A 242,570-nucleotide genomic window follows, 5' to 3' on the forward strand; every position below is an offset into this window, starting at 1 on the left:
TTTGAAATTTTTGAGGATTTATTTATTCTTTTTTAAACTTTTTGCAAATTTTCCTCTATTCCAAAATTTTTCAAAATCTCTGTATTTTATTTTTTAAGATTTCGGACATTTTAGAAATGTTTGGATATCTCATGTACAATTTGGTAAATTCAAAAAAACTCTCATTCAGATAGTTGTTTCCCAGATTTTAAGTATGTATAAAAAATTGAAACTTTGTTGTTTTTATTCTGAAGATGAATTAGATTGTGTGGCTCCTGAATGACTTTAATCGCCAGGTGAGCTGAAGTCAAAGGGACCCTATGGGAGTAAAGGTTGCAGACCCCTGCTCTAGGCTTTCAAATGCGTCTGATCAAAACGAGCGCACACGAACTCACCGGGGGAGTTCAGTGATTATATCTGGGCTTACGAGCGCTATAAGCAATCACTTAAAGAAACGTCTTTGCCAAGTAGAAGCTCTGTTTGTTATACTCCAGTCAAGCAGATTAGTCTTTGTGCCGTGTAACGCTTTCTTTGTCGACTGCTGGGTTCGTGTTGCAGCGACGTGTAACGTGTGTGCACTTTTCCAGTCGTTTCACATGAGGTCAGTTTGAGGTTTGCACATGCTTGAAGGAGGAGAGGAATGCTACAGTGCATCGTATTTCATAGTTTATCAACTTTTAAGTGTTTTTATACCCACTGTAACAAACATCCAGGAGTTTGAAGGTGAGGCAGGAGCGACAGAGAGGAAAGGGAAAAATGAGGATCTTGCAGATGTTTGATGGGAGACGTAGGAAAATTGGAGCTCTGCAGTGATTTGTGCAATGACTTACAGTATTGTAAATGTACAGTCTGTTCTTAACCGAAGTTTGGTGCTCAAATATCAGCAAAGTATGACCATTGTATAAAGTAATGTTTTACATTTATGCTTGACTGGTCTCAAGCATGGTCAGTACAGCAAATGATTTTTTATTGTACAGAGATGAGAGGCATATCTTCGCTGTTGTCACTTTTCTTTTGAGGCCCATCTGTCATTTTAACTCTGTAACAATAAGGAGAAATGAACGAGCAAAGAGAGAATGTTGGCGGTCGATGTGCAGTGTTTGCTTTTACATCAAAAAGTTGTTTCTGTGTTTTATTTTTTGATAAAAGAACAAGTCAAAAAAATGTGGTTCTGAAAACATTTCAAACATCTCATTTTGAATTTTCTGGGTTGGATTAAAACGTGTATTTTTATGATAAAACAGTCAGACAAGGCTAAAAGTTGTGACATGAATACTGTTCTGCTTCTGGTCGCTTTCAGTGTGATTCCAGCTTCCACGTTCCAGCTCATACAGAAATAACCACGTTTTAAAAACCTTTTATCATTCAGGTGTAACGTGTGGACAAAGGTAAGGAAGGTACAGTAAAGTGTGAGGCAGATGGGATTATTGAGTCATCATTTCAGTATTGTAATCTTATTTACTTTCTCCATGTATTTTCCTTTTCACTGAGTGTCCTTTTACTTTAAGTCAAATAAAGTTTCTGCTTTTTAAGTTGTTGTTCTCTTCCAAGTACATACACATAAAAAAATAGATACTCATCTTGTTTGTAAGAGACAATCAGAACAGGTTTGATTGAATGTTTTTTAAAAGCTCAAGCCCTCATATATATATATATATATATATATATATATATATATATATATATATATATGAGGGTCCGAGGTTTCTGCCCGTTAAAGGGAAGTTTTTCCTTGCCATTGTAACTTGCTAACTTGCTAAATGCTGCAAAGTCCTGTACTCATGGTGGATTAAGATAAGATAAGACTCCTTATCTTGTCTTGATGTTGGGTTTCTGCTAATAAAATTTTATTAACATTTACGGGTCTAGACCTGTAAATGTTTTTGTAAAGTGTCTTGAAATAACATTTGTTATGATTTGGCGCTATATAAATAAAGATTGAGATTGATATATATATATATATATATATATATATATATATATATATATATATATATATATATATATATATATATATATATATACATATATATATATATATACATATATATATATATATATATATATATATATATATATATATATATATATATATATATATATATATATATATATATATATATATATACATATACATATACATATATATATATATATATATATATATATATATATATATATATATATATATATATATTTTTTTTTTTTTTTCCCCCAAATTTGACAAAAGTCATTAAAAGACAGTCAAAAGAATTTAATTTCCTTTCAAAATTCTGACTGAAGCCCAAAGGAGAAAAAAGGCTGATCTAGAATCGGGGTAGTTTTTGTTTGTTTTTTCTTTTTCTTTCTTTCTTTCTTTCTTTCTTTCTTTCTTTCTTTCTTTCTTTCTTTCTTTCTTTCTTTCTTTTTCTTTTATTTTGTTTATTTATTTTGAGAGGGGTGTCATTAATAAATCAGTTTATGTTTTTTTTTTTTAATTGGTTATTTATTCATTTGGAGGGTATATTTTTTATTTTTGGGGCTTCTTCTTTTCATTTTATTATAGTAAGAAAGTAGAAAGATGAGTTTAACCTTGGGATTTTGACAGGAACCCAAGGGTTAAAAAAAAGACGATAAATTGGTTTCCTTTCAAAATTCTGGAAAAAGCCCTGAAGAGAAAGAAAAAAAAAAAGAGGAATTAGAGTTTTTTTATTTTATTTTTTTCTATTCTTTTCCTTCTTTCTTTCTTTCTTTCTGTCTTTTTTTTTCTTTTTTATTATTATTATTATTAATATTTAATTTTATTTTAATTTATTTATTTATCTTAATTCATTTATTTTTATTTGTTTATTTATTTATTAATTTTTTTTGGGGGGGGGGTATTTATTTATTTATTTATGGGTTTTTTTTGGTTTTCTTTGTTTTATTTCTTTTGTGTTTCTTTTAAATCTCTTTCAAAAACCCAAAGAGGATAAAATGCAAAATATAAAAAAAAAATATAAACTTGGATAAATAAGGGTTTGGCTTTCTTTTTCTTTCATTCCTTTTTTTTTGTCAAATTTGGTTTAAGCTGCAAATAAGAAAGAAAAAAAACACACAGGGTTGAACCTCACTTTTTAATCTGACAAAAAACCCTCAGGAAATGAAAAAAATATATATATATAAGGTAAGTCTTAAGTTTTTTTTTTCCAAAATTATTTCAAAAGATCCTAGCGTGATAAACAAAAAAAATGTATCAGTTTCTGTTTCATCAAAACCCTGACCCCCAAAAAATTTTAAGGGCTTTGCCTTAAGTTTTTTTTTTTAAATTCTCACAAAAATCCTAAGGTGAAAGAAAAAAAAAACTTAAGTGTTAGGCCTCAAGTTTTGTGAAAACTCTGGCCAAACGAAAAGTAAGGGTTAAATCTTGTGGTTTAAAATGTTAATAGAAGACACATTTAAAAGGCTTATGATGTATCATTACTGATGTACAAGTCATCTGACAATTTCAAACAATAAACTCCAAAATCTGATAATTAGAAAATCTGCCTTTATTAAGAGTTATTTACAACAGTGGTTCCTTCTGATACAGTTTCATTCCCACTCTCGTCCCTCCATACAAACATCATGTAAACTGAGGCAGAGAGGAAGGCATCGAAGGAGCAGAGAGACCGGACAGAGGAGACAATAAATTTAAATACTTAAAGAAAGTAAAGGGAGAGTCGGGGTGAAGCTGTACCTGATATCTGACCTGCTCCAAATAAATCTGAAGGCCACACCGCTGCCAAAACTTTGCCTCATGCAACAAGTTCCTCAGCTGCAAACTTAAGGTTTCACTTTATTAAAACATCAGATAGAAACGTTGTTCCTTACAAATTATACGAAGAGCTGTAATCCAAAACTATTGCTCTTCAAGGATAACATGAAGTAAAGCTTCTGTTTTTCAAAGCTTGGATCAGTTTCTGGGTCTGAACTGGTCTCAGTGCAAAGGAAGGCAAAGTTTAAGAAAATAAACCTCTTTAAGCTTAGCAAAGACATACGTGGGATATTGCACTTTGGTTAGCAGGCGGTGCCTTTACTGCACATGGTACAACAATTACACACTTAATACATTTCTTCAGTTCAAATCTGCTAAATCTGCTCGCTAACATCCTTCAGAGGACGACAGTATTCTGCTTTGGCTTTGTCAGTTCCCATCCAGTGTGACTGATTTTACAGTAAAATAACAAAGAAGAAAAATATATATTACAAAAGCATCACTTTGTGTATAAAATTAGATTCCCTTGTCTGTTAAAGTCTCAGAGTAAAATAATCATAAAAGAAACTTAAAGTCTGGATTTAGCCCCGCCCCCAGTAAGATACAAAATAAAAGCACTTCCTTCATACCATTGGCATTAGTTAAAAAAAGAGAAACTATCATTTGTAGCATATACAGTGATAAATCAGGTTGTTCTTTCTCTGTAAAAATAAATAAAGGCAGACGTCAGCTGCTGTCACAAACAGAAAGGAACAAAATCTCTTCTTTTTTCTGTGTTTTGGTCGTGCTGTGTGGAAGACGGCACGTTTAATATGGGAAAGATGAAAAGTGCTTCGTTTCTGTCACAACAATAGTTTGATGTCTTCAGCTCAAACCGACGAGGCCTGAACAGGAAGGAAAATAAAACGCAGCACGTCTTTCACATACTTTCTTTTTTTCAGGACGAGTTAAAACATAAATATTCACTAAAACAAAAACCCGATGGAAGGATAGGTGAGCCGCCGTTAGAGGCAAAGCGAGTAAGAACTGAGGCAGCAGGCAGGTGTGGGGAGCCTGGAGGTGTGTTTCTGCTGTTTTATGTTGTGGACGAGTCTTGGTAAGGCACGAACTTGGAGAGTTTATGAGGTGAGCTGGGGTTTGGACAGCTCTCGTTCATACTGAAGAACGCCTCCTGCTCCCTCTTCTTCATGCTGAGCTCCTCCTCAAGGGCCTGTGACGAGGGAGGAGGAGGAGGGGGAGGGGAGGAGGGGGAAGAAGGGGAGGAGGGGCAGGAAAGGGAGAAACGTGTTACTAACCATTCACATTAGATCTACGTCTGAGATCCTAAACTGGTGGGTCATGACCTGTTTTCTGCAGGGAAAACAAATGTAACGAAAAGTTTTTTTAATCAGCAGAGTGCTGTCAATTCACCCTTTAAAAGTAGGGTGTTTGTGTTTAAAAATAATACACGTTATGTCTAAGTTTTTTTTATTTCAAACAAATTTGCTAATTTTAAACTTTGCAAATGTTGTGACGTTTCAAGAAGTTCTGAAATTTTTCAATAAATTTGAAATTTCCAAAAATTTCCAAGACATACACTTGCAAAAAATTAAAAATTTGATTTCATAAAAAATTGCTTTGTTTTAAAAAAAAAAGAAAAAAAAGAGAATAAAAAAGGATTTAAAATAATTTGCAAAAATTGGCAGAATTAAAAAAAAAAGATAAAATTTCAAAAATTTGCAAAATCTTCAAAATAAATTTGATTTTTTTTTCTAAATTTGTAAAAAAAAATGTCAAGATATACAAGATATACAAATGCAAGGTATACAAAAATTTCAAAGACAAAAAAAAATAATATTTTCAAAAAATTGTTGAAAAAAATATGGGATTTAAAAAAAAAAAAAAGATTTCTTAAAAAAAATTGGCATTTAATTCTGGATTTGAATAAAAATATTAAGATTTATAAGATATACAATTGCAAGATACACAAAAATTTCCAAGATGTAGAATTGCAAAAGATTTAAAACATTTATTTAAAAAATTTACTTTATTTTAAAAAATTTGTTAAAAAAAAAAAGAAAAGAAAAAAAGGAAAATTTTTCAAAAAATGATTTGAAATTATTTGAAAAAAATGCAGAAATTTAAAAAATGTAATGTTTTTAAATTTCAAAAATTTGCAAAGTCTTAAAAAGATTTTTTTATTTTATAATTTGTAAAAAATGTCAAAAAACTTGAGATTACAAAAAAATTCAATAATTTAAAAAAAAGAAAGAAAGCTTTGTTGCAAGAGGTGATGCATATGTAGTTTAAGGCATAATTTTTATTTTCTGTGATTGTCTTAAATCATCAACACCCCCGTAAGAAAAATGAAAAAAAAAAAAAATCAATAATATTTTTTTTTTAGCTTCAAGGAGCTTGTCATACCCACTGTGCAAAGCTAACAACTGTGTCTCTTTTTAAATCTATTACCTTTTTTTACATTTTAAACTCTATTTTTGTACTTCTGTAAAAAACAAGCTTGTTTTTATGAAAAGCTGAAATATGAGAGTATATATTATATTTTTCCTTTTACAGCATCACCTTTGATGTAGTACTCTAAGGACTAGGGAGTGAGGAAGTTTTTTTTTCTCGTTACCTTCTTCCTGGGTTTCAGCTGATCCCTCCAGTCCTTCAGCAGCTGGTTGTTTTGTTCGTCTAAATATTTGAGCCTCTGAGTCTCGTTCTCGATCAACAGGTGACATTTTTCATTCTGAAACACAGAAACAAGCTCTTGTTAATTGTTTCCAGTTGTTGTGGAAGACGCAGGATGAAGATGATGAAGATGAGCTTCCTGTTCTTCCTCACCTGAAGCTGCTGCAACTCTCTGATGTTACTTTCACACTGACCGACCATCTCTCTCATCTGGTTCTCGTGTTTCTGCTGCTGATGCTGCCTCTCCGCCTTCTGACGCTTGTCCTCCTGAACGGAAAACTAAAGACGCACACAAAAAGGGCGTGAGGTCCTGAAACAATCTTATTCAGGCGTAAAATTAACTGAGACAACCTGTGATGGTCGTACCATTTTGATCTTCTCCCTGTCCTCAGAGGAGCTGCCTGTGGAGTTGATGCGGAGGCTCTTCTTGAACATGGCCATACGGGTTTTGGCCTCACTGCGCTGGATCTTAGGCAGACGGTTCTTCTCCTGCTGCTGCCGAGCTTTCAGGATCTCGATCATTCGATGGTTGTAGCACTGCATCTGTTCCAGCTCCTGCAACGACAGAAAATTACGTTAATACAAAGTTTCAGGGAAAAGGAACCAAGTCTGAAAATGTCGGAAAGCTAAATGAAGTCAAAGAAAAAAAAAAGAAATCTGTGTCTTTATTTACTGAAAAAACAACGAGGGATTTTAACCCCTTGCTCTACCTTCTCGTGTTTCTTGAGGAGTGAATGTCTCTGGAGGAAGTACTGATCTTTCAGCTGCTGCTTCAACAACTGGTGTCTCTCATGAAGGTTCTTCTCCTCCATTTCCCAAATCGTACCTTCACGCTCTGATGGAAACAAGCCGTGCAGAAAGAGCAGGTTAGTAAAACAGTAACACTTTGAATTCTTCATCCTGTGGTGAAGCTGTGCTGAAGAGTTTTTCCACCTCTGATCAGTTTGTGTTTCATGTCGAGGCACTTCCTCTCCGTCTCTGCTATTTCCCTCTTGTTGTTGGAGATGATCTTCTTCAGCGTGGCGTCCAGGTAATCTCTCTGAGCTGCCAGGAAGTTATTCTCCTAAAAAACAGAAAAAATATGAATCTAAAAAAGTTTTTAAGAGTTTATGTCTGAGTTTGAAAGACTTCCTGACAGCTCACCTCTCTGATCTTCATCTCCTGGAAGGCGTTCATCCTCTGCTTCAAGGATTCTTTACGCTGGTTTCTGGGCAGCTTATCCACAGACTGCTTCACCTGAACACATCACGACAAAAACATCAGCCTCTGCTGCTTATTCCCTTCTTTCTTTTCAAATATAAACCATACCCCCCTTGTGTTTTTTCGGACAACAAACAGACAAACAAAGAGATCCTGACAGATCGGTGATTTTGACAGAAGAGCCGAGGTCGAGACCTGACCTGGTCAGTCCCTTGGCCACGGTTTGGATGTGACGAGGCTATGAAGCTTGTTAGACTGTCAAAATCCATAATTTAGCCACATCATTGTTCAAGCCGCAGGGTTCAAAGCATGTGAAAAATTTAGCAGCTTATAGTCCACAAACTACGGTATTCAGTTTGCTTCAAAATGTTTATTTTGAAGCCACTACTTAAAAAAAAAAAAATTGGTTGGATCGCATTTTAAATGTTAAAAGTTTGACCATGAACACTTCCTTCTCTGGTTCATTAATTTGCTCAGTGGGCTGCTGTTATTACAGGCTTCTCTTAGCGATGCTTTGGCTCGCTGTTTCACTTTCTGCAGTTGGTAAATGTTTACTTCCTCTTAGGGATGGGTACCTTTCACATTTGAAACAATACGAACGTACGGATGCCCGGTACCTGGTAATCAGTATCGGTTCTCATCAGTATCAAATTTTGGTACTTTTTGTGTGTTAATGTGGTAATGAATATTAATTTGTTTTTGTTTTTTTGTTTATTTATTTATTTATTTATTTTTTATTTTTTTATTTAATAACAGGCGAGCATTCAAACAACCTATCATACATGGCAATATAGTAACATAATATCAAATAAGAAAACATAACAAACAACAAACAAACAAAACAAAACAAACAAAAATACGACAAGACAAAAAAAAAAAAAAAAAGGATCTCTTCAAATATTCAAGAAATAAGCATACAATAGCATCACAAGATAACAAAATAGCATGGCATCACCCTATAACATATGGAAGAGCAACATATAAAAGAATACAGTATTTATAATTATATATAATCCAACTCTTCTATCAAAAAGATTTTTTCCCATTTCATATTATGTGATGCTACTTTGCAAATATTTGTTGCAATTATTTTTCGCAATATATTTTTAAACCAACTCATATTTAGGCTAAATCTTGATTGAGCTTTTGATATAAATATTTGATTTGTTTATTAGTTAAGACCTCAAAGTTTTTCAATTTATCATATTTTGTTTATTAATATAAAAACTTGTTATGCTGAGTTCATGTTCAGCATGGAAAATCCCCTTCTCTTCCACTTCCTCACAGTCACAAGGATGCATTTAGGAACCTAAACTTTGGTTTTACATGAATTGGTACTTGGTACTATAGACCAGTGGTCCCCAACCTTTTTTTGCGCCATGGTTTAATGTCAGACAATATTTTCACAGACCGCCTCTTCTTCTGTCGCCTCACTGGCTCTTTTATCCTGCCTAAAGAAACTTTCTAAAGATGTTTGGTTTGGGAACACTCAGTCAACTTACTTTACTTTTCTTTGAAAAAAAAAAAAACCCTCCTGATGTCGACCTTTAAGTCATTGATCCTACTCAGTCAATATGCCTGGCTGCATGATGCTGCTGTGTGGTAGGAAACCAGGAAAATGCAGAGTGGAGTTCTGTTAATATTTGTATTCCCCTACTGATAAAGTGGAATGGATTTTAATGTGAAGTGGCTTTCTATGGGAAATCAGTAAATCACAGAGAGGATTTCTATTGATGTGGGTATTTTTCACAGATTTGAAGGCAAGACGGACACTAGCGTGAGAAATCGGGGGTGTGGCGTGAGTGCATGTGAAGCCAGTTAATTGTGTGTGTCTCACAGAATCTTTGTTAGCTTGCTAGCTCTGCTCCATAAACTTTATTTCACTCACTGCGTCAGGAGAAATAATTCTCCCACACAGCCTAACCACTACCAGGACTTAAGTATGTGCAAAAATGCCTTACTGCAGCAGTTACGGTATTGCAAAATCAGTTTTGTGGTAGCATGTTAAACTGGTGATGGTAATGAAACCTGTATACCACCCACTCCTACTGCGTACCTCCTTTTTCTTGTTTTTTAACTGATCCTGGAACTTGTGGTGCTCGCGTTCCTGATCAGCTTTGATGCGTTTGGTCTCGTCCTTGAGTTTGACGTTGTGGTCCGCCTCCATCTTCTCTATGGTCTGCTTCTGGTTCTTCTCCAGGTTCTCCAGCTCCACGTCGTAGTGCTTCTTCTTGGCCTGGGGATGACAGGAAGAGAAAAAGTGTTAACAACACTGATGAGCTTTAAAAGTGGAGGTGTGTTGAACAGCCGTTGGTGACTGAAGTGTGTTTTGACTCACATTCATTTCCTGGTCGAAGCGTCTCTGCATCTGCTCTCTCTGTGTTTCCAGTTTGGCGTTGAGACCAGCCTGAGCTCGGTGCTCCTCTTTCTGCAGCAGACGCAGCTCACGCAGCTCCTGACGCCTAAAAAAGACAAAATAAATTTAACAAATACTAAAAAAAACCTCTGTGTTAAAATTTCAAGGATGTCTCTAGTGTCTCGTTGCAGGTTAACGTCAGGCCACTTGTGCAATTAATGCCCCAAAAACATCAAAATTGGGCAAAAATTCCTTTAAAATTAGCTGATTTGACATTTTGAGATCATATTTATTTATCATGCAGCAAAAAGTGCAATAAAAGCATCTAAAGGAAGTTTAAATCCTGCAAAAAGAAGAAGTCTGCTGGAGTTACTTTTGCCACAGATTCAATGCCACACATCTACCACTAGATGGCAGGAGTAAAGCGTCAGGAGCTCCAGCAGGGTTCAGATGAAGTTCAGCTGTTTAACACTGTTGTTGCTGGACCTGATGTTTACCAGAAAAAACAACAAACTCTTAATGTCGCTGGACTCTTCTGCTCCTTTCATGAGAGCCTGCTTCAAGCAGTGACCAACACAGCTGACCTTAAAGTTTATATTTAGTCTGATCGGAGCACGGCTTCTTTTATTTTCCTCTTTTCTTTCTCTAGACAGTTTATCAAAAAGATACCGTGACCAAAATTAGTCTTTTTCTGTAAATGTTTAGTTTTTTTTTTTAACCCAATCCCCGGGGGCTAAAGCCCAGAAGAGAAATAATCCTGAAATAGTTTGAGAGGAGTAAAAGTAACATCCCACAAACCACACATCACAGACAGACCCTGAGCTCATGCTTCTAAATCAAACAGAGTACAAACTGATCAGTTTTTTACAAATAGAGAAAAAGACAGAAAAGAAATGGACAGTGTTAGTTTGATTGTTAGAGAAATAAAGTCTGTGAGCTAAATTTCTTCCGCTTACCTCAGGAATCTCATCTCCTCGTCTTTCTTCTCATCATCCCTGATGATCTTTGAGGTGGTCACACTCACCTCCACCCCGTCAATAACAAACTTCCTGGTTCGCTTCAGAGTCTTGCTGGAGAAGTCCTGAGGGGTGGACAGGGAAGGTCAAAGGTCAAAAAAAGGGATGAGATTCAATCAAATCTTAAGTACAAGACAAATCTTTCTTTCTCTGATGTCGCTGAAAACTCTGTGCAGAGGATTTGATGCTAGTTTCTGGTTTAGAGACACAGTAGGATCAAAGGTTTGGCATGAAATTGAAAATCCAGTTCTTAAAGTCTAAAAATCTGAATTTATAAAGCAGAGCTGACTGAGTCACAAACAAACTAACAACTAACTAATAAGCTACATATTGTGTGTTATATTAGTAGCTATTAATGGTACCAATAGCTAGCTAGCTGCTAGCTTTAGTCAAAGAGGATTTATTAGCCACAAAAATCCCGTAACATTTATACAAAACAGGTTTCATAACTCATAACTAAGGATGTAACGATACTCTCAGCTAATGTTTCAAAACGATTTCTGATACTTGGTTAAGGATGCGATTTTATCACGATTTTTTAACAGGATGAGTTTTCAGACAAAATATGACTGAAACATTTTTTTTTTATCACTGCTGCAACTGCAAAACACAAACCATGCAATGAATGCAAAATTTTGAACACACTCTCACACACAAATATTAATGTATAAAAACCAAAGAATATGTTTTCTCTTATTTGAAATAAATCAAAGCGATTTCCCTTTTAAATTCTCCGAGGTAGGATTAACTGTGCACTTGAAATTGTTTTTTTTTTTTTCTTAAATAACAAAAAATAAATTAATAAAATAAATAAAGAACTTCTGGAAAAATCTCACATCAAAATAACGATGAATAATGCAAATTAACAAAATCTCTTCAGATTAAAAGTCTCAGATTTGATTGTGTTTCTAGTTAAGGATTTTATGTTTTTGTTTTCTTTTTTAAGGAAAGACAGCCATCTTCTGTTTAAAAAAGGTATTGCAATTTATTCATCATATTATATTATATATTTATTTTTTATATATTTTTTATCTGAGCCGATTTGAATTTTCCCACATTTGCATTGATGTTTAACTGTCTTGCGATGCATCATTACAACCGTACTTCTAACATACAGCTAACTTTGACACAAAGTTATAAAGAATTTTAAACAATACTTAGCCAATTTAGCATTCATGGTAAAAAGAGGTAAAAAAAAAAAAAAAAAGTTTATGGAGCAGAGCTAGCAAGCTAACAAAAAAGTCTTGTGCACATATTATTTACAGTGAAGCTAAAGTTGCCTCTGGGTAGCTGCTAGCCTTATTTAAAGAATTCATTAGCAACACAGATCACACCTAACATGATCTATGATAGAAAGCTAACTGTGTCGAACGTCACTAAGAACTTTATAGCAATACTAAGTTGCTATGTTGCTAGGTGCTGCCCTGTTGGCTATGGCTGCCTTTTGTATTTTGAGTGGATCATTACTTTGTTTGGCTTATTTTTTGGTCATGGACCCCAAACTGGTTTTGTCTTCAGTGATATTTTTACTACTTTTTCTCCTGTGTTTGTCTGGAGATCCTACTTGTAACCATGGTCACATTGCTTACATGTGAAATCAGCTGTTAGCAGCCTGTAGCATGTCAATGCTAACTGGTGCAAGGCCTGATGTTTCCCCACAAGGTGAGGAGAAGGAGGTGAGGACGACGTGCTGGTTCTCCGGTGTGAGCTAAGAAGTCACGACATGGACCTGTCCTTCCATCCATCGTTATTGGGAACGTAAGATCTATCTCCAATAAGATGGACGAGCTAGCCATGCTAACCTAGCAACAGAGGGAATACCAAGGCAGAGTAGCATCATGCTAGTCACAGACATTGCTAACGGAGCTAACATCAGACACCAACGCCACATTGGAAGAGCTTCACCTGCTGTGCGCAGACAGGATCCAGTCACGTCAGGATAGCTGCTAGCTTCAGAGCTGCTTTTCTTAAATGAACCTGTTCATAATGTTTGACTCTACAGTGTCTGTATCTGGTTAAAAGAGAAGCATCTGTGGCTTAATGTGTGTTGACAAAGCCATTAATATTCCTGTCAGTCTGGTTCTACTGTAACAATCAGAGAGATGTTTCCATTTGTTTCTGTCAGTGGGAGCGCCGTGCAGGAAGTAACAGTCTAATAACTCAACCGCATCATGTAAGAGTCACACACAGCGACTTCTCAAGTCTTCATAACACTGAATGAAAAGCCTGGTGAAATTTGTTGCATTGGATTTTTTATCATCGGCACTCAATAAACAGGGCAGTGACCTTTTCACTGCTCTCTGATCAAAGGTGAATAAACTCTAATCTGGGGGGTACGAGCACAGCAGCACAGGTCAAACAAATACATGAAAGCATGTCAGAATTAAACTTGAATGTCACCCTCCAATAGATAAAAAAAAAAAAATGTGCTTTTTGATTTTATGTAACATGCAGGATGGATGAAACATTTCCACAGCGCTGTGCTCTTTATTCCCTTTCTCGTTGGCTGACACATTTACAATAGCAATAAATCCATGTGCTTGTGTGTTTGAGTGTATTATTAAGTGCACGCTGACACTATAATCAGAGGACATGTGGGTCATTCTGTGGCTCAGCTGTGTTATCATGACTGAAGCTCCACGTGATGGTGTTTCCTATTAGTCTTCATTCACAGAAAACACACACACAAACAGATCTCCTGTAAACTCTTCTGCAGACAAACACAAACGTCAGAGCGCTCCTGTCTGAAAACAAAGACCGCTCACTGACTCTGACGGCAGGCTGCTGAATAATCTGTTCTGGAAAAACTTAACATGCCACAAACAGGCAGCACTCCACACACGGTCAATAGGATTTCTATCATGGTCAGTCCATAAGCATCCAGAAGCAGCAGAGAAACAATGAGCCTCATAGAAACTTCCATTCACTCTGCTGAATGCTGGACTGTGCCCACACAAAGGCCACTGTCCGACCCCATGAATGGCAGCAAATGTTGCAGATTCTGCTGCAGAAAGACGAAGTGTCTGATAATAAAATGGGATCCCTCATCTCACCCTGCAGCTTCCTTTCTGAGACTGTAAGGCTGGGGAAACATTTGGTGACTGTTAACTGAGACTAACGAGTGGTTTCCTGCTTTAATAACTTCACATTTCAACTGCTTGGTCAAAGCTAACGTTTAGCTATTACGTAGCTTAGCACAAAAAATACAGCAAAGCAACAGGATGAGTCATGATTTGAAATTCAGTCAATCAATCAATCAATCTTTATTTGTATAGGGCCAAATCATAACAAACGTTATCTCAAGACACTTTACAAAAACATTTACAGGTCTAGACCCGTAAATGTTAATGAAATTTCATTAGCAGAAACCCAACATCAAGACAAGATAAGGAGTCTTATCTTAACTAAATCCACCATGAGTACAGGACTTTGCAGCATTTAGCAAGTTACTATGGCAAGAAAAACTTCCCTTTAACGGGCAGAAACCTCGGACAAAACCAGATTCATGTTAGACAGACATCTGTCTTGACTGTGTTCACCAAATATCTATGACTTTATCAAAAACAGAATAGCTTTATGAATATTATCTAATCAAAAAATGACAATCTTTCATCATTTTTACCAACGCCTAGTTGTAATACTGTATTCCTGCCAGATGGTGGCTGTAGCATCTTCCAACAGTTTGCTAACAATTAAATAACAAGAGAAGAAGAATGATGACTGCATCAAATAGCAAAAGAAGAAGAAAACTTAAGCATCTGTCCCAAGAAGTCTGATAGCAGCACACTGCTGCTTCAACTAGGGATAGACACATTATCATCCAGACCGATATTTAGCATTTTGAAGCATATCAGCATCTGCATATGTTTTATTCCGGTAGCAGATAAGGAATTAAATATAAGACAGTGTTATTTTGGCTCCATTACAGCCGTGCCTCTCTGTGTGCAGTCACTATTCTGTCTGACCATCTGATTGGTGACACGCAGAGACAGTTTTTGGAAACTTGACTTACTTAAGAACAGTGTTTCTCAAAGTGGGATCTCAGGACCCCGAGGGGTCCACGAACCATCGCTTGGGGGTCCATGGAATAATTTAAAAAAATAAATGAAAGCAAAAATGTGCTAAATCATTGAAAAAGTATATCAACAAACTGAGATCTCCTGAACCAATCAAAATCAGCTGCTTTCCGACACTCCTGCCCAACTTAGTTTCGTCCCCTGAGATCAATTTTCATATGATAGTGACATGTCTATCGCTTCATAGTGCATAACAACAGAAAAAGCAAAACACACCCTGGCGCAGTGGAGTGCACAGACTTTTCAAAGAGCAGGGGCGAAAAGAGGAAAAAAAAGACACACACAGCATGTGTTTTTGTCACCTAAGAGGGCAGCTAACCATCCAAAAGGGCAGTTTATGGTGTTTTGCCGACCAGGAGGCCACTTTGGCACACGTTTTGGCTCCTGAGAGGTCACTTCAGTGCATTTTTTGGCTTCAAAGAGCTAAGCTAAGCTAATTATTGTTACAATAATGAGGGGGGTCCTTGGAAAAATGTCCAACCTGAAAGGGGACCATGGTCAAAAAATGTTTGAGAACCCCTGCTGTAGAAAACTTTATGGGGGTTTTTATCTTTTTATGTTTTCATTTAACTTTATTAGACAGCTGCTTATCCTGGAAGCTAATTAATAAACATATGCTTAAAGACATTTAAACAAAGTTAAGCCTCAAAATATTAAACAGGCCTCGTCTCTGCCTGTTTTTAAATCCCTCCTCAAGACCCATATTTTCTCCCTTGCCTTTATTGCACAGTAGCTGGCGATTGTATTATTATAATTATTATTAATCTTGTATTTTATTTTATTTTGATTGCTTCTTCTGCATTTTTTATTCATTTTAATTTGTTTTATGCCTTTTAAATTGTTCCTTGTCTTTGAAAATTCATTTTACTAATGTTTTATATCTATTCTTTTATCTCGTATTTTATTTATTCTCCTGTACAGCACTTTGTTGCAACTATGGTTGTTTTTTAAAGAGCTTAATAAATAAAGTTGGATTAGATAGGATTGGTATTATCCTAAATTTTGATGCCAATATTTAATTGGCAAATGAATATCGGCTTGAAATATCGGTTATCAGCTTCCTTGACTCTTGATAATCAGTATCGGCCCTGAAAAAAACATATCAGGTGATATCTAGCTTTAACCACCAAATAGATGCCTGTAACTACTGACTTATACTTTAAATTGGAATGCCATTTCTAAAAAGGGTAATGGAAAAACAAATGTTAGCACAGCAATCATTGCAGAGGCTAATCTTAAACGCATAGATTAAAATCAATACAGTGAATTAAGTTAACGGACTAAACGAGCCAGAAGCAAACAAAGCATTCAGTCAATGAATTTAAAGTAGCTCATACATGTAGCTTGACTGATCTCAAAAGCCCTTTTCACAAGTTCGAGGAGCGTTATTCACACCTCTGTCAGACGTAGAAACAAAGAAGAGACATGAGCAAGAAGAGACCTAAGTATGTGCAACAACTCGACCCAACAACTCCTGGATTTCTGAGCCTGAACTCACAGGAACTCTGTGCACTTGCTGCATCTGTCCTAAGTGTAATGTGCAGTGCAAGCCTAATAGAAGACAGGCTCTGCTCTGTCTGTCAGATGGTCCACACCCACACCCCAAAACACAACACAATGCACTTTCAGTTCCTCTGCGGGTACTGAGAAATAGTTTTTCCAAGGAGGGGTTTTTCAGCCGAGGCAGGGAGTTGTCTCTGCACCACTTTCACACTTCAGCGCTCGTCTATTTCCTCTTAAAAGACGCTTTTTCTCTGGCACATTCAGTGAATGAAGGACATCCTGAGTTCATTCATCCTCACTTCATCAATGAACCATTACTGGGCGCTTTTTTAAAACTTCAACAGAAAGACTAAAGGAGTTTTTCTCTGCTCGTACTCACCCTTGACGACAGTGTGATGATGTCCTTGTTGATGGACATGTCCATGCTCTCAGACGCCATGCTGCCGCTATAAGACGACCGTTTGGTGATCACCCCTCCATTGATGTACGGCGATATGGTCTCAGAGTTTCCTGTAGATGTTCGCTCTGGGGTTCCTTTGACGAGATTTCCGTTTAACCCAGATCGCGGCATGGGTACGGGTGCAGGGGAGGATGAAGCAGCTGGGATAGGTATGGGAGCAATGATGGCCGCAGCTGCTACGCCGCCGTTGGCCTTGGCGCTACTCTCGTCCTCCGTCACCTGGACTTTGGGTACCTGTGGGTCTGTTGAGTCTATGATGATGTCAACATGCTCCTCTGACGCCTCCTCCTTGGGGAGAGACGGTGGTTTTTCTGCTTCTTGCGACTCCTCAGCAACCTGAAATATGACATTTAGCATTACTGCCTTAAAGGGGCCATAACAACAAGACGTCTGGCATTGGCAGAGAAGATTTGGCCAATTTTTCATACTCAGCTCTGCTGTTCAAGTCACCATTTAAGAGAGAAATAAACAGGCTTTACAACTGTCTAAGGTTTAATGCCAAGAAGCGTTGTTATAACAAAGAAATAAAGAGACTAGGGGTGGGCGATATGGCCTAAAATTCATATCAAGGTATTTTTCCTTCACATTGCGATAACGGTATCGATATCGTGGTTTTTCATCATGTAAAAAAGTCTTTTCAAAACCTGATTCTGACTCTGTTCTGTGTTATAAGTGAACACATCCTACCTCGCAGGTGAAAAATGTTTAATACTGTGATAGAAAAAGGCTTTTCCCCACAGTGTGCTTTTAGATGAGAAGCTTAAAGTCCACTGTACTGGTGAACAAACTGGGTCTGAAGAATTAAGAATACCTACAGAAAAAAACAACTTTTTGCATTTTATTTAAAAAAAAAATGTTAAAATTAACATAATTAACTAGTTTTTCTTGTCATGAGTTTTCCTAAATTTATGTTCAGTCTGTTTTCTGAAGCCTGTAAGGTTGTGTAACGAAGCACGAAGCGGCTGTGGCATGAGACAGAACATTTCACTGACATGTTTTTTTCCACTGCTATCGTGTGTATCACGTGTTTTTTCAGACAACAAACAGCCACAGAGATTCTAGCGTTTCCGTTACACTTTCCCCCAAAATATAAGTGATATTTCTGAAGTTTCGATAAAGAACAATTGCGCCTCGCCGGTGTTTCCATTACGACCAGAATTGCTCAAACTTTTAGACCGCGATGAACTCAAAAAAGGCAGGAACAAAACACTGAATGAAAATCATAATCTCCAGCTCTCATACTCTCTCACACACACACACACACACCTTGGCCCCTCCCTCCTCCTGCTGCTCTCTGACTCTGACCGTCTCACAGCCGTCCTGATGCCTTCACAAGTGTCGGTCAAAAACACAAACAACCCTAACCCTACATTGAACATATAAATAAGAGCAGAGCTAATAAAATATGAACACTGGAGTCTGTTTGTGCGGCAGTGGACGCGTACGAGGAGGTGAGGGAGGAGCACTGTTATGACAACGTGCGGAAAAGGTGTTTCCACAGCACTTTTGCGACAAAGTTCAGTATAGAAATTTCGGAAAAACCACCTCATGAGAACGTAGAAACTTTTTATCGAAATTTGAGAGGTTTTTCAAAAATGTGGTGTTGCCATTATCGTTTCTTTATTGTAATATTTAGGTTTTGTGCAATTCTAGGTGTAATGTTAACCCAGCTACTGACAGATTGGTGATTTTGACTGAAGAACAGAGGGCGACAGTTCGGACTCAGAGCCTGAACCACGACCAAAAAAACAAAAACTTGGTCTACAGCTTAATCAATCCAAGGTGGGATTCATGAATCATTTAATGCTGTTTTAAGATATTTATCATTATCACTCACAAGGAGTAATAACAACAACCACATGCTGTGGCTCTGGACAGCGCTCAGGCTTCATCCTCAGAACAGGAGTCTATCAAAGGCATTTTCAGCTACATGTTTATTGGTCAAAAAAAGTGAAAACAAACTTTTAGCAAACTAGCAAAATGCTTGTTGTCCCTTTCCCATCAGCAGAAACACCTGCTGACATAACAGCGGTCACTCTGTCCGGACGCACCGGAGCAGGCTGGCTATTGATGCCTAAACTCTGTCAAAACTTGGCAAAACTTATATTTTTCGTTGGCATGTATTTTAATGATAACAAAAATAATTGAGAAATGTATTCGTTTTAATGCTACGAGGGTATGAAGCTCCTTAGACCGTAAAAATCCGTAATTTAGCCGCACTATTGTTCAAGCCGCGTTGTTCAAAGCGTTGATGTTTTGAAAAATGTAGCGGCTCGCAGTCTGCAAGCTACAGTTTCAGTTTGCTTCAAAATGTTTATTTTGATGCCACTACTTTTGTTAAAAAATGGTTTTATCACATTTTAGGTTTTGACACTTTCCTATAAGTGTTATCACACGCACACCAGCTGTTTCGCTTTCTGCACACGGTAAATGTTTACATCGTCACGTCACTGACTCAGTGCTACTGGACTTAAAGGTGGATTTTCAGAACGGCTGTGGCAGAAACGTGTCGTCTCACGTCAGGAGAAATAAATCTCCCACATAGATTAACCACTACTTGGACTAAATGTGTAACAATACTTTACCGCGGTAATAACGGTATTGCAAAATTCATTTCATGGCAACATATGATGCCGGTGACGGTGATGAAACCGGTATACTGTCCACCCAGAAAAGAGACCATAACAATATTGAAATCTAAACTCTAAATACCTTCTCCTCCTCTGGCGTTGGTGTATTCTTCCCATCCTCAATCCCTGAATCTGAGCTGGACGTCTTTGTTGACACCTCGCTTTCCGACTTCTCCGACTCGATGGTGACTTCATCCGCCAGTTTCTCCTCGGCCTCTTCCTCCGCCGCCTTCGGAGGAGGATTCTGCCTCGGCAGGGGAACGGGGACCACCATGACGGAGCCTGGCTGTTCCTCTGTTTCTGCGTCCGACCCCTTTCTTGGGGAGGGTATTGGTGTGGTTGGGGAGGGCGTGGTGGGGCTCGGGGTGTCTGCGGGGTGGTCTCCTTCCATACTGGTCTGACTGGTCTGGCATGGCTCCTTTCCTGGAGACTAAAGGAATCAAAGAGAGGTGTAGTTTTGCATGGATGTGACAGATTCTTTGATGCTTTGAGACTTTTAATTTAGTGATTTGATGAAAAAGAAAAAGAAATCAGAGTTACAGAGCAAGGATCACTCTTACAGGTAGTTGAGATGTCACGTTTTAATGTTATTTATGAAAATATAGCTTTCAAGCTAACGTTAGCAGTGCGTACACCATGCTTGTTCACTCTTGAGTTATTTTTCCAGAATGTTCTGCTCTCATTTAGACTCAGGTGAAATGCTTCAATCTGCCTTTAGCCCATCGCTAAGTGCTTCCTCCGGGCGTCACTTCTCCAATGAAGAAACTTTAACTGTAGCTTTAAAAGGAATGCAGTCGATCCTGCTCGGACCAGACCAACTTGTGACTGTAGCTGGGACGTGCTGTCTGATCTGTAATAACTGCACTGATCGATAGAAAGATGAACCTGAGTAAATCATGGCTGACAGCCAGGAACAGAGAGTCCTGAGCAGCATCAGCGCAGAGAAACGTGGCGTTTTAGTCGAGTATTTGGCGAATGGAGCAGTTCATATTCCAACTGGTTTCTGATGAATAGCATGTCCTTAAAAATCACTGTCTGCCTGGATCATTGTGATAAAAAGTTAGACTCTTTTTAGTCACATGGTTTCTACTTTTTAAAGGATCTTGCTGGCAGAGTATGAGTGATGGCAATGAAAGTACATTAGTGGTTGACTGATATCTGTTTTTTAATGCCTGAGGCCAATAAATAGAAAGAGTAGGTCAGCCGATAAATGATGCATGATGCCGTAATGTTTGAGGTTTTTTTCTTATGACAAAAAAACTATTTACATCTAACTTCCTTTATCCCGTATGCAGGATATGACAGAATTTTAGGGCAACTTTAAAAAATAAAAAATGTGAATTTTTTAGAAAGACAACTTGAAATCTTCTTATTTGTAAAGAAGTGAATTGTTTCTTGTTGTACCTTATACCCTGTCTGAACAGCCCAGAGATGAAACCATCTAAACGTCAGCCCGAGTATATGAAAATGTCTTTAAGAGGCTGGATGTTTAACATAATGTGATAATTCTGGGCTGAAATCAGTCGTATCCTCTTGTTGAAAGCAGGAAGTACAGTACGACAAGGCTGTCAAAGTGGCTGAACGCAATCTTAACAATCTACAAATTTAAGGTTTTCTTGTTTATGTATGACTTGATAAAATTAAAAATGTTGAGTTTAAATTCTCTTTGGTAAACAATTTTACAAACTCAAAATTTTCCCTTTTTTTTCTCGAATGTTTACTAATTCAAACTCCAAAAAACAAAAAACAAAAAAAAAAAAAAAAAGATCTCCCATACTGGCTCTTGGATGCCATCATAGTATGAATATCTCATTTAAATGTTCTTCATAGAAGTCTTAAAATAAAATAAAATAAAATTAAATAGAATTAAAATAAATACATAAATATAAATAAAATTTAATAAAATAAATAAAATAAAAATAAATAAAATGAATTATTAATAAAATAAATTGTAAATAATAATAATAATAATAATAATAATAATAATAATAATAATAAAAACTTATTTATATAGCACTTTTCAAAAACAATGTTACAAAGTGCTTTGCATGATAAAAACAAACTTTAAAAAGAAATAAAAGAGGAAGTAAAAGAAAGGTAAGTAGGTGATGAAAGTATAGAAATATAAAAGGCTTTTTGGCCAGAAATGTGGTGTTGATGCATTTTGAATAAGTTCATTAAATAAAAAGATTGATGGTAGTTTTGCTACTTTTCTTACAGGTAGTCCTTTTAATCTTTGTTATTCTGTCTATTGTAAGAAAATACACATTAAACCTTCACTAATAATAGTTTTAAATTTGATATCTTGTTACCTAAGATGGGTAAAGTGACACTGTTTAAAAAAGACAGAGTAAATTCAAAGATGCAATGAGGAGGATCTGTTTTAATTGGACCACAGCGCCACCTTCTGGCCTGGAGTCTCACGTACACTGTCGTAAAGATGTGACTTTTAACCAGACGTGTGTTCGTTTTGGAAAAAAATTTCTTTGTTCAAGTCGACTTTTTACTGGATACAACACAACGAGGTGAGGTATTTATCAGTACAGTTATGTAGTGCTGTTGTTATTGTTGAAATGTGACAACAAGCTAACTGTCAGTTCATACAGTAGTTAAGCAGCCGTCCGTATGTAGCGCTGACAGCCTGGTGCTCTAAGACATGTCTGTAATGTGTAACATTAGTGAATCCTGGTTATGTCCTGCCAGTCATCTACCAATCAGAGCTAACATAACCTCACTCTTCATTTTATTGATAGACTCTCAAGTTTGAACAGACCACTGCAGAATAACTGCTGACTGTGGGTTGGAGTCAACATTAACACAAACAGATTAGCTCTTTTAGCCTTTAGCTCGTGCTCTATCTCTCTCCTGTTTATCTTTCTTCTGCTCTTCTGTCCTTTTTATGTCTGGACAGGCTCCAGTGTCCACCATCACTACAAAATTAATCACAGAAATCATTTTCAGCAGAGAAAAACACAGATCTCTCGTCTCTCTGCTTAACTTCATCAGCTGGCGTGGTGTTGTCATAGAGACTTGGACGTGCCTTAAATCACTCTGCGATAAAGAAGCTACAAAGTAATCTGCATATATCTAGAAGGGAGACTTTTACAAGATCACTTTCAAACACTTCACAGCCCCAAGGGGAAGTGCTTACAGATACAGCCCAGGTACAAAAACGGTAAATAAATAAATAACATACTAAGAATCAAAAAGGTAGTCTAGTGGAAAAACAATATATCAAAAGGGGAAAAAAAGGTTGTGCTGTAGTTTCAACTCCCAGAAATATGTCTCTCTGTCTTTCAGGTAGGTAAACAAAACCATCAGACGTCTTTATGGCCAGGTTCAGCCTTCCTAATGTCTCAGCAAACATCTCTGTCTGGCGGTGTGTGATACAGAGGAGGAGATAAACGGCGGAGTGAAAGCTTGGCTGCTTTTCAAGCCGTTTGTGTCAAAATATCGCTGCGTGAGTAAAGGAGCGGCCTCGTCCTTAAAACTTCAACAGCAACCAACAGAGGGTTGAGAAATCTGCAGGATACTGAGCTGATGTTATTGTTTTTATTGCATTTCATTCATCTAGAATAAATCAGCAAATTAACAATTAAGTAATGAAATTTGGCGTTATGTGTTTGAACTCATTGTCTGGTGAGTTTAAACTGGGATAACTTGTGACAAACAGGAAATCATGAGTCACTGCGTGTGCCTTTTTTTTTCCTGTAAACAGAACAAGGAAAAGCAGAACTGGATACTTCACAGGAGCGTCATATTTGTCCAAACTTCATCCAAAGACCTTCAGTTTTACATCTCAAAAGAAATTCAACTTGGCCAAGTTTCAAAACGCTTTGTCACCGCTCTGGAGCTAAGTTATTCACCTCAATAAACCGATGTCATCACGCAGACTGTTGACATAAAGGGAGGAAGTGATAAGAGGTCAACTATTCATCTTCATGGAGAGAAAAACATCCATATTTAACACATGACCAACACATTGGTCAGGTCACACTTCCTGTCAGTACGAGGGTTTCCAGGCTCTTCCATCAGAGGTGGACTGAGCAGTGTCTGTCTTTAGTTAAGGGTCATGTTATAGCAGTAGAACAATGAGCCACCTTAAATAATTCACTCTATCAGGGGCGGAGAGGAGCAGAGTTTGTACACAGAGTGAGGTGGAGGCAGCACCTATATTTAACCCTCTGAGGGCGTGGGTGAATGTCAGGATTCCGGTTTCTGTTCCTTTGTTTTTACACGAGTCAGGCGCTCGTGTGCTTTGTCACTTTCTGCTCTTATACCACCCGTGGATTCATGGATGATCTCTGCAGAAATGAGTCTCAGAGCTCAGGCAGGAAGGACGTGTTTAGCACTAAACTGCTGTTTAAAGGGATCGACGAGAGGTGGAGGCGGACTTCTTGGACCGGGGTGGGTCAAGTGGAGAAATGACCTCTGCAGGGGAGGTATGTGTGCACACAAAAAGCATTTACTGACCATTTCTGTCACTGTTACTGTCTACTCTAACAATAAATACAGATTAAGTCTGACATGTGACACTTTCCTTTGGAGTCCTTTAAAGCTCCTGTGAGAAACTTTTGGTCTAAGTTGATTTTGCCTCTTGACTCATTTGGTCCTGTACTCCCTTAAGTTGAATTATGAAATAAAAACACTGCAAAAAACTGAAAGCTAGGTAGGGATGGGTACCAATATCAGATACTTTTATAGGTGTCGACAAAACTCCATCTGTAGATCCAAGTACCGCTTCACTTAAAATCAAAAGGTGGCATCAGTACGTTATCGTTTCAAATATGAAAGGTACCCATCCCTAAATCTAAGTGTTTATGAGTTATTTTTGGTATAAAAGTAAATAAATAAAAAAAAAGGTGTTTGCCAGACTTAAGATGAGCCTAATTCACCTGACACATCCAGAAAAATGTCTTATTTTAAGTTTTTAAAAGACAAAAATCAGAAAAAAATTGCTTATAATTGGCAAAAAAAAAAAAAAACTGACACCTGAGGGAGACTTTTTTTTTTTTTTTTTTTTTTTTGGGGGGGGAATAAATGAATAAATAAATTATTAATAATAATAATAATAATAATAATAATAATAATAATAATAATAATAATAATAATGTATTTAAAAATAAAAAATAAAATAAAATTATAAAATAAAATAAAAGAAATAAAATAAAAGAAATAAAAGAAATCAAATAAAATCAAATAAATAAAATAAATAAATAAAATAAATACATAAAATAAAATAAAATAAAATAAAATAAAATATAAAATAAAATAAAATAAAATAAAATAAAATAATAAAATAAAATAAAATAAAATAAAATAAAATAAAATAAAATAAAATAAAATAAAATAAAATAAAATAAAATAAAATAAAATAAAATAATAAAATAAAATAAAATAAAATAAGGGAAATAAGTATTTCCTCTTCAAGAGCTCCAAGATTTTGGGGAATTTTAAAACCAGCCAAAAGCTATTCACAGGAACTAAAGTAATGAATGATGCCTTATTAAAAATCAAAGATCTACTATGAGCAGCCTGTCACAACTCCACTCAATAATTCACCCTTAAATGAGTCCCACATCTGCCAGTCATGATCAAAACTTTCAGGGTGGCTTCAGAAGAGGCCGGTTGGATATCAAGGGGAGGACGCAAACCTTTAAGGTCTAAGTTCTAAGAATCACAGAAACTGTCTCATCTTTGACCTATCACAGTTGTGAATAAGATACTGAAAGATCGGGGACTACCCTCTCTACTTTTATCCACCAACAGTGAAGAAGGAGAGAAAATGAAAGGACAGAAAAACAAAAGATCCGAGTCTGGTACCCCAGTGAGCTCCATGGCGTCGTCCTCCTCTCCTTCCTCTCTATTGTCCTCGATTTCCTCCATGACCTCAGCTTTGGCCTCGGCCACCAGCTCCCGCAGAGGACGGTTCGACGTCACGGATCGGACAAAAGGATGCTGTGGACACAGGAGGGACGGTTAATTAAACATCAGGTGAAAGTGAACAGGTACCTTTAAAGAAAAGGTGACCTTGCTTTATTATTCTGTGAAACTTGACTTCACCACAGGATAAACACTTAACAAACCATAAAACAATTTCATCAGTGGTTTTGAGCATCATTATATTAGCTCACACATGGAGCTGTTAGACGCCAGGCTACTGAAGACTTTCACTGCAGGAGAAACTCTATCTGCCACCTGCCAGTTCCTGTGAACAGCTTCAACAAAAGCCTCTTTAACAGCACATTAATGTAACTGTGCCCAATCTTTGATAATGTTCCTCCAACAGATAGTTATTTTTATTTTTAAAGCTGCTGAAATTAAAGTGTGTGTTCTGGCAAAGTGCAAATAAGTCAGTAACACCCTGAGTGCACAAATTATGAAAATTAAAAGTTGAGTGCTGCGGATACACCACTGATCATCTATTATTCAGATACTTTGTGCTACGCTGTAATTTAATTGGAACAGCTGACGACAGGGGAAAAGGCTACAAGTGCTGCTGGAGCATGAAGTGTGCACATTTGTTGTCCTTGAGAAGCACATTAGGCTTCAGCTTTTAACAGCTCCAATGACAAACAACAGTCAGCTATTGTTTAATCAGGGGGTGTAAATGCTGAGTGCTATCTCACCGTTTAACGCGGGCCGCAGGGGAAATAAGAAACACCCAGAAAGGAGTGGGAAAAACTGCTTCTCGTCCTCTTTTGAGGCAGAATGAAATGGATATGTTTATAGAAATATGAGCCTCTGATGGACGTTTACTGGACCGTGGATCCTCTAACTGTAGAGAGCATCAAAAAGTGAAGTTCATTCATAAAAGTAGATGTTTATCGTGACTCTCTGTCTTCGAGGGGATTAAAACTGATAACAAGCAAACAGCAGCTTCCCTGATGAATGTTTCTGTGTTTTCACCACCATCATGGATCAAGATGTGGATCAGTGGAGCAGACGTCCTCTTCTTAAGGTCTCATGTTGCTCTGAGACACTGTGAAGCTGCTGACTTTAGGACTTACATGCTTGGCTGGGCGTGAAAAGGTTAAAAGTGAACAATATGGCCCATTAGGAAACCAGAGCAGGAAGCTGAACGAGCAGAGTTACCTGTGTAGCAAGGACAGAAGACGCTATTTTGAGAGGATAAAATTGAAGCTTTAGACATTTTTGGGATGGTTGGGGGCGTTGTGGTGAGTCGTCTCTTCCTCGAGGGGTGTTTCAGAGGTTAAGACTTGTTTTTCGGGGTAAAGGGTGTCATTAGGGTTGGGTTAAGTTGAGGGTGATGGAGGTAGTAATTTTGGTCTACATAAATAAAATTGACTTGATCTTTATTTGACGTGTCAGTTGAACATTTTTACCTCAGGCACTTTTTTTTTTAACTTCACACCATATTTGCAGAAAAAGTCCCTCAGCCAGGAGAAACTCAAAGACCCCACAAGAACTGATCCCCACTCAAAAACAAGTCTTCTAAGACGTGTTGAGTACTGTCTTGATGGCCTTGCAGAGGAACAGGAAGACATTTGGATCAATATATAAAGATCTACTGGGTCCGTAAATACCCTTGATATAAGCTAAGTCCCCTTGCAGCAGTGCCTGTTTGCATCACAACCATAAGAGGCAGAAAACTTTGGTGCCTTGTAAAACATTAAAGGTGCTAACACTTATTAACACTTATTATTTAATTTCTGTTAAGAAATATAAACTTGTATCTTTGTTTGTGTCTTTCTAAAACAAAAAACTCTGCAGTTAAATAAGGAAGTCAGAGCAGCAAATGTACAAAACTGCAGTCCCTTAAATGTCCACTTGAGGCTGACTCCAAAAGTCAAGCAAATCTTCCAATCCCCATGTCATATGTTCCTTTTTCTTCTTTTTTTTATTTTTAAAAAGAAAATGTTAAAGTTGTGGCAGACAAAAATAAGAGACATTTTTCTTCTTGCTGCTCCTTTCCTATCATGAATGTGTTTCTTTAAGGGTGTAATGTGCACCTGTGTATGGATGATGTTGTTCATGTAAGGATCAAATGAATAAATAATTAGATTAATGTCCAGGTTTAAAGCCAAATTAAACATGTTGTTTGGGCCTCAGTTTTTCGATCCTTCATTCATACAAACTAAACCAGGGGTGAATGTATTGTTGTGCATCTATTCATTTTAAAAATAGTTCAACTTGATTTGGTTTAAGTTGGCAAGCTGTAGCCATTTGGCAAAGAGGAGCATCCTGGTATTTTCTTGAGTATTTGGAAGTCAATGAGAGTTAGCATTTCCAAAATGTTGAACACCATCTTTAGTAGGACTAGGGATGAGTACCTTTCACATTTGAAAAGATACGGTACCGATGCCTGGTACCTGGCAATCGGTACTGGTACTCAAAGGGGCCAATTTTCTGTACTTTTTTGCATTTATGTGGTGAAACATATCAATTTGTTTAATAATAAAGTATAAATTTTTTCAAGTTAACATTTTTATTTTTCACTATATAAACCTGCAATGCTGTGTTCATGTCCAGTATGGAAAATCACCTACTCTTCCATTCCCTCACAGTCACAAAGATGCATTTAGGTACCTAAACATGGTACCTTTTGATTTTACGTGAATCAGTACTTGGTACTTTTAAACTAATTTGGTCAATACCTATAAAAGTACCTAATTCGGTACCCATCCCCAAGTAGGGCTGAACAATTAATCAAATTAAAACTGACATTGCAATATGATAGAACGCATTTCTTAAATCACAAAGGCTATGCAATTTAAAAAAAAAAAAGAAATGAAAAGAAAAAAAATTTAATAATAAATAAATAAATAAAAATTATATGGTACATCGCAATCACAATTTTTGTCCAAAAAATTTGCAATAAGATTATTTTCCAAAGTTGTTCAGCCCTAATCTTTAGGCCTCATTAGACAGCTGTGGGAAATATCACTTTACACTACATCCTAGTTTTATATAATCCATAATCCATAACACTATCCAAAAACATCATAACTTTCATGTTTTCAGTATGAATACACTAATACCTTTAGAGCTGGATTGGTATAAGTGGGAAGGGGCTGACCCATGGTGCCGATTCAGCTAACCAGCTCTATGCTTTTTTTTTTTTTTTTTTACCAGCGCTCTTGTCCACTTGATTTGTTGCCCCTGTACACTTCCTTCTTTTTTTTTTTTGCTGCCATACCAGTCGACAGGGCATACAAGTTTTCAATTGAATAGAATTTCTGTCAATTTTTGCCTTTAACTCCAAACATTATCAGTCTTATCCCAAAGTAGGGCATGCAGGTTAGTATTTAACACTGGTATCGGATTGGTATCAGTTGACAACCAAAGCCCAGGTATCTGTATCGATATCAGAACCACAAAAGTTGGATCGGTGCATCCCTAGTTTCTAAAATGCCCTTCTAAACCAATCAAAAGTGGTGCCCGCAACAATTGGGCTTCTCACGCCTCCTTAGAAACTCAATGTGTGACATCACAGAAACAACGTCCACAGATCTGCTGTCTGCATGAACGCTACAACACCCCTAGAAAATCACGAAAACTGTCCAACTTCATCCAAAGCAACTATCACAGATGAATGAAAGCCATGTGAGATATTGGGACCCTGAGAAACTATGTGGGAGGAGAAGCTGAGTTCACTTTAATGAATACAAGTCTCACAGATGGTCTCCCAGCAGCCCCAGTGACTGATACTGTGTCATGTTGTTTTGTATACATTTTTTACAAGCACACATGTGGGACAGGCACAAAGCAATTCTTTCACACAGCTCTCAGCACCAACTCCATCTGTTCCCCCACTCGGCTGAATCACTACAAAACAAATCTGACCTTACACTTCTCACACACACTGATCTTAACTCCATCTAACAGCAGCAATATACATCATCCCAGAACTATCTACAGTAAATACTATCTGACAGCCGTGAGGAGCAGCAGGCAAGATAAACATCTGAAACCTCCATACGGCACCAAAAACCGGACCGCGCCCGTCTCCCCCCCACTGGAGAGCACATGCAGGATTCCCAGCGGGCCCGGGTCGAGCAGTTTCATCTCTGCCTCGCTGTAATTGGCCCGAGGTGGCGAGCTCAGGGGTTATCCAGACATGCTATTGGCTGAGGGTGGGAATGTAAATAGTTGGCATTCCCTCCTCAGCTGTGGGATACAGACAGGAAACCGTGGCTCTGAATTTTAATAGACGCTGCGCTCTGCGTTTTAATCCACACCCTGTTCGCTTTTCTCTCTTTATGCTTGGGATTTTGGGAAATGTGTTTCAAAATTTCACATATCTGTTACTTCAAGAAGCATGACTATATGTACTGAAATGTTGGGACAGAGTGGAGGATGACATGGGGCAAAGAGCCAGGACACTCTGAGGTCTAAAACCTCTGAACTCTGGCAGTGCAGTTTAGGGATAGGTAATGCTAAGATTTTATTGATACCAACGCCCTGTTCGTTTTTGCTTATTAATCAGTTCTTCTGTAAAACCTGAAGCTGAAAATCCTTAATCAGAGTTTTCTTGCCTGTTACAGCAGCTCTCTCTTCCTTGTCTGTTTCTTGTGATTTTTTCATCACTTTTTCATCATCTTTGTATTTGGAGTGGATCATCACTTTGTATGGCTGAATTGTTTACGTGTGAAATCAGCTGTTAGCAGCTTGTAGCACGTCAATGCTAACTGGTGCAAGGCCTGATGTTTCCCCACAAGGTGAGGAGAAGGAGGTGAGGACGACGTGAGCTAAGAAGTGATGACATGGACCTGTCCTTCCATCCATCATTATTGGGAACGTAAGATCTATCTCCAATAAGATGGACAAGCTAGCCATGCTAACCCAGCAACAGAGGGAATACCAGAAGGCAGAGTAGCATCGTGCTATTCACAGACATGGCTAACAGAGCTAACACCAGACACCAACGCCACATTGGAAGAGCTTCACCTGCTGTGAGCAGACAGGATCCAGGAGACAGAGACTGAACAGACTGCTGAAGAAGCTCAGTCCTGGACCCTGTGGAGGTGGAGGCTGGCTGACTGGACAATGATGGACAAGCTGTCAGCATCTATTTTCTTATGGAGCTTTTTGCTCTTTCTATACACTTTCTTACTTTAGTTTTCTTGATTGCTACTGTGACTCCTCCTGGATTTCCCCTCTGGGATAAATTAAGTATTTTCATATCTCTTCCAACCTGCATTGGCTGCCTGTTTCTTTATGGTACTGATTTGAAGATTTAATTGATTTCTTATTAAAATGTGATCCAAATTTTGTTTCGCATTTGTCTCTGACATCGGTCGTTACACCTCTGATGGATGATCCTACCATAGACTGGTGGACACCATGGCTCCACCATTTACCATTGTACAGTTAGGATGCCAAAATACTACCAGTCACAGGTGCAGCCATTGGCAGCAGTTGTGCAGCCAGAGTCTGAACAGTAAAGACTGTCAAGGATTCTGTGAGAGTCTGAGTGGAGCCAGGTGACAAAAATAATATATGTATTTTCTCTTTCGAGAGTAGTATTACTTCTTGACTCTACCTACAGACATATTTCACAATCCCCGAAAAAAATACACAAGAACGGCAGCTGTCAATCATTGTTAAAAGTGGCGTAAAACCTTGTTTTTTAACCTCTTATAACTAATGAAAATGAAACTTTTCAGAAAAAAGAGGACTTGAATACAAGACAGCCAAATGATATCTTCAAATCACCACAATGACCAATTTGACCACAGCCCATCTGGAATGACTGGAAAGCCAGATTTTTTGACCTATACTGCAACCAGCCACCAGGGGGAGCAGTTTTTGTGGCGACCTCACTTCTAGCCAAGCAAGATGACATCCATTTTTTTTTTTTTACAGTCTATGGTTCCTACATACTTGCGCTCAATGCAGCTGACTTGGCCTTTGCAGTCAAGGCCCCAAGACTCCAAAACCCTTTGCCTTTTTCAGAAATAAAGACCACATCTTTGGCTTCTTTAAAATCCTTTTTTAGAGCTTCTGTACATTTTTAACTATCTTCTGCTTTATCTTTAAATTCCTCCAATGTATTCTGTTTTTATCTCCTTTCCATTACTTTGTCTGTTTTCTCTGTGGAGCACTTTGTAACCCAGTTAAGAACAGTGTAAATAAAGAAAGCACTGTTGTCAAAATGTGCTGTAGTAGCCACAAATCTTCTTATAGTGGCACAAAACATCCTAAAGATAAAAAGTGCTTCCATAGTGACCACTTCCCTCCAAAACTTCTTCGCCATCCCTGCTCCATCCCTCCCACTCACATGTCAGTGCCCTCCACGGGGCGTTGCTCACTTTCCTGACATAGATCGCTCCATTCAGGTCTTAAAATAGCAGATTATGTGTGTTGGTGCAAGATAAGGACAGAGCGAGGACAATCATACAGCAAAGTGCAGCAGCATTGTGTAACACGTACTGCACATCGGATCAGAGAGGGCTTACCTCCAGCAGCTGCACCGCCGTCGGACGAGTCTCTGGGTTTTTATCCAAACATCTCTTCAGGAAATCTTTAAACTCAGCTGACCTGGAGTAAAAACAATAAAGCAGATTTAATCAAAAACAAAACAGGCAATAAAAGGGAGGGGAGTGATAAATGACAGTAAAAACATGAGTAAATATTCAGGGAAATTTCTGGATCTGTGATGTTGCTACATGTGGATCATCTTTGTGAACAGCTGCTCCTCGTAAAGCAAATCTTTCAACAGCGATGATGAGTCAGCTCCTCATCTCCTTTCAGCACCTGATAACTTCACTTCTGCTGTGCTAACATTTGCTGCTTTGGAACATTCAGACTCGTAAAACTGATAGGGAGAAGTTATAGTTTGGCACTCGCTGAAGTCTGGCCCCTCTGCTGAGTCGGAGCTGCAGGTTTGGAGAGGCCAAAAAACGGAGTGCAGGAGGAGAGGGGGAAGACAGTGTGATGCATGGAGTGTCTGGGGTGGATTACAGTACACTGAGTGTGCAAGAATTCAGCTACAGGAGGGTTTTAAATGATCCAGAGAGAAACTGATGGGAGGATATGAGCCTCTACAGTCATAGTTTAGGATCTAACTCATGAGTCATGACTTTTACAAAAGACCTACTCTGTTCTGGTCTCATTCCTGTGTGCACAGAGAATATGACGCTTCAATCTATGAAGGGTTAATCCAAATCCTCCTTCCTACCATTTGCTCGGATTGTCCAAACTGGGAGGCTCCGACTTGGCGATCTTCAGCAGCACCCTCATGGGGTTGAGCTCGTGGTGCGGAGGTTCGATCTGGGCGAGCTCGATCAGAGTGATCCCCAGAGACCAGATATCGGCTTTGTAGTCGTATGGAGCGTCCTTCATGGTTTCACACATCACCACCTCTGGGGCCATCCTGGGACAGAGAGAAACAAAGGGGGTTGATGAAAACCAGGTCACTATTTTCACTGTAAAGATGAATGTGCATAGTAGGATTGAGTTGTAGTAGATTGCCAGTTGTTTGATTCTCATTTATTTGTTCTTGAGTTTTGTATTAGATCTTGCGCTATTTGCAGGTCTCGCGATAAGGATCTTAACAGGGCTCGAGACTACGACCAAAATGGTTGCGAATACGACCATTTTTTCAGTGTGTGCGAGTAAAAAATTCATCTAGTCGCGCTTGTGTGGGCGCATATGTTTTAATACTCCATCCATCACAGGCACTGTGTAAGACATTGTGGTTTGAATTTTCCCTCTCTTTCACTGGCTCAGTCAGTCTCCTCCACCTGAACTCTCTCCTGTTCTGAAGAGAGAGCACCTACACGTACACGTGCAGCGCATATGCGCATCACACACCGAAGATGGACAGAACTTTACAACCACGACACACGTTTCAATATTTTAGAGTCAGCCTTCTTACTATATGCTTCACGCTGCTCTAAATTCTCCTGACTGAAGAGGATGCTACAGTAGAGCAGAGCTTCGTAGTTTAACTCACGACATGTGAACACCAAAAAAGAAGGAAAGAAAACATCTAAGGCTCAGAAAAACTCTTCATCAACAAGTTCTGCACCGTTATCTGTCTCCGTCTCTGAGGTCTCCTGCAGCGTCTTTGGATCAAACCAACTAAGAGAGAGGGGGTGGATGGTTTTTGAGTTTTTGGTATAACGCCCAAGTACAGGACTCGATTTGACTTAGAAAAATATTAGCACACACAAACTTAAAGCTGGGGGACAATCAGGAGAAATCACAAACCAGGAGACCAGCGGGAGAAAGGGTTAAAAAAATGGGAGACTCCCTCCATATTCAGGAGTGTTGGCAGCTTGCCAGTACTCTCAATTGGTAAAAGTTAAGAGTTCATGTATGACTCAGATTGACAAAGACGAAAACTAAAGACATTTTCTGTATAATTTTAGGTTATTTTAGTAAGTTTTTTAAACCTACTTAGGAATTTTAGTCATTGTTTAATGTAAAGCCTCGCTTTTATTTTTTTCAACAAAAATGTTTTTGTTAACTATATAACCCTGATATGTACAAACATGCATGTCTGTTGTTATTACTTGCTTTTATTTAAGAAGCCTTTTTATTGTCTTCTTTTAAAGTTACATAAAAGAAATAACCCGTTTTGTCAGCCAGAGCTTTTTGCAGACAAACTTCATATTTACAGTAAAATATTTAGCAAAATTATAGCTAGAGTTACTACACACAAATAAATAAATAAATCAATAAATGGTGCGACGAAATCATGTGCTGGTGCAACCTACTGAGAAAGTTGGTCGCACCAGTGCTACCACTGGAGAAGTTAGTGTAGAGCCCCGCGTAACCAATTACATTCCTGGATTTGGCGTGAATCAGGAAGTATGTGCATAAGATGGTGTATTTCATAGCTGGAGGTGCTCGACTCTAGACCAATAAATCTAAGTAACTGAGAAGCTGAAGCTTATAGGATGACATGTGGAGTAACTGAACTTATACGTAGCTGAGTAGTGCCGGATAAGACGAGAAGACCTATCAAATGTAGACTTAAATTGGACTTGGCCATGTTTTGAGTTACCTTTCCCTTCTGGTGTGGAGCGATGGTGAGCTGAAACAACAAACCGACATTGAAATCTGCCTGTACATCACTAACTCTGTCGGACAAGTTTTTCTTTCAAAAGAGACTATTTTCTAGCCTTTTGAACTATCGTATCACAAAGGGAGAAAACCAAATATTTCTTTAAGTATTATGGACTTTGAATCTTAAGGACAATCATATTTACAGATCACATGAGAGAACTAATTTTAGCTTTGAGTTTTGGTTAATTACTGGGTTTGGGAGAGTTAAGTGAACTCACTGGGTAAAAAAGTTGTTTAGCTGATATATGTTTGTATTTATTTTAATTTCATTTTATTTTCCTATACAATACAAGACAAACTTTATTTTTGAAACCCTCATTTACTGTCTGTTGTGCCTTATCAAGTATTATCACCTACTTTGTTTCCTTCTTATTTGATTTTAAAACTTCTGATTTCATTAGCCTCTTCTTATGTTTCTGCTAAGAGTTAACCTTAAAGGTAGAAATATGTTGCATTAACACTTCACAAGAAGAGCTACAGAAGAGACACCAGGAACTCAGTAAAGTGAAAGCAAATTACCGTATTTGTCCTAATATGAGACTTTAATTTTTGATCAAAACAAAAACATTGAATGAGTAAGTAGGATGTTGCTTTTAAAACTTTTCAACACTTTGTCTGCAAAATTGTGTTTTCATTGTCTTTTAAAGCTACATATTGTCCAGGCCTGGGCCGATAACAAATAATTGACAATAAATGATATTATTGACAATATTATTTTAAGACCCAGTTAACCACTTATATAAAATAACATCATATAATACACCCTTTCAAATGCAATAAACCTTTGTTTCTCATGAGTATTTTTACTGTTGTTATTGGGTCGGGTGGTTGTGTTTTAGGTGGGCATGTGAGTTTGTTGTGTCGCCTTTTTTTGTTGCTGCACACCAGCTTGTCTGTTAAAGGGCTCACCGTTCTCATTCGGTTTGAAGCTGAAATATTTCTACGCTGGGGCTGCAACATTTCACTCTACAATCATCTTTTTTCCTCTTAATTTCTATTACGTTAACCCACATTGCCCCTGATGAGCTCACAAGACTCACTTGCTGCACTCTGTGTGTTTGCGTTAGCCTAATGCTAGCAGCCCCCTGGAGACAAAGACGTGGTGACTCTTGAAATCCATCCTATTTTAAAGGCAAGAGTTGAGAAAAAACAAACACACACACACACAGGGATATATTGAGGATGGCAAAATTATCAAGTATATTTTATTTATCGTCTGATTAATTGATTTATTGACTATTGTCCCAGGCCTGATTATACCTAATACTGCATGAGGTATAGAGTATTTTACTTAACTCAGGTTTCGTCTTTGTTTTTAAACTAGCAAAGAAAGATTTTTATTACATGGTTTAAACTGTGTTTTTACTACGTCTGTGACGATAAATGTTTTTTTATCTTGATCTTGAAATGAAGCTTTTTATGGCACCGCTATTTGAATACAGTAAACATTATATAATCTGCAGTCCTTTAGATGGATGATGAGTTAAGTCACGAGCACATTTTTGTACAGTTGATGACTTAAAAAAGAAGAGGATAACTGCCTCAGTTGTTTTTGACTTGATGATGCCACTTTTTTTGTTATGAAATCTGAGCAGAAAAGGCTCTTATATTAGGGTCATTACGGTACTAACGTAGCTCTGAAACTAGTCGAGAAGAGGACAATATTCTACCTGCTTCGGCTCTTTTAGCTAATAATTGTAATAATTGACTTTTTTGAGCAAATGTTGGAGTGTATGGAATGTAAGGTATGAAACTTTGAAGAAAAATTTTGATATTTGTCGTAAATTACCATCACTGTAAATCTCTTTACAAGAAAAAATGATGAAAGAGTTTAGCACACCGTGTATGAAAGAGGAAAAACATAGTCACTACAGAAGTTTTAGGTTTATGATGTCTTGTAAAATTACATCACCACCATGAATCGATATCCTGACTTTATACAAACTGCAGGATTTACAGCAGTTATCAGTGTGCAGGGCAGGAAATGAGTAACTGATGATTACTGCCTGTGGATAAGGAGGGTTTCTCCTCTCTTAATCACTTTTTCTGTGTCAACATTGGGCACGTTTACCTGAACCATGAGTGATTGATGACATCCTGCACAATAGCCTCAGAACTTTCAGATTTACTCAAGTGCAAAGAAACTACATACTCATACACTGCTTTGTTCCATTTTTCACCCTGAGTTTCTGGAATTTTCCTTTAAAGTGTAATCAGTATTGTGTAAAATGAAGGCCCAGCCTTTTTCTTGAGCAGGGAGGGTATCCTGATGGATGATAACCTGTTCTGGTCAATGATTAACTGACTGAAGCTGTACTCGCTCAGGGGAACACAAGGTTCAATGTGACTCACACTTCAAGGGTACCTTTCCAATTTGTTCAGGCACAGAGCAGAGCGCGGTGCTGTTGTGACAACAATGGAGGATTAAAGGCCTCGGTTCAGTTATTGGGGCAAGTGTGTTTGTGTATACACAACATTGTGCTCCTTCATGTATAATGGAGGAGTTGTGGTTTGCAGGAAATCTGTTCTCCACAAGCAATAAACCAGCACTTACATAGCTCACAGAGGGATGGTCACATGTCTGCAGTTATTGTTTATACCCAGGTACACACATTTTTTTAAAGCATTTCAATCTTTTGTTGTTGTTCTTTGGCAGAAAAATTTCCAAGCCACTGAGAAGGAGGTTTATTTTGAGGATTTAAAGATACCAAATCAATAACCATCATTTTAAACATCCTAAACTTGTGTAACTTTTCATTTAGAGCCTCCTGAAAGTAGTTTAAAGATGCTTTGCTAACTAAATCACATTACAACCACAACAGCATTTATGCTTGGCTTTTTCATGGAAACTCTATGAATAAAATACTGAATTGTAGCCTTCCAGTGTTAGCTTACATAAGATGAAAGCACGCTAGTTCTGTATTTCAACAAATCTAAGCCAGCATTTTGTTATGGTGTCAAAACTAGAACATTAGCCAATTGTTGACGACCAACAGCTATTAGCTGACTGTTGTCATAGTTAGCTATTTATTAGCAGTTAATTAAAGTAAGCTGTTTAATAGCTGTCAAATACATTTAGCTATTAGTTAGCTCTTAGTTAAAGTTAGCTATTAGTTCACTGTTAGTTACAGTTCACTGATCGTTAGCAGTTACTCACAGTTAGCAGCTAGTTTGCAGTGAGTTAGCTTTTGTTTATAGTTAGCTATTAGTTAGCTCTCAGTAACAGTTAGCCAGTTACAATTAGCTGTTTGATATCTGTAAGTCCCAGTTAGCTGTTTGAAAGCTGTTAGCTCCAGTAAGCTATAAGTAAGCTCTCAGATAAAGGTAGCTATTAGTTTACTGTTATTTACAGCTTACTGATCGTTAGCAGATAATACAGTTAGCGGTTAGTTTGCAGTGAGTTAGCTGATGATACAGTTAGCTCTCGGTTACAGTTTGCTCTTTTACAGCTGTTAGTTCCAGTTAGCTGTTTGATAGCTGTTAGCCACATTTAGCTATTAGTTAGAACTCAGTAACAGTTAGCTAGTGAAAATTAGCTGTTTGGCAGTCGTTAGTTCTAGCTTGAGGTTTTATAGTTATTTGTCACAGTTAGCTATTCGTTAGCTATCGGTTACAGTTACCTATAGTTACCTAGAAGTGATAGCTCACTGATTGTTAGCAGTTACCTACAGTTAGCAGTCAGTTTGCGGTGAGTTAGCTGTTATTTATATTAAGCTCATAGTTAGCTCTCAGTTACAGTTTGCTGTTACTTAGCATCTACTAACAGTTAGCTGTCAGTTGTATGTCAGTTAAATTTAGCAGATAGTAAGCTGTTTTTTAGTTGCCAGTTACAGTTAGCCATTAGTAACAGTTTGCTTTGGGTTAAAGTTAGCCGTTAGTTCCAGTCAGAGTTTTGATAGTTATAAGTCACAATTAGCTATTAGTTAGCTGTCAGTTATAGTTAGCTATAGTTAGCTGTTAGTGATAGTTCAGTGATTGTTAGCAGTTACTTACAGTTAGCTGTTAGCTGGCATTGAGTGACAGTTAGCCGTCAGTTGTCTGTCAGTTAAATTCAGCAGAAAGCTACCTTTTTTGCTGTTGGTTATATAGCTATACAGTTATCTGTTAATTAGCTGTTAGTCAGCTGTCAGTTACAGTTAGACATTAGTAACAGTTTGCTATAGGTTACAGTTAGCCGTTATCTTTTAGGGACAGTTAACAGCTGCCGTTGACATTTGCCTTGCTTACCCAGGATTCACTAATTGTAAACTGATAAAGCTTCTTTGTAACTTTTTCAATAGTAATTTGAATGACAATTACTGAAATTCTGAATACATTTTTTCAGACTTAATTTATTGTAAAGAAAAACATACTGAATATTTTATATCAGTTTTTTTTCACTGATGTTTTGACTTTGTATTATACTCACCAGTACGGCGTTCCGATGAAAGAGTCTCTTCTTTGTAAGGTTTTGGTGTTTTTAGCAGATACTCCAAAGTCAGCTGCAATAAAGAAAACAGAAACCATGACGTGAGCAAGGTGATAGAAATTCCCTGAAGGCATGTACCAGTAGGAGGAGTGAAGCCAGATCAAACGTTTCATCAGACAGACAGTTTGTAGCCTGTAAAACTGTCATGACATTGTAATGAGCAGAGACACAAAGCCAGAATTTATTGCCGCCCTTTTCCCCAAACAAGCTGCCCTCATTTCCCGGCGTGGCCCTCAGATTACAGGCGAGTTGTTTTTACTTTGGCTGGACTCATTTTTCTCTGAGAGTGAGGATATTCTGTGCAGCATGACCAGAGTTCAAAAGTGTTTGGCAGAGAGTGAGGCATTTTACTCACAAGGCAGCTGGCTCACTGCTTCAATTACAAACTGGCATGTTCTATTACGGGGACTTAAGTGACTGTCTCGGTTTTTCTAGACTACAATTCAAATGTTTTCGACTTCCCGGCTCAACGTATCATTTAGACGGGTGCAGCCTAAACCTTAGAGGGAATAATTTCACTTCCTACAGAGACAATACATGGTGTTGCTGTGCTTTAAATTTGTGCTTTGCACATTAATATCCTAAAGACTGGTAACATTACCCGCTGATATCATGCCAGTGTAAACTAAGGGGGAGAACACATGTTAGCAATATTGGCAAAATGATATCCTTACTCTCAAGTCTGGTATAACACCTAATATAGGTACTTCCTTAAAGACACACACAAGGTGTGTCTCTGAAGATGCCTGCTCTAAATAATTATACCCTAAACAGCTGAGGACTTCAATGATTAAAAACTTAACTTCAGTGCACTATTATAGCTTAAATGTGTATATATCTTTATTCTCCTCTGTACAAAGTGTTTATTATTATTATTATTATTATTATTATTTAATAATAATAATAATAATAATAATAATAATAATAATAATAATAATAATAATAATAATAATAATAATAATAATAATAATTTCATTTTATATTACTATTATCATTATAATTATTATCATTATTATATAATGATCATTTTTATAAATAAAAATAATAATAATAATTAGATTTCATATTATTAAATAATAAAGATAATAATTGTATTTTATATTACTATTATTTTATTTGTATTAAAAAAAATAAAAATAATTAAAAAATATTTTTCAAATTTTCCTAGTATTCTTGAAAATGCTTGGCAAAAAAACATTCTGATTCTAATTTCCTAAAAATATTAATAAATATATGTATATATATATATATATATATATATATATATATATATATATATATATATATATATATATATATATATATATATATATATATGGAAAATCAAGCATTACTTAAAAATTTTATAAATATTTCACCTTATTTAACCAGATAAAACCCATTGAGATCTGGATCTCTTTTACAAGGGTGACCTAGCCGAGATGTCTGCAGCACACAACTAATAAATAAATAAAATAAATAAATTAATAAATTAATTAATTAATACGTACAATGTGGTCATTAAGAGAAGAATTTTAAAAATACTTTAAAAATCATGAAGTTATGAAATTATTTTTTCTTGATGACCAGTTTGTGCCATAAATATCTAATTATACATTATACATAATACATTATACAATATTCATCATAAATGATGAAAAATTCAGTTTTTTTTAAACATGTTTCTTTCTAAAAATGAGTCACACTGCTGAATGCAGTGATGATCTGAGCTTCGTGAAGGAACATCCTGTTTAATAACATGTATTATAGGTGGATTTAATGCATTTGGCTGACCTCAAAGGGAGTTAATTGGTGCTTTCTCTGACTTAGAAAAGTTTGGAGGCTGTAAATGAGTCGGTGTCACGACTTAATGAGTTTAAAAGGGCGTCTCCCTGTGATTATATCTAACTGCGGTGACCAAGAGAAGACTCTGAACAGGGCTCAAACATGTTGAGCAAGAAGCGCATCAGCTAACAAAATGTGACTATTATCACTTACTTCTGTTGAATCATTGGATAAATAAACTGCATGGGATGAAGTTAAACTAACAAATGTTCAGCTGACTACTCTTCCCTCAGTGTTTGGGTTTGTTGGTCACAAGTCAGTGCAAAATGACAAAGAACCAAAGAGGCTACTGAAAGTGAAAGCTCATAAGCAAAACAGATATTTGTTTTGTTTTGCTTTTTTTGACTTGTAGGTCAAAATGTCAGGCAGATGCTGAGGGAAAAAGGCAGTCACATAACAGACACAGAGACAATTTATATTCAAATATATCTGTGATCCAATTTCCCTTTTCTGGAAATGACCGTCAAAACCAAAACACACTGGCACTTGGGCTGGAGCCACGACACCAGCTGTGCAATGTGAGGAATGTGGAGGACTCCCAAAAATCCAATAAAATAGAAATGTGCAAAAATTCAGAGCATGCAGTTTTCCCATGCAACGCTCACTCCTGATCCTCCTACAGCACCACAGGAGGGGACGGGGCCTCTCTCTTATATGTGTGTGTGTGTGTGTGTATGTGAATATATGTGTGTGAATGACAGCAGCGTCCTTGTACCAAAGAGACAACAACATGTCAGCACTCCAGTGATAACCTGTAGCGTGCGATGAAAGGGAATGTGTGTTTATCTGAGAATTACTTCCTGTTGCATCAGTTTGGCTGTGAATGGAGACCGAATGCAAAAGCAGGATGTTAAAAAAACAGACAAAAACAGTCTCCTGATGTGATCGAACTGACAACTTGAGCAGTTTAACAACACCATCTTCTATTTGAGTGCTCTGATCATGCTTTTCTAAATGTGAGTGTTTTTCTACATCTAGATTTCTTGCATCAGCAAATGTCCTCATGACAGGGAGACTCTGATTGTGTCATGTATCGAATTTAGCTGCTGCTAAAATAAAAGATTACTGACGTACTTGAGCTACAACCTACAAGCCAAGCATGCAGGTGCAGCAAATCTGCCCCATCACAAAAGCTAGCATAGCGCAGTTTTTTAGCCTGTAATTCCTCAAAGAAATGTGGATAAAAGAAAAATAAGGAAGCTAAGTACAGCACTTTCAAAATGAGAAAATGGTCTGCAGGAATTTTCGTTATTTGTAAGTAAACACACAAGGCTCAGTGCCAGCTGCAGCACACACCCACTGCCTTTGACCATGACTATGTAAGCACACTCACTAGCCCAGCAACCACCTGTAGCATCAGGTTTCTTCATGGGAGAGACTTGAGAGCCGTGCACCTGACTTGACATGTTAGCATAAGCTAATCACGGGAATTTGACACATATCTGGTTAGCAGAAAGCTAACTTGTGTAGCTCTTGTCCCGTGCTGCTCTTTAAGTTCCCAAAAGCGAGTAAAAGTCGAGCCAAGCTTCACTCTCATTTAGGAAAATTTTCTTCCTCCGTGCTAAGTCCACTATCGTAGCTGCTCTGATTAGCTTCTTTCACTTAGAATCATCAACACGCAGAGTCATTTGCGCACGGGGTGCTCTGTGATTGGCTGATGTAACCACGCCTATTCTCTGCCCAGAAACGTCCAGATACAACCAAAACATCAACATACAGGCAGAGGAGGGGGTTTGAGTCAAACACAGACACTGATACACATGTAAAGAGGCCCATAGGAGACAATTGAGCAGGATTATTCTAGCAAGAATTGAATTTATTTTTTCAGGAAAATCCAGTAGACCCTACCTTGAGGTTGTGTTTTCCTTTACACTGTAAATAAAACTGTTTTAAATACAAATAAAGTAGATTTAAAGATGGGTCCATGAATGCTATTTATGCAGCACTGATAAAGCCTAGCCTGGTTTTACATCCAATCAGTGACACCTTTTCTTTCCCCCTATTTTTTGCTTTATCCGCTGTCATGTCCTTTCTCAATACATTGAGGAAAAAAAAAAAAAGATACCTTAAAAAAACAACAACTTTCTATTGGGGTTCGGCTTAAAGGTTAAGTCACACACACCATAAACAGAAGCTGTAGCCCTCCGGCTCTGTCCACTTTTCTATCCTTTCTGGGAAAAAAAAAATCGTTTTTAAAGTGATTCTACAATTAGGGGAACATTTCAGGTTTACAAACAAGTAAAAAAAAAATGTGCGTTTTTGTTTCACATTCTGCTTGATTGCAAATGATACACCTGGAATGTAAATTTCATTGATCGGCAAGCTTAAGCTCTAATGAATTCTTAAATATCTAAGTAACAAAAAACATTCTGGAGCATCATTTTGTCAACTTTGTTATGGACAAAAGTTGTGACTATTTTTTCAACATAAATCCATATTATACTGAATTTAAAGTTATTCAACATTTCTATGTCTGACTACGCTCCCTAAAAATGTCCCTCATCATTTATATCACAGTTCAGACAAAATTTAAAAGAATTATGGATCAAAAATCACATGTAACACAGTTGACATTTCCTCCATTTTTTGTCCCTTGTGCTAACTGCAGACCTTGAACATGCCACCACCTGACCTCCATCAGCTCATATTTCTGCTCCTTTTCTTCAGTTTGCTCTTTATAACATCTATAGTAAGAACAGCAGAAAATGTTGGTAACACAGTTGATGAACAATGCGCCCCATGTACAGACAATCATTCTGATGAAATATTGATGAGGAGGAGCTGAAACATGACACTGTTTCTTCAAGGTTCACACCAAAAAGGATGGGACCTCAGCTGATTCGGGTCATGTGACTTTGGAGCACACCATTGCTGATTTATGGGGATTTTTTTAATCTAAATTCATTATTTAATTTTTTTTAACACCTTTTCATGTTTTCAGTGATTAGTTTGAACAAATAATACTGATAATAACAAACACAAACATGTACTCTAGTGTTAATGTTGAAGAGCAAACTTGACATTTGAGAAATTGGACAGCCCAAACCTGCAAATTCAAACAAATGATTTTCCTTTTTTTACTAAATAAATAATGGAACCTGTTCTCTTTCTGTATTAAATGAAAGTGAAATATCAGCCAAATGATCCACTGTAAAACTGGTCATTGCTTGAAATTAATACTTGGTAAATTTGATGAGTATATCCCATGGACATGAAATTTACCCCTTATTATAGAATCACTCAATAAAGCTTAAAGCCCTAAATGTTACATCGAAACAATAAACAATAAAAAGCAGTTAACTGTAAGAATTAAGGGGTTGATTTGAGGCACCTGATGAAAAGCTTAATCTGGCTTTTAAAAGATCTCAAGATATGCATCCATATGTTTACAACACACAAGCTTTGCACTTGAATAGCTTTCAATAAATAAAACATGATTTAACTGAAAAGCTGGATTAGATATTTACAGTACAAAAACAGGCACAGTTGATAATATGACTTAATAAGCCCCTCACCCAGTTTGATGTCCCCGTCCAGCATGAGGAGGACGTTCCCGGCCTTCAGGTCTCTGTGGATGATCTTCATGCTGTGCAGGTAAGCCAGAGCTTCCAGCATCTGGCGACAAACCACCTTAATCTGCGGCTCCGTCAGCCCTCGATCCAGCTCTGATCAGGGCGGACGAGGCGGAGGCAGGAGAGTGATGATGGAGAGATGAAATCAGAGGTAGGGGAGAGGGGTGAGAAGGAAAGCAGAGAGATCATTATGCACACTTTGCACATTCCCAGCAAAGCAAAGTCTCTGGGGCTGATGTGGCGTGTGAGAGAAAAACAGAGGAGGTAAATTTCTGTGAAGTCTCTCAGATAAAGTTCCTGGATAAGTAAACCCTCACAAAGTAAAAAGATCAGAAAAGATTTCACACATCAGAGGCCGTCCTGCCCTGCAGACTTTACTCTTCTGCGTGTGTTTGGTTAGCTGCAGAGGGGATGCAGACAGTTATGAGGATGTGGATTACACAGAGAAAACAGACCAGGGGGGTTTCCCACACGGGGGGACTCGACTTTTTCTGACTGCTTTTTTAGAGTTTGTAAACTCGAAAACTCGGGACATGAAAATGCTCTTTAGAAAGAAACAGGAAATAATCACATCATCATTCTTCAAAATCATCGAACAAGAGCTCATTCCTGATCTTTTATCATGTGTCTAACACCTTTAAGTCTGAGCTAACTGAGCTAAAACGACAGATTTCCTCACAGCTCTGCTTCAGGTTTAAAACTTGACTCTTGTGAGAGATAAAGAGAAAGACTTACCCAACATATTGGCATCCACAGCTCCCCCAGGGCAGAACTCGATCATGATCTGCAGAGAGACAGACAGGGTTAATCCCCACCCAGCTTTATGAACCGAGACCTTGAACATACATCTTACAGCTGTGGGCTTCAGGGACTCATCTGAAGCAAAAGAAAGAACAGATTACCTCTTATCTGCACCAAATGTGCCCCTAATGGATCTAAAAAATCACATCTCGGATGCCTTTAACTGATCCATCACAGAATATTCTCACTTTACAGTTTGTTTATGCTCTTTAAGTATTTTATTTTCAATCCGACACTGATCATAAAGCTGTGACACACCTGTGCCTAATCAGAAAACCCTGGATGAACCATGGCTGTGAAATAAGCTCAACGTAATAAATAAACACATAAAACAACATCAGAGACGAAGAGCACAAAAACAACAACAACACATCAGCGGAGCGGCGTTCCCACACGCTGATTTTTCACTTTATTTCATGAGCCGAAGGATTGTGTGAAACTGAGAATTTGTTTCTGTTATTTTTCATCAAAGATACTGGAACAGGCCTGTGCTAATATTGTCTTATAATATTTGTAATATATTGTCACAACAGCAGACGTGTAACTGATCCTCAGTAACCCAGGCGTGAATGCTTGGATCCTTTATTCGTTTGCTATCAGAACGATTGTTTGGACGAGGTCAAATTCATAATAAAGTTGCTTTAAATTATAACAAAGACTCAGAACATCAAAGAAACATGTTTTTGTTCTATCTACAAAATATAAAAAATACTGGTAATTATCAGTACACCACTCCCTCGCCACCTTGTGGCCAGGAGTCTCCACACACTCTCGTAAATTACTTTTAGCAAGGCGTGTGTTTGTTTTGTGATTAAATGGAGAAAGGATGGAAACAAACTTTCTTTGTTCAAGTCAACTTTTTACTGGATACAACCATAGACTGTAAAACAAATAGGTGTCCTCTTGCTAGGCTCAAAGTGAGGTCGCCACAAAAACTGCTCCCCCTGGTGGCTGGCTGCAGTATAGGTTAAAAAATCCATCTCTCCAGTCATTCCAGATGGGCTGTGGTCAAACTTTAAAAAATTGATACTCCTTGTAGAAATGTTTTTTACGGCCGATTGTTGTGGTGATTTGAAGATATTATTTAGCTGTCTTATATTCAAGTCCTCTTTTTCCTAAAAAATTTCATTTTCAGTAGTTATACGAGGTTAAAAATGAGGCTTTACGTCATGTTTAACCATGATTGACAGATGCCGTTCTCGTGTATTTTTTCTGGGGATTGTAAAATACTTCGGGAGGTAGAGTCAAAAGTGATTAGACTCTTAAAACAAAAAATATATATATATTTTTGTCCACTCCACTAAGATTTTCCCAGAATCCCTCACAGTCTCTACTGCGCAGACTTTGGCTGCACAACTGCTTCAATGGCTGCGCCTGTGACGGGGGAATTTTGGCTTCAAAACAGGACAATAGGGAATGACGGAGCCACGCTGTCCACTCTTTATACAGTCTATGGATACAATGCGCTGAGGTAAGGTATTTATCAGAACAGTTATGTAACGCTACGGTTTGAAACATGACAACAAGTAAACATTGTAGCAGCCGGCTACATGTAGAGCTATCGGTCGCCCAGTGCTCTGACATATCTGTAGGCTAACATGACAACAAATAAACACTGCCAGTTTGTAAGTAGTTTAGAGGCTGTCTATCTTTGTGGAAATTAATCCTGGGCCAACCTGACCTGGAAGCTAAGAAGAAGCATTTTGAAATAACAGTAACCAGTAATATTGGTGCTGATAATCTCATTTGAAAGTGTGGATCACGATCAGGCATATATCTAGAAGGGAGACTTTTTCAAGATCACTTTCAAACTCCTCACAGCCCCTTTAAACAAATCATGTTTGTTATTATCCAGTAGCTAGCTAATCATTGAAAGAGTACTGTTATCAGTCACAGATTATGGCTCTGTGATTTATTAGCGTGCTGCAGCCCCTGAACTTCATCAATCTGCTCTAAGACTCATAACTCGTGATAAAGACACTCATCTCTGTGTCCTTAAAGAGAAGGTTAACAAGCTTTCTTTAAAAGGAGCACAACAAACTTTCACCTCCCGCACACGTAGCCGAGTATTTTCAAAAACAAACATCCCCCTCCCAATCATTTTTTAAATTACTTGCATCCACACGCAGAAAATTTGCCAACAAGTGCATCTCAAAGCATGCCAAACCATTATTTGTTAGTCTTTTCCAGACATCAAACCCGTGCCAGCCAATCAGAACGAGCCCCTGTCATTCAGCTGTGACGTTTGAGAACTGAAAACTCTGTGTACTGGCGTCCAAACAAAAACTATGAACTTTGAGTTTTCCAAAATCTTCACTTTGGCCGGGGTTTTTTTTAGAAAACACAGCTTTTAGTGACTTAAAGATCTGTTTCGTGTGGATGACAGGCGTAGACATATAAATGTCGTCCATTATTCTGACCATCTATCACTCAAAGTCTATTTGGTTCCTGTTGAACTTGATAAATCGGCATTTTCCTTTATGCTACAAACATACGGGATACCTTCCAACACACTCAAAAGATTACAGCTCCTCCCTCTAGCAAAGTTTGAGCTGAATTCAACTTTCAATTATTGAAACCATTCAAAGTGTTTTATTGATATTGTGATTTTATTATGACTTTATTTATTGTTCTGCTCATTTTTAGTTTAATGGAAATAGAAACTAGGACAAGCTTAGTGTCTTTTTAAAAAATAAAGGTTTGTTACTGAATATTTGGTGCTTTGTTGAAACCTTCATATGACGTCACTGCTGAGCGGTTTGATCAATGTTAGAGCCACAAAATGTCACAATGCCACAAAACCCCTGGTTTAGATGTGAAAGCTATTCACTTTTTCTCTATAATGATGGAAAAAATTCTCACAAGATCAAAAAATTAAAAATAACATAAGAAAGTATGGGTACCAGTTGAGATTTCTGCAGTGTCAAAGGATCTGGGTGTTACTACTGGAAAAAAGGAGTTTTTTTGCAAACTTGGCGAGGTAAAACTAGAATATAGATCATATCCATCTGTGTTTCATCTTTAACAAGCCTCTAACAACTTTTCACAGATATCTATTTCTAGATAAATAACTGCAGAACCGTTAGCAGCTGAACGCTATAGCTGGACGAATAAGTTCATTAAGGTCTCCAGATAACGTTTCCACAGTTCCTCAGTTTATCTGCGTAGATTTTAATTATGCTGAGTTCACCTTGTACACTAGAGGGTGAAGGGTGGAGGTGGAGGGTGGAGGGTTGTATGTTGATGTGTGTGTTGAAGAGGGGGTTGTTGGGTCACTTTTTTTCCCATTATTATAATTAGAAGTTATTTTTTAATATAAGTTGATTTCCTTCTTTTTTTTCTTTTTTTTTTAAGTCAATCTTTAAAAAAAAAAAAAAAAAAAAAAATGGGGGCGGCAGTAGCTCAGTCTGTAGGGACTTGGCTAAGGGATCGGAGGGTCGCTGGTTCAAGCCCAGGTGCAGACCAAGATTGGAATTGGGCTGATACTTGGAGAGGTGTTAGCTTACATTCCTGAGCACCTTTGAGTGCCCTTGAGCAAGGCAACTGCTCAGGTGCTCGCGGAAGGTGCAGCACCATCACTCTGACCTCGATCAGTGCATGTTTCTGTGCAAAAAGTGCTGTTTGTGTATATATAGCATGTTCAGAGTGTAAAAACAGAATTTCCCCAAAGGGTATTAATAAGAAAAAAAAAGTTAAGTATTTTCTTTTTGTGAAGCACTTTGTGTTACCACTCCTGTGTATGAAAAGTGCTTTATAAATAAAGATTGATCGATTGAGTCTGAAAACAAGGCAACTGAAACAATCTGAGACATAAACACACGATAGGTCACCAAAATAAAGGACAGTTTTTTGAAAATACTAGAACAAAGATAAAAAACTGTGATGTTAAAAGTTGATTTTTAATATTTACGTCAGTTGGGGTAAAAGCAAAAATGATCAGTTCCTGTTGGTACCACATGAAGCTCAGTGTCTCTGTCTGTATTTTCAGCCTGCGCTGTTATCATTACATCATCTCTACCTCTGGAGCTCCTCCTGTCCTTCATCAGTCAAACACTCCCTGACATCTGTGCTGAAGTACACACACACACACACACACACACACACACACACACACACACACACACACACAAACACAAACACAGGCATACTTTGCAGAGAGAACAGCTGGATTCAGACCACAGTGCGGTAAACTGTTAAAGGTGTGTAACTGAGGTACACACACCTCTGTCAACTGTGAAAGGCTGCTCCAGGAGTCACATGACAACAATGAGAAAAACAATCTTCAGGAGAGAGTATGTGACAGGAAGTCTTTCTGGTAAATATTCAACTTCAGTTTCCTTCTTTTGCGTCGTCTTAAAGTGTTTTTAGCTCACATAGTTTACACAACCTCTGATTGTCTTTCATTAACAAACGGCCAAAGGTCACCCTCAGGTGTACTGCAGCATACCTGCTGTGTGTCGTCACTCTTACACAATCGCTCAGCCCTGCTCGCTTTGACAGTACTGGTAAAACAGCAACCTGGCACTGGACAGGGCGTGGAGTTTCAGTCCAGAGGATAACAAACAAAAAAAGATTTATCCGAGAACAAAAGATGCACAGAAACACACACCGGGCACAGACGAATGTGAAAACTGTGCATAGCTCCATGCATGAATCACACACACACACACACACACACACACACGTTGTCTTTGTGGAGGGTGAGGAATGGCAGCCTTGGTATGCAGCTCCTCCTTATCTCAAAATCTCCAAAGTGACATCACTCCATCTTTTAAAAAATATCAAATTAGCATCAGTTTTAAACCTTTCAAACATGTTTAAGATAAAAACCAGAAGGAGCTTTCTCCCACTTTTCAGTCCAAACCGTTTCCCCAAACATCCATTACTTAATCCCCCTGTTTAAACACCGTCCCCTTAAACAAATGAGCTCCCTCTCAGTAGCAACACGCTGTACGGCTAAACCCAAACAGCTGTACATTACACCGTGTGTCAGCAGCAACTGGTTTGTGTTTCCATCAGCCCCTGCAGCCCGCCTGGAGGATTCAGGGTGACGTTCCTCGCCGCCGCGCTGCTCAAGAATGTGCCCGGACGGGTCGGGCTGCATGCAGAGCATACCTGCAAAGGGCTGATCATACATGCACACACAGGCTGTCTGGAAGTCTCACAGTGAGAGGAAAACACAAAAACCAAGCAGACACACATGGCACCTGTTGACAGAGAGGTCTGCGCACAGTAAATAAAACTCCTTCTGTGACTTGAAGAACTGTAACGCCAAACAAAGAAGAGTTACACCGTATAAAACATGAATCAAGCAGACACCCTCATTCCCTGACGCCCTACCAACATGACTAACGCCTCAAAGATTTGTGTATATAAGGTGTTGCCAACAAACACGACACACTGACTTCAATCGATTGGCTTCCCTGAGTCTCTTTACAAAGCTCCTAGCAACCACAGCCGCCCCCCTCACTGTATTTACACCTCGCTGCATGCAAATAATGACAAATGCATAACAACCGGACGATTAGAAGATATTGTTCTTTCCTCGCTGTGTTTAAGATACAAAACAGGATTACGTTACAGTAACAACCTTCTTAAACAACTTAAAGGCTTCTGGAGGAAATATAAACCAAGTTTGGTTACATAAACCTCAGCACTGTGCTATCAGCTACTTTTTTAACCTGTTCTCTGAGTACGAGCACAGGAGCACATGTCACGGGTTAAACAAAGATCTTATCAAATCTCTGGAGAAACAAGTTGTTCAACTTTTTACAGAGACACATTTTTAGCCTTGATACTAAAACTAAAACCTCAATCTGCTACATTCCTCATCCCTAATCCAGGTCTACCCTCCTTCTGGCCCACTACACTCTGCTTGTGAAAGACGCCTGGTGCTCCCAGCCCAGCACGGCTCCAAATCTCTAGCCAGACTCTTCTCCTCTGTTGTTCCCAAATGATGGAAAGAATTACCAAACTCTATACAGCCTACATCGTATTCTACATTAAAAAATTAAAATAAATAAACAATAGGGCTGGGCAACAATTAAAACTTTTAATTGTAATTAATCGCATGATTTCCCTGATTAATCATAATTAATCGCATTGTGAAAGTGCCATAACATCTGTCATGCAAACACTAAATCAGTACTTTTTATACAGTAATAGTTAAATCACATATTTAGTGCAAATTAAATTTACAAAATGTAAATACAAAATTAAAGCTTATTGCCACTGTCAGGGCATTAAAGTGATACTCAGGGATGGAACAAGTTGGGTCCTATCACAAGGTTTAGGGCAGAAATTACCCCTACAGCAGTGTTTTTGTGCAGCAGAAGCCCAGAGCGCTCGCACCAAACACCCCCTCCCTGCTCCTCTGCCGGTTTCCTCTGCACTCAGACGGGGCCATATTTTACTTGACCAAAAACACAAATAAACGGACTCCCACTGAAAAATTCTGATATCAGTCTGCATTCACGCTTTATTTAGAGAATTTTCAGCGCGTTACTTTCACACAAAAACACCGCTGAATAAGGCTCTAGTTCTCATCGTGTCTCTTTGTCCTGGCAGACTACCTGCGTTTGTTTATATCTGGCACGCCGTGCGTGCGGACTGATACACTAAGCGGTGAGCGCCTTTAAGTTAACGCGTTAACTTGCCCAGCACTAATAAATAAACAAATAAAATCTTCTTGCTCTTAATGGCAGCACCTGCAGCTAAATAATTTGAAGCACGTTGTCTCACTAACTAGGTTTCCCCTCTGTCTAAATTCTTGCTTCTGTTGTACGTCACTTTGTACAAAAGTGTCTGCTAAATGACAAAAAAACTAAGAAACTGTAGATTCTTGCTCAATCTTTTAAGAAGTACTACAAGCATAACTAAAATTTGTAAAATCTCAATTTATCCTAACTGAAGCGAGCTGGAGATGACACATACATGTCCAAAGAAACAGGCTGTAGAAAGTTTAGCGTAAGCATATTGTCTTGTTCATGGTAAACTAACGTAGCACATGAAGTGATTATTATTATTTTCCATTTGAGTTTGGTAGATTATATCTTTGTTGTAACGATGCTTTTTGGTGATAAATCTAATACTGTAGTAAAACTTGTGTACTTCACTCTTAGATTGAGCCACATTTGTAGGGAACATTCATTTATAAGACAAGAAGCAGAGCTGAATATGAGGGTTACACCATCAAAAATTTGCCATGTCATCTCTGCTTAGGGATTTTGTTCCTTTCACATTTGAAACGACACAGTACCGATACCTTGTACCTGGCAATTGGTATCAGTACTCAACGGTACCAATTTTCTGTACTTTTTTGTGTTTATGTGGCGAAACAATTTTAGTTTGTTTAAAAATCAAATGTATCTTTTTCTCAATTTAACACTTTTATTTTTCAGTTTATATAACCTTGTAACGCTGTGTTCAGGCTGTGACAGAATTCAGTCAGTACCAATAAAAGTACCTAATTCGTTGCCCATCCCTATCTCTGCTAATGTCAAACAGCTTAAAGGGATAGTTCAGTTTTTTTGAAGTGGGGTTGTATGAGCTCTATGAGACCACTAAGGACATTAGATACAGTTGAAAGTTGTCTCCTCTCCCTCAGTAAGACACAAACTGTAATCGATGGTGACGAAGAAATAGACGCTAACAGGGACAGACGGTACCAAATTCAAAGGCTATTTTCTCTGCCTACAAGAACTCAAATCAAAAAGTAATACCACAGTTTAAGAGTACGTTACATAAAATATTTTTTAAGTGCATTAAGTCTTCGGAAATATAAACATTTATCTGGACCTAACTAAGTCATGTGTCCTTCCGCGCAGCGCTAGTGCGCTCCGTCCCCCCTCCTCCTTTCAGCTGTAGGGAATGTAAACAAGCTATGCTTCAGGCGCCGGTTGTAGCCTCGTGTAAGTTTGATCAAGTATCGTAATTCTTTTGTTTGTACTCTAAGGATTGTGAGGCAGCGTAGGAAATTTAAGTTGAGTGACTATGACAGTGACGATGAAGTTTCATTCACTTTGTAACCAAAAGGATACCTGTATGAACCGGAGTACACAGAAGAGGAGCTGCTACAGATGGCGACTGAAAGGAATACAGAGGAAACATCCACGGACACTGGACATCAAGACAGAGTCGGGAATACTCAGTGGTGTAAATGTCTGAATGTCTCTTAAACTGTGGTATTACTTTTGGATTTTAGTTCTTGTAGGCAGAGAAAATAGCCTTTGAATTTGGTACCGTCTGTCCCTGTTAGCATCTATTTCCTCGTCACCATCGATTACAGTCTGTGTCTTACTGAGGGAGAGGAGACAACTTTCTACTGTATCTAATGTCCTTAGTGGTCACATAGAGCTCATACAACCCCACTTCAAAAAAACTGAACTATCCCTTTAACCTGTGTGAAAAGGTGTGTTAATCTGCCATTAGCACCTGTAGCGATGAGGTCTACTGCCATTAAATTTAATGCTCTGTTTCTTTATTTTTTTTTCACATTTAGTAAAGAAGTGTCAGTTTTCCTGGCTAATGGCTGGACGTGCACACAGGCCCTGATCGCCATACGTTAGCTCCTTCAACAAATGTACACCTCGCCTCATGGGACAGCCCTCACAGAGCCTTTAACGAAGTGACAGTTGATTTATTTCATGTCTTTATATACTTAACAATACAGCTCATGTGTTATCTATAGTTTCCTTCCTGTTAGATAATCCTCACCATCCCCTGAGTCCCAATCAGGAACAAAAACCCGCCACAACATCAAGTATGGATCCAGTGTGAGAAAGGCCAAGAGAAAGATTTAAGACCATGAATGATTCAAAGAGGGGATTTGATTTATTACGGCTGGACTGATAACCTGTATGTCCTGGAGTCCCTGACACACTCTCACACACACACACAGATGTACCCAGAGCAGAGTAAGTCATGGTTGTCTTGGCTGTTGCTGGAATTCCTTGGCGTAAAAAGCAAACACTCTCCATCAGTCAAAGTCAGAGCTTGTGCGATTGTGTAAGTCTGATGTACAGATTTCTCCTCCAGCGGCATGAAAACTAAACTCATCCTCTATGAGTTTACAATCCACTGGAATGCCTGTTAAGAGTCTGGGTCTCAACAATCAGCCCCATGGTTTGAACTCAGACCTCAGTAACCTTCGACTGGGTGGACCGGGCAGGGCAGAGACGACGCATTCCTGCAGCGACCCACTCGGTCTGCTCCTTACTGAGAGAAAGACGAATACGCGGAGAAAGAGTGAGTGAGAGAAGGGCTGTTTGTTCCCTAAAAGGAACAATCTGCTCTTTAGGCTGGAAAAGGCAGCCGGACCCACAGCGTGAGAAAAAGGGGGCCTTTAACACGGAGACAGGACCGCTGACATCAGCACGCCAAGAATGAACAGAGACAGAGAGAAAGAAAGAGAAAGACGGGAGGAGGACACTTAAAGCTGATAAGGCAGAGACAACAAACACAGGAGAGGAATCACACAAATCATTATGAAGTCAGTTAAATCTGCTTGTTCAACAATCATCAGAGTGCCAACAAAACTCAAAATTGGGGATGCAGGATATTGGATTTTTGCCGATATCCGATATGCAGACATATCGAAGCCCCTTTTGGCCGATACCGATACCGATAATCCCAAGTTTGTTTGTTTTTTTCACTGTTAAGAAAGCTAAGTCTATCCTGTACTGGAATTTATATGTTACTCTTATTGTGACGGTCTCATTTGTTTAAGAAACACACATAAAACAAGACAAAAAACATTTGATTTTACCATAAATAAGAAATGTATTATTTTTTTCAAACTCAAGACATTCAGTATTGAAATACAGAAAAATAATTTCTTTATATCACATGAACTTTAAATGTACAATGCATTTTTAAACATAACCAAGTTGCATTTGATGATTTTAGAGCTACTGTAACAACCTGGTGACAGACACAGAGCTCTGCAGTGCAAATAAATGAAGTGCTACATTTTATTTAAGGAGCTTATTTTTCAGATGGAAAATAATAATAATCCTAACTGAATAGCACCTTATCGGCAGAAATTTTCATATCTGCCGATACCAATAAACGTGCTTTTAAGCTTTTATCTGCCGATACCGATATTGTGCAGATAATATCGTGCATCCCTGCTCAAAATGACCCTCAAGTTAAATCTAACCATTCAGGTTTACTGTGAGGTATCTCCATTTATTTTAGAAGGGATAAAAACTGATGAACTGGATTATTTTGCCATTTCACTTTTAAATTCCAGCTTCCTTAGTTTTTTAAAGCACCTGTAGGGGGTTTCAAGTTGGTTATGAAACAGACTAGAATCAGAAGTCAGGGGGGTAGGTGTTGGATGAGACAGTTTAAAGCACCACAGTTTTTTTTTTTCTTTTTACAAAGCAAATTTTAGCAATGAGTGATATATTTCACAAAGCTCTAAGATTTTTTTTCCCAGAAATACTATCTACTCAAAACTGGCAGAAGTAGCACCTTGTCCACAGGGGGCGCTAAAATCCCCACAAACAGAAAGTTCCCTACAGGGGCTTGAAGCACATTAAACTAAGGCCCCGTTTACACGGAGACTCCCGCAACGATTCTTCCTTTGCGTTTTCAAAAGCCACCTGCGTTTACATGAGGACGGGGTGAAAACGATCCGCGTTCATACGACTCCAGGAGGACAAGTCACTTCTTCTGTTCTTTCTTTTTCTGCCGTTTTGTTGTGTGAGACGGTCGGCAATCCAACCATAACGTGCATTACCGCCACCTACTGGCTAAACTGGAAATGTGGCTGAGTGTGGAGCCTTCACCTGAAACTGCGAGTGTGCATGCGGTGACGTCAGCGTTTCACGCTGAGACGCTCCGCTCTGTGTTTACACGAAGTCGGATGGAGGAGCGGATTCAGATCTTTCCACTCTGGGGAGCGTTTTCAAAAGTTTGCGTTTTCACTGAAAACACAACGTGGTCTCGTCTAAACGGAAGGCCAAAACGCAACAAAATGTTTGCGGAATCGACCGTTTTCGGGGTCATATAAACACGGCCTAAGTGTCATGCTATTCACAGGCATGGCTAACAGAGCTAACACCAGACACCAACGCCACATTGGAAGAGCTTCACCTGCTGTGAGCAGACAGGATCCAGGAGACAGAGACTGAACAGACTGCTGAAGAAGCTCAGTCCTGGACCCTGTGGAGGTGGAGACTGGCTGACTGGACAATGATGGACAAGCTGTCACCATCTATTTTCTTATGGAGCTTTTTTCACTTTCTATACACCAGGGTATATGCTAAAATCCTGAGGTTAAATTCAATACCTTTTAAAGACTTTATTAAAAACCTTTCAAAAAGTCTTAAGACCTCATCGCGACTTTAAGCTGTTGTTAGCGACCAATCTTTGACAGTTGTAGTTTGCATTTTAACATAAATTAGGTAAACTGAGAAGGAATGAAGCTTGAAAGAATTAATGAAATTTAAGGTAGGTTAATTGACACTCCCATTCCCACAACAAGTAACAGCAGTTATTTAAGGCCAACTTGCAGAAGAAAACAAGAATTTATTTCATCATCGTCAAAATTGATATTGTGTTATTTTCTATCTATCAGTGTTACATAAGGACGGCTACTAAACTACTGTACAAACAGAGTTTGTTGTCACATTAGCCTGCGGATATGTTGGGCTGCTAGCGCTACGTATGTTGTCACGTCTCAAACAACAGCGCTACGTAACTGTACTGATAAATACCGTATCTCGTCGCGTTTCCAGTAAAAAGGTGATTTAAACAAAGAAAATTTGTTCCAAAACAACTGAGATCAGGGGAAGCTTTCTCTAAATCACAAGAATCTAAGATCTCAGGTCACCAAGAAATTTTCCCAGGAGGCTTGAGAAACTCTTATGATCTAAAGAGAAATATTTTGAGATGCTTAAGCTTTTACTAGATCCTCACGCTGGTCTGTGATGAGTGTGACGAGCAGAGTGATCGTCCAATCACCAGGTGTGGTTATTTTTGAAGGTTCAGACCTTGAAAACATTTTCCAACCAGATGGACTGTTTCCGTGGCGGATATGTGAAACTGTCTGTCTGGTCAGGTTAGTTTGTAACAGTCGCAAGCGGCAAAATAAATACCCATGGATACGTTTGGAGTCAAAGCTTGAACACCAATAAATTTAATACCTCATAACATTATGATTAAGACTTTTTAATACTTTTTAAGGGCCTTAATTTTCCCACAACTGGTTTATCAACTTTTAATACTTTTTAAGACCCCGCGGACACCCTGTACACTTTCTTACTTTTGTTTTTCTTGATTGCTGCTCTGACTTCAATTTCGTCGTACTTGTTACAATGACAAATATAGCTGCATGCAGCAATGACGGGCCCTCGCCCCGCGGGAAATGGTCCGTTTTGGGGTAATTCCCAAGCGGGCTAAGTGCAGCAAAATGTGCCTCAAGCAAGAGCTCTGTGTATGGATGAGGTTGTTCCCCCGCAAGCAAGCATGCATGGTACATTGAAAGCATAGTTGATATGATTAGTGTACCATAGGGGGAGCAGCATTATCACTGTAATTCATGTCAACAGCAGTCAGGAGTGGGAGTGACTTCATGTGTGTAAAATTTGGAGCAAACGTTAAAATGAATGTAATAATATGATCAAGCATTTCCAGTGGGTGGCGCTATTGCAGTAGCAGAGATTTGAGGTTATAGAAGAGTTGGGGGATGGACTTTCATGGTGTGTGTGAAGTTTGGAAGAAATTAGACCTTAAATGACTGAGTTAGTACTACTTCCTGCTGTGTTTTGACATTAGCGAGGGGAAGCTAGTGCCATAGACACACCCTTGACCTTGAGGACATGAGCTGATGTGTAATGCTTTATGAAGGCGTGACAGACATTTGCAAGTTAAATGAAAAAGAAAATGGCAAAAAATGAAGAGGCTATGAATCAGAGAGTAAAAGACATGAGTTCCTGTTAACAGTAAGGGGCGCTGTAGTGTTAGATGAAAAGAAGTATATGGATGTGTTGGAGATGGGAGAGTTAACATATGTGTGCATTTTGGGCCTGATCCAACATTGTACAAGAGAGCTATTAAGATTTTCATGAAGTAGCAAAATGGTGAACTTTGGCGGCCATTTGTGGCCGAGCCATACAAGATGATAACAATTGTATTGTAAGTGTTCATCTTCAATGTGTGTAGTTTCCACAAGGCAAGTTTGGAGTTCATCTTAGTCCAAACCTGGGAGTAGTTCATTGAAATACATAGCCTATAAACGTAATTTTAGCAATTTCAGGCCATTGCCATCAGGAGGCGTTGTAATTTCTGGGAGGAATAGGGACATGGCTGTGTCCAGGGCTTAACACTGAACATGTGTCTTGATTTTGGTGCAGATTGGACAAAGTTGAAAAATGCCGAACTTTGAGCCGCTGTCCTAGCCAAACGGAAAAAAATTCTGTAAATTTAGCTATGATTATTAATGTTCAATGTGTGTAGTATACACATGCCAAGTTTGGAGTTGCTGTGACAAAAGCCCTAGGACTAGTTCGTTCAAATGCGTAGGCTACAAATCGTGAAAATCCCATGTTTACGTGCTAATAGCGAAGTTTGTGTTGAGAATTCACGATAGTCATAAGAGACTTTTTTGTTCATGTGGGCATGCTTGTTATACCCACCAAATTTCAAGGCTGTAGCTGAAAGCAGACCAAGGGGCTGCAGTTTTAAGCCCCTAGGGGGCGCAAGGGGGGATGAATTTTTGCAGAGACAGTGGAATCATAAATTTTTCGCCGAGTTTGAATTTTGTGGCTAGGTCATTTCGCCTTTTTTTCAAGCCAAAGGCACGCAAAGTGGCATTGTATTGGCAGAAACAAAGAAGAAGAAGAAGAAGAAGAAGAATAATCCTAACAGTTACAATAGGGCTTCGCCCCCCGATTCTCGGGGGCTCGGGCCCTAATAATAATAATAATAATCCTAGCGGTTACAAGAGGGCTTCGCCCCCGGTTCCCGGGGCTCGGGCCCTAATAATAATCCTAGCGGTTACAAGAGGGCTTCGCCCCCGGTTCCCGGGGCTCGGGCCCTAATAATCCTAACAGTTACAATAGGGCTTCGCCCCCCGATTCTCGGGGGCTCGGGCCCTAATAATAATAATAATAAATATAGCTGCATGCAGCAATGACGGGCCCTCGCCCCGCGGAAAATGGTCCGTATTGGGGTAATTCCCAAGCGGGCTAAGTGCAGCAAAATGTGCCTCAAGCAAGAGCTCTGTGTATGGATGAGGTTGTTCCCCCGCAAGCAAGCATACATAGTACATTGAAAGCATAGTTGATATGATTAGTGTACCATAGGGGGAGCAGCATTATCACTGTAATTCATGTCAACAGCTGTCAGGAGTGGGAGTGACTTCATGTGTGTAAAATTTGGAGCAAACGTTAAAATTAATGAAATAATATTATCAAGCATTTCCAGTGGGTGGCGCTATTGCAGTAGCAGAGATTTGAGGTTATAGAAGAGTTGGGGGATGGACTTTCATGGTGTGTGTGAAGTTTGGAAGAAATTAGACCTTAAATGACTGAGTTAGTACTACTTCCTGCTGTGTTTTGACATTAGCGAGGTGAAGCTAGTGGCATAGACACAGCATTGACCTTCAGGACATGAGCTGATTTGTAATGCTTTATGAAGGCGTGCCAGACATTTGCAAGTTAAATGAAAAAGAAAATGGCAGAAAATGAAGAGGCTATAAATCAGAGAGTAAAAGACATTACTTCCTGTTAACAGTAAGGGGCGCTGTACTGTTAGATGAAAAGAAGTATATGGATGTGTTGGAGATGGGAGAGTTAACATGTGTGTGCATTTTGGGCCTGATCCAACATTGTACAAGAGAGCTATTAAGATTTTCATGAAGTAGCAAAATGGTGAACTTTGGCGGCCATTTGTGGCCGAGCCATACAAGATGATAACAATTGTATTGTAAGTGTTCATCTTCAATGTGTGTAGTTTCCACAAGCCAAGTTTGGAGTTCATCTTAGTCAAAACCTGGGAGTAGTTCATTGAAATACATAGCCTATAAAAGTAATTTTGGCAATTTCAGGCCATTGCCATCAGGAGGCGTTGTAATTTCTGGGAGGAAAAGGGACATGGCTGTGTCCAGGGCTTAACACTGAACATGTGTGTAAATTTTGGTGCAGATTAGACAAAGTTGAAAAATGCCGAACTTTGAGCCCGTGTCCTAGCCAAACGGAAAAATATTCTGTAAATTGTATTATGATTATTAATGTTCAATGTGTGTAGTATACACATGGCAAGTTTGGAGTCGGTGTGACAAAAGCCCTAGGACTAGTTCGTTCAAATGCGTAGGCTACAAATCGTGAAAATCCCATGTTTACGTGCTAATACCGAAGTTCGTGTTGAGAATTGACCATTGTCATAAGAGACTTTTTTGTTCATGTGGGCATGCTTGTTATACCCACCAAATTTCAAGGCTGTAGCTGAAAGCAGACCAAGGGGCTGCAGTTTTAAGCCCCTAGGGGGCGCGAGGGGTGATGGATTTTTGCAGAGACAGTGGAATCATAAATTTTTCGCCGAGTTTGAATTTTGTGGCTAGGTCATTTCGCCTTTTTTTCAAGGCAAAGCCACGCAAAATGGCATTGTATAGGCAGAAACAAAGAAGAAGAAGAATAATAATCCTAACGATTACAAGAGGGCTTCGCCCCCCGATTCTCGGGGGCTCGGGCCCTAATAATCCTAACGATTACAAGAGGGCTTCGCCCCCCGATTCTCGGGGGCTCGGGCCCTAATAATCCTAACGATTACAAGAGGGCTTCGCCCCCCGATTCTCGGGGGCTCGGGCCCTAATAAATATAGCTGCATGCAGCAATGACGGGCCCTCGCCCCGCTGAAAATGGTCCGTATTGGGGTAATTCCCAAGCGGGCTAAGTGCAGCAAAATGTGCCTCAAGCAAGAGCTTTGTGTATGGATGAGGTTGTCGCCCCGCAAGCAAGCATACATGGTACATTGAAAGCATAGTTGATATGATTAGTGTCCAATAGGGGGAGCTGCATTATTTCTGTGATGCATGTCAACAGCAGTCAGGAGTGGGAGTGACTTCATGTGTGTAAAATTTGGAGCAAACGTTAAAATGAATGTAATAATATGATCAAGCATTTCCAGTGGGTGGCGCTATTGCAGTAGCAGAGATTTGAGGTTATAGAAGAGTTGGGGGATGGACTTTCATGGTGTGTGTGAAGTTTGGAAGAAATTAGACCTTAAATGACTGAGTTAGTACTACTTCCTGCTGTGTTTTGACATTAGCGAGGTGAAGCTAGTGCCATAGACACACCCTTGACCTTGAGGACATGAGCTGATTTGTAATGCTTTATGAAGGCGTGCCAGACATTTGCAAGTTAAATGAAAAAGAAAATGGCAAAAAATGAAGAGGTTATAAATCAGAGAGTAAAAGACATGAGTTCCTGTTAACAGAAAGGGGCGCTGTAGTGTTAGATGAAAAGAAGTATATGGATGTGTTGGAGATGGGAGAGTTAACATGTGTGTGCATTTTGGGCCTGATCCAACATTGTACAAGAGAGCTATTAAGATTTTCATGAAGTAGCAAAATGGTGAACTTTGGCGGCCATTTGTGGCCACGCCATACAAGATGATAAGAATTGTATTGTAAGTGTTCATCTTCAATGTGTGTAGTTTCCACAAGCCAAGTTTGGAGTTCATCTAAGTCCAAACCTGGGAGTAGTTCATTGAAATACATAGCCTATAAACGTAATTTTGGCAATTTCAGGCCATTGCCATCAGGAGGCGTTGTAATTTCTGGGGGGACTAGTGACATGGCTGTGTCCGAGGCTTAACACTGAACATGTGTGTTAATTTTGGTGCAGATTGGACAAAGTTGAAAAATGCCGAACTTTGAGCCCGTGTCCTGGCAAAACGAAAAAATATTCTGTAAATTGTATTATGATTATTAATGTTCAATGTGTGTAGTATACACATGGCAAGTTTGGAGTTGCTGTGACAAAAGCCCTAGGACTAGTTCGTTCAAATGCGTAGGCTACAAATCGTCAAAATCCCAAGTTTGCGTGCTAATAGCGAAGTTCGTGTTGAGAATTCACGATAGTCATAAGAGACTTTTTTGTTCATCTAGGCATGCTTGTTATACCCCCCAAATTTCAGGGCTGTAGCTTAAAGCAGACCAAGGGGCTGCAGTTTTAAGCCCCTAGGGGGCGCGAGGGGGGATGAATTTTTGCAGAGACAGTGGAATCATAAATTTTTCGCCGAGTTTGAATTTTGTGGCTAGGTCATTTCACCTTTTTTTCAAGCCAAAGCCACGCAAAATGGCATTGTTTTGGCGGAAACAAAGAAGAAATATAGCTGCATGCAGCAATGACGGGCCCTCGCCCCGCGGAAAATGGTCCGTATTGGGGTAATTCCCAAGCGGGCGAAGTGCAGCAAAATGTTCCTCAAGCAAGAGCTCTGTGTATGGATGAGGTTGTTGCCCCTCAAGCATACTTGGTACATTGAAATCATAGTTGATATGATTAATGTCCAATAGGGGGAGCTGCATTATTTCTGTGATGCATGTCAACAGCAGTCAGGAGTGGGAGTGACTTCATGTGTGTAAAATTTGGAACAAACGTTAAAATGAATGTAATAATATTATCAAGCATTTCCAGTGGGTGGCGCTATTGCAGTAGCAGAGATTTGAGGTTATAGAAGAGTGGGGGGATGGACTTTCATGGTGTGTGTGAAGTTTGGAAGAAATTAGACCTTAAATGACTGAGTTAGTACTACTTCCTGCTGTGTTTTGACATTAGCGAGGTGAAGCTAGTGGCATAGACACACCCTTGACCTTGAGGACATGAGCTGATGTGTAATGCTTTATGAAGGCGTGACAGAGATTTGCAAGTGAAATGAAAAAGAAAATGGCAAAAAATGAAGAGGCTATAAATCAGAGAGTAAAAGACATGAGTTCCTGTTAACAGTAAGGGGCGCTGTAGTGTTAGATGAAAAGAAGTATATGGATGTGTTGGGAATGGGAGAGTTAACATGTGTGTGCATTTTGGGCCTGATCCAACATTGTACAAGAGAGCTATTAAGATTTTCATGAAGTAGCAAAATGGTGAACTTTGGCGGCCATTTGTGGGCACGCCATACAAGATGATAAGAATTGTATTGTAAGTGTTCATCTTCAATGTGTGTAGTTTCCACAAGCCAAGTTTGGAGTTCATCTTAGTCCAAACCTGGGAGTAGTTCATTGAAATACATAGCTTATAAACATAATTTTGGCAATTTCAGGCCATTGCCATCAGGAGGCGTTGTAATTTCTGGGGGGAATAATGACATGGCTGTGTCCAGGGCTTAACACTGAACATGTGTCTTGATTTTGGTGCAGATTAGACAAAGTTGAAAAATGCCGAACTTTGAGCCCGTGTCCTGGCAAAACGAAAAAATATTCTGTAAATTGTATTATGATTATTAATGTTCCATGTGTGTAGTATACACATGCCAAGTTTGGAGTTGGTGTGACAAAAGCCCTAGGACTAGTTCGTTCAAATGCGTAGGCTACAAATCGTCAAAATCCCATGTTTACGTGCTAATAGCGAAGTTCGTGTTGAGAATTCACGATAGTCATAAGAGACTTTTTTGTTCATGTGGGCATGCTTGTTATACCCACCAAATTTCAAGGCTGTAGCTGAAAGCAGACCAAGGGGCTGCAGTTTTAAGCCCCTAGGGGGCGCAAGGGGGGATGGATTTTTGCAGAGACAGTGGAATCATAAATTTTTCGCCGAGTTTGAATTTTGTGGCTAGGTCATTTCGCCTTTTTTTCAAGCCAAAGGCACGCAAAATGGCATTGTAGTGGCAGAAACAAAGAAGAAGAAGAAGAAATATAGCTGCATGCAGCAATGACGGGCCCTCGCCCCGCTGAAAATGGTCCGTATTGGGGTAATTCCCAAGCGGGCTAAGTGCAGCAAAATGTGCCTCAAGCAAGAGCTTTGTGTATGGATGAGGTTGTCGCCCCGCAAGCAAGCATACATGGTACATTGAAAGCATAGTTGATATGATTAGTGTCCAATAGGGGGAGCTGCATTATTTCTGTGATGCATGTCAACAGCAGTCAGGAGTGGGAGTGACTTCATGTGTGTAAAATTTGGAGCAAACGTTAAAATGAATGTAATAATATGATCAAGCATTTCCAGTGGGTGGCGCTATTGCAGTAGCAGAGATTTGAGGTTATAGAAGAGTTGGGGGATGGACTTTCATGGTGTGTGTGAAGTTTGGAAGAAATTAGACCTTAAATGACTGAGTTAGTACTACTTCCTGCTGTGTTTTGACATTAGCGAGGTGAAGCTAGTGCCATAGACACACCCTTGACCTTGAGGACATGAGCTGATTTGTAATGCTTTATGAAGGCGTGCCAGACATTTGCAAGTTAAATGAAAAAGAAAATGGCAAAAAATGAAGAGGTTATAAATCAGAGAGTAAAAGACATGAGTTCCTGTTAACAGAAAGGGGCGCTGTAGTGTTAGATGAAAAGAAGTATATGGATGTGTTGGAGATGGGAGAGTTAACATGTGTGTGCATTTTGGGCCTGATCCAACATTGTACAAGAGAGCTATTAAGATTTTCATGAAGTAGCAAAATGGTGAACTTTGGCGGCCATTTGTGGCCACGCCATACAAGATGATAAGAATTGTATTGTAAGTGTTCATCTTCAATGTGTGTAGTTTCCACAAGCCAAGTTTGGAGTTCATCTAAGTCCAAACCTGGGAGTAGTTCATTGAAATACATAGCCTATAAACGTAATTTTGGCAATTTCAGGCCATTGCCATCAGGAGGCGTTGTAATTTCTGGGGGGACTAGTGACATGGCTGTGTCCGAGGCTTAACACTGAACATGTGTGTTAATTTTGGTGCAGATTGGACAAAGTTGAAAAATGCCGAACTTTGAGCCCGTGTCCTGGCAAAACGAAAAAATATTCTGTAAATTGTATTATGATTATTAATGTTCAATGTGTGTAGTATACACATGGCAAGTTTGGAGTTGCTGTGACAAAAGCCCTAGGACTAGTTCGTTCAAATGCGTAGGCTACAAATCGTCAAAATCCCAAGTTTGCGTGCTAATAGCGAAGTTCGTGTTGAGAATTCACGATAGTCATAAGAGACTTTTTTGTTCATCTAGGCATGCTTGTTATACCCCCCAAATTTCAGGGCTGTAGCTTAAAGCAGACCAAGGGGCTGCAGTTTTAAGCCCCTAGGGGGCGCGAGGGGGGATGAATTTTTGCAGAGACAGTGGAATCATAAATTTTTCGCCGAGTTTGAATTTTGTGGCTAGGTCATTTCACCTTTTTTTCAAGCCAAAGCCACGCAAAATGGCATTGTTTTGGCGGAAACAAAGAAGAATAAGAATAAGAAGAATAAATATAGCTGCATGCAGCAATGACGGGCCCTCGCCCCGCGGAAAATGGTCCGTATTGGGGTAATTCCCAAGCGGGCTAAGTGCAGCAAAATGTGCCTCAAGCAAGAGCTCTGTGTATGGATGAGGTTGTTCCCCCGCAAGCAAGCATACATAGTACATTGAAAGCATAGTTGATATGATTAGTGTACCATAGGGGGAGCAGCATTATCACTGTAATTCATGTCAACAGCTGTCAGGAGTGGGAGTGACTTCATGTGTGTAAAATTTGGAGCAAACGTTAAAATTAATGAAATAATATTATCAAGCATTTCCAGTGGGTGGCGCTATTGCAGTAGCAGAGATTTGAGGTTATAGAAGAGTTGGGGGATGGACTTTCATGGTGTGTGTGAAGTTTGGAAGAAATTAGACCTTAAATGACTGAGTTAGTACTACTTCCTGCTGTGTTTTGACATTAGCGAGGTGAAGCTAGTGGCATAGACACAGCATTGACCTTCAGGACATGAGCTGATTTGTAATGCTTTATGAAGGCGTGCCAGACATTTGCAAGTTAAATGAAAAAGAAAATGGCAGAAAATGAAGAGGCTATAAATCAGAGAGTAAAAGACATTACTTCCTGTTAACAGTAAGGGGCGCTGTACTGTTAGATGAAAAGAAGTATATGGATGTGTTGGAGATGGGAGAGTTAACATGTGTGTGCATTTTGGGCCTGATCCAACATTGTACAAGAGAGCTATTAAGATTTTCATGAAGTAGCAAAATGGTGAACTTTGGCGGCCATTTGTGGCCGAGCCATACAAGATGATAACAATTGTATTGTAAGTGTTCATCTTCAATGTGTGTAGTTTCCACAAGCCAAGTTTGGAGTTCATCTTAGTCAAAACCTGGGAGTAGTTCATTGAAATACATAGCCTATAAAAGTAATTTTGGCAATTTCAGGCCATTGCCATCAGGAGGCGTTGTAATTTCTGGGAGGAAAAGGGACATGGCTGTGTCCAGGGCTTAACACTGAACATGTGTGTAAATTTTGGTGCAGATTAGACAAAGTTGAAAAATGCCGAACTTTGAGCCCGTGTCCTAGCCAAACGGAAAAATATTCTGTAAATTGTATTATGATTATTAATGTTCAATGTGTGTAGTATACACATGGCAAGTTTGGAGTCGGTGTGACAAAAGCCCTAGGACTAGTTCGTTCAAATGCGTAGGCTACAAATCGTGAAAATCCCATGTTTACGTGCTAATACCGAAGTTCGTGTTGAGAATTGACCATTGTCATAAGAGACTTTTTTGTTCATGTGGGCATGCTTGTTATACCCACCAAATTTCAAGGCTGTAGCTGAAAGCAGACCAAGGGGCTGCAGTTTTAAGCCCCTAGGGGGCGCGAGGGGTGATGGATTTTTGCAGAGACAGTGGAATCATAAATTTTTCGCCGAGTTTGAATTTTGTGGCTAGGTCATTTCGCCTTTTTTTCAAGGCAAAGCCACGCAAAATGGCATTGTATAGGCAGAAACAAAGAAGAAGAAGAATAATAATCCTAACGATTACAAGAGGGCTTCGCCCCCCGATTCTCGGGGGCTCGGGCCCTAATAAGAATAAGAAGAATAATAATAATCCTAACGGTTACAAGAGGGCTTCGCCCCCCGATTCTCGGGGGCTCGGGCCCTAAATATAGCTGCATGCAGCAATGACGGGCCCTCGCCCCGCGGGAAATGGTCCGTTTTGGGGTAATTCCCAAGCGGGCTAAGTGCAGCAAAATGTGCCTCAAGCAAGAGCTCTGTGTATGGATGAGGTTGTTCCCCCGCAAGCAAGCATGCATGGTACATTGAAAGCATAGTTGATATGATTAGTGTACCATAGGGGGAGCAGCATTATCACTGTAATTCATGTCAACAGCAGTCAGGAGTGGGAGTGACTTCATGTGTGTAAAATTTGGAGCAAACGTTAAAATGAATGTAATAATATGATCAAGCATTTCCAGTGGGTGGCGCTATTGCAGTAGCAGAGATTTGAGGTTATAAAAGAGTTGGGGGATGGACTTTCATGGTGTGTGTGAAGTTTGGAAGAAATTAGACCTTAAATGACTGAGTTAGTACTACTTCCTGCTGTGTTTTGACATTAGCGAGGTGAAGCTAGTGCCATAGACACACCCTTGACCTTGAGGACATGAGCTGATTTGTAATGCTTTATGAAGGCGTGACAGACATTTGCAAGTTAAATGAAAAAGAAAATGGCAAAAAATGAAGAGGCTATGAATGAGAGAGTAAAAGACATGAGTTCCTGTTAACAGTAAGGGGCGCTGTAGTGTTAGATGAAAAGAAGTATATGGATGTGTTGGAGATGGGAGAGTTAACATGTGTGTGCATTTTGGGCCTGATCCAACATTGTACAAGAGAGGTATTAAGATTTTCATGAAGTAGCAAAATGGTGAACTTTGGCGGCCATTTGTGGCCGAGCCATACAAGATGATAAGAATTGTATTGTAAGTGTTCATCTTCAATGTGTGTAGTTTCCACAAGGCAAGTTTGGAGTTCATCTTAGTCCAAACCTGGGAGTAGTTCATTGAAATACATAGCCTATAAACGTAATTTTGGCAATTTCAGGCCATTGCCATCAGGAGGCGTTGTAATTTCTGGGAGGAATAGGGACATGGCTGTGTCCAGGGCTTAACACTGAACATGTGTCTTGATTTTGGTGCAGATTGGACAAAGTTGAAAAATGCCGAACTTTGAGCCACTGTCCTAGCCAAACGGAAAAAAATTCTGTAAATTTAGCTATGATTATTAATGTTCAATGTGTGTAGTATACACATGCCAAGTTTGGAGTTGCTGTGACAAAAGCCCTAGGACTAGTTCGTTCAAATGCGTAGGCTACAAATCGTGAAAATCCCATGTTTACGTGCTAATAGCGAAGTTCGTGTTGAGAATTCACGATAGTCATAAGAGACTTTTTTGTTCATGTGGGCATGCTTGTTATACCCACCAAATTTCAAGGCTGTAGCTCAAAGCAGACCAAGGGGCTGCAGTTTTAAGCCCCTAGGGGGCGCAAGGGGGGATGAATTTTTGCAGAGACAGTGGAATCATAAATTTTTCGCCGAGTTTGAATTTTGTGGCTAGGTCATTTCGCCTTTTTTTCAAGCCAAAGGCACGCAAAATGGCATTGTATTGGCAGAAACAAAGAAGAAGAAGAAGAAGAAGAAGAAGAAGAAGAAGAAGAATAATCCTAACAGTTACAATAGGGCTTCGCCCCCCGATTCTCGGGGGCTCGGGCCCTAATAAAGTTCTATTCTATACCATATCAAAAAATTAAAGATTCAAACAACCAAAATCTACTTTCATGTCTACAGGACAGTGAAGGGGGTTAAAAGCACAGGCACAGCTATCTTTAGTCTCATCCCTGCTGTAATTCCTCAGAAATGTAAGGTTGTGACACAGCATGAGGTCACTATTATTTTCCTTGGCCAGACAAACTTGGAGATTACAGAGGAGTTTACACTTGACCCAGTGAGGGAAAATAGCTCGAGAGCAAAAAGGCGCTGAACTGAAACCGATCCTCGGTCTCGCAGCAACATCAGCGTGAGGATTGGCTCATTTCTGGTGCATTATGTCATCCCTGGAGGCTTTGTGTAATCCCAATTTTAGCAATCCTGCTCTTTATCTTTATTTTCTAACACAGCCTTCATATGTGGAAGATGAGATACTGTTGCAGTGAAATAACAAGGCAGACGCAGATGGAAGCAAAACATCCCGTGGGCCTGCCAACACACAGGGTTAGGAGCTGTGTTTTTACTCCTCCCTGCTGTATGTTCAAGTTAGTGTTGCAAAGAAAACTTGGTGCAGAGAGGAACTCCTTAACTTAGAGAAAACACATCCTACGAGTGGGGGAATGGTGCAGACAGGAGAAAATGTGTTTTTGTACATTCAGCGTTCCCATGCAGTCCGTTCAAAGACAATCAATTAGCTTGTTTGTCTTCTTATTGTTTCGGTTTTATCTAAGTGCTTAAGTGTACAGAGAGTGACATGACTGATGTGTTTCAGGCGGACTTGTTTACTCGTTTCTGCAGAATTGACAAGTCTGTGGTTCACACCCAGAGTTTGTTGCTTTAACCAGATGTCTGTGGTACCTACCCACAGTTTGTTGTCATGGTAGAAAGCATCAAGCAGCTTCACAATGTAGCGGTGGTCACATTTAGCCAGGATGTCAATCTCCACCATGTAGTCCTCCAGCTCTTCTTCACATTTTGTCTCGATCTGTTTGGCGGCGGCGAGGACTCCTGTCTCCTTGTTTCTGGCCTGAAAAACAGAGAAGATGAATGTTAGAGGCTGATTTATTCATCCACTCCCTTTATGTCGAGGATTTTCACATCTAAAGTAAGTCTTCAGTGTAGGCAGAGCTTCACTTCCTCAGAGTATTTTTAAAACCACAGGAAACAAAACAGTGTGAGAGATAAAAGATGAGTCTGTGTGACGTAAACAAGGTGTAAAAAAATGTTGATAATAAAGTATATTTGAAATCTAACACCAAAAATGCAGCGTCTGTCACTCTGCCATCTAAACTGTAACTAAAGGGAATCCAGTATAGCAATTAAAATGTTGACTAACTAACATTTAGATTCAAAACAGGAAACTCCACACCCTCCCTGAGCGACTGGAGGGAAGAAGAAACCACAAAAACCTACCAGTATCAGACCAGCCCGACAAGGACACACACATAGACTCGGGATTCCTAGAAATCCTGAGTAATACAGGAAACTGAATGCAAACATGGCTGCATTGTTCTGTGAGTCACTCTGGGTGTTTTGATGCTCTCCAGAACAAGACGAGTGAAGGACAGCGGAGAAAAACACAACATGTTCTCTTCTTTGTGCTCCAGACTGGATGTTGTGCATGCTGACGGATGGGGCTTTGTGGGTAAATGTGACGTAAATGTTCGCCTGCAGGCGAAACTGTGACTGACTGGTTCTGGATGAGCTGTGACTGAAAACAGAGTCAGAAACAGAAACAATCCAGGATGCTACGAAACCATGGTTCGTTAGATGAAGAAGCTAGGGCGACATTAGTTTTGTGAAAATGACCAAAGGCGTCTTACTAACATATTTATTAACCCTGACAGTAAAGTATGAATTCTTTATTTGATATATCTCAGGGTTCCTACAGCTCAAGGCAAGTTAAATTTAAGACTTTTTAAGACTCTTTTAATGACGTTGGAAATCAAATTTAAAAACAAGTCGACAACGAACCACAATTGAAACAAACAAAACTAACAAACAAAAACACCGCATGAATTACCTGGGTTAGAGGCAATTTTGACCCAATCTTTATTTTACATACAATGTCACTTTTTACCTTTTTTTAACCCCATTTTTTACAACTTTATGCCTATTTTGCCCCCATCCACTGTCACAACCATTTTTGAAATTTTTACATGATTTTTGAAATTTAATTTCAAATGTTATTCTCAATTTTGCTGCCATAATCAATTTCCCTAAGCCACTTTTGGATTTTTTTGCCAATTTTTCCTCATTTTTTCTCTCTACAGGCAACCTAGGTAGAACCAAGACATGCGTCTGTTTTAAAAGCTTCTGGTGCAACCACATCACCGTTTTGTAAGTTCTGCTACTGTGATTACACAATGTTGCCACGAGAGTAAATCAGGAAATTATTTAGAAAAATAGATAAATGTTACTTAATATTTTTTTTTACTTAAAACTAATATAAATCTTACCAATGTGTTCAAATTTTTAAGACTTCTGAAATTTGGATTTAAGACTTTTTAATGCCATTTCAGGCCTTATTTTTAGAATTATGAATTCAATGCCTTTTAAGACTTTTCAAGGATCCGTGGGAACCCTGTATCTGTCAAAAAATCCGTCATTAAGTGTGGCAAACATACACTCACCTGCCACTTTATTAGGCACACCTGTCCGACTGCTTGTTACCGCAAGTTTCTAATCAGCCAATCACATGACAGCAACTCAGAGCATTTAGGCATGTAGACATGGTCAAGACGATCTGCTGCTGCTCAAAGCGAGCATCAGAATGGGGAATAAAGGTGATTTAAGGGACTCTGAACGTGGCATGGTTGTTGGTCTGGGTATTTCAGAAACTGCTGATCTACTGGGATTTTAACCCACAACCATCTCTAGGGTTTACAGAGAATGGTCCCAAAAAGAGAAAATATCCAGTGAGCAGCAGTTCTGTGGGACAAAATGCCTTGTTGATGCCAGAGGTCAGAGGAGAATGGACAGACTGGTTGGAGCTGATAGAAAGGCAACAGTAACTCAAATAACCACTGGTTACAACCGAGGTCTGCAGAAGAGCATCTCTGAACACACAACACGTCCAACCTTGAGGCAGATGGGCTACAGCAGCAGAAGACCACACCGGGTGACCCTCCTGTCAGCTAAGAACAGGAAACTGAGGCTACAATTCACACAGCAACACCAAAACTGGACAATAGAAGATTGGAAAAACGTTGCCTGGTCTGATGAGTCTGGATTTCTGCTCCACATTCAGATGGTAGGGTCAGAATTTGGAGGAAACAACATGAAAGCATGGATCCATCCTGCCTTGTATCAACGGTTCAGGCTGCTGCTGCTGGTGTAATGGTGTGGGGGATATTTTCTTGGCTCACTTTGGGCCCCTTAGTACCAACTGAGCATGGTTTAAAGTCCACAGCCTACCTGAGTATTGTTGCTGACCATGTCCATCCCTTTATGAGCACAGTGTACCCATCTTCTGACGGCTACTTCCAGCAGGATAACGCTCCATGTCATAAAGCTGGAATCATCTCAGACTGCTTTCTTCAACATGACAAAGAGTTCCCTGTACTCAAATGTCCTCCACAGTCCCCAGATCTCAATCCAATAGAGCTCCTTTGGGATGTGGTGGAACGGGAGATTCTCATCATGGATGTTCAGCCGACAAATCTGCAGCAACTGTGTGATGCTATCATGTCAATATGGAGCAAACTCTCTGAGGAATGTTTCCAGTACCTTGTTGAATCTATGCCACCAAGGATTAAGGCAGTTCTGAAGGCTAAAAGGTCCAACCTGGTACTAGCAAGATGTGCTTAACAAAGTGTCCTGTGAGTGTATATGTGCCTCAGCTGTAAGTTTTCTTGAATTTCTGCAGAATGTACAAAGTGTTAGCTATGCACACTCAAAATATAGTTTGGTAAGATATTGCTTTGTTTTTTATGCGCTTGACAGAAAGGGTAGATGTACACTTGACTCACAACATGATTAATTCTAGTCCCTTAATAAATATGTGTTAGATGAAAATGGACCTCAGGCCTGAGTTTGGACATGCCTACTTTACACTGTCCCTCTGTGAATACAGTAAAAATAGATAAATAAATAAATAAAAGAGGTTGATAATTATCAAAGGTAATACTACTGAGAGTGAAAATCAACACAAGAATGAGAAAACTTGTCTGGGCAAAGATCTCTCATAATGAGGAGTGGAGGAGACACCACTCTGTGCCCACATCCACCCACTGACCTGCAGGAACACAGCAAACTAAACAGCCTGGTGGGGTTTGATGCCTCCACGCTTTATAAGGTCTGTGGGAAAACATCTGAGTAAACAGAACAAGCAAAGTCCCCAACTCGTCCCAGAGAAGAAGAACTGCTCCCCACCACTACCACCAACAGAGCGACTCCCAGTGTGAGTCAACAGGACGTCTCCTCCTACCATCAAACCATCAGTCAGTGGGTTAACAAGCCTCGACAGTCAACACAGAGACGCCAGACACTTTCACTTCCATGCTAACACTCTCAGGTTTCTGCTAGTCACTCTGCTCCTGCACCAACACCACCAGCCTCCACTCACCCACTGTGTGGGGTCTAACAAGGAAGTGGCAGCTACTCAAAGCTGACTTAGTTCATTTTTTTTTTGCTGTCACTTGTCAAAAAAAACCTTCAAATAATTTTGATTTTTTTTTGTTTAACAATTTAAATCGTGGTTTTTTTTGGTAAAATATTGTTGTTTTTTTAATTATTTTATTTCAAATTTAAGTCCTTTCTTTGTTTATAAGCTGGGTTGGATAAAAGTTGAGATGTCAGATCCCCTGAATAAATCCTGAAAACTAACTCTGTGTGATGTGCATTTTTTTGGAAACTATGGCTCCTGATATAGTCTGTACACATCATCATCATTTAACTTCTTCGCATAGTCTGGTGTTAAAAAAAAAACAAACTAAAAATCCCCAAAATTTTTTATATTGAATAAATGCAATTTAAATCGGATCAGCACTCAAAAAAAACCCAACATAAATGGATCGAATTGGGAGGAAAGCATATCGTCCCAGCCTTACTTTATATATAAAACTCCAGGAGAGAGACTTTCCAAAACAACGCATGTAGCATCTTCAGAAAGTTGGAGGACAAAAAACACAAAATATAACTACAGCTAAATTCTTGTTACTCTATTTTGTCCACAACTGTCCCTCCTTACTTGAAAGTAACTAAAAAAAAAAACCCACAGAAACACAATATGAGACAGACATGTCCTACTGCACTGTACTGCTGTACACAGCTAGCATGGCATCATTAGCTAAATGTAGCAGAAGCTACTTGCGCAGGTCATACTCTAAAAATGAATCAGCCACCAAATTAGTAAGTTTAAAGCTCCACACTTATCACAACATTCAAATAAAACATAAATAAAAAGGGTCAGATTAAAAAAAAATAGTTCGGGAGCCTGGTATGTTATGCTAGTAGCTTTTATTTAGCTAGGCAGCTACTAGCGTGATGGTGAGAAGTGTAGCAGGCTAAAGGGGGCTGCCAAACATAACTTTTTAAGTCATGGGTAAAGTCAGGTTTTATGTTAAAAACACAATGAAGGCCAAAAAAATATTAAATGCAAGACACTTGGTGAAAACTGCAGCTAGCTAACATTGAGGCAAGCTGCATCTCAAGCTGCACCTTGTGTGTATCATGCTAAAAAAAAAAAACACTCTTTTCAAATTCCAACCTAACAAACCCCTTAGCTTTTTTATACAAAACCAACAGCTTGATGGCTCATTTATCTTAAGTATGGCAGGAGAATTGTAACGTTAAATGGTGTTGGTGGTGTACTAAGATGAAAGCTAGTCCACATAAATGTCAACAAATCCAAAGCGGCCACTTTATTCGTCCACTACAGATTGAAATTGAAACGTTAAGCCTTAACTTTTAGCAGATAAAGTGTGATAAATGTGTATAAATGCGTTCCTGTTTTCTAGTCTTACCGTTTTTAAACTGGCAGCTCCTTGACCCAGCTCCACAAGGACACTCACACACTCAAACACACTCACACACGCACCTTTACGTCTTCACAGGAACACGGCTGAGGAATGTGCCCCCGGCCTTCAGATGGTTTTTGATTTGTTAAACTGAAGGAACTCAAGTGTTTACTGTATATAAAGTGCATTTTTGTGTGTGGAGTGGAATGCGTTGTAGTTTGCAAACATGCACGTATGTTTATGTGTGCACCTTAACAACTGTATACACTCTACAGAGAGGAAATTACACCGAGACGCCTCATTGTGTCTCACATGGGAGCTCTGACTGCAAGTTAGCGTGACATCAAAGCAGAAGTGTGTGTGGATGTTGGGGAGATGTTTGTCGGTGCAAACCGAAAGAAGGAAACAGTTCAAGGAGTAGACGTCATCCCTTTTTTTTTAACATAAACGAGTGGCTGCTTCTTCCAGAAAATCCAAACCCCTTTCTAACCCAGACCTTACTCAAGTGAAGTCATTTTTAAAGTTTCTAGTTTTCTCTATTAACTATTACTACATGACAGGTCTTCCTAGCTTGGATGGAAACAGGGCGTTTCATAATAAAAGTCTTGTCAAATTAACACCCTTAGGGTCAGTTATGAGTTATTGTAGGTCACAGAGGCTCATGGAGGAAATATGGCTCACAAAGGAGTCTTCAAAATGAAAACACACCTCCTGCTGATCTGCAAACAGAGCAGGTTGGTTGATCGATGGGTTACGAGTTTAAAGGAGACAAAACGTCCCACATATTTTATGTAAAAATAACAACACTAGTTTTAAAGGACAGCAAGGGTGGATAAGACAAACAGGACACCTATGGAGTAAAGCACAGAAACGCCCTGTGACATACAGGAAGTAACCATATATATAATATAACAGTTAAAGCCACTATCAGGATTTCTACAGGGTTATGAGACAGACAGGATTTTATTATCAGCGCCAATATTACAGGTCACAATTTATATCTAAATGTTACTTCTTAGTGTCCCGATCGAGTAGAGAGAAGAGAGATCTGTGTTTTTCTCTGCCTAAAACGATTTCTGTGATTAATTTTGTAGTGATGGTGGACACTGGAGCCTAACTGTCACACAGAAAAAGAACAGAAGAGCAGAAGAAAGATAAAAAGGAGAGTGATAGAGCACGAGCTAAAGGCTAAAAGGGCTAATCTGTTTGTGCTAATGTTGACTCCAACCCACAGTCAGCAGTTATTCTGCAGTGGTCTGTTCAAACTTGAGAGTCTATCAATAAAATGAAGAGTGAGGTTACGTTAGCTCTTATTGGTAGATGACTGGCAGGACATAACCAGGATTCACTAACATTACACATTACAGACACGTGTCACAGCACCGGGCTGCCAGCTATGCTAAATGTAAACAGCTACTAAACTACTTACAAACTGACAGTGTTTACTTGTTGTTATGTTAGCTTACAGATACGTCAGAGCACCGGGCTGCTGATAGCACTACATATAATCAGCTACTACAATGTTTGCTTGCTGACATGTTACAAACCGTAGCGCTACATAACTGTACTGATAAATACCTTACCTTGGCGCATTGTATCCAATCTCCTTTTAATTCCAAAACAAATACAAAATGTGTGTGAGGCTCCAGGCCAGACTCCAAACAAAACCCGCTCATTGCATATTTGATGCCTAAAACCATTTTGAAGGGGTAGGTGTCCAACCAACATGCTAAAGAAACTTCCTTTCCATGTTTTTCAGAGGAAATATTCATATACCTCTGTTAAAAGAAAGCAGGATAAGATTTTCCATCTTTTTTCTCAAGGAAACAAACAACTTATGAATGTACAGGACTTTGTCCATAGGGGGCACCAAAATCAGCACAATCAAAAAGAAACCCTGACGTTTGACTCTCTTAGAGCACAAACAGCTACTTTTGGATTTGTGTTGGTTGGGTTCCCATGACGACTTATGATCCATTTTCAAGATATTTTTTGTTGTGCTAAAGAATTTGCTGAAAAGACTTGACCAGGACTGTAAAAGCTGTACGGCATTGGCAGCGAAGATTAGGGATGGGTACCAAATCAGGTACTTTTACAGGTATCGACCAAATTCTGTCGAAAGTACCGGGTATCGATTCATGTAAAATCAAAAGGTGCCATGTTTAGGTACCTAAATGCATTCTTGTGACTGTGAGGGAGTGGAAGAGTAGGTTATTTTCCATGCTGGATATGAACACAGCATTGCAAGGTTATATATTGCAGGATGAATATGTCAAATTGAAAAGAATCTATACTTTATTATTAAACAAACTGATATATTTGACCACATAAACACAAAACAGTACCGAAAATTGGTACCCTTGAGTACCGACACTGATTGCCAGGTGCCGGGCATCGGTACCGTATCGTTTTGTGAATCAAATCCACACAATTAACTCTGCTGCTAATCCCAAAAATGCATGTTGTTTATAAATATAGCACCATTGAAAAGGTAAATAAAACTTTCTAGCAGTAAAAAATTAACATCCTGGATTCTAGGCATGGTTTCTTAGGGGCCACTGACAAAACAACAGTTTTAGGGTGAATCACAAAAGCCTTGTTGCGTTTTTTAGCCAACCTACAACGCAAACTTTTAAAAATGGCCCCCAGAGTAGGAATTTTCTGAGACACTGCCGACACCGTTGCCGTGTAAACAGTAAGCTGGCGTTTTCAGTGAGAAGGCTGACGCCCGCGCAAGCGCATAGGACAGTCCAACAGTACCATTGAATCTGCTGACTGTCTTTGTACAAAATGTGCGTCTGTTGCTCCACTTCTGCTCTTGGTTTTTACCAATACACTAGACGATCAGCTCAACTCTACTTCGGTGGAGATCTCCCAAAAGCTGCTTCTGGACAAGACAGTTATAGCGCCACCTAAAGGCCTGGCATGCTTACTACAGTCCCTCTGTGTTTCTGTGTAAACGGAGAATTTTTTTTACTGCGTTTTTAGATGAAACGTTGTTGTGTAAACAGGGCCTTATTTTGTGTCATGTTTCATATTTTTGCAGCTCTTAGGAAAATCTTCCTACAGTATCACATGTTCACCTTCCTGCCTCCAGTTTTCCTGTTTCAGATTCTTTCACTGCAGCACGTGTACAACAAACCTCTCCCCCTCCTGCCTCATTCATCCTCCATCAGTCACACTGTCCATCTTTTGTCTCCCTCACCAAATTTGTTCTTCATCCCCTCTCTTTCTGTTCATCACCCCCCATCTGTCCTGTATATTTACCCATCTGCTTTCAGTAACAGTCCGTCTGCAGGACATAATCCATGACCGACAAGCCCAGCGCCAGGTCTGCTCAGAGAAAGCAGATGTTATTGAACCATGTGTTGGTACACAAACACACTGAGTGTACCTCCAGACTGGGTAAACAGAGAGTGTGTGAGGGAGAGGAGACGCTCCCTGCTCCGTGTGTGGGTATCATTTACTGCTCAAACACCACGGCTTTTCAAAGTCAATCGAGCCGGTAATTACGGGGTTTAATTCTGTTTCTGTGTCGGCTTAGATGAATACAGCGCGTGCATGCTTTGAGATAAAATGAGCAACACTTGATCCATGTGTGAATTACCCAGAAACAGCTAACTTTCCCTGGGGTCAATCACCTCCAGGTTGGACGAACTAACCACATGCTGACGTGTGTGTTCAGCTCGTGTGTTGTGTTACAGTCCCCACAAACACACACCTCCCTTTAGGGGAATGTGTATGTGTAAGACCTTTGCCCCACCATAAACCTCCAAACCTCTCCTCCTCCTCCGTGGGCTCTCCCCGTGTGTCTGTGAGCAGGAATGTGGTCCTCAGCTCCTGCAGGACGACTGCAGCTCATAAAACGCTCAGCTCTGACAGCAGACGCCGCTCATTCAGGGGGACAAGGTGCACAGGGGAGGCGCGCTATGAAGACGTTAGACAAAGTAAGTGACAAAAGTCAGGTTTTAGGGCTGTGCGGGGAGGGTGTAACTTCCTTGGGGGATGGGGAAATATGACCCCTTCGGCTCTTACAGTTCCAGTTTGAAAAAATCTGCCCAGCCATCAGAAAATGTGACAACTGAATGTAAGTATTCTGTCATCACACTGCCCCACATTAAAAAAACATTGTTAGTTTATTTGCCCTGAATTTTGCCTTTAAGGGTACAAAGGCCTCAAGTTCTTGGTGGTTGGAGGTTGTTGGTGCTGCATGAAAGTTGTACCTCAGTTCCTGGATAGTTTTGGTTAATAATAAAGAGTTTGGCTTTTTTTTTTTTCCAGAAAAGATTCATTTTTGTCTGAATTGAGAATGAAGAATTTTGAATATTAAAGGGGAATAGATTCATAGTTTGAGAGCAGATTTGACTGTTTATTGAAGCTCCTGTGGGAAAAAATGATTTGGGGGGTTTTGGATGTCATTCTTTTTTCAGCAAAGGGTCTCATCCTGTTTCATTTTATAATGATAATAAGATCATAAAATAAACTTAATTGTCCCCGAAGGGAAATTTGTCATGGACATAAGTTCAGTGCTCTCACAGTCAATCAATTAATCATTCATACATACGTTCAAACCAATTTACAAAACATGCCTGTTGTAAAATAAATAACTGAATGTCCATAATTACAAAACATTAGCAATGCAGTGTTACATTAACGTAGATTGTTTTTTTTAAGTAAAGTTATGAGGGAGAAGAGTTTGAAGCAGTCAGTCAAGAATCTTTGCCTTTAAGGTCTGGACCACACAAATGTGGATTTATTCCTAAACACACATTTTTCTGTCCAGTTGGGCCTCTCAACCACACAAACGTCACTGTAGCAACGGTTACAAACAACATGTACGATGCCTGACATTTCCTGCGTTATTTCTGTGTTCTTTGCTCTTTTTGCGCTCATTACAGCTCTACAGATGACTGTGATGCTTTTCTATTTGTTTTTTCCACCATCTCCTTGCTCCGTCGACTGCTTCTTCTTCCTGTTTTTGACTGCACATGCTCATAACGTTCTTCTTCTATGGTTTTCAAATTCTACTAATCTGCCACCTAAAGGCCAGGCATGGCATTGCAGGCTTCAGAGGCGATCGTTTTCAGTTTTGCCTCTTCGTACGGACAGAGGTATTTCTGTGGTGTGGACAGAGATTTTTTTTTAAACGAGGACAAAGATATCCGGTCAAAAAATAATATATTTATAAATGTGGTCTAGGCCTAAATCTGTAAACAAAAGCTGCTTTGATAGTATTCTGTAAATTGTGTCAACACCTACCCACCACAGCAGTTTCAAACATTGAAAACAACCAAAGTGAAACACCACAGTTTTTACAATCTACCTAAACCAGTTGATCACATCCTTAGTCATTTTTTTTTCTATGGAGGCTTCATCTCTCCATATTAGGGACACTTGGGTCAAAGGCCCTGGAATAGACATCTCAGATGATCTAAGGGGTAAAAGACTGAATGGGATAAAACCTTATTCAATCGATGCAAGGCTGCAATTAATTCAGTTTAAAGTCTCTCACCTACGGCACCCCTCTAAGATCAAATTTAACAGAAAGCCTGGCTGAATGACGTGGTTTCTTGCTTATACTTAGAGGAGATTCGATGCACTCTGTCCAACTCTGATTAACTGATAAACCAACTGATTAACTATGCAATTTTTTGTTCTACTGTGTACTTTCAATAGTGTATAAGTGGTGTTATCAGTATTACACATCCTCGCTCCATGTTCTTAAGAGAAGGTCTTCTCTTCTTGGAATCAACATTACAGACTTTGCACTTGGACTTTCAATCTAATCTTGGACTTAAGGACTGTATAATCACCCCTTACAAATATTGTTTCTAGACTAGCATAATTTTTGACATTTTTATCGTTGTACTGTGTTTAGAAGTGTGCATAATTTTTTGTTTGTTTGTTCTATTTTGTTTTTCCTTTCCGTGTCTTGTTTGACTTGTATTTTTAAATGAAAAATTGTAAATTAAATTATAAACAATAAAACAACCATATAGAAATATTAAATTTTGAGGTTGATAGTTTTTGTCTATTTTGTGGGTCAAAAAGGGGCATGAGTATTAATTTCAAAGTCTGTTTTATCACCGGCTGACAACTCCTCACAGGAGCTTTAAAGGAAACTTTCCTCTTCATGTCAAACCTTCGTCTCCACCACCAAAGCGCCAGTAAATTAGAGACAGGCATGCAGTTTTACAGCTACAGCTAGGTCTGTTCATTTTTCATGTTTTTAAGCCTCAGATTGTTTAACATGAAACAGTTTTATGGTTTAAACAGAACGTTAGTCTGCAGACCATATCATGAAAAAGTACGACGCGAGAAGCTCCAAAGCTGAGCAAAGCAGAGCAGAGCGGAGGTTAAACATGGGTGTGATCATATTTTTACAGCAACGTGAGGTTTTCTCCTGACCAACCTACAAAACCATTCTGCAAAGAGAAAACAGAGTGGTGCCGTTGTTAGAGAGGAGATTTAAGAAAACTTTATCAAACATTCAATCACTTTGGCTGCAGTGTGTCGGTGTTAATCATCTTCAAATATGCGGATGGTCCCATCCACATATGAACAAAAGAGAAACTTAAAGTTATTCCTCTTTACGAACCAGAAAGGCAAACAAGTCCACAGCAACAAGACTGTCGATACTGTTTCATCATTTTAATGCCTGAAACTGCTGTGAGCAGGTAGGCGTCAAGTAGGTGTGTTACTTTATCTGTACACGCGGGTGGATTTGTTTTGCAGCGAGATGATGATGATGAAATCCACTTTGACATTTAAACAAGATAAAAACAGAAAACCATAAAGGACAGTCAGAACTGGTGCACTATTAAACAGTAAAACTTGATTAAAAAGCACTCAAGCTCCTCCAAACATGATTAGAATGAGAGGGAACATCATTTAAAAGATACATCTATAAAAATAAATAAAAGCTACAATAGAAAAGTGAAATCTACAGAAATAAAAAAAAGATGAAAGCCACGATAAGACCAGATGAATAATGCTAACAAATAGGAATGTGCAAATATCCGGACATCTTGTTTAAGTGAGTGGTAGCAGCAGGGTTGAAACTGTGGAGGGAAGAAGCTGAAACTCGTTGTTCAAAGGGTGGGAGTTCCTGTCTAAAACTGAGGTAGATATCAGCTGTACCTGTGTGGTGACCAGGGATGCTCAGCTGACTGCACCATCTAAATATTTCCTTCAGAGAATTAGTTATCGGACCATGACACCAAAGAAAGGACAAACCAGACTTGGTTAAAACACGATAAAACAAGGTCTCAATTAGAGATGAATACCTTTCACATCTGAAATGATACAGTGCCGACACCCGGTACCTGGCAATGCTGTGTTCATGTCCAACATGGAAAATCTCCTACTCTTCCACTCCCTCACAGTCACAAGGATGCGTTTAGGTACCTAAACATGGTACCTTTTGATTTGACATGAATCGATACTCGGTACTTTTGACAGAATTCAGTTGGTACCAATTAAAGTACCAAAGTTTGGTATCCATCCCTAGTCACAATGGCTCAATCAGTGTGAAAAAGTTTTCTTCTTCTTCTTTCTCTTTTAACGTCAGGGCTGCTAACTGTTTTTGCTCACTGCCTCACGATAGGCCTCAAAGTTTAATTTGTTGTCACTGATTAAACAAGATGATTGACTGAGCCCTAAAGAAGCAACCATTCTGTACTTTTTCCTGGGATACAACCTTTTCACTTCTGATACAATACCAACATCGCAACCTTCAGTATTGACTGATACCAATATCAATACAATACAATACCATCACAAATCATGCCTATTTTTATTACTTGTCGTTTGGGGTTTGGGTATTTTTCACATTTGAAACGATCCAGTACTGATGCCCAGTACCTGACATTTGGTATCAGTATTCATCGGTACCGATTTTTTTGGTACTTTTTTGCGTTTATGTGGTAATAAACATGAATTTGTCTGATGATAAAATCCCACAGTTTTTTAATTCAACATATTTATTTCTCAGTATACAAACTTGCAATGCTGTGTTCATGTCCAGTCTGGAAAAGTGCCTACTCTTTCACTCCCACACAGTCACAAAGATGTGTTTAGGAACCTAAACATGGTACCTTTTGATTATACGTGAATCGGTACTCGGTACTACAGACAGAATTCGGTTAGTACCTAAAATACCTAATTTGGTACCCATCCCTAGGCTCCCAAGGCAAGTATTTTCACCCCAACTCAATGATGAGGACGGTTGAATTAAACTTCCCTGGTTCTGTACTAGAGATAGACTGACACGCATTTTTCAGGGCCAAACTGATTCTGATTATTCGTAGTCAAGGAAGCCGATATCTGATACTTGAAGCTGATTTTAATTTGCAGTCAAAGAGAAAATATAGGTGTCAAAATTCTGAATAATACAAACTCCAACACTTAACTTCATTCAAATGCCTTTAAGCATGAGTTTGTTAAACAGCTCCCAGGCTCAGTAGCATGTTTTATAAAGTTAAATGAAAACTTAAAAAAATAAAAGCTTAAGTTTTCTACAGCGAATAAAGTTTTCCAAAATTTCAATGTAACTGCAATAACTGTGATAACTGCACTGCTGATTGGCTGTTTCCCAAGCCATGGCTCTGCTTTTAACCAATCAGATGGTACTGTGGGTGGGACAGTGATGCCAATATGCTTCAAAATGCCAAATATCGGCCCACCACGGAAAACGTTTACATGAGAAGTTCTGCACTCAGCTGCAACCTCTTTTTTGGATTTCAACAACAAAAAAAACCTTCCCTTTACCTTAGCACACGCTGCTGTGGAGTCTGAAGTGGACTGTTTATAACAGACTGTTTATATGAGTGTTTTTTGATGCAGGCCTATGTAATCTGACACAATCCAGGACTTGTTTTTTCACTGATTTGGAATTGTCCAAAGGGGGCGCCAAAATCTACACAAACAGACAGTTTCTTTCAGGAAACAAATAAATAGCTAATTGCAAGATTTGATTTAAAAAGTATAAGGTAAAGCAAGCTTCTGTTGTTTTTAGACAGCACAGTAGATAGTAGTGAGAAACTGGGTATAGAGAAATGACACACAACCATTAGCCAAATTTTAACCCCTTGCTGTTCGCTACATGGGGCTCATGATTAGCTGCTGAGCTAAACCATCAACCCTTTATTTCCTTTTTTGAAAGAATCTGTCATTAGCAGCCCTCTTTCTCTCACACACAGCATGCCACTGGCCATGAAGCACAAACAAGAGCAAACTTCAAACACCAAGACCCAGAGATGAGTCACTTCAGGATGTGAAAGTCTTGATCAACATTGCAAAACGTCCAACAATCAAAACCTTGAAGTGAACAAAGCCAGAAGCAGAAAGGAGGTCAGAGAGGCAGGAAATCAAGACAGGCCACTGGGAGCGATAAAAGACACACTTTCGCTTCTCTCTGCAGCCAGACGTGCTCATTCAAGGCCGTGTTCAACGTTTCAAAGAGTGAATACCACAACAGAGAGGAGACACACTTCCTGTGTACAGCTTGCAAAATGCAACAAAAGTGTTCACACGGTTAGAGCCTGCAAAATCAAAAACCAAGAGTGAGCAGGTGGAGAAACAAGGCAGATGACTTATTTTTACTTTATGGGGGAAATGATTTGTTATGTAATTTGAGATGATTCTTGAGTTTTCTTTGAGAACATCAAAAATGTAAAAAAAGCAGTAATTGTGATGAGGGCTACATCCTGTCAGAGACATGTTTTCCAAGAGGAACTGTCCTTCTCTAGTGTTGTATCTTTACATTGATGGGGACTCCCAGCATGCTCAGGCCACGCCCACCGTGTCACAGCTCCTATCAGTCACTGTCAGCCCAGCTGCTCCCAGAGATTACACCCAGAGGAGCTTCAGACCGCCTCCGTGAAGTCACGTCTCAGTGGCACTGCCATGTTTCTAATGTCAGCTTTCCACTAAACCTTGTGGTTTTCCGTTGCTGAAAGGATGTCGAGACCTTTGGCCCCCGCCTCCTCCTCTGCCTCCTCCTCCTCCTCTCGCTGCTGACACTGAGGGTGTTTTATCTCTCTCTTAATCATGTTCAGAGTGATTTTTCCATAAGCCTGTCACTCCTTCTACCATCTGTCACTGCTTCAACATAATAAGGTTTTCTCAACAACATCTGGCCAGGCAGGAAATATCTTCACACGTCCCTCGATGTGATCCAAACTTTGGGGCCTTATCCTCAGCAGACAGCTTGAGGTTAACCCCGTGTTAGACAGGAAGTTCACTACTGCTCATGAGTAACTGTATGACTTGCAACAGGCTTTACCTGTGTCTCAAGAAGGAGAATTAGCTATGAGAGCTATAGGATTCAGAAACGAGGAAGACTGCAGAGAAGTATAAGCACATTAGCATATCCCTACTTTTATGCTACCTGTTGTATTGAGAGTTACCTTGTAGACGCTATTTCAGCATCTATCATAACTATTCAGCTTAACAGAGCAAGCACCACCAAGGGTTAGTCCTCCCGGAGGGTTAGCTTCCACAGCGCCCCCCGTCTGGGAGTCAAGTCAATTTTATTTTCTTTATAGCACCAGATCACAGCATAAATAATTTCATATTTCTTCTCTTAGAGATCAGACCTATACAGTTTTTTTTGTTGAACAAACTAAACAGCCTTTTGTTTATCTTTAGGGATGGGCAAGTACCAGTAGGGATGGGTACCTTTCACATTTGAAACGATACGGTACCAATTCCGGGTACCTGGCAATTGGTATCAGTACTCAACGGTACCAATTTTCGGTACTTTTGTGTGCGTAGATGGAAAAAATATCAATTTGTTTAATAACAAAATGCAAGTTCTTTTTTATTTAACATATTTATTCTTCATATATAATCCTGTAATGCTGTGTTCATATCCAGTATGGATAATCACCTACTCTTCCACTCCCTTACAGTCACAAGGATGCATTCAGGTACCTAAACATGGCACTTTTTGATTTCACGTGAATCGGTACCCAGTACTTTTGACTGAATCCGATCGGTACCTATAAAAGTACCTAATTCGGTACCCATCCCTAAGTACCTAAGTACCTTCCTGGAGGTATATAAGATCAGTTTCATATGTAAGGATGGGCCGATCACAAATCCCTCAAAATTAAGGAAATTGGCATCGATCAATCGGTGCATGTCTAATTTTTTACATGATGATACAAACATTCATTTTAACACATCAGCTGTAAGATTTCTTGAATTTCTGCAAGGTGTACAAAGCTTTAGATATGCATGGTCGAAATGTAGTTTGGTAAGACATAGCTTTGTTTTTTGTGCACTTGACAGAAAGCATAGATGTGCACATCACCGATCACTAACACTGATCCCCCAAAATTAAAGAAATCTGCATCAATCGATTGGTGCATGTCAATCCCTGTTTTTCTTATTTACATGTCAGGATGTCATTTCCATCTCTACATGGTTGTGGGTTTCCAACTCTGATGTGTTCATAGAAACATAAATAGTGCACGCACACAGAAAGGTGAGCACACTCTGTATAGTGGAAAGAAAGTCAGGAAAAATAATGTCACAACCACCACAAAAAAGTGCTCCCAGGGCAGCTCTACGAATATGGAAACACTTGCTCTTAAGCGAGTAGCACATCATCACAATGCCCAGCTTCTTGTTTTTCTGCTTGGGATAAAAAATGTCTCAAGCACTTCTTGAAATCTCAACATTCTTGCTGTTATTAATACAAATAGAAATTTATAGAAATTCACCAAACCATACTGCACCATGAGATGGCAACTTTTACCTGTGCTTGTTTACATCAGGGTAGTAGAGCTTTACAGCATTATCGCAGTTGCCACCAACCGTAGCTGAAACCGCAGCTGACAACTGGGTGCTGCATCTTGGACATATATTGGCATTTCAGGCCAAGAATGATAAAGGTTTTATAACTAATTCAACCAACTAGTGAAATAGAAGCAGTGCTGCCAAAACCGTGACGTTTAAAGGGTTTATTCCAAAACATGCGATTGAATCTGTAGTTGACTTTGTATAAATCATGTTTTCATATGTCTCATTAATAATCTAAAGGATCCAAGTTAAGGGAAACACAACAGCCACGGTCTGTGTCTTTACATTATAAACATGTAGCGGTTAGCTGCTCGGGTGTTCCAGCCCACAATGGGAATTTGACGGAGCGTGACATCACAGGCTGCGCGTGTCTATGGAAACGCTTCAGCAGTTGCAGCAGCAGCAGCAGCAGGGCGATGTGCTCAGCAGCACGTGGCTCATCAATTAGTGAGAGGAACCGTGCTACTCCTCTGTTTCACACTTCAGCTGCACACACACCTTCACGTGCACTGTGCACAAACACACAGACACACTCCCCTCAACAATTGCAAGCATGTGTATACAGAGCTGGTCAAAACAAAGACAACATCCTGCAACACGATGAGGTGACAAGAAGTGACGGACTGTCCTGCCAGGAGCAGAAAGACGGATCAGAGAAAGTGAAGAGGATCGGGTGAAACAGAAGACCAGGCGATCAAAAACTGAAATTTAAAGCTTCAGAAAAAGTGATTATACTTCAAATCCCAGACACTTTCACTTTGAGCCTAACTCAGAGAAAGTAAAGAGCAGTTAGATCCTGGTTTTTCTATATTTTTCTAATTAAATTCATGGACCAAACTAATCCCTAAAATTCCTACATAACTGCAAGAAATTCATTAATCTTATCTTCTCCTTAGCTTCTGTATTTCCATCTTGTTATCAAACAGACTCAAAATAAAACTTAATGCTTCTATATTACCTTTTAAAAAAAAACAGATGACCAGGATAAGACTTTTTTATTTTTACGGTGTTTTTTTTTTTTTTTGACACATGTAACCACCGCAGCAGGGAGGGTGTCAGAGCTGCAGAAAAAACTTTTTTACTTTTTACACAGGAAAAACTCACAGTGCATACTATGTCTCACTGTTAAAAGAAAGCAGAGTGATATTTTTAGTGAAAAACAAAAAGAAAAAACTTTTTTTTAATGGACGGCACTAAAACTGAGGCAAGCCAAACGTCTTGTACAGGAGCTTTAAACAATTTTTCCTCTTTAATGTAGTCATTTAGGGATTTATTTCTCCATTATAAATTGTTGTTGTTATCATTATAAAACTTTTTAAAGCTGCTCTCTTGGTTATGTCAACTTAAAAAAAGGTTTTGTCCCAGAACAGCAACGGTAAAACTGAAAAAAATTGAGCTTCTTTGACTTTTCATGCCCATAAAGTATTCTGAAAAAATACACTACGTTACATTTTTTCTCTGTTTTATTTTGTTTGTTTGTTGGTTGTATTTACTCTGTAAAAGAGTCTTCACTGCAGTATGCAATGTGATTAGAAGGTTTATGTTTAATTTATTAATTTTATATTTTTTCTTGGTTGTTGCTTTCATCACTACAAGACACGATACATAAATGATATATATTTATTCTTCAACATATAACCTTGCGATGCTGTGTTCATGTCCAGCATGGAAAATTGCCTACTCTTCCACCTCCTCACAGTCACAAGGATGCATTTAGGTACCTAATAATGGTACCTTTTGATTGTACGGGAATCGGTACCCAGTACTTTTGACAGAATTTGTTCGGTACCAATAAAAGTACCTAATTCGGTACGCATCCCTAGCACTAAGTGGTCAAATAAACCATTAACATCAAAACGTGGATTAAGTCTCAGGGTCTCTTTTGCAGATGCTACAATGAATACTGTGTAAGATATGTGTCTTCAGACCTGGCATTCCCATTAAGGATGCACCGATCCGATCCTGGTATTGGGTATCGGCCCCGATACAGCTCCTCAAAGCTGGATCGGGTATTGGTTGGGAAAGGATCGGTCCAAACTTGACACTAATGGCCCTTTTCCACTAGCACGCCTTGGCCCTTCTCTACTCAATTTGCAGCATGTTTCCACTAGCCTGGTTTCTCATAAAACAAGCCAATTTTAGAACATACTCCACTCTGGTTCAAAGCAAGCTGAGTCAATACTAAAAGATGACGTCGTCATCGATGAGTCATGAGCGCGACGCCCAAAATAAGACGGGACATAAGAGGACAAGAGCCACCCGCCATTTTTAAACAACAACTTCTAGAATGGTGTCTCGACAAGTTTCTCTGAGGTCCAATGGGGAAGTCCAGACCTTTTTGGGATCCAACTGGAGCTGAACGGAGCCACGAGGAATGAAAAGTCTACCAGGAAGTCTCGGCGAGCCTAATCTATGATTTAGTCCACATGGTATAAAGTTTTACAATCAAATAGTCATTTCTGTAAATTCTGAAGCACTATTTTAACCAAACTGCTGTTAGATATTTAAACACTTCTAGTCTAAATAAATATTTACTTCAGTAATTCCATATGTACTCATTTTTGTCTTTTACTCTAAACATTACCAGTCTTATCCCACAGTAGAGCATGCAGGTTATTATTTAACACTGGCATCGGATCAGGAACGGTATTGGCCGATACCCAAAGCCCAGGTATTGGTATCAGGACCAGAAAAGCTGGATCGGTGCATTCCTAGTACTAAGTGGTCAAATGAACCATTAACATCAAAACATGGATTAAGTCTCAGGGTCTCTTTTGCTGATGCTACAATGAATACTGTGTAAGATACGTGTCCTCAGACCTGACATTCCCACATGGCGACAACAAGCATTCACAGAGTACAGCATAAAAAACAGAGGTGAAAACACATGTTAAAGCATGGTGGGGGAGGGGGCTCCAGGTTTTTTAAAGTCCAATGTTGGCAGGTATGGCTTCAGGTCAAATTTGGGTTTTAGATCCAGCAGTGTGAGTTGAGCATAATTGTTTTCTAGGGTTGAAGCTTGAAGCTGCACAGGCCTTGTTTGTGTGTGTTTTTATGGGGCAGTTCAAGGGGCCTCAGCGCTGTCACAGGAAACCATGTTGTAACGGCTCAGACCTCCTATCATTCAGTTTTTATTTTAAAAAAAAAAAGAAAAGAAAACTTTGACACTGGACCAGTCCTCTGCCATGGACTTTGGACAATAAAGAAACATTTTCACTGACAGGGTAAAACTCTTCAGCAAGATCAGCACAGTATACAATATCTGGGGGATTATGTAACATTTTATGAGGTCCATCCTTCACAGTCTGCCTCCCAGATGTAAACACCCACAGCTTGAATTGTCCTTAACACTCGCCTTAAGCAGCTAAGTGAGTTGTTATTCTCCCAGTGGTGACATTAACCTTTGGAGTGTCACTGTGACAGGAGCAAACTGTGCTGAGCAGTTAAAGAGGGAGGCGTGCGGCGTCAGGGTCCTTAACATGAACAAAATGATCGATCCATCTTGTGTTAAAGATGACATCTATATCACTGCTTTGACTCCTGATGAGCAGCTGATTTCACTTGACTTAAACTCTCCCACTCACATTTTCTCTATCACACACTTTAACAACGGAAAAACATGTGTGAGACCGCTCCCCTCCCACAGACGAGCTGATTACTCCGCGGTTCAGAAGCTGTCCCCCTGATGAAGTCCCACCACTTCCTCTCTTGGCTGTCGTCTGCTCCCCGCCTGCCTTCTTAACTCTGTCTCCCTCCGCCCTCGCTGCTCCATCTGACACACGCAGGTGTGGATCTGTCCTCCCCCTACCCAGCTACTTAAGGAGAGGAAACAGGAGCCGAAGCAGAGGCTTGGTATTTGTATAAGAAAGTGCAAACATAGAGGGGATACGTAACAGTTTGGAGAGCAGGGTTGTGATGGAGCATTAAGCAACACATCAGGTTTAAATGCACTTTTCTGCTTTTTCACATGCATGAATTTTACAGTTTCTGTTTCATTCTAGTACAAACAAGTCGTCATTCTGACTCTGAGACGCGTATATGGTTCAGTCTCTGTCCAAGCTTTATGCATACAGTCCAGAGAAAACAAAATACCTAAATAAGGTGGAGTCCAAAAAGAGTGCATTTTCTGTTTGGGTGAAGCATCACTTCTTCCACTGAGGCCCCCGAAGTCTCAAAGACTCTCAGTGTGCTGCAGCGAGCAGTGCACACACAGAGCGACTGTACCACTCTGCACTGCCCGGCCAACACATCCTGATTAAAACACTGTTCAGAGCCAAAAGTGCTGCTGCTGCTGCTACTGCTGCTGCTGCTGCTGAGGTTTGAGAGGAGCGGACAGGAGTAATGAAGAGAGGTTTTACTGTCACTGCGGCTGCTTCACACCGAGCTCACAGCCAGGAGTGGAGTGGAGGGAGGGGATCAGACCCTCAGGAGGCTGAAGGAAGCACTTTCTACATTTCTATCAATACATAAAACAGCATTAATGTATATTTCCTCCCAATTGGAGGAGTTATGTTGACTCAAGATTAAGGATAGACCGATTATAGGCCGGGCTGATTATCAGGCCGATAGTTGGCATTTTGAAGCATATCGGCATCTGCCTTTTTTTTTTAATCCGACGGTCGATAGGAAACAAATTTAAAACTGTATTGCTGCTTTGCTTTCTGCAGTCACTACTCAGTCCCCAGCACTGTCCCACCCACAGTACCATCTGATTGGTTACAAGCAGAGCTATGACTCGGGTAACAGCCAATTAGCAATACAGTTATTACAGTTATTACAGCTACATGGTAATTTTGGAAAACTTTTTTACTGTAGAAAACTTTAGCTATTAATTTTTTAAGTTTTCATATAACTTTATAAAACATGCTGCTAAGCCTGGGAGCTGTTCAATAAACTCATGCTCAAAGGCATTTGAATGAAGTTAGGTGTTGGAGTTTGGATTGTTCAAAATGTTGACACCAATATTTTCTCTTTGACTGCAAATTAATATCAGCTTTGAATATCGGTTATTGGCCTCCTTGACTACAAATCATCAGTATCAGTATTGGCCTGGAAAAATCCATATCGGTCTATCTCTACTCAAGATGTTAATTTTTCAACTTTTCTTAAAGGTTGTTATTGTGTTTATGTCTATGAAAGAAAAGTGCAGCAGAAGATTTAGGAGAGTCAAACTGGATAAATTTTTTTTTAATCTCTCAAGACTGATTTCTGCCTCTTAGACCCATAATTAGGGATGTTCGATACCACTTTTTATGCAGACCGATACCGGTACGAGTACCCCTTCTTGAGTACTCACGGATACCGAGTACAGATACTACTAGTTCTTTTGATACATGAAATTTCAATGAACAGTGACAGATCATTTTGATCAAGGACAGCACAGTCACTCTGACATTAAGTCCAAATAAGACAGAAACAACTCTCTGAGTTTACAACTTTTTAGATCAATATTAAAAATATATATATATATTAAAAGCGCACAATAAAACTAACAACTGTCAGAGTTTAAGTATTTTTTAAAGTGCAAAACAAAAAAAGTTTAACTGATAACTCTTTCTGGTTCATTCATGTTGTCTGAACAGGACCTGGCGCACATTTGCCGTGGTGTTAAACAGCAGCAACCAGTGGTGAGGAGGACTTGCTCCACGTAAGATTTTTTTACTTACAGTATCTGCAGCCTTCACAAGTACGGATACCTTGAAAAAAGGCTGGTATCACCCTGGACCGACACCTGGTATTGGTACCTGGCCATCCCTACCCATAATACTCCACAAACTCTGACCTATTAGCCATATTTGGGGTACTGATTCTCAAAGTGGGGTCCCAGGACCCCCAGAGGTCCATGAACTATAGCTAGGGGGTCTGCGATACACTTTCAAAATTGTTGTAAAAATTACTGAAAAGGCGTGTCAACAAACTGGGATCTCTTGCACCAATAAATTCCTCTTTTTTTCCAGTAATCCTGCCCAAATCAGTTCTGTGCTATGGGATTAATTCTGATATAATCATGACATCTCTGTTAATTCAATGTGAGGAAAGACTAAAAAGGATTACAAAGTGTTTGATTTGGAAAGTATTAATGTAGCCGAATTCTATCCTTGCAAAGAACTAGATAATTCATTTTTAAATAGTATCAAAATTATGCTGATTAATGTTACGATAAAGGAAAAATGTCACATCTGAAAGAGCTCCATGGTCTACAAACTGCCCTCATCATCTTTTGGTGAAATCACAACATTACACCCATTTTAAGTTAAAAACTATCCAATCCAATCCAATCCACTTTATTTTTAAAGCACATTTAAAAAAAAAACATTTAAGTTCACCAAAGTTCTGCACAGTTAAAATAGCATATGAGAATATCAATAAAAGAAATAAACTCATTTTAAATAACACATAGAAACAAATAAGTGTCATAAAAAAAGGGGTTAAGACCATAAAAGACATAAAAGGACACAGATCACACAACTCTCATGCTGTTGCCAAAGAATAAAAGTGAGTTTTTAGATGCGATTTGAAAGGAAAAAGGAAAAAAAACTATGTATTTAAGAACAATAACACCACCAACAATAAACTAATGGAGAACTCATAACACAAGTAATCAAACTTCCTGTACAATGGAGGTCTCACTTATCCCAAATAGCAAGGGGAAATAAAAAAAAATGCACACCAGACAAGAGCTCAGGAGTTAAGAAGTTAAAATAGAAACTTTTGTCTCTTTCAGGATTAAAGGAGCATTGCAAACACTTAGGACTTCTTAGTTCTGCAGATGCAGCATAGAAAATGTAACTTTTTAAGCCTTTGACTCTCCTTTCAGATGTCATTGTTAAATCATAGTGAGCTTGAAGGTTGAGACATCCATGTAGACTTCTTTAACACATGCTAACTTTTCCTGAATGACTCTATTAGATGAAACTACAGTTTGATGGCTTCCTGAGTTTGTTGTACAACCTAAAACTGACCAAACAGCATTTTTTGGAGTTCAAGTCATTACTTCAATGCAGTGATGGGTGTAGATACAGCTTTACTCAGAGACAGAGCATGTAAACAGACCAGAGTTAACCACGTTTGAACGTCACTGTGACTAAAAATGTGCAGGATGAAGCAACAGGTGAGTTTAATCAGTGAAGTGTGTCTGAAATTAGAGATATGAGCAGGTATTTTATTAAACTAGTGTTGTTAAGCTGCAGGTGCCTCGTGTGTGTGTGTATGTGTGTGTGCAGACTCACCTTGTAGACCTTCCCAAACGCGCCGTCGCCCAGCTCACCGATTAGCTCCCATATGTCGTTGGGGTTGATGTCCCGGTGGACGTGCTCGTACTGCTTCACTTTCTTTTTGATTTCGATGGTGGGTAGACGGAAAATTTTGCTAAATCTATTAAGTGCCATTCTGACAGCGCTTTTAAAATAATACTAATGAAAAAAAAGACACAGAAACAGTAAAAGGATGAAAGGACTCTACTCTGAGAGCATTACGCACGCAGAGACGCGTGGCTCGTACCGAAAAAAGCGCTTCTCCACTTATTTATCAACCTCCCCTCTCCTCTAAAAGTGTCCTCAGGTTTTCCCAGCGCGTTATTCTACTCCGTCCATCCCAGGAAGCGTCTCTGGAAGCTCCGCGGTCATAATCCCATTCACTGTGTGCGGTGAGTGCTGGACGCGCGGTGACCACCTGCCGCTGAAACACGATGGAGTCTCCTCTCCGCCTGTCAGGGCAACTTGTTGCTTCAAAGTGTGCGAAAGAGCCCCACCTCGTTACTCAACAGCCCGCCCACTGCCGTCATGGAAATGTAGTTTCTTTCAAAGAACGAAGTCGTCGTCACTGCGGAGCTGGTGAGGTAGAAGGACTTCATGTCCGGGTCTGAACTGGGCGGGTCCGCTCTCACCAAAACAGCTGGGACACGAGCTTAGACAGTGGACTTTCATTTCAGCTCTCTGGAATGCTCTTACTCATGATTTCAAGTTGTTTTATTTTCATCCCAAGTCATTACTTTAATATTTTCTTACAGTCAAGACTCTGGTTTAAGTTACCATATGTTTATATCAAATTCTGTTCCTTATTTTTTTAATTCATATTAATATTCAGCTTTTAAATAAGAGCATAATAATCTATATGTGTTGATCTTACTTTTGGATCTTGACTCTTATTTATGTAAAATACTCACCTGCTTAATTCCCTTACTCATCACCTGTGCATGCAGAGTTGCGGCGCCCTCTAGTGGCAAGTTCCACTCAGTGCCTGCTAAAACACTTAAAAGAAAAAGTAAGCAATTTTATTTTCACCTCTGATTTTTTTCTTTCATCACTTTGAATTTATTTATTATTTATTTATTTATTTATTTATTTATTTATTTTACAGATAATTTGTTTTGTACATTTGAAGGTGTTGAAATGTCACATCAGTGGCTGTCAGTGTCAGTGGTAGCCATAGACTGTTTCAACAGTGATAGCAGACTTTTTTGTTTTGTTTTCCAGCCCTGTCATGTGTTTTGAATTTTTGTTATGCATGTTTCTTGTGTTTTTCTGTCTAGTTGGTTTATTCAGTGTTTCTATGAGTCCTTTGTCTTGTTCGCACTAATTCTTGTCATGTATTTTCACTTGTGTTTCTATAGTTTTACCTCCTGCCCTTGTGCTTCCCTCCCTGTCTGACTGCCTCTCATGTCTTTCACCTGTATCTTGTCCACACCTGTGTGTTGACCACCCTTTGTCTATTTAATCTCTATGTTGGTTAATTTTTTGTCTTTGTGCCTTTTGGTTGCGTCTCTTGGTCTCCTCCTCCTGTCATGTGTATTTTCCTGTGTAAGTTTATTGGGAATTTTTAAGTTAGACACAATTTTCTGTTCACTGCACCTGGGTCCTCCTCGTTCTTGTGTTTCCTGCTGAGCTGTGACAGAATGAACTGACCAAAACATGGACCCAGGTTTCTTATTTGATAGTTTGGACTGGTTTTTTTTGTTTGTTTGTTTGTTTTTTCAAATTTTTTTTATTTTGATATTTCCATTTATATAAAAAAAAAAAACAAACATAAAAAAAATCACATGAGATGTACTTTATAAATTTGTTAGCTTATATTAATATATTTTCATGTACAGTCACTTTTAATGAGAAATTATGAAATACAGTCTGTTAAACTGATCATGTTGTTCCAGTTTTCAGCTTACAGTTGGACTCATAGTCTTTTCCTAGTTTTATATCTATCTATCTATATCTTTCTTTTACCATATAGATGGAAATTGGCCTTATTTGGTAACTCTGGCATTTTACATGGATGTTGTGCTGAACTGTTGTTGCAGCCATGTTTTATGCACACATTATATTTGTTTGTGTTGTATTAATAGCTGGGTGGAGTCCAGAAAAGGACGTAGGTGTGCTTAGAGGTGAAAGGGTGATGAGCTCACAGTTCTTTGACCGTGTCTAACATCTTTGTTTTGTATTATGGGTTATTATTAGAATAAACAGTGCAAAATCAAGAAGGCGTCAATTTGAGTTCACGCACCTTAACGTAACAAACCAGTCAACAATTCAACAGTGATTTTGATTAGCACAACTGTTCTTTAACCAAATACAGCCTGACCAGTCAAAAAAATAGCCAGAAAATTCTAAATTTTTGGAACTAAAATGTTTATGAACCCTTTTTGTTTCGCATATATTAATTTTTCACATTTGATAAATTAGGTGGGGTTTTTTAACTTTTCAAAAATAGTTTTTATAAATATGCATTATTTCAATGCAAATACTTACTTTAAAAAATGAGATGTCATTCTTACTGCAGCTTCTTTAATATAGCAATGATTTTCATTAAAGAAAAATAGATAGCGTGTGGATGATTTCATGAGAGCAGACATTTTGAAAAGGACAGAAAAATGATAATCTTCAAGGGGGTAGAATACTTTTTTTGTCCCTATCTATTTGAACAGGTTTGAACAAGTTTGTAAGGAAACGATTTGTTACGTTGATGAGATAGAGGTCTTTAAAACTCATGTATGAAATATGATGTGTTCAGCAACATGGGGTTAACTGTTGTACCTCTAAACTATCTAAAGAAAGTAAATAAACTTCAGTATCCCCTGATTCCTTCCCAGCATCGAGAGGGCAAACGTTAGCTCTGCTCACGCAGGAGGGTTTTAAACATATCAGCCATGACTGATCCCTCTGGATATTTACAGATGTTGGGTCTATTTTCCTCATTCCTCCTTCACGTGTTACAGTTTTAGATTAAATATAGTTTAAGTTTTGTCATTTGTGAGTCTATGTTGGTCAGTGCTTCAGAAATAGAAGAAAAAAACAAATGTACACAGAATGTGTTCAACTGAAGGTGGAATTTTTGAACCCTAAATATGAAAGTTGTATGTAGTTTGATCCTTGCTCATTTTTCAGTCCGTAGCTCAATGACAGCTGCCGTTAAAATAAAAGCTTCATCTAAAGGCAATTGATCCTTGAGTCAACACAGTACTGACATTTACAGACGTTAGATTCAGAGAAATTTTACTCAACATTTCCCTTCAGAGAGCACAAAGCTCTTCAGAGTGAAACTCATTGACCTTCCTTTAACATTTCATTAGCACGAGTCATTTTCTCTCTGAATACTACGGAAGGATCGGCCGAACGATTAATGGCTTAAATACCAATTATAGAGAGGAGAAGTGGAGGCAGAGAGGTGATGTCATGGTTTTCTCGCTCATCAGTTTGGTGCTGACCTGCTGAGGTGGTTCAGGACACACATGGTTTCAGTGATTCGACACACAGTAACCTTTAAGTTTGACTAAGTATGTATTTTTTCAGAGCTGTTACTAATCCACTTTGTAACACGCTAATGCTTCTGTTTTTCTTTTGTTTTGTTTTCTTGTTAGTTTTTTGTTTATCTGTTAGTTTTTGTGTTTTGTTCGCTAGTCTGTCTTTTATTAAAACTCTGTTTTAGGTTTTAGACACTTCATTACCCTATCCTTAATTCTCATTCAATTTTATTTGTGTGTGACCCTTTGGTGTATTGTATCTCATTGCCTTGTATTAACTTAAAATAAATAAATGAATAGAAAAATAAATAAATAAATAAATAAATAAATAAACAAACAAAACAATTAAAAATAAACAACAAAAAATAAATAACAAAAAATAACAATAAATAGACCAATAAATAAATAATAAATACATAGACCAATAAAAAAGATAAATAAAACTATTACAAATAAATAAATAAATAAATAAATAATGAAAAATAAAAATAAATAAATAGACCAATCAAAAATAAATTAAACAATAAATAAAACAATAAAAAAATATAAATATAAATAAATAAATGAATAAATAAATAAATAGACCAATGGAAAATAAATGAATAAAAAAAATTCATGAAATAATAAAAAAATGAAAAAGATTATATTTCTACTTTACTGATGTATAGGGGGAAAAGACTCTCAGGTCTCACTTTCATGTAAGCGTTGTGTCAAATGAGAAAATCAAAAGGCGTTTCGATACATTTATTTATATGAAATATTCCAGCCAGTAAACATTGGATATGTTGGTTGTATTATAAAAAAGATTATAAAGATAGAGTAAATGTAAATGTAAATGTGATATAAATTCTGTGTCTTTCAGTCATTGCAGACTCTTGAGTAGACACAGGAGGAGTGTATGTTGTCTTTCCTCTCCTCAGACTGGACGGTTGGCCTTTTACATCCAATGTTCCCGCTCCAGCGCTGCACAGTCATAGATGGTGAAGACCAAGTCCTGTGAAAAGAAAAACCATCAGTGGATAAACATGAGCAATTTGACGGTTTAAACACAAACGGTTTATTTCTCTAATCCAGACAAAAACACTTAGCAGGGCTTTTATGACATTAACTGTGTTTCCGCTCCGTTACTGACCTGAATTTCTCTAAGTGAATCAACTGTGACCCTTTGCACTGACACCACGGCCTGGTCTGCCCACACAGCCTGTATCAGTCTGCTCTGCTGGACCAGGCTCAGACCCAGATGTGCCTGATGACGTGGCGTTCAGGTGCACAGCATCAGAAATCCACATAGAACTGAATGTTTTTGTATAATCTGCTTCATAAAGCCGGCCTAATCCTGTGAAACGACCCACTGAGCGACCCCATGAGCCGGCAGGCGGTGTGAGCACATCTCATCAGTGTCAGTGTGGGTCTGCTGTTTCATGACAGGCTGCGGTGACTCAGAGAGTATGAGGGGATAAATGTCTGGTTTAAAAACACAAACTACTAATGGCTTCCTGTTTTTTAAATAAAGATATGAAGTAAAAAAAGCTGGATTTTCAGACTAAATGTGCAGAGTTTTAAACAAATTCAACATGGTGTAACTGATTCATATCATGTTGGAAAGGTGGGCCTCAAACACCAAGGTCTGCCCTGACAGACCTCCAGAATTCTGGCCAGTCAGAGAGACAGGGTTTTGTGGAATGGGGAGTCTTAAAGAAACAGCAGCTAGAATGAAGCGTAACAAACAAAAACTGAAAAGATATTTTTTCTAAAACATCAGTGTGATACAAAATTAGGGATGTTTTTTTGGGCATAAATCATGTAAAACCACTACAAGGGTACCATAGAGACAGTATTAAGCCTGAAAAAAGCTAAATACCCCCTCTTTAAAGACCAAATTTAAGGTAGAGTCTGCAGGATTTACCTAAAAAAAAAAAAAAGTAAACTTTTATAGGAATGATCCTGCTCAATCATCTACTACAGGCCTCCGTATGTGTGTGTCAGTGTCTGTGTCTGGCTCGAACCCCCTCCTCAGCCTGTATGTTGATGTCTTGGTTGTTTCTGGACGTTTCTGAGCAGAGAGTTGACATGGTTTCTTCAGCCAATCACAGAGCACCCAGTGCGCAAGTGACTTTGCATATTGATAATAGCGAGTGGAAGAAGCTAACCTGAGTGGCTATGACAGAAGACGTAGCACGGAGAAAAATAAACAACCAAAATGAAACAAAAAACGCCAAACAGATAAGACTTTTTCTTTTATGAGGGTAAGCTTGGTTCACCTTTCATTAACTTTCAGGAACTTGGAGAGCAGCATGGTACAAAGAGTGGCGCAAGCTAGCTTTCTGCTAACCAGATTTGTATCAAATATTCATAATTAGCTTGTGCTAACATGCTAAGTCAGGAGCACAGCTTTCAAGTTTCTCCCATGAAGGGAGACTTTATGCTACAGGTGATTGCTGGGCTAGTGAGTGTGTTCATGTAGTCACAGTCAGAGGCTGTGGGTGTGCGCTGCAGCTGGCACTGAGCCAAGGAGGCGGAGCCTAGTTTGAATGTTGGTTTTGCGAACAAGTAATAAAAATTCCTGCAGACCTTTTACCATGGTCATGGTTTAGCACTGTAATCTTTGTACAACTGAAAAACACATGGCTCAACTTTGTGGCAAAAAAAAACTGGAATAACCACAACAGTCTTTATTTTCATATTCAAAGATGAGATAGGATTTTTACATAGATCCATCTCCAGCATGCTTAAACAACAAAAAGAAATACTGATAAACTCTATAGCCCTCAGCTAATGTTTCATGGTCCTACTTTAGCCTGGTGGTGTTAAAAACGTTAACACTCCAGGCCTTTCTTACCCCGCGACATTTCTCGGACAGGAAGATGTAGAGCTGTTTCAGATTGGCCCCCAGATATCTCACTTCTCTGGTGTAGCCACAGCGTCGCTGCCGCAGCTCTTCCACCATGGAGATGTAGGCCTTGATTTTTTGCAGCACGCACGCATTCTGACGGCAGAAACCGTAATTAGCGTCCCTGAGCCTGATTTACAGCCGAGGTTTGCAGTCAAAATACCGCAGATGTTTGTGTAGAGTATTGAAAACAGACAGACTGAAAACAAAAAGCAGGCTGAGCAGAAAACAAATGTTATTTACACCAACATGTCCTAACGTTTTGGTGCGCAGTAAAAGGATTATGAGTATTTAAAGGTTGTACTCACATGGACATCGAGGTAGAGATTTGGCATTTGGGCCATGCAATAACCCTGGATAGAAAAATATGTTTACATAGATTTAATGTTGTTTTAATCACAACACTTAGTCTCAAATTCCTTCTTTAAGTTATTTCCTGCTGTTTTGTTTAGTTCAGACTAAATTTATGCACATCTGTCTGTAAATTAAAGTCAATAAATGAAGAAATTAATCAATCATGGATCCATTTCCAACCTTAGGCACAAAAAAGAAGCAATCAAGAATGAAGAGTTAGGAGTAGTCACTAAGTAACTCCAGTTTGAATCCACATACACATATCACACACGTCCATGGCTTACCGTTTCATAGCTCCTCTTCAGGTGAGCAGCCCACCCGGTGAGCTCGCGGGCCATGCTCAGCACCTTGGAGTAACATGTTGGTGGGAAGAACGGAGAGCTCAGAACCATCGGCACCAAACAGGACAAGAGCAACAAGTGGTTAAAGAGCGCCATGACTCGCTGACACCTTCAGCTCAGATTGAGACCTCTGTTTGTGTGTCAGTTTGATTGTGTGACCACTTCACACACACTCATACACACACACACAGCCACGTATGCATGGAAGCAGATTTTAACACTCCCCTCTGTTTACTGCAGAATGACAGTGCTGAGGAGTGACAGGCGACAGTCAGCACTGGACTACCAGAGGAGGATTGAGATAAGGGTGAAGAGGTGGTAGGATGCCATTTAGTCCAGAAGTTTGACTGTTAAAACGAATGCTATAAAAAAAGTCGACATTGAGACTTCACATGATGTTAGTATGGAAGAGGACTAGGGCCACTGAAAAATAAAATCCAGATTTTTTTAAATATTTTTTTTCTATCACTTTTTTCCCCTTTTTTCTGAAAACAAAAAAAACAAAAAACAACATAATTCTGAGATTAAAGTCAGAATTAAAAAAAAAAAAACAAAAAAAAAAAAACAAAACAGAATTTTTATTTTTTCTAAAAAAAAATAAAATAAATAAAAATAAAAATAAAAATAAAAAGTTTATTTTTTTGTAGTTTGTAATTTCCTGAAATGGAATTAGGAACAGAAGAAAAAAAAGTTGATTTTAACCTCTGAATATTGAGGGAAAAGTCTGAATTCTTAAAAGTCAGTATTCTGACTTTTCTCAAAAAATAAATAAAAAAATAGATAAACAAACAAACAAACAAACAATAAATAAAAAAATAATAAAAAAAAAATTCTTATGTATTTTTAAGTGGCCTTCATCCTCTTTCATAAATTAGGAATTTTCAGCTTGTAATTTCCTGATATGGAATTAACAAAAGTGGAAGAATTAGTCTGTTGGTTACATGTCAATTCAAATGCCAAAGTTTAAGTTAGAAATTGAAGTATAGAAGACTTTTCATCATACAGTAATAAAAGTAAAACTGTTCTAACCTCTATTAAGTTTAATCTTGAGACTTGGATAAAGCTGACAGTTCATTTTGTGCCCATCATCACGTGTTGCATCTACAGCGTTAAAATTCTGTGGAAAAAGACTCCAAAAAATAAATGTTAATAACATTTTACATTAAAAAAAAAATCCAAATTAAGTATGTGCTAGTAGCTGCTTTGTTTAAATCTCATACAATCAAACAGAAACTAAGAAGTATTTTCTCTGTAATTTGCAAAACATGACATTTGAAAACCTTCACTGAAAAATGGAGGTTTGTCTTTCAATTATCTCTCAAGTATAAATTAAGTTTGAAAGATACTTTATTGGTACATGATTAAGTTTTAGGATGAAAAAGATAATATTGTACACTTGATATAGTCTCTTGGACACATGGTTGTAAAATATAGTTTCTGATACAAGTGCCACAAGAATAAAACTTCATCTCCAGACTGCCCTAGGGAGAAAAATATCCAGATGATCCAAATATTAGACTTTTTTTTTTTTCTTACACTTTCTGAGCCACAAGAGACATTTCAACCTTTTGATATGAATTTTTTTTTTCCACTGTTGTGTTTGGTTTTTATTTTTATCTCAGATGAAGTAAAAAGACAAAGAAAGCGAAACATTTAAGATCTCTCATTCAGAAAGATGATGTTGGGCAATAAGGCTATCATATTGGAAATTTTCACATCTACACCTGAACACAAAATTTATTCTACTTGTGCTTGTATTTCTAAAAGGGCATAGTAACGGGGCATTTTGTGTATACGTCATAAGTTTTATCTTGTTATGCAGAGAAATGAAATGAAAAGCAAGGCCTCATTATGAGCCAGACAAGCAAACACCATCATCAGCAACATGGCTTTAAAATTAACGCCTTAAAATGCTAAAGGAGGGTGGGTGTCATACCACTGTGCAAAAAAATTGAACAGGAGCTTAAAAGAAAGTAAGCTTTGACCAGGAATTAAAAAAACAGAAGGGTTTTAAGTTTCATCTTTATGTGTCATTTTTTTCATTTTAGAGGAGGAAGTTCTTTCTCTAATAATCTGAGTTAATTTGACATTTTGTCCCTCAACATTAGAGACTGACTGCAGTAATCCTGGCTGCTCAGTTATCATATAATGATTTTTTTCTGACCACTAGATGGGGCTCATCTTACAAATTTAAACTCCCCCCTTCTTTGCATTCCTCAAGGCCACTTTTCTCCAGAGTCATGATAAAGTTTTATGAATACATTTTATTTCCTCTTTGGAATCTAAATCAAGAGTAAGCATGGCTCCAAGGTGTTAGATTCTCTTTACAGGTGACAAAAATATCCTCTCTATCAAAACTAGGACATCATCGGCCCTGGCTGAGGCTTCCTGTTGGTAAAGTAGCTTACCTCCATCTCTGTCCAGCTGTGATATGACACTGCCATCCCTCATCTCATCTAACTAAACAGCACACTCCCTGCCCCTGCCAAACAGCAGAAATGAAGTGTTGGCCTGTTTTTGACGGATGCTCGTCACCTCTCATGGTGTGTGTGTGTGTATATGTGTGTGAATGTATGTGTGTGTGGGGAGTTGAAGGTCTCTCTCCTCCCTCCCCTATAAAGATGGATGGCCCACACGGAGAGCGTCTTGGCATGACGGAGAGGCATAAAGAGGAGGAAAAATGTGCAGAGTGCTCTGTAAGCATATCTCTGCTCCCACAGTCCCAACGCTCAGACGTCCTCCTCTAACCTTGGTCTGCTCCGTTATCAGGGGACGCTGGCGACCACGCCGTCATTAGGAAGGTCCAATGTGTTCTCCAGTTAGTACTTAATGGCCTCAGAAGTTAATGTATCATGAGAGATTGAAGTAAAGAAATCTGCCCAGAAGACAGATTTGATGGTTTTACAGTCTTGCAAATCAGTCATGGAGCTATGATAAAAAAGTTTTCATCCTTCATATAAAAAGAAAATCTCTCTTGAAAATCCAAGTTGTAAATAAACAAGTATAAGGGAAATCTTTCACTTGGAGCGGCTGCTACAATTTGTTAAGGCATGCATTTTAAAGTTGTGCTAAATAAAACCCACCTCTTTTCTCTGGCCTCTGGCACACAGCAATTGTCAATTTTATTTATTTATTTATTTATTTATTTATTTATTTATTTATTTATTTATCTATTCATCTATTTATTTATTTATTTATTTATTCAAATATCTTTATTTATTTATTCATCTATTTATTTATTCAAATATCTTTATTTATATCTTATATATATTATATCTTTATTTTATATATATTCATTTATTTATTTATTAAAGTTTTTTTTAATTTTTTAATTATGTTTTATTTTTCAAATTATTTTCAAATTGTTTTTGTATTTCACATATAGTGTTCTTTTGTCTCCCGCTAGCTGCAACATATTTTATTTTAATTTATTTTATTTTATTTTATTTTATTTTATTTTATTTTATTTTATTTATTTTTTATTTTTTGTATACCACTTTGGTCTGTTTTTAAAGTACCTATCAAATACAGATGGATTGGACTGGATGGGATATATCATGATGGTTTAATCCAAACCTTTGTGAGCTGGACTGGCAACTTTTACTTGTGTAACACTTTGTCCATATTTTTTGGTCACAAGCTACTTGGTTTACAAAAAAAAGAAAAAGAAAAAAAAAAGGAAAAAATAGGATAGAACGTGTGATTTACTGTCTTGGTATAAAAGACAATCTGCAGTGATGCAAACAGACAGAAAAAGGAAAACATAAAATACTTCCGACTGAAAATAGAGCACTAGAGAGATATTTAAGTTTATTATTCTCTCCATAAAATGAATTAACATTTGTTTCCATATAACTCCCGAAGCCATAACAACACAACACACTCACTTCGTCTATCAAGAGATTTAACTAAGAGGGAACAGGGGAAATAACAGGATGCACTCTGGGCGACGTGCAGAGCTTTTCAGCTGTGTAATGAACCAGATTCAGCTGGTGGGGGCGCTGTTCTAATGACAACCTTGACCTCCGACTCTGGTATATAGGCTGTTTTCCAAACCATCTACTACACCAGTAGTGCCTGATGATATGGCAAATATTCAGAATGTAGCAAAACCTACTAGTTTGAAGTGCATTACTGCCACCTACTGGTTAGATAGTGTTGTAACCACAATATAACAACACTAAAGGTGAACTGCTGTGAGAGAAACACATTTGTACATCTTGTCACTTCAGTGATGAGTAAGAGGTGATGCCTGTCTCAAAGGCAACTGTTCACTGCCACAAAATTCAGTCAAGTCAACAGAAATCACTTAATAACTTTTTCAACCCACTGTGGATTATACAGAAGCATTTTTTTCCCCATTAGCTGTACTTCTGCTCCCTGGAAACTGAAAACGAGTGTAGCATACCCAAAAACAGACCCAAGCACTGCCACTTCTCACTTACCAGAAATGTTGATCACCTTTGCACAAGTGTCCATGTGTTCATCCGCCATTCAATAATGTAACCGCTATCCATAATTTGATCCGTTCTTGCCCTTTAAAGGGGACATATGCGTGTTTCTCCTTTTCACTATGCCAGACTAGGATGCCTGTAAAGCATTTCTGCCCTCAGTACAAGTCATTTAGTTCCTTCATTGCCCCACAATAGCGTTCTCAATATCCTCATTTTAGGCCATTCTGAAGATCTCGTTGAAACGCTCCATTTGGAGAATGACCTCCAGTAACCTCACAACGTCACAGCCCTTTGTGCTCTGATTGGTCAGTTCTATCAGAGGGGCGGAGGGGGTAGAGCCAGGGGGCGGTTATTGCAGCATGGCAGTATTTACAAAATTGCTATATTGGATGGGGCAGACCGAGCGAGTTTGCTGTTTGCCAAAACTTCACCGTAAGGCATTGATAGCACTAATAAAATGGCAGAGTGTAGGATACGTCCTTTTGTTTTGGACCCTGAGTCAGACCCGGATGGTTCTGCAGCTCAGGAGGAAGAAAATCCACCTTGACACAGATCATCTCAGGACGCTTCAGTGTGGTGAGTCAAACCGGTACTGTAACATGTATAGTTTATACGTCTATACTCGGCTCTTGGTGGGTGTATCCCTCGGTGGCGGTTGTGTGTCTAACTGACATCACAGAGGAGGAGCTGCTTTATCAGATTACGCTAATAAAAAGAAAGGATTCTCGTGTGTTCACGAGTTTGAAATCTCGCGGCCAAATGTCAATGACCTATTTTCAGAGGCATCAAATCTCGTTCTAGGATATCAGAAAAAATACAATATCTGATTTTTTGAAAAAATTCAGGGGGTGAAAGGTCTTGTTTTCAAATTTATTATATTATATTTAAGTATTAAATACGGGATCAGCATGATATGTCCCCTTTAAGGTGAGCCAACATTGCATTGCATGCTTGTAGTGTAATGGCCGTAAAATGAAAAGTTTGGTTAAAAATGATTAAAAAACACATTTTAAAACAGTAATAATTCTGAGTGGAGAATAAAATGTGTCAAGAAAAAATAAAGAAAAATATATTTTAAAAACACTTTTAAGTTGTGTGCTGTAATATCTCAGAATGATAAACTTATCTTTATCAGTAATCGATTGGTTTTGTTGTTTTCAGCACTTCCTGTTTACGTCTGTAGGGGGAGCTCGTTGCATCCTTGGTTGAAAAGCTAACAACGCGTGCTTCGTTTCTTTCCTATTTCCGCCTTTACAGGTAAAATATCGACTTGAAACGTAGATTTAAAGTTGTAGATGGCGCTCTTGGGTGTTGTAGATTGATAGGGCTGAAATTGCAGGGTTTAAATCCTGGAGAAGAAACTAATCTTCATAAAGATTCGTTACTTTAAAAAAAAAAGAAAAAAAAAAGCTATTTCCGGCAGTTATATCTCCATTAAAATTCTCTGTTCACGTTCAGAGTGAATTGTGTCGTTCTGGTGATAAAAAAAAGGAGAAACGTTTTTATTTTTTATGAATTGAATGGACATGAATGGGATGTGACTGATGTTAACGTGAGGAAACCCTCATACAGCTCATCAGCGCGAGCCGCCTGTGACACGTGCCTCTCCAGACGCACGCGGGTGGCCAGCAGTCAGTCCATTACCCAGCCGGCGATGTGGAGGTCAGTCTCTGAGCAGGTCCTCTCTGCTCCGGCTCTCCTCTGTCGTCTTTCCGCTCAGAAACAAAGGATTCCGCATAGCACCCTCATCGGCGTTTCCCACCAGTCACGTCCCGCTGTGTGGCGCCGTTTCTCGGGTGGCAGGTGTCCCGGCGCGTCGTCATCCGAGCACCGGGACAAGTGACTGTTGCTGCACCTCTACCGCCCCACGTCTCTGCAGCAAACCGGGCTGGACATGGTCCCATGTTCTGAGGTAGGTGCCCACAGCTGCCCCGTGTGGACTCAGAGGAGTCCGCGGATCGGGGACACTTTCTATTCAGTGCATGTCTCTTCAGTGTGATCAGATAAAGAGCTGTGTCCTCTGCGGGGAGCTCAGCACTGCGGCTTCCAGCACTACTTTTTGAATATTTCATTCAAGCTCAGAGGGGGGACTCATATTCATGTGCTTATGACCTTATCATGTCGTCTGGGGATGACATCCGTGAATGGATCCCCCCTGGTGAATTGAATGTTTCCTGAAAGTCTGCCAGTCTCACCTTAAAATTCATTTTAGATAAGTTCACTGATTCATTCTGCTTTGGGATAATGTCAGGGGACAAGCTGTCATTCAGGCAAGATAAGGTATAAATAATGCAGAAAATGAGACATAAAAGCATTTTAAAACTTGCAAAAACTTTCTTTTTGACACATTAACTCCTTATAGGTCAACATATAACACCCCTCAATCTGTAGACTGCACATTTTCACTGTCTTCTTCTTCTGGACTCAACCAATCTCACGTCCTGAAGATGGCAGCCTGAGGGACTCAGTTTACAGTACACAACAGCAGCAAACAATAAATCAAAAAGCCTCCAGTTTAGTGCTCATAATGGGGTAAACAGATCATACCATTCATCACTTATGTGCTGCAGCCACTGCTCCACTTGGGTGAGTTTCTTATTAAAAAATAAAAGCTGATTCATTGATATGTGACAGGCTTTGCTTATACGTATAAACAAAAAACTTGAATGCTTTTCTGCTGCGATTTAAAATCACAAGAAATATTTTCATGGTGGATTTCACGAGTTAAAATCTAACTATGACGAGTTTTGTACCAAAATGAAGCTTTTCATTGATGATTTGATGCTCTTAACTTTACCTTTCCACCTTTTCCTCCTCCCCCTTCCCTTCCTCTCCTCCCTCTGCTGATGGTGTCATGTTTTCCTGCCTCCCTCACAGGTTAGACTCTCATTCAACAGAGGGTCACAGCCACAAACGCATCAACCACCCTCCTCCTCCTCCTCCTCCTCCTCCTCCTCCTCCTCCTGGCAGGAGTCATCCGTTCGCCTGCGCTCATCGAAACAGCAGTGAAGACAGACAGGAAACTTACGCTGTAGTGGTGCTGCCCGTCAGAGTGTGTGTGTCAGCGCTTCAGTGCCTTTAGTGCTCCCACCAGCCCTCCGCCGTAGGTGTGTGTTTGATGATGTGTGATTGCGTCCAGGTGGAGAATTAAGAGGGAGACAGGACCGGTTCAAGTCAGCAGAACAGAGCAAGCTGCTGCATATGTACGTGTGTGTGTCAAGGCTGAGCGGTCCACCACGTACAGCTAAGTGTGTGTGTGTGTGATGGGCTAGTGTTGACCGGGCTATGAGCGCGTCTCAGAGGGAAGGAGGCTGTTGGATGCTGAGTTGAGTAAAGGGAGCAGAAGACAGAGGAGAACCTGTGTGAGGAGCAGCCATGGGGCTCGGACAGTCCAGCAAGGCTCCGGTCACGGACGACACGGACGATGGTGAGTCAGAAAAACATCACACTTACTTTTTTCACTTTTTTCACTTCAGTCTCTTTGAGTTTCTTCACCTTTTGTGGCTTTGAACTGAGGGAAACTGTGAAAAGACAAAGAAAGGTCATGTTCAAAAAGACTTTTGTTATCCTGGTGTGTTTCAGGCTGAATAAATACACCTTAGATGTCAGGTGAGACTCTGTGATGCTGCTTATACTGCTGCTGAGTAAAGAAACCCCTCGACTTTAGCGATGTGCACTGTCAGCTCTAAGAATCAATACCGTTTTAATTAATACTGAGTCTAATAAAAGACTGATCCTGTATCTATGAAAATCATGCATGACATCTTATAAATTACATTTTAAACAGAGCAGAAATATTTCCTTTTTAATAGTGTATCATAAAAAGTAAACAAAATATATGGATTCTTAAAGGAGTAGCGAACCAGATCATTAAGCAGTTTGGTACTAAAATGCTGTAAACCCGGGGCCTGCAACCTTTACTTTCATAAGAGCCATTTTGCCTTATCTCACCTGGATTAACGCCAGCTGGGAGCCACAAAATGTACCTAATGTTGGAAAAAAAAAAGAAAAAAGTAAAAGTAAATAAATAAAAAATAAAAATAAACATAGTCAAATTTATCTTATTTCTCTTTCTTTTTTTTCTTTAAATTTGAATTTTTTGTAACTGAAAAATTGTAATTTCATATTTTTGTAATTTTTCAAAATTAATAGAATTTCAATAAGTTGCAACATTTTTCAAAAAATTTGAAAGTTCAAAAAAATTGAAATAAAAAAAAATAAAAACTGCAAAAATTTTCAAAATTCAAAATATTGCCAAAATGTAATATATTTGCAAACAATATCATTAAAAATGTAATTAAAATTCTTTCCAAAAAGAAAAAAGAAAAAAGTTGAAAACTCTCCAAAATTGGGATTTTTTCTAAATTTGAAAATTTCCTAAACAAAATCACATGAATCTAAAAAAAAAAAAAATTACAGCTTCCTTGCAAGATGTGATGCATATTTAGTTTAACAAAATGTTCATGCATGATTTTATCTAGTGTCAACGTCTTTAATTATTTGTATCCCCTGTAAGAAAATCCAAATTCTCTGTTTAAGTAATATTTTTTAAAAGTTACAAGGAGCCACTCAAAATGAGTCAAAGAGCCGCATGAGGCTTCAGAGACGCAGGTTGAAGACCAGACAGACAGATAACATAACTTCTTCTAGTTTCTTTGGAATTTTTTTCAGGTTTTTTAACTTATTAAAGATCTCTTTATAATTTATTTAACTTGATACTGTTACCAGAGTGTCCAGGCTAAGATTAGCAGCCCCTAAAATAACATTTGAAAGTAGTCTTGAAATAATGATGAGACAAATAACTCTTTTTACACTTCACATTTCAAAACTAAAGAAGCAGGGTTCCACATAGACAGACATTCAATATAAGAGATAAAAAAAACAAGCAGGTAAAAAAAAGTTAAAACGATCATAATGAAATTAAACTAAGGTGCCTATCCTAAGTCTTTCATAAATCAATCATGGTCAATGAAATCTGGCTTCTTTCAAACAAACAAAACTATTTTAAAACTATTACAAAAATAGATTTCCAGCAAGAAAATCTTATCTTGGACTTTCTGGCCGCGAATTTAAAGTTGGTCTGATCAGCGAAAGCCAGACGACCTCTGGTCACGAGCTGAAATCCAGAGACGATAAAGTTCCTGCCAGAGGATCATAAAAGATCAGGAGACTACAAATACAAGGTGATGCCTTCTCATGACTGGCTTTAAAGAGCAAGAGTTTAGACAGAAGGAGAAACCTAGTGAATTAGATTTTTTTTCATGTAGAATAATGTAGCCATAACTGACCTTAATTAATAGCTGCAACAATATACTTCAATCTTCAACAACATTTAGTAATTAGTGCCAAAAGTTCACTAAGATCTGGGTTTGAGACCTTCTGACTCATTCTGCCCCTGAGGACAAACAGGAGAAGGCTCAGATTAAGGTCTAAGTGTTCCCTGAACAGATGAGTCTTCAGACATCTCTTAAAAGTAGGAAAATCATGTTTATGAGTCTTTTTATCTCTGTAGTTTACATGTGTATGCGTTCCTGTTGGCGCCTCTTGTCAAGGTCATGTTTATAAATGAAAACTGGTTCTCAAACATTTTACCTGGTAAAAAAAGGTCAGATGAAATAAATAATTAAAGAGAAAAGAGTGGTTTACCCTGAGCCTTTTTTGCCATACCATGAATATCATGAATATGAATATGAATATGAATATGAATACCATGAATACCCCTCCCTTATATGTGCTGATGATGCTTCAGAGGTGGAACCAAATACACCTGAGAATTAAATGAAAATCATTTATATATATATATATATATATATATATATATAAATATATATATATATATATATATATATATATATATATATATATATATATATATATATATATATATATATATATATATATATATATATATATATAGACATAAAGATAGATAGATAGATAGATAGATAGATAGATAGATAGATAGATAAATAGATAAACACTAAGTCAAAATAATCAACCTGCCTTTGTGATATATAACTCTTGTAACATTTAGCACAAAAACTGGAGCTTTGTTTGATAGGTCCCCTTTAAACAGATACTTAAACTTTAAAAACCTGAAACTAAACACTGAAGAAAATAATATTAAGGTTCACTGTAGCAGTTTTTTCCTTTTTTCATCAGTTATTTGAGCTTTAATGAGACACTTGAGCTTGCTTGTCTTTCATATTTCCCTGGCTGTTAGTAAGCATCTGTTCTGATTTTGGTGATATGTGCCACAGGTTATTGTTTCCCTGGGGAAACTAGTTGTAGCTCACACATGGCATTTTAGTAACAGGCTGATCTCAGTACTTCCAAGTTAGAAATAAATTACTAAATGTTTCCACATACTCATGAACTTCTCTGAGAAGAAGAAAGAGTGTTTATTAATAATTGGGGCAAACATCCCAGCAGCCCCTGGTGTTAACACATGAAGCCAGTGTAGAAGTGCAAAAACCTGCAGTTCCACGATTGACCACTTGAGGCTGTCTCCAAAAGCCCATGAAACCCCACTGATATCCATATTGAGATGTCATTTATTACAGCAAAGTAAGAGCTGTTTAAAGCCTTTAGTAAAAGGGTGGTTTTGGTCTAAATTCTAGTTTATCTCTCTACATTAAACAGGGGTTTGATTTTTACCTACGCTCAGGAGGTTATGGTTTCAGGAGAGTTTGTCTGTTTGTGGAAAACATAACTCAAAACGTAACAAACAGATATGGATGAAATTTTCAGGAAATGCTCAAAATGTGATAAGGAAGAAGTGATTAAATTTTGGAGGTGATCTGGATCACCGTCTGGATCCAGGAATATTTTAAGGGACTCTTCATCATTGTGAGATAGGGCTGTTTTCACCATATGTGTATGTAACTCCACCATAAATGGTCGGATTGCTTCGCAAAACAATACAAGACAAGGTCACCATAATTTCTGACAGATGTTAAAGTTCGATCCAGATCCTGCCTGAAATCTGTTCTAGGTCATCATAATTTTCAACCCTGTCAGGAAACAAATTATCGTACAAACCTGCAACTCACACCGAATTGTAGCAGACAGTCTGCTGAAAGGGAGTATAACATTAAAGTAGGACTAAAGTGTTGGTGACAGTCACAATATGCTTGGTGGTCTGTGCTCTGAGTGCTTTTCTAGTTGCAATTATGGTATTCTGGTGTGTATAAGGCCATTCCTCAAGATATTAAATATGTTTGAGCAGATTACAGACTCTGAAGGGGAACTAAAATAAAAGCTGTTGGAGAGTTGGATGAGCGTCTCTTGCCATGTGTCCTGGCTCGCCAAAATAAGACTGAGTTCCCATCAGTGTTTGGTTTTTCTGCAATCTTCCCTCGACTTCTCTTTTTAATTTCTGGTTTTGTGGTGACGTCTTCTTATTTGTGATTTTAGGACATATGTTGAAATCTTGCGGGCTTATTATCTTTTGATTCATCAGGCTGATGGATGTGAAGTGAGCAGCACAGAGGGAGTTATTACTCTGATTGGCAAAGCTGTTGTTTTGAACGTATTCTCGTTTCTTTCTTCCTGGTGGCACGAGCAGATAACACAATGTGAACGTATTGATCTCTGTGAAATTAATTCCACTCTGGCCGCACTCCAAGGACTTCAGATAAGTCTGCGAGACAGGGGTGAAGTGGCTTTCCCAGGTTTCACTTCACTGTAGAGCAAAGAGGTGTTTCTGTGTCTGATATTTGACATGATCTGATTCTTTGCGAGGTTAAAATCCCATCCATCACTGCGCTTTTGTTTTCCATCTGGATAAAAGGGTTATTCATTACCCTGTGACGAACCAAAAGCATTTCTCACACTGATTGTGTCAAATTACACCTCGCACGCTAATGAAATCCATATCTGTGGCTTTCTCCTCTTCACTGGAGGCGACCGCTATCAGAGAGGAAATCATTATTCATGGTTAACCTCGCTGCTTAGTCATATAGCGTGCCGCTCTGGAAATGTCACTCATAACAGAGCCGCTGATTCAGTGCAACAGCACACCTTTCTGACTCCACGCTCACAGAAACAGCGTGGGCGTTTTCACCGAGGGCTCGAGAATAACAAACACAGGCACGCGTAGCTTTGAATCAGACGCTGAAAAAAAATACTCATGGGAGGCAGAGTAATCCCCTGGCTGATGAAACTCACGTCAGGCTGGCAGGATTCCCCCAACCCGACAGTTCAAAGCACGAAGAGTGTGCACCGAGCTTTCTCTTCGCTAAGCAGCAATAAAGATGCAAATGAAGTTTTCACCACAGGAAGGTCCCTTCAAGGTATTACCGGCCGTAATGGAGGCTTTTCTGGCTGTTTGTTAATTCAACAATACACATAAATAAATCCTGACAGTGTCATAAATATGCTGAAAATGCACATAAATTCTCTGAGGTTAGCGAGCAGAATTCATCACCCAGAGTTCCTCACTGCTAAACAAACTCCACGCCAGTTTTAAATATAGTTGGTGGCAAATTCAAAGACTTGAGAAAAGTGGGTTCCTCTGGGATTAGAGAGCAGCTCATGGGGATCAGGACGTTGACTGTGGAGGTTTCCCTGGGTATTCCCATCTGGGAGGAGACCCCGGGGTAGACCCAGAATCCACAAGAGGGATTAGGCATCTCCTCTGGCTCTGGGAATGTAGGTCACCAGAATCTCCAAGGATCACTGAGGAGGGGTCTGAACATGTAAACAAGGGTTGATGTCTTGAATCAGCTGTTATTGCAAAAATATGGAGGGATGGATGGAAAAATTATGTTTTTGTGCCATTTCAGCCTTTTTTTTATCGGCTAATATCGCCAAGAATTGAAGTATTATCACAACAGTGTTGGGGAAATTACTTTAAAAAAAGTAATTAGTTATAGTTAGTCATCACTTTCCTCCAAAAGTAAATGAATTAGTAACTGAATTGCCCCTTCATCAATGTAATTAGTTACCAGAAAAAGTATTTATTGTGTTACTTTTTTGAAAAACCTTTAATTTTGAAAAATAATTCAGTTCTTGAGCAGATTTTGCTCTGTGACATTATGTTCACATGTATGTTTTGCCTTTTACTTTACATCACTTTTTTTTACCACTGTTTTTATTGACATTTTACATTGATAAACCACCTGTACCATTCCGGGCAATTTCATCAATTTTACATCGTTACATTAACCCAGCTCCACACAGAGGTACAGGCAACAGAAATGTCAGACAGAGATATAAAGAGATGAAATATCAGATTTAATGCAACTTTACTCAATAATACAATAATACATCAGTTAGTACCCAATCCTCTTCACCTTTTTCATCTAATAACTCCACATCTTTTACAAATAGAGTCCCCAAATCTTCTCAAACAAGTCTTCCTCTCTGCATGTATGTTATTTTTCCCGAAGGTAACAAAATTAACATCTGTCTAACCCAAAATGAATGCTTGGACTACATGTCTTTTTCTAAAATAATGCCGTCGATTTTCTAGCATGCAAAAGGCAAAAATCTATCAGTATTCGTTCACTGTGGGTGTACTGATAGCTTGTGGGATAAGATCCTTAAATAACAAGAAAATAACTGGGTTCATTTAAAAAGAAGTGGTGTCTGTTTACTTCCATCCTGAAAACGCCAGTTTTAACCCCACAGACCTCTCGGCACTCCCTGTCCTGTGTCTGGCTGAGCCAGGTCGGATAGATCAAGGGGCAACATCTGGTTAGCAAAAATAAAGCCTAGCACCCAGTCGTAAAAAAACAGACTTTTACAGCTTTAAAAAGCGTATTTGCAGCCTGGTTAAAAAAATGGCTTGGGTCTAAAACTAACTTGGTGGTTAAGAAGTTATTAGGATCATTTGATTGTCCAATCAGAGGCACAGCTCAGGTCACGTGACTGGCTGGCGCCCTGTAGCTGCTCAGAAAAAAACTCACAGCTGGTGTCATAGCAAATATGGGTGCATCTGCGAATTGGCTTCATTTTCACAGTTTCAGGAACTGGCAGGTGATGTCGTGGAGGCTACGTCCATGCTTTATACAGTATGGGATAAAACTGTCCAAACTCGATTTAGGAGGGATTCTCACACTTTCTAACCTTGTCTCCTGCTCCACTCCCAACTTGTAATTTCTCCAGATTAACCCCTTATTCTTAAGTCTGCTCCTGTCATCTCTGATATTTTACAAGTCAAAACAAGTCAGCTACTTGTGTCTTACATTCAAACCTTGTAAAGCACCCACCCCTCTCCCTGGAGTTGGTTTGATCCAAAGACGCTGCATGAGATCCTCTCTGACTGCAGGTTACACAGACACGCACAGGTAGCTGTGTGACATTTGTTGCTGAAAAGTTGACTTTAGCATCAGTTCTTTGTTAAAGATGCATCAACATGATTGTTCTCATCATTACTTGTGCGTCTGACGCTTTTCCCCACATTTTATTTGCAGCTCCTCTCTGTGCCTGGCTGAGTGATCCAGGTCAGATACATACACTGCAAAAAACTAACTGCTAAACTAAAATCTAAAATCTTAAGTGTTTTTGTCTTATTTTCAGTCGAAAATGTCTTTTTAGACTTAATACGAGCCACATTCACCTGACAAGTCCAGAAAAATCTCTTATTTCAAGTTACTTAACGACAAAATTGAGCTCTGAGTTGCTTGGAACAAGAGAAAAGTGACATCTTTTAAAAATTTTTTCTAGTTTAAAGCAAATTTTTCTTGTTTCATTGGCAGATTTTTCTTTACTTGTTACAAGAAATTCAGACCTCATTTTTGTCTTTTAATAGCTTGAATCCAGACATTTTTCTGGACTGACCAGATGAGTGTGGCTCATAATACATATAACAACACAAATTTTAATACTTGAAAAAATTTGATACTGAAAATAAGACAAAAACACTTGATAGGATTTCAGTTTTTTGCAGTGTAGTAACGCCCCCCATTTCACTGTAGGTAATGGTAATGGCTGTAACATTTGAAATAGTGATCAATTAGATTCCCCATTACTGGAAGTAAAAGTAGTAACACCATTATTCCCAACACTGATTATCAAGCTAGATTTGGAAAAAAACTGTGCGTGCAAAAAGTTTTAACTTTCTATGCTTCACAGTTTTTCACAAAGTTAATTTGTGTGATCATTTTCAACCAAAAACATTCTTTATTTCCTTTTAAAATGTAAGTTTACTGTTTTTTGTGTCACTTATTTATTTCAGGAGTATGTTTTGGTAATTATGATTTAAAAGGCAAATTTCTAAGTTATTCGACACTAAAAGGAGCAGCCAAGAAAGTGTCAATTTCTAAATACATTTTCCACCTAAGCAAATGTTTAAATTAGATTTCTCTCTACGAATAACAGGCAGGATAAATAAACCGTCATGGTCGTTTCCTGTGCTGGCGTCATCGCACACACAGATTCATACGCTGAGCTTCATCCTCAGCCCATATTATTTGATTTACAGGTGCGTGTGCATGAAGGTGATCTCTGTCATGACATGTTTATCTCCCCTGAGAATAATGTGTGTACCGCCGGAGTTTTCCACCCTGTGTATGCAGCAGACTCCGGCTAATGGACGGGCCTTGTTTACTGCTGATCATGCTTTATTCGCATGGCAGGGACACACGGACCCAAGGGTTCTGTTTCAGTTGTCAGAGCAACAGCGGGAGCTCTGATGTTCCCACGTTGGAGGGTCGTTGAGTGATTTACAGGCGTCTCACTGAGAAATGGGAATGAAAGGAAAAGAGAAAGAGAAGCAAACAGAGTGAGCCGGCTAATCTGAGACCATTCACTCAGTTAAGCAAACATGGCAACAACAGGGCTGTGGATGATATCTCTGTTTTCCTACAGACGTTAAAGACAGAAAATGAGTTTGTTAACCGCAGCATTACACCGTCCCATATGCTATCTACTTATGAAAAAATAACACCAGTTTATCCGGAGAAAATCCCATTTTAGAGTCTCGACAGCATCAAACGTTGATGAATCCAGTAGTCCCTGAAAGCTCTCTTGTTTGAGTAAAGTTTATTAAAAACTACACTGCCCAGCTGGTGGGGAAACTGCCGAGCCTCTTACCAAAAAAAAAAAAAAGAAGGACTCAACCGTCTGTTTATGTAAATTTCTGGATTTTTAAAGAGTTATGTCCCCAGAAGGAATAATTGTGCTTGCAGCTGAATGCAGCAGACAAGGGCAGGGGGCTGGAAATTATTCAGGGACACAATAACTCATTGTTTGTTTGTTTGTTTGTGGTCTGTTCTTTGGATGGGTTGAAAAAGTTGAGAAATTTGCACATCGTCACGAGCCTGATGTGTGATCACAGAGAGAAGTTTTCATCTCAACCTGAAGAGATCAGACATTTTTTTTGTCCACATAAAAACTTCCAGGTTTCTTCTTTATCTTTATCCACTGCAGGCAGTTTCTTGAGCCTTTCTCAAATGTGCTCTGCTTAAATTTTTTGTGAAACTCTCCGGAGCTCTGCCCCTGTAATTTTCCAAAGTTTCTCCAACACACGTCCCTCTCAGCGTGAAGTCTCTTCTGTCGAACAAAGACAGTGGTGGGCGGGAGGAGGAATGAGTCTTGGGAGGCAGAATATGAAATCAAAAGCATGCTGTGAGAGTCACAGAGTAATATTTACAGCACGACGGTAGACGAAGCAGCAGAGACTGATGCTGTGATCACAGTTTTTACATTTGTATCAGTGCTACGTATGCAGATGTCTTTGCTGTTCTTCTCTTGAAAGTCATTCAACTTCCTTTTCGTTTGATGTTTTGATTTGCATGACATTAAGATGTATGATTCACAAGTCATCACCCCTGCTAGCTTGCTTCAAGTCAAAACTTACCAGCCAGCTCGAAAAAGTTGGAGTAGAGTGGGGTTCAAATTTTGGCTATTTCTGTTCACACATGCTGCTTAGCCTGAAAAATTCCATTAAGTTGTTAATTTTTTGTCTGAGTACAAAATACAGCTCTGGATAAAAACTAAACAAAAAATTATTCAGATGAAATAATAAAAATGTGTAAAAGAATTTGAAAGGATCTCCTAAACGTTATCTTTTGCCATTTTTGCATGGATGATTGTGTTCACACATGCACCTCACCCTAAAAAAATTCATGTAGTGTATTTTTTTTTTTGTCAGAGTGCAAATTTCAGCTGTTGATTAAAAAACAAGTAAGATTAAATTATGACATTGTGTTAATAATTTTGAAAGGATATCCTAAAATTGATTTTCAATGTGCACATGGATGACTGGGTTCACACAGGCAGCTCACTCTAAAACTTTTATGAAGTTTTTTGTCAGAATGAAAAAAACAATTGTTAAAAAAACAAAACATTAAGTAAGATTGAATTATTACGTTGTGGTTACAATTTTGAGAGGATATCTTAATTTTCTTGTAATGCGTGCATGGCTTACTGTCTTAACACATGCAGCTCACCTAAAATAAAATCATGAATTTTTTTTTTTTTTTTTTTGTTAGAGTGAAAATACAGCTCTTGATTAAAAAAAAAGGAAAGAAAAAACAAAACAAAGGGAAAAATTATTAATCTCTGTTCAGGAATTTGCAAAGGTATCCAAAACATATTTTTTCAATGTGTGCATGGATGTTTTTGAGTTTTTCTTATTTTTTTGTGCAAAATACATCTATTGATTAAATGAAAACATTGAAATAAGGTTAAATTATAAAATTGTGCTAAAGATTTTGCAAGGATATCCTAAACATAATTTTTTCAATCTTTGCATGAATGACTGAGTTCACACATGCAGTTACCCACCAAAAAAATTCAGGAAGTTTTTTATGATTTTTTTTTTTTGTTGAAGTGAAAAAACAGCTCTTGGTTAAAAAAAGGAATTAAACATTTTTTTTAAATCTGTGTTTAGGAATTTGCAAAGGTATCCTAAACATAAAGGTATCCCCATCATATTATTTTCAATGTGTGCATGGATTTCTGTGTTCACACATGCAGCTCACCCTGAAAACTTTATGAAGTTTTTCAGTTTTGTCAGAGTGCAAGTTACAGCTGTCGATAAAAAAAAACCCATTAAAGTAAGATCAAATTATAACGTTGTGTTAAAGATTTTGCAAGGATGTCCTAAAAATATTTTTTCAATGCGTCCATGGATGACTGCATTCACACATGCTGCTCATCCTGAAAAATTTCATTAAGTTTTTCATTTTTTTTTCCTTTCTTTTTTTAATGGTGAAAATGCAGCTCTTGATTAAAAAAAGGAAAGAAAAAAAACAAAAAAAGTTATTTTAGGAAATTTTAATCTTGTTTAGGAATTTGCAAAGGTGTGTACATATTTTTTGATGTGTGCAGGGATGACTGCATTCACACATGCTGCTCACCCTGAAAAATTTCATGAATTATTTATTTATTTTTTTCAATTTCATTTTTTCGTTTTTTTTTTTTGTTTTGTTTTTTTTGTTAAAGTGAAAATACAGCTCTTGTTAAAAAAAAAGGAAAGGAAAAAAAAACAAAGAAAAATATTTGCTAAAATTATTCATCCGTGTTGAGGAATTTGCAAAGGTATCCTAAACATTAAGGTACCTCAAACATATCTTTTTTATATGGTGGTTGTTGAGGAAAATTGAATTTTTATGAGGAATTATGTGTGGATTTTGGTGCCCCCTGTGGACTAAGTGTTGCCTCTTCTTTTTCTGAACTGATCCCTTACGTCATGTTGTCTAACAATTAAAAGTCTCTTCCTGCTACATGGAACCAATTAACATTACACGCTCTGTGGGAGGAATAATTGCCGTGTAGAAGTCGGTAACTATCAAACAGTTCATTGGCTTGAAATGCTAATTTAAACACAAATGGAAACCTACTTTTCAGAAATGAAACAAACTCACTCTTTAGCTCTGAAACTGGCTCTGTGAATCATTCTAATGGATACAGATCTGTACATTTACAGTACGTCCACTGTGACGCTTGCTGCAGGCTCATTGCAACAATGCAAACACTTAATCTGCAGCAGATGGAGGCCTCCAGGGCAACCACAGGTCACTGACATTATAGCAGAGGAGTGAAACAAGCTTCAGCTCAAACCGCTCTTTTATGATGGCTGCATGTTTTTTTTTTCTGCTGAACAAAAGCTCTTTTTTATTGCTGCTCTATCTCCCCCTCAGCGTTTGTATCATCCTCTTTCCTGCACACGTATAAAAGTCTCTCCTATTGTGCAAGCATATCTCTCTCTCACACACACTCAGAGACACACACACACCCTGAACCAGAGCTGTCTCACTCTCCTCTGTCTATCAGCAACATTTATCGCCAATTGAAACTGGATGGGGCTGTTTGTATCTCGCTTCCATGACAACCAGGACAGAAGGTTTTCCCTCTCGTGTCGTTTCCCTGAGGATGGAACATCTGCTGCCCATCCCTGCACTTATCTAGAAACACACACACACAGATGCACACACTTAATACTCAAAATGTGCTCACAATATTCCCAAAACATGCAGACTGAAAGAATCACCTGCTTCTCTTTCAACACACACTCAGAGTTTGCCTGCAGTCACTGGATCTATTGGATGTGACAGTTAATGATATGCTCTGTTAGTCACGTATCACTGGCACTTCCTCCTCACACACACACTATCTGTGCCTGAGTGTTTGCACAACCCACTCTGATAGGGACCATATGAGGCCCTGCTCATGAAGGACACACACACACACACATACGCTCTTGTGCATGCATAGAATTACAGATGACAGTGTTTACACTTAACACACACAAAGACACACACTCCAAATAAACACAGTTGTTTTCCTGCAAAGCTACTGCCAGAGACAGCTGTGATTGTGGAGAGAGGTGACGTTACAAAGGGTAAAAAAAGGAAAAATGGAGGAAAAGTGAGAAGCCGACAGCGCAGAGGAACGGCAGCGTGAGATGGATTCATATTCAAGCAGCAGATTTCTGAATGGTTTAACGTGCTGAATTGGATGATGGACACATGAGTAACAGAGCGTGTAATGATTGAAATCTGCACGAGTGGAATTGACGCATTGACAGCTCTTTTTCCACGGCTTAAACTAACGGAGGAACTCATCTGCTAGTCACTTTGAATCTGACTGACACATGCTAATCAGTCTGGATTGATGCACAGTGTTTCTTTAGTGTACGTCTCAGGCTTTTTCTCGCTGTCGGCATCAATGTGTTTGATTATGTCAGGACCAGAGCTGTAATGCATACTCTCCATAAACATCCAGAAGCATCCATTCACACATAGAAGAAGTTATAGAAGTTACTGTAAATTCTCAAAAAGAATATATAATCTAAGTCTAAATATTTCTAACCTTTTGTACACCAGCAACCACTAATTTTCCCTCTTCTTCTTCTTTTGCAGTAAATTTCGACCACTTCCAGATCCTGAGGGCAATCGGAAAAGGAAGCTTTGGAAAAGTAAGTCTATTTCTGCAAAAGTTCTTTCTTTACTAACAGGATTAAAACTATACAAAGTGAATATTTCACTTTCATGACAGAGAAATATCTTGATGCACAGTTGGAGAACAGTTAAGTGCGTGAGTGTTCTTTTTTTGTTATTATTTTTATTCATTTTTATTTTATTTATTTATATTTATTCGTTATTTTTATTATTTTTGTATTAGTTATGTATTTTTGTTTTTTTATTATATATTTTATTATGACTTTTTATATTAAAACAAAAAAAGTGCGTAGGTGTTCGAGTACGACAAAGGGAAATAAATAAGGGCAAAAGAAGAGACAAAGGTACGCCATATTGATACTGTAATGGGGCAGGGAAAAGGGTGGTATTAAAAATCTGCTTTAAACCTGCTAAAAACACATTAAATGTTTGTTTAAATGTGTATTTTGCATAGATGTTGGTGTCGTAGTATTTTTTGACCTTTTTACCAGGGACGGAGCCAGGATTTAAGATGGGTATAAGATGAGACTGAATGATTGATAACTTTTTAACAGCAGGCTAAAAGATCGACAAATGTGGCTCGTTTTATAAAGACAGGGCATCTAACAATAAAAAACTGAGCTCGAAGTGACAAAATTTCATAATATTCCTCTTTAAAACAGGTTTTTGAAAATGGATTATAAAGGAAGAAAGAAAAAAGTTTTTTTTTAAATAAAAAGGCAGCTGGTGGGCCTGGGACCGTTGGGCCCACCCATGACACCGCCCCTGATTTCTTCATTTTAACCAGTCAAAGAATCAGTCCCATTAAATTGTCAAATGGTGACAAATGTTATATAACTCACATTTTTAGACGTTATGACAGTGTAATTTAAATACATTTAAAATATTTGATTTCTAAACTTGATAATATGGGTTTTGTTGTACTGAGCAAGTCAGTATGCTGAAGACAGTATTTTCTCTTTAAAACCATTTTAAATTTCACTTTTTAGTAGACTGATAAAATCATATTCATTGTAACCTTTTTTGCACAATATCAGATTTTTGATGAGAAACATTGGTTATTCTAGTTGACATTTAGCAGTAACACCTCTTTCAGTCTAACACTGGCATTGTATCTTAAACACTTTAGCATCCCCTACAAGAGTGAAGGCTGACAGATGTTAGTACCATTAATCAAGACACACACTGTAAGAGGTGTAGAAGACAAGACTGTAATATTAACAACATAAAGACAAGACAAGTCAAAGTAAAAGGCAATTGAATGCAGTAAACTAATGAGACGTGAATAGGTTCAGTAATTCTTAAAAACAAACATTTCACTGCAATAACAAACAGAACAACTGTAAACCAAACAAACCCAGCAGAGACCTAGAGGAGTCTACAGGACACTCCAGACAAGAACTTGTAAAAGCTAGCCGCTAACAGCATAGACTGTAAAAAAAAAATGGACGTCATCCTGCTCAGCTCGAAGTGAGGTCGCCACAAAAACTGCTCCCCCTGGTGGCTGGCTGCAGTATAGGTCAAAAAATCCATCTCCCCAGTTATTCCAGATGGGCTGTGGTCAAACTTTAAAAATGTTTACACCTGGTTGAAATATTTCTCATGTTCGATTGTTGTGGTGATTTGAAGACATTATTTTGCTGCCATGCATTCCAGTCCCCTTTTTTCTGGAAAGTTTCGTTTCCATTAGTTATAAGAGGTGGAAAACAGGGTTTTATGTCATGTTTATCGATTATTGACAGCTGCTGTTCTTGTTCCCTTTTTTCATGCATAGTAAAAAAAAAAAAAAGAAAAAAAAAAAACTTTTTTTTTCTACTTCATAACCATACGATGGTAAAAAGCAGAGCCACGCTGTCCATTCTTTACACAGTCTCTGGTTAGCAGGTGATGCTGAAACATGATACTCTAAAACACTAAGAGGGACCAACCCTTGTCACATATTTTACATTCAATACCAAAGCAGGAAAATAAAAATGATACCTCACTCCACTCTCCATTGGGAAGCTATTTAACATGGACATTAATGGATTTAGAGCAAATAGATGAACAATAAGGAATAAATTACAACATCAAGTCATGTACAAAAGTTTCCTAAAAATCAGTTACCAATAAGAAATTCAAGACATCCACAGTACAAATATGCTACATGAGTTTAATTCAGCCCTTGGGCTCCAACTGCTGATTAGTTTCAATTTGATGTGACTGTTAATTAACTTACTTATGGATTTCAATCATAAAATGTCATTTAACATTGAAAACTTCTCATTTTATTTTTTTAAAGCCAGAGGGCATACAAATAAATTGATTTCTGTTTTTGTCATTTTCACAGTCCTAACCCAAAAAACATCAATTTATATTTTATTATACAAGACGTTTAGAAGCAACAGGAACCATTTTTACCTGGAAATGACAAAGAAGTCGCAAATTATTTTTACATTAACCAGTTAAATGATAAACTTCACCCCTTCATTGTGGGTTTCTGCAGAGAAAACCTCAGAGCTTGATTTTCTCAAGATTAAAATCCGTGCCACATTCACAAATCTGAGGTTAGAGCAGCCACGCCCCTTCCTGCTATTAATCTACACAGTGCAGAGTAATTTACATCAGCTCTTAAAGCACACACACACACACACACACACACTCACAGAGTCAGACATATTACCCTGCACATGCTCATATAGGACATCTATACTGAGTCCAGCAGCAGATAAGCGTGTGATCACACAGGATGTCAAGCTGTTGGATAGGAGAAGCGAAGTGGTCAGGGTTCTGCTGATTAACCGAGCCAGCTGCTCCACAGATCACTCCCTTAGACCGCAGTAATCACCGGCTTATTGACGCTCAGGGAACAGACGTGTGCAACCAGCAAACATGGGCTTCCACGCTGTAGCATCCTGAAAACAGTCGTCAGGAGGAAGCGCTCACGTTCATTCTGGTTAAAACCAACAGAGCAGCCGCACAGACTCCACCAGGTGTTGTTTTCTACATTTCCCCAGCATCACATCACATCACACTCTGTGTCTGTTTCCGCTGACGTGAATAGAGCAACCAGAGCAGTTTGCAATCTGGCAAGACATATCTGCATCACCTGCTGGTGTTTTTAATGAAAGCATGGCGTTCCCCATCTTTAAAGTCCTCAACACATGGGTGTGAAAGGTTTTACGATCAAGCCTTTTTCGGTGGTGGCTCCCAAGTTAATAATCTGCCGCTTGAAACAAAAATATCCCCTACCTCACCGACTTTTAAGTCACGTCTTAAACAATTTTTATTCTTTGGCTTTTAATTCACCATGAGAGTTGTGTGATCTCTGTCCTTATGTGTCTTTTATGGACTTAACCCTTTGTTTTTATGACTCTTATTGGTTTCTATGTAGAGCTGGGCAGTATACCGGTGTTAGTGATATACCGTCGGCCAACTTCACTGGTAAACCGTCATGTCTCATAATTTTCCCCACGCGCTCTTTATGCTGCCTAATCCGCTCCCTTTTGCTCTCATTGGTCCTCATTTATCAAATGTATAACTGATCTCTTCACTGCTTATTTTATAAATATCTGTAGGTATGTTGGATCTTTTCCATTTGTTGTTCTCCTGAAGGACTTTGATGCTATTTTGTGTTTGCAGGAAGCTGAACATGAGTCACTTTCAGCAGCAGCACAAGCACAACACCAACACAGCACTCAGACCATTTGTTCCCCACAGCCGTATGAAATGTCCCGCTTTGTGCTCCTGTCAGGTCTGCATTGTGCAGAAGAAAGACACTAAGAAGATGTACGCCATGAAGTACATGAACAAGCTGAAGTGCGTGGAGCGGAACGAAGTCAGGAACGTCCTGAAAGAGCTGCAGATAATGCAGAACCTTGAACATCCTTTCCTGGTCAACTTCTGGTAAGGAGCACGAGTTTCACTGTGGCTTTTCAGAAAAGTGTGTTTCGATTAAAGGTCCCATATAGTGTTAAAAATACATTATTAGCTGTTTACAAAATGTTTTCCTGGCTGAAAAACACTGAAACCCTTTCCTTTCACCTTGTAAAAGTCGTTTTACTCACAGGTAGGCTGCAGAAACAACGAGGCTCTCTGCTCTCACATTCTCAGGGTCGTCTGGCTCAAGTAAAGTGACACAGACACAGAATAATGTCTTTTACATCATATGAGACCTTTTAGATCTTTACGTTTGTGTTTTTTTTTTTTTTTGGGACCACATTTGACCAAGTTTCTTTAACAGAATATTCCTCATTTTCTAAAATAAGTATATAAGGATACACTGGCACCATGCTGAAGCACTTCAACCCTGAAGTCCAGTTTGTTTGACCAGTGTGACCAGTGTTCTCTGTGTCCCATTGTGGTGATTGATGATTTCAGGCTTCATGTAAACCAGAGGTCTTTGGTGGATTTTTTGAGCAACGACAGAAAAATCTGAAGTTTACTCATCATTCGTCATTTTGTCAGATTAGAAAATGAGAGCGAACACTACCAACACAACCATTCATTACACTGCATCTGCAGTTGACCCCCTGTCCAGTTGGTGGCGAGCGTGCATAATTGATTGGGTATTATGTTGTCATGTTGTTGCCATGGGTTGTTGCTGACGGCGCCTTAAAATCTATGGAGTTAATATGTCGAGGCCATAGACTGTATAGAAAATGAACGTCATCTTGCTTGGCTCAAAGTGATGTCCCCCTGGTGGTTGGCTGGAGTATAGGTCAAAAAATCCATCTCCCCAGTCATTCCAGATGGGCTGTGGTCAAACTTTAAAAAATTAATACACCTGGTAGAAATGTTTCTCACGTCCATTTGTTGTGGTGATTTGATTATATTATTTGGCTGCCTTGTATTCAAGTCCTGTTTTTTTCTGAAAAGTTTTGTTTTCATTAGTTATAAGGAGTTAAAAATGAGGCTCTACATCACATTTAAGGATGATTGACAGTTGACGTTCTTGTGTATTTTTCTCGAGGATTGTAAAATATGTTTGGAGGGAGAGTCAAGAAGAGATCAGACTCTTGAAAAAAAAAATGTTACTGGGTTTCACTCAGATTCTCTCTGAGTCTCTACTGCGCAGACTCTGGCTGCCAATGGCCGCGCCTGTGACGGGGTATTTTGGCTTTAAAACTGTACAATGGGAAATGGCGGAGCCATGCTGCCCACTCTATAAACAGTCTATGGTTAAGGTGCATCTGTGACCAATAAGACTCTGAGGTGGCCTCTCCTGTACGTCGTGACCGCGTGCTCCAGGATTCCTTCTAGGGAGGTGGGTTCTGGTAGGAAACTTGTCTTTTTAAGAGTCGCCTTGACTTTTCATGACTTCACTGGGTGAAATGTTTCCAGACTTTAAAACACTGATTGAAGCAGCAGTGGTCATTCCAGTCTTTAATGCAGCAGCAGATTGGGGCATCAGCCTCCATAAAATCCAAACGAACGCGAGAAGTCAGCCGTCTGAGGCAAAGACACGTAACCTGATGCTGATCTCCTTGATTACACCAAAACAAGCATCCACTTTGAGTCTGCGCAGCCCAGGAGAAAAGTTTAAGCTCAGGCAAATCAGAATATAAAAAAGGTAGCAAAAACTGAAGAAACTTATCTAGAAAACTATTCTGAGTCTTTTCAGTTTAATTATAAAAAGTTTTTTTTCCGCCTGCTGTGAGAGCAAATTTTATTTTGCTTTATAAACCTCTAGACTGCTGTTGTTTATTTGTGTATTATTTCCTCATTCTGACCGATAAACAATATTATTCCCCCACATAGCCAGTGTTACAAGTTGTATTTGAGTCACTTTTGTAATGACATGCTTGGGGATGGGTACTGAATAAGGTACTTTTATGGGTACCAACCAAATTTTGTCAAAAGTACTGGGTACTGATTCACGACAAAATCAAAAGGTACCATGTTAAGGTACCTAAACGCATCCTTGTGACTGTGAAGGAGTGGGAGAGAAGACGGTTTTCCATACTGGACATGAACACAGCATTGCAAAGTTATATATTGAAGAATTAATTTGTTAAATTGACTTTTTTTTGTATTTTACTATCAAACAAATCGATACTTTTTACCGCATAAACACAAAAAAAGTACTCAAAATTGGTACCATTGAGTACTGGTATCGATTGCCAGGTACCGGGCATCTGTACCGTATCATTTTAAATGTGAAAGGTACTCATCCCTAGACATGCTAAAGTTTATAATTTATCACAAATAAATCTCATCATGCATTGTATTTAATTGAGGGATCATTGTTCATTATGACAGTTTTTTTAGGACTCTGTCCGTCAGAAAAGTAAAATATCTAGTGCAACGTGTGAACAGACGCTTCATGATGACGTGGTCTGGTTCATTTTGGAGTTGTGCATCCTAAAAGCGTCTACAGCACACTTTGGGTTTTTCCACCGGAGCACAAATTCTTGTGTTTAATTTGGTAATGCGCTCTGTGTCTGTTTTATTTTTATGTTGACTGTATTCCATCCATCACTTTTTATCTATAAAGATTAATATCTAGTGACAGAGCTCTGTGCTGGGTCTCGCATGCAGAGAGATGTTGTCCTGAGAAGTAGACACTCCTGAGCCTCTACCCGCATCATCCTATCTCTGAAGTCACTAAAAGCAAAACCTGGTTTGCTCACTGATCCAAGCTGAATTTTTCGGGCACGACCCTCGTCTCCCGGTAGCGTCTTCTCGTTTGCCTCAGCACATTGAAGGGTTTGAGGAAGTCTGTCCCTCAACTCTGCACGAGCTCATTTAAACTTATCTAAGATGACTCATCAGGTTTCTTCAGAGGCTCATTCATCATAATCTGAAAGCCGAAACTTACAGAGCACCAGGGAATCTTACTTTTCAGATCCCTCTGAAGTACGGCTTGTCGGGTTTCCGGCTGAAAGGCAACATCAATTCTTGATAAGCACTCCCGCTCTGTGATGTTTGGGAGGAGGCCACCCTGACTTAACTATTAAACAGAAAGAGGGAGGAGGGCACGTGTGCCAAAAGACCTCGAATATCCACTTTTGAGCCTTAGTTTCTTTTTAATTTTAGCATCAAATGTCATCCTGTGATTCATCTACAGTTATTCAAACATTAGTCCAGCTTCTTAGAGGATGAATAGCCGATCATGGTTTAATGGTAATCGTGGAGTGGATTGCTCGTCATGCCAGCCCCTGCAAATCCGCCTGGATTTCTCCTTCACTCTCACAATAGAAACGAAAAAAGCTGAAAATGTGGCATCCGAACAGGATCCTTCTGGCATCAACACTTTCAAGGTAGTTTCCCCTCGTCTTTGTCCTCTATCCTCTCACTACCCTTCCTCTCATTTAAATTCCATATCTTTTTAAAGCTGGACTCAAAAGCTTTTGTCTTTTAATTACTCATTCGAGAGAAACAAAGCTAAATCCTTCCACAGAGGGGCTGAATGAGAAAGAAGTCAAAAGAGAGGAGGATTGGAAAGGACGGTGAGGTTGAGGAAAATGGAGAACAGCCAGAGCGCCGTGAAAGAGAGGAGGCAGCGAGGGGAAAACAAGAGGAGGAGGTGAACGAAAGTATGGAAAGAGGCGCAGAGCACAGACTCATCAGACAAACAATGCCAGTGCTTGCTTTGCTGCTTGATTGCATGCTGTGTTGGACAAAAAAGGGTTGGAAGTTAATGCTTTTGGCAGCGTAAACCCCCCTGGGTGGGGGGAGATTTCCTCCAGAGATGTGCTTGGATCAGCGCTGTGCCCACTCTTTCTGCCTCCCCCCTCCTCCCGTGTTGAGTTGGCATAAGTTATGATCGTCCTGTGGTAAGCGCTCAAGGTCATAGACAGGGACAGATTACCTGCAGGCATATGAGCCGCATTGAGCCGGCATCCAGACAAAAGCAAGGCTCGATTTTTCTGTCTTAATCCTCGATCCTCTTTTTGTCCAAACCAAAAAATAGTCTCATTGACGTCACCCGTTGGATTCTGGAGAGGTGTTACAAAGCCCAAAGATGATGGTCCTTGGGATACAATACGCCTGGGCCCCTGTACCTTATTATGGATAACTCTTTGCATTAATAGAATAGAATAGAATAGAACTTTATTGTCATTGTAACAAGTACAATGAAATTAAAGTCACAGCAGCAATAAAGAAAACAAAAGTAAGAAAGTGTATAGAAAGTGTAAAAAGCTCCATAAGAAAATAGATGCTGACAGCTTGTCCATCATTGTCCAGTCAGCCAGCCTCCACCTCCACAGGGTCCAGGACTAAGCTTCTGTGAATAGCATGATGCTACTCTGCCCTCTGGTATTCCCTCTGTTGCTGGGTTAGCACAGTTAGCTCGTCCATCTTATTGGAGATAGATCTTACGTTCCCAATAACGATGAATGGAAGGACAGGTCCATGTCTTCACTTCTTAGCTCACACCTGAGAACCAGCACGTCGTCCTCACCTCCTTCTCCTCACTTTGTGGGGAAACATCAGGCCTTGCACCAGTTAGCATTGACATGCTACAGGCTGCTAACAGCTGATTTCACATGTCAACAATGCAGCCATGGTTACATGTAGGATCTCCAGACAAACACAGGAGCAAAAATAAAAAAAATATCACAAAACCAGTTTGGTGTCCATGACCAACAAATGAGCCATACAAAGTAATGATCCATTCCAAATACAAAGATGACAAAAAACAAAACACAAAAAAGGTTACAAGAAACGGACAAAGAAGAGAGAGCTGCTGCAAAAGGCAGCCATAGCCAACAAGGCGGCGCCTAGCCAAAACAGCCGAACAGATGCTGTTATCCTGCTGTTAGCGCCTGTAATGGTGGGGTATACCTCGGTTAAATCTAACGCTCCTTTGGGATGTTAACCTGGCTCAGGCCCGTCACTACAGTACAATGGCTGGTCATGCATACGGGCCCAGGCCATATCTGCGTCCCTTTGCTACGTGACCTGGACCTCTGCTCCTCTCCATTCCTCTTCTCCCACCTCCTCTTTCACCACATGCTTTCCTTCCCTTTCTTCCCTTCAAAAAAAAACAAAAAAACATTTCCCTCCATTCATACAGTAAAGTTAGAATCTGTATTCTGTCTAAAGTATCTTAACCTCTGGCAATATGCGCGTGTGTGTGTGTGTGTGAGTGTGTGTGGTACAGTAAGTGCACTGATGTGCCAGCACCACTGGGGCAGCCCGTTTGTGCCTCTGCTGCATCAAGTCCCTCAGTGTAAGGGGAGCCCTTGTTGGCACCGTGCTGCTGTGACTCAGAGTAAACGTCTCTCTGGCCTTTCTGTGGGAACCAGGCGGAGACGAGGAGCGAAGCCAACCAGCATCAAATGCTGCTGTTTTAGGCTTATTTCCACACTTTTGGCGTCGAGTTAATTTGATTGTTTATGTAAGAAATGCCAGAGAGGAAGACGTTGTATACACAGTGCTTTGTCCTTCAGGTTTCATGTGTTGATGTGAGGTTTCTGGAAGGTCAGAGGATGACGAGAGAAGCTCTTAAAGTACAGTTTGTCTGGTTAATTTACTCAGACTGAGCTTGTTTGAGCTGCTTGAGAAAATCGCACAGGAAAACAAAGATTTTTGCTCATTTGCTGAGATTAGAAACAGTAAACGCTCAAGATTCAAATATAAAGTTGTTCAAAGATGTCATGCTGATTTCAATTTCCAACCAAATGATTGGCGTCAAATTGGTTTTCTTTGGCAAACTTTGATTGAACTGAACGCTGTTCGCCACCAACTTTGTCAAAATGTCTCAACTGAATCTACTTTAAGCAGATTCCATAAGATACTTCAGGATGATGTAACATGGTTTTGTAAAAGAATAGTTGCATAACATTAAAAATGACGGAGGAAGTGCAGTAGCAAAAGTCTTGAACATATGGGAGTGAATGCTTCACTGGCTCCAGGGTGAGTCTTTATTCTTTACATTTATTATGTAATCATGCATTTCATTTTTATACTGAATAAGACATCAATCAGTGTTTTTCTCCAGTCATGTGCGTCTCTTAAGAAAACCAAGCAGATATAGCATCGTAACAAAGGGAAAGACAGGAGTCCCTCCGAGCAGTGAAATGTAAAAGCTTTACAACAACAGCCATGATCTATATACGTTGCACTCTGCTGGGGTGTATTATACACTCTGACAGTTTCATTCAAGACTCCATCAACGAAAGGATGTATTCACAAGACCTGCTCATGCTAAAGGTACAAACTGTACGAACTGTGTTCCTGCAAAACCTGCACGTTGCATCCTTCTTTCACTCCTAACACCTCGGGCTTTAAGGAATACAGCGCAGCAGCATGTCAGCATGTCAAGTGTTTGGCCCCGTGTCAAGGTGACCTGCAGTAATGGAAGACCACACAACGTGCTGATTGGGTACTTTGGTTGAAGGAGATGTTTGATTCAAGGAAAAAGAAGATTATTGTGTGTGTTTTGCTGCATGATAGCCCTTCCATGTGTGTGTTCAGGCAGCATTAAACACAGACTGATGGGAGATGTCAGTCAGAGGAGGTGTTGGGAGACGAGGTGGGAGGAAGGTCGAAGGGCTGTCGGCATCGATCCATCGTGTCACAGTGTGAGCGGGTGGCAGGCTGCGTCCGTTTAAAGAAGGGGCTTTGGTCCGATGATGTGGTGGTGTGTTCAGGGTAGTATGGACGTTTCATCACTGTCATTTCAAAAACTGTCTTGGTACAGGAGCAAGGTGTCTTTGTTGCATTTCTTGTAGTATCCACCTGCCAGTTTACCTGAAGTGCCCCCTATGGTGGTTGTGACCAAAAAAAACCAAAACAAAAAACGACCTAAGTAAAACAGAATAGAATAGAAAATACTTTATTTATCCCTGAGGGGAAATTCAGGAGGAGTCACAGCAGCAACCAAGAAAACAAAAGTAAGAAAGTGTATAGAAAGTGCAAAAAGCTCCATAAGAAAATAGATGCTGACAGCTTGTCCATCATTGTCCAGTCAGCCAGCCTCCACCTCCACAGGGTCCAGGACTGAGCTTCTTCAGCAGTCTGTTCAGTCTCTGTCTCCTGGATCCTGTCTGCTCACAGCAGGTGAAGCTCTTCACATGTAGCGTTGGTGTCTGATGTTAGCTCTGTTAGCCATGTCTGTGAATAGCATGTTGCTACTCTGCCTTTTGGTATTCTCTCTGTTGCTGGGTTAGCATGGCTAGCTCGTCCATCTTATTGGAGATAGATCTTACATTCCCAATAACAATGGATGGAAGGACAGGTCCATGTCGTCACTTCTTAGCTCACACCTGAGAACCAGCACGTCATCCTCACCTCCTTCTTCTCACCTTGTGGGGAAACATCAGGCCTTGCACCAGTTAGCATTGATATGCTACAGGCTACTAACAGCTAATTTCACCTGTAAACAATGCAGCCATGGTTACATGTAGGATCTCCAGACAAACACAGGAGCAAAAATAGTAAAAATATCACTGAAGACAAAGTAATGATCTGCTCCAAATGCAAAGATGACGTAAAGAGACGAAAAACACAAGAAACAGACAAAGAAGAGTGGTAGCTAACAGAGTTTGAAACTCGAATTACTCATATTTTAAATGAACTTTCCCCATTAGAACTAATTAAAATGTCATTAGTCCGTACTAGGCCCTAAAAATCAGAAATTTTTTAAAAGATGCTTTTAGATAAGAAAATGTATACACAATACAATAAAATGTGCCACAAGAAACTTGAAGATGCTGACGGAATAACTGAATCTCATTGGCTGATTTCTGCCTTTTTCTTCATGCTTTCCTCACTTTTATGTGCAACTGTTTTCGGAGGAAAAAACCTGTCTAATAAACTCTGGTTCATCCTCCTTTTAACAATGTTTCTAAATGAGTTAGCAAAGAGTAAATAGTGCCACCTCACGCCCAGTTGCAACTTTTTTGAGAGTCTGAAAGTTTTGCAAAACAAATGCAAGCACAACTCTATCCTTGAGTCGGCTAGTATCTAAAAAAATGTGTTAGTTGTGGCACTCATAAGTCAAGGAACAACTGCATTTTCTAATTTTTTTTTAACGGTTGTCATTTTATTGATGGTAAATAATAAAATTGAGTTTTCAGCAACTGTGACACTCCTGTGATCAACACTGCAAAAACAGGCTTCTTGTACCTTTTTTTTGAAAGCATAGTTTCTTAATGAGTGATTAATTTGCCTCTAAAAAAAAAAGAAATGAAAGCAAAACTTTCAGGTAGAATTATGTCCACAGGAGGCACCAAAATCAACACAAACTCAAAGTTCCTGTCAGGAGACTTAAAGGTCTAATCTAAAAGCATTACGTAAACTGGTATAAGTGATATTCAGAAAAAAAAGACTCATTTAGGACTTCAGCCAAAACTGCCATTACTTTCCAAGAAGAAGAGGACTAGTTTTTGGCTCCTGCTGTGATGTTATAAAAAGTCCTCAGAGGTTTTGCTGAGTATTGTGGTCTGAAAACCTGCCCAGCTTGATTTAAAAGCCATGATCCACTTAAACAAGAATAAAATGTGTCTTAAACATTTTCTATGAAGATGGATTGATTGTTATTCTGAAACTGCATCAGTTGGTCAACCACTGACATAACCATGTGGTGTTGCTTGTCACAGCTGCTACCTCTGAAACACAGAGAGGAAGTGTGTTTTTTTCATACGGACGTGTTACCATTAGCTTCAGAGCTCCTGTGGTGTCTGGAGACTTCCATTACTGGAGTGGCCTGGGGTGTCTGTGCCTCTAAAAGCTCGGCGCAGGACGCTCTCCCATCAGACCAGCTGCCTGGAGGCCACTGAGAGGTCACATTGAAAAGCATGTGAGGTGGAGCAGATGTAGACGCTGAATTAAAAACTGATTCAGAGAGCGAGACAGAGAGGGGGAGGATGGGAGAAGACAGGAGAGGATAAGAGAGTTGGAGAGACACCAGGTGCCAGTAAGGCTAATGAACAGTCTGCACTATTTCAACATAATGTACAGGTGTTAATCTGCACTCTGACTGCTGTTCTCTGCACTCCATCCCAAATCCTGTTAGAGGCACGGAGAAACAGCTGCTAATGGATGCTCGAGAACTTATTCTTCAGTTCAGTGGCTGTCTGTCTTAATCAGTCTGTCGCAGCTGCAAACACAAGTGGAGAGCATCATTGACTCTACTGCTGCTTCTCTGCAACATTTTCTGTATTTTTCTAGTTTTGGGCATACTCTTTGGGTAAAGGTAAAAAAATAAACTGCCATGACATTTTTCGGGGTCAGGTACCCAAGTTTTTTTTTTAGATTTTGAGATATTCCAAGGAAAAGGTTTGTGATGCTCTCGTTTTGCCTTGCACACTGGGTTTCAGCAGGGTCACTTAGTTTCCTGTTCTTTTAACAAAATGTGCTTTCATTATGAACGACCAGAGGTGTCAAGTAACTAAGTCAAAATACTTTTACCTTACTTAAGTTACAATTTTGGGAATAGATATTTTACATGAATAATTATTTTTTTAGCAAACTTTTTACCTCTTCTCCTTACATTTTCAGGCTAATATCTGTACTTTTTACTCTGCATGTTTTAAAAATAGCCATTGTTCAAAAAGACACACCAAAAAAAGTAAAAACCTATCCTAAAATCGCTGAAATCACGTCATCCGTTAAATATCAATTTGATTGTGGATAAATGAAATGTATAAACGTAATACCATCCCAACACCCAATTGGTTTGTACCCAATCTATCACGCCCGCTCATGACACAAATCAAGCCACACTTCAGCAACGACGTAACGGACATTACTTTTACTTTTATACTTTAAGTAGTTTTGAAACCAGTACTTCAACACTTCTACTTAAGTAAAAAGCTTGAGTTGATACTTCAACTTCTACAAACTTGTCTTAAACTCTAGCATCTATACTTCTTGAGTGATGAATGTGAATACTTTTGACACGCCTGTGAATGACACAAAAGATACTGAGCGTCATCGCATAGCCATGAGAATAAATATTAATAGCTTAAATTTGCTTTGATAACTACCTATCACTTGTTAATTGCAGTGATATCGTTGGCCTTAATGCACCATTACCCATTGCTGCAAGACTTGACTCTTGCCAAAATCCAAATTTGTTTCGAAATGGAGAGCAGATCTACTTTTTAACCCCATGGACAATTTTTTTACCGGATCCAAAGCAACAAGTTGATATATTCATTTGTTGTTATTAGGGGTAGGTACCTTTTGCATTTGAAACAATACAGTACTGATGCCCGGTACCTGGTAATCGGTACCAGTACTCAATGGTACCAATTTTTGATACTTTCTTGTGTTTATGTGGTAAAATATATCAATTTGTTTAATAACAAAATATATTGAAAAAATCAATTTAACATACTTTTTCTTCAGTGTATAACCTTGCAATGCTGTGTTCATGTCCATCATGGAAAATCACCTACTCTTCCACTCCTTTACAGTCACAAGGATGCATTCAGGTACCTAAACATGGTACCTTTTGATTTTTCGTGACTGGGCACCTGGCACTTTTGACAGAATTTGGTTGGTACCTATAAAAGTACCTAATTTGGTACCCATCCCTAGGTACAGGTCAGATCCGTTAAGCCTGATCCTGTTTGTGTTTCCACACCCAACTGTGCCCCCTCGTGGTAGGTGGTGTGCAAGCATCAGTTTCATAATAGCTTGATGCCGTAGCAGTGCGACACCAAGCAGTAACCTCTGGTCTAAGAATATGAGACAATGCTGAAGAGCTAAAATCTGCTGTTTCTCGAGTGTCCACTTGAGGCTGGCTCTGGAAGTACACAAACAGGAAGTCACAGACACACCAAGCCAAAAAAAGCCGATTTCAAAGCAGAAATTAACCTTTTTACAGTCTGGTTCAAAAAACGTCTCCTATCTGAGTCGCTAGTTTTACTATCAGCACACACTGTACGGGGGGTGAATTTTTTTCCAACTTGGCCGTTCAGAGGATATTAGGATCGCAAGCTCGCCCAATCAGAGGCACAGCTCAGGGTCATGTGACTGACAGACGCCCTATGGCTGTTGGTGAAGCCCTTGCCACTACCAATATGGCCGCTTTAGCTTATGTGCTTCATTTACTGTTTCAGAAACAGACGGATGACGACTGGGAGACTACGTCCATGTTTTATACAGTCTATGTGCGACACATTTTACTCCACTAATAAATCCAATCAAGAAGAAAAACGGGACACAGTAAACAAAGAGCAACAATGGAAGACATCCAGCATTTCATGTTTTTTGTGATTGGCATGTAGCTCTTTGATACAAAGAACAATCAAGTTTTGTTTCAGAGAAGGCTGTAGAGAAATGCAGCTGCTGTCGCACAGGAAGTGATGATTTGTTTGACCTATCAATGGACTGCAGTGTTGAAGCTCCACCTTCTGGGGTTGGATCGATTTAGTCTAGCCCCCCTACAAATAGGAGTATCATAAAGTGGGACTGTAATTCAGTAATTTGAAGATCTGTCCCAGGATTAGTCAATGGAAATGCCACAAAATGCGTGATGAACCGGACTGAACCGCTTGGTGGAAACGGGGCTTGAGGGACTTCCAGTCGACGTACCGTGAATGAATTCATGTTCTCCTGGGAAAATCCAACCTGACCACAGAAACTGAGAAACATCAACCACTTTGTTACAGTTTCACCCCAAACAATCAACACCCAGATTTAAAACACATGGTATCTGTTATTTAGGGTGAGTGACGCAGTCAGAGTGTAAATTGGTTCATGTGGTTACAGCTGCTCATCTGCGACGTTGGCACCGTTTCCTACCTAAGTTTTTAAACTCAGAGACACAGCTTCAACATTAAAGAGGTCCATTCAGATCATATTAGTCATACAGACAGACTTTACGTTGTCATATTAATGATAACCAGAGTGACTTTGGTGACCCCTAGCTATGCTGAACAACATAATGAGGGCCATTTCTAATTCAGTTTGACAGCAGTGGCAGCGGGCCAGAGGAGCCTTCATTCACATTCAGACAGTTTTAAAGTTCAGCAGAGCCCTGTCTGAATGAGAGAGACAGAGGGAGCTCTTTTTAGGAAGGAGATTGTTCTAATTGTCACAGGAGACCAATTTACACCCCGTTTATCGCTGAAAGAGCATAAAATAAAAAGCTCAGTTAGCAGCAGGTCAGTTGGCCCAGAGGGAGGACGTTGATTTGCAGCTGTAATATCGTACATACAGAATGTTTAACGCTTAACACTCATTATTGAGGGTAATAATAAGCATGCATGCATACAGTAGATTGCTGAAGCAGGGAAAAGATACCTTATGGGTTATATGCTGTATGTGTTAAGTGTGCAGATGTTGGTTGTTTAATGTTTTAACAAAGTGAATATAACAACATCAAATTAAAAAAGTGTCCACGTCCGAATAAAAGATGAGGTAACTTTATGAAGCTGCCTGAGGCCTGGATACATGAGTAATCATGGCGCTGCGTTTCCCCTCATCGTGTGGTTAACCGTCATTACTCCCGCTGTTGGCTTTGTTCCTGAGCATCCATGTGACAGACTGCAGCGCGTCACTTTGTCTTGTTTGCTCATCAGACAAAACAACTTCCCCTGACAATAAGCTTTTACCACCTCTCCTTTTCTTTCAGTCGCAAAGACTTGTGGGACAGAAAACAGACCAACATCAGCCAAGCATGAGAGCTGGTTTTCTCCTCCATTAGACCGGCTGGAAGGCTCACAAACCCAACGGTTTGTCCAGTAATGGGAGGAAGGATAAAATTAAAGTGTTGTTAAACAAGCTGATACATGGCGTAACTTTTCATGTGGTAGTTTACTTAAAGATTTCAGTGTGAATTCTGCAAGACCCTGATGACAACAGAGGAATGTGGTGCTACAAAATCTAAGAATACAAATTGCACTGGTCTGTTTTTTTGTGGGGCTATCAGAGGAAAACGTTTTTTAACTGTCTGGATTTTCATTTTGATCAGCAATATCCTTCGCGTGTCGCTGTGTCTAGTAGGGATACACCAATCCAACTTTTCTGGTTCCGATACTGATATGGAATAAATTTCCTGTCTCAAATCAAGAGCATTTTTAATTGGTTTGAGAGCAGTATTTTATTGATTTCATGTTTAGATTTCATGATATTGTCTCTCATTGTCTTATATTTCTTTTTAGATCTGAGAATGCTTATCGAGGCCATCTTGTTTCTAGATTTATCAGTCTTGGCGCTGCCCAAGTAGCTGCCTGTTGCAGCAGCTCTCTCGTCTTTGTCCGTTTCTTGTAATTTTTTTGTCTCTTTTTCGTCATCTTTGTATTTGGAGTGGATCATCACTTTGTGTGGTTCATTGTCGGTCACGGACACCAAACTTTTTGTGGCTTTGGAGATATTTTTTACTACTTTTCTCCTGTGTTTGTCTGGAGATCCTACATGTAACCATGGCTGCATTGTTTACATGCAAAATTAGCTGTTAGCAGCCTGTAGCATGTCAATGCTAACTAGTGTAGGGCTTGATGATTTCCCTCGAGCTGAGGAGGAGGAGGTGAGGACGACGTGCTGGTTCTCGGATGTGAGCTGGGAGGTGACGACGTGGACCTGTCCTTCCATCCATCGTTGTTGGGAACGTGGGATCTCGCTCCGGGGGATGGACGAGCTAGCTGTGCTAATCCAGCGGCATCATGCTGTTCATGGACGTGGCTGACGGAGCTGACATCGGACGCCGGCGACACATTGGAGGAGCTTCGCCTGCTGTGAGCAGACAGGATCCAGGAGACAGAGACTGAACAGACTGCTGGGGAGGCTCAGTCCTGGACCCTGTGGAGGTGGAGACTGGCTGGGCTGGAGAGTGGTGGACGAGTGGTGGACGGGATGTCGTCATCTAATTTCTTATGGAGCTTTTTTGCACTTTCTATACTCTTTCTTACTTTTGTTTTCTTAAATGCTGCGGTGACTCCTGAATTTCCCCTCGGGGATAAATAAAGTATTTTCTATTTCTATTTCTATTTTAAAATTTCTAGTCATGTGAAATGGTCTTGCTGCATGGACAGATAATTTCACTAGTTTTAAGATATTTTTCCATCAAATTTAGTACTCTTATATTTTGCAGTGCACTACGTTAACCTGTGTTGCCCCTGATGAGCCCACAAGACTCACTTCTAGCACTCTGTGTGTTTATGTTAGCCCGTCATCCAGCCTTTGGAGGCGAAGGACGAGGAAAACGACACACATAGCACATAGCAATATATTGAGGCAAAATTATTTAGTTCATTTAATTTATTGTGCGATTAATTGAATTATTGGCTATCGTCCCAGGCCTCTGTGTGTCTTTTAAGCACCATTTTTGATGAGTTTGCAATCTTGCTAGCAACCACCCAAAGGTAGAGTCTGCAGGATTTTCCTTAAAGAATGGAATGGAAACTTTTACAGGGTTAATCCTGCTCAGTCGTCTTCTATGGCCCTCTATACATGTGTGTCAATGATTAATAGACAGTTAAATAATCTAAAAACAAAGCACAATCTGAGTCTTTAAACCTCTTAGAAGTTTGTTGTCTCATCGTATGTGCAGCTTTCAGCGGCCTGGTGATGGGCCATCAAATCTAAAGTCAGCTCACACCCTGCAACAAGCATTTCACAGACAGCCGTTCACAGTTTATCCAGAAATGGAAAATTCAAATTAAAACAAAGTTTCTTTCCAAACCCCAGAGTTGGAAGTGAAATCTACAAATCTGGTATCAAAGAGCTGCTTCGCTTTCATTTTTTAGAGAATGTGATGTTATTATGACGACCGTTTGATCTCTGCTTTCCTTCTTAGTGCCAGTGTCATCACTTTCCAGAACACACACTTCTCATTTCCATGCTCACACACAAACACACACATTGATCCACTCTGTCGCCATGGGTATCTCCCCCTCACATCTAATGAAAGCAGCTGGAACTTTGATATTTCCCTGATCTGAGTATGTGGAGGCGCTGTGTGGGAATACCTCTCTTTAGAATAAGCTGCTTTTAAGTGATTCTGTCTCCTCGTTAAAAGGCTCGAGTTCTTTCATTCTTGCTTATTATTTGTGGGATTGGGGGGATTTCTAACATGAAACTGTAGAATAGGTATCTGTCTTTCTGAATACTTCAGGAAAAATGCTGCCGTGAATGTTTCACTGCGGAGGCTTCAACTTTAAAGTGTATCACCGCACTGACAGAAACTTTTCCTCCTACTTTCCAAACTGGGTAATTGGTAGATTCTCAGGATGTTCTGGGGCGACAAGTTTTCTCGACAGTCAAACGGAAATTTGAATTTCCTCTAAAGGGCAGAAAAAACTCAGAAAGCTGTCAGAAATACACAAAATTTAACTTGGGTAAGCATAGGATCACTATGTAGTTCATTTGCCACGTGTTGCTAATGTTAGCAGGGCTAGCTCTACTAGCTTTTTATCCTCTTTGTTGCTGCTCTGGTTGTGTGGTTGTACCCCAGTTTCACTAAACACTAAGCCTAAATAAAAATGTATCTCTGTTTTTAATATCAAAATACTGCCATCTGTCATCTGTGCTTGTTTACATTCAGGTAGTAGAGCATTAAAGCATTGTGGTAGTAGCCATTCACCAGAGATACAAGAGCGTATGAAAGGTGCCTGTGCTTCAGAGCAGACACAACATGGGAATGGGACTGTATTTAAACAACATATCAATCAGGCTTTGCAGAAATGTTGACCCCATTATGGCAGCACTGAAGACGGTAAATGACATTTCTATAGCACGAGCTAACAGCACAGATGTGCAACACTTAAATCGTCATGCTTGCATTGTGCATGCCCTAAGCAGAATTTCATTTTGACAGCCTCTCTAATGATGGGTACCTTTCACATTTCAAATGTTTCGCTAACGATCCCCGGCACCTGGCAATCGGTGTTTATACTCAACTGTACCAATTTTCAGTATTTTTGTGTGTGTTTATTTGGTAACAAATAATTATTTGTTTGATAATAAAACCTAAAGTTTTTTCAATTTAGCATATTTATGTACAATTTGGTATGTTCAATGCCCCTTTTTTCAGACCAATATCAGTTTTTCCCCAAATTTATTTATTTATTTTTTTTATTTTTTTGAAAAGACATGACATTAAACACATATTCATAACACAACACAGTGCCCTTTTTCAGAAAATATTACAAAAGTATCGCAGCCCTCAACACTTTTGCACTACAACACTATTACACATAATAAAAAGTACAATAAAAGTACATAAAAAATCCTTTCTAGTGGGAAGGTAGACAACATCTGTATCCTCCACTGACTCACTGCAGCCCCATGAGTAATACATCACTTTGATCAAAGACAGCACAGTCACTCAGTTCAAGTTTGCTTTAAATAAACTGAAGTGCAAAAGTAAAACAGTTTAACTGTTAACTCTCCCTGGTTCATTCAAGTTGTCCGAACAGGACCTGAGACATATTTTCTGTGGTGTTAAACTGCAGCAAGTAGTGGCAGCTACTGGCAACTACTGGCAAGGAGGACTTACTGGACATAACATTTTTTTCCTTGCATATCAGCTGCCTTTGTGAGTACCAATACCTTGAAAAAAGGCTGGTATCAACCATAGACTGTATAAAGAGTGGACAGCATGGCTCCACAGTTTACCATCGTACAGTTTTGAAGCCAAAATTCCCCCGTCACAGGTACAGCCAGAGCCTGTGCAGTAGAGACTGTGAGGGATTCTGAGTGGAGGCAGGTAACAAAAAAATTATTGTTGTGAGCCTAATCACTTCTTGACTCTAACTCTCGACATATTTCACAATCCCAGAAAAAAATACACGAGAACGTCAGCTGTCAGTCATCATCAAACATGACGTAAAACCTTGTTTTTAACCTCGTATAACTAATGAAAACGAACTTTTCGGAAAAAAGAGGACTTGAATACAAGACAGCCAAATGATATCTTCAAATCACCACAGCAATCGGATGTGAGAAACATTTCAACGAGGTGTATTAATTTTTTAAAGCTTGACCACAGCCCATTTGGAATGACTGGGGAGATGGATTTTTTGACCTATACTGCAGCCAGCCACCGGGGGGAGTTTTTGTGCAAGCAAGATGACGTCCATTTTTCTTTACAGTCTATGGACCTGACGCATATTTGCTGTGGTGTTAATCTGCAGCAAGTGGTGGCAACTACTGGTAGGGATGGGTACCTTTCACATTTGAAATGATACGGTACAGATGCCTAGTACCTGGCAATCGGTACCGGAACTCAACGGTACCAAGTTTCGGTACTTTTTTGTGTTTATGTGGTAAAAAATGTCAATTTGTTTAATAATAAAATATCAAAAAGTTTCAATTTGACATATTTATTTTTCAATACAAAACCTTGCAATGTTGCGTTTATTTCTAGCATGGAAAATCTTCTACTCTTCCACTCCCTCACTGTCATAAGGATGCATTTAGGTACCTAAACATGGTACCTTTTGGTTTTATGTGAATCGATACCCGGTACTTTTGACAGGATTTGGTCAGTACCTATAAAAGTACCTAATTCGGTACCCATCCCTAACTACTGGCAAGGAGGACTTACTGGACATAACATTTTTTGCCTTGCATATCAGCTGCCTTTGCGAGTACCAGTACCTTGAAAAAAGGCTGCTGTGTTTATGTCCAGTATAAAAAATCGCCTACTCTTCCACTCCCTCACAGTCACAAGGATATGTTCAGTTATCAAAGCATGGTACCATCTCTTTTAACACTGAAACAAGCCTTTTACAGATGCACACATCTGCGCATGCACAAAGCATTTTCTGGATGCAAAGTCATCAAAGTAAACACCAGCCTCACTAAGATTGAAATGCATTTAATGCAAACAGTCCACAACTAATGATAATATTCATAACGATTTGAGTCAGTCATTTGTTTTATTGTTGTTACTTTAATTGTTGCAATTAAAAGCCAACCTTTTTGTGTTTCTATGTCATTGAAATGAATGAAGTTTTATATTTGAGTTACATTTGTCTTTTAAATCATGTGTTGTAGACAGTTATATTTTAAAGAAGATGCTTTATTTTTAAATTGCCTGCTCTTCACAGCACAGAACAGAGCAGAGAAAGAAGCGGTCGTCCCACATGACAAAGTGTAAAGATTGTGACCTTGTGTATAAAGCATGCAGCCAACACATATTTATGGTGTGTTTGTAGAAAAAGTAAAGCCAAAGCTACTCGTGTCCGTACTTGGAGGGAACTACCGACACCTTCTCTCCACCTGCATCCAACTGCTGGTCAATCAATGCAGCTACACGTGTGGTGTCAGATCACTTTTATAGTTTGCATAAAATGACCATCAGGAATATTGGTCCAACATTTATCATCCCATTAAATAAGCGCTTATCCAGTTAAAGGATACTGCCCCTTTCTCCTCCTAGACTTAGAAAACCTTTCCAGGGAGACTTATCCCTCCTTTCTCCTCCTTTCTGTCGTGCCCACACAAACCCAGAAACACACAAACTTAGCCAAAACTTTGGAGAGTCTGCAGGCGTGGCTTAGTCATTGCAGCTTGTCTGAATGACTGATAGCATTGCAGCTGCTCCCATCCATTCAGCCGTACTGTATTACACTCTCTAAGTGGGGAGGGCTGGCCCTCTCTCATCTCTTTTATTTCTTTCTAAACTGAAATTTAGAAGCTGAGATCTGTTTGTTGATGTGATGTCTGCGTACATCTGTGTTTGGATCAGAGCGACTTATTCAAATCCAAGACGCCGTGTTGCTTTTTGCTAGTTTTAAGTATTTCAGCATAATATTTATTGGTTAATGATGAAAGGAGGAAATCTGTGTGTGTGTGTGTGAAGATGTAAATCATCCTGCACCGCTTTGTGACTTTGGCGAGTGTGTGTGCGTCTTCAGGACAGGCATCAAACAGATAGTCTTTCCACACTCGGAAGCCATCGGCAATCAGATGTTAAGTGGTCTCAGCATTATCTGAGCCTTAGCAGACAGTTTTGAGTCAGCTCAATCAATGCCCATCCATCCACCTACTGCAGGAAAAGCACCACCTCCAGTTTATTGGAGAAGGGAGTTCACCAACGTGGCAGAAAAAGCGCCCTCGGTCACTGAAGGTTGAATTTGAGCAAAGATTATAGTCCTTACAGGAAAGTATCTGCCAGTGGAAACCTTAGCGGGCTGAAAAGATGCTCTGGTATTCAGCGAAATAGTAGCTTATTTCAGAGCAGGACAGAGGGCCTGAGAGAAGCAGTTTTTTTAACTCTCATTTACTTCATTTAGGATGTTGTTACACAGAACGCTGCTCTGGGCAGGCGAGGAAACAGTTCCTGCTGCACCTTTTTAAATATTATTTCTGCATTAATGAAGTTTCTTGTGGGAGAGAAACTAATTAGCTCATCGTTTAGAGGAGGGAAGAGAAAAAGTGGCTCTTGTGGGACGCTCGGCATGTAAAATCAATGATGATTTGTGCGGCGGCTTCTCAATTGGTGATGAAGTGGGTGGCGTGCTGTTACAAGCTTACTGTGCGTGACAGGGTTTGATGGATGGAGGAGGAGATGGATGACCACACAGAGTGTTAGCACCAAGAACATCCCAGTATGAGCGCAGGAAAACTGTCTCATAGAGAAAAACAAGAATAATGAGATAATTGTTGTGATTTGATGAAAGTGTTTCTGTATTTGTGAAATTTTTAAATGTAACTTTTGGCTGCATCAACTATAACTTTGCACAAAAAGTAAGAAGTATGTGTTTGCTCTTTGACAGTAAATCTCATACCATTGGAAAGCCTGTTTGTCTTTTAAATAGAGATGTCCCGATACAGATCTTTTGACTTCTGATACGATTTTTTCATATGTTTTGCCAATACCGATACCTTTCCTTTGATAAATCCCGTACTCCGTTGGGTAATTCTGTAAATGATGCATCATATTTGTTGTATTTAAGTGAGCCCTTTACCCACTTTACAAATGTTGCAAGATGTTGTTTTACTATCATTGCTTTCCAGAGAAAAGTAGCGGACATGTTTGCAACATGGCTTGATTTAAAACAGCCGCAAAGTGTAACGGTGCTGAAAACTCATGAAAACTGGATCGGTCAATGATGTAGAAAAAAATCTGATGCTATCCAATCCTCATAAAAATAGCCATATCAGGCGCCTGCATGTCCCGACCTGGTACGCTGACCGCTATCGGGACATCCCTAAATTGTAGTTCAGTGTCTAGAACAGTGGTCCCCAAACTGAACAATACCAGAGGCGCATTATGATTTTTTTTTTCAGTCTGGCCACGTGATCGAGACTAACACATGCATAGAACATAACTTTCTATTCCACGCTTCTGCAGTTTGTGCCCTATCTGAAACCCCTCCCTCAAAAAAAAATCCTGTTATACGACCATACTGTTAGTGAAATGTATTGTGCTGGTAGGTGTTGTCTCACTTAGTTTGGTTTCTTAGCCTGGTTGCTATCTGGTTTTCACAGTGAAGTTAATGAGAGAGAGCTGCAAACAGTAGTGTGTATAAGAAAGTTAATATTTCATGGTCTTTTTTTCTGTGAAAAACCTGAAAAGGGTTATTTAATTATTACATATTTCATAAATAGTGTTATATATTTCATTAAAATTGTCATTATTTATTTTCTGATTTTTTTCCCATCAAGATCCCAGAAAGGGTTATTAATATTTGGTTATCTGTGGCTTTCTGGGAAACAATAACTATTTGTTTGGACACCTCTGTGATCGTCACACTTTTTTTTACAAACTGACCCTGGCCCACCATCAGAGAAGGGAAAAGTTGTTTGGCCCTGATGGGAAAAAGTTTGGGGACCCCTGGTCTAGAAAGTGAGCTGGCTTTTTAGTGTTCCTTACAGCCTGGTGCTCGAAGACATGTCTGCAACATGTAACGTTGGTAAATCCTGGTTATGTCCCACCAGCGCTCATCTACCAACTCCAACCTCACCAAGCAGAGCTAACGTAACCTCACTCTTCATTTTATTGATAGACTCTCGAGTTTGAAACATAAAGCTTGACAGTGCCGAAAACAAGTGAAAACTGGATCAGTCTCAATCACATTACAAAATCCGGTACTATCCAATCCTCCAAAAATAGCCATATCTGGCGCTGATACTGATCAGTGTGTTGGATTGGGACATCCCTACTTTTGAATGGTGCCACATTTTAAGGGAACGTGCATTTGTGGGATGAGAAACAGCTGATTATGTGCTGAAAACTGCTCCCCCTGGTGGCTGGCTGCAGTATAGGTCAAAAACTCCATCTCCCCAGTCATTCCAGTTGGGCTGTGGTCAAACTTTAAAAAATTAATACACCTCGTAGAAATGTTTCTCATGTCCAATTGCTGTGGTGATTTGATGATATTATTTTCCTGCCTTGTATTCAAGTCCTCTTTTTTCTGAAGAGTTTTGTTTTCATTAGTCATAAGAGGTTAAAACAAGGTTTTACGTCACGTTTAACGATGATTGAAAGCTGCCATTCTTGTGTATTTTTTTCAGGGATTGTAAAATATGTCAGAAGGTACAGTCAAGAAGAGATAAGACTCCAGAAAGGAAAAAAAAAAAAATTGTTGTCACCAGGCTCCACTCAGATACTCTCTGAGTCCCTCATAGTCTCTACTACTCAGACTTTGGCTTCAAAACCGTACAATGTTAAATGGTAAATAGGGGAGCCACGCTGTCCACCAGAGCTGTGCAAACATACAGACATGAACACTCAAGACAGAATGAAAACATCTTTAAGGCTAACTTAATCTCAATCAGAGCCCTGTGGTACCTGTCTGATCCCTCCTTCAGTAACACAGCTGTTTGTGTAGCAGATTGTAAAGTCTGAGTTTTCCTTGAAGACAGGATAATGAGCTTTGCCTCCGGCATTTCTCAGCTTATACATTTTTCTTTAAGTCACGTAGAGTCGAGCAGCATCCACCCTCAGAGACCTGCATCTCTATTAAGCTCAACATGAAACAACGATGTGTAGTTTTTAGTGAACGCAACCTGACTGAAGTGTTCATGGGCAGACGTGAACTCTATTTGCACTTGTTATTGTGTTTTAATGTTTATGATTTGTGGTGTCTTCCACATTGCAGCACCACAGAAAGTAAGGAAAACCTTTGTCTGTCTCAGAAGTCTCTCAGAAAGATTCCCCCGTCTCTTTACAGAGGCCTTTGTGCTATTTTTATTGGGAGAGCTCTTCTTTTACAGTTTTTGGGCAGACGTGACTCTCAGCTGCGGCTTTCTTGTCACTCTGCCTCTTCTTCCTTTTCATCTCTGCTTCATTTTCCACCTCATTCATATCTCTATATTTACATTACCTCCAATACTCCCACTCTGCCGACTACGGCTTTTCTCATTTCATATTATTCCTGTCACCGATGTTATTCTCCGTCTCATTTCTGATTTCTGCCTTCCTTTATCCCCCTGATATGCATCTACCAATTTCCATTTCCCCTCCTGTCTGAGTCATCTTCGTCTCTTCGTCTTCACCTTGTGTCCTTGTAACGATCTGGTCTTCCTCACCCTGAGCTCACGCCTGTCTCCTCTTCGACAGGTACTCCTTCCAGGATGAGGAGGACATGTTTATGGTGGTGGACTTGCTCTTGGGAGGAGACCTGCGTTACCACCTCCAGCAGAACGTCCACTTCTCAGAGAGCACGGTGAAACTCTACATCAGCGAGTTGGCTCTGGCTCTGGGATACCTGCGCAGCAAGCGTATCATACACAGGTGAGATGATTCCCCTTTCTTTAAACCCATTTAGGCACTTTATTGTGTTGTAGTTTCTTTAATACAGGGTGGGCCAGAAAGATTTACCCATCATTTATCTCTACTTTGTTTGCTTAGCTTTTGTCCTAGAAACTTAAAATTTTGGATAGTTTCTCTTAAAAGGCATAGCTTTTGATGTACCTGAGTTAATTTGTTTACTCCTAATGATTGTCAAGTATGGCATCGAAAGGTAAGCACGACCAGATTATGGTCTTGAAGGAGGCTGAACTGACAACAATGCAAATCATGAAAAAGGTGAATGTTTGTTGTAAGACTGTCAACAATGTCATGAAACGATACAAGGAGACTGGAAATACCAGCAGCAAGCCAATCCCTGGAAGAAAACGTCCAGTCCGGACCATAAGGGTTGTTGAGATGGTGAGGAAGAGAATCCAAAGGAATCCTCACAGGAGCATGAGGGCAACAGCAAAGGAAGTGAACATCTCAAGAACTTCACTAAGAAGAATCGTCAAACAGGATCTCAGACTGAAAGCACTAAAAATGCAACACAGACAACTGATTTCAGCCGCTTCTAAAGAAAAACAGCTTGACAGGAGGAAAATGATGCTGCAGGAGATCCAGAGTGCCGCAGACAAAGTCCTGGTTTGGTCTGATGAGAAGATCTTCACCGTTCAGGCAGTGGTCGATTCCCAGAATGACAGGGTTTATGCACATAGTTTGGTCATATTTTGGTAGTCAGAAGCCAGCTGGAGTTATGGTGTGGGCTGCTGTTGCATCTGATGGCTCAAAGTCTCCTTTGGTCTTCATTCAGGAGGGTGTGAAAGTGAACAGCCAGGTGTACCTTCAAATGCTTGAAGAAAAAGTGTTGCCTTGGTGTACCAATGCGTTTGGAAACCAGTATGTCTTCACACATCCAATGTCACACAGGCCTGGTGCAAGCAGCACTTTCCTGGCTTCTGGGACAAGAACATGTGGCCTCCGTCAAGTCCAGACATCAATCCAATGGACTTTGCTATCTGGTCTATCCTGGAGAGGGAGGTCTCAAGAGTATCTCCCAGCAGTGTCACCGCTTTGAAGACAGCTCTGATGAAGTCATGGTCAAAACTTGATGTAGAGACAGTGCGGCACTCATGCCAAGCAGTGCCAGGTTGTCTCCAGGCTATGATAAAGGAAAAGGGCGGCCATATTGAGATGTAAATCTTTTTGGTAACAGAGAATAAAGTAGAGAAACTGTGTTCAATGTCTATTATGTTTGTCTGCAAGCATTTTTGGATAGTGCGAAAAAAACTATGGATAAATCTTCCTGGCCCACCCTGTAATGCACAAATAACACGAGAAATATTCCTTGAGCAGTTTCTGAAGCACTCACCACCGCCGTTTATACCCCCTCCCTTGTTTTCCCTGGGCGCAGTTTGAGCATTAAGTACCCCAGTGTTCTTTTCTCCTTGGCTGTCCACTCCAATAATACTTTCTAATATGACTGCTCCTCCGCTGTGAAGAAAGGTCAAACTGTCGTGACATCAAGGTCCCACCTGACACAACAGTTTACCCTGAGCTGCAGACCATGGCCATCAGGAAATGCACCAATTCTGTCTGTGCTGCTGTGTCGATGCCTTGTCTAATCTTGAGAAAGCAGGTTAAGTGCTTTTTGGGCAGGAGTAACTGCAGCGATGGCAGTGCCACCCACTGGCTCCGCCAAGAAAGACATGGCTAGAGCCCAAAATTATTATTTTAAGTTCTTGAAGCGGCTTGAAGGGCTTTGGATATCCTGTTACAGCAAATAATGCTGCCAAAATACATTTTAAATATTAACTGAGCTTAAAGTAAAAAACTGCCCCCACTTTTCCTCTTTTCACAGGAGGAGCATGCAAGTCAGATACACAAATAAAGAAGCCTTTTTATGCACTAAATTTTTCTGAAACACTCCCAGCTGTTCTTTCCAGCCCTGAAAGCGTCTTATTGTTGTTTAACAAAAGTCAAATGTGGGACTTCAGTGTGGGAGATTGAGGAAAGCACACAGTTTATATCTACGTTTCTGTCTAGCACCCCATATGCGCTGACTGTAATTACGTAAAATCTAATATACTTTGAGAGGAAATATTGAAAGAAACTTGTTTCAGGGTGTTTTATTCCTCATTTTTAAAGTTCTGCTGTAGAAAAACTCAAAAGTGAAAAAACAATTTGCAACTCACTGATGAGTCCAGGTGATTTCTGTCTGAAAATATGACTTATTTATCATTTCCAAGTGACTTTATAAACTATATTTGTCCGTGTTTGAGTTAGAAGCTCCTGAAACAATTAAATAGAATATTCTATTTTTAGTTTCACTACTTTCTTTTCATTAGCAGGTCTCATGCTCTATGCTAGATCTATTGTTCAAAGAATTTAATCTGGATCAAAATGATCCCGATTTGGAAAACCCATTTTTTTGCAATCCAAGATTGGGTAATCTGTTTTAGTTTCATGCCAGTTTTTCAAAGCAACATTGGATTAGATCACCCTGATCTGGGGGTCAGTTTTCAAGGTTACCAAATCTGGATTACCAGTGCTCCAAATAGGACAGTGTATCACAATGTGAGCTACCAGCTCTGTAAAGAAGTAATATAGAAAAGTAGAAGAGCCAAGACCCACTTAAAGTGTTTCTGATACTGAGACAAAACACAAAAACAACAAACATCCACTTCCATTTATGATTTACTTCATAAACCCTTATCTGAGCCAAAGCAAATATTACCAAATGCATTGTTGATATTTTGAAAATGTCTTCAATAAAAAAGGCTAACAGACCAATAGTTAACAAAATAACGAATTTTACAGGGAAAAACACAACACACATACTTTAAAAATTTTTAAATCCAAAATATTGTCATTTTTTTCTTATTTTATAAACTTTCAGAATTTAAAAATGTCAAGCTTTCAAAAAATTTGTAAAGTTTCCAAATTTTATAAATTTGCTAAAATTTGACAAATTTTTAAAATTTAACAAATATGCTTAAATTTGAAAAATTTTGTTTTCATTGTATAAATTTGCTGAATTTCAGAATTTGCTAAAATTTCAATTTTTTAAAAAATTTTAGAAATATGCCTAAATTTGAAAAATTTGTATTTTTTATTAAATTGCTAGAATTTCAAAATTTTTAAAATTTCCAAAATGGGCTTGAATTTCAAAAGTTTGTAATGTTTTATAAATATGCTTAAATTTCAAAATTTCTAAAATTTCAGGAATATGCTTCAATTAAAAAAGAATTTTTTTTTATAAATTTGCAAGAATTTCAATTTCTTTTAAAATTTCAGAAATATGCTTCAATTAAAAAAAATGTAATTTTTTAAACAAATTTGCTGAATTTTATTATTAAGTTTCAGAAACGTGCTTAAATTTGAAAAATTTGTATTTTTTCATTAATTTGCTAGAATTTCAAAATTTGTAAAACTTCAGAAGTATGCTTAAGTTCAATTTTTTTTTTTTTTTTTTTTTTTTTTTTTTTTTTTTTAGAAATTTCCAAAATTCCAAAATGTTAAAAAGAATTCTTGAATTTGAGAACACATTGATAATTTCACTAAACCCATATTTTGTTGTCTACCACTGCCTTCCCACGTATCAAGCAGGTTAATTAAGCTGGCATGTTGGCAGTTCAATGAATCCCCACAGAATCAAAATCTGTATTTTCTTCCAGATTAGTCTTTTTGTAGATGTAGTTTTCTTCCCAGGGCTGTGAAACTTGAGGTTAGCCACAGGTGCATGGAAAGTTGGTGGGCTGTTGATGTTGTAGGAGGTGGTGTAGAGCGGTGGCAGGCTTTATTGACAGATGGGATGAAGTTTTAGTTCAACAAGATGTTGATGAATGATTTTATTTGGTGTCAAAGTCTTTTATCATCAATACCCTCTGTAAGACAAATAAAAATTCTATATTTCAATAAAAAAAATTAAAGCTACAAGGAGCCACTGCAAAAGAGTCAGACCCTTGATCTAGGCTCTTAGACCACTTGATAGCATGAGGGAATAATAATGGCTTTTTTTCAATTAAGCCAAACCCATGGCCTTTTTAACCTTAATCACATGCATGGAATCACCCAGATGAAAACATTAATCATGCTTTAGTTAACAGGAGCATGGACCATAGGAAAAGCCAATCAAACACATTGATTTCTATTAAGTAGCTTAAAAATAGCAAATTGATGCTGGAGATGAAAACCAGAAACTGAGCCCAGTCGTGCTTCTTCTGATGTATCTGATGATTCAAAGAATCAACATCACTCGACTGATACTCACAGCTACGACAGAACAACATGTTGTATTCCTTTGTGTCCTTATGATACTGGGTGGTTTGAAATGGACCATTAGAGTCTGGGCGGTGCTTTGCTTTAATCTGTAAAGCACTTTTTGTCAGACCTACTCCTCCACACTGTGGAATGAGCAAAGAGGTAAACATAGAAAGAGAGTCCTTCTCAGATCATGACTAATAGGAAACATCACTGCTGCGGAGAACACTCATTTATCAACACCCACAGATAACAAATTACGCTATTTAACATAAAGCCGACCACTTGCTCTTGTCCACTGAAAAAGTGGGAGTGAGGGAAGTACATTGGACGCGTTATTAATTTTCCCATTCAGTCTGTCCGTTGAGGTCTATGAATATTTAAATCATGTTTCTATTTCGGCGCTCGGGGAGAACAGACTTGTCACTTGATGCGCAGGTGTTGGAGGCGTTTGTTTAGATGGAATCAACATCTTTTCAATCTGCATTCATTACTGTCAGATGGGAAGAGGAGCTGAAAGTCGCTCTCGGCTCGTCTTGTAGGAATTGGATGTCTAATTTCCTCGCTCAGATGTTGACTTGTTACAGTGAGTGACGTGTTAGTGCTGATGTACCTGTGAGCATGTGTGTTACTGCCGGATGTACAGACTCGTCTTCCTTTGGTCGTTAATTATTTTAAAGATGATGATGATGATGAGTGGGGTAATGATGATAATGACATAAATGACACGCAACATGATGATATGGTAATTTTGTCCTTTACAAGGTTGACTGAGAGACTTTAAAGTATGGCAGAGGAAGGCTTTGATATGTCGGCTGAAAGTCCACAAAAGAGGCACTGATGTGTTTTATTACAGATCTGTTCATTCAGTAGATCTCATCAGAGACAAAAGATCAGAGAAAGACCTGGAAACAAATCATTATCAGACACAAAAGTATCATTGAATTTGTCATTAGATCATTTAAATCCATCATACTTGTCGGCACAATTCTCCGTACATCCATTAAGGTAGGATACCAGCAGTTTTGGAAACAAGACCTTGAATTAAAAACACAAGACATAAAATCCTTCATACTGTTACTCATACAGCCCATATCCCAGCCATCTCAACGACTTTTTCCAAAATTGTTTTACTTTTTTGTGTGTTGTTTTCAAAATCTGAGATGCTGAAAACAGACGTCATTGCTTCTTTCCGTTCGTCTGTCATGTTTGTTTACACCAGAGGTGGGAGCAAGCCATTGCTTTGCATGTCTCAAGTAACTCTCAAGTCTTTAATCCCAAGTCTCAAGTCACAAGTAAAGATTTACAAATCTGAGTCAAGTCGCGAGTCATTGATGTCCAAGTCCAAGTTGACTTCCGAGTCCTTGATGAAATTGCCAAGTCGAGTCCAAAGTCGAGTCTGACTCAAGTCTAAGTCCGTAATTTGAGAACATGAATGAAATTATCCTCATTGTGGGTACCGTAATTTCCGCACCATAAGGCGCACCTAAAAGCCTTCAGTTTTCTCAAAAGCCGACAGTGCGCCTTATAATCCGATGTGCCTTATATGTGGATCGATATTGGTTAATCATGGCTACTGTAGTCAGGGAGTGTTGTTGGAGTAACAGTGGTAAGCAGTAAGAACCTGTAAAGATGAATTCTGCTAAGTGCTAACATTAGCTCACAGGCTGGCCCGGGCTTCTTCTCTTGTTTATTGTCAGAGCAATACAGCGCCCCCCAAAGCTCTGGCATTTAAAGAGTTCTCTGGAAACGGCTTTTGTGGACGGCAGAAACGGCTTCGTCTTTACAGCGCACTTTATTTGAAAACGGCACAGAAAATGGTTTGATAGGAAAATGTGCAGCTCCGTGTGGATGTAGCCTGAGTTTGACTGACTTATTGACGTTTTTGTTGACATTCCCTTTAGCGCAGCTCTATCTAGTGGATGCATAACGCAACCCCAGCCACTACTGTAGCTTCTACTCTATGCGCCTTATAATGCGGGGGTCCCTATATATGAAAACAGTTTTCAAATAGGCCATTCATTGAAGGTGCGCCCTATATTCCGAAGCGCCTTGTAGTGCAGATAATACGCTAACTGTCACTCTTGAGCAGTGTGGCCCTCACAGAAATGTAATCCCAACCCTTGTTGTTTGTTCTCAAACCTGATTGGATCTTAATAGATGCATTCAATGAGGCAAATTTCGTGGGAAAATTTCTTCTCCTGAATTGACAGAATTACGGTCACATTTGTTGAATACTTTGAATTGGGGACACATTTTCTTTTGCACACTCTCTTAAAAAAACACAAGTATTTTCAAGTCAGTAAATCTGAGCCACTGATGTCAAAGTCCAAGTCGAGTTGCAAGTCTTTGATGATATCGCCAAGTCGAGTCCAAAGTCATCAAAAGTCATCAAAAGTCTGACTTGAGTCTAAGTCACATTACTCGAGTCCACACCTCTGGTTTACTTTGAAGTCACGTTTTACTACACGAGATTTAGAAAAAAAAAAATGAGCGTGGAGAAGCTCTCAAGCTGTAAGTTTCAATCTTCTGATAGTTTATTTTATTGGTTTTTTTTACGTCTTTCCCACGCCTTATGATGTCATTATCTGCCATAAAACCTGAAACAGCCGTGGTTTAATGCCCAAGTCATCTTTTGCTTGAAGTTTGTTTTGCTGCCTGAAGAAATGGCTTTTTTTAATCCATGGTGAAAAATTAGATACACATTGTGCTTGTTCTTGAAATGTCTCTAAACATTACTTTTCATTGATTCACATCTTTGGCAAAAGATTATTTAAGTCTACAAAAAAGGCAAAAAGCAGGAGGAGGATAAGCTCTGAGAGCCACTTCACTTCTGCTCAGCCTTCCTGTGTGCGCTCCTGCTGTGTCTCTCTGGCTCTCCTGGGCAGCCTGGAGGGCGCAGCATGTTAACATGTATGATTAACATGTAACTTAGTATGATTAAGACTCTTTGCTTATGTTCATAACATTCAAATGCAGAGAGACAGAGGCAATTTGTTATGTATATCTTATCGCTTCAGGGAGAATTCAGTTGAACAGAAAGAAGTAGCAAACTTTAGAAAATATCACAGGAAATAAAAATATTGCTGTATTACTTTTTCCCAATACCGTGCAGCCCTATTCCAAGTGTCCTCAAGTTCCGACCAAACATCTAACACTATTTTCAGAAATGAGCAGGTAACTGTTTTAGGTTTATTTAGTCAAAGAGTGACAGCAGCAAGATTAGAATAAAAAAAACACATAAACAATCAAGAGTAGATCCCAAAGAGTCAAGCTTTGTTGTCGAGTAAAAGTTGAACTTTAATTCAGTTTTTGACAACTTAAGCTTTGACAGCCTGGCTACTCAATTGTTGGTATTTGCTTTTTTAAAGATAAATTGTTCATAATTTACAGGTTGATTTGATTCTGTAACAAGTGAATTAATGCAGATACACACAGAGTTTGTGCCTTTTTTTTTTACATGCAATGCTGTTTTGAGTTGAGATATGTATATAAAATGATATCGTCTGCATACAACATCATTTTGCAGTACAGTGAAAATAAAAGTTGGGCCTACAGGCAGAAGCGATTCCTGATAAACTGCTGTTAAATATAACAAAAACACCTTGTCTCCATCTGTAGTTGTGCTTAGACTCATTTTAGAAATAAAACAGAAGTGAACGCAACAGAAATCTGTTTTAAACATAGACTGTTTATTTTAATAAACAGCTTTTCCTACTGCACAGAAAGTTTGAATCACCTGAAGGAGTTGATGTGGGGTTAACTAGGTTCAGCTCACCTTGTTGGTACGTGGATGGAAAATCAACTCGAAGGGATGGGCACAGGAGACTCTGAGCTTTAAATAAAGTACAAGATGTACTGTACTAAAGCTTCTCGTATTAAGATTTTCTTTAAACCGTTTGTGAACAGTAATGTGAAAATTACAGCAGTCACGAGTTTGTTAACATTCATGAGAAGTAAGTAATTTTGCCTGTAGCTGCTGACATCTGGGAACACAGTGACTTTACAACAGCTGCCACGTTTCTACTAAAACCTTTTTTAGTAATGTTGGAATAATCATCTTATGTTGGTGAAATATAATCCTGGAAATGGAGGAGTATTATCATTTTTAGTCATTATTCTGGGAATATACTTGACCTAGAAGGTGTCATGTTACACATATCCAGGCCAACCCCATTCGAGCATGTTTCCTTCATGTTTTCAACCCTGGGCTCTCTGTGGACTTTGAATCATGAACAACAGAATGAGTCTCAATTAGATGACCTCCTCAGAGGCTTGATGAGTCTCTCTAAACAAGTGGAAAGGTAAGTGGCAAGTGTGTGACAGTGGGAGGTGTGTGTGTGCACGCTCATGAAGGTTACCGCAGCCTCTTTGAAATCAACAACAATAACCTCTGGATGAATCCTCAGGTGCATTATGTTGCCTCCTGAAATCTTGGTAATGGAAAGGCGGCAGACGTTCTTAATGAGTCGATATGCCTCAGAGTTTCACTTCGAAACCACACTCCCCATTAAAGTGGTTAAGAGGCTAATTGAAGGATGATTGATGGATGGAGACAGACGTTAAACAGCCAAGACGGAAGTCCATTTAGTGAGTCATGACTGTGGGAAGGAACATAGATGATGCACACTTTCATGTTAATGTACATTGATTTAAATCACCAAGATGTTTTTCAAAGCGGTTCTCAGCAAACAGCAGAAAGGAAATAAGGAATAAATCAAGCGAAAAAGCTTAAACTGTCAAATGAGATGCTGCTTCAATTTGTGAAAAGATGAACTTAAAGGACTTATTTCATACCCAGTGCAGTGATGTGTCATCGACATTGCACTGCTTACTTTTACAACCCTAGATACAAGGGATGGGCAATAATGTTTCGTTGCAGTCTGGCTGCAGCAGGTTGCAACATAAAGCAACAGTTCAATTTTTGCTGAATGCTGAAGCTGTGCTGTATCAGTTTAACAAAAAAGCAGGAAAAGCAGGTAAAGTAGGACAGGAAGTTGTGCATAGAAATCACCTTAAAACATCCCCAGACTTTCAAAATAAAACAAACCGTGTCCAAACCAGATCGAATTTAACTTGACCACAACAGCAAACGGGCACAATGAGCAGAGCTAGGTCAGGAGGCACGAGGTTTGAGGTTTTACAGCCAGAATAAGAATGAGGAGAGGCTCGATAATGGATTGGGAAAAGTGGGAGCTCCTTCGAGAAAATAAAAATGAGGTGCTGTGCAAACTCTGCAAGGTTTGGCGAGCATATCACAAGTCAACAACTAAGCATAGCCATGTGGGAGTGAGGCATGCAGCAGAAAGGGGGCGCTCTCCACAGAGCAACAGTCAGTGGAAAGCTTTGTCACCTGAAGAAGTAACTCTGATGATCAACCAAGGGGCAACATCCGGTCAGTAAAAATGAAGTCTATGCAAAAGTGCTAAACGTTGTTGTTCCCCGAGGATCAGCTTGAGGCTGGCTGCAGAAAGACTAGAAACCGTGCACACACCAACCCAAAAAACACAATTTTACAGCATTTAAAAAACACCTTTACAGCCTGGTTCAAAAACCGGCTTGGATCTAAAACAATGATTTCACTATCACTGTGCGAACTTGGTGGTTTAGAAGATATTAGAAGATGATTTGATTGTTCAATTAGAGACACAACTTAGCTCACGTGACTGACGAGTGCCCTATAGATAGAGACAAACATACATGCATACATACACACAATGATACTTTTTTTTATATCTCGAGGGAAACTCAAGGCATCCAGAAGCGGTTACAAGACAACATGACATGACATGACATAAAGTTACAATTAACCCCCCTTTCTACACACCTGTTATCAAAACAAAACTAGACTTTAATAAAAATGAAAAGTCACTAATCTGTGCAAATGAGAGCAAGAATGTCCATAATTTAAAACACCTGTAAAAGATTTGTTCTCAGTTTATTGTCAATAAAGACAGGAAACTCAAAGCCTGTGTCATATCCACGGATTGGTTTAATTTTGCGATATCAGGAACAGACGGGTACGTCCATGTTTTATACAGTCTGTGTGATCAGTGTGTAGTGCTCGCTCCTTCTCTGATAGTCTAATGTTGGCGGGTGGGTGGGGGGCAGCAGCTTGGGGCTAGGGGTCTTCAAATAATTTTTGAGTTATCAGCAAATATTGAACGCTTTTGTTTGAAGTGGAGAAAAAAATTTGAAAATCGATATACTTACATTTTTTATTTGACAATAACAAAATCGGGATTCTTTGTCAATAAAAATGTTTTTTTTTTATTCTTCATGTCAATCTTTGTTTATAAACTGGATTGGAAAAAAGTTACCACTTTTCTCCAACAGAGGTGAAATGTTTCTCTCTGACTCATGTGCTTATATAGGAAAATATGGCTCCTGATATAGTCTGAGACATTTAACTTTTTCACATGGTCTGGTGTTAAAACAGCAAACTCAAAATCATAAATATCAAAGAATCGCAATTTAAATCTAATCGGCACCCCAAAAATCTTAAAAGAATGGAACCGCGTGAAAAGCACATGGCCCCACCCCTATCAGATACCTTTTGAAACAGAGTTGAAAACGCTTAGCCATTAGCTCTTGTTGTTGATAGCAATGTAAGCTAACGCCAGGCAATGACAATGTCAACGGCTCCATGGATAGAACATACATGATACTATTGTTTTATGGGTTTTTATTTAACCAAAACAGAACCAAGATTGGAAGAAACACTGTTTGAGGTTTTCTCCTGTTGATACTGGGAGTGACCATCTTGGATTTCAAGCTTGGGAACATGAGTTTCAGGGTTTGAGCTCTTTATGCAAAGAGCCAATGAAGAAGGAAGATTAATTGTGAAAGATCATGAACAGGAGTGGCCCTAGACCGCTTCCTTGAGGTACCCCATAGTTCACCCGCTTCAGATCTGAACAACTTCTGTCAAAGACTTTTCTTTCTGTCAGTGAAGAAAATATATTTGACGAGTATTTCAAGCTTAAGTTGAAGCCACAGTCAGAAAGTTCAATAAGACTGAAAGTACTGAGAGCAGACACCATGGAAATTGTCCACTCTATTTATTCAGATTATATATCTCATCAAATTAACTGAAGCGTGGAGAGACCCAGCTGTTGCAGAGCCAATTGAATTAGAGCCGTAGAGGATTCTCTTTTGAAGCTATGATCTCCTCTCCCCTCCTCGATTTCCCTCGGACACATAAACAACAACAGACACAGAATACGGCGCCGTCCTTCACCTCATGATCGCTCTCATTTCCACTTTGCCCTTTTCCCAATCAGCGTTACTTTTAATTCCTCTCCCTCATTCAAACTTCTTAGTCTCAATACTGCAGGATCTGCCTCTCTGGGGATGTGATGCAAGACATGGCTCTGCTTCAAATAATTTATTTGCTCCATCATCCCCCTCCCCTACAGAGGCTTTCTGCCAAGCTGCCAAAGGGGAATACGGTCTTAATTCACCTTTCTGCTTAATTGAAGGTGAACAGTCTCAGTGGGTCTATACTTGTGGATGTTTCTTGGAGCAATGAGATAAAAATCTGTCCTGCAGATTGCAAAGAGGAAGGCGAAGTCATTGCTTTAAGTTCCCATCAGCGTCTGGAAATGGGGAAGCATTTGTCGTGTCTTCAAGTGAAGTATTCCTTATTCATGGGGCGTGTTAATGTTTTATTTCCCAGCAGAAGAAGAAGAAAAAAGTAGAGCCAGGAGTGAGACAGCGAGAGGACGGGAGGGACGGGAAGGAGGGGGAGATTATTCCCTCATATTCCATAAATACAGATCGAGGTGCCAGTTGGTGCTGTTTGATTTTTCTACCACGCAAAATCAGGCATTATCTTTGTCAAAATCTCCCTGAAGATGCAGCAGTAGATTAGACGATTGGGAGGAGGTTTTTCACTCCGAACATGATAGAATGTTTACCGACGAGTCTGCTCCAAAAACATCACTAATTGCCTGCTTGTGTATCTGACTCACGTGTCTGCCTGTAGGACAAAGAAGAGAGACTTTGGCAGGAAAGCAGACGGGGAGACAGAGACAGAGCTACAGGCGGAGACAGTGGAGAGAGCTAACGTTTTTTTGTGCAACACCCTTTGAATGTTTCTGACTCAGTGAATTATTCATCACTGGTAATTGTGATGTGAGCTTTGGCCTTGGTTTTTTAGTGCCGACTGGCTGCTTTCGGCACTCTCCCAAAAAAAAAAATCAGCTCAGAGTTAGACTGGAGACCTGTCACGCCCGACTTTTGTCAGGCTGACACACTCGGTACGTGTTAATGAATTAGAAATGAACATCTCTCAGCTCTGGAGTCGCTGCTGTCGCACACACACACATATGACGACTGCCTGTGAGCGTAAACATGGCGGCAGACAGACACATGTGTACACCTGTGCTGCCGTTACACCTGTCAGAGCTGCTTCTCTTTAACAGAGAGAAGAAAGAGTGGAAGAGGCACGCAGCCGTTAGCCTCTGTGGGCGCAGTCGGGCTTTCAGTTCACGTTCAAAGGCAGAAGCTGTCTGACTCGATCGGCTGTGGCTGGTGGGCGTAGGTACTTAGAACTGAGGGGTTCTGACACTGTGTGTGTCTGGGAGTGTGTGCACAAACTGTATCAGTGTTTGTGTGTTTATGAGCTTATTTTGAGTGTGTGAAGGAGCTGAGCTGCGGGCTTTCTGGGGCCACCACGGCTCCTCCAACTCTGCTCCGTGACACAAAGGGAGCGGCGCGATCTCAAACAGCTCTGTGCTTTTTATTCTGGAGTGGAGCAGAGAGCCACTGAGGCAGCAGGGCCATGAAAGAGGCTCTGATTAAACTGCTGGCAATGCGAGCCAGATAACCAGAAACACATTCCTCTGAGGCAGATATGGAGCCTTCACAAAAAAAGGAAAAAAGGAAGTGTTACATGAATCAATTAAAATACTTTCTATTGCTAAGGACGGCTACTTCATACTCATAACTAGTACTCAAAAAATGTAAGATATCTCAGAAGCGGTAAGTATAAAAATTTGATACCACTTAGCAAAAACAACTTGTTGAGACAGGTGGTTTTATTTGTATCATCTCTACCTGACTAGCATTAAAACATCCTGGGTCAGTGTTGAAAAAAGCTACTTTAAAGTCCACTGATTACCCTAAATTTGGGAGGCACTCAAATTTAAGATTATCTTAAATCAGTGACTAGTTATTCTGGTGTGTAAACACTTACTTTCAGTCTTTTGAAACTAACCTGAAAAATACACAAGATGCGTCTCCATTCAGTTTCTGCTCCATCAATGGATAGGTTTCCATTCAAGTCAATGGCAACATTTACATGCAGTCATCAACACTTTCATATTCATAATGTTAGCTATAACCCGGCTGCACACAGCCATGTAAACACCAATAACCCTTTTTAAAATACGGAATATGCTAAACTAGGGGTGGACGATATACATTGTGTATGATATTATCCAAAAAGTTGTGTTTACAATGTGGAGTTTTTTTTTAAATCAAAATCTTTTTATTGAAATTTTCACAGAACAAAATAATTGCACAGTCCAAAAGTATTAGAGAGAGAGGTAGCACAGAAATACTTAAATCGTGCATTTTACTGTATAACAAAGAAGAAAAACAAAACAAAAACAAACAAACAAACACACACACCCCCCACCCACCCCCCCACCACCACTGCCAGTGAGCCTAATAGAAAAACATTGACATAAGTCTGTCAAGCATACCTGAGTAGATAAATGGAGAACTGCAGATTACATTAAGCAGGGTTAGAAAAGGGAAAGAAAAATTAATAAGTGCGCAATCACAAAAATTGCATCAAATGGAATGAAATGCGTTTAAAAAAGGGTCCCACATATCATCAAAGCTTCTTGTTGAGAGTTTAAGAACACACCTGATTCTTTCTAGCTTAAGGCAGGACATCACATCCGCCATCCACTGTGAATGGGTGGGTGGGCCAGGGTCCCTCCACTTCAGTAGGATAGCCCGTCGAGCAAGAAGTAAAGCAAAGGATATTGAGTGACGTCTGTGAGCGGGTAGATGGAGACCTGAATCAATAAAGCCAAATAAAGCAGCCAGGGGGTCAGCCTCCAGGTTGATGTTGAAAATCTGAGACAGTGTGTTAAAAACTTCTGTCCAGTATTTATTAATAAGGGGGCAGAGCCAGAACATATGAATGAGGGATGCCTCAGTGTAGTGGCATCTATCACAAAGAGGGCTAACGTCTGGATAGATACGCGACAGTCTGGCCTTGGAGAGATGAGTTCTATGTACAACTTTAAATTGAATAAGGCAATGGCGAGCACAAAGAGAGGTTGAATTTACTAATTTAAGGATTGAAGACCAAGTATCCACCGACAAAGATAAATTTAGATCTTCCTCCCAAGCGTCCTTCAGTTTATTGGTGGAAGTGAGCTTCAAATCCTGCATCTTATCATAGAGAATCGAAATAAGTTTTTTCCTAAAAGGGTTAGAAGATAGGACAGTGTCAAGGAAGTTTTCTTCAGGTAGTCGAAGTAGGTTAGGAGATTGAGAAAGAATAAAATGTCGAACTTGTAAGTATCTGTAAAAATGTGATTTAGGGAGGTCAAATTTTCCACTTAATTTGTCGAATGAAGCCAAGTTGTTGTCAATGAAAAGGTCTTTAAAGCGAACAATCCCCTTTTGGTGCCAAACTTTGAATGTAGGGTCAAAGATAGAGGGCAAAAATGAGTGATTTGGAATTAGAGGGCTGAGGAGAGAGAAGTCAGTCAGGTCAAAATGTTTCCTAAATTGAACCCAAATTCTTATTGAATGTCTGACCACGGGATTCCTAATAGAGTCGGGTGTTAGGAGCGGCAGTTTGGAACCAAGAAGTGAAAGGGTGGAAACGTTGTTGTCTGAATGTGATTCCATGGTCACCCAGTCTGGAGGGTCTGGCCTGCCATGGAAGTAAGACCAGAATGCCAAGCATCTCATATTTGCAGCCCAATAATAATAACAAAAGTTGGGGAGCGCCAAGCCACCATCTGTTTTGTTTTTTTGAAGATGGGCTTTGTTGAGTCGGGGGCGTTTACCACGCCAGATGTAGGAGGATATAAGAGAGTCAAGTTGGTTAAAAAAGGACTTAGGAATAAAGAGCGGGAGAGCCTGAAAAAGATACAAAAATTTGGGTAGAATCATCATTTTGATTGAATTGATGCGCCCAACAAGAGAAGTTGACAGAGGTGACCACTTAGTCAGTGCTTGTTTTACCTGGTTAAGCATTGCCCCCAAATTTTCTTTAAATAGGTGTTTAAAATTACGAGTAATTGTGATCCCCAAATATGAAAATTTGTAACTCTTAATTGTAAAAGGAAAACTGGTGAGAGTAGTTGTTTGTAATTTACTGTTAATTGGAAAAATCTCACTCTTGTCGAGGTTTAATTTATATCCTGAAAGTTGACCAAACCGGTTGAGCAGGGATAAAACCGGGGGTAGAGAAGTGGTCGGATTTGACACAAAAAGTAAAAGGTCATCAGCATAAATCGCAGTCTTGTGTTCCTGTCCGGCTCTAACAATCCCTGAAAAGTTCCCACATTCACGTAAAGCAATAGCGAGGGGTTCAATTGCTAAATCAAAAAGGATGGGGCTGAGGGGGCATCCCTGACGAGTGCCACGGTGTAAACTGAATGACTCTGACATCTGCGAATTGGTACGGACAGAGGCTGAGGGATTAGAATATAGTAATCTGATCCAATTAATAAACTTGGGTCCAAACCCAAATGAGTCCAGGACAGCGAAGAGATATCCCCACTCAACGCGATCGAACGCCTTCTCAGCGTCGAGAGAGACCACACATTCAGGAACTTCATCAGAGGGGGAGTACACCACATCCAAAAGCCGACGAATGTTAAAATAGGCGTGCCTGTTTTTTATAAATCCGGTTTGGTCTACAGATATTATTGAGGGAAGAGGGGTTTCCATTCTACGTGCTAGGATTTTAGCTAGTATTTTAGCATCTGTATTTAAAAGGGAGATAGGCCTGTAAGAGGCACAATGAGTTGGATCTTTCCCTGTTTTAGCTATTAAGGTGATACAGGCTTCAGAGAAGGAACTGGGGAGTACGCCAAGCTTACAAGACTCAGAGAAAACCAGATGTAAATAAGGAGATAAAAGTGAAGAGAATTTCTTAAAAAATTCTGTGGGAAGACCGTCAGGTCCGGGGCATTTACCAGATTGCATGGAGGAGATAGCCAAGCTAATTTCATGCTGAGAGATGGGCTCTTCCAATTTCTGCATGGAATTAGACGAAAGTTTCAAAATGTTAAGGCTGTTCAAAAAATCTGAAATTTCTTTGCTATCAGCTTGGGATTCTGAGGAATAAAGTTGTTGATAGAAATCCCTAAAAGCTTTGTTGATTTCTATATGATCAGAGGTAATGTGACCATTTGACAGTTGAATGTTAGAAATGCTTTGTCTGGCATTGGAGCCCTTGAGAAGGTTTGCCATTAACTTGTCAGATTTGTCCCCATGAACATAAAACAAGGTCTTTTGCTTTAAAAGTGAGTATTCAGCAGAGTAAGTGGTCAGTAGATCGAATCTGGTCTTAAGTTCTAATCGTTTTTTATGTAACTTTGGATCCTTGGTTTGTGCAAAACGTTTATCGATCTCTCTAATTTGGTGGGAAAGATCTTCCCGCTCCTTTCCAGCCTCCCTTTTGAGTCGAACTGTATATGATATTATTTGCCCTCTAATGTAAGCTTTAAAAGCATCCCAGACAATAAGATTGGACACATCAGGGGTAATGTTGGTAGTAAAGAAAAAGTTAATCTCCCTCTCCATGAATTTAACGAAGTTGTCATCTGAAAGTAAAGTTGAGTTAAATCGCCATTGCCTTTTCTTTTGTGGGAGGTCAGGAAAAGATATTTCCAAAACCAAGGGTGCGTGGTCAGAAATGACAATGCTTTGGTATGCACAGGTAGTAACCAGTGGGAGGAGCTGGTCATCAATGAAGAAATAGTCAATTCTGGTGTATGTATGGTGAACTGATGAGAAAAAAGAATATTCCCTATCATTAGGGTGCAAGGTGCGCCATACATCCTGAATGCCATAACCAGAGAGAAAGGTTTTAATAAAGGAAGCAGATTTACTGATTGTGCAGATATTGGTTGATGACCTGTCCAAAGTTGGGTCAAGCCAGCAATTTAAATCACCCCCAAGTATGAGACGGTATATATTAAGGTCTGGCAGAGTTGAGAACAGGTGTTCAAAGAAAGCTACATTATCCAAGTTGGGAGCATAGACATTCACAAGTGCCACCAAGGAGTTATACAATTTACCACAGACCATCACATATCTTCCAAACTTGTCAGGAATCACACTGTGTGGTTCAAAAGAAACACCCTGACCAATCAAGATCGAAACCCCCCTGGCTTTGGCTTGAAAAGAGGAATGGAAATGTTGCCCACGCCACCCTGACAATAAACGGACATTATCTGAATCACGGATGTGGGTCTCCTGCAAAAAAACTATTTCTGACTTCAGGTGTCTAATATGTGCAAAAATCTTTTTCCGTTTAATTGGATGGTTTAGGCCCTTAACATTCCAACTCAAAAACTTTAGACGTTCATTCATAATGTGAAACTAAAAAAAAGAGGTTTTGGAATATGAACCAACAAGAACATAACAGTTTCAAACATGGACTGCAAAGGAATAGTGCAGGCAAGCAAAAACAGGCAAAAAGGCAAAATCAAACTGGGAACCCGAACATCACTGGCAGTGGCGATCCCCCCATCCCGCCCACCCAAGACAGCTGTTACAAAAACAAACAGCAAGCTCTTCAAAACACCCCCTGTACAAAACATCTTCCTGTATCAACAAGTTTACCAACAACTCCGGTATCAAAATGAACGCATTTGTAAAACAAAGTGCCCTTCAACAGTCATGTATGTCGGTGCGTGGGCGCGTATTGTGGTTCTAAAGTGTCCCTCTAGGATGTGGGAGACTTGGGGAGAGAGTCAATATACTTGCGTGCATCCACCACCGAGCTGATCCACTTTCTCCCTCCGTCGGGTAGCGTGAGCCGGAGCCGCGCAGGGAAGAGCAGCGCCGGCTTGAGTCCCCGCTTGTAAAGTGTCGCCATTACATCCTTATATTCCGCTCTCTGGTTCAGAACCTCCGGGCTGTAATCCTCCAGGATGCGGATCGAGTGGCCCTGGAACTCCAATTTCCCCCTGCGTCGTGCTTCCCTGATGAGGAGCTCCTTAGTTTGGTAACGGTGCAGGCGGAGGATGACCGGCCGTGGGCGCTCACCCTGGGCCGGCTTGGGGGCTAACGAGCGGTGGGCCCTGTCGATCTCCGGGGGGGATGGCAGGATCTCACTTCCGAACACCTCACACAAAAGGTTAGAGAAGAACTCCGTAGGGCGCCCGCTTTCAGTCGATTCGGGTATTCCAAGTATCCGCACGTTTTGGCGCCGGCTCCGGCTCTCCAAGTCAGTAACTTTAGCCTTTAGCTTGGTGTTATCTTCTTGAAGTGCCGTGCAGATGGACTCGAGGTCCTGAACCCGCTGACTGACGTCGTCCGCCGCGAGTTCCAGGGATGAGAGACGCTGGCCATGATCCTCTACAGTTAGCCGTATTTGGTCAAGCTTAGAGTCCAAAGTTGTAAAGGAGGCCTTAAACTCGGCCGAGAGGGATTGGCGGTGGTCCTCCAGCACCGCGGTGATAGCATCTAGCGTCAAGCTAACCTCTTCCTTCTTGTGTTTGGTGCTTTTAGAAGCCATGGCAGCCAAAATGGGGACAGAGTCGAGAAGAATAGCTCTTACTCAGTAGACAGAGGGTAGATAGCGAGCCGTACTTACAAAAATGAAGGGCAGGGTGGTTTTAAAAGTTATTGATAACCGGAGCGATCTCTCGTGCGACTACTCCATCCAAAACCGGAACCGGAAACAATGTGGAGTTTTACATTTTCAAGTATTACTGTTACAAAAAAAATAAACAGACGGTGCTTGGAAGTCTTCATTTGCTGAATGCTTTCCTCAGAAGCCAATCAGCAGGCAGGGTTCAGTCATGTGACTCAGTAGAAACCAAAACACTACACAGTCCCACATGGAGGAAACATGAAGGAGTCTTACGTCTTGGCGGGTGATTTAATAGCGAGAAGTGGGCCAAGTGAATGTTTCTCGTGGTGGTTTTCCCATCTCTTTGTCCACTATACAGAATGAGCTTGTATATGTGTGTGAATGCGTGCACGTGTTTGTGTGTCCGTGAATACAGTAATGCCGAACTTCATTGAGCCCGAAACAGCCTGAGGAGAAATGTGACATCCTGTCATTTAAATTAGATGAATAACATAAGGCTATTTAGTCTTTTAGATAAAAAAATAAAAAAAACAACGTACAGACCTGATTTATAGGAGAGGTAACTTTTAATTACTTCTGCTGTGATCTGATGCTATATTTGGAAAAAAAATTTTTTTACAGAGATGTATGAAGCATTTTAAAAATAAATAAGAACTGTTGTTCTGAAATGCTGTGTGAATCCATAGTTGTCCTCTTGGTAGGCAAGTAGTTTTAAAAAAATGAAAAAATAATCGAGATACATTTATTTGCTCTTATCACCCTCCGTTTGCAAGGAATGTTGGTCTTTGGAGTACAGGAAGGCGGCAGTGCTGCTGCTGTTGTTGTCCCTGCTGTTGCTATGGAAACAGTAAGAAGAAGTGGAAATGACGCACACTGCGTCATGATGTCATGTTGTTTATGAGGTGCAGTTTTAATCGGGATACCGTTCAAAAAGGAATAACTCTCTTTGCTCATGCATGTAAACGGGTTAGTCTGAATGTTGAATGTTTCATAAACCAGAATATTGACTACATGAAAATGTTGCCGATCTGCCAACTTACTCTGGATCCACTCAGTTGCAGTTTGTCTGTGTGGTGGTCCAGCAGGTCACTGCTAATCTTGTAGCATCCTGTTTTTACGGTTGCTGGAGCTGTGACGCGTCCATTGCCCGTAGGGAAGCTCAAGCGGGACAGGAAGTTGTGCGAAGAAAGTACCCTAAGCACCCAGTGACTTTCAAAATAAGACAAACCATGTCAAAACCAGATCAAATTTAGCAAGTAAGTGAGTTGACAAATGCAGTCATCATGCACCAGAGTGGGGCTGGACTACAAATGTATCTGGTGTATTTGAGGAGTAACACAGAAACATTAACTTGCCATGACGACTGGGAGCTGGTGGTGCTAGCTCTGCTAACGTTAGCGACAACACCAAACCACTTCACCTCCAGGGATGTCATGGTTTGTCATATATAAAACTGTTAGAGCAACCTGAGTTCAAAATTAACATTACAGTTAATCTTATCTTTATCTACCATAAAGCTGGTTGTTAAAGTATTTATTTTTCACAGTGTCTAAAATTTGAGTTACAGTAAAGCTGAAACTGCTGGAATTCAAAATCTTTTCATTTATTCGTGCCTGAAAAAAGAAGCAGCCCTTATTTGTGAATTTTTACAGGCTTTTCAAATCATCAGTGAATGGAAATTAAATGGTTGTAGACTGATGGACAGAGACCTTGAAATTCCCCAGTTCCCTCTTTGGAGATTAACATTTCGGATATTGTGAAGAATAATCAGCAGATAATGAAAGAATTCATTAAATTCTACCACGACACTAGAATTCAATGCCACAGGAAGGGATCTTTTTATCTGAATAGTAGTTTCTGATTTTCTACAGCTTAGTGTATTTGTTTGGCTGCTCCTTTACACCATGTTTAAGGTCGAGGATCTAGAGAATAGAAACAAAAAGATGAATTTGTAGAAGACACAAACTGTGTTTCTCAAACTGGCTGTTGAAAACAAAAAGCTCAAGTATCAGAAACAAAATCTTGAAATATTCAGATGAGCCGGATGTTTTCCTCTGTCAACAACTTTGCTGATTTGTGTCACTGTGTTTGTTACCAAATGAGATTAATTGATCATTTGTTTCTATTTTTAGAGCTGTTCCGTGAAAATCCCCTGGGATCTAAAAGTGGAAACATTGCGTGCGTGAGTGTGTGGACATGTTCTGTCATAAGCACTCAGAAGGATTTGGTGTTGGACTGTGCAGTTGGATGATGTGTGTGAGTGTGTGTGAGCCCTGCTTCTCAGGTGTGTCGTCCCGCTCCAGTGTCAGCGGTGTATCATATGAACAGGTACAGGGTTCAGTTACCCCTGTGCCTCTGATAGCAGGCTGTAATGAGGCCATTAGATCCTGCTAATAGCTTGTAGGACCAGTCAACCGAGAGAAAAGCCGAGGGGATCAGCTTGCACTGAGCTCTGCCGGCCCTTCGTCTCACTTCTCGCTCACAAGAGCCCCAAATTTTTACCTCCTTTCTTCCCATTTTCTGCTGCTCACTTCACTCCTTTCACCCTACTCGCTCAATTTACCCTCAGCTCCCTCCGTCCCCGCTCCCCCCTTCTCGCTGTAATCCAAGCCGCCTGATTGGCTCCCCACTTAATCTCCACAATTTATCCCCGCAGAACTGCACTGCACTCTGTCCTTATTTTTCTGCCTCCGTGGGGAAGTGAAATCATACACACAAAATGCTTCAGATTATAACGATGTTTGCTTTTTATTCCCTCAAATGGAGATAAAAGCATCAGATATTCTTGAATTTAGTCACAAAATGTGTGCCTGGCGTACAATACTTTTTCCTGTCCTGCTGTTTTTCCTTTTATATCACCTCTGATAAAATCGTGTCGCACTTTTATCTACCTTTTTTGCTGTGTCATCCTGTTTACAAAAGTGTTTAATGCTTGCAGATGGTTGGGGTGTCAGCGAGCCAAACTGTCCCGTCCTCACACAGCAGTGCTGTGACCGGGGCTGCAGCAGACCCATCTGTTTTGTGGTACTCACATTTTCTGTATAGCACTTACTCAGGATAATAAACATTGGAGAAACTACACAGAAGATTACTTACTCAAAAATACTCTTCCACTGATGGAATGAGTAGTGATTCATACCTTAAAAAACTTAATTCAATTTCTTATACGTGTTATTAGAGCTCATCCCGTTTGATACAAACTACATGACAAAAAATAAATCAGCAGAAAAGATGCTCGCAGTGTTGTTGAGCAGGTTTTAATGTATGTTTAATCGCCTTTATCCAATCTGCGCCCTCCTGCTGCTCTGATGAACACAGGATAAACAAAAAGTCTCCAGATGAAACAAGGAAAGGAAAATATCCTGTGAATATTAGCTCTGCTCTTTCCCCAGACATCCCCGTCATAACAGAGCCGTCTGACCTACTTTAGATTAGGACCCTGTTTTTGATGGAAGACTTTAGTTGGTAATTACCGGGTAATTCTTTTATGTCAGCTACTGGGGAAGGCAAATAGAATTTAACTCTCAGATCATTAAATTGAATGCAGCTGAGACACTGAGTATTGATTGTGACTGTTAGGACCCGCTCTGCAAGTCTCTTAGGTTTATAAAATATTAACAGTTTTAAGCAAAACGGCTATTTATAAAGAGCTGAGCTCCTAAAGTGTGGCTGAGACTAATACTTTCACTTACTTTGTAGAAGTTCAATAAATATGAAGATGTAGCATTTTCTTAAAGCTACAGTGCTCCTTTTAAAGTGAAAAACACTGATCCTTACTCTCCATCATACACTGTGGGGAAAATAAGTATTGAACGCGTCAACTTTTTTCTCTTTACATTGGACATTGGAATTAACCCAAATAATCCACACATGAAAAGAAATCACAACGTTCAGGTCCATAAATAATGATTATGTGGAACTAAGTACGATAACACAGGTAACACAAGTATTGAACACACCATGGAAAGGCTGTATACTTTGGACAGGAAATGCACCATACCACCTGAAATCTGTCAGTAATTATTACCTGAACTTCCAATTAGTGTAAACCAACATCAGCTGGGCTAGAGCAAATTGATGGTCCTATAAAAAAGGTTGTTTTTTACCAAGCAGTTAAATACCACACACCTCATGATGGGTAAAGGCAAAGAGCTCTCTGAAGACATTCACAACCTGATTGTTGCTCAGCATCAGAATGGAACTGGTTACAGACTTATATCAAAGCACCTGAATATTCCAGTCAGCACCGTTGGGCCATTATTCACAAGTGGAAGAAGCACCACCTTACCATCAACAGGCCACGCACAGGAGCTCCTTGAAGATTTCTGACCAGGGAGTCAGAAAGATAGTCAGAAGAGTACTCAACAAGCCAAGGACCACCCTGAAAGTGCTCCAGAAAGACTTGGAGGCAGTAGGTACAATTGTTACAGAGAAAACAATAGGCAATGCACTCCACTGCCATGGACTCTATGGACGCTCAGCCCGCAAGACTCCATTCCTCAAGAAAAGGCATGTTGAAGCTGGTTTAAAGTTTGCTAAACAGCATCTTGACAAGCCTGTAGAATACTGGGAGAATGTTGTCTGGTCAGATGAGACCAAAATTGAACTTTTGGGCTGTCATACTACAGACCATGTTTGGAGGAGAAATGGCACTGCACATCAGCCAAAAACACTACACCAACAGTGAAGTTTGGAGGTGGAAGCATCATGGCATGGGGTTGTTTCTCATCTCATGGTGTTGGCAAACTTCATATTCACCAGGGTTCACCAGAGGGCACCAAAGAACTTGGAGAGCAGCACAGGAAGGAAAGCGACGTAAGATAAAATGTGTCAAATACCCATGATTAGCTTGTGCTAACATGCTAAGTCTGGAGTATCTCCAACATAGAAATGTGATGCTACAGGTGGTTGCTGGTTTAGTGAGTGTGGTCTAATAGTCATGGTTGGAGGCTGTGGGTGTGTGCTGCTGCTGGCACTGATCCTAGGTGGAGAAGTCCAGCTTAAATGTTGCGCTTACTGACAAGCAACAAAAATCCATGTAGACCCTACCTTCAGTCTGTTTTTCAGTCAGCAGTGACAGATACAGAAAACAGTAAAAAAAAATGAAGTTTAACACTGCAACATTAAAAACATTGGTGTTTCTGGTATCTTTAAACAGGCCACAGAACACCAGTGTTGCCCTTCTCTGATACAGATTTGCTTTCCTGTCTTTCAGCGTTTCTTCTCCTGCTGCAAATGTTAAAATCTTGCAAATGGCAGCCTGTACAGCTTGTCTCCTCCCGCTAATGGCCCTCCCTGTTTGCTTCATCTGAGCTCATTGTAGCAGCCACTCGTCCTGTGGCTTCACAATGGCAGCGTAGCATTTAGCTATAAAAGACGCTTCCTTGTCCTCGCCCACAGCCCACATTTCCAGCAGCAACACGCGCCCCTCCTCTCCTCGACGAATGCCAGCCTTTGAGGCAAATGTCAGCTAATTAAGGGTTACATGATCGACCTTTCTCACCCCCACCTGAGCCGGTGCCACAGGTTGTTTCTGAGACACACATCAGCACACGTGGGCAGGCACACACCAACCACAGGTCAGCGTGGCCTTTGATATGCTAAATCCTGCCAGACTCCTGCTGAGCAGTGGACTCAATTAGAGGAGGCACTCTCTGTCTGACACAAAGGATGCACAATGAGTGGGTTGTCAGAAGAGATGGCCATAAAGATGATGTGTGTGCGTTACACAGACACAGTCGTCATGCTGTAATTCACCAACACACGACTCTCCTCCTGAATGTCCCAGTGTCCTTCAGTTCTTACGGCTGAAACTACTATCATTATGTGTTTGATGAAAATATGCATGATTTATTATTCTGTCCTACGACAGGAGGACACGGTCAGTTCAGTCTGTTTTACTCTTAATTAAGGAGTCAGTCAGTGTGGGGGTGAACCAGTTCCTAAAATCAGTACTTTTGAGAGACAGTTCATATCAGTGAGATGAAAATGAGTCCTGACCCTTTTTTCAAACAGCAAAGGGCACAAAAAACGCTTTGATTTCCTCTGTTTGACATCATTTCTCTTAAGTTTTGGGCTTTTTCATCCATAAATGGTTGGACGACAAATGAAAAAAGTAGCTCATCTCATTCAGAGTAATTATCATATCACTAATGACATGTCTTTGTGTTTTAGTTTAAAACGATTTGACTTTTTCCCTTGTAAATCAACTCACTGCATCTTACTTCATGACCCCTGTAGGTGGCGCCAATGCAATTAATGCAGAATCTTTCTCAGATATATGGATGTATCATCAACTGATTTCCTTACAGTCAAACAGTTGTGGTAGAGTTGCTGTTGGTGATATTTTTGGGGCCATTTATCAGACTTAAAATACATGGACGTAGTATCTGTGACATCACTCATCTGTAGCCATCCTTTCACATTTGCAACGATACTCAACAGTACCAAGTTTTGGTTCTTTTCTGTGTTAATGTGGTTGCAAATATTCATTTAATAACACAATCTTGAAGTTTTTTAATTTAACATATTTATTTCTCAATATATAACCTTGCAATGCTGTCTTCATATCCAGCAGTCACAAGGAAGCATTTGGTTACCAAATCATGGTCCGTGATCAGTACTCGGTACTACACACAGAATTCAGTTGGTACCAATAAAAGTACCTAATTCAGAACCATACTCATCTGATTTATAAATGTGGCTTTAAGGCATTCATCAGTGGTTGTCATATTGGAAATGATGTTTCAGTCTGACTTAGGTTGACTTTGCATCGAGAGTCAAAGAGGCGGCCTTCAGCCTTCCAGCTAACATCTCCATCATACCCGCCTGTCAGCACAGCTGTGCCTCTAATTCAGCAAAACTTAATCAAGATTTGTTTTAGAGAAGTCTGTGTGCCGCCAGGAGAAATGCAGCCGCTGTCGGGGTAAGTGACGATTCTTTCAACCAATCAACAGTCTGCAGTGTTGTAGCTCCACCTTCCAAGAGCAGATCAGTTCAGTCTAGCACCCATGCGGAAGGGTCCCAAAAAGTGGGACGGCTCATCTCGGTTATTTGGGGATCTGTCCCGGAATAAGTCAGTGGAAACGCCACAAAATGTGCGCGGTACCGAGACGAACTGAACGGATCTACTTGGTGAAAACGCGGCTTAAGAGGGATGGGTGGCTTTCACATTTGAAATGACACGGTACCAATGGCTGGTACCTGTCAGCCGGTATCAGTACTCAATTGTAACAGCTTCTGGTACTTTTGTCTGTTAATATGGTAATACCTATTAATTTGTTGAATAATTTAATCTTAAAGTGTTTTAATTGAACTTATTTATTTCTTAATATATACCCTTGCAATGTTGTGTTCATGTCCAGCATGGAAAATCACCTACTCTTTCACTCCCTCACAGTCACAAGGATGCGTTAAACATGGTACCTTTTAAATTTTACGTGAATCAGTACTCTGTACTTTTGTCAGAATTTGGTAGGTACCAATAAAAGTACCTAGTTCAGTACCTATCCCTAGTGTGTATGGAGTTCTGGTGCTTCCAGAGCCAGCCTCAAGTGGACACTGTAGGAACTGCAGTTTTTAGCTCTATAGCATCAGCTTCATTTCCTTTGGTTGCCACTTGGTCCCACTTCTATTAGTCATATAAAATTGTCATTTCTCTATGAACTAAAGGATGATCTCACTCAGTCTCATCTCTATGCGTCACAAGCACTATCTCCATCTCTCCTCAGGTAACACTGTGCAACAGAGATGTAGAGATAAGACCCTTTTTTTTAGCAGCTTGTCTTCACTCTCGTAACTTAAAGATCTTTTGGAACAACAACTGAATCCTCTCCAATAGATTTTATATTTGCTTTGAAAACAGGAACTAAAGTCTCTTAGGTGTATGGCAGGGAATGGGCTGTGAGAATTAACCACTGGGCCAAACAGGCAAAGAAAGGTCATCTGAGGAGCTTTCCTCCTCTGGGCTGAAAAAAGCTGAGTTAAAAACCTGTACCATGGATCTCTGCAAAAAGTATCATGAGTTGAATGTCTTGCTTCATCCTGACCAATCACTGAAATCACATGCTAAACATTTACACACACACTCTTTACTTATGACCATCATTCATCCATCGTTTCCTCATCCTGCTGATTTAACTCCTGCAATCTCTTCTTCTTAACGACTACTTCTCAGATGTCTTCGTTCTGTAATGTTGAATTTCAGGGTGTGGTAACCCTTTAAACGAATGCTGCATTTGATCATTGAGCACAACTCAAACATTTGAGAAGGGCTCTGAATATTGAATAACGTCTCTCCAGTTCAAAGCAATTTTTTAAGCGCTGTGGGGGAACACTCGAGAGACGGGAGAACAGAGGAAAACTGAGGACACTCTGTACCCTTCACTCCACTTATTCAGGCTGCAGCGACACACACAGGCACCAAGAACTGGACCAACGAGATGACAAAATAACATCTTTGTCATGAATAGCTGTTTCTGCATTCAGGCACAATGAGAGGCAAAGAGAAGGAAATGGACAGTGAGAAAAACATCTGTGAAAACTGACAAAGAAGAAGAGAATAATGTTGCTTTGGATTTGAATAATTAGCCTGTAGGGACAGCGCTGGGTACATAACTGTTCTTTGAAGTTTCTGATTGTCACTGAGGATTTTGTCATTCGTTTTTACTTTCTAATGATTTACTTCCAGTGAGTGATGCATGAAAAGAAAAACTGATGCAGACAGATAAAGTTTTTATCAACTAATGAGGAACATATCGGCCAAATTTGTTGTCATAAACATTTCTCTTTGAAAAAAAACAGAAACTGATGAAACTGCTGCAAAAGCTATGGGTACAATAAAGACGTGATACATTGTTATATTTATTTTGTTAAATATCCAAATTGTTCTTACTCAAAAATAATTGTAAAACTACAGTGGCGTATTGCATTCACTGGAAAAAATAAATAAATAAATAAATAAAAACAGGAAAATCGAAATAAAACATTTTCTGTTTTTACAAGATAGTATCTCACAAAAACAGGAAATTCAAAAATAATGTTTTATTCTGTTTTTTGAGAGTTTTCAGAAAAAACCAGGAAATTCTAGAAAAAAAAAATCTGTTTTTACGAGATAGTATCTAGTAAGAAAGGAAAATCAAATATGAATATTTTCGGTTTTCAAGAGATAGTCCTTAATAAAAAAAAGGAAAACAAAAAAAAATACAAGATAGTATCTTATAAAAACAGGACAACTAAAAACTAATATTTTTTGCGAGATAGTATCTTACAAAAACAGGAAATTCAAAAATAAATATTTGTTTTTATTTCTAAGAGATCGCATCTCTTAAAAACAGGGAAATAAAAAAAATGTTTTCTCTATTTACAACAAAGTATCTCACCAAAAAAGGAAAACTGAAGACAAATATTTTCTGTTTTTAAGAAATAGTTATGTTGTTAAATAAAAGGAAAATTAAAAACACTTTTTTTCTGTTTCACCAAATAGTATCTCATAAAAACAGGAAAATCAAAAAAAATATATTCTGTTTTTACAAGATTGTATTTTATAAAAACAGAACATTCAAAAGATTTTTATTCTGTTTTTATCAGGTAGTTAATCATAAAAAACCCCAGAAAAGTCTAAAAATAAATTCTTTTTTTAATAGATAGTATCTAGCAAAAAAGGAAAAATAAAAATAAATATTTTCTGTTTTTTAGAGAAAGTATCTCATACAGAAAAGGAAAATTAAAAACAAATAGTTTTTACAAGATAGGATTGTATAAGAACAGGAAAATTGAAACAAAAAATGTTTTACTAGATAGTATCTTATAAAAACAGGAAAATTGAAAAATAATTTTTTTCTGTTTTTTAAAAGAGAGTACTTAATTAGAAATGGAAGAAGAAAAAATTCTGAGATAGTGTCTTAAAAAAAACAGGAAAATCAAAAATAAATATAAACATATTTTTAAGAAATTGTTTCTCATAAAAAGAGGAAAATTACGAACATGTTTTCTGTTTTTATAAGAAAGTATCTCACCAAAAAAAACAAAACTGAAAATAAATATTTTCTGTATTTAAGAAGAAATTAAAAAACCAATAATTTCTTCATTATGAGATAGTATCTTGCAAGAACAGGGAAATCAAATAAATAAAAAATCCTGTTTTTATGAGATAGTTACGTCAAAAAAAACAGGAGGACTTTTTTGAAAATTTTCCTGTGAATGCAATATGCCACTGTAGAAAACAACAACAAAAAACCCTGCAGAGGGGTCAATAGAAACCAGGGGGAAGCTGTGACTTCAGTATGAGCCTGAACTCTCCACCTGTTCACCTTCTCAGGTGTCTCAGCTGCTCCCACAGATCAACCTTCTGTCACTTTAACCCCTCAAAGAATTTGATATTTGTCCTTTTCCTCACAAACTCTTTGGTTTCAACATTTGAAATTTTGTCCCGGTGTTTTCTGTTTTTCTGAAACCCAAATGATTCAACACAACTGTGAGTCATTGTCTATTGTTCTCTTACATCCTGGAAGCCCTCAAAGTTAATGATCCGTGTAAGCATTTGTGGGTATTACTCTGGCGCACAGGGAGTAAGTATTGAGTGATCACTCAACATCAGAAAAAACAGTTTGTTAAGAAGAAGTGGAGGAAGAAATGAGCGCTATTACAGGATTAACGGGACTTAACTGGAACTAGAGACAAAGAGAGTGACACTCACAGAAACTGGTGCGTCATTGGGAGTAAATAAGACGTCAGAGTCCCGCCCCCTGCTTTTGTTTACAGGTGAGCTGAAGGTCATGTACTGGTTGTTTCAGACTGTTCAACAAGCAACACTTTAGGATCTTAATTACTGCTTTGAAGCAAGTTTCTTGCAGTGTAAGGATCTAAATTTGATCCTTTTTTTGAGGGGAGTTGTAAGTACCTCTGACAGGTTTAATCGGCTCAGCATATTTAAATTTAGGAGATTAATCCATGACCAAGAGGGCTTCAACTCTGAGGCCTGATGTATGATGTCGGTGACAGCAGCCAAACAGCTGAAAACAACTTTCACAAGTGTTTAGGAGTCTTTGCTTGTACTCTAAAATTATTTTGTCTGTTTTTCTTCACTTTTTTTCAGACGCTTACAGAAACGAACAACGAATGATTGAACCACCAGAAATCAGAGCATTTTAGAATGAAGTTAAAGTAAAACCAGATTAACACAACAAAGGATAATACGTCAAACATCTCGAAATATTTAGCGTTTTACTTGTGAATTGATTTTATCTGTGTTACAAGGGGGAAAAAAAACTTTTTTAATGTGATAGTGTCGTTTCTAGTCCTCTCCTATTGCCGTTTTGAAACTTCAGACACTGGTGTACCTTTTGACTTTGAGTGGGGCCCTCTAGTGGTTGCATTCATGAAAATGTTGGGGCTACTTGCATTGTTTTGTAGATTTTGATAATTTCACTTTGGATGCACCAATCTCAACTTTCTGGTTTTGATACCCGGGCTTGGGTATCAACTGATACCAATACCAATCTGATACCATTGTTAAATACCAATAAGACTGGTAATGTTTTGAGTAAAAGACAAAAAATGTACAGAGATTCTGTTCAATTGTAAAGTTTTATAACCTGTCGACTGATAATGCAGCAAAAAACAAAGAAAGTGCATAAGAGGAAACATTTCAAATCAAGTAGCTAGTTAGTTAGAGGGCTAGTTAAAAAGACGTAAAGCTGGTTGCCTGGATCAGCACCATGGATCAGCCCCTTTCCAACGATACAGATCCAGCTTTGAGGGACACCGATACAAGGATTGGTATCAGTGCATCCCTAAATTTAACATCCAGACAAGACAATTCTCATCAAAAAAAAGTTATTATTTGCATGTAATGGGTTTTATCTGGTGGTATGGCTTTGTTCTGGGAGCTCCCAGACTTTCCAGTTGCCCCTGTGGGATGCCAAAGCCTGAGGATGGAAGAACAGAGTGATCCATGACACTTTCAGTCAACACGTCATTATCGTCTACATACAAACACACATCAGGCGATGTTTGGCTTCTTGGCATTGGATAACTGAAAGTGTGTGTTTATAAGGCACAGTTGGCCTAGAGGTTTCAATCGGGGCCCCGTGAGGTTTTTCCTTGAACAGGTGGCATGGGTTTGAATCCAGCCTGTGGCCTGTTTCATGTATGTCATTCTCCACTCTCACCGTTTCCTGCTCCATCTACTGTCGTCCCCTGTCTGATTGAATATAGCATATAAAACAGTTATAATTAAGTTGTATGATGTGTACAGATACAATAAGTTCACCCTCTGACCAATGTATTGGGACATGGTACATTTGATATGATCCTTGGTGTGTGTAGAGCATAAATCAATAGGCATTGGTGCAATACAAAGGTCATCTCAGCTGCATCAAGACCTGGCAGGGTATGTTGCAAATTTGCGACAACAGACATCAATGGGTTAAAGGCGCTGTGAGGAGTTGACAGTGGTCTCTTTTCCAGATATATGCCTCATTGTAATCTACACCTTGAAATGAGATTATCAGCACCAATGTTGGTTATTTCGAAATGCTGCTTTGTAGCTTCTTCGTAGCTTCCCAGTTGTGTCGAGCCAGACCGGATTGTTTTACAGCACGTCTAAGTCGTTGACTGACAAAGTTTTGTTTTGAGAAGAGAGATCTGTGTTTTTCTTGATACTAAACTTGAGAGTCTATCAAAAATGAAAAGTGAGGTTATGCTAGCTCTGATTGGTAGATGACTGGCAGGACATAACCACGGGCTGTCAGTAGAGCTGCACATAGACAGCTACTAAACTACTGTACAAACTGTCAGTTAGCTTGTTCTCACGTTAGCCTATTGATATGTCGTAGCACCAGGCTGCCGATAGCACTACATATAGCCGGCTACTGACATATGGTACATACAAACTTGCAATATTTGCTTATTGTCACGCTTCAAACAACAGCGCTACCTAATTGCACTGATAAATACATTACCTCGTTGCGTTGTATTCAGTAAACAGTTGACTTGAACAAAGAAACTTTTTTCCAAAAGAAACACAGACCTGGTTAAAAGTCACATCTTTACAACAGTGCGTGTGTGTGTGTGTGAGACTCCAGGCCAGAAGGTGGCGCTGCAGTCCAATTAAAACAGATCCTCCTCTTAGCATCTTTAGAGTGTTTGTTTTCGTGGCCAACAGTTCACACCAAACTGTCCCTTCATATGTTGTTGTCAAGAGACTCTGAATCTTACGATATTCTTTCTTGGACTGATTCTGTAAACCTCATTTGTTTTCCTCTGTGTTGTAAATATGTATAAACACACATGTATAATAACTCACTAACCTGTGCTCTGTTTGTGCTTTCAGAGACATCAAACCAGACAACATCCTGCTGGATGAACACGGTGAGTTTCCTCTATTTTTACTCTGTACAGATGGATGCTCGAGGTCATTTTCAGGGCAAAGACACTTAATATAATAAATGTTTTTTGGGTTTTATAATAGTCATTCTATGCCAGTATATCCTGACATGACTTAGTGCTCCAAATTCAAGACTTAGCAGCTAATGACTCAGGATTTAAGCAACCCTACGGATCATTTCTGCACAGATCAAAGACGTTGAAAGGCTCAAAGCAGGATTCACAGACAGCATGGAGGAAAATACCTCAAACCTGCTCTTGACAAATATAACACAGAGCTCACATCTCTATCTTTATGAAATGAAATGGAGTGATGTAAGAGGAGTGTGAAAGACAGGGTTAATATTCATCATGGCTCCTTTCTGCTGTGAGGAAAACCCCGCTGTGAATGATTGATTAAGTGCCATCGCAGGTTTTAGGGTCTGTTGCACATAATTAAATCGGCACACATGCACATGAGAATAACATAAACTGTATGTGTTTGTTGGAGGGAGGCCTGCTGTAAATCAAAGCCACTTAAAGAGGTCATAAATGATCCCTGGAGAAACAGGCTTTCTAAGACATGCATGATAGTGCAGTATACACACGAAGGAGTCTCTGTTCACCGCGAAGAGCTAAGGAGTTACTGTGACCCAACACATCCTGTGAAACTGAACCAGGCTTTTGAGACAGAAAAGTAAAACAACCAAGTGCACCTGGAGAAAAGCAAACCTAAGTAACCGTAGCTAGCAGCCAGATAAATTATAAGAGGATGTTTCTGACAGACAAATTGAATTTAAGTAACAACAGTCATTTAATTATTATCCAACATTAAAGGTAGGGTCTGCAGGAATTTTTGTTACTTGTTAGAAAACTAGGGCTGTCAAGCAATAATCAGATTAATCTCATCATTGTGATTAATCTGATTAAAAATATTGACTCAATTAACTCATCTGCTGTGTAGGATGACTCAAAATCCCTGAAATGTCTCTGGCAACGCATTTTTGGCGGTTTGTCCAAGTAGATTTGAGTAAAATAAATAAATAAAAAAAGAATTGTAGACCAAAACTAGAAAAGCAATTTCTGAAGAAATTGCGCTGTGAATGCAGAATGCTGAAGCAGCTTGCGCTGAACTGCTAATGCAACGAAAGCTGAACCTGAATGACTGAAGGTTTGTCTGAAAATGGTTGAATGAAGTCTTAAAATGCTTGCGCTGAACTGCTAGAGCAAAATTCTGAACAAGAATGGCTAAAGTTATGTCTGAAATCATTTGAATTAAGTCTTGAAAAGCTTGTGCTCAACTGCAAAAGCAGAATGCTAAACGTGAATGACTGAATTTATGTCTGAAAATGGTTGAAATAATTCATGAAAAGCTGGCACTCAACTGCTAATGCAGAATGCTAAATTAACCTGCCATGAACTCTTGGATGAAAGTAAATTAATGGATGAATCAGTTAAGTGGATAAATGAATTTAAAGTTGAAATGGCTGCATCTTTTCAAAATTTGAAGCAATGAATTAAATTTTAAAGAACAGTTATGAAAATAATGACCTGACTGAGGGAAAATGCAAGTCTCATCTCTGAAACGCTGTTAAAATGAAATTCTGTGTGTCCTGTGTGTAAGTTTTTAATCATGTAAGCCTTTTAGCTGAGGCTCATCTGAAGCCAGATGTTGCCATGGTGATCATTGTTTACCAACTGCCATCAGAGAGCTGGTGGAGTCTGTTGATTCCCAACACATTTCCACTGAAATCAGGGTGTCAAACTGTCTGCAACTGTGACAAAACCAAAGGGCCGATGCATTACTGCATTCACAGCAATAAAGTGCTATACACTGCAGGAAGGAGTTTTCTTTCTGCTTCGGGGCTCCAGTAGGTTTACCTTGGTCAAATTGACACAATTGCAAAGTAGATTGCAACAAACTCAAGACCCACTGATAACAGTGAGGACATGGTTTTTACAAAGATTTTGCAAGTTGCCTCTCAAGATGGATTGTACAAGGCTCCATCAAGAAGCACAAGGTTTTTGATAACTTGAACTGTTCAAGGTGATTAATTATCATGTAAAGTGCAAAATTATTTCCTCCTTTCTTGAGTCTGCTCATGCAAAATGAAAAGTGATTAATATCCACTGCAACCCTGAGATTAATCTGATTGACTATTCAAACCCTTTGACAGCACAACTGGAAACAGAATCAAGTCAATTGTAGTTTTTCAATAGATTGTATCTGTAGTCTTTAGTAAGCCCAAGGGAAATGTGATTAATCATGATTAATCATGATTAATCATGATTAATCGCAGAGAAGACATGTGATTAACTTGGTTAATTTTTTTTAATCACTTGACTGCAACATGAATGTTTAGTTTTTGCCTGCAACCCTCCACCCTGATTCAATTTTGGCCCTTCACTGAAAAGAATTTGAGCACCCATGCTGTACAGTTTGTTCCTCTTAAAAACGATCATGTGCGCCAGACACAGTGATGTCACAGTGTGGTAACGCTTTAGCCATGAGACATGAACAGGAGTGTTCATTTGAGGCTGGCCCCTGAGCCACCAAGCCAAAGGGACAGTTTTACAGCAGCAATAAATTTTGGGAACTCGTTACTAAACATACCATTCAAACTGGGCTCCTCCTCCTTGGCTCAGTGCCAGCAGCAGCACACACCCACAGTTTTCGACCATGACTACGTGAACACACTCACTAGCCCAGCAACCACCTGTAGCATCACGTTTCTACGTGGGAGAGACTCAAGAGCTGTGCACCTGACTTAGCATGTTAGCACGAGCTAATCACGGGTATTTGACACATACTAACTTACGTCACTTTCGTCCCTGTGCTGCTCTCCAAGTTCCTGAAAGCGAGTGAAAGTCAAGCCAAGCTTCACCCTCGCTTAGGAAAAAGCTTTATCTGTTTGGAGTTTTGTTTCACTTGGGTTGTGTCTTTCCTTCTCAATGCTACGTCCACTATTGTAGCTGCTCTGATTAGCTTCCCCCTGCAATCATCAATACGCAAAGTTTAAAGCTTATAGTTGATCTTTATTTCATTCATGTTTTTATGTAAAAGAATATATACATGAAATATAAATAAAGAAGAGAAAAATCTGAAATGAATGAAAAGGAGCAGAAAGAAGAAAACCTTATTGCCCCTTTGCCCACAAAACGTTAGCTAAACACTTGACGAAACACACTCAAAAGAAGTAACAGTATTTGGCCAGCATACCTGTTAACCTTCTCTTGGAGTTCCACAAAAACAAATAAACAAAAACTTACTTTCTACCCAGAAACATCCTGATACAACCAAAACATCAACATCCAGGCAGAGGAGGGGATCAAGGCAGACACAGACACTGACACACATGTATAGAGGCACGTAGGAGACAATTGAGCAGGATTATTCCTGTAAAAGTTGACATTTTATTTTCCAAAAAAATCCTGCATACTCTACCTTTAAAGCTCTCAACATGAGAAGAGTCAGAGAGCTTGATACTTTGCATCATTTTGGCCACACATGCTCAAATTGATAGACACAGTCCCCAGGGACTCAGAGGGCACCGGGCATCTGCTTCAAAGAGCAGAGGAGGAATCAAGGATGGCAGGATGAGGCAAACAAAGAAAGACAGAAAGAAAGGAGGAGAGAAAGGATGGAAGAAAGAGAGACAGAAAAGATAAAACAGAGTGAAACACAGGGAGAGCCACAAGGATGAGACAAGGAGAAAGGAAGTGATGAGCAAACATTTCTGGGAAGAAAGACGTTTCAAAGGAAGAAAAACAAGGTGGACAAAGATTGAAGGAGATTTGTGAAGAAGAGAGATAAAGAGGCAGCTTTGTCAGCCTGATTTCCAAAGGACAACAAACACTCACTGGCACCTTCTCCCTCTTTCTGTATGCGTGCGTGTTCTTTCAGACTCAATAAGCTCTCCTCTTCTCTAACCTCGGTGTGTTTTTCTGCTCACACCGGTGGTTTTCCTCTCTGCTTGCGTCTGAAACAACATGAGGTACGAGGGGAGGAGAAGTGGGGGAGCGAGCTGTTTTGCTTCTGCTCACCAGTCAATTTTGCAAGCTGGAATTGACCCGTTCCCCCCGCGCTCCTCTGGGAGCTGCTTCAAATACAGAAAAACAATTTACTCATGCACGTGTGATGTCGTTTTTTTTAATACACGGCGTAGCCCCAGGATGCTGAGGGAAGCTCCAAGAGGGCCGCTGTCTAGGTTATCTGACACGAGCAGCTCACAGACACACGCAGGAACTGAGGTGAAATGAGGGAAACCACAGCTCGCTCCTCCTCCTTCTCCTCCTCCTCCTCCTGAACAATAGAAGCATCTTAGCATGTTTGCCAATTCAAAACCCATGGGACTCTTTTGACAACATACAGTCTTGTCTTGTTAGAAGTAGGACAATGAATGAAAGACGGGGGATTAGGATTATTGTTCCGTCAGTGACAGAACAAGCAGTTGATTTTAGTTAAATTGCACTTACATAGACAGAATCTATAAACGTAAAGTGTACTGTTATAATAGTGCTGTGGTTTTGGCTATTTTTAATTGTGTTCTTTGCACTGAACAATTGAACGCCAATAATGCCGTATGTCTACAAGCAAATTGAAAGAAAATAATACAACTTAGAAATGCATGAAGCTTATTGATATCCTTATTTTCCATATAGAGGGATTATTTGTTGATCAATAACGGCAGATGCAGACGTATTTTGACTGCAGAGGCGCTGCAGGGTACAATGGTTTGTCAAGTGACATGCCATCTGTATCTGTTTATCATAATTTATGTTCCCTTATTGTTCAGTCTCTATAACGAGTCCATGTTTGGTCATAACCTTGGCCTAAAACAATTGAATAAGCAAAGTGAAAACTGTATTTCGTAGAGGTGTGAAAAAAAAACGATACAGCAATACATCGGAAAACTTTGACCTGTGATAAAATATCCATATTTCAACTCTTAATATCAAATTTTTGTTCAACAAAAATTCATATTTAAGGTGAGTTGGAAGTACGATACATCTTCCACGCCTCCACTGCAGTAGATGGCGCCAAAGAGCTACTCCGCTGTATGTATAATAAATATGATTTTAAGGCTGTATTCAGACAGAAAATCAGAAAATTCTTTTGGTCTGCTTGTTTGGTCCGGACCAAAAGCGGACTTTATTTTTTTCGTTTAGTGCGGTTCGTATTCAGATTGTACTTTGTGCAAGTGGACTATATTCTGTAAACACATCCACGTGTGTGACGATCAGTGCTCTCATTGGACAGCACTGACAAAGGTGACACACAGAATACAGACCCGGAAATGGAGGTAAACATGTGTTTGTGCTCTTATTAGAGCTGCAAAATCATTTTCAGTTTCAAGAGCAGCTCCTTCCAAGAAGGCTTAACAACGCTCCGTTTCAAATTTAGGAACAGGAAGAGGAATACGCGCAGCAAGGAGACGCTATGCTCTGCGTGTCCTGACCCACAACATGCTAATAACAGTGTGGCTAAACAGGAGGATCATGTATGAACCAAAGACGGTTAGGTTACGGTGGCTTTATAGGCCCAAAAGGCGCATGTAACCTGTAGTTAGTTCGGATGGACCTTGGTTTGTATTCAGACCTGCACCAGAGAACCACGAACCGCACCAGAGTTCATTTGGAAGTGGACCGAGACCACCTCAAAAAGTGGGTCTCGGTCCGGTTGTTTGGTCCGCACCAGGGTTCGTTTGTGTCTATTCACACCTGCATGGAAAGTCCGCACCAGCGTGGGAAACAAACCCTGGTCCGTTTAATGTGGACCAAACAGTCCAGGTCTGAATACGCCCTAAAGTTTAGTCAAATATCTTATCCCTAAACTTAATGATGTGGGTTTTGATGCCGAAACATCAATGTTTTCTCTCTATTCTTGGGTCAGTTAGTTTAAAATCATTCATTCATTTATTCATTTTCTGAACCCCTTATCCTGTTCAGGGTCACGGGTGGCTGGAGTCTATCCCAGCTGTCATTGAGCGAGAGACAGGGTACACCCTGGACTGGTCGTCAGTCAAACCAAGGGCTGACATAGAGACAGACAACACACTCACACCTACAGACAATTTAGAGTGTTCAGTTAACCTAATAAGCATGTTATTTGGACTGTGGGAGGAAGCCGGCGGACTCGGAGAGAACCAACGCATGCACGAGGAGAACATGCAAACTCCACACAGAAAGGCCCACCGGCCAAGCTGGGAATCGAACCGATGACCTTTTTGCTGTAAGGCTGCAGCGCTAACCCTTGCCCTACCGTGCAGCCTTAGTTTAAAATCATTTTCGGTGTAATTTTTACAATGTAGGAGACTAATAAAATGATCATCATAGTCATGTTTTGCACAATAATAGTTTTTTTCATGAGTTACATTGGTTACAGCAAGTGACATTTATCAGTTTCACCATCCTACCATGTCTTTTACCCAATAACTTTTTTACAACAATAGTTTATGTTGCAGTAGTTTAAGTGACAAACTTGACACACTTTATATTTTAAAGTTAAGTGTATATATAAAACACTGCATCCTACTTTACTTATTTCAAACACAATAAAACAGAAAAGGTTTTTTTCAATCAAATAGTTAACTGTGTAGAATATCGCAATATATCACAATATTGTGATTTTATCATATTGTGACCCAAGTATCATGAGGCTATTCCATTACTCACCCATTATAATCAGAGTGTCAACAGTTAATGTTTCTTATCTGAGGTCAAACCTGGTTTATTGTGGTTGGATAAAGAAGGCACATTTAACAACACAGCCGCAGACATTGCTGGTGTTTCACCAGCACCTGACCCTAGTAACTGGTGACTCTCAGCTGTTAATCACATAGACTGTAAAATTAATGGACATAGTTTCTCCAGTGTCATCCGTCTGTTTCTGAAACAGAGTTTGGAAGCAAATTGGCTTGTACGGCCATATTGGAAGCGGGTTTCCAGTCTCCACACTTACAGCTATAAGGCCCCTGTCAGTCACATGAGCTGAGCTGTGCCTCTCTGGGTCCTGACCCAAAGGTTGGTCGCCAGAGATTTTTTATGGGTCACCAAATTAGTTTTCAAAATGCTTACATGAAATTCATGCTTTCCTTAACCAGAAGAAGTCTCCCCTTGCCGATTTGTTTACTGATGATTGGCTCCTCACTCTGTCATAGCTCATGTTTTCATTTTGAAGGTTCATCACCACAATGTTTACTGTAACTGGAAACATGTAACTGCTTTTCAAAAGTCTGAAGCCATGAGCTGGTGCTACTCAAACAAGAAAGAGCTGACCCATTGATTACTGCCATTACTTGTTGTTGTTAGTTAGTTGTTAGTTTCCAAAAGACATATCTGAAGTCAGATTCAAAAACCCCTTTGAGTTTTAAAGTCCAAAGTCGCTGCTGGATCTTGGACGGGCACCAGCTGCAGAAACTGAGCTGTTGCAGCTTGTTACAACTGTGCAGTGACTTCGCGCTGAAAAAGAGGCATGAACGGATGCTGTTACCTTTATTCTGGATTAACATCGCATCTTAATATCTTGTCCTGAATATCACATGACTGGGATACAATTCTGAAAGCAACCAGGCTACCCCTGTCACAGTAAAAATGTAAGCTGAAATGCATTTTTCAAATTTGTTAGGTTGGTTAGCTGGTACAAAAGATGTAAGATGGTGCAGAAACATGATTAAAAACCCTTTTTAATCTTTGCACAGTTTTCTTGTCAATTGGTTTTAGATTGGACATATTTTGGATTGGGTCGACGTGGCTTTTTCACCTGAAAAAAAGTTTGGGAAACACTGCTCTAAACTGTCGAGTTAAAAAAAAATTCATCCACCTACATAGTGAAACTAGCAATTCAGACAGGAGATGTTTTTTGAACCAGGCTGTAAATATATTAATTTCTGCTGTGAAAACAGCTTTTTAGGCTTAGTGTGTAAGTGACTTCAGGTACTTTTGGAGTCAGCCTCAGGTGGACACTCGAGAAACAGCAGATTTCAGCACTTCAGCATCGTCTCATAGTTTTAGAATAGAGGTTGTTGCATAATCACTGCTACATTTGGCTGAGAATCACCAGTTAGCATGGTTGCTATTAACTCCAAAACACCGGTAGCTCTTTAACTGTCACAACTTGATAGACAGTGGCTCTGTTGTGTAGTATTTTTTTTTTTTAACTGATCACAGAACAACCGGACATCTTTATGCTTCAAAAGTGTTTAAAGAACGCTAACTGGTCTGAAGAAATGGAGCTAAACGCTGCTTCTGTGTGCAGCCAATCTTTATGATAACCTAGACTAATAATCCCTTGATACTTCCTCTCTGTTTTCCATACTTAAAAGATCTCCCATAATTCATGGTGGGTTCATTATTGACAGACACACTGAAGGTCATTGCAGTATCAGCAGTTAAAGTACCATGACTGTTATCAGTGGTGCAGGTGTGCTGAGGTAACGATAAGAAAAAAGAAATTAAAAACAGGAGAGATGTGTTTTGAGCGTGACACAACAGAAGGATCAAACCTGGACAGTTGTGGAGGTAATCCCAGTAAAACATGTTAGATAACTAAGCTACCAGGAGACCTGCTGAGCCATTGTTCATCCAGCACGCAGTCCCAGCATCCACAGACTTCGTTTCATCTAATCAGACTTCATTTAATCGACTCATGACAGATCACAGAGCTGAAGATTTTAGTCTGAAATTTAGGAAATGATGCCTCTTTAAGGCTCAACACATTTCTTGGCGTTCACACACACGTTCTCTTGAACAGTGTAGAGGCAGCTTGAAATCAGAGGGAAATAAGTGTTACATATCTGTTGTTTCAGTTTTATTCAGGCTTTTGAAGCTCCACACTGACGTACCAACAAGCAGTTAAGGACACAGGCCAGAAGTATAACCTTTTTTTCTCCTAAGATTTGCTTTTAATTTTTCCTAATGGACCCGCCAATTGGGAACAATTTCAACCATTCACAGTCCTCTGCGTGCAATCCACTGACGAAAACTGTTTTCAATCAGAAAGATTTAGAAACTGTCAAAGTTCATCTCGGTGTGATCTTTATCTTTTTTCTACAAATTCTACAAATCTGCATCTGATGCTGACTCTGACTTGTTTGTCCTTCCAACAACTCTTCTGATGACTGGGTGTTTCTCTCAGTTGTGAAAATTTCTGACCAAATATGACTATTTAAGCTGAAAAAAACCCAACACATTTAATAATATTATATGTATATATATATATTAATAATATTAATCTTTTTTCTTTACTCCTGAGGCCTTGACAAAACTTGTTTTTATATTTTGTGTACCTTAAAGAGGGGGTGATGTGTTTTAGGCTTCTTACTGTCTTTCTTGTACTTCCATAGTAGCTTAACTTTTATGAATAAAGCTGAAAATTTACAGTTAAAAAAAAAATCTTTATTTTTCCCACTCTTGTGTTTGAGAAAACTTAATTCATTTTAGCTGACGTCTCTTTAATGCCTCTAATATACCAGTCAGCCTGCATGTTCAGTCCATCAAGCTGTATGACTGACAGACAGCTGGAGTCACAGACCGAGGAGTTCCTGCTCTTCCCACTCCATTGATGAGTCTCTCCTCATTCATGTTGGGCTGTAAAACCTCAAACCTGTTGACTCCTGGTTTGGCTCTGCTCACTATGATAGTTTGTCATCATAGTCGAGATAATTACGAACTGATTTTGACAGGGTTTGTGTTATTTTGAAAGTCACAAGGCATTTTCAGGTAATTTCCGGTCACAACTTCCTGTCCCGCCTGATCTTCCCTATGCTGAATTTATGTGTCACAGCTCCATATCGTAATACCTGTGACGTGGCGGACCAGCCACGCAGACGGACTGCAATGGAACAGATCCAGTGTAAGTTAGTTGAATGAAAACCTATTTAAGCCGTTAGCGTGACAGAGCAGAGACGGACTGTCGATGCATCTGGTTTACTTCAAATATAAGGCTTCTCACTCCACAAACCCCCAGTCTTCTGATTGGCCAGCCCTCTTGAGGCCTGTGAGGGCCAGACCTTGGTGTTTAGAATAGAATAGAAAACACTTTATTTATCCCTGAGGGGAAATTCAGGAGTCACAGCAGCAATCAAGAAAACAAAAGTAAGAAAGTGTATAGAAAGTGTAAAAAGGTCCATAGTAAAATAGATGCTGACAGCTTGTCCATCATTGTCCAGTCAGCCAGCCTCCACCTCCACAGGGTCCAGGACTGAGCTTCTTCAGCAGTCTGTTCAGTCTCTGTCTCCTGGATCCTGTCTGCTCACAGCAGGTGAAGCTCTTCCAATGTGACGTTGGTGTCTGGTGTTAGCTCTGTTAGCCATGTCTGTGAATAGCGTGATGCTACTCTGCCTTCTGGTATGCCCTCTGTTGCTGGGTTAGCTTGGCTAGCTCATCCATCTTATTGGAGATAGATCTTACGTTCCCAATAACGATGGATGGAAGGACTGGTTGATGTTGTCACTTCTTAGGGTAAACATCAGGCCTTGCACCAGTTAGCATTGACATGCTACAGGCTGCTTACAGCTGATTTCACATGTAAATAATGCGGCAATGGTTACATGTAGGATCTCCAAACACAGGAGCAAAAATAGTAAAAATCATCCAACATCCAACTTAATTACTTTTCATCCATATTTGAAATAATGAAAAGCTTGATTCTCACGCTTAAGAAAAGTTCCTTTTTAGATTCATACCACTGAAATAAAATACAGTCAAGCCCCTGTGTGATTTATTATTAACAATGAAACTAAGACTCAGCAGAAGGCGATGAATGGGCACTATTACAAAGATTTAATGACAGATTTCTTTCAAAGACACATTTCCCTTTACTTTAATCACTGCCGTCTAATGAGACTGTAAACAAAGTTTATCACCAGCTGCTGGCTGAACTGAAACTCAAGAAAAGTTCAGGGTTGCTACCATAAGCGAGATCACTGATTAGTTAAAGAGTTGATGTATATATATTTTTAGCTATAAAACTAAAAATGAGTGCTCTTAGGGTTTTGTAAAGAATCAGACGACTATTAAACAAATGAATGTTAATCAATGTTATAGAGCAACTTCTGCCACCCACACCACCCTCTCCTCAGACTTTTTCAGGAGGTTAGAGTCAGACATGGAGAGAAATACACTTAGATATTGAAAACTTAATTAAAGTGGAGCCGTCCCACGAGTCCACAGCCTCAGCAACAAGCCACTCGAGGCTGGTTCTGCTTCTCACGCCAAACTGGAACAAACAAAGCCATGAATCATCGCCACCTTCCCTGGAGCTCTTTTAAACCGACTGAAATGACATCCATGCTCATGTTGAAACATATGAAGTTACCACCAAACACCTTCAAGCCCACTAGCTCTGCATTTTGATGTCAGCCGTCTTGTTCCTCCCTGCTGGCTACTGTTAAAACTCTTGTCCCAAATCTGTCTCTTGCAAAGCGGAGAGAAACGAAGGCAGGAGAGGGGAAAAGAGGATAAGATAAGTATCTGACAGGAGGGATCATTAAATATGAAAACAAGATTCTTGCTTGAGCTCCACTCGGAGACTCAAGTGATGTTCGAGTCCTGCTGCACCTTTGTCACAGACCTCGGGAAGCTTTCTTTTATAACTCCACATTTTGATCAACAGTCACGAAACTACAACACTGAATACAGACTCAGAGGGGTAAAGAGGTCAAAGCGTTAAGTAGAAGAATAAAGATATGAGGTTTATGCAGGAAACAGCAAATTAAAACCTGGAAAATAAGGACGGGGTTTAGAGAGGTGAAGAGAGGAGGGTGGAATAAAAACTGAATGAAAGGGCGTGATAATGCAGAGTAACAAAAAGACCGAGAGAAGAAAGGATTTCGCTATATTTTCCTCGAACTGGCTTATCTTTAAAGCTCAGTATGGTAACTTAAATATACATTTAAATAACTGAAGGAGAAAAGGTCCAACGTCTCACTGTGTGTGTGTGTGTGTGTGTGTGTGAGGCTACCTGAGTCATGCAAACAATCGCTCTGCAGCAAAACCTCTCCTGCTCTGTATCACTCTTTCACTATACACACACACACACACACACACACACACACACACACACACACACACACACACACACACACACACACACACACACTGTATATTCAGCTCATTAGTGTGGGCTCAGTGTGCATAGCAAAGACTCGGGCTATCTTGCAGCACTGTGAGACACAGGTCAGTGGTTTGACTTTGGGAGGCTGTCGCTAGAACAGTTTTTGTTCAGACCTGCTACGACGATGCACACACACACACACACACAGGTTTTGTTGCATTAGTACAGCCCCAGTTTACTTGCATTTGATCTTTTTTAAGAAAATCTATTTCACATTAAGATCTGGAATATGTTGGGGGGGTCTTCAGATCATATCAGAGACCAAGCGGCAACTTCAGGTCTAAGAATTAGAGGTAGACCGATATATCGGCCGGCCGATATTTGGACATTTGTCTCTATTGGCCATCGGCCATATTTTCTTTTAAAAAGCCGATTTTTGATCCGTTGTATAAAATGACGCAATTTTTGATCAGGCACAAAAAAGATGAGCACCTCAAACTTGTGGAACCACTTGGATACATTACATACTTTTGTTCAAATTATATTAATAAGTTTAAATTTCTTTTTTGACATTTTAAGAAGAGTGTGAATGTTCACTACTGCTTGTTACATTGTGTGTTTACTCAGACAAAATATTTTATTGTTTTGAAAGCCGAATAAATGTTCAGAGGACTGGACACGACCTGTTGTAATAGATTTCTTTTATTTGCTCAGAAATTGCTACGTTTCACAAAAATGTGATAAATATATATTTATTAAACAATCGGCCTGAATATCAAATTGGAAAAATCGGCTATGCATATCGGCATCGGCTGCCCAAATTTGGAAAGCATCGGCATCGGCATCGGCCCCCAAAAAACCCATATCGGTCGACCTTTACTAAGAATATGAGACAATGGTGAAGTGCTAAAATCTGCTGTTTCTCGAGTGTTCGCTTGAGGCTGGCTCTGGAAGTACAGGAAGTCACAGACACACTAAGCCAAAAAAAGCTGTTTTCAAAGCAGAAATTAACCTATTTACAGCCTGGTTCAAAAATCATCTCCTGTCTGAGTCGCTAATTTTACTATCATCACCCACTGTAGGGGGGTGAATCTTTTTCTAACTCGGCGGTTCAGAGGATATTAAGATCGCAAGCTCACCCAATCAGAGGCAGAGCTCAGGGTCACATGACTGACAAGTGCCCTATAGCTGTACATGAAGCCCTTGCCACTACCAATATGGCTGCGATAGCCGATGTGCTTCATTTACCGTTTCAGAAACAGACTGGTGACGTCGCATGATTTGCATATTGTATTACTTTTAGAAATGGTGGTTGCTAAAAATCTTCTCACATAGAAATTCACCTCACCACCCTGCTTCTTCCACTGACTTAAAGACATGCATCATGTCTTTAAGTCAGTTATATACAGATGGGAAACTGTGTTTGCACAAACCCAACACAGAACATAAAGCTGAGAAAGTCTAGAAACCGTTCTTGGTGTGTTGTAATATCAGCTTACTTTCATGAGAAATTGTGCCTCTTCTAATATATTTTCACTTACCTCATTCTTTAGAAATTACTCTTATGTTGACAACTTTGAAACTCTGTGTATATAACCATGAACTGGCAGCCACATTTTTTTATGTGTGTGCATATGTGTCGTGTTTATAATGTTTATTTATGGTAAATAAATGATATATATGTTTGTTTTTTTAAAAAAAGGTCTAGAATATGTGCTGGGAATTTGAACAGACTTTGTTACATATTTATATCCATTTAATCCATTAATCTTTAAGTCACTTGAGGTAATTAAATCTTTCTCTCCTCTAGGGCACGTCCACCTGACAGACTTCAACATCGCAGCCATCGTAAAAGACGACCTGAAGGCAACATCTATTGCTGGGACCAAGCCGTACATGGGTGAGGAAAGACTTTTTTCTGTTATTTTCATTATCTCTTGATTTTTTTTTACATTTTATATACACAGGACAAAAACAAAGCCAAGATAAACAAAATCAAAATCAAAAGAGAGAAGAAAACAAAACAAAAAAATATTATAAAAATAAATAAATTAATAAAAAAAATAAAAGAGGTGAATACATTAATAAGCCATGGTCACAGTACATTTCTTTCTTTCTTTCTTTCTTTCTTTCTTTCTTTCTTTCTTTCTGTCTTTCTTTCTTTCTTTCTTTCTTTCTTTCTTTCTTTCTTTCTTTCTTTCTTTCTTTCATTCTGCCTTTTTTTTTCTTTTTTTTTTAACACTCAAAGTTCATGCATGTCTAGCCATGCTAGGTAGATATCAGAGGTGCTTTGTTCCAGACGTAAGGTTTCGTTCAAAGTTTGTTTAAACAGGTTCAATGTAGGGGGTCTGTGTTGGTTCCAGTTAAGCAGAATCTATAGAAATCCTCCTTGAATGTGTGAGATCCAGGGTCCGGTTCAGTTCAGAACCAAAAAGATAAAACATGGTTGTACAATCTAGTGAGGTCCCCATGACCTTGACCATCAAGGAAAGACTTTCTAATCAGTACAGCACAGGTAGAAGAGGTGGAGGAGTGAGCTATCATCATAGCCTGGGGTCTATTTTCACGCAGCCCCAGGATTTCACTGACATGTATTAATAATGGCATTGAAATGAATCATGTTCTAAATTATCTGTATTATCAGACGAGTTAGCGTTCTTGTAAACAATAAATCAAAGCTGTAAGCAGAATAAAAATGTCTGGATTTTTTTGTGGTGAGTTGTCAGGAATGAAGTCAACTTCTGTCAAGTTCTGACTGTTACAGAGCTACAGGTGTTTTGGAAAAAAGAGTGACCGTGCTAAATGGTGACTCTCAGCTGATCGTGTCAGTGGCTACTCTTACATGCAGTCATTAACCCTGTCATATTTGAAATATTAGCAATAACAGGGTTGCTCACAGCCATGTAAACACCATAGACTGTAAAAAAAATGGACATCATCTTACTTGGATCGAGCAAAAACTGCTCCCCCTGGTGGCTGGCTGCAGTATCGGTCAAAAAATCTGTCTCTCCAGTCATTTCAGCAGGGCTGTGGTCAAACTTTAGAAAATTAATACTCCTCGTAGAAATGTTTCTCATGTCCGATTGTTGTGGTGATTTGAAGATACTATTTGGCTGTCTTGTATCCAAGTCCTCTTTTTCTGAAAAGTTTTGTTTTCATTTGTTAGAAGAGGTTAAACAAGGTTTTATGTGTTGGTTCCAGTTAAGCAGAATCTATAGAAATCCTCTCTGTATGTGTGGGATCCAGGGTCCGGTTCAGTTCAGAACCAAAAAGATTGAATATGGGTGTACAATCTAGTGAGGTCCCCATGACCTTGACCATCAGAGAAAGACTTTCTGATCAATATATCACAGGTAGAAGAGGTGGAGGAGTTAGCTATCATCATAGCCTGGGGTCCATTTTCACGCAGCCCCAGGATTTCATAGTACATGTATTAATAATGGCATTGAAATGAATCATGTTGTAAATTATCTATACATTTACATTTTCTGCACAGTGCATCAACAAAACTAAGGTATGTTTGGTAACGTCCCACTAAACTGCATTTGAACTGTGTATGGGCTACTTACAAAAAGCTAAAGCTCTTTAAATGAATGTATTTATCATGATGTGAAAATGTGAGCATTCAAAAAAACACATTAGACGACACAAGACAAGGTTAAATTTTTGAAATGGTGAAGTAAAAACAAAAATTGGTGCCTGTAAATATTGCAGGATTTAGGATAAGTATATTTTTGCAGGTCAAATTAGTCTCAAAAACATCATGAAAAAAAACATGACACATTTTGCCTATATCGCCCCCTGATGGAGAACATGTTTCTTGGTCAGAAGCAGAGTTTGTTGATGTTAATGCAACATGTAACACTGCAGAAAACTGACCACTGATCTTTTGAGATCAATAGACATTTGAAGGACAGATAAGGTTTGATTTGATAAGTCTGTAACGAATGGTAGGTATGGTTGTGTCATCATTAACTGATAGAGAATTCACTCAACCGTCTCAGTGAGAGCGGCTGTGGTCCCCTCATAAAAAGTTTGGCCTCCTCTTCTTTAGGATAACTGCTGTAAACTCCACGGAGCAGCTTCTGTTTAATCCATACTGCCAAGGACACATACGGGGGGCTAACTTTGGCTCATTCTCATTTTGCTGTGTCCTTGGCAGCTTCAACTCTTGTTCAGTTTTGTAGATTCATCACTCTGCAACACGAGGAACAAACACACTGGGCTGTATATATTAACTCTGAGTGTCAGGCTTTAGCCTTAAGAAACAACCAGCCAAAGGTTGATTTAAAAAACTCAATCATTTCCTTTAAGACTGATTAAATGATTGATAGAGGGATAAGAGATTAACAGACATAAATTCAAGGCTTGGATCAGCTGATTAAGATTTTTACTTGATTACACAATCATGAAAATGGTCAGTGATTCATTTATCACATTTAAAACTAATTGATGAATGAGCCACGAGCGCAGTCTTTGGAAACCTTTCTCCTCTTCAGCACAGCAGACGTTAACGGTTGTCAGGTGATGGTGAGTTTATCCTCCGGAGAGATCTGATGGATAACAGGATTTAAGGCCAAGCAGTGACGAGGCACAGCTTCCTGTGTGTTTATCCGTGTGCTCGTGAAGAATAATCTTGTAACCAGGCTTGAGTATATTTCAGGAGAATACTCAGTGGTCTAATAGATAATTCATTGGTCCTCTAGGGAGAAGAAACCATTTTCAGGCTCCTGTAGACAAACGACACGTTTTCCTTCTTAGCAAGAGAGCGAACTGAGCTGTCAGGTCAACGAGGAGTGTGTGTGTGTGTGTGTGTGTGTGTGTGTGTTAACCTGGGTGTGCAGGACATTTCCCTCCAGAAAAAAAATAACTGTTTTTTTTTTAGTTCTTTCTCCCACTCAGAAAACCTGTTTAATCAATTATTTATCAATAGAGAGTCACGACTCCAAATTAGATCCAGGTAATTAAAACCTGCCCTGAGCGAAAACAACCTGAGTCATTTTTTATATCAGAGAAAAACAACAAAGTTTACTTCATTTGTACTTGTAGCAATTTGTGTAATGTGATTTTTCTGTTTCAGATTATTGAATAATGTCCACAACACGTACTTCCTCCACATTTTTCTTTACTTTTATTCAACTTTTCATAAACTCTAATAACAAAGAAAAAGAGAACACTTTTTTAATAAGCAAGAAAACTAATCAGGGCATTCACTGTGTGATGAGATGATGATTATTAATCAAGACGTCGACACTTATACACTCTTTTAAATCAATCAGAATTTCATCTAATATTAAACATTTGATGAGTGGGAAGCTGTTTTTAGGAAAAAGTTTGACATGAATTAAAGTGACCCAGCCAGCTTCTGTCAAAAGAGCTGGGATCAAAACAAGTCAAATATATAGAAACTATCTTCCAATTTTTAGTTGGTGTCACCATAAAAGTTAGGTAAAGGAAGCAGCGTTCAGCTCCATTCATTCAGACGAGTTAGCGTTCTTATAAACAATAAATTAAAGCTGTAAGCAGAATAAAAATGTCTGGATTTTTTTGTGGTGAGCTGTCAGGAATGGAGTCAACTTCTGTCAAGTTCTGACTGTTACAGAGCTACAGGTGTTTCGGAAAAAAAGAGTGACCGGGCTAAATGGTGACTCTCAGCTAATCGTGTCAGTGGCTACTCTTACATGCAGTCATTACCCCTGTCATATTTGAAATATTAGCAATAACAGGGTTGCTCACGGCCATGTTAACACCATAGACTGTAAAAAAAAATGGACGTTATCTTGCTCGGCTCGAGCAAAAACTGCTCCCCCTGGTGGCTGGATGCAGTATAGGTTAAAAAATCCATCTCCCCAGCCATTCCAGATGGGCTGTGGTCAAACTTTAAAAAATGAATACACCTCATAGAAATGTTTCTCACGTCAAATTGTTGTGGTGATTTGAAGATATCATTTGGCTGTCTTGTATTCAAGTCCTCTTTTTTTCCGAAAAGTTTCATTTTCATTAGTTATAAGAGGTTAAAAACAAGGCTTTACGCCATGTTTAACGATGATTGACAGCTGCCGTTCTTGTGTATTTTTTTCAGGGATTGTAAAATATGCCTGGAGGTAGAGTCCAGAAGTGATTAGACTCTCGAAAGAAATGAAGAATCATTACTTTTGTCACCTGGCTCCACTCTGATTCTCCCAGAATCCCTCACAGTCTCTACTGCACAGACTCTGACGGCACCTGTGACTGGGGAATTTTTGCGTCAAAACCGTACAATGAAACATGGCTGAGCCACACTGTCCACTCTTTATACAGTCTATAGTAAACACCAGTAACCTTTTTAAAAACTTTTTTTCTAACCCCAATATTTGGTCATGTAAACGCGTTTTGTTTGCAAGGAATCTTGGTTATTTGAGTACAGGAAGTCCCTGCTGCTCCGGGCTGTTCATTTTCTGCCATGCTGCTGCTGCTGCTGTTGTTGCAGCTGTTTCTATGGATACAGGAAGAAGTGGAAATGATGCCCTTTGCATCATGACTTTCTCAGTGCGTCACTTGGTACCTTTCACATTTGAAACGATACAGTACAGATGCCGGTACCTGGCAATCGGTACCGGTACTCAACGGTACTAATTTTTGGTACTTTTTTTTGTGGTAAAAAAATATCAATTTATTTATGATAAAATATATTTTTTCAATTCAACATACTTATTCTTCCATATTTAACCTTGCAATACTGTGTTCATGTTCAGTATGGAAAATCGTCTTCTCTTCCACTCCCTCACAATCACAAAGATGCATTTAGGTACCTAAACAATGGTACCTTTTGATTTTACCTGAATCGATACTCTGTACTTTTGACAGAATTCAGTTGGTGCCCATAAAAGTACCTAATTCTGTACCCATCCCTAGGATACCACGTAAACAGGAATAACTCTGTTTGCTCACGCATCTGAACGGGTTATTATGCATATTTCACATACCGGGCTGTTGACCTTAACCCTAATACTGACTGTATGTAAATGTAGCCAGTGATGGTCGGCTGATAAGTCACCAGTTAGCAGGGTCACACTTTATACTGAAACACCAGCAAACTGTGTCTTCTTTATCCAACCTTAGGTAACCAGGTTTGACCACGAACACACACTTTTAACAGCAGATATTCTAAATCTGGTTTTTACTCTGTGAATTGAATAAAAAAGTTGGTTTTGGGCCGAGGTTATGACCTAACATAAGCTCACTATGGAGGGTAAAAAAAATCTATATATTAACAGAAAAAAAAATCAAAGTGAATCTAGGGTATATTATCAAACTTTTATCCAGTCTTATTAGTTTCCTTAAAACACACAACCATTAATATTTTGATATATTTGGTGCAGTTCTCTATGTAGGCGTAGTTTTCTGGCTCCTTTATTAAAACCCAGGTCTTAGCGGTCTGTGTGCTTGTTTTAGATTTGGGAAAGTTTTTTACTTTACTGACACAAGTTCATGTCTTTACATTTCACAGTCTGGTATATTTCATGGCTAATGCAGTCACAAGCTTCAAGTGACTTGTGCTTAAATTCTTCTTGAGGTCACATGTTGGATTTCTCTACTAGAAACGTCTGTCCACTTGTTGATTTACGTTTTCAATCTGCTCAATGATTCTCGTAAACCTGTGAGTCGTTTACCATCTGTCTTATTGGTGTTATTTAGATAAATATGCGTTTTTTTGGTTGTCACTTGACAAAATGTTTTACTCCACAACGCTTCTGTTTCCAAGTGGCTCTGTGGACCTTTTTTATTAATACTTGCTGTGTTTTCTGTTGTATGTCAGCTCCTGAACTCTTTCAGACCTTCGAGGGACCCCACCCTGGCTACTCTTTCTCTGTGGACTGGTGGTCTCTGGGCATCACGGCGTATGAGCTGCTTCGAGGACAGGTGACACATCCTTTACTGGAAACACTCATCCTCTTTACTGAAGTAAAGACAGAGACCATACAAATACATAACATTTAGTGTGCAATATTCAGTATTTACTTTGCTAAATACACTCTTTACTGTTCAGCTTTCTTTTATGTGTTACTGTGGATGCCCAAAAATAGCCCGCCTACCACAGAGCACTTCGCCGTCTCAGAGTTGTGTAATAACAACACACTCTCTACTTTTACTTCCTCTTTCAAAGGACTGAAAGTTTGTCTGCAACCAATTCCTTAACTTTTTTTTTTAACAAAGTCTTTCTGTTAGTCTTCCTCAAATGCATGCAGCCAACTTCCTGTCGGCAGACTCACATCTCACGCCCACAGTTTTATCTTTAGTCCTCCCTCAGGCTGTCTTTTACCTCAAAACCTTCAGTTAACCCTACATAAATATGTGTTATCCTCTTCCTGACCTCCATGGTGTATGCACCAAGCCTTCGCTCTAACCTTACAGCTGTGTGCTCTGATTCCTCAAGCGCTTTTAACCTTCACTCTTTCATGGATGGGTTGCTGAGCACACACTCACATACCTCCAAACCCAGAGATTACCCACAGTGACATTGACGTTAGCCCCATTTACACACTCTCCTCATACTTCACTCCGTTTCTTAAACTTTCCCTCACCTCACTTTACTTCCTGCTGAAAATTTGCTTTCACTTCATCCCTCTGTCTCTCAGGGAAACTCTCCTACACCTTTCTAAGACTGGCACATTTCATGGCTGCCTATAAAGAAGGAGTCTGACTCGAGGCATTGAAAACCAGCCTGTTGGACGTGCAGGATAATTTGGCGAGCTTGCTGACTATGATTCAGCTCCAGGCACTTTCCAATCCGTGTGCTTCGCCTTATCGCTCTCTTTTTAAAACTCTGGCCCCCTTTCTCTTCATTCAGGTTTTACTCAGACCGTTTAACCCCTCACTGGGTCACAGTGCCCTCCTGTCAGGTCTAACCACAGGTTGTGGGTTCAGATTCATGAAGGTGTACTTGTCCATGAGGAGCAATGACCAGATTTACAGTGGGTCATTTGGGTGACGTTTCACTTTGTGAATTGGCAGTTTTTGTGCTGTCCAATTCTGCATATGTCAAGTTTGCTCTTCAAAATTAACACTTGAATAACTTAAAAAAAATATATAAATATTAAGTATTTTTGTTCAAAATAATTTTTTAAACATGATAACTGTGTTTTAAAAACGATTTAAATAATTTATTTAGATAAAATAATTATTTTTGTTTGTGTCTGACCACCCTGCATCAACTGTGTTACCCATTTAAAAAAAAAACCTATAAATCAGCAATGGTTTGCTCCAAAGTCACATGACCCAGATCAGCTGAGCTCACATCCTTTTTGATGGGAGCCTTGAAGAAAGTGTGGCATGTTTTAACTCTTTCTCATCAATACTTCATCAGAATGATTGTCTTTACATGTTTGAAACCCCAAAAGATTCATAAATAAATAAATAAATAAATAAATAAATAAAAACAACATTTTGAAATAAATACAATTTTAATTAAAAACAGACAAATATATAGTATGGCCATTAAACTATGAAATAAGTTAGTTTTATTATGAAATATTTTTTACTATTCTTTAATATTGAATTATTATAATTAAATATTTCATAATAAATATTCCAACAATTTCATACTTTTTTAAATAATTATTTTTTGACTTCATTTCCCAAGCTTTTATAAAATAAAATAATTTAAAAATTCATTGAAAAATAAATAAAAAAGAAAAAGATTGTGGAAAAGAACATTAAGAAATAAAAATGGACTTTGTAAAAACATTCTTTTTTAATTCTATAAAGCTTGGAAAATATATCAAACGTCATTAATTTAAAAGGTGTGAAACCGTTAGAATAATCATTATGAAATATTTAATTATGATAATTCTGTTTTAAAGAATAATAAAACATATTTCATAATAATAGTCCCATATTTCACAATTTAATTGCCATATTATATATTTTTCTGTTATTTCTCAGAATGGTATTTATTTCAAAATGTGGTTTTATTTATTTAATTATGAATCCTTTGGGGTTCCATATACATGGGGCGCATTAATTGTTCATCAACTGTGTTACCAACATTTTCTGTTGTTCTTACTATAGATGTTATAAAAACCAAACTGTTCGGGGAATGAACAGAAATATGAGCTGATGGAGGTCAGGTGGTGGCATGTTCAAGGTCTGCAATTAGCACAAGGGACAAAACATGGAGGAAAGGTCGACTGTGTTAGCATCACTGAATGTGGAGTTGTGGAGACAGGTTTCACTCTTCTTGGCCTATCAGCTGGGTTACTGGGATTTTTGAGCCATAATTATTTTAAATTTTGGCTAAACTGTGACATATAGAAATGTTGAATAACTCTAGATTCAGTATAATATAGATTTGTGTTGAAAAAATTGTCATAACTTTTGTCCATAACACAGCTGACAAAATAATAACATTTTTTTTCTAATACTGAAATATTTAAGAATTCATTAGAGCTTAGGCTAGCCATTTAATGAATTTAGTACATTACCAGGTATATACCAGATATAAACTGTGCAAACAAATAGAATATGAAGCAAAAAAGCACTTTTTTTCACTTGAAATGTTCCCTTATACCCCTTATTATATTATAGAATCACTCATCCTTTGATTTGATATGTGACCCTGCAGGTCTAAAGAGAATAACGTTTTGTGAATCAAGGGAAATAAAGTGGTCAGAGTCACTGTGACTGGACAGAAATACAAAGCTGCACACAACTCCTATATCGCAAATTCTTGCCGAGGCAGAATAATATATTCCAGATTATCTGACGACTCGTTCCCGTCTGAAATAGAGGACATCTGCTGAATTGGTAGCATTGATATTATGCATCCATGAGAGCCTGTAATAAAACAGAGAATGGCAGAGCCTCACCCCAGGCTGCATCTCACTGCCTTTTCCCTTTTTTATTTCCTGTTTCTCATTACTGTAAACAAAATAACATACGAGAAATAGCGGCTGAATTTTGGCTGCACATTCGATGGCAATTTCATTGTTATCACTGTCTGGACACGCACCGTAAACACACTGCTAAAAGACTGAAACACAGTAAATAGGAAAATTGGCTTTTTCAGTCTGCTGTATGTTTTACCAATCAGACTGAGCCCTGGGTAAATAGAAGCTACGTTTTTTAGTTATCAATCAGCTACACTTGGAGATCATCAGGGGCAGAAAGAACAGCAAGTCAGAGAGTTCTGCTGTTGATTTTGACTCTTATTTTGAGCTTCTGGTACCCCCACCTTACAAATGTATCTCTATTTAAAAAGGTAAATAAACTGGATTTATGGCCAAAAATGCATTGCTACAACAGATAAATAATCTAACAAACACAAATTTACTTACTTTAGTGTGTGTGTAATGTGTGTTTCCACCTTTGTATCCACATAACACACGTCTTCATCTCCACAACAGATTTAATCAGAGGGATTGACCTGAATTCCTTTGTTAACAGCATTATTGAAAACCCAGATATCTTTAATATTCCACTGGTGAAACTGTTTTTCTCCTAAAACTTTTCTCAGGTGAAAGGAAAAATATGGGGGATGGGACCTTGTACTGAGTGGGTACACACAGCTACTGTTAGTCCTGCTGTGGGGCAGAGAGGCCAGAAAACAAGGTTCACTTCTGACGACCTGTGGAGGCAACTCTTCCACCTATTTTTCCTCACCTCTCCTCAATTTCCCAAAGATTTCTCTGGGTTATTTAGACCATAAACTGTAGAAAAATGGACGTCATCTTGCTCGGCTCAAAGTGAGGCCACCACAAAACTGCTCCCCCTGGTGGCTGGCTGCAGTATAGGTCAAAAAATCCATCTCCCCAGTCATTCCAGATGGGCTGTGGTCAAACTTTAAGAAATTAATTCTCCTCGTAGAAATGTTTGATTAGTGAGGTGATTTGAAGATATCATTTGGCTGTCTTGTATTCAGGTCATCTTTTTGTTTCTGAAAAGTTTTGTTTTCATTAGCTATAAACAACCTCTGGTCTAAGAATATGAGACAATGCAGGACCCACCAAACATCGGACATTGTCGAAGACCATATCTAGACGTCAGAGTAACGTGCAAAATAGGTACAAATTTCGACATCTAAATCTCTTTTTTGGATGTTGTAGTGAAGTTCAGCATTTGGACGTCATTTGCAGGCCAAATCTAGACGTCAATCTGATGTTCAAAATGGATCAAAACATTCAGACGTCATTAGTAGATCTTTTTTAGATGTTAATCTGACCTCTTTACGACGTCCGAAAAAGACGTAATAAAAGCTTTCATTCTGCACCTTCAGGAGACCTGATTTGGACGTCAAAAATTACGTTAAATATACGTCATTTCAACGTCACATTGCGCAGTGGGGAAGTGCTAAAATCAGCTTTTTTTTTGAGTGACCACTTGAGGTTGGCTTCAGAAGTACAGGAAGTCACATACACACCAAAAAAATCAGTTTTCAAAGCAGAAATTAAGGTACTTACAGCCTGGTTCAAAAAACTTCTCCTGTCTGAGTCGCTAGCTTCACTTTCAGCGCACACTGTACTGGGGTGAATTTTTTTTCAACTCTGTAGTTCAGAGGATATTAAGATTCCATGCTCGCCCAATCAGAGAACAGCTCAGGTCACTTGACCAACAGGTGCCCTATAGCTGTATGGAAGCCCTTGCCACCACCAATATGGCCGCGATAGCCGATCTGCTTCAATTTCCATTTCAGAAACAGACGGGTGACAGCTGCTATTGTTGTGTATTTTTTGGGAGGGGGATTTTAAAATATGTTGGGAGGGAGAGCCAAGAAGAGATTAGACTTTGGAGAGAAAAGAAAAATTTGATTTTTACCACCAGGCTCGACTCAAATTCTCTCAAACTCCCTCATAGCCTCTACTGCGCAGATTCTGGCTGCCAATGGCGGCACCTGTGACAGTGGTACTTTGGCTTCAAAACCGTAAATGGTAAATTCAAAACCGTAAAATGGTGGATTCACGCTCTCCACAGGTCTATGATTTAGACTTCTTGTTAATCTAATTTATCCCCTGACTCTTCCTCTTAGTCAATCAGCCTTGAACACTCACCAAATTTACTGTCTCCACCTCGCTGCTGACAGTGTTTCTGCGATGTGGTGACACGTCTGCCTCTTTAAAAACTAGGAAACGTCTCCAATAATAACCAATCACTCTGATCTGAGTAAAGTCGTCATTCTTCCACTGAATTGTAGGACGTCTCTGCCCCACACAGCGGCAACGGACGGAGAGGCTCCTCAATAGGCTTTCCCATGTTTCCGACTCACACAAAAGGCTCTCACACTGAAAGAAAGAGACTTTAAGCAGTGTTTTAAGAAAAGTCCATTATTCCCTGTTTCCTCTATCGTTTGTTCTCATCAGCGCTGTAAATGGGTTCACAGGAGGTGAGCACAAATAGGAGGAGGAGGAGAGAAAGCAGGGAGGGATAACTACGGAGCAAACTTTAAGACAAGTACTTCATCAAAGAAATGCCTTCAGGCAGAGCAACACTATGAATACAGGAAATCTGAAACATACCTTCTCCTCTCGTCTTCCCAGAGACCCTATGTGATGAGATCCAGCACACCCACTAATGAGATCCTTCAGACCTTCCACAAAGTTCACCCCAGCTACCCAGCAGCCTGGTCTTTGGAGATGAAGTCTCTCCTCAGAAAGGTAAACGAGTGGCACGCGCATGATGCATGGTTTTAATGATACGCATTTACCATTTCCTTCCATGTGATTCCACCCCCAACACAACATATAACAGACAAGCAGTGAGTCAAAAGTAATGCATCTTAATTAAGGCTGTGCTGTCTGATGATTAATCTCTTTATATCATGATTAATCGCATTGCTTCCCATAGTTAACTTGCAATTAATTACAACTTAATTGTACTTTTTAAAAAATCTCTAGTATATGTAAATTAAAGGGATATTTCAAAGATTTTAACGGGGAACGAGCTGTGATTTCCAGATATTTGAATAACTGTTAACTGTAAATGGGTCAAATAAGTCATGTGACTATTATCACATCTTTAAAATCAACTTTCCCCACTGTTTTTATGAGCCCCACAGTTGTAATGTGATACAACCACCAGGCGACATTTGTTTGAAAGCTAACAGAGCTGTAGATGAAAGTAGCTGGGGAAGCTGCAGTTTTAAGTCAATAGGGGGCACACTGGAGCAGGTATTGGCTCGGTATTTTGTGGCAACTTGTGTTTGCATGTATCTCAAGCTAAAGGCACGCAATTTGGGATTAAATGTGTGGAAGTAATAAATAAGTTTTAAAAAAGATTAATACTCACTAATGTTTTTAAGAGGGCTTTTGCCTTGGTTTTCGGGCTTGAGCCCTAACTAGCACCATGACCAGCTGCTCGCAAAAAAGAGATTTGGCACCGTGAAACAATATTTTGAATAATACAAACTTCAACACTTAAAGATGCTATGAGGACAATCTGTTTTGATTGTTTTCCCTCGCCACCTTCTGGCCCCGGAGTCTCACACACACTGTTGTAAATGACTTTAAGTGAGGTGTGTTTCTTTTGGAATCAAGAGGAAATTGGATTGAAACAAATTTGCTTTGTTCAAGACAACTTTTTACTGGATACAACACGCCGAGGTAAGGTATTTTTCAGTACAGTTACATAGTGCTACGGTTTGAAACACTGTTGTCAGCCCAGTGCTCTGAAGTATCTGTAGGCTAACGTGACAACAAGTAAACACTGTCAGTTTGTACACAGTAAACTTGCCGTCTATATTTAGCGCTATCGGCAGTCTGGTGCTCTAAGACATGTCTGTAATGTGTAACGTTAGTAAATCCTGGTTATGTCCTGCCAGTCATCTACCAAGCAGAGCTAACGTAACCTCACTCTTCATTTTATTGATAGACTCTCAAGTTTGAACAGACCACTGCAGAATAACTGCTGACTGTGGGTTGGAGTCAATATTAGCACAAACAGTTTAGCCCTTTTAGCCTTTAGCTCGTGCTCTATCTCTCTCCTGTTTATCTTTCTTCTGCTCTTCTGTCCTTTTTCTGTCTGACAGTTTGGCTCCAGTGTCCACTATCACCACAAAATTAATCACAGAAATTGTTTTCAGCAGAGGAAAACACAGATCCCTCTTCTCACTGCTAAACTTTTTCAGGCAGTAGCATTTTGAAATAATCTGTAACCTGTGATATTGGTGCCGATAATCACATTTTAAAGTGTGGATTACAATCAGGCGTATATCTCAAAGGGAGACTTTTTCAAGATCACTTAGAAACTCCTCGCAGCTTCTTTAAATGCCTTAACTTTCTTAAAAAAGTTAACTGAAAACTTGAGAAAATAAACAGCTCCCTAAAATTTTCTACAGTAAGCAAAGTTTTCCAAATTTTAAACACAACTGAATTGTTATTTTTTTATCTTTCACTTATCTTTGCCTTGAGGTACTGTAGGTACGGTACTGAATAGTTAGACAAAGAGGTGCGGCTGCATCAAGCCAAAATAACTCAGTTAAGAATTGTCTCTTCTCAGTCTTTGGATTTAAAAAAGCCAATAATCGGTCTGTCCCTGTTTTGTAATTTCAGTGATTCATTCTGATGAGCTTTTGACAAGTGACGAGTGTTAAATCATAGAATAGAAGTTAATCTGAATTCTGGTACTTTCCATTTGTACTCAGAACTGGGAAGTTGGGAGTGGGAATGACGTCATCTCCGAGTTAAAGCGTTCTAGTTGTCAAGTTGGAAAAACTTGCCCTTACAGCAATATTTCTGTATATAAACATTGAATAATACTATATATATCTATACAGCTGATTTATTGCGACAAACACTATTCAAGAATTCTAAAATAAAGAGAATATAACAGGAGCTTAATTACTGTTTACCCCTGAAGTTGGAATTTCCTACTGGGAACTCGGGGGGTGTTCCAGGTGGGTGTTTCCACTTGGAACTCGAAAATTCCCACTTTTTGAGTACAAATTGAACACACCATAAAGTTTACAGCATCCTGTGAATATCTCACTGTTATTTATTGAATATTTAGTTTAACTTTGTGTCAAACCTGTGCTCCAGTTTCATGATGTTCTGATGTGGAAGAGTAAACTGTTAATATAAAAAACACTGGGCTCGGTTTCTGTGTCGTGACCTTGCCATAAATTCTTAACAGGCGTGTTGGGAAGTCCAGCTCCTGTGTGCTGTTTTTTTTTTTACAGCTCTGTAGGAAATATTTTTAATCCTGCTTCTTTAACACTTAAATTATTTAATCTATTCGGGGATCATCTGAAAATCTGACTGAAGTGGCGCCTCATTTGCAAACAAGGTGCGTATTCAGAATTCTAATCAGGTGGTCACTCTCATTGATGTGGCTCTACTCGGTGCACCATTAGTTATCAGTGAATCTGGCAGCGTGCAGCGCTGCAGACTTTAGGATCATAATAAAGTCAAATTAGTATTCAAAAAGAGGGATGCGTGTTGCAGGAAAGAGCCGAGACACAAAGTTTGAAAAGCTGCACAAAGCTCAGCACTGAAAAAACAACAGCTCTCATCTTTGTGTTTAATCTGAGGGTATAATCTTTATGAGATTAGCAGGAAACCGTCTCATATCTTCTCTTTGGTGGCTGTGAAAAGCTGTTGTTGAAGCGTTGTGTCATGGCAGCAATGCACTGCAGTCTAACTGTTGCATTGCTGCGTGCTCAGACTCCACGTACCTCATTGGCAGTCGAGCTGCACGTGTAAATGTGTGTGTGTGTGGGAGGGATAGGGAGTGTGTGTGTGAGAGTGATGTATAGAAAGTGAGAGTATACTGGAGGAATTCCATGTTCAATATATTTGTCCTTCATCCTTCACAGCCTCTTGAGTTCCCATTTTCTCCTCCTCCTCCTCCCCTAAACATCCCACACCTCCACCTCTTTTCTCTGTATCCTCATTCCCAGACACTTCCTTTAGGGCAAACATGTCCTCTCTGCGTCTCAGTGGGACTCCTGCCTGTAGCCTTTCTATCCATGCCTCCTTCCCTCCTCTCTAATCCTTTTTGTCTCCTTCAGTTGCTGTGTATAGATGTCCAGAAGCGCATTTCCTGTCTAGCTGAGCTCCAGGATTTGGACTACATGTCAGATGTCAACTGGGACGCTGTGCTCAGCAAACTAATTCCTCCTGGCTTCATTCCCAACGTGAGTATAAGAGAAAACTGAACCCTGGTGTGCTGCAAACAGGATGCTCACATCTGTGTGGAAAACAGCAGATTCTGTGTGGATAAATTAATCAGCTTATTACCATGTGGCACGTTTCTGTCTTTCTTTATTTCTTTAATATTCCAGAAAATAAACCCTTCCTCTCTTCTTACGCTGCTCCCATCTGTATTTCTATACCACTATTTCCCTGAAGGCAGTGAAAAAAATAGATGAAGCCACAACTTCTGTCCCTTCATTCAATCTCCATCTTTTCTGGTCAGCCTGCAGACACCACCCCCTGCTGGGCGGAGCAGGGTCTCCCACTGAGTGTGTGTACTGAATAAAATAACCAGCTCACATGTGTGTTCCTGCCACTTAGACACAGACAGAGACAAAGAAAGTCACTGTTTACCTGCAGCTGCACAAAGGTGGTCTCTGGATTATTAGGAGGAAGTCAAAATCTGACAATTAATCCAGTTTCACAAAATGGGAAGTGAATCTTGTTTGCTACAATATAATTGAAGGTTTTTTTTTGTTTTGTCTTTTTTTGTGGCGGCAAACCCGTCCTTTTAACCAGACAGCTTGCAAGTGTTTTCCAGGATAAAGACTCCGTTTCCCATGAGCACTTGCACCCACTGACGTGATGACATGACTCTAATCAAGGTGTGCCTTTGTTTTGAGGCAACTAAATGGAGAGCAGATCTTCTTTTAACCTCTTAAGACTCAGTGTCCACAATCGCTGACATTACATTTCTGCCTCTCAGACCCTTGATCCTTCATTTTTAAAACTTTGACCGATTAGCCACATTTAGGGACACAACATTATGCCTATTTTAGTGAAAACAAACAACGTATTTAAGTAGTAGCGGTAGCAGTAACACTACTAACAAATAACTAATAGAGAACTCAACACAAATAATCAAACTTCCTGTACAAAGAGCAAGTTTAGGTCTTACTAATCCCAAAAAGCAAGGTGAATTACAATTGTACAAGCTTGGGTCATGAGAGGTTAAACACTATTGCCAAGCCAATGCTTTAAGCAAATGAGGTGCTGCACCTGGATACTACTTGAATAATTACATAACAAACATTCGACTTGTCTAATACAATTATTAAAATGTTTGTTTACCCTCCTACAACGCCATGCTGCTTTAGTGTATGAGGGTAGGCTGAAAAGTTCATAACCTGACTAGGAAGGAGTTATCCCATTGTGATTAAACTTGGCAACATTAAATTCAACATTTTCTGACACTTACAGCATGGTTTATTTTCAGATTAACCAACGCTGATGTTGTGTTTGAGGACTTTGAAAAGTAGAACCAGAGACATTTTGTGAATATGGGTAAAATTTGGCACCGTGGTGTTATCAAATATCTGCAGAAAAAGGGGTTAACCCCCAAGGACGTTCACGCTAACATGGTTGCTACATCAGGGGAAGATGCTCCAGTGAATAAGTGGACAGCTGAATTCAAGAGGACTTGGGAGAGCCTTGAAGATGAACCAAGGTCAGGACGTCCTGCAACAGCAACAACCCAAGAAAACATCGACTGTGTTGAAAAATAAACCAAGCAGTGTCAGAAAATGTTGAATTTAATGCACGCCAAGTTTCATCACTATAGCATAACTCTTTCCAAGTCAGGGTATGAACTTTTCAGCTCACCCTCGTACAGCGGTAAAAATCTGTTTAACTTTTCCAGGTGAAACCTCTGCCACACCAACATCATTATCTGCTCCTAAAACTACTTTTCTTTATTTAAGACAACTTTTTCCAGAATACAAAGCGATAAGGTTTTTTATTTGAAGCAACACAGGACTATTGTCTAAAACGAAACAACAAGCAAACTTAGTCATCTCAGTTTGTACCATAATTTAGTAGCTGTCTGTATTTGGCGCAGCTGACAGCCCGGGCTCTAAATCCTGGTTATGTCCTGCCAGTCATCTACCAATCAGAGCTAACGTAACCTCACTCTTCATTTTATTGATTGACTCTCAAGTTTGAACAGACCACTGCAGAATAACTGCTGACTGTGGGTTGGAATCAACATTAGCACAAACAGTTTAGCCTTTTTAGCCTTTAGCTCATGCTCTATCTCTCTCCTGTTTAGTTTTTTTTCTGCTCTGAAAGTCCAGCTCTGGGTCCTCCATGACTGCAAAATCAATCCCAGAAATATTTTTTTGCAAGGAAAAAGGACTTTCAGTATTCATGGTCAGGTGGGACTGTACAGACAAAACCAAATCCATTCACGCCACGTCAACCGAAAGCTCCTTTGATGACTTAACATGGCCCAACAGAAAGTTTGCTCATCTTCTAGACACTAAACTACACTAAAAACTGAGTTTATAAAGTTTTCTTGATGTCACCTTTCAAATATCAATGCTAATTCTAAATAAATACATTACCTTGTCGCTTTGCATCTTGGGAAAAGTTGTCTTTAACAAAGAAAAGAAGTATTCAAAAGATAATCTGCTCTCCATGCATTTGCTTCAAAACAAATGCACGCCTTGACAAGAGTCACGTCTTTACAACAGTGGGTGAAAGTGCTCATGGGAAACTGAGTCTTTATTGGACAAAGCACTACCAGTTCTTACCAAAGGTGTCACTGCAGTCAACAGTAAACAGGTAGACCTCACAGCTGATTTTCATGACTTACATTATGTACGTCTGTCTTCATCAGTCCGTTACATCCGTGCAATAATGAGGTCTGTCCATTACATGTTGGTTTAATGTGGTTACAAGCCTAATCTCATGGAGAATAATATCTCTCACCAGAGAATGGAGGGAGAATGACTTGATCTAATTCTCCGCCGGTAGCATCTGCAGAGCAGCGGGTATCCCCCAGCGGCCCGGCTGGCACAGGAGGAAAAACACAGTGGATCGATGGGGAATTGACAGTGTCTCTATCTAATTATAGAACTATCCTCTTGCTGTAGTCCCTTATAGACAGGAGGCACTCAGCTCTTATGTTTTGTTTCCCTCGTGCACTCTGCTGTGTCTCTGTTGGTTTGCTGACGTTTAGTCCATGATGTACCACACAGAGTGGGAGCCTGGGGTGCAGCATTCTGTGTTTCATTATATCACATTAGATAACATTAGATTGTATTTAAGAACAGTTTATGGTGATTACATACTGGAAGTAGTTGATACACATCTATAATACTGCAAAAAACTGAAATCTTATCAAGTGTTTTTGTCTGTTTTAAGTAAGATTGTCTTATTACACTTGATATGAGCCATATCCAGTTTAACAGTCCAGAAAAATGTCTTATTTTATGTGGTTTAAAGACCATAATGAGCTCTGAGTTGCTTGGAACTAGCTGGCACTTTAACTTGTTAATTAGATTAATTCATTACACTGCAATGTAACGTGTTATGAAAATTAATGCAATTAACTCATTGGCTACCAGCCATTTTCAGAGCATCTTAAACGATCTTTCAAGACCCAAATAATCTTGTTTCCTCTGACTTTGTAAACACCAAAACTACCTAAGAAGAGTGGACTCTCTTCTTTTATGTTGCTCTTCCTGTTTTTGATCCACAAAACAGACAAAACATACTTTTTCTGATTGCGTTCATCTAGGTCGTCTTTTCTCACAATGGCGCCAAGTCTCTGCAGAGAACATTCAGAGTACGCTGGATCAAACTTTCAGCCTGGATTTTTTTAAGGAAGCTGTATTTATTACAGGATTTACTGTGAAGATGATTATTTCACTCCTCATGATGTTATCATATAAACGTGAACTGCGTGTGAAGAAGTGACTAGTTGTTAACAGAAGACATTCATTTACATGAGATCACAACCTATGTGCTCGTCTCGTGGTACGAATGATCATAAAACTCCAGTCTACCCGTGCGTAATTGTGCGTGATCGACACACTTCAGCTCCGCTCCCTCCTCAGTCTGTGACAGGTTCAGGCTGGAGTCTGCAGCTTCTTTCAGAGCTCAAACACATCTTTAAAAGACAACTCCACGTTTCTGGACCTGAACGGAAACAATTAATTATATTGTGGCTTCTAACCGTCTGACATCATGGATGAATTTATCGAGGTATAAACAAAGGCTGTGTAAATCTGATGTTAAAAGCTCTGCTGTATTTAAGTTTGTCACATCCACACTGCTGAATCAACGCAGTGATTTCTTTGCAGGTGAGCTTTTTCTGATTCACTCTACTTTTCCGGCTGCCAAACAACGCCGCGTCATTTCCTCTCTAACTCTGTTGCTATGGCGTTGTTGATTACTAGCATGGAGAAGTTCCCTTTTTCCCGTAATGCGCCCCTCCAAGTCGCAAATTCTGTAGGTTCGTCCAGCTGAACCTTGAAAATTTAGGGGCGTGTTATGTAAATTACAATTGTTTTCAGCCGCCACATTTCAGGCGTACGCTGTGATTGGCCCTGGTACGCACTTTCCTTAAATCACACTTGAACGTTGCCGTAATATCGTTTTTACACCCAGATCTGCACCAATTACCACGCAAGATTGATAAATGAGGACCTATGTCTCTGTCATCTGACATCTTCTCCTCGTATCCATGCTGAGCTCTCATCCAAAGAGCACACCGCTCTCACCCACAGTAGTTTACAAGCAGGATTTTGATTGACAAGCTCCTTCAGACCCCCTCTCCCCACTCTTCAAAACACAATTTACTTCTATAGACGCAATTAATGGTTGTATAAAGTGAGTGGCAGCGAACACCATTAATTTAATGGTGTCTAATATCGGCCGGTTGATAAAAATGTGGATTTACAAATCTCCTTTTTTTCATGTATTTATTTGATTATTCATGTACTACAATTTTGTAATGTCCTTGAATTTAAATTCTTTATTGAGAATAAAATGCGATTATTAGATTGATTAATTACAAATCCTGTGATTAATTTGATTTTTTTTTTTTATCGCCTGACAGCACTAGTTGTAACTTCTCTCTTGGTCCATTGGCAGATTTTTTTAACTTGTTACAAGCAACTCAGACCTCATTTTAGTCTTCATATAATTTGAAATAAAATATTTTTCTGGACTAGTCAGGTGAATGTGATTTATATTTAGTCTAAAAAGACATTCTTTACTGAAAATAAGACAAAAACACTTGATAAGATTTTAGTTTTTTGCAGTGTAGGGCTGTGGATGAAACCCTCGTGGGCCAAAAACTGAGGCTCTGTGGGGACTTCATAAGGAGTCTTGAAACTGTCTCTGTTTTATATATTTTCCTGTTCAAATTTAGGATTTAAACTTAATTCTCAGAGGTTTTGATTTATCTTCTGTTTGGTTTGTTTTTTAAAGTCGTACCTTCATGTTTTTGTTTCTCCCCAGCGACGAAGACTAAACTGTGATCCTACATTTGAGCTGGAGGAGATGATCCTGGAGTCCAAACCTCTTCACAAAAAGAAGAAACGGCTTGCGAGGAAAACCAAGGACCAGGGATCTGATGGATCCCCACAGGTACAGTTTTCAATTCTCAACATAAACTACGATTATTTCATCTAAAGAGAGATGAAAGAGAGCGCGGCGTCCTGAGTGAGTGGATAAGTATTTCTGCTGGAGAGACCGAGCTTCACATTTCTTTGATCATGTATAATTTAAACGCTGTGTCCTTTTTTCACAACCTCTGTTTAAATATAAATCTCATCCCATTTTTAGTTTGCTTTATCCCTCCTCCAGTGGATAACACAAGTCTCTTAAGGGTGTTTTTCTTTTAGTGCTCATCATTATTCATTAAAGAAATCTGACCGCTGCTTCCATTTGGCCCAGTTACAGGTGATAAGTTGCTCCTTAGTTTGTCTTTTAAGTGGGCCTGGAGTGCTATTAAGGATATTGAGGACACATTTTAGAGCTCCGTCCCCCTCACCTTCATCAGAACGAATGGCCCGTCTGTCAGCCCAGCGCATTGGGAAGGCAAAGAATGCAATCACCTGGCTCTCATCTTTCAGTCCTCGGCTTGGTCCACATAAATCAGCTGTTGTCCTCTGGGTGTTTAGACTAAACAGAGAGAAAAGCCCTGAAAGGTTAATTTGATCCCTGGGTTCAATAAGAGACGTGGGAGGAACGCAGACTGAGACACATTAAACATGCATACATAAAAAGCGTATATCTGCAGTGATGTTATATAAGAGGTCATGTTTGTTTTCAGGCTGACTTCAGCTCTGGAAAAGTTCAGGTCATTTGTTTTAACCTTCATCTGTTTTAAGAAGAGGACCTAGAGTTTGGAAACTGATCTGTTTGGTGAGACAGGAGGAGTAGGTTTTCTCTGGTGAAGTTTTGTGAAAACATTTCAGTTTGATTTCAGAGAAACATTTTGATGTCCAACACATCTTTGTTTGTTTGTTTTTGACTAATTCCATGCAGGTCTTTAGATTGGATTTTGGTCGTTAATCGGTTTCTTCCTTTTTTTCTGCTGACTGTTGGCCTCTGAATTACACACTCCTGCTTTAAAATAATTCAAGATAATGGGATATGCTGATGTGGCAGTGTGTTGGTGTGTGATATTGTGCTTTATGAAGAGTTTTTCCACATTTGGATTAGAGCCCAACCGATTAATCGGGCCGATTATAGCCTGTCACTGATTAATCAACATCAGGCTGTAGCCGATTATAAAATGTTTTGCTCCGCTGAGATTCTGTTGCTCCTGCTCCTGTGTGTTAATTAATATAAGGCTACTCCACAGCGTCTCACTTCATAATGCCATGCAGGATTAACCTGAGCTCATAAATTCACAAGTTATTGTCTTCGTTGAAATAATTTTTGAAAATGTTTCAATGTATTTTGTTGTAATTGTATTTATTGCATGTTTTGAAAGCAGATACATTGTTACTTAAAATCTAGTTTAGTTCCATGCATTAAATGGAAGATGGAACTTTTCAATAGCTAGTCATAATTTGTGTTCATATACAGTATTTATCCTGTGTATATCAATGAATTTATTACATATATCAGTCGATATATCGGATATCGGCTTCTTTTTGCCCCCAGTATCTGTATCGACATCGGCCCCAAAAATCCCATATCGGTCAGGCTCTAATTTGGATCAAACAGTCTTATCGAAGTCACATTTCATCTTTTCTTTTAATGTGACTTTTATGATTGTAAATCTCATTAAGTGAAATATTTTAACCCTTTATGACAGGGGTGGCTAACCTGTGGCTCAGGAGACGCATGTGGCTCTTGGCCTTTCAGCGTGCAGCTCTTCGATCCATTCATAAAGATATAGTTAAGAGTAGTGGTGTGCCGATTAATCTAAAATATTGATACACTGATGCCAACATTGGGATCAGTGTTGATAAATGTTTTGGTGTACAGATTGATACTTAAGTTTCAGTTTCTCTTCTCTAGTACGATGATGGTTGGCCACCCCTACTATATGACCATCTTTACCAAGTCTACCCTAGCTAATCTTTAATTTTCTAAATGTTGTGGTGTCATTTTGTTGCACAACTCTTTGCTATAGATCAATATGATCATAAATCCCAAATTTTATTGACTAACTAAAAAAATGCTAAAAAGTGCAATAAACCATAAAAAAAAGAAAATTTGACACATATTTTTCTAAATATAGAAATGTCATGGCTGTATCTCTCATTAATGTTATCATAAAAATGTGATGAGTTGTATTCAGTGCAGGAAGTGATGTGACCAACCACGGTCTGGATTTCTGCAAAACACCTCAGTGGAAGGAAAGCGCTTTGGGATTTGTTATGTCACGCTTTATGCTGGGCTCTATAGGGTTAATGCTTTTTTCGACAAAATTGAGCGCAGCGTTATTTAAAACAGACCACAAAGTCAAACTTGGCTGACAGAAGATCAGCTCTTTTATTTATTTATTTTCCCCCACACTCTTTTTTATTTAATTTTTGGTACTAGAAGTATACAAATGCATACATAGATGAAATTAAAAATGACATTAAAAAATAAATTGATTCATTAATTTATCAATAAATGATAAGCTAAGAAAATAAAATCAAGAAAAACAAAAAAAATGTATCATTTATAATAATAATAACAACAATAATAATAACAATAATAATAATATAATGATAATAGTAATAATGAAATGAATAAGAAATTTGAAAAATAAATATCTCAATAATGTAAGATTATATACTTAAAAAATAAATAAATAAATACATAAATTGTTAAAAGTAAAAAGAAAATATTTTTAAAAAATTCAATTAAATAAATAAATAAATAAAAGTAATATTTTGATAAAAAAAATTCAAACAATTATTTGAAAAAATAAGAAGAAGAAAATGATGTAAAGAGGGGCAGTTTTTTCTATTTATTTAAAGGTAATTTAAAGTTTATCTAATTAGGTCAATTCATATTAACATTTCAGCAGTACCTCCAGTGTAAAAAATGATGCAATCAGCAGGATAGCTAAATTTAATCCATTGTACTGGTATCATCACTGATGCTCACTCATTCTTTTCAATTCAGGGTCTTTGCTGATGCTCTCCCTGCCTTTGCTTTTTTTATGTATGTATACAAAAGAAAGGTGTGCTCCCCTTATCTCAGGCTTTGGCATCCCACACAGGCAGGTGGGAGGGCAGGGAGCTCCTAGAACAAAGCCATAAAATTAAAAATAATTTATTGGATACAAATTATTATTTCTTTTTCCTGGCTGAACTCTTTTTCCATTGAGTTCACTTTTTTTTTTTTTGCTTTTTGCCCATTGTGAATGAATCACTTTTGACGTGAAGTAAAAAATTGTTTTATACAAAGAAGACTCTGATCCACTTCAACAGGATCTGCTTTTATCACTTTTCTTACAACATTTGTCCCTGAATGTTTTCCTGGAGAGGGAAGAAGCAGTGCAGTGTGGAGCGTCGCTCTGTGTCAAAACTCTTTATCCACTGATACATCAATGTGTTATAGGGACAGTAAAATAGAATAAGTAGTTCTTCCTTCAACAATAACACAATTTCCTGCCATTTTTACTTCCACGGGGGAGATTTCAGTAAAGTACCCTCAAACAGGCAGAGAGATCTGTTTATCGGAGGAAGTGTATTTACAGTAGGAGGATAAATTGATTGGTACAATGGGGCGAGTGCCACACTGAGCTCCGGGCTTCAGTCCAATTTTTGAATCTTTAGATGTCCCAGTGAGACGGTAAAAGCTCAGAGATCCAGCAGTGAAAACTCTTAGAGAGAATCAAATAGGTCTTTTCATTTGTCTGAGAAAACCTGCCGTGCACAAACACAGCCCGGCCTCCTGCGCACACAAACAACCCATTTCATTAAGAAGTGCACACGTCTGGACTCACCGACACCGCTCAGCACATTAAAAGTGTTTATGTGACTCTTTCTAATAGAAGTGAAGCTATTTGTGTGCTGGAGACTCCATATACCTGACACAGCGCTCAGTAAGGAGTCAGAGCTGGCCCAAAGTGCACCATGCTTTATGAAAGCTGACAGCTGCTTGTGGAGACCTGTCTGTGTGAATATATCACAGATTTTTCACCGTGCGGCCAGACAACATTCATCATCCCCCGGCCCATTCAGACAAAAAGTTCCCTATTCTAATGGAATAATGATGGCAGCCTTTCAGGGACACATTTATGGTTCAGGGGGAAGTTAAGGTACCACCACAAAGGAGAGTGCTATTAAATCAGTGAAATGGTTTTCATCTGCATTTCCTGCTTTAATCCCCTCCCACATCCTGGTATCAGTGAGGTAATGTTTTACAAAGCGATGCATGAACTGTGAACATCCAGTCCAAACAGCTGATTCCCAGACTATTCTCTTTGTAATTCAGTGATTTGATATTTTTTCAGCTGTTTTTTCATTTGGTCAACGGAGTTTGTCCATTACGTGACTTTTCTGCCCACTAACTTGTCTTTGGTTGATTTTTCCTCTGCTGTAACACGATATCTGCAGGTTTAAGCCTTTTCAAGAAATGCCACCTCGAATAACACTAAAGACCATAAACACTATAGATACAGTCAGTGGTTGGGGATCCTGTTGTAATACAATCCAGCCAACCCTCAATAAATTTGCACTTACCCACAGTCGCAGACTGGCTAGCTAGCATGCAGATGACAGATTATATCAGCAGCGGAAAGAAAAGCAGAAAGAAAGTAGCCTTTCTACATCTCCTTCTTAAAAAATCCTGTGAGAAAAAGAAAAAAGTGCACATTAACTGATCCTGCCCTGAAAACAAATTTGAGACCTTTGAGTGATGTTGAGTGATTTAAGACCTTAATTCTAGATACACTAATTTTCTTGCAATGAATTTTCTGCCTTTAGGAAGGCTGTTTATTTCCTTTCTTAGCTGTGCCACTTTTGTAAGGTAAATGCATTGGTGAAATGAGTTACGTTGACAAATCAGCCATGGCTTCTCTGCCGGTGCCAAACAGCTTAATCTACTCTTGTCAATTGTTTTGTAACAACAAAGAAATATTTTACCAAACACAAGTTGTCTTGGATTTTGTGCTGTTTACTTCTATGAGAATCATGAGTTAAGTGAAAGATTGAGGCTGTTGTGTTTCTCCGATCATCCAGTTTTCGGATGTCTTAACAGTTAGGGATGGGCATTGGTAAGATTTTATTTGTACCGATGCCCTTATCAATTATTTCTGTAAATTTTCTCTGTACAAAATAATAGCTTTACAAGTTTTCTGGGTCTGGTTTCTGGACCACATTTAAGTGAGTTTATAAGTGAATAAACGTATAATTAGTCACTGGAACTGGAACAGTAAATCATAGACTGTATAAAACATGGACTTAGCCACTGCAACATCACCCATCTGTCTTGGTATCGTGAACGAAGCCAATCCAAGGACGCAGCCACATTTGTTATGACGCCGGCCAATATTTCCTTTTAAACAGCTACAAGGCACTGGGCAGTCACGTGACTTCAGCTGTGTCTCTGATTGGACAATCAAATGATCCTAATAACTTTTAAACCCCCAATTTTAAAAATAATCCACTCACTGTACTCTGTGTTCAGATAGTGAGATCTGCATTTTGGACCCAAGCCATTTTTTGAACCAGGCTGTAAATATGCGTTTTAATGCCATCAAAGTCTGTTTTTGTGCTGGGTACGTGACTTCCGGTCTTTCTGCAGCCTCAAGTGGATTCTCAATGGAGAGTGACGATGAGATGTTGCCCCTTGGCGAAAATATAAAGAAATAAGTATAAATTGCATGCCATGCAACATTGATGTGCTGTTTTGTTATATGTTATTGACTCAAGTAGGCCATCTAGTGTCTCAAAGTGGTTATAGCAATATTTTAAGTTTTTTGGAACCTTGCCATAGTTATGAAGTCAGACATGAGATACATTTTTTTTCATTTGCCTGAAAATAGTTGAAGTTTTCAGTATTTTTTACAAAGAGTAACTGTGATATGTTTCTGTGATAAAAGTTGAAATTCTATTCTGAAGCCGAAGTTATACTGATGTATGCTAACTGCTAACATATCAATGCAATTTTCCATACGTAAGCATCAAGCTAGGGCTACTTTGTCTGTATCGTTTTTGGTAAAGACAGGGTTTTATACCGATTTGAATGTGTTGAATATGAATCTCTTGTGAGAGGGTAATGTACAGTTTTTGAGTTAAGTTTTCTTTGAGTCAAGTAGTTTTCTTGGAAAACATTATCTAAGTGCTAAGCTAAGATAGCTGCTGCAGACTAGACCTGCAACTCTGGGGTAATGTAAATAATTGATAAGGGAATCGTCGAGAACAAAGGCTAACGATATTGACTGACTGAAACATTTCTCAACAAGAACCAGTTTTTGATTCCCATCCCTGCTAACGGTGGTTAGAATGATCTAAAGAGGAGCTTGAAAACAGTCCTTAACTGACCTTTAATCCCCTCTCTTCACTGCAGTTTTGGTATAATACCATCAGCAAGTGTGAGGTTGATGTTCCAGCCTTGATAATAACCTGATTTAGACCTCTTTGTCACTTTTCATTGTTTTTCAGTAGGTTTTTATTATTTTTGTGACTTTTGTCAGAAAGAAAAGGAGCAGGAAACTGTGAGAGTGGGGAGTAACAAGCAGGAAAGTAGCAACAGGGTGGAAATGAACCTGTGCCAACAGCCTAAGGACTTTAGCCTTTATAAATGAGGCAATTTAACCCCTAGGCCAAACTTATGCCCCAACTAAGGTGCATGTTTGGATCTTCTCTGTATCTACAAATGATGGCTCTCTGTAACTGATTCCTAACATTTTCTTCGGACTAGAATTTCATCCGACTTCTGTGTTATGTTGTCTGCTTTTAAAGACTGTTTCGTAAATCCCCACCTCAGGACATTTAGCTAAATACAGCACACTCATTAGCTGAATATAAACTTAAATCCAAAAACTGCTGCAAGAAAAATCCATTAAGCTGGAATAATTCATAAGTGGAGAAATCCTCAAACTTTCTGAGCTTACTTCTACAGTGATTCATATACCGTGCATGCTCTCCAGATCGTCACATCTGGCAGTGTTGGCTGGTCTATCAGGAATAAACGCTTCACTGTCTATAAATACATTATGTTTGTGTTTGTGCGATGCTTTTCCATATCCATTAACAATAGACCTGTGGGGCCACTTGTGATGGATGTGTGTCTGAGAAAGGAGGTGAGTGGCTGATGTGTGTGTTTGTGAAGCAGAGGGTTTGTCTGAAGCACAGCAGATCAATATTGAATGAAGGAACGCTAGTTGCCCTGATGTCTGTCCCATCCAGCGTCTGACTCATTACAGCACTGCTCTGTATTCTTCCTGCACATTTCTCCTGTCCCTCCTTATTTCCCTCTCCTCTCTGACCTTCTTTCTCCTTCTTTATCCTCAGACTTCTCCTACAATTTTGCCTTCCTCGTCCATTTTTTCGGCTCCTCTTTTATCTCTCTGCCTCTGCCTCTCTGTCACTGCTACGCTCATAATGTAGCATAAAATTAGCTCAATTAAATCACAGATAATGTGGAGCAGAAAATTAAACTTGTGCTGAGAGAACAATACAAATTGGCAGACTTCCGTCTCACACACACACACATACACACACACAAGACGAGTGTCAGCCCTCTCAGTAACCCTACTGTAACACTGCAAATGAAACATGCAAACAGATTTGATTTTACTGGACTGCCTTTCTGTCTTTTATCAGTAAATATTTAATTTGTTTGCACTTGAAAGGTATTTATAATGAATTTCAGGATGGAAACAACTGGATTGTTCCCAGTAAAAACAGTTGCTGTGGGGTTTTTTTTAGGGTTTGTCTGAGTAATTCAGCATTGCTGTGTGGTTTCTGTGAAGCTGTGAAAGTGAAGCTTTGCACTTTCTCAATATTTGTAGTGAGTGAACACAAGGTTGTTTCTATGGTATCTTGATTGTGCAGCAGGATGCAGTTTCATGCTTTCTGGGCTCTAACTGTGAGTGTTTTTCTGATGGTATCTTGATTAAATTCAATACTAGAGGAACTAATGTGTATTTAAGCTACTATTACTATTACTATTGCTACCATACTATGATTGCATCTTTTTCGAACGTTGTATAGATGTCAGATTAACGTCTAAAATATGTTTGGATCCATTTTGAACGTCTCATTGACGTCTAGATTTGGTCTGCAAATGACGTCCAGATGCTGAACATTATTACAACGTCCAAAAAAAGCCAGATTTAGATGTCAAAATTTTTACCTATTTTGCACATTACTCTGATGTCTAGATATAGTCTTCGATGGACCAACCCAATACTGACGTGATCTGCCTGCTCTCCGACGTCTCTGGTTACTTTAGGAAAAAGTAGGATTAAAAGGTTCATAAAGGAATAAGGATACCAACTGAATTCTGTCCGTACCGAGTACTGATTCACATGAGATCAAACAGTACCATGTTTAGATACCTAAACTCATCCTTGTGACTGTGAGAGATTGGAGAAGTAGGCGATTCTCTATGCTTGACATAAACACAGCATTGCAAGTTTATATATTGAAGAATGGATATGTTAAATTGAAAAACTTGAGATTTTATTATTAAATACATTTATATTTATTACTACATTAACACACAAAAAGTACCGAAAGTTGATACCGTAGAGTACTGATACCAATTGCCAGGTACTGGGCATTGGTACCCTATCATTTCAAATGTGAAAGGTACCCATCCCTGGGTATTTTTGGGGTCTTGTTTATCTCTTCTTAAAAAAGGAGGGGTCTTGAAGGAAAGTTAAGCTCCTGTAAGGAGTTTTTATCTTGTTTTGAAATAGTCTGAAAATTGTATTGATGTTTAGGGCTCAAGGCTGCGACCAAAATTGTTGCATCTGTTACCTGTTTTTCAACATGTGCAAGTAAGAATTTCAGCTTGTCGCATTTGTGGTTGTGCATATGTTTTAACTAGGGCTGTTACTTCAACGTGTTAATTAGATTAATTAATTACACTGCAAATTAACGCAAGATTAACTCATTAGCTGCCAGCCAGTTTGAGAGCATCTTGAAGGAGCTTTCAAGACCCAAATAATCTTGTTTTCTATGACTATGTAAACACCAAAACTACCAAAGAAGAGTGGACTCTCTTCTTTAATGTCTCTCTTCCTGTTTTTGATTCAAAAAGCAGAACAAAAGTACTTTTTTGATCGTGTTCATCTTGGGCTCTCCATCCTTTGATCCTCTCCACGATCTCTGTTGTGTTTTCTCACGATGGCGCCGCTCTTTCTCTCTGAACTACCGTGACACGTCCTCAGTTGGAGCGTGAGCTGCCTGAACTTTTCTGACTTGCAGCTTCTCGCTATGCCTCTGTCATCTCACATCTTCTCCTCATATCCATGCTGAGCTCTCATCCAAAGAGCACACCGCTCTCACCCACAGTAGTTCACGAGCAGGGTTTGATTGACAAGTCCCGCTAGACCCCGCCTCTATAGACGTCAATGGCGGCAAACACGGACATTTTAACACAGGCCAGTTGAAAAAAATATGGATTAACAAATCTTCTCTTCTTTGTGTTTTTATTTGATTAGTCATGCACTACAATTTTGTAATGTCTAAGAATTCAGATTCTCTATTTGGGGACCTCAAGCAGATATGAGATTAAAGTGCAATTAATTAGATTAATTAATTACAAATCTTGTAATTAATTAGATTTTTTTTTTTTAAATCGCCTGACAGCACTAGTTTTAAAATTTCCTCCAAGGCCCTGTTTACATGACAGCGTTTCATCTGAAAACGCTGAAACGCAGTGAAAAAAATCTGGGTTTACATGGAAACGCTGGGGAACTGAAAACGCTGTAGTAAGCATGCCAGGCCTGTAGTTGGTGCTATAACTGTCTTGTCCAGAAGCAGCTTTTGGTAGATCCTCTCTGAAATCATTTGGTGTATTGATGAATTCTAAGTGCAGAGGTGGAGCAATATACATGTTGACTAACATATAAATCAATGATTGACTTAAGCAGTGTCAATTTGAGCCATCCATTTGGGAAACCGCAGCTGTACGTCACTAAAAACAACGTTTTCTGAAAACTCCGGCCAAAGTGAAAATTTGGAAAACTCCAGTTTCATAGTTTCATGGTGATGCCGGTAAACAGAGTTTTCGGTTTTCATACGTCACAGCTGAATGAACAGGGCTCATTCTGATTGGCTAGCACAGGTTTTACGTCTGGAATACAATGCCAAATACGAATACGGATTTCCCCGCTTTTCCACAAACAAGGGGGATATTCATTTTTGCAAATACCCAGCTACGTATGGAGAAGGCCTGATTCTACTGCCATTATCAGACGATGTGAAGTGTTAATTTACAAAAGAAAATTTAAAAAATCCCTGCAATATGCCCTTTAAGGAAGTTTGCAGCATTATATCTGACAGAGCTACAGAACAGGATTTAGTGTTCTTACCAAATCTTACTTATAACTCAAGAAAAATGTAGATTAGACAAAAGTTGGAGAAAAGTTAGAAGAAGTTAAAGCCTCCTGCTGAGAAACATTGGGAAATGTCTTGATTAGTATTAGAGTCAGGTAAAGCAGTAGACCACAAGCAGATGTAGGGATCTGTGTGTGTGTACCAAGGGGATCTCCAGCTCTGGGTGTGCTCCTAATTAGAAGAGCAGAATCAAAGGTTGTCTTCAGTTTAGCTCTGAGTGCAGAAACATCAGCAGAAGTCAAACAGATGTAGCTCGATAAGTACGACTTGTTCTGCGTGGATTCAAAACTGAACAAGCGGAGTAAACCTAACATCAACAGCAAAGCATACAGTTTCCCTGTTCTCCATGGAGATAATGAGATGTTTAATAAAAGAGGATTATTTAAGATTTTGTTACTGACAGGTTGATTTTGTTTTTTAATCAGACCAGAGTACATTGAAGCAGCAACATTACAAAGAAAAGCTTTCCTCAGCGTCAGTGAGCTCGGATGTGGACAGTGAGAAATGTCCCTGTTAGGCTCCTGTCCAGCAGAGCACTCCCTGTTGGTTTGTCTCATTAAATGGAAAGTTTAATCTAACAGTTGGAGCAATTAGCTTCTGAACCGTCTTTTTAACAGCATCACATAACGAGGGAGAGCAGGAGAGAAAGGAGCTGTAGGGTTTATTGTCGGCTCTCTTCAGAGCTGGAGGATTCCTTCTTATAAACCGGTCTCTGTTCCTTGTTTCCCTCTTTTATTTATTCTGTTCTTCTTTAATTAACGTACTCCTTACATTTTGTATTTTCCTTTCCTGTCATTGTTTCTGTACTGATTCCTATTTTCTTTTATTTTCTGCTTTTTTTTCTAATCATTCATCTTCCAAACATCCATAATTACTTTACTTCTCACTTATAAACCTATCTCCTGTCCTTTTCTTTCCTTCATTTTTATGTCTTCTTCGAATTTTTTTTTTATGATTATGTTTGCTTATTTTTTCACCATTTCTTTCCCTCAATTCCCTGTTTTATTCTTTTTCTTAATTTTTGCCTTTCTTCCTCAACTCATCCCCATCATTGAGCCTGTCTGAAGTCAAGGGCTTTATGTTACCGCAGATAGTGGGGACACCTGAAGGCCCCAGTACTAAATTCTGATACTAGTTCCTACGGCTGGGAAGCACATAGTTCCTTGGGAAAGTTCCTGTGGTTGTGGGATTCCTTTAGTGTCACTGTTGTCACCTTTTATTTAGTAAAGAGGGGGTTTTGACTAGGGGTGGATACCTTTCACATGATAAAAGCACCAATGCCCTGGAAATTGTTAACGGTACTCAACAGTAACAATTTTCAGTTCTTTTGTGCATTTATGTGGTAATATGTATTATTTTGTGTGGTAATTGAAAATCTCAAAGTTGTTCAATTTCATACATTTATTTCTCAATTTATAAACTTGCAATGCTGTGTTCATTCCCAGCATTGTCCAGATTTTACCAAACTTTATTTTCTACATTTCAATTAACCCCCCTCTGGAAGGATACTCACAGCAAACATTGTTGGATAAAAAGGTTGGAAACCTGCACATAAACACAAATAGACTCAAAATTGACTTCTATAAGTTCACATTCATCTTCTTGACATAAATTCTTTCTTAAAACTCTGAAAAAAAACTCTCAAAAGTCACTCCCCGACACACTGTATGAATTGTGACGATGAATCAAACGAAAATGAAACTTAAAGATCAATTCCACGCACACATCAAGTGATCAAGGATTATTAATTACACAACCATCAAAGAAAATGAGGAATAACACCAAATACATTACATACAGTGATCTGGCCTGACATATAATTAAAGTTATACAATTATGGAAAATCTTCTTCTCTTCCACTCCCTCACAGTCACAAGGATGCGTTTAGGTACCTAGGCAAGGGAAGACAAGTTTATTTATACAGCACATTTTGGCAAAGCAATTCAAAGTGCTTAACAGACGGATCAAATTAAAAGAAAACAATTAAAATTCAGTTCAAAAGCAGTTTAAGATTAATAAGATACAATAAAACAAAATAAGATAAAAAGTCATTTTGAAACACATTTTAAGATAAGAGTATTTTTTTTTTTTTTTAAAGAAAAGTGATTAAATGATTTGATAAAAGGCAGCTGTAAAAAGGCGTGTCTTCAACCAGGATTTAGAGGAGCTCAGAGTTTCAGCAGACTTAATATTTTCTGGCAGTTTGTTCCAGATATTTGGAGCAAAGAAGCTGAATGTTGCTTCTCCATGTTTGGTTCTGACTCTGGGGACTGAAAGCAGACCTGATCCAGCAGACCTCAGCATGGTACCCTTTGAGTTTATGTTAATCGATACTCTGTACTACCGATGGAATTCAGCCTGTGCCTATAAGATTACCTAATTTGGTAATCATCTGTAATCATCTGGACTCTTAGCCATAAATATGCTCATCTTTCCATAACTCTTATTCTGAATATCTTCAGAATGGTTGTTTTGGGAAAAATACTTAATTAAATAAACCAGTGATACAAGCTGTGGTCTCCCACACCAGGCGGTAGGCTTGTTTAATCCTGCTCCGAAAATGGGTGTTTGAACATTGCTGTTAATGGGATTCCTTGGCTTCTGGAGCCAGCCTCAAGTGGCCACTTAAGGAACTGCAGTTAAAAAAAAAAAAGGATTAAAAAAGAATGAATGTTTGAGTTTTAAACAATCCAGCACAGGAAACATGGTGATATTAAGTGTGTGAGAGACACTGTGATGCCCTCCAACATCAACGAATATATCATCATGACAGCACCAGATACGCACTACATCATAGCTTGTTTGTCATCTGTCGTACCGCTAACGTCTTACATCCATCAGTGATGTTGAGGACAGTACACACTACGCTGTGCTCTGTCTTTGTCCATTTGTTGCTACCTCTCAACCACATTTTCTGCCATTTCTGCATTTTGTGAAGCTGTACCTCTTACTGCTGCCATGGTAATGTGCCATTTCCTGTGTCCCTTAACCAGGAAAGAAGACGCTGTCCCTCTTTTTGATTCACACACGAATGTTGATGAGAGACCTGCATGCATGAATTACAACCACACAATGCACACTGTCACCTTGTGTTCCTTCTTTTCAGGCTTAATATGTACATACACTGCTCCCTCTTGTCTCTCTTCCTCTCTGTTTTCATGCCCTAATTTAGTGGATGGCTTTTTGTGTGCCAGAGGCTGCTCCCCTGCTGTGACAGCACCTGCACACAGCCCCTCTGCTGGGCCCGGTGACTGACAGCTCTGGGCAGGGAGTCAGCCAGTTTTATCCTGAGGAGGCTTTCAGGAGCCTGCGTGTGGTTGGAGCTTTGAGGGCCGGTGTTACTGGAGGGGTGTGCGGTGGGAGGCAGCATGTACTCATACTTCAGTCGCAATTTCATGTGTGACTGCCCTTGACAAAGAGAAGCGAGCCTTTTAGGGCTGAGTAAATCCTCCAGGGTAATTTGTTTTAGGTCCTAAGTGAATAATTTGGGAGTAGTTATGATGATTTTGAAACTTTTAAAGGTCCCATACTCTGCTCCTTTTCTGCAGTTTAATATGGATCATTGATGTCTTCATGAAATGGTAGTAACATGTTTTGGTCCAAAAAGCCAATAAATCAAGCACAGCAGCATTGTTTCCAGGCTCTCATAGCCCCTCTGTTCAGAACGCTCTGATTTAGTGGGCGTGGCCTTCATATGTAAATGAGCCACCGCTGATACCGCCCCGCTCTTCAGCGTCACTGAGAGCGGCGCCACAAGCTCCGAGTGCACAATGTTTAGAAAACAGCGAAGCTCGTTTACCGTATCAATTACAAGCTAAAACAACAGGCTAACCGCAGCTAAAGTTAGCATCCTGAAGCTAACACAGAGACAGGGGGGACACTGAGGAAAAGCTCTTACATCTGCTCCACAGCACACAGCATTTAAAATACTCACATTTCCAGGGTCCCAGGTTTGTTGGAGGATGGTTGGTAATGCGCCTGGATTCAGGACCAGTCTATTGGCTAGCCCTCTGTTGGACTGTTTAAAGTTGGAAAAGCAGTCGGCCGTGAAGTGACTAGCACACACATGCACAGTTTTACTGAGTGTAGCTGGCACATTTCCCTCATAAATGAACTCTAGACACTTAGTCTTGTCTTCTTCCAAGATGGGAAGCTTGTGCATGGAACTATGTGGCTGTTTACAGCCAAAAACAGAGCAGTGATGGCTCTTCAACTTTTGCAGGAAGGGGGTTCGGGGGTATCTGTTCCGGTGGACCAATCAGGTCAGACTTGCTCCTGATTGGTCATAAAAGACAATCACTGATGTCGGCAAATCCCGGAAATTCCAAACAGCTCGTTTTAGGTCAGGACTTTACATTCACAAGTACTAAATACAGGTTTTGTTATTAAATATCACATTTTGTGGGCTGGGAGGAAAGACAAGGACCCACACATTTCACTCAGAGACTTAATAAAGTGATTTTTGCGTAAGATGGGACCTTTAAGCAACAGTGTACACAAAAGGATGATATTGGTCGTTCTTGGCTGCATAATAAATGCACACACGTGTTCTCAGGTATCTACTAGTTTATCTCTCTGACACAGACGTCAGAATCATGATGTATCTCCATGATCCATCTCTTCACGGCCTCCCTGTGAGAGCGAGAAAGCACCTGTCTACTTGTCCTGGCACTACAGCGGTTGTGAGAACAGCCTGGCACGACAGAGCCGCATGTGCTCGCGTGATTAAGTGGGCAAAATATGGATGAGTGCATGGAGCAGGTGGAGACAACAGAGCACGAGTGTCCTCTAAAGTTTTCTCCTCTGGTGTCTAATTCAAAGGAGAAGAATCTGGTGTGAGGGGGGGAAAGAGCACAGCTGTTGGAGTCGTCTAAAATAAATTCTGAAGAACAATAACGTGATTAAACCAGATTTTATTGATGTTAATGTTGCTGAGTTTTAGTAATTTTGCGTTGCTTGTTTGTGTTTGTCTTTTCCAGAACGGTCAGTTGCAGCAGAGACTGGATAATGTCCAGAGAGACTTCATCGTCTTCAATAGAGAAAAGTAAGAAACCTCCATTACCTGCCTGCTACTTTCTAAACAATTACAAAATTCTTCAGAGTTGTTTCAAAGGTTTCCTCACCGCTCTGTAAAGGCGTGTTTCTTTTTGTGACTAAAGACACAGCCCACTGTGGGTGTTTGATCAACATCTGCCACAGCAAAGAAAGCATCCCTCATAGCGTCTGTTAACGAGAATTAGTCATGAATGGAAGTGAACCTGAAACTGAATAAATCAAAGGAGAGTAAAGGAATATCTGTCACCGCTCATTTGCATGATTGAATTAAAAAAGGGTGTGATGTTTACTCATGTGAGGCGGAGCCAAGACTTTAATAGAACTGAAACAGAAAATGATGTTTGATAGAAATAGAAAATAAAGATCAGCTAAGGACCTCTGGAATCTGTAAATGTCATTACTCATTTACTAGATTTCCTAATGTGGAATCAACAGTCAAACTTCACAGAAAACAAAGTGGAAAAATATGAATATTGTAAAAGAAATATTGGGAATAAGATCTTCTCCTGATCAGTGATTCACCTTTCTTTCAGCTGTAACATCATCATGAAAAAGAGAGCGCTCACATCAACATTTGACTGTCACGGGGAATATAAGAAGTAGTAGTTGTTTTTTTTTAATAAAACTGAAATTCAAATTTTGATTTAATAATTTTTCATTATTTATGCAATGTTATCTGTTCATTTTCAGTCTTAATAATCGCTGCAGTTTTGGCTAGCACAGAGTGAACTTTCAATTAAAAATCATTCATACTAAGTGAAATAGTTAGGAATCACATCGTGAAATAAATATGCCAGATGTTGGCTGGGTAGGTTGACTCTCAGCGGCTGCGTGTTCAGTCCGGCACATTGCAGGACTGCCCAGTCAGCTGGAATGGTGAGACTGAGGAGTTCCCTCACTTCCTACTCCATCGATGATCCTCCCTTCGTTCATGTTGGGCTATAAAACCCATAGATTGTAAAAAAAAAAAATGGACGTCATCTTGCTCAGCCTGAAGTGGTAGCCACAAATACTGCTCCCGCTGGTGGCTAACTGCAGTACAGGTCAAAAAATCCATCTCCTCAGTCATTGCAAATGGGCTGTGGTCATACTTTGAAAAATTATTATATCTCGTAGAAATGTTTCTCATGTCTGATTGTTGTGGTGATTTGAAGATATTACAGGTCCTCTTTTTTATGGAAAGTTTCATTTTCATTAGTTATAAGGGGTTAAAAACAAGGCTCTAGTGATATTTAACATGTACGATATTGTAAAATACGGGATTGTAAAATATGTCGGGAGGTAGAGCCAAAAAGAGATTAGACTCTGCAAAGAAAAAATAAATATTAGTTTTGTCACCCGGCTCCACTCAGATTCTCTCCTAGCCTCTACTGGCTAGGGGAGAATCTGAGCTGCCATTGGCAGACTCTGGCTGCCTGTGACGGGGGTATTTTGGCATCAAAACTGTACAATGGTAAATGGCAAAGACACGCTGTCCACTCTAAATACAGTCAATGGTAAAACCTGAAATGTGTTGACTCCTGGCCTGGTTGTGCTCATTTCGTCCGTTTGTTATTGTAGTCAAGCTATATACGATCTGCTTTTGACAGAGTTTTTTTATTTTGAAAGTCACTGGCTGTTTTTAGGTAGTTTCTTTTGCAAGACTTCCTGTCCCACTTCAATCTGCCCTACCAGGAATTGAGGTGTCACAGCTTCTGACAAAAATAGAATTGATGCTTACGTGCTGGGACCCTCACTGAAAGGGCAACCTGGACCTTGCGTGTACATGCTTATATACTCACTCAGACAAACATCGTGCAGCTCAGAGTCCTTCAGAAGTTATTTAGATCCAACTGATTTTAGCCGCACTTAGCGGGGGCCACGGCAAGGGAGCTTCAGCGCGGGACATAATCTCTGCAAAATCGCTCATTTCGGCTATATTTTTTCATCCATCGCCAGTGTTATCATAAAGTCTGCTCATCTACCGTCTTCAGGTGGGTCAGCTGACCCAGAGCTGACCTGGTAAACAAACTTTAGATGACGTTTGCATTGAGTTGTGGACGTGCTCCTGTTTGTTGTTCTCGAGCCAGCTCTTCGTCTCTCTCCCTCTGCATCCTTCTTTCATCGAGCTCCTCGTCCGTGTACTCAGGCTCAAACCGGTAAGGACAACCGTCAAAAGTTTGTTTACCAGGTCAGCTCTGGGTCAGCTGACCCACCTGAAGACGGCAGACGAGCAGACTTTATGATAACACTGGCGATGGATGAAAAAATGCCAAAGTTAGCAATTTTGCAGAGATTATGTCCCGCGCTGAAGCTCCCTTGCCATGGCCCCCGCTAAGTGCGGCTTAAATCAGTTGGATCTAAATAACTTCTGAAGGACTCTGAGCTGCACGATGTTTGTCTGGGTGAGTATATGAGCATGCACACACCTATAAATAAGGTCCAGGTGTCAAAAAACTGGAGTTGCCCTTTAAATGGCCAATCCATGACTGAGCGGGGCCGGGCGGAAGACACATCTGGCGTATTTGTGCTGTAATTCACCTGTCTTAATATGCTTTCTTTAGAAGCTAGTATCTGTTTAAAGATATACAAAAGGTGTTCTTTCTTCAACAGGTCAAAGAAAGCGGTCAATTCAGAGTCCTCTGACCTGTCCATCACTGAGAAGAACAAGGCGATAGAGGACGGACAGAACAACAACGTTGAACCTGCAGCCTACTTATCGGGATAACCTCCTGACTCCAGATCCCCGTGTTCTCCCTTCTGACTTGCATCTTCTCACAGCTTCTAGGTCTGCTATTTACACCCAAACACTTATCGTTCCGTCAGCACAGGCCCTCAGATCCAGTCTTCAATGTAACGGCACCACTTTGCCATCTATATAAACAGAAACGCAGAATGTGCTTGTGCTTCATCGTTCACTAATAACACTTTTAATCATGAGCTCCTGAGATGCAGGAGAGAAATGGACTCCCGGAGCAGGAGCCGTTCCACCGCTCAGCTCTTTGCTTTCCCGTCATCATGAACTTACCCTCATCATCATCATCGCTCCTGCGCTCACTCTGGTGCTCTAACATCTGCTCAACCTCTGCGCTGGGCAGCATGAGGAGGGAGTCGCTCCCCCGACAAAAAGGAGACAACGCTACACCTGCTCCGCTCTCACAGGAAATAAAGTCCGCTGTGGTCGGCTGTGGCTGAAAGCTGGACCTGCTGCTTCTGCTGCTGCTGCTGCTTTGGGCCGGACACTCAGAGTTTAACTCTCAGCTGAATAACTGTTTCAATTCAACAACAGCGCTACAGGAAGAGGATTACATCAAAGAGTGGAGGGGTCTACATCACTTGGGATCAGAGCATGACTAAAAGAGGGCAAAACATGAAGCGTAGGGTGGATAAGGTACAATGAGGCCTTTGTTTTTAAGACAGCAACCACAGATTCCTCTTAAAAAACAGAATATAGAGTCGAACTGTAGGCTTGGGCTTGAATGGCTCTCTTTATGATAGCAGCAGTTACATGAATGCAGTGGTCATTACGCTTAGCTTTGCTAGTCAAGCTAAAAAAAGATGGTAGGATTGCAATATCTGGTACCATGGCCTGGCTGCATCAGCTGCAGATAGAGGCAAAATATTATCGTCTGATACAGAAATTATAAAATAAAGGTTAAGATGTTAAGTTTGAGGTCTTTTCTTGATCATGCATATGAAATTGTTTAGTTGAAATGAAACGTACATAAACCTTATGGACGTTTAATATCAAATACACCCTAATCTGGATGAATCTTTGCCTTTATCTTCAAACGACAACCTGGGCCCTGCGTGGACGGTTTCAAGCTGTGAAAACGTAGAAATCATAGATGGTAGATGTTAAATGTCCTGCACTGAACCTTGCTTTTGCACATGCTTCCTCATTTACTGTAGCATTTATGCACAGAGAGACAAAAACAGAAATCTAAAGCTGTGAGTGATTACATATTCCTGTAGAGATGGTTTTTCTAGATGAGGATTAAGCTAAGATTCATTTTTCAGTTACTGTCTGCATTGAAATTTGTTTTGTCGGAGAGGTTTTTAGTGTCCTTCCTCTTCATGTTGGATTAAACCAATTACATACTGTATGTGCCACAAGATGAGTCTGAAGATTTGCAATTAATTGGCCGGGAGACCAAAACATTCTGGTACCACACTCTCGTTTAACAGTAATTTAGCACAATCTGAGCACGGAGTAAAAATCTGAGCACGGATACTCTAAATAATGAAAATTAGAAGCTACCAGACAAGGCAATAACTTCTATCCTTGGCTCAAAGACACTGTACTTCCCTCTCAATTTGCAGCCTTAGAAATCTTTTTCACAAGCAGTGATTTCCCTTGATTTATGCTAACGTGTAGCCGTTCTATTGACACTGATCTTGTCTTCAACACTATCAAATTCTATTTAAAATAGCTTTCACTCTACTCAATTCATAACTGTGAGCACTTTTCTATTCAAAATTGATACGATGTTTTGACTTACCTTGTGTTGATATCGTCGTCGTTGTCACTGATGTAATTTCACACATCCATTTGTGGTTTCCTGTATAAGTTATAGGTGGATAGTTACACAGATGGACTTATCCTGGTAGTAAATAATACTCGGAGTCAACAATAGTTGTCACTGGTTTTTTCTAAATTATACAAAACTCTTGGACATATCCAGTTTTTATTGATTCGAACTCCAAATAAAGAAATCTTTGACAAATACTGTTTGACTCTAGTTGTACCATTTTTCAGACATCTATTTAAAAGATAATAATTTAGCCAGGGGGTAGAATTGTTCCACACCTGTGAATTTGATTCCTATTAAGGTTTTGTTGTCACTGTGTGTTTATTGTATTCAAATGTGATGGAGTTGCAATCTATTAAGGTGTGCCTTAAATAATAACTTTCTTTTTCTGAACCAATCTGACTGCTGTGTGTGCTTTATTTCACTGTGTCTAATGGTGTGGCCACACCAAACGCGAATTTGCGGCGCGATTACATACAAAGTCAATGCAAAGACGCGTTTAGCCGCCGATTCGCCTCTGGCGGCGCGATTTGCGCGTTTGGCGCGGCGAGTTTGGAGCGTTCACGCGTTTGGGCGGTAGACGCGAATTCGCTCGAGTTCAAAATATTCCCCCACAACGTCATTGTTTTGACAACGTTGGGGGGCAACTGCCGCCTGCTCCGGCTCCAACTCCGCCGGAGGATGGTGGAGAAAACAATCTGTGTGCTGTGTCATCATCCAGAGTTATACGATACGACGTGTGTACTCTACAGAGACCGGAAAAACAGGAGCAGGCTTGGTTGAAAGTCTCTGAGGAGACAGGTTTTGAATGTAAGTTCTGAAAACATTCGTTTTCAGCTGGATTTGCCTGCACGGGCTATCACTGAGTCCGACTGTGTTTTCCTCAGCGGAGTTTTAAGCCTGATAAAGAGGGGGAAAGTGCGGGGCAGGGGCAGAGCCAGGGAAAAGATGGAAGTTCTCTGTGCTCCTCTCTTTCCTCCACCCCTTCATTATCCCCAGGGAGACCTCCGGGAACATGGGTCGGGGGTTCGGGATGTCGGGGGTATGGGGGTCGGAGGTTTGGGGGATCGAGGATGAGATCGCAGGGAACAGCCAAGCAGGGCTGGTGGATTACCAGGGAGAGGCAGCAGGCATTGATTGTGATGTCCAAAGCTTTCACACACTCTCCTGTCATGCTTTGGAAACCACAGCTCGTTGTTTTTCAGCTGCTCTTTTGGACTTTCGGTCTTTAAATGAACGAGCTCTCTACTCCGCATGCATACCGTAAGTACCGCGCATTCGCATGTTCGCGCCTCAGCTTGTCAAAAAAGTCCAGCGGCGAGACTCGGGCGTTCACGCGGCGCGTGACAGGCCATTCGCGCGAGTAAATTCGCGTGTTCGCGTTTGGTGTGGCCGCGGCATAATGGAATTCATGTTTTTAGTTAAGATGGAATAAAAAGTATTATAATATACTATTATTACTAAACTATTTATCCCTTTTAATTTATTTGATTAATTGTAATTATTTAAATTTATTTTAATTATTGTATTCATTTAAATTTATTATTTTAAATTTATTGATTGATTGATTTTGTTTTACGTTATTTATGTATTTGTTTATGTTATTTATTTTACCTTGTTTTCCTTATTTATAAAAGGAATAATACATTTTGAATACTAAAACCTCTTTAGCCTCAGTTCTACTTATCAAGACTGCATCCAATTGTATATACTTTATAGATGATATAATACACTTTATTTATCTCTTTCAAATAATTTGATTTATTTTAATTATTTTAATCTATTTATTTTAATAATTGATATTATTTAAATTTATTATTTTAAAGTATTTATTCATTGAATTTGTTTTATTTATTTATTAATTAATTTGTTTGTGTTAATTATTTTAACTTTTTTTCTGTATTTACAGAAAGAGGAATAGTACATTTTAAATGCTAAAAGCTCTTTAGCCTCAGCTCATCTTATCAAGACTGCATCCAATTCTATATACTTCATAGACTTTATAGTATAATTTTTCTCTTTTAATTAATTCGATTTATTTTAACTATTGTAATTATTGCAATTTGTTATTTTAAATGTATTTATTATTTAATTTGGTCTATTTATTTGTTTATGCTATTATTTTAACTTTCTTTTTCTTTATTTATAGAAGGAGAAATAATATATTTTGAATGCTTAAAGCTCAGCCACAGCTCAACTTACCAAGACTGCATCCAATCTTAAATAACAACACTGCCCTCTAGTGTTTACTGCCAACAAGTACACTTTCAGAAGGACGGACAGACTTGGTATGAAGGCAGGTTAAATAAATGTCTATCTTCACCACATAGACAAGACCAAAACACTTTAATTACATCAAGAAGGGAGACAAATGCATCCGTTTTCTCCGTCTTAATTGGCTGCAGTTAAATGAATCAGTTCCAATTGAAAAAGTGTTGGCAGGGTTTTCTTTTCGCTCTCCCACTGTCTTTGTGTCTCGAGGCGATTCCAGATAACGCATCCTCAGCATGAGTCATGCACCACAAGCTTGTCTTATTCTCTCCCTCTCCGTCTCTCGCTTATCAAAACACCTACACAGTTTAAAGATCTGTCTGCTGGTTTCCCAGGTCAACTAGAAGTCACAGTCCCATCTCTGTTCTCTACAGTAGGCTCAGCTGAGGCAGCACTTCACAGCATTAACGGCTGATCAGAGGAGTTTGGCTGATGAATGCTTCAACATTTGGCCTAGAATTAACCACACATAAAAGGAGCAAACCAATGAAATAGCGGGCAAAGGTTCAAGATCTTACTCACAGATTCAGAAATGCTGTGGGTAAACAAAAAGTTGAGAAAGAAAAAGGAAAAAAGGATGAAGAGTCTGTGAGCCCAGTAAAAACACAGAGCATCATCAACATATGAACCATTCAATAAACTGTCTTCACATTTGCATGCAGTCGGTAACCCTTTCATAATCAGACTACAAACCATAACTCGGTTGCGCAAGGGCCATATAAACACCAATAACCCCTTTAAAAACCCGAAAACACCCCTAGGGTACTCCTTTTCTAACGCAAATATTTGGTCATGTACACGCCAATCATGATATGCCCATTTAAAGGAACATTAATTTGTGTTTACCAATGTTCTGATCGCAGGAATCTTGGTCTTTGGAGTGCCAGAAGTCCGCCATGCTGTTGTTGTTGTTGTTGTTGCCATGGATGCAGCAAGACAAAGTGGACATGACACGCATAGTGTCATGACGTTCCTTGTGCGTCGAGATGTTGTACGTGTGTTGCCGTTCTGATCAGGATACCATGTAAACAGGAAGAAGTCTCTTGCTTACGCATGTACAACAGGTTACTCAGAATGTTCCAGAAACGGGAATACAGACCTTAACCCAAATATTGACTGCATCTAAATGTAGCCTGTGTCTCTTCTGAAGTGAAGTGGGCAACAATAAGGAAGTGAGGAGGGCTGCCACCCTGGGCTTGGGGGAAGAGTTAAAGAAAATGCTCAGGTGGTGGATGACAGGCATCGATTAGCTTGACCAGCCTTTATAGAAAAGCAGAAACTGTTGGATGTGACTCGACTAAAAGTAATGCAACTCAAGTCATCAGAGAACCTGTCCTCACTGAGTTGCTTGAATGCAATCGAGAACTTTCTTTCAAACTATCCACCAAATATCATCGTTGGGCAGCAAATTATTTGCATGAACCATGCTTCTCAAGGTTTCTGCTCAACTTCCTGTTCCTCTCCCTCTCATGCTGAGATCCTTCCTACGCAAGCTCCTTGATAGACCAGGTAGGGATCTGCCACCTCCTGGACCTGAGAAGTCCAAGGCTGTAAGATGCAGATCCAAGAAATCTGGCAATTCTCACTGTCACAAAAGAGAGAGGGAAACACCAGCTTTGCTATATTTGGAAAGAAAACTACACCAGAAAAGTGGGGATGAATACTTGGTAGAGGCTTTAAACACTAGGGGTAGGGGGGTTGACTGACTTTTGACTTTAAGTAATGATGCCCATGGAATTAGTTGTGTTCTATCCTGTGCCATAGGTTTGTGCATTACCGCTTAAACAGCACCCTCTGGTGGTACATCCTTGTTGGTGCATTCAGTTGTTGTTCAGACCTTTGAGTTTTCACTGTAAGGCAATAGAGAAGGATCAGATTAAAGGTACAGAATATGATTAAGGATCTATAACATGCATTTACCAAACCTCCAATCTGTTTTATCCCCGTGTGTGATGATACCAGGGGAAAGTTCTGCATCATAATCTACCAGAACCAACATTCCCACAAACAAATACAGCTACAGACAAAAAAGATTAAAAGTTAAAACTGTGTATAAACAATAATTTACTTGAAAACAGATCAACTCCCTTCACCCCAACATTGGATCTCACTCACAGCAACAGAGCTCTCAGTGCAGCGATGTATGAGTGGTGCGCTGCGGAGGATGAGAGGACCTTGCATGTTTTGTTAACAACTGAAGAGCCAGTATGACTCAGCAAGAACAATGTTTTGCAGTAAAAAAAACTTTCTAGCCTTATGATTTGTGAAAAAATGGTCATCAAAGCCATTTTTGAACAAGTAATATTTCAGGTTCCGGTAATGAAAACCATTTTTTGCCTTTTAGAGATTTGAGAAGGGTATTCCCATTTTTTTTTAAACTGAAGATACTTGGCTTACCTTTTATCTATCTTATTAACTATTTTCTTGGTGCTGTTAAAACTTTATTTATAGAATGACTGGTCGACGGAGGAACTTCAAAAACGTTGCAAAAAATACATCAACGGACACAGTATTCCCCCCATAAATTTATAGTACAGATTAAATTAAATTATTAATTATATCCTATAGGGCTGCACGATATTGGAAAAAACTGACATTGCGATTTTTTGGGGGGGTTGCGATATATTGTGATATATATTGGGATATTAGAAAAATAATAATTTTCACCAGATGACTTGAATAGCTCTGTTTGGGAAGAATTTGGTTGACTCACAATGACACCATTGTATTCCTATAATACTGTTAAATCCAGGCTAAGGGGGTTTATCTGTTAATGATGAAGATTGCTGTATATGGAAGGGATCCAGGAGGCCATGTCTCTGTACAAAACAGAATAGGTTTCAATTTCAGTTGCTTCTTTTCCATTTCTCCAATAAATGGGGGAAATGCGATAGTCACATCACATGCGTGATGTGACTGTTGCGCATGCGCATATTGTGATGGCGATGTCCAAGCAATATATTGTGCAGGCCTAATACGGTATCCTATAATTTAAAAATACATAATTTACAGCGCTGGATTTATAAAGGGAAAATTATTTAATCTTTATAATAAAAAAATGTGAAATTAAAAAAATCTACTGAAATCAGTTCCTGTTTTTCTTACCTCATAAAACCAGGAATATCAAAAATAAATAAATAAATAAATAAACAAATTTTTATATGATAGTTATATTGTAAAAACAGAAAGATTTTTTCATATAATTTTTGAATGAATGTAATAAACCACCCTGCAAATGAACCCAGACAGTACAAGAACCATGCAATATAAAATGAGACATGAGTATCAAAATAACAGCTGAAAACATCAATCAGCAAAAAAAAAAAGAAAGGCAATAAAAAGGGATTGAGAGCAGATAACGGGACAGCAAGAATGTAGAGACAATATTAAGTGTGTAGAATAATAAAACAATAAGCAAGAGATAAAAAGATAATTAAAAAAAAGCTAACAAGACAGTTAAACCGAAGTAAGATAGACATAAAAAAAAAGACTGCATCACATAAAGCAAGTCTGTAAAAGTGATTTTTAAAGTGACTTAAAGGAAGCGACTGAATGCACGTATGTACGTCAGTAAACGGCGCTAGCAGCCCAGTGCTACGTATCCGTAGGCTAACGGGACAACAAGCTAACTGAAGAACGCTAGCTTGTTTGAACGGTTGAACAGTATGATGGTATAGGTCGTAAAATGTCTATATGAGCAACTCAAGGTACAAAACTTTAACTGGATACAAAAGTTAAACTGCTCACAACAGGTCCTAAGAGTTGATAAGAATATCAGTTAGCTGAATTTATTAACAACGTACCTTGATGCCGTGGTTGTTCCTCACTGTCTCCGGTGGTGAACGCGCGCCGCTCTGTTGCCCCTAGCGGCCGAATGACGAACTGCATCAAAGAAGAAGCCCACTAATACAGCTCCAACTTTCCATTCTCCACAGCGAAGAAGTTTATTTTCCTCTGCGTACTGGGATATGTGTGGACTTGATATGTATCATTGCAAACAAAGCTTAATTTTTAATTTTTTTTATCAGTCTTTTATTCCTTATTTTCCCCTTGTCTGTTTAAAGAGGCCATGCGCCCTGAAGATGCATGAACTGATGGCTATATAGCCATAGTGGGAAATCGACTGTTTAAAGAAACTCTTTAAAATGTTGCTTACATTATGAATCTGGCTTATTCAACTGAACCTCTAGAGCCTGTCTGAATTCTTCGCACATACAGTCACAGCATTAGTCACTGTCTCTATAATTGGCTGCTTATGCACCATATAAACAGACAATTGAGTGGGTGTGCACATTTTTAAGGAGTTCTTCTTGCTATGGAACTGAGTGTATGTGCTTATATAATTTATAGAATAGACCTGATATTCAAATTTTGTATTGTTCACATATAAAAACAGTAACTTCATGCTTCACACATCATGTCTTTAAGTGTGATAATGGAAATGAGAGATCTCAGTCAGTTGCAACTCATGTTTATTCAGGAAACAAATCATACCTCCACAACACACCTTATTTTTGACCTGCCATCTCTGGGTTTTTGATACAACAGTAAAAAAGAATCAACAAAAAAATCAATAACAAAGGTTGTCAAACTAACATAAATACATCAAACCACCGCTTGTGCCTGCCTTCCACACCGATGCCAAATAATAAAAAAAAAGCCATCTCCTTCCCAGCCTCCCCCACAGAGGGACAGCCACAAAAAAAGCTTCCCTTACTGCACCACAATCCTCTGCCTTATGGGAAAACAGCAGAGACTTAAAAAGAGCTCTAAAGACCCCCAACACAATCAGATCCAGAGTGGTTTTGGAAAATCGAATTAGGTCCAAAGTTATTTTTGTCTGATCTTGTTGTCCTATAAAACAAGAGCCCAGTTTGTTTGCAATGAAAAAGTAAAGTTGAAGGTAAA

General features: G+C 39.3%; 3 protein-coding genes across 3 annotated transcripts; 1 reads left to right on the top strand and 2 right to left on the bottom strand.

The window, feature by feature from the left end:
- Positions 1–3,487: 3,487 nt before the first annotated feature.
- Positions 3,488–94,532, bottom strand: stk10 (serine/threonine kinase 10). Its single transcript, XM_074672595.1, has 20 exons — positions 93,954–94,532; positions 69,819–69,983; positions 45,244–45,292; positions 44,452–44,601; positions 39,053–39,125; positions 32,750–32,944; positions 32,028–32,109; positions 25,429–25,563; positions 19,688–20,035; positions 16,895–17,311; positions 10,877–11,001; positions 9,903–10,026; positions 9,621–9,800; positions 7,508–7,600; positions 7,298–7,427; positions 7,075–7,199; positions 6,731–6,919; positions 6,518–6,643; positions 6,309–6,422; positions 3,488–4,904 (listed from the first exon to the last, which is right to left on the bottom strand). Exons 1-20 carry the CDS (start codon positions 94,110–94,112, stop codon positions 4,770–4,772), a joined length of 3,114 nt encoding a protein of 1,037 aa, XP_074528696.1. The 5' UTR covers positions 94,113–94,532; the 3' UTR covers positions 3,488–4,769.
- A 3,718-nt stretch (positions 94,533–98,250) lies between these two features.
- Positions 98,251–101,441, bottom strand: cytl1 (cytokine like 1). The gene is made up of 4 exons (XM_074672989.1): positions 100,985–101,441; positions 100,655–100,699; positions 100,296–100,442; positions 98,251–98,450 (listed from the first exon to the last, which is right to left on the bottom strand). The coding sequence occupies exons 1-4, from the start codon at positions 101,135–101,137 to the stop codon at positions 98,394–98,396; spliced, it is 402 nt and encodes a 133-aa protein (XP_074529090.1). The 5' UTR covers positions 101,138–101,441; the 3' UTR covers positions 98,251–98,393.
- A 5,347-nt stretch (positions 101,442–106,788) lies between these two features.
- stk32a (serine/threonine kinase 32A) lies at positions 106,789–235,788 on the top strand. The gene is made up of 13 exons (XM_074672660.1): positions 106,789–107,407; positions 108,373–108,922; positions 121,809–121,864; positions 125,581–125,732; positions 148,243–148,416; positions 180,816–180,853; positions 194,713–194,802; positions 200,701–200,804; positions 206,414–206,530; positions 209,881–210,006; positions 215,312–215,440; positions 230,805–230,869; positions 233,473–235,788. Exons 2-13 carry the CDS (start codon positions 108,871–108,873, stop codon positions 233,585–233,587), a joined length of 1,218 nt encoding a protein of 405 aa, XP_074528761.1. The 5' UTR covers positions 106,789–107,407; positions 108,373–108,870; the 3' UTR covers positions 233,588–235,788.
- The last annotated feature ends 6,782 nt before the right edge of the window (positions 235,789–242,570 follow it).

Source organism: Halichoeres trimaculatus, unplaced genomic scaffold, assembly GCF_033239565.1.
Source record: "Halichoeres trimaculatus isolate MK-OKI-2021-1 unplaced genomic scaffold, fHalTri1.1 fHalTri1_scaffold_6, whole genome shotgun sequence".
Taxonomy (NCBI): Eukaryota; Metazoa; Chordata; class Actinopteri; order Labriformes; family Labridae; genus Halichoeres; species Halichoeres trimaculatus.

Coding starts and splice junctions, on each gene's coding strand:
- stk10 (XM_074672595.1), bottom strand. CDS start 94,112: ATGGCACTTAATAGATTTAGCAAAATTTTCCGTCTACCCACCATCGAA. Junction 32,945..39,052: donor TTCATCGGAACGCCGTACTG/GTGAGTATAATA, acceptor TCTCTGTCCCAG/GATGGCCCCAGAGGTGGTGA. Junction 6,920..7,074: donor TCCTCAAGAAACACGAGAAG/GTAGAGCAAGGG, acceptor CTGTCGTTGCAG/GAGCTGGAACAGATGCAGTG.
- cytl1 (XM_074672989.1), bottom strand. CDS start 101,137: ATGGCGCTCTTTAACCACTTGTTGCTCTTGTCCTGTTTGGTGCCGATG. Junction 100,700..100,984: donor TGAAGAGGAGCTATGAAACG/GTAAGCCATGGA, acceptor TTTTCTATCCAG/GGTTATTGCATGGCCCAAAT. Junction 100,443..100,654: donor ATCTCTACCTCGATGTCCAT/GTGAGTACAACC, acceptor TTCTGCCGTCAG/AATGCGTGCGTGCTGCAAAA.
- stk32a (XM_074672660.1), top strand. CDS start 108,871: ATGGGGCTCGGACAGTCCAGCAAGGCTCCGGTCACGGACGACACGGAC. Junction 121,865..125,580: donor GAAAAGGAAGCTTTGGAAAA/GTAAGTCTATTT, acceptor TGCTCCTGTCAG/GTCTGCATTGTGCAGAAGAA. Junction 206,531..209,880: donor TGAAGTCTCTCCTCAGAAAG/GTAAACGAGTGG, acceptor TGTCTCCTTCAG/TTGCTGTGTATAGATGTCCA.